This window comes from Vanessa tameamea, chromosome 2 (genome assembly GCF_037043105.1).
Source record: "Vanessa tameamea isolate UH-Manoa-2023 chromosome 2, ilVanTame1 primary haplotype, whole genome shotgun sequence".
Taxonomy (NCBI): Eukaryota; Metazoa; Arthropoda; class Insecta; order Lepidoptera; family Nymphalidae; genus Vanessa; species Vanessa tameamea.
Window position 1 is genome coordinate 3,439,083 of NC_087310.1, and position 288,358 is coordinate 3,727,440.

Here is a 288,358-nt window from a genome sequence, read left to right on the forward strand (position 1 = left end):
GGCCAAACAAGATTCTAAGTAAAAAGACGAGAGAAATAAATTAGCAAAAGGAAAATGGTGTAAAAATATGAACAATGATAGCAAAACCGAATAGATATTTCGTACACTGATAGTACCATTGCTGATAATTTTAAAGAAAAATTTGTCGTCAATAATCGTTAGTACCGCTTTGATTGCCAAAATAAAGAAATTATGACCATGAAATTTGTCACGAATGTGATAATAATTAGTTTTTAGGCTGCCTTGTTGAATGAAGGTAACTTTTGAGACTGATTTATAATACCTACTTATTAGAATAAGTTATTAGTTTTCAACGCCAGTAGCTCTTAATTATTAAAACATTTAGATTTATTAAGGGTAATTATTTACATATTTTATTTTATTTATCTAATAAATTGAAAAAAATCGGATTGTTTGATGTTTTTGTAATACGTTTTTCTTTGAATTATATAAACTGCATCGAATCGCAATTTTCATTGAAGAATGGCACATTTGAAAAACATGAGAAAAATTATAAATGTTTATGTTTTCTAGTGCTTTGAGCTCGAAAATAGCGGGAAGTTGTAGAGATGGCTTGCAGAGTTAACTGATTGTTTTTTTCATTATGTGCTCGAAATAAAAAAAACAAGCAGTTGATTGCATTAATTATCACATAAAATGATTCTCTTACATTGTTTTGTATGAAATTACGATATCCTAAAAAGCAGTTGTAGTCTCCCGGAATTCCTCAAACCTACTAAAAGGCATAAAAAGTTTTATAAAAAAACTTAAACATCAAATAACTGACGCAAAGGTACTAACTGTCGTGCTAAATGGATATATGGCTGAGAAGACAAATAAATTAACATAGACTAAACATTTCACTTAAAGAAGTTTTACACTTAGCGTTTACTTCATAATTACTTCACTGTAAGCCGTCTTATGCCTATCTGTAATGTAAGCAAGTCTATACAAAGATTTTTATAAAACAACTTTTCTTTTTTTTTGTATATGTGCCCTAGCACAGATTTTATAAAACTATATTATGCTTTTTGATGCGCAATTTCATTTAACCACAATAAATATTTAAAAGTAAATAAAATTTTAATATTTTATGGTATTTATTTGGTTATTCTGAATCTGCAAAAGCAACTCTATTTAACACTTAATGAATTTTGAATTTTTATAGAGATTTGGAAAATAAATTTGAATTGTTAATCTGTTAATCTTCCCCGTCATGTTTAAAAAAACTGTAAATTACTTTTTTTTTGGCTTTCAGTAAGAATACTTTAAGTCTTAATACGAACACTGCGAATAAAATTCGTCATTTACATCACTTAATACTCTACAATTAACGTCATGTGTTATTTTTACCTACTGTTGATCGGTATCGAGATATTGAAAGATTTCTCAATTCACATGCACCTATATACCATTTTGCGACGTAATAACTGAACTATATATACGTTGCCTTTACAATATAATACTTAGAATATTAGAGTAAATCAAATTAAAATAAAATTAAAGGTAAAATTATTCCCGTAAAAAAACAAAAACGATCACTATTTCTAAACAAAATTATTAACAATAAACAGCCAGTAAAACTTCTGCTGTCGGGCAAAACCTCCTCCTCTATTAAGAAGGAACCTTTTCTACCACGCTGCTCCAATGTAAATTTTTAAATGCTATTCAACATCTGAATATATTATTATTATTAGAAGGAAACAAAGGTATTATAGAATATGCTTCATCTAGGAACAATTTATTTCCAACATTTTCCTTATTACACAATATATTAGATAGAAATAATGACTTGGTTTTAGTAAGGATAAATATTTTCTACACATAAAATTTTACCAATTTAATTTGTTATTTATCAAAATGATCGCGTGACATTTGTTAAATCATCCAAAGTTTTGACACAACGGAATAGTAATTAAATAAATAATTTATTTAAAATAGGCTTCAAACATTTTTATGGGCAAATAATAACGTTAAATTCTTCTTTGATTTATGAATGAAAACTCTTGTTTTTAATATCGCGTGTAAAATATAATATTATAATTAGTAGAATTATAAATATGCAATAAGCTATTGATTCTGATCCTACAATAGGAAACTCAATTGCAAATGTAGTAGAAGTAGGTGATTTGTCCGTCAGCTAAGAAGCCTCATTTTGATAGTTTTTGATTAGTTTCAAATAGCGTTAACACGCCACGGATATCGGGTGGAATTCAAATTATTGGATTTTAAGCCTCAGAGTACATTAACTTGTTCGTTGTCTGTGTACAAATAAATAATATATAATTGTCAAATCAAATTTAGTGGAAAGTTAATATAATTATCTATCAATTAAAATTCGTCTATATTAATGTAAAAATAATTACATCAAAATTATTAATTTTAAAAATCCAATAATTTAAATTCCAATATCCACTCGATATCCGTGGCGTGTTAACGCTATTTGAAACTAATCAAAAACTATCCAAACGAGGCTTCTCAGCTAAATACAAAATAAAAATAGTTACTGTACAAATCTTGACCGCGTGTAATTCAAAAATGCTAGCAGCATTTCCCCGTTGAATCGCAAGGGCAAAAAAATTAACCAGCTCTCCTGTCAACAGTGGAAGCTATTGCTTATATACTTTAAATGAAGGTTTTTGCAAACTCCACGTGTTTCAACTGCAAATGGGACAAAGACATCATTTGGAATAAGAGACGAATATTTGGATCGTTTGTTCGCTTCAGCTGTTTTTGCGGCGGTTCCGGCTCTTAACTTTGTAATGCATAATTGTATGTAAGAATCAATACGATCTCAATCGATAACTAAGAAATATTACAACAATCTACTTTTCATATATCGGGTTGGGGAAAAAATTATTTAGTTTGTTTTCATGTTTTTCAATAGTAATGTACACATATTTAATTTTGTATGCCGATTTGATCGATGACATTTTTTCACTTTCCTGGTGAAAACTATCAATATAGAGTTTCTTTGATTTTTCTGCGAAAAACTGTTTTTCTTTTCAATCCAGCTTTATATCGTTGAGAGAGTTCTGCAGTGATTGGAACAAATTGTAATCAGATGGGGCAACGTCCGAGCCATATGCTGGATGCATCAATACTTCCTGTCCAAACTCTCTCTATTATTCGCTCGTTACTAAAGATACGTGTGCTCTAGCGTTGTCTTGATCATTGATAATGTTGTTAGATTGTCTAATAATCAGTTCCGACCATTTTTAATGAAGCGCTTGTGCTTGCTTCTATAGAACTAGTTGCTGTAGAGGTTAGAATTAATTTGACCAGGTTCGAGCAGCTCATGATGGCCAATTAACCATTTCAGTCCCACCAAACATTCAGCATCACATTTCATGTCGTCAATGTGGGGTTTGCACATTGTTGTCGTGTATGTAATATGATCCAGTTTTTGTCACTCGATTTGGTTTCTCTTTTTAAGAGCGATTCACAAATGGAAATTCGGTCCGGTAAATTTTTCGATGTTAATTTGTTTGGAATTTATCAATTTTATATAAATGGTTTAAAGCTATTTTGTGGTTAATGTCACGGCATGAATTACATGCATATATCGATCTATATCGGCTTTTGATTCGAATAGAGATTTGAGATTGGCCAACCAGAGCGAAGTTCATCTTTGAGATTAAAATTTTTGGAATGAAAAATAGCAAACCAATTCTGACACTGGCGTTGACTTCGTCAAGAATTCGTCACCATAAACAGTCCACAGTTTTTGAGGGGCCAGTGCATTTTTTCCTTACGGAAGTAAAATGTACCGAAAATGACCTATTGGAATCTCCATTTTCAAAGTACAGTAACTTTTAAGTAAGAGAATGAGGCTCAATTTATATTAAAATGTAACCTTTCAAATACGCATATAGCATTGATTCATTCAATCTGAAACCTGTAACTTTATGTTAATCTATCAGGAAAAAACAATATTACTTTTTCCCTAATTTATTATTAACATAACTTTGTAATAAATAATCATCATTGATGATTTGTAATCAGTACCCGCAACTAACATACCTTATAATACAAATACTTGTAACATACTCGTAATACAATGGACTTTATAACGCAGAGAGAATAATAAAACCTTTACCACATTTGTTTTTAAATTTGAAGTAGATAGATAGATTTATTGCCAGCTATAAAAAAACGGCCAAGTCAGACTCGTACATTGATTATTGTTTATATTGTAATAATTTAAAAGTTATCAGTGTCAGTTATGACAATTATTAATATTTATAGTCATAAATTAAACGCACAGGCTGTAAATATCCATAAAGACAAAGGCCTTATCTTCTCTTAGGTCCTTGCTCGATTGAGTGTTACCGATAAATACGCAGTGCGGATACCTCATACACCCTGTGTCCCGTAAGTTCGGACAAAAGTGACACAGGTTTATCTAGTACATCGTCTCGTCCCGAACTGATTTATTAGGCAAAAAAGGGGTTGCTCGCAGTTTTCGTGTATTGATTAATTACGTAAAAAATATTAAAAAAACATTCCGCAAAAATGAAGCCGAGAAAATTAAGAATGAATGTTAATAAAAAAAGTTTACGCAAGAAAGAAAAGCTAATAAATATATAATTATTTTCGTTATCCACACCATATCTGCTTTACTGCAGTCTGATGGATCATGGTAGAATTTCATACGATATAAGCAGTTTTCTCGCGATATGGGATATATTTACCATCGAGCACGATACGAATTACAAACACATAAATACCCGTGATCTGCGATTAACATCCACGTGACCACTAAGCTATTACTTTTTACCTACAAATAAATAAATATATAACGTACGTATTAAATTTATAAGGAAAAAGTTGTATCACGAGGTGATAAATGAGTATAACGAGTTCTAATACTTTCATAAGCTAAGTTTGTCTTACGCAGTCGCCTGATTAATATGTTCAAATAATTTTTAAACAATACCACGTATTGTATTATTTTTTGCAGCGGAAGTAAAATGTGTTTATATTTAATAATACAAAAGTTCCGGAACTGAAAACACCTTCATAAATTACTTTATAAATTCATTATATTTACAATAGACTGTTCCGAGTTCGCACGAGTAATAATAAGGTTTTACCACACGATATGTTTTTAATAAATACTTAATAATACTAGACGAATATAAACAGTATTGAGTTGGGCGATATATATATATATATCCACTGGTAGTGTATATACATTACCGGAGTTCTAATTTATTATTCTTATGATTTTTTCAAATATCGAACTGCCACAATTAGAAAGTTTTATATTAATTGGGCAACAGAGATGGATAGAACTCCTGAATCTTAACCTAATAATTCGAATTTAAAATTAGTAACACCTATGAATTTCAATCTGCTTAATAATTTATATTTCTAATAATCATCCTCGTTGGTAAATGAAAACAGGAAACCTGCACAATTGCACATGTTTGATGAAAATCCACCAACCCAAAATTTTAAATATACTAATAAAAATAAATTCTACTACTACTTATTAAAATAAAAGTAATAGTAAATAGTAATAATATAGTAATAGTTTAATGATAATATATGAAAACTCTCACGAGGCGGATCTATGGAGGATATTATTGGTAATAAGAAAATTCTGCTGATGGTGCGTATTACGAATTGCACGTGATGGTACTCTTTTTCAACATATCATAGATAAGCGTCCCGCGCAGCTTCGTACGGGTGCAGTTTATTAATAAAGAAAATGATGATGCTATACCTACAATTCATATCCATAGCACTTACGAATAATGTTAAGCTACCAGTGAAAAAACTAGAATAGGATCATCAGCTCCGAAGATTACATATACATAGATTAAATTAGTTGCATGTAGGAAACACACAACAGTATATATAAAATTATTACAGATTACAGTTTGTCTCGGAAAATAAAATAATGAAGATTAATTAAAATATTTCAATATCCGACGCTCAGCAACATTCAGTTATTATTTATCTTTTATTATGTAAATTTTCATGTCACCAACTTATATTGCGATCTCACGTTTTCTATGTATAATAAATTTGCAAACTCAGTAAAATATTCTATTCCATATAATAATTTAATTCACAAAGAGTGACGTCGGAGCGCGCTAGGAATCAATTTGAGTGATGTTAACACTAAGCTACAGTTACAGCATTATACTTTAACATAATATTCTTTCGAAAAAATCCAGGAAACAAAATCGTATAATTTATTATTTATTTTTTGAGCTTTGTTTGGTTTAATCAATAGGGTACTCCAATCCTGTATTAAGTGGACATTACATACGTTACTTCGCCGTTTTACTACACGGGCATAGCATATATTATTCCCAAGGACAATACAAAGCATTGTGTGTAAATATATGTATCCTGTAATTGGAAAGGTAACCTGACAGAAATATATTTTTCATTTTGTACATCATGAAGCGCCTTGTACTGTAGACGACTATGAAGTGCTTTGAAATTTCAATTCACTACTAATAATACTAAAATAATTAATTATATATAATATTTGTTCTTAAAAAAAAAACATGGTAAATGTATTGAAAATATTGACATTAATAAAAAATGTTTCCAGTTAATATAAATGCTATAATTAGGTACTTAATAGTAGTAATTATACTAGTATCGTCGGTGTTCGAAATGTTTTTGTAATATTTCGACTTTTTTTATAAAAACATTTTAACACATTTACAAATTATATTATTGTTACTTGCGAAATGACGTCCGACACAGAAGTATGGAAGAAGAAGACATGCTGCGCCGACCCCAAGTAAAATTGGGATAAGGGCAGGAGGATGATGATGATGATGATGATGATTACAAATTATATGAAGTCCATGTTTCTTCGTTTAAATACCAAATAATATACGATCGTATTCGGTGTTCACATATTAATATGTAGATATCAAAAGGTATGTGAGGCTATAAATTTGAAGTGACGCAGTATTTTTTAAGCATTTACTTTTACCCGAATACCTGCTATCGCTGCCATATATAGTATACAAAAGTATTCGTTAACTAAATATGGAAACATAAATGTTTATTACAATTCGCAATAATACGGGGTCATTAGCATTAATATAAACGTCTCTTTGAGTTTAATAAGGTACGTAAAATGCATTTGAAATAAGGCTATAGTATAATACGCGTACCTATACAATTAATTCATCATTCATTGACGTATATGTGTTAGAACGATAGTTAATAAGACCAATGATATCGACTTGATGCATTTGTCACTTAGTGCCATGTGTAGGTACATCGTTAAATGTACAGACGTAAGCGTTTCTCTGTTTTACTAAGAACACTAACAGCGGTTTTGATATTTATCTTGTATTGTAACTTAGAGGCAGAAAATCGTGCAAAAAAATTAAAGTATATTCTAAGATCGATGTCAAACATTCGTAATAGTTTAGAATTCGGCGAACGATGCCAAACTTACAATATAAAAATATTGAAGATATGAGAATGTTATTAGAAAGTGCGATGAGAAACTATTTATTTTCTATGGTAAGGTCATATAACTGATCTTAAGTATTGTAAACTCAAATCCTCATAAAATTTGTAACAGCATTATTTTTTAGTAAGATTAATAGGTTACTTATGGAGTAAAGAATTAAATGTAATTAGGTATAATACAAGATTGATGAAATTAGCAAATTTTCTCAAATTCGTTTTGTGAATTATATAATACGAGTACACTCATAATCGTATATGGCGTTCAACGGAAAGCTTGCATATATTAGTATGGAATACGTAAATCTAAGGTTAGTTCTTCCTTCCTTCCTTCGAATAAAATAGGATATAGTTCCTATGAGTCCAAATATCCTTTGACAGCTAGACGAGTCCAATACATTTACTTGGTGGTAGGGCTTCGTGCAAGCCCGTCTGGGTAGGTACCACCCACTCATCAGATATTCTACCGCCAAATAACAGTACTCTGTATTGTTGTGTTCCGGTTGGAAGGGTACGTGAGCCAGTGTAATCACAGGTACAAGGGATATAACATCTTAGTTCCCAAGGTTGGTGGCGCATAGGTGATGTAAGGAATGGTTAATATTTCTTACAGCGCCTTTGTGTATGGGTGGTGGTGACCACTTACCATCAGGTGGTGAATATTGTGCATATTCAATATAAATCTTTTTAAGAGAAACGGTGACGGTGACGGTTTAGATACGACGAGGAAAGATAAACAAATAACACCTAGTTTCCGACTTCGCAAAGTTAATACATTTTTTGGCGCGGTATTCGTCTCTATAATACGATTTCACTGTTATTATTAATTTGGCCTTTTAAAAAAATTCAAGCTCATGTAAAAAAAAACATTGATAAATAATATTATATATTACTCAATAGAATATTATATTAATAATAAAAAAGCATGGACTTGGTATTTGTTTATTTCTAGACAGGGTATTCTTATGTACCTATAAAAATTTAATAGTACTTTATTAACATACTTTATAATTAAAATGGTTGGAAAGAGTAACTACTGAGTTTCTTGCCGGTTCTTCTCGGTAGAATCTACTTTCCGAACCGGTGGTAGCTTCATAGATATTTAATTAGGCACTAATAACATGACGATTCAAAATATCCGTTTATGAGCTTATTTGAATAAAGAATATTTTGAGTTTGAATCATATCTATATCTTGGCCAACATACACAATAAACAGTTTATCTATAATTTTTCAGTTCTCATATTTATTGCCTTTCAGCCATTCAAATTCACATATAACTCACCGTTAAAATGATTCATCCGTCCGAATCAGTCATCACATTTCCATTTTCCTTTCAGCTCGTCACTCCACACATCCATTTCAGTTAAAGGCTAAAGTTATTGCCTTTCAACAGTCTACTCACTGACTCAACACTTCGATCCACATGTGAAAACAGATTTGACGACGGTTTTGTATACCTATGTACTTAATTTAGGTCGATCTGGAATTCTCAAAAGACTTGCCACCAATCTGTCCAAATTTTGCTAATTGTATGCGATGAAAGTTTGGTACCTAATACGGCATCAGATCTAGAATCTTGGATTGGGGCAAATATGAGTAAATGGTTTTTCTTGTTTAGAAATTTTCAGTGGTGGTACAGTAGGTAGGTAGGTTCTGGATCTGAAACACACGAAGCCGATCACTTTATGGTTGTCTTGGAATCCGGTCCCATCGCACTATAAGAATGAGGTAACTTTAAGTTTTGAGTGTCGTGGGCAACATATTATTACTATTCTTTTTTAAAATACTGCTACTATTCGTGTAATTACTTTGGTAATGATTTGTAATTGCTATTATTGAGCTATTTAGTTAAATCATCAATGTAAAAATCCAAAAAAAATTAAAAGCAACAAAAGTCCGTATTTAGTAAATATAAATAATAAATTTTGAAATGTTATACGTGTTATTGAACAAACAGCTAAATTATATTCGAGAATAACGTTAATATTGCATATTTTATTACAAAATATCCTACAAATTTTAAAATTTTAGGAATCCTAAAATTTGTAAAACTTCAATCTTAAACTTTAAAAGCCAATTCATATGATAATTTTTAAAAACACATCAATTATCAATCACACAAGACATGTCGATCATTAAATTAAATTTGGCCGAAGTTGTTTTAAATGTCTTCGGCGTTCATGTGTAAATCACTTTAAATGCAAATCTATTAACAAAACACTCGAACAAAAAAAGGCTGTCAGAGTATGAAACTACTGTGCAGATTTACAAGTGACATGTGCTCTGAATGTATAATTAGATTTATGTTACCATGAGGATCACGTTTGTAATGCCTTCTGTAAATTCATTTAAGATATAAAATTACATAAATTATTACCGTTTCTTACAAAGTTACTATTATTTTGTACCGCGACCTTTACAGATTCATAAACATTACCTCAAGTAACAAAAACGCTATTACAATAACCATTCGTAATTTAACCTTTTTTAACCTTGAACATACGTATTTACACAATTTTATAAATCCTAATATAATGTAATTTACAATGAAACACACGTTTTATTAAAACTGTGTAGGAATTAAAAACTTTAATCAAACTCAAGTGAAGCATTCATAAAAAAAAAATCTAACATTGTCATAATTAGAGCAGATATGTGGACGCTAATCAAAGAATATGTCAACAGACTGTAAATGAGAAGAAAATATAGCTTATGATAGTAATCTACTCCTGGCAATTAATAAAAAATACGTGTTGTTAAATCACTTACCGTCAGGTGGCCCATTTGCTCGTCTACCAAGCTATATCATAAAAAATGAAATAATCGATTAATAGTGACTTGTGAAAATAGGAAAGCATTTAAAATTAGAACATGTCTAAGTACGAGATTGCAAAGATTTGAAAATTCAACTAATTTCAGTAGATTAAACACCTGAAGTTTTCAGAATAAATAAGCAAGGAACATTGAACAATTATTTTTTTTATAAATAATATACACTAAAACAAAATAAATTTATTTTTTTAGATTTTTAATGAAACTATTTCAAAAATATTTCTAAATAAAATTTTATGAGACGCATCATTTGTAAAATTCTTGTTTAAAAAAGTAATGGATGGAAAATAAGTTATAAAGAGATATTGTCTTAAATTAATTGATTAATTATAATGTTTTCTTATGAAAAATATGATATTATAATTGCTACGGGTTATTTAAACTATTGTAGATATTATCATACATATGAAAAAAATAATAATAAAACTTGACAGATATTATACAAATTATTGAAATAACGCACATATTTTTAGGCCTATTATTATTGTGGCATTATTTCTAGATGGACCAATTTCTTCGAAAGGTAGTTTTAATAAATGTATAAAGGAATAATGATTTTATGTATGATAATAATGAAATAAATTTATTCACTAAACATAAAGTAAGGAATAGACAACGCTTGGATAAGATTAAATTTAAGATATATCAACGAAGATAAAAGACTTTTAGATATTTTTCAATTTAAAAATTATAAAATATCGTTATATTATAATGTTATAAATAGAAAAAGACAAAATTATATATAGTTTGATGATTAATTATATTATAAAAGTTTTAAGAATGAAATGATATGAAATGTAAATATGAAAGGTAATCGTCAAGTCAGTACTTATAAAAGCAGGAAGTATTTATGTACTGTATGATTATAGATTATGTATAATTATTTATCTTAACTACTACTTCATGATAAGATTAACTTTAATAAACACTTACATTTTAATTGTTTACCATTTTCGTCTGCGACGTTACTGCATTAAGTGTATTAAGTAGACATTATTTAAATAGATATAAGATCTACTCTTATTACTCTGTTTTATTCTATCCGTTCATAAAATCATATTAATAGTCTTCCTTGTTTTTTCAACCATAGTGATAATTAATTATGTAATGTCTGAAATATTACTCATTGTTGTCTTTGTTGTTCTGCTCTGAGATGGTTTTTATCCTTCGTCCTTATCTACTAGCTAACGACCGGCATACGTTGAAATGTCTCTTTAAATTATTTTTGAAGCAATTGTAAGATTTTTTTTTCTTCTTTCGGAAGAGGTATGGAAACGGAAACAGGACAAATAATAAAACATTCATCACGAAATCGGTAGTAACCGATTTCGGCAACAAGGAGGTCTACTCACACGCAGGGCATAGTACGCAAACACAGATCGAGACGCCGGGCTGTTACTGAAATGTTTTCGACAGAAAAACCCAATGACTTTTTATCCGCCCGATTTGGGGTTGTTCCTCGGGATCTTATATTTGGCCTTCCAGTCACTAGACCAGCAAAGCAGTACAGTATATTACCATCTGTAACAGATAACAGCACGTAACGCGTAAAATGATGAATAAAATGACATCTCCGTTCTACAGCACAAATCATGGAGAAAATCTGAGAGTACTCAGCATTCGCAGCACGTCATTTTGTTATAGAATATCCAAGTTTAGAAAGAAACGCTGTCAATAGCCTCTTAAAGGTAAAATAAACACAGCATCGGAGTTAATGTATGTCTACTCTACTGAAAACATTTCGAAGAGAGAGTCTAACTCCAAGAATGCAAAAAAAACATGAACAATTTTTATTTGAAAATTGTACAGTTTTATATCTGAAGTTTTACCCGAAAGAAATATACCGTAATATACGATACTAAGGAAATTACCAAACTATACCACATAAATACGGGTAACCGTATATGCTTCTGAGCTGAGTCTATCTGGAGCTAATCTTTTAAGCTTTGGCTGAGCAAGTCACAAAGGGTGCTGTCTAATTGCCCTGATGCAGCGTAGAAACGCTCACTATCTCTTCTACATATATACACCTACGTCGCCGTACATATAGATTTAGACCAAATCCTATCTTGATCTTCCTGCATACTATCTTGATTAAGCCATCGTCAAAGGATTTATAATCTCGGATGTAATTGATATCTATGATTGCCTGTGATGATGCGCAGCTCAATAATAACCATAATTATGATACTTTGTAAATCGTTTATTTAAGATATCAATGAACTAAAGAGGTTATATATAAATTACAATAACTACACAATTTTTAACTTAACATATTACTCACTAAAAATACTATTTTGACGACTAGCACATTTGTAGTTTGGGTAGAAGGTTACTAATTCCGTGACATTGAGTGAAAAAATATCTTTTATAAAAAATAATTTTTCATCATAATATCATCGTAAAAGTTCCATGAGACAGGAACAGTGGACTATTTCCGTGACCTGACATGAACTTTACAATTATTCCTTCCATTCTAATTTGAATATAAAGTATTCCTATATGCTTAAATCACTAGCGAACTATTCTAATAAATGCAATGATTTTAGTTTCAATAATCTTCAGGCATAAAAAAGTTCGTATAAAAATATACATAACTTTATATTTTATGGATACTTACATTTTATCGTTTTGTTGCTTTAACCCACTTAAGGTAACTTTTTTTAAATCTTATATATTAATTTATATTTACTAAATTTAATTTACTTAAAAAGAAATTTGGCAAGAAACATTTTTTTTTTATCAAAATACAATTAACTGAATACAATTTTAGTTGGTTTTGTTTCTTGCGGGTATTTCCACGTAGTCGAGAACTTCCCAGTCGGTTTCAGGTTCTTCGGGAATATGCGGTGGTAGCACAGCTCGGGCCAATGGTGTGCCAGCTTTATCCAGAGACAAGTAGGCACGGAGAGCAGCCGTCGCTGCGTCTTCGGGTGCCGCCCGCGCTCTTGCGTTGAACGCACCACTAATGTCTTCACTCGGCAACTCCCATATATGAAATTGGGTTGTCATCTTGAAATTCTATTACGTAAAAAAATCTACATTAAAACACTTTCAGGATGCTGCATAAGTTATATAACTTTAATACTAAAATGTAATAAAAACTGCCCCTAAAGAAAAAAAGCAGTGAGTGTCGTGTTTTTTATATAAAAGGGGTGAATAACTTTTGATATAGAATTATGTATATAATTTTAAAAACTGTCAATTCGCCTGTTTTTCATGATAACTATAATATTGGTTCAATGAAGTAAATATTTAATATAAATTAGTTCTCGTTGTCGATACTCAAATTTTAAAAGCTATCGGAAAGTATTTCTTACGTAAGATTAATAAAATTATGTGATTGTGACGTAAACTATTTATCAAAAATCTTAAGTTTTCCATGCTCGTTGCTGTTTAGCTACTAGTTGCTAATAAAATAAATTACTGTATCACTAGGATTTGTCGTGGCTTTTAAATTAAATTAAATTTATAATAATACTTATTGTAGCCACACTTTTTAAATATTATTGATTTTGACAACTTCGTGATTTATTTATTATTTAAACATCTCGTATTTGGCAAAGATGGTGAAAACCTGTTATACAATTTCAGTTTGAAAGTCCTTAACGTTTGAAATATACTTATTTATTTATTTATATAGTGATTGAGAGTGCTATGAAATATATTTAGGTTAATATAAACACGAATAACATTAAAAGAAGCTCCAGACGAACAGAAAAGTTGAAAGAAATGGAAATTTTTCTTATATTTACCCTCTTAGTGCAAGTTTGTCTGGGTAGGTTACGTTAGAATACATAGAATATTCTACTTGGTTGCGCATTGCCGATGTTAGGGATGGTTATTTTTTCTTACAATAACAATTTATATGAGCGGTCGTGACCACTAATTATCAGCGGACTCATTTTCCAGCTTGCCTATCTTTTATACGTGCATATATTCTAACCGCGACTTATTAATTTGGCCGACTTTTCGACAGAGTTACGCACAGGCCATAATATATTAAATGTACCTATGATGTCTCATGTAAATTGTAAAAATGTCAAGTTACAGTTACAAATATGTAAATATGCACATAAGGTATTAACAATACACCAGTAAACTGATATACGTCACAGATAAATTGTGAATATTCTGAATCATATACAGCCTTATTGAACGTGTAAAGCCATGGAAGTAGAAACAGATCTGAGCATGGCTCTGCTACGGAAAGCCGGTGTCCTATCCACTTTTATCGATCAATTTTATTTTGATTAACACCAATTAATTAAAAGATAATAAGTCACTCATTGAAGTATATCAGTCATTAGTTTTTTGACATAAGAAAGAATACGATAATTATCTAAACAAATGCTACAATATTTATTAAAAAGGGGACATAAATTATTATATTATATACCTATTATATGTACTTTAAATCCATAAGGTACCTATTCGAACATACATTGTATTCATACAATACAATGTGCAATTACATAGTACTTATGTTTTAAGTAGGTACAGTCAGAGTAAGAAAACCTTCGTCAGTTTTAAAATTCATTCCTTTATCAAGCCGTAAACTCTTAGTACCTTTTGAATCTAAAGTATTATTATAGCTTTTAAACGGTATTATACTCTTTGCTAGATGTGACTTATAATGACATTGCGACGCAATATGTCATACTCAATCGGTAAAGCAGGTTATCGCTTATACTGAGCACACGAAAATAGATCTTAAGGTGACGAACCTTTTCTTACCCTGACTGTAACATCGGAAATGCATTTATCCCACAAGCTAATAGAGCTACAATACAAAATGTATAGATACTATGAATTTTATGCAAATTATTTAGTGTTCAAAAATAAATCAGTTATTCATGTAGGTATATTTTGCCTATGTATTAGGGGTTTTAATCAATGTCCGAATGTGCTCCGTATGTTAATATAATATTAAACGTGCAAATGTTGGAACTTGCTGAAAATAGCTTATACGATTCGATATTATCTTATTTATCAAGCCCATTAGAGAGGCATCGAGTGTTAGGTACTTGATTTAAGTGAGGCGTGACTGTCATTATAAGTGTTTCGTACAGATAAATGTCTCCACCTAATAATATATGATATCCGTTTATCCGTAAGTACCATAAATCAATCGAAACGTTTTTCTCTTATATTTAACGACACATTGAATTTTTACGAGCACATTATTTTAAATCCATAATATGAATATGGACGAATCTTTTTTTTATGTATTAGGTAGGCAGACCAACAAATGGGCCATCTGATGTTAACTGGTCACCACCGCTCATAGATATTGGCGCTCTTACAAATATTAACCAACCCTTACGTCGCCAATGCGACAACAACCTTGGAAACTAAGATGTTATGTCCATTGTGCCTGTAGTTACACTGGCTCACTCACCCTTCAAACCAGAACACAACAATACCAAGTATTGCTGCTTGGCAGAATATCTGATGAGTGGGCGGTACCTACTCAGATGAGCTTGCACAAAGTCCTACCACCAAGAAAAATATTATTAAGAGTTAATATTTAAAGCACACGAACGACTCGAATTACGCCGATCTATATTTTTCTCTTTATTAATTTGATTATAAAAGTTTGATATAAATCTTACATATAGCCAAAACTTGGCCAGAAATCATACGGCCAATATTTTGAAAACCTAAATTCAAAGATTATAAAATCATAAATACAAAAAAAAACTACAAACAAATTTGAAGAACGAAATATACAAAAAAATAAAAATATATAATACAAAAAATACTATAAAATAGTCTGGTTCGTTGACTCCGGTTGCGGCTGAAAGCGGAAATTTATTAATTTGTATTCTTTGTATTAGTATAAAAACATTTATAAGTAAGGATCGTCGATGCATCTCGTATAACAGAGAGTTCGGTTATCCTTGCGGATTGGAAGACTCCGTAAAATTTGCTCAGTTAATGAGTTGACATGCATAAATTGTGAAATGAGTTGACATGCTAAAATTGTGATTCGGTGAATTGTGTTCTCGGTGAATTGTGATTCGATGAATTGTTTTCGGAGAATTTTCCGCAAATCAATCTCTGTCTGTCATGATTGTTTTAATATTAAAAAAAAAGACAACATACTTAAATGTATCACTCACTAAACATTATTTATTAATAGATATTAGGTTTGTATAAATATGATATGTATTTAATAATATTATATATTATGAAGCATTATATTTTAACGGTTATAAAGATAACCGTTAGAAATATAACGATTAATTACGGTTGAAATTAAGCATCTTGACAAAATTTAACTAATTAGCTAATTAAGTCGTATATTGGCAAATATCCCATAGACTCTGACGCACGAATAAAGTCATAAAGTGTTGTTTGTTATCGAAACAACTTAAGCTAATATGCTCAATATGTATCGTGCGTCTCTCGTCTCAGTAAAGACTCGTTTAAATGAAAATTATTTTTAAAATTTAAATAGTAATAAATTCGACCAGTAACAAAATATGTCCATTTTAAAATTATAATGAGGTATTTTCTATTATTGCTTATATATTATATATTATCTGTTTGTATCCCTCTTTGGATATAAGTTGCATTATAATGATTTACTTATTTAATTTGAATGTAGAACAACGTTGGATACTTATGTAGAAAATATATTACATACTTAACTTTAATCTGTTAACAAAGACGTTTTAAAGTGTTAATAATTAGCTTACGTAAACTTGTTAACAATTTTGTGACGCATAATTTCTTGTAAGCCATATTAAAAGTACATGTCCTCGTAATGTCAGAAACGAATCTATGTTTCTTTTCTTGTTATTCAAATCTTGTCACGTGTAAGTCTAGCAATTCTGTCACATGTGTATCCCGCATTGGAGCAGCATGGTGGAATAAACTCCAAAACTTTATCTTCAATGGGAGAGGAAAAAGTTTTGGACCTTAGTTCAGTGACTTTACAGGCTATTAAAAGTAACAGCCTTTAAGTCAGTAGGTAAAGTAAAGTACTTTACTTAACTTTATATAAAATTTGACACGAAATATTCGTTTATATGCATCTTTATCAACACATATCATTAAGTCCCTGTACAATTTTATTATCTTTGTTACATAGGTATAAGTATGAAATCATTTTTCAGGATAAATTAGGCTAAAGTTAATTTAAACAAAATGTTGTTCACAAAATAATGTAAAATATGCAGTTCATACTATCGCTTGATGTCATTACATGTAGTTTAGTTCTTTTTTCTGATTTAATAGTCAGAAACCTAATAATTATATACCTGTGCGCGCTGACTACGGATGGATATAATTTATATTTTATATTGAATTTTTATATACATTGATACAATACGTACAGTGTACACAAAATATTATGTCACCGCGCCACTTTTATGAATTCTTTTTACATCACGTTTTAACTGATGGATCTGATGGTACCAAATGATGGGTTTGACCTACTATTATACATTTATGATGTTTTGTACTTTTTCGCGAACATTTTTGATATCTACATATTTTCCTGATGTAGTTTATATGTAACAGTTTTGACAACTTCACCAAATAATCAATAACGAATTTTTATATCTATATTATACACACGAAGTAAAATTATGATTTAATCAACAGTAACAAAATTAGCTATATCAAACGAACCAAATCATACTCATCTTTGAACTATAAAACGAGCATAATGCAATTCACACTTAATATACCTGTACAATATTAATATGATTATAACTTTAAACCAACATGACAATGTCTTTCAATTTGTATTTAAATCAAAAATAAATAAAGTAACTAAAGTAAAACTAAACATAATTTAATTTAACACAAAGGTACTCTTATGTAAAGTCAAAGGAATTATCTTTAATATTGTTTTATGGCGCTATTTTGATTGAGCGGAGCACGTGAGATGACGCACCGTGTTGACAAACAATAAGATTAGGAGTATTAGACAGCGCTATGGAGACTTCTCACTTATCAGTTACAAATAAACCAACGTAGCCTTTAAACAAGCCTTAAGAATGTCTTTATGGCGAGTTATGAATTAACGGCACATGGCTGGAACGTGCATTTGATAAAGATTATTTTTAGCTCGACAAGAGGAAAATGCTAGTTACTTAAAATGTTATGAAAACTCGTGAATAAAAATGTACCAGCGGCACGTTTTCCTGTGTAACCGTAAAGTGAACTATAACGTACATCCGGCGATGGGTAATAGTATTTATATTGTTAAAGTACTTATAAAATGTTATAATAAACATTGTAAAGGTTTATTTTAGTTAAAGAATGTATGTATATACGAATTAAGAAACTTAAATAAATATTCGTATTGATTGATGCTACTTTTAAATGTTTTATATCTAAACATTTATAAATGGAAATTAGAAATATGTATGAGAACATAGTATAGGGCCTGTAGATATAATATCTCCTACCGATAGACAAAGATCTTGTATTTGTCTTGTTTGAATTGTTTTTTTTAATTGAATTGTTTTCATTGAAAAAAAAAATCCGATAATTTAATTGAAGTTACATACACTACTCTTTGAGTTTTTTTTTTATTAAGACATATGTATATGCAAATATAAGATTAAAGAACAGTCCATAATAAATAAAGCGGTTTCAAAAAAATATGGAATAAACGTTTTAACTTACTAAAATAGACGAATAATATTGAAGTAATATAAAAAAATAATAGAAATATTAATTTTTAAATTATAAAAGCTCTTACCTCCGGTAAACAGTGGTGCTGTAAGCAATAGTAATTATGAGAACCGTCGTGATGACACCACGTGCCATCAGGAAAGTACGGATCCAGGCCCGCATCGTTGAGCTCCACCCGCGGTGCGTAGAACCCTCCACCCTCCGCACGCCGACAGAATATTGCGCAGCCCATCCACATCCGAGCTAAAATGTTTTCGAAAATTTCAGCTCATTATTAACTTATGATTTTAGTCCGCTATTTCAGGAGTACCTCAAGGATCTCATAATCAGCCTGTAAATTACCTCAAGGATCTCACCTTGAACAAATTATATTCAACACTTTTGTTAAACACAGATCGACTTTTCATTAATGTATATCTTGCACTGTGCTGACAAATCGAAAATATATTTTTAATGTATTAGTTAATTTGAAGACCTTGATTGCTTTAAAGAAACGTCACTTATTTATTTTATAATTGCCATATGAATAAATATATGATATTGGAGGCTTAGTGAAGGTTTGTAATTAGAATAAAATTTATAGTAGAGCTCTAGAATTCATATATGCTCAATTTCTTTGAAAACTTCCACCAAACTAACTCTTAATATAAGACTAATATAAATTGTAATAAGTCATTACAAAGTAAGATTTCAAAACATCTAAGTTTAATAACTGATTATTTTGTTAACAAAGACATTTTTAAGTGTCAATAATTAATTTACGTAGACATCTATGATCATATACTTTTATACAAAATTGTTAACAATTTAGTGACTCATCATTTCTTGTAAGCCACATTAAAAGTACATGTCCTCGTAGTGTTAGAAACGAATTTATATTGTTTGTCGTGTTATTCAAATCTTATTTAGCCACGTGTAAGTCTAATTTGACTTGAAACAACTAACCTTTACCCTTTTCATGGAAGTAAAAATTGAAATATGTAGGTATTGGATAATACAGAGCAAGCTCTTCGAGAATGTTCTTGCTGCCCGTCTTAATAACCACCTCGAGAAGTTGGAGTCGAGTCTCACAAAGGTTGGAATGTTGGACTTGAAGGTGAGATGGAGACCACTTCACATTCTTATTCCACGGACCACGTCAACGCCTCTCGTGGAGGGTTTATCACTTTTATTATTATTGCTGTATGGTGCACCCATTTGGGTTGACGATCTCACTGCTCAGAACAAGGCCCTTCTGTGGAGACCGCAGAGGGTCATAGTGGTGAGAGTGTTCCGTGATTATCCTGCGAAGTCATGGATGGTGACGACGTTTTTCGCGATAGAAACTCCAGACGGAGATGCTTGCGTGTACCGGTTTAGGGTGGAAGCCAGGGCAAGCAACGTCCGTTGGTGGTGGAATCTGGACTCCGGGCCAAGGAGTCCTGATTCACAGGTGGTAAGTGAACCTGCGGTCCCCATCATCAGGCTTGATAACATCGGTGACGATCCATTTGAATCACCATTTAAGTCACTGGGCAACGAGAAGAGAGGCACACTCAAGTACAAATGCTTAACGCAGCTGGCCGAACGTGGCAGTTTCATGGTGGACAGCAAAACTTTTATGCAACGATTGTGTTTTACCCTGATGTAGTTTGCCAAGTGGAGCTCAAAAGGCATTCCTCGACGGCCACAGTCGGTGGTGATCCGTCGCTGCCAAGCATGGCGTTAATCACGCTCGGCACCGACATGCTAGTTGGGAATGTACTCTTTCTGTAAAAACTCCATATCTCAGAAAGAGGCCATGGAGTGAATGGATGAGGAAACCGCCTCCACTGAGCCGCCCCTGTAAAGAAGACTTCTCCCCCCACCATTACCGGGAGTAAGATGGTTCTGTGTACCGCGGGATTCGCATAGGTGGGCTATCGTCGGAGTGTCATGGTAGCATACGCCCGTGAAGCCCCCGAAGAGAAGACATAGGTAAAGCTAGTTTTTAAGTAGATATTTCGCCAAACTCAAAGCTGGCGCGTCCAACATGTGAGGGAAACACGTTCCTGCGTATTACATACAATAAAATAAGTATAAGATACTTTGTTTTTTAAGTAAATTAATAAATGATATCTTTGCAGAATAATTTATCGCCGGATTCCACAAATCAGAAAGGAAACGAATGGAAAAGCTATTGAAGCCAATGAAAATAAATATCTTCTAATAATAGGTCTGGCTCAACTCAAGAATACAAATCATCAAAGAGCAATTCTAACGAAATTACGCATTAGCGTAAACATTGATATAATAAAATGCTGTTAAAACTAAGACTCTTGTCGCAAACGGTTTAACGCGTCTCAAAATGTATTTCTTACTAAGGATTAGGTTTGTTTCTCCGTTGCTTCATTGCCCTTTTCAGAAATTCTTTGTTATACTATATTTTCTGTCGCCGCAAAACCTTACACATACGAATTATTTGCCTGTATTTGTTGATGGTTTGTGTGATTATATGTAGTTACACGTGTGTGGATTAGCTAGTCAATTTTAAAAATAATCGCTGCCATAAAATGCTGAATCCATGACAACACAAAATACTTTTTCATAGGGTAAAACCCTATGAAAAATTTAACTGAGAGTATGTAATAGTTGCCCAGTTGATATTAACTATATAATAATATTTGGAACCAATCTTTTACCGCTATATTTCTATTTTTAATATCATCACAACAGATTTCATATGAAATCATAAATTTATGAAAATTACTTACTAAAATAATTGTTTCTTGCTTTTCTATTTTATGAAAGTTTTTAACATTTTCAACGTACAACAGGTTCCCCTATATATTATTTTTTATCTCGTACGACATTGTTTATAAGAATCGTACAACATACCTCTGTTATCATTTTTCTGTTAATATTTTTGTACAGTAAGACATAATTACTAATGAATTATTGTTTTGCTTTTGTTATAACGCTTAATTACTAATGTTGCAATACTTTAATTAATACCTGTTAAAGAAACTAGTAGAGCAGCGGTGTAAAAGTGTAACGACTAGGTAACAATAGATTACTTGACATTAATATGCTTTTATTTAATTTACGAACTAATTAATATTCTTCTATTTCGTAGCTAAGGTCAACAGTTCAGACTGTATGCAGATTTTTACTTGTACGAAAATATTTCCGAAACATTCCGTTTTGAATGGGACCATCCCGCTTACCAGCAGCTATTTGTCACACTGTCAAAAGCCAAGCGTAAAGCAAAACAGCATTTACTTTTCTAAAAATTTTAGAAACACAGTGCATTATAGTGTCAGAAACACATTGCAAAATTAATTACTTATTCAAATAAAATTGAACAATATTTTTTTCTTTTTAAAACGATTTGTGTCCCGTTTCCAACGGTAAAAAAATGGATGACCAGGTTATGTATGACACAACACGAAGTAGAAGCTCGCTACCCACAGAGTAATAAAACGTCCATGCCCTCGGGATACGTGCGTGCAGTATTTCGCTTATCGATAAATATACTGTAGACGAAAGACGATTTTTCTGATATTTTTTTTTCTAAGGACGGCTTATTTATTAATTTTAATATTTTTATATCATAAAAGCACGTCGTATACTGCGTCCTGCTCCCAGTTTTTACTACGCGGGCATGGAGTCTGTAAAACTACTGATACAATAGTTATCATAATTTCTAATGAGTAAGGTATAGGCAGGGCTCTCACTGGGGTCGTGCGGCGCCTGCAGCCCGCCGCCGCGCGGGTCGAGGTCGGCGAGGCGCGACGCGTACTCGCCGCACTTGCGCGCCGCCAGCTCGCTCGCACTCACGCGCTTCTTCTTGCCGCAAACCTTTGTCGACGGTAAACATTGCCGTTATTTTATTATCAGGCGTAACTATTTCATAAGAAATATTTCGTGAGGCTAAAAGGGTTACACATCGAGTGAAGAAATCCTTTGTAGAAAACACAAAAATGTATAGAAAAACATATACTTTTGTCATTATATGTTTTTTTTGGATAATGATATATGTTAATGGACGGGCAAATGGGCCATCTGATGGTAAGCGGTCACCACTGCCCATAAACATTAGTACTGTACGAAATATTAACCATACCTTACAATGCGCCAATAAACTTGGTCCCTAAGATGCTACAAGTTACACTGGCTCACTCACCTTTCAAACCGGAACACAACAATACTAAGTTTTGCTGCTTGGCTGTAGTATATATGATAAATGGGTGGTACCTACCCAGACGAAACGGTGGTAGTTTAATTGTGAAGTTTACTTGAATAAAATTTATTTGATTTGATTTGCAAAGCTTGCAAATTACTTGCAGCTTACAAATCCCTAACACCAAGAAAATGTTAGAGTAAAATGTTATATTTTTAATAAATCAGTACAATAGTTAAAGATTTAGTGATATTTACTACTTATTAGATCAATGTCTATGGGCAGAGATTAGCACTGAGGCAGGTGAAAGTTTTAACATCAATAAAGAACTACTCAACACTAGGTCGGTATTTATACGTTACATTTGAATATCTTATTTCACTTCACAAAAAATACTTCTGTGCATATGGTTTACGTTTTTTGTTATTATTAACATTGTCGTAAGAGGTTCATGTTTAATGACGAGGCATTAAAATGTTGTCAATAAGTTAATTAGCTACCTTAGAATCATCACAAAGCGCTACATCATACGAGGAGCCCTCGCAGACGGCGTTGTCCGGACACGAGCGACGCCGCTCGCGGGCGCCGCGGCCGCGCAGCGTGCAGCCCGAGCGGCACGCGTCCGCGCGCCACTCGCTCCACGTGTCGCCCGCCCCCCCGCGCGGCGGAGCCACGCTCGACACGACCACGGGGTCCGCAGCTACACATTCCCCACCTTGGCACCACTACAAGTATTGTTTTTAATTCATTAATTCGGTTCCCATGTGTTTCTTAATGGTATTAAATAAATTTCAAATTCGAATAAAACGCACGTCGCATTAGTTGCAAAGGTGTGACTTACCCTACAATTTTTTTTTTATAATCGATTGTCTCATTCGGTCAATATAAAACATTTTCAAGTGAAACGATTTAATGGACGACTAAATCGAATCAAATTTCAATCCTCCAATCGATAACATCAATCGAGACGAAATTTAGATTAATTTTTTACTTATATTCCCTGTCGGCAATCGAATCCCATAAAAATACACAGATGGCACTCCATCAGCGAATCAAATTAATGTACGTGAGGATTGTTAAGGTACCTTTCCAGGTCCACAGGCCGTGCCGGGCAGGGCCGGGCCCGCGTAGTAGTAGCCGGCGCGGTGCGGGGAGCGACACGCGAGCTGCGCGCACAGCGAGCCCGCGCCGCCCGCGCCGCCCGCGCCCGCGCCCGCCTCCGCCGCCGCCGCGTCCTTGTCGCGGAGCAGCACCTGGCGGACCGCACCCACATATGGCCGTGTAGTTGCAATATAACTCGAGAATCATGTTACATTATCTTTTATACTATACATTTCGAATCCATACAAATCTTTATATTTTATAAAATTGCAAGAAAAAGGAAAGCTTTTTTGGCCACGACGTTCCTAGTTACATGGTTACGTTGTTGACATGCTGAATTCTCTATTCTATTTTTAATCTGCCGGCAGCAAAACCTCTTTCATATAAGTCCACAATGCGTCGTTTTATCCAGATACAAGAGTCATAACAGATCGTAGTTACTACTTGTATTATACAATAAACACAATTGGATAAAGCTCTGATTTTATTTGTGCGACGCTTACAAAAATGTATACGTGTAAATCTCAATCTACTCATATTCAACGGATAGTAGAATTAATAAACTGTCGTTTACATTTAAATAAAAATATATGATTTTTATTTTAAATTCGGAAATATTTTTTGCAAAATAAATATAGGTGAACTAACAATTAGGCACCCAGATCACGTTGTGACTCATTTTATCTGTAAACTTTTCGTGTTCACGTATTTTAGGAATCGGTCTATTGAAACTCCAAATTAGATAACACGTGTGAATAAGAAAAATCTGTGCAACTTTCGTTTACGTAAAGAACCGCCGAGGTGACAGTTACATATAATATAACAATATTTTTAAAGCTCTCATAGATTTATTAACAGTAAATGAGCCACTACTGAGTAAGAGTTTTCTCTCTACTTAAGGAGAAGGCTTACAGCACATGTCATCCCGCTCATGCTGTACTAATATTTCCTATACGCGGCCAACCGACGCGCCTTTTTAATTCTATATGAAAAATGCAAATACAGATAGACGGACAAAATCTTCAAAAACTAACCGAAATACTACAGATTATTAATTAGTTATATTTTTATGTATAGCAACGCCGATTTATTAATTTTATTTAATGTATAGATTTACTTCGCACTGTTTCTTGGCTCCCCACATAACTCCCGGAGCGTCTCCGAATCTTTCATGTTGAAGTTCCTGCGGCACGTCCAATTCATCTCCTCCGTCAAAAAGACATGTAGCCCATCTGGAAATGATATTAGTTCCTTATTTGGGATAAAGTAGAATTCATTTTTCATATTTGCAAAGTGATTTACGAAGCCAATTTTAAAATAGAAAATATTTCATAGTGTGACATTTTAATTGAAGTGTTGGAAGATTGTATGCACTTAATGTTCTATGCGCTTGTAAATATAAACAGTGCGATGTAAGATCAAGAAAATCTCTAGAATTTCTCCCTCGGAAATATGTTCAATAACATCAGTCATTAATAAAATTTTGTAAAAGTTTCTGCATTTTGCAGTCTACATTAGTAATAAAATTGCATGCTCCAAGACAATTTCACGTCTTATTTTAAAACCTCTTAGCTGGAGGTGTGCCGTCTTTAAGATTTATGCTCTCCTTCTGAACATTTTTCTTTTTTGCTTGTCGATAGAATTTTGAGCCCACAGTCACTAAACACTAAGAGGGACCGCTTTTTTCGCTCTATGTCATTTCATTGTTGTAATACAGTTTCACTTACTGTAGATCAGCGACGACTCGAGCGCTGCAGTGCGACCACGTGGCCTCGCCGTTGGTCCCGCGCGATGGCGACATAATGAAGCCGTCGCGAGCGCATGAGTTGCCCGTACCATCGTGGTGCATGCCCAAACTAGAATACGGAAATATTTTCAACTCATTCTTAAAAACTTACAATTTTAAGTCATGTCAATACTAGATGATAACTTATCTAAAATAAATATAAATTTTACTGGGAATGGATAATTTTGCGACAAAACATGCAGTGGAGTCATGCAAGTGTTATGAATAAGTAACTTATGCGTTGTACTAGACAAAGATTTATCTCTGTGTTAAATTTCATTCTGACGTGATCGATCCGTGTATTCAAACATTTGCATTTATAATATTATTGAAATATGTTCGCGGTCATCGTGGAGCTGTGAACTAAGAAGCTGAGTCGACGGACTTGTGACCGATCTCGTGCGCGAGGATGTAGACGGAGGTGAAGCCGGCGGAGGGGTAGGGGCGGCCGAGCGCGTCCGCGGCGCCGAACTCTGACACGACGCACGCGTGCGCGGGCAGGCACACGCCGCCCACGGGCGCCAGACCCATCGTCACGCCGTTCCGGTGCCCACCCTCTTCTGAGTAGAAGTCCAGCCTGAAACATAACGCGAATCATTCATCATGCGCTTGCCTTTATCCCATTCATTTGGTATTCGTAAAGTATTTTTATAAGCAGATTATTTCTCCGCTGCCAATTGATGGTTGAGGTTCTTAAGTGTAAGAATAATGTAGGTACGCGCTTAACAAATGTAGTCGCTCTAAATCTTTACTCCTGTCGTCTCCCACTGAGACGAGCACGTAAGTAAAGTAAGCACGAGCGTAACACTCTTATACTAATACCGAAAATGATTTGACGTGAAGGAAAACGAATCCAATCGAATACGTAATTATAGAAACCGAAATATTATGAATTATCAAATAACGAACATCCAGCGCCGGAATCCACGCAGGTATTTATATTATGGTATTGTATATTACAGAAACTCTCTAAAATTTCCAATTACCAGATATATATGTATATATATATATATATGTACCTACTTCAGATATCAGATATAACTTTTCTTTTCATAATAACGACGTATAAGCCAGCGTTATTTAATATTTTTATAAAACTAACCCAGAAAGTAACAAAGCCATATCCCAATGTTGAGGATCGTCGTCGTCATCGACATTAAGGTTGCGCTGGTAGTCACAGAAGGAGTCGAGCAATCGTCCGCGCTCGGCGTGCGCGGTCAGGGAGGACGGCTGCGTGCGCAACAGAGTCAGTCGCACGAGCGACAGTTGTACACTAGTTCCGAGCGACGAGTGGTGGTACAATGCTTGCACCTGAAAAATATTTATAATCGAACCGATGGTAGCTTTTCATAATATAGTTTTGTAAAATGACGATTCAAAAGTGCTTCTAAAAGCCTATTTGAATAAAGCAAAATAGATTTTGATGTAAGTAGTATGAAATTCTGGGTATGATTTATTTATTAGTTAAATATTTGAATCTCACGCCATTGATATAAGCGAGTAGCATGTCTCGCAAGTCCGCTTCATTGTAATTGAGATGAGGATAGAAGAGCTTGTACGCCGCCTCATCCAGAAACAGAGCTATTTCAATAGTATACGATGACGGTGCGGGTTTGTTTGGACGGATTCGTGGTCTCCGGGCAGTATGACGCAGCGGTCTGGCGTCGTCTAGAGGGGACGGTGGTGGAGGAGCTCGTCGAATAACATGCGCCATACGTTCCCGTCTACCGCCACTTGATTTAGCGCGTCCTACACCAGAAGGAAGTGGGCGAACCTCATACGTTGAATTTTCAGTCATAATTAGACCATGCTGTAATAAATTATGTCTCGTCATAACACCATTACTTCGCAATAATTTACCCCATTACAAACTATTTATACACTAAACATAAACAAATGCATTAAAAGAATTTATAACTTATCTAATCAAGAAGGTTACTATGTATTATGACATTGAAAGATGGCCTAGGACCAGTTACATTTCATAAGTATAATTTCAAACTCATATTTCATTATCTGTTTTATTATTAACTTACAAGAGTGTGGTCTTTACAAGCCGAAAAAGCAGCGACAGCTCCTGGACCAGAGTGCAAGAAGTGACAGGAGGAGTCCACGCTGGATAGCGGTTCATCCGGTCCATCTTCGGACCAAACTCGAAATTGAGGCGATACAAGCCTCCTATTTGGTAGAAGTTGTAAGTCAAAATTTCTGAAATGTTTTTAAAGGTGCTATTTAATATAACCTTCTAGATAAAAATATAAACAAAACTTCATTACATTTAAATATGGTATAGTTTTTTTTATTCTTACATTATAATTTATTATAAGCCAGTAATTTTTAGTTAGGAAAAAAAATATAGCTGAGTACCTAATCTCAATTTGGACTCAATACGGACTATACATTATTACAAAAAACTATACTTACATTCGAATTACTGTAAAACTTTATTTGTGACGCATTATTACACTATTTATAAAAATATATAATAAGGTAATTTCATCAAACCTACCTGCCGAAGGCATCAAAACTGTAGGGCAATGGGACGTCACTTTTCGGCGAAAACTCAGTCGACTGTGCTTCACGTGGAACCAATGCGGGCAAATAAACAACTTGCACATCTTTACTTGATTCATCTGGCGTCTCGTCTGTGTTAAGTCCGGTCGACCACCACCCATAGGATGGCAGTATATCCTATAGTCATAGCCAGATCATGACCATAAGCAATAAAACAAATTAACAATAAATATTTTTTTAAAAATACGTTTTTATAAAATATAAACAGTGAATTTTATGATAAGCTCCTAGGAACTACCGTAACTCGATGTCCTTGTACAAATTTAAAACCTCATTGTGTTTTTTATATTTTTTAAAAATTATTATTTAATAAATATTTACTTTCACATATTATATATATTAAAAATCTACGTAATACATAGTTTTTTTATCCAATAATTTATAATAAAATATAAAAACCTATAGATTTTTTATAAACAAATATATTTTCGTAGTTTTACGTAAATAAACTAAATTTACGAGTACCTAAACAAAACAATCGATGTTAGTGTCAAGAACATGTCGAGTGAACTCGACAAGACCGTGATAAATACTGCTCATATGAATTGAACGGGGTCGCCTGTCGACGACGAGACGGATAGCGAGGCACGGATGCGTGTTTTGGAATTAATCATACAAACCCGCTGACTTATTTAAGTTTAACGCTTACGCCTTTGTTGATAATACTTCCAATGAAATAATTAGCGCCTCAAATAAAATGTTCGCCAAATCCATTACATTAATTGGCCTAAATTAAAAATTCTCAGACGATGATGAATTTAATATGACAATAGGTTTCTCTCGACAAACAAATTTAAAATCCTTTCTTATTTTCATATACATATTAAACTAAAATGGAGACCTCAATTTTAGTTTAATATATTAAAGTTCAATTAAAACGAATGGTATAGTGTGTCTAATCTTTATTGTGTATAAGAACATAATGTTCATTATTACTTTCACATTTGCGCTTTCGGCACATATAACAATGTATATTATCGCGGATTTATAAATAATAATTCATCATCGATATTCTCGTAGATAAGTGTTACGGTGCTATTAAATTGACAAACTTTAGAGGTTAGTGAAACCGAAATGAACGTATGTGAGTCAACCAAGTATAGACTTGACATTAGCGGCCACAAGTAGATTAAGTAAAGGGGAAAGTCAAATTTTATTTGTTTTCCATTACAACTTCACCACTAGACAATATGATTCTATTATAATATTGATTCACAAGAACTTAAGATTGTGTTAACTTGAAAAGTCATTAAGTTTGGAATTCAATTGTCCGTGTTACGTTACGTTCCGGATGATGAAAGTTATTCACATCGATCTCAATTACGTAGAGTTCGCCATCACGTTGCAACACCGGGGACAATAGAGCCCGCGCCGTGAATCACCAGAATACGATCGAAAAAAATCTACTACGTGAGGTTTATGCTTGTGTAACTCTACTACGTGATCCAGTGCGGGAAAGACCTAAGACTCGATTATGTTATGCAATATAATTGCCAAAATAAAATTATACAATTTAGAACGCAAAGAAGTAAGTAGGTAGTGAAAGTTATCGTAACCGAACGCTCCGATTAGACAACGCATTTTTTCTAAAGGATTGTTGAATTAATTTGTCTCATCTCGCTATTAGCATGATTGATCGAGGTTACTACGAGCATCAAAGCTACTCTAAGAATAGATTATGGTATTGATTAAATCAGCTTAGGCGAACTGGCTAAGGACATTATCCAGTATTAGTTGTTCCCCGTGAATATTTTTTATTCTTATATTCTAATCCAGGTCTCAAAATACCATTATGTCAAATTTAATTTCGCATTTGCTTAACTAAAACGTAAGGAAAACACAGTAACGTTATTATTTTAAAAATCAATAAGTTAAACAACCTCGACCTTAATACCGTCATAATAACAAGACGGTGAAAGAGAAGTCAAGAAATCTTTGTCTTATTTTCTTACATCCCGAACAAATGATGTATTTATGTAGTCATCGGAAAGTGCCCGTTAGGAATATGAATGACACATGTATTGACATTTCACTTGCGGTATGAATGTTCAAGTAAGAAAACACTAAAGCATTCAATTAGTTTTATTCCTATATTAGGCAGTTCCATGTCAACCGCGATCTTCTATATTAAATATAATTGTAAATAAATGGGTCACTTAAGTTTACATGTTAACTTAAAGGTTGAGGTTTTATATGATAAAATGTGTCGCATAATTAAAAATAAATTTAGATTATTGTTTAAAATTACTCCTCGATAAGTAAAAAAAAAACAATTTATCACTAAAATGTAAAATATTCTGAAATAGGTATATACTTGATGTTATTATAATAATTATGCTGTATAATATTCCAATGGTGAAAAATTAATAAGTTACAGCGCCTTCGTGTCGGAAACCATCAGTTCGATTTCGATACGATCGAAGAAATATTTTTTTCGTTAAGGCTATTTGCTTCACAACTTCACGATACGGCCCTATGGATCTAGCAGAGGTGAGTCCAAGCTAATTGTAGTAGGTATTTAGTTTTAGACAAGTGTATATAAAATGTATGAAAAAACGGCCATATAAACCAAATTGATGTAATCGATTCGAGTAAAACCGCGCTGCACATATAATCACATATAAAACAGATGAATATTAAAGTTAATATTTCAAATTAAATAATATAAATAGTCATATAAAATAATAAGATTATTAATAAAAATTATAACTGTAATATCGAAAATGAATTATAATATATTAAATAAGTTAGTATCTGAAACTACTTATATGTCTATATTAACTTTACTAATTACCCAATTTATATTTATTAATATAAAATTAAATTATTTTTACCTACATGTCATATCATTTTTGAGTACATTTTGTAGTTTATACACTGCTAGAATCCCCAAAAAAGTAGGATAAGTTCTATTTATTTGTTAGGGAAATATAGATAAACTAGATAACCCTGCATAAATATTATTTATGACTCTTAAAAACACCACGTACAAACCAATAGTACGATAGTATTATTAACGACGATCGTAAAGTTTACAAGAAAACCATTTTTATATTAAAAATAGAAGTAATGTTATCCTGAAAACTACACGGCTTTTAATTAATTATAAAAGTATCGATATTTCGGTATCCACTACTTTTTTTTTAAAGTTGTAACTTGTATGTTACATTTCGGTTACCTTATCATCATTTAAACTTAAAATATTTTGATTACATTTAAAATTAAATTACAAGCCCATGTCGCACAAACATTGAATCAAGCTGAATTAAGCACAAGTTAATTTTGTATAATTATAAGAATAATAACATAGCAAATGTATTAAAATAAAACGGGAATACATGAACGAGCCGCCGCCCGCCCATGCACACATGTTACTTACGGGAAAACGCGCCGGCGTGCTGCCTCGTAGCGCGAAAAACAGAGCTACAAACACTATTTGAACTGTGCGCGCCATAACCTACGTCAGTATCTCATCTCACTTCACGACTTTTGAAACTACCTTTAACTGAGCTGATCTTTATAAATACGCGAATATCATGCAGGTGTTTTGAATATCGATAAAGAGAGCGATGCACCATGTGTTAACAAGCGCGTCGACTGATTTGCGATTAGAGCGCGTACACTTATGCTGTGCCGGCTACCGAATAACCATTGCGTGCCCTCGGTGAACACCTTTCGCACCTCCGAGAGAAAGTCAAAGGAAAGTGCAGATTTTGGCTGTCAAGACGCCGCCCACACTCGTCCCCGTAGGAGCATTGTCGCGAGTCATCCATCATTCGAGGCAGCCGCTTACTGGCGCTTCCGCTAATTAATACAAATGAATAATATCAACTAATCAAGTTGGTCTACTTACAGAAAAAACAATATTTGTTTTTGTTATGATATCATTGCATAGAAATCGAAATAATTAACGTCTAAATGTTACATTCCTTGTCCTAATAATAAGGGATGAACGACGAGAAACTAAAAGTGTGTCACATATGTACTATAAGCATTACAATAAAATAACAACAGTGTATGTGTACTGTAGGGTTAATGTTATTTTAATGTCTTCTTACAGATAACTAAGACACCCGCACAGTCATTAAGTAATCAATTTTATTTGAAAGCGGGCCGAATGAGTCACTTTAATGTGAATACTTAAAATGATTATAATATTAAGCATACTAAATGTTTCTAAAAGAACATTATCTTATTTGTTACGTCAAGTTTTAATAACGATGGTCACAATAAGTACCTTTATTATTTATTTGCACACACGCGACTGGCAGTGTCTGTGAAAGCTCTTTTACATAACCCGAGAAAACTTTAAATATCTATGAAAATAGATTATATAGCTAATCAACAAAAACAAACTTTATTTTAAAATATACCTAAAGACTGAGTCACACTCTGTTTAACTATAAAATAATGAAGTCTAAACATACGAATATAGTTTACAGTACGTAACGAATAACTTAATTATTCAGTTAGAGTCTTGATAATGTTTATTTTCTTAATTTATTAAGTATCTAAATTAATCGACAAGGATTTTTACTTATTATTGACTATTGTAATCGTGTAACGAATTACAGTAAAATATATTTAGGACAACAAATTACTTAAAGTTTTTAGATTCAAATGGATTTTTAATTCAATACAACGAATTTACGGCGTCTTCCCTGCACATTAGGTACCTACTTTTATTAGAATTATCACTACCACCCGTCTAGACACGCTGGAAATTATTTTACCCCTTTGTATTTTGGGATAGCGTTTCACGGGTTTTCTCAGTTCACAAAAGTTAAGAAGGGGTAAGTTTATTGATTTTATACTTCTTTTAAGTAAGGTTACTACTTTGAATACGCCTTTTTGTATCGGGCTCATAAGTTTAATATAATTAAAAAAAAATGTCATACGAAATATCACAAAACAGTCTACAGGTTTTTTTATGTCATTTATAGGCGGACTGCCACCTGATGGTATGGCACTATTGCTCTCACCTTGTCTTTTACAAATACGAAACAAGAGATATTTAAAATCATCCTTGTCACGTGTCTTGTCTTATAAAATTGTTAGTAAGCACCAAGTTATGGTGGTAGGGCTTTTTGCCAGCCCGTCTGGGAAGTTACATTATACCGCCGAACAGCAATGCTTAGTAAGTGAACTATTGTAACTACAGCCACAGAAGACATGATATGTTAGTCCCTAAGGTTGGTGGCGTATTGGTGATATCAAAAATTAATTATTTTTACAGATATACATATTAAATAAAAAAAACATAAAAAAAAATTGGTTATCTATCTGTCTTAAATTAATACATTCACCGTCCCCGTATAAAAATTTGGAACAAGTTTTCCGGACTCGTGTAAAATTTCTATATTTATTTTTCTGATCTAACAACTAATAAAAAATGCTTATTATACGCTGTAAATTATACATTTTTTGAAGTAAAATCGAATATTTGTTTGATTCTATAATAACTCCTGAGTCAACTCGTACGTACGTTTATTGCGTAGATACGTATTCAATTATTTACGTACAAGTCCACTGTTCTAATAATTTGAACCCGTAGACTAAATCCGAATAAATAATTGAAATGAGGTGTCGGTAATATATACGTAGTTATGTCACTATACGGAATCTCGTCCGAGTACTCGCTCAGGATGAGTAAAGATCAATAAATAATTTGACATTGAATTTACGCGATATTATTGGTCGAGATCTTGAATACTCTATTGCAATCATTATGGTAATAAATTGAGTTTTAATGTCAGCTAAATTTTTATCAGAATTTTGGAAGATAGGTATAATAAAGTGGATTGGTACTTACAAGTTGTTAATTGAAATTGTATTGAATAAAGAAACATATAAAAGTCAAATCAAATCATATATAATATGTAAATTTAAGGCTTTTCGATTGGAATAAGATTACATTAATAAGTACATTCATGTCGTTAATGTGAACTTAAAACTAAGTTACGGTAAATTTATTTCATATTGCAATCAAATAAATAATAAACCAATGAAACCATTCTACAATACTTAAGTGATTGGTGAATGAAAAGAATTGTCGCAGAAAGTCTGGCACGACAATGGAATTCCTAAACTCCTTTTTTATTGATTATTTCATCAATTCTAACAAAACATTTAATTGTATCGCCAACCATATTAATGTTATAGCAAACGTTTCTACCACACTTCTACCACAAGTTGTATTAAAAACCGGCTATGCAGAATCGGTTTTCACACCAAGTACAAACATCTACGAAAATTATTATCTTTTTTTCTTTCCCCTGCCCGTGCCCAAATCTATTTGGGGTCGGCACAGCATGTCTATTCCTTCCATTCACCTCTATTATTCGTCACTGATCGTTCACATCCCTCATCTCTACCATATCCCTCCTCACACACTCCATCCTTGTCTTCTTAGGTCATCTTCTTCCCCTGCCTTCCTCTACGCTCATGCATCACTTCTACGAGTACAGAACATAAACTTAGTGAGACTAATAAAGACATATTAGTTGTTTAATATTTTATTTATATGAAGATTGCTAATTCACTAATTATTACTACTTTTACATATTTAGTAGAGGGACATTGAAAAAATATATGTTTTCTTACTTATCATTATGTGAACGTGATAAATTTATAAGAATTTATTTACTTGGCCGAACTTATAACGCCTAGTTTGCAACTTCGCAAAGTTAATATGTACATCCTTCCTAGGCTACGCTATTCCTTTCTTTAATAAGATTTTAGTTATTTTAAATTGGGTTATTAAAAAATTTAAAGCCCGTGTCAATAAAACATTAAATAAGATAGAGAAAGATAGATATAAAAGGCATATTACTAATACAAGATTATATTAAAGACTAAAAAAAGTGTGACGTGGTAGTATTCATTGATTTCTAGGCGAATATATTATACTTACCTATATAAATGTATGAATTATATTATGTATAATAATAATATTAATATTATGAATATTTAGATTTTGTTCGATTAGAATTTGTTATGAATATAGTCTCATAAAACGAATCCTAAGGGCAAAGGTGTCTGTTACACATAAGTAACTAGCAACAACAAATTTAAATATATTTTATAACATCGATGTTACCTTATCATTAGCATCTTACGATTTAATATTGACAACAGACCACTTAATTTTAATTATTTTTGTATTCATTTAATTGTTTTATATAGACTTTACAACAACTTCAAGTATAGTCTCTAACAAGAACCATAGCGGACCAGCCTCATACATTGTGTCTTGTGTGTCACCGACAGGAAGAACTTAACGACTACTGAATAATAATTACTATTAGTTTCAAAGCCCTAGTCAATATTCGCTCACACTCTTGTCAACATTTCTAACTCGTCTACGTATGTGATCCAACAAATACATTATTTAATTAATATTATAACTTAAACCAGCGAAATTAGTATGAATACTTGATATCCACACACTAACTTTACTATAGTAAGAAGAAAATAAGGATTCCGCTGTGGCCGATATAGTGAACCGTGCACATGTTCTTGGTGATGATTCACTGGCAAAAAAAACAGTGAGGGACGGCGGAGAACGCAAGTGACGCAGCGTAAAGTCATTGATCCCGGTGCGTTCCCCGACTGCCGACGCCATGTCGGAGCTCGCACCCGCGACCGAACCGCTATTCCCGCCACTTGTCCTCGCGATTTATATTGCATGCGTCGCCGGCGCCGGAGCCCTCGCCAACTGTGCTGTCTTAGCTGCACTTCTCAAACGGTCAAGAAACGGTAAATTTTAACATAAATATTGCATGTAATAATATCGGCTGTACGCTGAATATGTCTTATTCATTTTTTTCGTTGTAGCTTGGATGACAAGGACAAATTCATAATTAATAACGTTAACTACTACAAACCGGTACTAGAGATGTAAATTATTATTAATCTACTAAAATATTCTACATCAAAAATATTGCATACAATAATCTAATTATTAAACGAACACCGACAATATGAGCCTTAACTTCGTTCCCTAAGCCATGTTCGTTATTATATTTAAAAATGAAATGAATATGAACTAAAATAATATCTCTTAAACAATTAGTATAAATAATACAATAAAAATAACAATAAACACTACCAATTAATTCGTTATTAAAAATAAATACAAATAACATCATTCGTGGATGCAACTGTATGAATATATTGTTATACTTTTTTCTTTAACTTCGATGTAGCTTTTATCCTTTACTAAAATAACGTATAACTTATATTTTATTTTACTTTCGTAGCAGTATTTCGATTTTTCATTATTTATTTTTTTTCATTTCAGGCTTGTTTTCAATCATCATTCAATTAGCAGTAACTGATTTTATGTTACTAGGATTTTCTATTGGTCCCGAATTATGGTCTTACAATATTAGAACATGGGTCTTTGGAAGAAGCAGTTGCATAGCGTATCGAGGGCTCAGTATATTTGCAACAACAGCATCTTTGTACTTAACTGTTACAATGGCTTTGCATACGTTATCAACAGCAAATATAGAAAAAAATGCAATGATACTTAAAAATAAACGAAGTGGAGGCGACGAAGATGAAGAAATAAGGTCTTCGCGTCACAGTCTTGTTGCTTGCAGTGATACTTCTACCCCACCTCGAACTATGAATCTTGATTATCGTCTCACTGACGCTAGAGTACCAGTTGCACCACCATCGATTTTCGTATGGATTCTGGCAGCATCACTTAGTATTCCAGAATTTGCTTTAGCTACAACTGTTCGTCATGATAACGATGTCATCGCATGTACTTTAATAGACAACAGTCATAGGATAAACATGCATTCTTTGGTTGCGCTGTTTACTTTATTTTTACCATCACTGATATTAACCAGTGCAGGAATTCTTATTATATGTCAATTAAAATCAAATAAATTATCTAAAATAGAGGGAACTGATATAATACCAGCACTTAAATTATCAATATGTTTAATATTTTTATATATTATTTTCTGTGCACCGCGATCGGTTTTTTATATTTATAGATTATATACTATTTCTGAGGAAAACAAAATAAATGTAGGATATGAAAATGATACGACTTTACTTATAAATTTAATACTCAGTGCAATGTATCTTGCTGCAACATTGTTACGTCCTTTATTATGCATAACTTTATTGCCCAGGTTAAGGATTTTCTTGTCATTTGGTTTTAGGAATATAGATGATGTTTAATATTTAATCATGATGAAAAATTTATCTTAAGACTTTATAAAGATCTCGATGTCAATTCAATGATAATATTGCATAAAGTATTTTTGTACATGTATACCCCCCTACTTAAAATATTATATTGATATAATAACAAAAGTCTTTGATTTAAAGCATAATTGTGTTTACAAGTTGCAAGGAGAAAAAGATAATTATTAGTAACTAGCTTTCACTATTTTGTGTAGGTAAGATCTAATGTTTGTTAACAGCGCCTTTGTCTATGAGCGGTGGTGACCATTTACCATCAGGTGGGCCATAAGGTCGTCCGCCAACCAATGCCATAAAAAAAAAATGTTCCAAGTTACATAAATATTTAACAAAACCCAGTACTACGTATTTCTATTTACAAAACTTTGTCCAGACTTCATTGTTTTTATTACTTAAGTACCTACTCGTATTGCTATGCAATAACAAGCTAATTTAAATCAATTTATTTAATTATTACAATTACTGAACTTGACAACATTTTAGTCATGGGAGAGGTTATATAATAATTTTAGTAACATAACTATTGTTTTTGCGGATGAAAGTAGGGTTTAGCAAGCTAAAACGCAAGGCTTATTTTAATTTTTATTGAAAATGTGATGACTTTTTTTTTCACAATTTTTTTTATTTGTTTAATGTGTTAAGTTATATAAGGGTCAATGCCATATTGAAAATGTCTTATTACATAGAACCATAGATAATATACGCATGTAGTAACAGGATGAGATATTAAAGCAGCCTTAAACTTATCCGCAAGCTTTTGCTCAATTCTTTGTAGTGTGAACAGGTTATTTTTTTTTTGTTAATTCCTTTTTATTTTTGCCCACAAACTGCGAAAATCATTTACATTTAGAAGTTGAAATTTACCATAAAAGTAAGAGGTTTTGTATGACATATTATGCCTTTAAGATTTATAGCTATGGTAAAGACAAACTTCATACATACAATTTACTCTTTTTTAAGACTGGTATTTCGTATATCCTGGCAAAAATATTCCTTGATATTATAGATTATAAAAATAAATAACTACTTAAAGTGCTACTATAACAAGAAAATATCTGTAATTTCAAAATATTGATCATGCATACCTTAAGCGCACACCTTTTAAATATACTGTATGTGCATTCATTATTAGGAAACCACTGAACGAACTAAATTTGATAATGCAGTTACGATTCGAATACCCAGATATGTGTTCTGACGTCTGTTATACGACGTCCACGCGAACGAAGTCATCGGCACAGCAGCTCGCTACTGGTGTTTAATTACTTACGATTTTATTAATTACAATCGATAATCTTGCCATATAATATTACTTTTTATAATTTAGTTTACTTTCAGAAGAACTAAACTACGTACCAAATAGTAAAAATATACAATGAAAGTGAATGTATGAAAAGTTTCAAGTTATCTTTATATAAACGGGGTGACGCCCTCGTTTGTACACATTTTCAATTTTGAAGATAATGCGTATCAGCAGTTTAGTATTCAAATTTTTAAAGATTAGTCTGTCAACCGTACTCGGATAAGGAAAAAACTACGTCGAATATTACATAGTTTAGACAAACATCTTTTTGGGGTTAATAGGTGGCGGTTTATTTAAATATTGGTTCTAAAACTAAAAATTGTATTTAATACAAAAGTTTATTGGTGAAAACATGAAAAATATAATAGATTAATGGCTGATAAAATGCAGCAGAAATGTTACAATATTTGTCCATCACAAAACTATTTTGCTAATAAATGCCTGAAAAAATCCAAAATGCTATATGTTAAAATCAGTGATGGGCACAACAAAATGGTTAATGTCAACGATAAGATTTGCTTTGGTAATAAGTATTTATATGTTGAGGACATCACAAAACCACATAAAGACACTAACAAGTTTTTTGTGCCCTAATTTAATACAGCCATTACATTTATTTGCAAATTTATTAAATATGAAAGTCGAAGTCCATTGGGTTATTGGGCGAAAATTTAACAATTTTAATGACTAATTTCATTATTTTCAAAAAATTCACCATCATGATCTCCATTTCACTGCGGACATGCGGCGAAAGGAATGTTAATTGGGGGCCGACCGGGCTGTAGTCGTATCTAATCAATAAAGGAAAACACTTTTAACTTAAGAAACCGTAATTTTAATAACTTAAGTTATAAATATTTATATTCATCAGGTCAGCTCGATATCTGTAATCCAGTGTAAATACAGAAATACAAAACCGTCAAAGATGACACATAACATTTAATTTTAGACGGAACGTGAAGGTCCGCTGCGAACGACATTTTTAACATTTTTTTTACAAGCGACGGCTCGCAACGGCCGCGGAGACCCGCGCCGCGCGACGTTCTCGAATGTTACTCGTTTTCTTATAAAACACCGATGAGAACAAATGCGTGTGGGCGCGGCGCCGCATTAGTTGTCGCCGCCCTCGGCCGGCTCGTCGCCGTCGCCCTGCGTGTCCGACGTCCACAGCGTCAGGTTGTCCCGCAGAAGCTGCATGATCAGCGTCGAGTCTTTGTACGAGTCTTCATTCAGGGTGTCTAATTCCGCGATCGCATCATCGAATGCCTGGAATATTGTCTTTCATTATTTTACCGCTATTCGAATTTAAATTCGACTAATAATTACGAGCAAATTGATTATTCATCAACAACTTAATATTGTGTTGTTGTTTCTTAACAAAGTTAAAACACTCCGATGCTGGCTGGGTCGAGGATTAAGAGGTTAATTGCATTGCAACATTGCCATGCAGAGTCAATATTAGTCCATTTGTTCTTTGAGAAATAAAATAATGACAAAAAATTTAATCATGCAATGTAGAAACTAAGAGACTATGGATGTCAAAGTTTAGTTAGTAAGGAGTTACACTATCGAAAATTCACACTGCAGATTTCTAGGCAATTCAATAAACCTGTTTGGCTAAGTGACACGCCCTCGCAGGGGAGTTGATAATCTCGTAATAAAATACAGAAAAGTTGAGCGCGAGACCGAGCCTGATGGGATGGGTGGGTTGCATTTTGGCCTTAGCAATGTCAAACGCCTCCTGGTAGGCCTTCTGTGAGTCCTCCACGACGGCTGGGGACAAGCAAGTACTTTAGAACACCGAACCTACATTGGACTCTCATACCTCGTGCCAGCCAGCACAGAACCTATGCATAACTGACACAAATATTGACCTGTTTGGCGAGCTGACACGCCTTATCTGGTGAATTTAATATCTCATAATAAAAGACGGAGAAATTTAACGCCAGCCCAAGCCTTATTGGGTGTGTAGGCTGCATTTTCGCCTTGCTGATTTCAAAAGCATCCTGGTATGCTTTCTGTGAATCCTCTACAACAGCTGCAATATAAATGTAAATTAAAGGACATCATTCTTACATTGTTTCCTTACAATATCCTTGAAATATTGAATTATGGGAAATTTCTAAAGAATTAAACAAACATTAATTATACATATAATATAGTTCTCTTTATAATTGATAATAATATAAACTTACAATTTCTGGTTTCTCCTGTGGCCACTTCTGCAAGGTACCTGTAGTAATCACCCTTCATTTTGAGGTAAAATACTTTACTTTCTGGATTACTAGCTTTAGGGATTAGGTGTTTGTCGAGTAAACCCTGAAACAATAGAAAAAAAGTTTAAAATATATAAAATAATTTCTATAATATAAGCAGTAAAAAAATGAGGTATATTGAAAATAAAGTCTACAATTTAATTAATCGCTATCCAAATATTTCAATTCAGGCACTTCGTGATCACGGCATCTCTGTTGAAAGGTCGGGGAAATTTATGGAAAACGATACGATGGCCGTCGAAACGCGAACATACAAAAGAGGTATTGATTGCTATGAAAAAGCTAAAAAGACCGTTTAAAAAAAATCGATATTGATGATTCATCATATTAGACCTTTATATAAGAAGTGAATTTGTTAAAATTTACTATACTCAAAATTTAATTACGAAATAAGTAGAGTTAGGGCAACGAACGAAGATGGATAGCAGCGCGCGCAGTGACGCGGCGCAATACGTCACCCCGCCCGCCCCCTCCGCGGAAAAGCCGCACCGCGCCCTGCATGCTTTCGCATGGCTACCTCGTATTATTGAGCCAATGATTAATAAGAACTACTGGATACGTATGAAACGATCGCGACAACTAAACGCTTGCATCATCCCTCAAATTGGCAATGTGCAAATAAAATGTTGTTATATGCGTAGGAAGTTATCCCTGGTATCGCTGTAATTTATTTGAAAATAATTACATAAAAAAATAAAATATTACGGAGCTTAAAAATACATTTTGAAAGATATAGAAAAAAAAATACTAATTAATGAATATTTTTTACTTACCAGGACGTCGTAACAGATTTCTCTGAGCTCTTTTTCTACTTTAACCCTATATTCTTTTGCCATCTGTTGTTTTCTTTCCGAACCTTCGGTTTTCTGTTCGATGGAGGATATGACTCGCCATGATGACCGTCGAGCGCCGACAACATTCTTGTAGGCGACGGAAAGAAGGTTCCTTTCCTCATTGCTGAGCTCGACTCCGGTTTCGGTGACTTCCTTCATCGCGGCCGCCATGTCGTCGTATCGCTCAGCCTGCTCCGCAAGCTTGGCGCGTTGCACCAATTCCTCCTTGTCGACGGACATTTTTGATGATTTGAGATGACTATATTACTGATGCCCCTGCAATAAATATTAAAAGAGGTCAACTAAATGGAAAAAAAAGAATAGCTGAACCGAATGAGAATATTTTCTCAGAAAGACTAATCGTTTGGGCGTCACTTTCACCAAAGTGAATCCAATTGGGTATGAGTCATCATGAATGAGGCGCACCTTGGCTAGAGGCTCACGAGCGCACAAGCGCAATGTAAAAACTCGATGTAGCTCAGAGAGCGACCCTCACGCCAAACGCGACATCGACGCGGCGTCCGTTCGGTTTGACAGCATCTCACAGACTCGACTGACTAACAAGGTACGCGCCGTCGCCTAGCCGCTGTCGAGCCACCGACACTGCGCCAACAGTATTGATCCAGCGACACGGGATAAACACTCCAGACGAAATACGACTAGCGCGACGCTTGCACACACCCCTCTCCCACCGCCCACCACCCACCCCCATGTGCACCGCACCGCCCTCGCACCCTACCCTCACCCCTACTCGCGCCAACGATCACCAACCCGGCGCCCACCTCGTTCTACCCACCCTTATCTAGCTATCTATTAATCTATCTTCAATTATTTTCTGTTGCTAGGCTTTTCTTTACCCGATATTTAGAATTATCTAGGATCTAATGCAATAAATTACGACAATTTACAAATTTTAAAACAAGTAATATAACAATTTTCAAAGAGACATCAAATATATAATTATGTATGTTATGCAGTTTAAGGGTGTGGTTGATAGTGTGTTGTGTGAAAAAGAGAAATTCTTTTATTAGTTTAGTACCCTTAGTTCTGTATAACAATGTCTACATTTATTTTAAAGAAAATGAGTATTATATCAAATATACATTTTTTTAAGAATTTTTTTTCTATTGATTTTTAGTATTCTGTTTATGTAACAACTATAAAATTGCTGCCATGAGCAAATCAGTTTTTTTTTTAAACACATTTAAAGCCTTGTTTCTAAATTTAGTAGGGTTGCTGAAACTATACTCAGCAAAATATAATTTATATATTACATCAAAAGTAAATAACATAAGGAATTATTACCTCGTTACTTTCTTTCCTCAACCGAACTTGATTATTAACTGAATATGTATTATTTAGGATCTAAAAATATGTGCATAAGATGAAAGGTTTTACTTCTTAAAAAAAAATATCTACTCATATAAGTTTGCAACATTATAATTCCTTGCACTATTATTTCATTTTCTAAAAACAGATATAGCCTTTTAATAGATGCTAATTTGTCTTGATTTAGAGATCTCAAGAAGTTCATCAATTATAATTGAAAAAATAAAGAATAATTCAGTGAGAAGTAGAGATATTTATATTTTTTTCCAGCTCGACTAGCTTATTAAATCTTATTTAAATACATAGGTTTTGTTTCACTAACTACTGAATTTTATATATAGAGTTATCTTCTTGAACAGGTTTTATGTTATCGGTAAAATTTTAAAAATCATATAATAATTAGAAATAACCATAATTGTGTAAATATATTGTTCCTGTTTGCACTTTTTATACTTGTTTTTCATTACTAGCATTTGTAATAACAAATGCTAAGACTAAAAATGACTCATGAAAAACAAGAGTTTAATTGCATCAGTGAATATAGTAAAGCACCTACAATGAAAATTAATAAATGTGGGCAATACTGTATCCCATTAGCGACCTGTGCCTGCAATAGAGCAATCTAGTTTTAGCCTAAGTTATGCACGTGCCCGTATCGTGGAGGAGTTAAGTCTACGCCATGGGATAAAATTTATGCAATGTGTTCAAGATATAATTATTATACGATTATGACTATTTAAATGTAGAATTAAGAAAATAATATCTTATTGTAACCCTCAAAACGGACAGGAACTTCAATGACATAAATCGTTATCGACAAAGATAACGGCGTGACTGAATACGCACGACAAAATTAAGACGCACTATGTGATAGGCCGTTCTTAGAAAGTCAAAAGTAGCGAAAATATTATTACATAGAAATGGAATGAGATCAATATTTTACTAGAGTTAATTAAATCCTAAAAACTCATAAAATTAAAAACTTACTCAAATCCGAACTCTAATTACACAAAGTGTTACGAGCAAAAAAGTACTTACTGTAAAAATTTAACGTCAGGTTGCGTTGTAATATTTATGATATTAACCGGTCAAAATTAGAAATAGGTAATCATTGGAACTAGCAATCGAATTCTATATCAAAGTTAAGAAAATCTCTAACCACACCGCAATACCGTGTCGCCGGTTCGGGCAAAATGGCTGCTGCAAGGGACACTCCTTTTATGCGTCACAGTCACAAATGTATGTTGGTACAATATTTGAACAAAAACACTCAAATATATCACAATTTTTTTCGCACTCAATATTATCTTAATACACTTACTTGTTTGAAGGGATATAAAGTAATTAAGCCAGCAAATTGCAACACAATATCAATTTTTCTCTTGCGGTGAACGATACACTACACTGACGGCAGCGGGGCCAGAGGGGAAACAAAAAACGGAACAGGGTTCTCATAAAAGGTCGGCCATCTTAAAATGCTCAAAGAGGAAGTAAAACGATTCAACGTAGATTGAAGTTACCTCTTGTATATCTGTCTCTTATTTATGTATTAAAAAGAAAAGAGATAAAAGATAAACGTTAAAATTTTCACCGCTCTATTTCAACAACAACAGGAAGTCAAATGAAACGCGCGCTTTTTCAAATAAATGATTAATTATAATTTTAGCTTTTGAAATTAAATTTTTACGATATATATATATATTTTTGTTTAATACTGATTAAAACTAAAATGTAAATTGCTATTAATTATAAATGTAGTTATCGCAAACACCAGTTGATAACTATACCTATATCTATCAGGCTACCAATGTATGGTATAGATAATAAATAAACGAATAAAAATGTTATTACCTTATTTAACTTTAAAACACAATTACATTTTTCTCTTTAATGTTCAAGACATTAAAAGTAAACATGTACATTTATTTAAATTTAATTTATTGAGCTTTATGTATTGTCATGTCTTGCGATAGAAAAATGTCGTTAACAACGACTACTATAGTTGTATTGTGCAAGGGTTTATAATTACATTTTTGATATGGTTTATCTTAGTTTATCTAGTAAATAAGGTTTCCATAAATGGCCAGAAAACGATACTATATGTACTACAGTATTAACTAAAATTTATGCCTTTATTTATTTGATTAACAAAATAATTTTGAAATAGCGCCTTTTTAAAGTCGATGTCTCACTTTCACTCCTATGTTAAATAAATATTACACGACATTTTACGTGAGAATTTCAAAAATTGATTTTTTGAAATTCAAACTATCTTATTCAAGTAAACTTTACAATAAAGCACTTTTAAATCTTCAATATTTCAACTCGCTAAATCCATTTTACTCTACAACGTATTACAGTTCCTACCAATTTTACAATTTAGTTCCAGCAGCGTCATTTAAATTTCATATATTTTGAGGGACACATTTTATATATAAAGATATTTCTCCTATATCTAAGACACTTTAATATTTGAGGCTTGAGGGGTCGTAGTGGTCAGATATAGCTAGTATAAGTGTATTATCTATGGTCAGATAGCTATCAGGTTCAGAGCTGCCAGATTATATATTTGGATAAAAATGTGTGTAATTTAGTCATTTTTTTCCATTGTATAATAATTTAGTATAATAAGTTTCATTCTATATAACTTCAATGACTCAGGCGTATAAAAATACTTAGCTGTACTGGTAGCCCAGGTCTGATTGTCAAATCACAAATGTCACTTGATTTTGAAACATGCCCCAGCACAATTATTTTGGATTTGGTCAATATTGTAAACACGTGAGGCGTGAATATTTATTGTTTTAAATGTAAAGATTTGTAAGTTAAAACACAGTCTTGTTTGTTAAAAATCTATTTTTTAAATTTAATATTGATCATTAAATATTAAAAATGCCTAAATCAAAACGAGACAAGAAAGGTAAGTTTATCGACATAACCTGTAGATTTAACCGCACTTACTAACGAATAGTCAGTAGATCTTTTATTCAAAAATCATGCATCGTAGAAAAATATAAATAAAAAGTGAATATTGATAATTACGTACAAAGCGCATTTTACTAATGTTTAGGTAATTTTGGACGTTTAAATTTCCCTATTATTATTTCCTTATTCGTGTTAAATTAAGTCCTATATTATAGTCTGAAATTCCTTGATTTAGTAGTTGGAACACGAGAACAATTACCGCAGATTGCGAGTTTTCACTGGGCACCAGAAAGTTTATGAAAACTTTCTGGTGCCCAGTCAAAACTAATACTAATAATGTATATGAATGCATTATTTGTGTTTATAATACAACAATAATTTCATTCCTTCATCACTGCTTAGGAGAACAGGGTGGGGAAACCTTCATCTTTTGGATAAAATTCTATCATGTCATATCTACCAACCCACCAACCTTTAAATATGTTTTGCTAGTATATAAAGGAAAAGCCATCAATAACTTTCTTTTTAGTTTATATGACGATAGGATCTCTTTTGTCATATCAACTGTTGTAAATAAATACACTTTAAATAATTTTATTATTACAGTATCATTAACCAAAACCAACAAAAAGGGACTTCTTCTCAAACAGAAAACTATTGAAGAAATAAGAAATACAATTTCCAAATATGAACACATATTTCTCTTTACTGTCGACAATATGCGTAATACAACATTGAAAGACTTGCGTAATGATTGGAAAGATTCTAGATTTTTCTTTGGCAAAAATAAAGTCATGGCCGTAGCTCTTGGAAGAACAAAAAGCGATGAAGTGGAAGATCAGCTCAATTTGGTGAGTAATTTTTTATATATTACTAATCTAAACCTTTTTATTTGAGTTTTATTTCATGCTCTATGAAAATACTGTTGATGTTTCAATAAATAGTTGTATTGTAAATTAGGTTTTTATTCATTATTTTCTTTTACCAGCTCTCAAAAAAGTTAAAAGGTCAATGTGGTTTATTAATGACAAATAGAGATGTTAGTGAGGTGTTGGAATGGTTTAAAACATTTCGTGAAACAGAATATGCAAGGGCTGGATTTATTGCAAATCGTGATGTAATCTTACCACAAGGACCACTAGAAGATTTTTCACATACTATAGAACCTCATCTGAGAAGACTTGGACTTCCTACAACTCTAGAAAGGGGTGTAATTAATTTAATTAAAGAATATCAGGTAAAAATATTATAATTATTGAAAGAATACAAAAAAACATATCAAAAATATCCTTTGACTTAACATAAGAATGAATTAGTTTCAATTTGGGTACATTTTCCCATAGACAATTGGCAATATAAGAACATATAGGGCATTGTAGGAACTTCCACCATAATTAGTCCACAAATTATGGAACAAAAGATGTCCTTTGTGTACTTATGCAGGGTCTCTCAACCTTCAAATCAGAACATAGAAATATTGTTAGGATGAATAATTAATTTTACTTACTCCCCACTGAGGGTACACCCACCTAACCAGATATGCCAGCATATACATTCATCTACCCATATTTATTAGTTATTCAGTGACCTAAATTTCTGTAGCATTATTTTTTTTATTGCTATTTTAATTTTATTTTTTTGTTATTTAGGTCTGTAAAAAAGATGCACCATTAACACCAGAACAAGCAAGTATACTGAAACTCCTTGGTATTCAAATGGCTAAATTTAAAGTGGTAATTAAATGTCATTGGACTAAAGGGAAAGGATTTCACAAAGACCTTGATATGCCTAGTGATGATGAAGCCAGTGATGACGAAAAAGTTGTTGAAGATGAAAAAATGGAAGATGATGAAACATAGTTCTTAATACTTGAATTTATACTGTTCAATTACCATATTATATAATAATATAAAAATATTTTCTGTTTTTCATTTCCCGAAAAATACTTAACGTCATAGGTTTTTAATTTACCAAGAACCTGGTCTACATAAAATATTTATATCGCCTTACATTTGACTTGATTTATGCAGCGCACGTCAGTAAAACTCAATCGGCACGATTTTTTCTGACACATTCAATCTATACTAATCTACTTCTACTTATATTATAAATGTGAAAGTAACTCTGTCTGTCTGTCTGTCTGTCTATCTGTCGCTCTTTCACTGCCAACCCAATGAACTAAATTTAACGAAATTTGGTATGAAGCAAACTTCAACTCTAAGGAAGGACATAGGCTACTTTTTTGCCTAACACATGACAACTAACCCCTAAAACGTGAGCGAAGCCGCGGGCAATAACTAGTTTACATTAAGCCTTGGTGAATTAAACACGTAAACTTTCCTCGTAAATAACTTCGTCTATTGATAAAAACCATATAACAATCCGTTTAGTAATGTTTGGGTTTATCGCGTTTATACAGAGAAACGAGGCGTGGGTGCTCTGATTTTTTATATAATTATATAGTGATAGTGATTTTACATGAAATAATAATATTTTTATTTTATATTATACGCGAATCAGTTGAGCTTACGGATTGTAGCGGTATACCTATGTTCATGAATATGACTAGATTTAAAGCAAAAACGGAGTTCTTATCATTAGAACGACTCACTAAATCCAAGACTATTAAATTTATTTATTTATTTTATTTTAAGTGAATATACATTTTATTTATATTGTACTGTATTTTTTTCCAGTTTATTTCCAGTTTTAAATTGTATGGCAGACTGTTCAATAATGTTGGTATAGGGTATTCTAAGGTCTGCCTACCGTAGGTATTATTACACCGGGGGACAATAAGTTTCGAGTTTGTTACATTTCATATACTTATTGGGATATCAGTCAATGTTTGTAAGTCTTGTTTAAAGTAGTTTTGTATCAGCAATGTATGTTTAAGTTTATCATGTATTGGCATGATTCCACAATAAGAGAATAGTTGATGATAATTACTTTTGCACTTACTTTTAATTTTGTACGGTACTAGGGTTTATAATAAAATGAAAGTGTGATGTTAATTTTCGAAATACTAAGAAGAAAATGTTAGTGGCGAGTACTAGGTGATAGGTAGGGAATGCAAATCTCGCGAGATTGGGGCTCAAACGAGATCCCGCGAGTTTATTGACGACCTCCGTGGTCGAGTATTGTGTACACCGGTTTTCATGGGTACGCCACTCCGAGGTCCCGGGTTCGATTCCCGGCCGAGTCGATTTAGACAAAGTTCATTAGTTTTCTATGTTGTCTTGGGTCTGGGTGTATGTGGTACCGTCGTTACTTCTGATTTTCCATAACACAAGTGCTTTAGCTACTGACATTGGGATCAGAGTAATGTATGTGATGTTGTCCAATATTTATTTATTTATTATTTATTTATTTATTTATTTATTATTTATTTATTTATTTATTTATTATTTATTTATTTATTTATTATTTATTTATTTATTGAATAACAATACTGCGAGATCATCTCGCCTATTGTTGTTGAGGTGTTTTTTTTACAATATTTGAACTTTTTCAATAGACTTATGCATCAAACATTGTTTGACGTATCTGTGTATAATTTTTTAACAAACTTATAATTATGTAGTAAACTTTGACGATCTATCAAATAGCAAATGAAAGAAAAAACCAGTCTTCTATTTTAACATCACACATTTTTTATGAAACTTATTATATAAGTTAAGTTGACTATTAATCTGAGATATTATTATCAATTAAATAAAACTATATCTACTTAGTAAAACCTTGAGAAATTACAGATTGATTAACAAAATATACCAATAAAATGAAAGATATGTTCAGTTTAAATCATAAGCCATTATTACGAATTATTTTGAAAGTAGTAGTAGTTAAGTACTTAAGAAGCATAAAATGTCCAGAGTCGTCTGCTTAACGGCTTCTTATTTTGATGTCCAGATAACCAGACGCTGACAAGACCCTTTCAGGTTCAACGCTAGTGGGAACCACATATCTCAGGCAGTTATATACAGTCAGGAACTGTATCGTTAAACTCGCGAGATCTCCCCCTTTTTTGTCCGAGATCAATCTCGCTAAAAAAGGCCGACATCTCCTGAGAACGAGATTGCATTCCCTAGTGGTAGGGTTTGGTACAAACCCATTCATCATCTACTCCCGTCGGGTAACATCCACTCATTGCCGAATAACAATACTTCGGATTGTTGTTCCGATTTGATGGGAGCGTGAGCCAGTGGAACTACAAGTACAAGGGACATAACATCTTAGTTACCAAGGTTGGGGGCGCATTGGCAATGTAAGGGATGGTTAATATTTCTTATTGTCAATGTCAATGGGCGGCGGTAGAGAAAATAAAGTGACAATTTAGCATTAAGGAACTGGGAAAATAAATAAATAATATATGTCATTTTCAAACAAATATGTTTAATAATCACAGTGGTAATAAATTATATTCATAAAATTACATTCTAAATTAATCAGATTACACCAGCGATCCTGTTGTGTGATCAATAATTAATAACTAATTTAAATAATACATTACAAAGCAAATATAATAAGCATTCTAATTATATTTATACAAAAATAAACTACTCATATTTTAATAAAAGGCTTTGCCTTAATGGGAAAGTTATAATTATGTTTGTGTTTATCATAACACAAAGTAACTTACATACAAACATATAATCACAGTACAAAAGTAAAGCATTGCTCCTTCAATCAGCATCACAGACTATAACTATATTTAGCAAAATAATCATCTAACGTCTTGCAGTTAGTAAAATAAGAATGCAATTCATATGATCAAAATTAACCATTTAAAGTTTTGTAATAAATATGCTGACAACAAAGTAAATATAGCTATTTCCATGTTCGAGAGTAATTCAGTAAAAGTAACGTAACTGGTAAGGAACTCAGGGTAAGATTACAATTTCACTAGTGTAGTAAAAATATATTAATATTATCATAGCGCAAAGCGACGAAACCCCCTTAGTGATATTGGTGTGAGCTTGAGATCACTGTATATCACAGCAAGTTTAATGTGTGTCCCATAGGTATAATAATTGAATAAAATGTAATAATAAATTGTCATGCCCAACTTATGTATACCATACATATTTAAATACAACGGTAACTAATTATTCAACATAATATTGCAAATTATTTGCGGTGAGGATGCTGTTTTCAGTGACCTTAATATAAATATGGAATAACTACCAAACTTATCTCTAATGAGCCGTGCATTACACATTCATTTAAAGCATATCTTGTCCACTACGGAATTACCTAAGCTACCTTTTAACGTGCACACCGACAATGCTACAGAATGAAGCAACAAACATCCATACACCTATCGTAAGCTAGTCCTCGTTTTGAATTGGCGCTCATCGATCACCAGAATCAAGAAAATGCAATCGTATTCAAAAGTTTTAAATCCATCTCCTTCAATTAAGAAATAGCATATCTGACAATCTACAATGCACAGTTATGTAGAACAGTCCCCGACCGAAGCTGACTGGCAGCTGGCTGGCGGCTGGCGGGCGGCTAGTGCTTGGCGGGCGGAGGCGCGGCGGGCGGCAGCGCCAGCGTCGGCAGCGGCTCGCGCCAGTACACGCTCTGCGAGAACTCGTCGCTGGGCTCGCACAGCGCCGGCGGGAACACCTGGTCCACCAGCACCGACATGTGGGAGTACCTGCGATAGCAACGGCGTCTTTACTGTATCTATTTATACCACGCGAATATTGTAAAAAGATTTTTAGAAATATAGAAAGAAATATCTCGCTCTAGTAGACAGTTGCAAGTAAAATCGGGATTTTTTTTCTTAATATTGTTTTTTACTATATTTTTGTTACTATTAAGTCGTGTAATATAGAATATTTGTATGACAATGTCCAAATCGTGTTAGTCGTATTAATTTACTAATAATTAGAAGCCCGAATGTGACCAACACCAAATTTCCACGGCTGCACCGTAAACGAGAACTTAAGTTATTCACTCTTACACCTAGAATAAGCTGTTTGAAATCATTAAATTTAAGAAAAACAGAAAAAAGAATAAGCTTTAATATGACATGTCGATGATTACTGTGTTACTTGTCAGTTTTGATAGGGAGCGTGAAGTTATCGCAGAGAGATGTAACTGAGAGATGATAGCGCGTCAAACCCAATATCATGCCGTACGGCTTACCGGAAACGGTGTACGCTTCATAAATCCTTTCAACTCAATACTACATTAAAGATCTACAAATCGCGCTAGCTAATAATTTTATCACGTTTCATTGGCGGGAAGAAATCATCGACCATGTCACTTTGCACGTGGTAACTGAAATAAAAAAAACATAAAGACTTAGTGCGTTTCCACGAGAGGCTAATTTACTGAACGATATTCGTTTAATGGAATCAACAATGCACAGTACTAACCCTGTCTATTCTAATATAACGTTACTTAGAAATAAATCGATAAAAAATAGTGACTTGTCATAAAGTGTATTGTTGATGGATGCTTCAAAAGCTGATAACAAAACGATTCAGTACAAGTATCCTCTCCCCTCCACCATCGGCCAAGAGTATGCCAGACACACGGTGTTAGTTGACAATGATACAGATGGCGTCGAACGCTGTCGCCGTGTAACGCAGTAAGCCGATCCGTTACTCACGTCGATTGGAATGTCTGAGTCAGTTCGTGCTTGAGTTCACCCTTGTAGTTGATAGTGAATATTCTCACTATTGGGATGCCGACAGCTTGATATGCGCAAACATCCTGTGAAAATGACGTAATTGAAAATATTAAAATACAATTGTGTTATATTATATTTATTAGTTAACAAAATAATATAGAATAATAGAAAAATATTTGTTATAAATCAATAACATAAAATGTGTAAGCTTTGATTATTATGTCCTCTTGACCGATTTCGGTCAGGGAGGCAATTCTCAACGAAGTGTAGCCAACAGCACAGAGCATATTATAGTACGAGTGTTTGTGCAAACAAAAGTGCACTCCCTGTTCCCTCAATATCATGAGCTGATGGGACGAAAATCCGACTGACCGAAAACGACTAGTGCGAGTTTAGGCGAAGAATAAATTTTAAATAATCTATTGTCAAACAGCTATATACTTTCGTTTAATAGCCGCTGTTTGCTTGAAAGTAAGCTACTGCAAACTACAACTGCAAGGATAACATTTTAGTTACCATAGTGGGTAGTTCCATTATTGAAAAAAAGGAATACGTACGTTGACCCTGTTGCCATAACCGGCATAGAAGGGATTTGAGCCAGACGGGAACAGCGCTTTAATGTCAGCTAAACATTGTATCTTAAACTCTTCAGGCTTTTTCTCAATGACCTCTCTGTGGAATGCGCGCAGTAGCGACGTGGGGTTCAATAACAGTGGTCCGTCCGGTAGACAAAGCTCGCCTTGTCTGATAGACCTCAGATATTCTCTGGTTACCTTTACGTAAAAATAAATAATCATATAACATATACTATTATAACCTTAAAAAAAATTGAAATAACAAGTAATTATTCTTTGAAAAAAACAATTCTCAAACACTGAGGTTAAAAAAAGTCGTTTTTATTTGTCACACCGAATACGAAGTACAAATTTACCTCTTGTGGTCAGTGAATTGTGTTGATAAATTTTCCAGAAACATAAATATGACCTTATCATGCTGATAAAAAGGTCAATTGAATGCAACGCGTAAACAAGTTTCATTAGTAATTAAGAGGATTAATATTAGAATCTAACGATTATCTAAAACCTCACTAACCCTGGCTTGGCCGATAGCTCGCGCGGACAGGTAGAGCAGCTGGTAACCGTTGTTCTTGATCTTGGTAAAGAGCTGCGCCACGCCCGATTGCGCCCAGTCTTTGCCCACCAGTGGGAATATATGACCCAGCACGTCTGATCTGCGAACCACATCTGATATAAGCCTTTGGTGATAGTACATTTTTAGTGGAATCGTAGCAAAGATATTTTATAAAATGAAATTTAGTAAGGTTGAAGGTTATTATAAGGTCGAATACACGAGAACATAAAAAAATTAAATTGTTGTATACAGAACTGATCGCGTTTCTTAGGCCTAAGTAAATTAGAATGAAGTTCGTGCAAATTATATAAACGGCAAAAATATATTATTCAGTATACAAAAATGGTTTTGTATTTCATTGTTACACTCTCGATAATCAATGGCTAATGGTTTTTACACACGATGCTTATATAAACACCATAAATTGAGTGTTATATATTCGAAAACATCTTATTAACTTAATGCCTATAATCTTTCCTAACAAACTGTCTACCCAATGCATAAGTTTGATTCAAGTCAATAGCAAGTTGTTAAGATTAGCTCGTTCAATCATAAAAAGTTAAAAACAATTATAGAGCTTATAATATAAACCGCACCTGTTCCAATCGAAGAAGCAAGAAAAACAAACATCACATTACATACATTTACATTCAATGATGGCTAAGAAATATCTATTTGTTCAATGTCAAAGTATTTCATTCGTCATTGCTCCTCCTTCGATTCGAATAGGTCATAGATAAACGTCAAACAGTCCCCGCGGGCGCTGCGGGCCGACATACTTGGTAATGGTGCCGTCGATGTCGGAGATGACGATCTTGTCGTCGTACCGCCAGCGGAACACGTTGCACTTGCAGCGCGTGGTGCCCTGGTACGCCGTCGTCACGCTGAACACCATCTCGTTCATGCCGTCCCGCAGGTTCAGCTCCTTCTGCGAGAAGAGTTTGCCGCGTGCATTTACAGCCATTGCGGGACATTACATTTACCTGCCTGCCTCCCCGTTGTCGTAAAAGGTGCTCAATACATACTTAATTCGAATAGTACATAACAAAAATACCCCGAGTTCGCGCTAATGACTATACTCCACTGTATATTATGTTTAAGTGCTAAGCCGGTTAATTTCGCGACTGCACGTTGCTTACAGTGACTTTAATGTGTTTGTTGAGACTATTCCAGTTGCATCCCACTTTAGCGATGGACTGGAATGCGACTGGAATAATGTAAGCCGGCTTTTATAAATGAAATGCATGTTCGACCTCATTTAGGTCTTACGATGTCAAACTTATTACGCCGACTGACGAAACTAGTTATATGATAAAAGTTAGGATAATAACTTACAATCTGTTCAGACGACAGACGTAGAGTCTTGCGGAAGGTGGACGTCCGGCGAGAACCATTCTGATGGCTCTCCTGATCCGACTCAGACGAGCTGTGGTCGTGTTGGCTGCCTGATATTTGATCTGAACATTTCACACAAAACATATTAATGCGAATTTAAAATATTACTGACACCTATTAATTTATTTTCATTTATTATATTATAAATTCAGTATTTTGTATCAACAATTATAAAAAAAGTTAACAACAATGAATACGATACTTGAGAATTTTATCTAAATATCAATGAAAAGACTGTTGAAGATATAAATTTAAAACAATAACATTTAGTAACACAGTAGTATATTATTGCCTATTATTTAAATTTGGGATGGTTGAAAATCTGTGTTGGTTAAATGATTTGTTTAGACAGCGTCATGATAAAATTATTTAATAAAGATGTATTTTGTTTCACTTTCACTTACTTTTAGGCATAATTGGAGTAGATTCCCGAGGTTCAATAGTGACTTCAGGCTTCGGTGCTTCTTCCATCACGGGAACCTCTTTTGGCTTATCAATTTTCTCTTCGACCCAATGATCCAACTGATCCTCGTCCGTCGATTCGGCTTTAGCTATTATTGTTTTGGTCGAAGCTTCAATTTGTAATGCCGTTGAATCCTTGATATCTTCATCTTTAGGTTGTGATGATTCAGATCTAAAATACATATAAGCTTTTTATTTAAATGGATTACAAAACTATAAATAATGAGGAACGTCTGTTACGGTACCTTTATTAAACCTGTAAAGACGTGTATGTCTCGATTTCTTATCGAGTTTTTTTGTTAAAGTCTCCATGTTAAGTCGTTAAATATCACTCGTCTAATAAAATTAGTGAGAACAATAGATTGATGAGCCGAGATGGCCCAGTGGTTAGAACGTGTGCATCTTAACCGATGATTTCGGGTTCAAACCCAGGCAGGCACCATCGAATTTTCATGTGCTTAATTTGTGTTTATAATTCATTTCGTGCTCGGCGGTGAAGGAAAACATCGTGAGGGAACCTGCATGTGTCTAATTTTAACGAAATTCTGCCACATGTGTATTCCACAAACCTACATTGGAGCAGCGTGGTGGAATATGCTCTAAACTTTCTCCTCAGAGGGAGAGGAGGCCTTAGCCCAGCAGTGGGAAATTTACAGGTTGCTAATGTAATGTAATAGATTGATACGGAATTCGGGCATAGCTTCTCCACTTACATAATTATGCGAAAACCCAAATTAGGAAATTGTCTCTGTTCCAACATTACATCTGTGAAGTTTTGGATCGCGTTTCTATCATATAAAGTGTTGGCACGATTCCCTGAGTGGCGTGCACGAGTCATCGCGGATATAATCTGTCTCTTTGAAGTACGAGTACGTACATTTACTTATAAATAGTTTTAAATAACTAAAATACACTGACTTATAAGACATATAATCGTGATTTGAGTTTGTTTATTTGTTACCATTTCATGTATTTCTACTCAAGGGAAATTTAATGAAATTCTCAATAGACGTTGCAAGGGGTACAGAAAGTACTCCTTGCAACTCCTTTGTTGTGTGAATCCTCCAGTCCCCAGGCAAACGGGGGCGAAGCCGAGGGCGGAAACTAATATATAAATCTACGAATATTACAATTAATAGCAGTATTATCGTTATAAAGTGTTTCTAAAATCGTCAAATCACCGAGCTGTATTCACAGCCAGCGTGTTATAGTGTGAGAAAAATATTATTTGTTTGTGCACCCGATAATAAAGGCGAAAAAAAAAATACAGACGAATCGATAACCTCCTCCTTTTTGAAGTCGGTTAAAAAGGAATAATATCATCATGAAATATTTCATGAGAAGATACGGATCGTTACGTTTGATTGTGAATGTAGTGTCGACTGTACTCTGGGTCCGTCACGATGACGACTCGTGTCGCTCGGTTTACTTTGCAAATAAACATATATTATATGAATTGATGTTAACGAACTCGTCAGTTGTCTTATGGAGATTTTAAAGTCGAATTCAGTTTTTTTTTTTTTATATTTAGTTAAGTACCCTAACGAGTTAATTGTAGTGTTTCTGCAAATAAACTTAGGTATTATTTCATTTGACAGATTTTTGGCACCAAAATGAAGAAAATATTTATGTAAAATAACGGTGTAATGACTATTCCAAGTTTAGATAGCAGGTCTGTTGTTAAATATTATTTGGCTAAATGTTGCCAAGTCCGTGGGACTTATGCCCTATACGTTTCAAGTGTAATGCCACGGATAAGACGTATGACGTAGTATTCAAGTCGATAGTCTATTCCAATCGATGAAAGAATAAATATAAACACTTTTACGTATTCCATGCAATTTGCTAATAACTCAGCTATATTGTACACTACTAACAGTGTCGATTAATATACCTTTAAATATAATGCACCACTATTTCATTTAACGACTTATATTCAATTTAATTTAACTCCCAAAGTTCCGATAACAGCTTTGTTGACATTTACGACGCCATTTTTTCTCAAATCCATAATCAATATCATATATACCCATTTAAACCCTCGACCAATGGTATCGCATAATTTCGATATTATATGTTGTCCTTTTGCAATTGGAATAGACTATATGTATCATCAAAAGCAAGACGTTTCCATCAACAATAGGTTTTGGCTTTAGTATTAACATATATATAATAGTAACAGCCTGTTAACGTTCCACTGCTTGGTTGAGTCCTCTTTCACGTCAAAATACGATTTGATGTTCATTTCGAGCAGAAGAGTCTTACGCTTCTACTTTAACAAACTAGCATTTCCTATTTAAGCAGTGGTGTTAAACCACTCCACGTAGAGCTCAAATGATCAAATGAATTATGATAAATGTATTTGGCTTTGAGTTCATCATTAAAGTGTCAACATACCTTTTATCCTGGTTGGATCTCCGCCAGCTCCACCACGAGTACCGCGGTTTCGCCTCGTCCACTCCGCGATTGATCTGCGTGTCCTCCTTCTCGCCTTTCTCCAGCTCCTCCATCACTCTCTGCGAAAATATAACAATAGTCACGCACCGTGACGCACGCTCTCATCACTAGATCTCGATCTACCATCGAGCTACTGCGATAATCTTTAGCGCCGTCCGGTATGCCTCGGGAGTGTAGCGGTTACATAACGAGGTTTGATTGAATATCGTCCGAGGACAGAGGTGGGGACTCACGGTGGGCAGCGGGCGGCGGTAGGCCAGCAGCGACAGCAGCAGCGGGCCGGCGCTGCGCCACGGCAGGCGGCGCGCGCCCAGCCGCACCTCCAGCCGCTCCGCGCCCGCCAGCGACGCGCCGCGCTCGCAGAACTCCTCGAAGCTCAACGCGCGCGACACCGGGCCCTCGCGCGCCATCACCGTCACCTGCCCCCTGTAGGCGAGATGCCCGGTCACTCGCATGGACACGCGCGCACGTGCACGTAAACGAGCCCCCACGACGCGGGTACTCACTTGGCGAGGAGCTTCTCGTCGTCGTCGGAGTCCAGCGCGGGCGCGTCGAGCGAGGCGGGCGAGTTGGGCGACTGCGGGAGCGACGGGCCGTTGCCCGACTCGTACTCCTCCTCGGTCGGTCCGCCCGTGACGCCGCTCCCGCCGACTATTTGGAAGGTAACCGACGGGTCGTATTAGGTTCGCGTTTCGGTTCTAATTTTGAAATGATCGAATCGAACGTTCTTTACCTGAGCGATATCGTTCCGCGTGATGTTTCGGGAAGTACAGGTCGGGATCGACTTGGCCGCGATCGAGGTCGTCGAGGTAGACGCCCTCCGGCGCGTTGTCGGTCGCTTCCCGGTTCGACATGAAACGGAACATGCCGCTCAGCACTCCGCCGCGCTCGGTGCGCTCCTCGTCCGAGCTGAGCGGCTCCGTGGGGGAGGCCGGCTCGGCGGGGGAGGCGGGGGAATCTGGCGTCTCGGGAGATTCAGTAGACTGCGCGCCTCGAACTGGCGGTTCGGGGAGTTCCCCCCATCGCCACGACTGCGAGGACTTGTCCCCGGTGCCGGCGGCCCGCGCCAGCTCCATTTCCGTGTCTGATTGGACCGGCGTTCCGGAACACTCCTTGCTGAATAGAAACGGGTGCTAATGAAAATATGCAAATATGGATAGGAGCGTAAGTAGCCATTTAACACTTGTAGCAATAAATTTTATAGTTTCTCTCGTGTTAAAATCAATAAGGCGAATGGAATAAACTATTCCATTTTAAATTCCATTATAAGCCATATTAGTGGCGATTTCAAGCTGAACCTAATGCTGACTTCAAACGTCCATAATAGTCGTTTTATAACTACCGTTTGCCATTAATAATTATATTACACAATAAAAATCATTGTGAATCTATCAAAGCACGAAGGCAAATACTCTCATTTGTATGTAAACAAACTTTAATACTTAATATAAAATAAAAATAAATTACATACATTATTACAAATCATAAATAATATAAACATTACTATTTTTGCAAGATGGCGGATGTCGTTTTCTTAACTATCATAGCGTAAGAGGATAATCATAAATCTAGAGATAGTCATAAATAACAAACTTATTACAACTATTTAATTCTGTATTTTTTTAATTTAACTTAGATATCATGTGACACAGACACACTAATTTATTAATTTCATAATAAAGATTTATAAAAACAAATATTTACATACACAATATACTCTCACTGATCATTGACTAAAGCGAAATGGAACACTATAACTACGATCAAATGTGACCTACATACGTCATCTATGATTACATTAATATCAATAAGAGGAAGACCGGACTAAATTGTTTTAACACGAATTATTTTGCACGATCATAAATCGGTTTGTTAATTAAAAGTTACAGAACGCATGACCGAAGACAGTTAATAATGAAACTCCTAACGAATTCAAAAGCTCTACAGCCTATTCCAACAAGACGAGTAAATAACCTTGACATTGAATGGACGCAATATACTTGGTGGAATAAATCAAATGTATGGTATTAATGATGGATTTACAAAAAAATTGTTTTGTATTGTAAGTGAAGTTATATTCATCAAGAACGGGGACCAATTCTATTAACACAATGTAATTTTATTGTAATTGAATCGAAACGTAATCGTTGCCCTTTAGGCGTTCCTACTAACACAACGAACCAGTTTGGTCCAAGTTGGGTCGGAATAGTATCGGGAATGTATCGTAATCTTTATAAACGAATAGAATTGTTGTTGTTTACATGATACAGCAGAGCTATTAGCAAATCGCATGGAATATGTTAATCTTGCGTTTGTTTATCTTTACTACTTCCTCAATTGGATTAGGGTAGGCGGGGAATATTTTGAAAGTATCTAATTGATATGTAAAAATTCATAGACTATTTTGAAAACTTGTTCCTTATTACCTTGCTAGACCATAATTTAACAAATTCTCATTTTCTATAAAAAATTCGGCCTGCGGCCTTGGACACCGATAATGTCATTGTAAATACATGACGCTATTTTAACATTATTTATCGGCAAAGGCGGTTTTTTTAATTTGCAACGTTAAACACATCTTTATCTTGACTATGACCTTCATCTAAGTGAATAAATATTCATAACTTAAGCTCGATAACAATTTTTAAAAAAAATTAAACACGATGACGGTGACGATCAAATTGAACTGAAAAAATACAAGTAGTTTTTGTATTGAAATAACGAATACATTATTCAACGTTGTATGAAAGTTCTACAAAGCGAACACATATGGCTACGTGGGATAAAATATAAAAAGCAAATCGAAATTCGATACGTTATATAAAATAGATACTTCAAACTTCGATAATTCTATTTTCGTAAGTAGAATGAACTACATATTAGAATAGAGTTTAAGAGTAACAGTAAGCGAGGCATTTTGAGATAATTCAATGAGTTTACGAGTGTCTGGAGGCAGCGTGCACCTCGAACGCTGTGTCGGACAGCGCCAGTGGAATGCGATTGTCACCACTCAGCTTCATGTTGGATAACTCTTCACTGCAACCAGGCAACACCTTTGTCAAAAACTAGTACGTAGTAATACTTACGGAGTTACATTTTTTTGTACTTTCGTAAAGGTCATCCCTTCAAAATATTTGGTAGTTCAGAGTATTTAACGTAGTAAGTGTTCATAAACTCACCTAAGAGTTCCCGAGGCGATTTCAGAGTCACTAAAAAAGTTAATATCGGTGACGTTGGGTATGGCAGCCGGCTGCGAACCGCGCTGTTCGGAGCCGGTGAGATCAGATTGACTAGAAACTGAACTAGTCGAAGATTTTCTTTGGTGCTTCTTCTTTGAGCTGGCTTTCCTCGTCTTCTTTTTCTTCTTGCCGTTGCCGTTTGATTTGAATTCATCTGGGTTTGGCACCACATCGATGGGTCGGAAATCGTTGTGTTCACTTATTTTCTGAACAGTCTGATTGGCTTCGCTGCCCGCGGCGCCGAGCTGCGTGGCTGCGAAGGTCTTTGGTTTCGAGTCAGTCCAGTCCGACGATCCTTCGTTTAAACCGTCCATTTCGAACAGAGCATCGTTTTCATGATCGATTATTCTGCTCTTGTTGTCTTTCAAGTTATTTTTTGTTATTTTACTTAAGTCGGGTTTTTGCATCGATTTGCCATCAGCGGTGTATCTATGGATTAATACAAAATAATATATGTAATAATCTATGCAATACTTCATATATGATTGATTACCAAAGAGGTTTCTCAAGGAAATATAGTGAAGCATTGTTGCGAATGGCTGTTGCTGTTTACAATGCGTAAATGTATACAACACGTATATGCTAACTTGTACATTCACGTGAGCCGCGGAACAGCGCTTTACTCACTTTCTAATTAATTTTCAAAACATTAAGGCGCGAATATAGTTAACATTGAAATATATTTTAATATTGACACGTTATGGGCTGTCTCACGTTTCTTGTATTTATTCAAGTATTTTATTACCAGAGCGAGAAACGAGCAGAAATTATAGTGTTTTATATGTACTGCTTGTACGAAGAATTAATTATTTCAAAAAAAAGTTATGCGGACGTAGATCGTCAGTGCATACATAATTGATTGCTTATAAAGTATAGTGTATTTAAAAGATAACATACATGAGTATAATGAGTCATGTGTGTGGTGTCATGTACGGTACTATCGCCCTTTGTACTGTAATTGTATTTCTTTATAAATAGGGTTTTATATTGTCAGGCAAAGCTATTCAATACAAGTTAATAAATTGTAGTCGTTTTTTCTTATACCAAATAAATAGCTCCATTGTTTACCTTCTTTTCGTGTAGTCAGATGCCTGCCCGTGGTCGGGCTCGACAGCGGACAGCGAGTTACGACGCCGTGGTTCATATAATTCGTCAAACCGCGAGGCGGGGATAGGCGAGGTAGCGAGATGGGCCGCACATTCGGCCTCGTTCTCGCCCACTTCTTCTACAAAAAACGCCTCGCCAGACTCACCTAGCTTCATGTGAATGTTCAGTGGTTCCCCGTTTAATTCCAAGTCGACCTGCGAAAATTTATATCTTTCAGTTTTGGCTAAAATTGTATGAACTTTTACAATAAACTTATACATCGTCCTGTACGGCAACAGCATTTTGTTCAGTCATTGTTACGTACGCAAATCACGTTTACATTTTCCTTATTGCTCTTATATTTATTTTCTTAGGTAGGTTACTCGCTTACGGATGGGATTTTCATATTATTCATGGTTTAGAGGTCTTATATTTAAAATATTCTATCAGTCATAAGTGATAATCTCTTTAATAGTCTTTTATAAAAATAACAAGTGGCCTCATGAAGACAAAATATTTGTGCCAAATTTTTCATACAATTCTCGTATTGAGAATTGTAGTCTACTTTGGCAGCAATCCAGTTTTCACAGTGAATCAGTCGTACGTTTCCTATCTTGTTTTGGCAATACATGCTAACCAGAACAGACAACATAATATCCTTATCGTCAAATAACAATCAAAATTAGAAGCCACACAATCTGTAATAACCTGATCGACTTTCTTTTTGTTAAGTTTCGTTTAGTGAACTCTATGATTATAAATACGCCAGACTCGTTTTACCGGAACATGCGTAAACAAATTCTTAGTCAGAACATTCTAGATGCAGTCGAGTTATAAACTCTCCCACGGAGGATGGATCTAGCTGTAGACTTATTAACTAACTGGACACATTTCTACACACGTGTCCGAGGCAAATATTGCATGCACGCAATTCAGTACGTACACTGTTTCGTGTCTTCTTTACGAAATGCGTGAAATCATGTGACGACAACCGCATTCGTCATTTCCTTAGCAATGTAACATTGGGATTTATACATTATTTATGAATATGTAATAATGTTGCCCTAATTTACGTACAATAAAAAAAGACAATTATAATCATAACAAAAAATAAAATGGAAGGAAATGCGTCATTATTATTTAGTAACGCCATTAAATAGAAAATTCTTTAATAGCTAATACTAATCAATTCTTAATCTTTTGTTCTCAATATCTTTTCGACTTTTGCCGTAATATGATTTATTTCCTTGTACTGCCTGGTACTGATGTGAGTCGGTTTTAATCAGAATAATTAAATCTGATAAACTTTCTGAACTTAATTAATCATCGTATGTAATTAAGTGATCTTATCATGAAAACTCATTTTCTTTTTTAAAAATTTCCAACAAGAATTTAACTTAAATTCGCACAAAAGCATTGAAGCGATTAGAATACTAATAAGTTTATTGTAAAAATTGAAGCCCCAGAATAGTTTGTACGTCTTCCGCAACAAGATGCTATAGTTAGTCTTTGTTTTACAATCGGTTGGGACTTTAATCTGTTAAGGCAAAACAAAACAAAACAATTCACTACATTTTTATCAATTGTTTTTTTTTTTTTATTTGGTGGCAATTGACAATAACGTTAAGAAAATTAAAATAAGAATAGGAAAAATAAATGTTCGAAACAAAATCATGTGTCTGTGTTTGTACTAAAAAATATGTAAACTTCTAAACTCTAGTACACAGTCCATATAGGAGGACTAGCAAAAAGGCATTCGAAAATTTTCGTTACAATTTCTATAGAAGATTTCATCTAAATTAATCATCTCTCAATTCGTCCAAAGTCAAAGTATAAGATTGAACGCTTAAAAATAAGCAACTAAGCAACGTCACTTTCAAATCGACTATTTTTGGTCCCGCGACAAATTAAATACGTAGATATGTCAATTCCGTTTTGACTGGGCCAACTGTTTTTTTTTTTATATATATTGTAAAGCTGATGCCTCGCTTATTATGCGCTGCGAAGTTGCTTAAAGCCAGACAGACCAGGTTTGTAAATATTTGGCAAGTGACGATACTATAAAACCAAACATATCCGACTTTAGTCGAATAAACATGGCGCTTTAATTTAAATATATGAACTACCTATATGTGTTCTGTTATATATTTAAAAACTGTAAATTAAAAAAATATCCCAATACGTAATAACTTAGTGTTCGTAATATGTATGATTATATTTATTAAAACTGTTATCTGATTATGTAACATATCGAATGTATTCATAAATAATAAGTCGATTGACCTTGATTTTTAAATAATCTGCGCACTGGAAATTATGCACATTTTAATTACAATACAAACATAGTGGATCATTACATATTATTCAACAAAAATCAATCCATATTTGAAAAAAAACATCGAAACAATGAAAAATATAGAAATGTATAATGAAATAAATGGCGTCTTAAATTACTGCAAACATCCATCAACGCAGGCGATTATTTTCATATCAATATGTTTTTTAGACCTATTTTATTTAAATAGTAATGTATGATATATAAGTATAATTGAATTTTAATAATAAGTATATATAATTTAATTATAATTTAGATAAGGACTCGAAATGGGTTACAACAAGCTTTGAACAGTCATTACACAGGCACTTTGTTTATTTCATTAGTGTCTGCCTAGAAAAATAAAGAATACTACGTTAGTCACGTTAAGAATTTACTTTATATAAATACACTGAGAAAAACAATAATATAATAAGAAATACGAAAGATACATCACGTTCGATCACGAAATATAAAAAAAAAAATACATTGAATTTTTGAGATAAGAACAAATCAAAACATAGCTAAGGTTAAATATTTAAAAAATATATATATTTAAAGCTAGCTTAGCATTGTCAACGAGTAAAGCTGCGTTGACCCACATTGTTATCATAACGTAATACATATTCAATGTTGTAACATGATGTCAAAATTGTATTTAGTTGTTATGTGAAAACCATTAATTACATAAGTATTTCATAGGTTATGGAATTAAAACTAATCAACAGATGATTTTGATTTATTTAAAATTAAAAATTGTTTTATAATCGTATGACGTTAAAGTAAGGTCATGTTTATTTTAAATAACGCAACTACGCATATTTCTTCATATTATCGCAAGTCGCGACTCATTTAGATAATAGCTGAACGAGACCCGTTATTAGCGACAAATAAGGACCTACATAGATACTAACAAACGGACAGAGAGAGTAACTTCCGCATTTATACTATCAGTACTAAATAAATAAATATTGGACAACATCACATACATTACGCTGATCCCAATTTAAGTAGCTAAAGCACTTGTGTTATGGAAAATCAGAAGTAACGACGGTGCCACAAACACCAGGGCAACATAGAAAACTAATGAACTTTTTTTCTACATCGACTCCGTCGGGAATCGAACCCGGGACCTCGGAGTGGCGTACCCATGAAAACCGGTTTACACACTACTCGACCACGGAGATCGTCTAAATACTATTCTACGTACTAAATAATATTATTCTTTCACGGCCAAACCACTTAACCAAATTTGATAAAATTTCGTATGAAGCAAACTTGAGCTCTAAGGCAGGACATAGGCTATTACTTTTTTATGCATATCACATGACGACAAATCGCAAAAATGCGAGAGAAGCCGCCGACGACAACCAGTTAGGTTATTTATAATAATAGCTATTTTTCTTTATGCGTCAGCCAGGTGAAAATAACTGAACGTATCGGTATGAGAATGTAACCAATCGAAACGGATTCATCCGTAGGTAATAAGCTATTTTTTTTTTATTTAATGTCCAGGGAGGCTGGCGGTAACAGCTACTTAGTAGGTACATATTGCCTGATGTAGCACAGGAATAACGCAAACTTTAGATTCACATATTCTGTTATTCCTCGTCATTAATTAAATCCATTAAAATTTTATTCAAAATTCGGTGACATTTAAAACGCGTTGTTTCTAAAATTTTTTTCACGGTTCCATAATGAATACCTTTGACAAAGTTGTTTTTATGTCTTTATTCTTCTGGTGACTGGAAATAGCATTTAAATAGTATAGTGTAGTGTAGCTTATACATATGTTTAATTTATTGCGGAAAAAAAAAAATAATTGATCAACGACATAATATAATTTCTTTATAATTAAATCTAGACTAGGTTTAATTATTGTAAAGAAATTATACTAACAGAAATACTTTATTTGTTAAGAATTGTTCCACTTATGGTTCATGTTATTTTTACGTAAAGGCTTAAACAAATTATATGAATAAGTAATTCGACCTCAATGTTAAATAAACTTCATGAATTAACAACAGTTCTTTTGTCTGGTTATTAACGAAATTCAATCAATCGAAATTGGAAAATTATCCAGAAGTATTAAAAAAATATTAACAAAATATATTTACCACTTTAAACCTGGAGCGTAACACGCCGAGTTTACCGAAGCGGACGTGGAACGGAGAGCAGGTGTAGCTCCCATCGGGCTGCTCAACCACAACGACATCAATAGCTCCCGTCAGCGTTGCACTATTTATCTCGTTGTAAAATTCGTAGAAATTCGCGAAGAATTTACCGATATAGTTCATAGAAGACATGGCTACCACTTTTTTTACACTTTCACAATACACAAAAAAATTGTCAATAACGTTTGGATAATGTCAAATTGCAGTCCAGCTTCAAATTATTTTAAGATTCGATTTTTACAAGTTACCCCATTTTTAATTCGAAGTTAAAGTAGTGAGAGTACCTGAAACAAGTACATTTACATATATTAATAAAGTAAGACACAGCTGGAAAACATCCCTTAAGACGATTTAGAGATTATTCCATCACGTTCCTCGAATGCGGATACAAATGAGTAAAAACTTAATTCTACGCACGCTTCCTCTGGATGTTTTCCTTCACCTCGGAGGTGAAGGAAAACATCCACGAGATGAATTACAAACGAAAGTTAAGCACGTGAAAAGTAACTGGTGTTAAATTTTCTGTTAAGCTTCTCGTGTTCTAATAGCTGGGCCTCGGCTAACAATTAAACGTATACCGTACAATATTACCAACAGAAAAGAATAACACTTTCACACACGTTTATATTTTTATTATATCTTAAAATGTATGCCATAGTAAGAGTTCAATATTTTCCTTCTCCAGTTCCTATTCAATTTTTAAAACACTATTACATTAAGAAATTAATAAGAAGTTTAATATCTACCATCAGTACGAATGGCTTTTTATCCTACCTTTTTTTGCATATTTTAACTTACGAATGATGAATAATAGCCGTGACATTGTAAGCTTGTATAATCTGTATTAATGTATTTTTTTACTACAGCATGTGGTTGAGGTGTGGTTAAGGTGAGCGATAGTGGTGTTCCATTTTGAAATTGAGTAATATTTATTTTAATTTAAGAAAAAAAAAAACAATTATAACACTTATACTGTCAATAATAATCTAATCGAACGATTGGAAGAATATTACGTACTTACAGATATTATTTTTTTCGTCACCACTGAATGACCTTCGATGAAGAGCATAATTACTTATTATATAAAAACCTGTACTAAAGATCATTATAAGTGATATAATGTCGTATGTACTTACTGACATATAAGTATTTCTCATTACCGGCAATTAACGATCTATGTAATACTAGAATACGCCGGCTTGAATTATCCACGAATAAATGACACACAGTTAATTTATAGAGTGTGTCAAATAATGCCTTCGATTGCAAAACATAATATGAGTTGCTGAAATGACGATAAATATTTACATAGACATCATTATAATATATCAACCACGAAATTAATTTAAATTGAGCCAACGTATGAGAAAAAACCAAAAGCAAATCAGCTCAACAATCTTAACGCAATTCGTATTATCTTTATGGATATTATGAAATATGTATAGAATATCTATGAAAAGAATTACACTATCGATCTTTTAACTCACAAATGTCTTATCTTTATTGAATACTCAAATTATCTAGCACGTTATTTGTAAAAAAAAATACGAGAAGATATTATTTATTATATACAGACAAAACGTCCTAAAAAGAAAATGATAAGTCTTTTGTTTTTGTGAAATACCAGACAGCAACAATAACAACATCAGAGGACAATAATTATATACATATTGTTACATTAAAAGGCCACGATATCCGGGAACTCAGAACAAAGCATGTCACCACTATCAGTATAGATAAATTAAATAATTAACGGGGCGAAGCAACACACGTACTATAATATGATAATTTAATATTTACTCTAATTCTAGAGAAAAAAGTATTTTTATTAATTCTTGTTAAAAGTAAAACGCACTTTGATGTTTATCTGCAATAATAGACGATCTCCTTGGTCATGCCTTTGTTTTCCAAGCACCAAATGGCTTGTCGAAGCGCATAATACATGATAGATGCGCTTATCAGGTTACACAGCGTTAAGATTGAATCGCTAGGCATTAGCATAACATAGGTATAGTTAATACTTAAATATTATATTTTATTATATAGTAGTAGTATATACATATATTTTATATCGACTTTGTTCGCTCTGGAAGAGATCCATCTTAATCTTTACTTAGCAATTAGACCGGTATTCTGCATAATCAATTTTATTTTTTCATATTATTCAAAATATCATCTTTGAGGGGCATACTAAAGAATACAATATACGTAATCAGTATTTGGTTATTGTTTGGCAAGCGGTTATAGCCGGTGGTCGTGATGACGGCCGTAGAGAGACTCTGCCCCCAACAGCATGTAATGTAGTACGTCATACAACTGTTAGTTAGAATTTTACTCTCTTACACCGACATCAATAATAATAAAAATAATGACTAAAATGTAATTTTTATATTATTTCTAGAAATTAAATGAATCCGTGCAACGTGTTTCGATCGTGACTTTTAATTTTACACTTCCTATCTCAAAAAGAATCTAAAACATTTCAGAAAATAAAGATGAAAAAAAAAACGCAAGAATGTGTAATAAATTAAAAAAAAGCGGCGGTTAAATATCCAGATAAATGTTCAGTATTGTCCTTGAAACTTGTCAGTTTTCTAAAGTAAACCCATTATTGGAAGACAGCCAATAATACTACGACTAGTTACCAACAGTTGTCAGGTGTTATGCGAAACTTAAAACCGTACTATTTCCAGGTAGCATAAAATTATTTCATTAATAAAATCATTTATATACGAATACAAGTGATTATGTTGAATGTGAAACTATCATACACATATAATTAATATTTTAATGAGCACAAATTTAAACATCCCTTAATAACATATTTATTTTTTTTCAAATAGATTTCAATAAATTCCATATAATGTCATATTATTTATTTACTTTGAAAGAGCTTTAGGAAAAAAATATTCTAATAAGATTTTAACAGAAATATAAAGCAATAAGGAAACTATACATGAAGAAAACTATATAAGAACCACGAGTAACAAGTGTGCCAAATTTGAAATAAATAAATGAATATTCAAGTAATTTAGTCACTGAGAAAATTTATCGTAACTCCCAATAAGACGGACATTGACCTCTATGGTAGAGTCCTGGCAGGGATTATTTTGATTTGATACTGAATTACAAAATAATAATTAAAACTGAAAAGCTACCTATATTTTAGATCCGGAAAGTATTTACGTAGACTGATAAATAACAAGATAAAGACTATACATGATTCATGTGTTTGTTTTTAAGTGCATTCATTAATATATTTAATTAAACTGCATTTTAATTAAGCTGGACGACGAATTCTAGTAATTTTTCACGATTATAAATGTATGAACGTTTTGTCGAAATTCTTCGACTAGTCTATAGAGACATCGTCGCTACCATATGGCAAGATGATTTAGTGATCCAGGGCCCCTAAGCTGAGTGCAAAAAGGAGCTCAGGAGCAAAATATGACATAAGAAAACCGATTTTTATCTGGCTGATATTAGTGGAATTTGGATGGAATTTACGACGTTCCTATTCAATTGTGTTGAATTGACCATTTGTTAGTAGAATTGTTCCCTGAATTGCACGAAGTTGTGGAGACAAAATGATCTTGCATTTTTAATAATGACATATATCATTTAAAATTTGACTATAATAGAATATACTTTCCTTCGCCTTATAATTTAAATGTTGTTTTATTAAGTACCTATAAAATAAGCATAAATAAATTTCCATGAAAATCCGATTAACGTTGGAATTAGAAAAACAAAAGCGATTTGGTTACTATATATGAGAAGGAGTTATATTAATAAAAAAACACTTATTATTATAATACAAAAACTATTATTACATTAATGAGATAAATCATGTAATATTCTTAAAATTAAATCAGCAACAATGTAAAATATCTGCTTGTAATAATTACAATTATGTAAATTAATGCTAATATTAAAATAAAATATATTTTTAAAGGTAATTAATTAGTTTATTAACAAAACATACCTGTATCTAATAACCTAACCATATAAAAAGTCACTAAACACTTGTTAAAATATTTATTTTATTTGTCACAAATAAAAATGTGCGAATGCGAATACGATTAAACACGGCGATACTATCAATAAATGAATCAAACGCGTGCTATGAGTACCGAGTATACTTTTACACTGCTGGTAGTCGGTAGGTACTGAATGAAAATGGTGGGTGCGTCAGTAACCGATAGCTTCAAAACGATTACTTCATGACGTCGACATCGTCTTACGATGAACCCACACATTGAAAAATTACACACACAAATTAAAAGTATCAACTGTTCGTTATAGGAAACCCAGTGAGGTGGTACGCCTATCCACGCAACGTGTTGATCGCGTGTTGTGGCGTGATATCGCACCATTTTATTACGAAAGTATCTTCTGCTGTTTAACCAAAAATTGCTTCCAAATGTCAAAGGCATACTTTTCGATTAATATAAAATACTTTAAAATACGTCATATTTATGATATTAAATATGACGTATTCCAAAGGTTTTATGTATTACTAATTTAAACTAACATTTTACGGGTTCAATTATAGTTTAATATTATGTAATAATATTTCGAGTTATTTTATATACATATATATGTCTGCAATTTACCTACACTTCATGATTGCGTTTTAAAGTCCGTCTCATTTCTATTTTACTTAAGCAACCTTTAAAACATATTTTGAAATTAGCAAAACTACTGGAGCAACTAACAAAACAATTTAATATCTAGTAAATTCTATTTACCTAATATTATATTTATTTTTTTGTGAAACGACACGAATGAACGAAAACATTTTGTGTTAAGAAATTAAGTATCTTTAGTGTTCTATTTTTTTCATAAAGTATCTGTAAACCTCAAAGTTCTTACGTTGATCTCATTATACCAGATACATTATTATCTACCGTGGCGGATTTTTATTTAGACATTTGATTTTATATATTGTACATAAAAATCTATAAGTAAAATCCCTATCTCTGTTAATAGTACTACCAGCGTTTGTCACGAATACGACATACAACTTTCGACAAACTTCTCTCGCAATAGGTTGACATAACAAACTTTATCTCATAAAATATATACCAAAAGAGATATACATTTATTGCATTTACCATGTAAACAATAACCTATTTCGATGGTTACACGCTAGTGTTAAAAAATTACCCCTAGTCGATTAAAACTCCGTAATAAGTTAGTTGAATAATAAACTATACAATAGATTTTACTGCGAATATACTACAATAGGGTTTTGCTACTAAGTTGTATAATTCAAGCCAACGAAATGACTTTCGTTTTAATTTAATTTGAAAAGTTTTCATGGTTAACATTAATACTCATTCTGAGAATTCAATTATAGTATAAGATTCTAAATATAGTAGTGATTTGGGGGCAGCTGATCAAGCATAATAAAAAGACTCACAAGGACAAAACCCAGACTGAAAGAAACATCCGTACATGGCTTAATATAAATATCCGTTATGAGACGAATTTATTTAACCCACAAACGTTGGCGCTGAAAACTGGTATCGCTGCCACTGCACCAAAAATCCGAAGTAGTAGATAGTCAAAATTATTTGTTTAAATTGAATTGGACGTAAAGAAATAGAGAAATGACTAGGTTTTTCTAATATAATATTATGCAAATGAAATGTTTTAAATCAATCTAATGAAGACTTAAATACACAATCAGTTTTTTCAAGGAGCTACTAATTTAATATAAAACTTTTAAAAAGTCAAATGTAACTCATGATCATGACTGACATGAATTTAAATCAAACGTGATGAGAAAATAAATTTGATGAAATGTGGAGATAATTGGATAAAAATATCTATGTCGGTCACATCTTGTTAACTATTTCACTTCCTAGTTGGATAGCGATAACGTCGTTAGCGATGATACACAGTCGTTAAGTTTACAATAAACAACTTAATAGATTTTTGAACATGAAAATCTGACACACTTGTATCCAATCTTCTCAAACAGAAGGAGACCTTAGCCCAGTAGTGGGACATTTACTTTTCATTATACTTTATTTGAAATTTAATTTAATTTAACAAAGATGTGATGTGACACTAGATGGTATTTGTCCTCGAAATGGTCCAGTTATTTTCGCGAACACGAGTACAAGGTTAAGCGTACACAAACATAAAATATTACGTATAAAATTTGGTTAGGTTAGACTATCGGAATTTATATTATAGATAAAGAATATTATATAAAAAAGTGTTATACACATAAATTCGTATCTTGAATATTTAAATAAGAAATCAAAACGAAAACTTAATTTCATTTTTAAAACTTGCAATTATAATAGTTTGAAATTATTTAGGGATATTGAAGTATTAATGTGATATATGCATTGATAACATGAAGTTAATATAAAGTAAAATATGTGTCATTATCAAAACAAATACCATTAAAAAAGTTAAATACATATAATGTATTTATTCTGAATGGTGTACCGAGCAGGACGGTCTATATTATTAGGCACTACTGTCTACTACCTTATTTGTTTAAAAATGGGTGTGTCATGACGTATTATTTACTACAAAGATCTGGCGTCTAATACACTAACATGCCTGTTGCGTATTATTAAAATTATACAAGGCCATTTCTAGATGGCCAATGTCTTACGCTAACCTACTTTCAACCTTATGCTGTTTCACTTAAAGTCATAAAATTGTACTACGATGACATTTAGTTTACACGCGCAAAATCTTATGCGATTATTTTTACGAGTATTTGAATGCTTATTGAAAACAAAAACATGTTTACGCAACTACGTGCATCCGCATTAAATTGTTATCTAATATGTAATATCTTTATCTATCTAATTCAATACTGACGACGCATACATTTAAAATTGGTATTATGTTATTCTCCATAACAAAACTAGGCTTATAAGTTGATAACTGATAAATAATTAAAAAAAATATAAAACTATAAGCTCCTGTACGTTCTACGAACCACCCATAGCATAGCCTAAATACTAGGTATAGACAAAAGGCATAAACTTCCTTTTAGCCCATACCTCCGATTGATCCGAGTTTTGGTCTATAAGTATTTCAATGCTCTGATGACGAATATTCAATTAAAAATGCAAATACTTTTTTTGTGTAGAGAATTTATTGCGACAAATACTGCTCTCAGAGAAAAATGTACCCCATTAATGTTCCCATAAAAGGATGTCATTTTCTGTTAAATAGGTATCCAGTATCTATTAGTGTCTATATTTAATTATTAAAAAAATTTACGTATGCAATTAATCACGTGATCAACAAGTGAATAAGTTAAACGAAAGTTCGAAAACACTTCGGCAATAATTAATTATTTATTGTCGAATGCATAGTGCATTCGTCTAGCCTCCCTAAGATAACGCGAGTTCACCAACTTTGCGTGACATCATCTAGTGCAGTACACAATTTCATACAATGTCTGACTGATTTAACAATTATAATAAACTCGTCAGGTCATCGAAAAATCTCGTCGATAAATTGTTTTATTATTAATATACTAGCAAAATGGCATTATATTTTTAACTTATAATGATCACGTAATAACTCTACTACAGTACTTAATTACATAAAAAAAGGGATTCTCTCTAATTTTGGATTATTGTCCACCGTGGCTTTGACACAATGTAAATGTCAGGTACGGTTGGAGAAACAGAAAAGTAATAATTTACTGGTTACTGGTGGTGCTTAAAATCATCTGCAAATATGTACAAAATACATTCATATTTAATAACTCATCATTTAATAAAAATAAAAACATACAAACTATTTTAAAGAATCAAAGATTAACTTGAATGGAAATTGAATGGACACAGTACCAATCTCTATATATATTTTATCATTTCATTATCACTAAATATGAGATAAAAATCTTGAAAAACAATGAATTTAAGTTAGTATTACATAACAGAACAATTATTAATTAAGTAAATTTTTAATTCATTCTCTTTAAAAAAAATAAACCTACAAGATATTATCACTTATTTAATTAATTACATTAGAGACAGAATGAAACATTCAAAAGTGAAAGTAAGCAGAATAAGATTAGATATAAGTAGAGAATAATATTTTTACAAGTAACTAAATTCACACTTATCAAATGTTTACTACTTGATTTACTTTTTTCAACATAATGTGGACAGTTTAATGAAACACTTCTCTAAGCTTCATTATCAACTTATAAATGTCTTTACAAATAAATCACATTTAAGTATCTGTTTCCAATTTGATTTATTTACAGGTTACCAAAACCAAAACAGCCTTTATTTAAGTTTTGTCTGCCCGACTGTTGTGGTAGTCTTCTGAATTAGTACAATTAACATATGCAAATAAATTAACAGTATCTCAAATATATAAACACTGCATTAAAAATAATATAACTACAATACATAATGATACAAACAAAAAATAATATAAATACAATAACTAATGACATATAAAACTTATTTAAAATGTATAAGTTTATTGAAATTTGAAATATGCTAATATAATCGGGTTTGCTTGTCAGAATAAAACAGAGTTTATTTAGAATGCATATAAGTACAGGTAAAAAACTAAATTAATTTTATATATATTAAGTAAATAGTGTTTATATAACATTTTATATATGATGTTATTGAAACTTACTGGTAAACTGTAGATAATAAGTGAGATAATATGTGATTTAATAATTAAATTATAATAAATTATTATGGTGCTATTTTAGAAAAAAGTTTAGTTTATTCAAGTAGGTTATATGAACTTTAGAATAATTATATATCAACATTAATTTGATATAACATTTTGGTTCAAAAAATATTGGATAAAATTATAGGAAGAGTCTGAGCACTGCCTATGATTGCAAACTATTGAAAATATAATAATAAAAGATGTAACATCATTTTAATCATTTTAATCCTACATTCTATGTGTAAAATATATACATATTTTACTATATGTAAAACAAGACTTGCTAATGATGTACCACTGTTTTTATTAAAAATACAATTGTTGTAATTAATAATACTTAATGTTTTGTTACATTTTCCTGTGGAATTAACCAATTTTAGGATAAAAAGATATTAATCATCTTGCCTGTTCTAGAATCTAATGAAAATGGTATAAAATGTTAAACTACTCTGGTCCAAACACCTTTCACAAAAGAGCAAAACACCAATCTAAAAGTCGCCTCAGTAGTAAAAAATATGTGAAGCTATTCATTACACACATAATATGCATAAGTATGAAAATGCATTGTTATGTCAAAGTATTTTATTTGTAGTTTTCTAACAGTTTTAGGTACAGTGTTCATCAAGAAATCTTAATGGTATTATATTTTAATTGTAGTAGATAAAAAATTAAGACAAACATTTATCAGCTATTTTTAAAACTATATTACATACCATAATCTAGAATTACATTGACTCAATAGGTTCACTTAATTTAATTTATTTCTATAAATATTAAATACATTGAGATTCTAATTTTCGCAGAAATCAGACAATTAATTTAGTACTCACTTTCAGGGCTCAATGATGACGTATTTTCTTTCACAAAAATGTATACAGTGTATTTAATAGATTTATTATACTGATTATTTTTAATGTAATTTCAAATAACAATATAACAAAGAGTCGTGTTAAGTTCGATCTATGACAAATGACAATTATCAAGGGGGACGAAGAACTTTGTTTGGCTTTGGTAATGACAAAGACATTTATCGCTTCGTTTTTGTTATGGATTACTATTTTTTTAACTGGCAATAAATACATCGTTTAGATTGAAAGTACATTACTTAATAAAACACTTTTCTTTATTCTGGTGTTAGAACTTTAAATATGAAGATTTAATAAGCATATGACATATGGATTTAAAAAACATAAACGTATGGAATAATTCTATTGTTGTATTAACCAAGTAAAACTATTGCCTGCTAAATGTACTATATGTACAAGTTGGCCATCCAAAAGTAAATACTATTGAACATTGAAACAGTAAAGATTAATGATAATTATATAAAATAATAAAAGTAGTGGTAGTTCGGCTAAGTAAGTAAAAAATGGGTGAAAGTTTATCATCATTTGCACAGAGCTAAAAATTGGTATCGATGTTGGGAACATCATAGTAAATTGTTTTAAATTGCTATTTAATTTAATAATAAAGTATGAAAGGTCATAGTTTATAAAAAATGGATTTTATGCATTTTTCAGCTGAACGGTAAGTTTTATCATAAAAAAAGATTTGACATTATCTATGAAAATTATTACACTTTTCACTAAAAATCATCATTGAGATTCTAACGATTCAAAATGTTGAAAAAGTTGTGTGTTTTATATACAAGAATTTTTAAGTCATTTAAATTCATAAAAATCTCGCTACACGTGTTTTACATTTGTCAGGTGGTTATTGTTTTTGATTTTGTCATCATAATATTTAAAAATCATAGTTTTTTTTTTAAATGAATTCCAAGAGATTTGCTTTAACAATATACATATACATATATACAGTAATACATCAATAAAAAACATGTACAATAAAAATAATGTTCCTTTTATTTAAATATTCTTTACAATAATTGTAGTACTATGGATATATCTGGAATAAGCTGTAGTACAAACGAATTATATTACAAAGATAATTTTTCTACAGTTTATACAATAAAAATAACAATAATGTATATTGTGCTATGGTATTTGGACTTGCAGATTATCTGTAGTAGTCTCAGTTGAATCTCCAGCACCATTGGCCAGGAGCTCAATATCAGATCGATTCTTCGCTGCGTTTTGAGATTTACTACGCAACTCAAAGACTTGAGTAATCGCATCCCGGAAGCACAGAAAATTATAATCAATCACGCCTGTAATAACGAAATAAAATCTGTTATTGTTCTTAATATTTTTTTAGTTTCTCATAAAGTTATACATACAAATCAATAAATTATTTTTGTTGCTTCGATTGATATTCACAGATTGAGTCAATAAATTACATTTTAGGAACAAACTTTATACCTTGTTTTTGAAAGTTTTCTTCTCGGAGAATGCAGACAAGTGCAAGAAATTTATTAACTTCTCTCAAATACAGCACAGTTCCATTATTCAACTTTATAAGGCTAGAACTCTGACTGTTAAATGTGTTTACTTCAGTTTCATCTACCATCCTAAAATATTAAAACAAATATATCAATTAATAATTTTAAAAATAAAATGTTGTTTTAAAATTAAGTACAACAGATCAATGAATAATAAATTTTAATTATAATTTAATTAAAGTTTTATTAAATACTATTCATATTTTATAATTAAATAACATACCCATATATACATGAAATATCAATAACAACATCAATCATATCACAGCATAATTCATAACTTTGCATATCTACTGGAGAACTGTCAGTTGCTATATAGATCTTGGATACTACATCGAAGAGGAATGCTTTTTCAATACCAGAATTCTAAAAAAAATATTAAAATCCTATTATTATCTCATTGCATGTAATTATATGTATATATATTAAAATCGAAAAAATATGACTGACTATCAACATACTAATCTAAGTACACTATAATATATATATATTTCACATTTAGAATTAACCTTTGATTTTTAAAGTAGTTGTGACCTAAGAAAGAAGAAGATTGCACAGTATCTTTTTTGGCCAAACTTATCACAAGTGGAGTCATGACTTAAATAACTAGTAACATTTTTGTCCTGCTTAGTTATCATCAAATTAATTTCATCACATTTATGCAATACAATGCATATTCTTAAGCTTTATGAGGTAAAAGTAGGCAATATTGTAAAATCACATTTAATAACTACGAAGAGAATTTTAAAACCAAAGATACCGTTGCTTTGCAATAATTAAACATAGTATTGCTTCATTGTTTACGAAACAAATATAAACGAATACTTATTATATTTAAATGAATTTATTGCCATAATTTTTTTAAAATGAGTTACCTAACAATCCTATAAATATCCTATATCTAGTGTTGTTTTATATAAAATTAATATTCAATAATGATAAAACATTAATAATTTTATTTTAACTGGACCATTATTTATTTAGAACTTACTGATATGAGTATATTTAGAAGATTTTCTAATGTAGGCAATTGCGGTATCAGCTTTTGGACAACTTTACTGAATGCTTCGAATATAGAATGATCGTAGATAGAAGTTAGGTGAAATGATAGATGAACATGCTCCAGGCCTGCTTCTGCCAGATCTTCTGTTGCACGATGGTGGATATCTCTTTGTGATTCCATTTTGTAATCATCATTAAGGCCATCCACCTGTATGTCACATATTTTATTATTTATTACAATATTTTTATGAAATATAAGGGTTAATTATTTATTGAATGAAATTATTTAGAAATATTAACGGCAACAATAACTTACTTTATGAATAAACACCTCAAATTTTATATTACTATTAACTCTATATGCCTTGGTAACGGTGAGTTGCAGTTTATCCAATGCATCTTGATAATCATCCTGTAACATTATGTATAACATAATATGGATTATTTTATCATATGAAAGAGAGAAATATATATTTAGCCCAATATCAGTGATTAAATGATTAATATTGACTATATCCATACACAATCAGCAGCTATAGATATGTATTATAATAAAAAACATTAAAACAGTTTACCTGGGCATCTATTACAAACACTAGAGCACCACATCCACCAAAAATGGTATCAGAATCAAAAGTTGGATCAAAAAAGTCAATTTGACCAGGAAAGTCCCATATTTGAAACTGCACAAAACTGCTATTATTTATATCATCTTTAACTATTTTGTTGGTAGATTCCAAAAACAATGTTTCATTAGGTGACATTTTGTGAAAGACAACTTTTTGAATAGATGACTTCCCTGACCTGTAAACATTAAATGCAATCTGCTTTCAGTACCACACTCATAAGAAAAAACCAGTCCGAATTATTTAACAAATGTTCTACCTGCGAAGTCCCATAAGTAGAATTCGAGGTTTATGGTCTTCCTGCAGAGATGCATTATCACTATCACCATTTTGTTCAAAGGGACCATAACTGAAATCCTTAGGAAACGAACCAACGTATTCGTCCTGATAACTCTGCGGGAAATGGGAATAAGCGATAAGTTTCTGATTCATTGTAACAAATACAACATTGGCAGATTCCAATGTATGTATTGTATTTGTTACGCCAATAGAATTAAATACATACCATATTAATTGATATATTTTCTTTAAAATATTTGCTTTTAAAAAAATGATCATACCAATTTTACATTGCGCTCTATGAAAAAAGTGAATTAAAGACTTAAAATGATCTCACAATTACGTATGAAAATAAGTTTAAAACGAAACATTTTACTCAGTCTCAAGATGACAGTCAGTAAAAACAAGCTGTCAGTTTGAAGTAGATTTTATTTGACATTTAGTTTAGTCATTTAAATTCAGATTGCACGATGCGTTCAAACAATATAATCCCAACCATCTTTCGAACAATTTTATTATATTTGTGATACATGTATTTATGTTTGATATTTAAAGCAACTATATATATATATATAATTTACTTGGTGGTAGGGCTTTGTTCAAGTCCGTCTGAATAGGTACCACCCACTCATCAGATATTCTACCGCTAAATAACAGTACTCAGTATTGTTGTGTTCCGGTTTGAAGGGTGATTGAGCTAGAATAACTACCGGCACAAGGAACATAACATCTTAGGTCCCAAGGTTGGTGGCGATGTAAGGAATGGTTAATATTTCTTACAGCGCCATTTTCTGTGAGTAGTGGTGACCACTTACCTTCAGGTTGCCAATATGCTCGTCCACCAAACTATACAAAAATATATATATATATATATATATAAATAAATAACTTTGGTGTGGACCATACAAATATTGTCAAATTAAGAAAAGAGGAATTATGAATATAATTGTTTTTATTACAATCTTTAACCTAAATATCCGATCCTAAGTTTACTACACTATCTTGCATGGCAAAACATAAAACTACATGGTATGTAAAATCCAATTGCGAGTGGTGGCGCTAGATGAAGCGTGGACGTGGGCAACGTCAGCTTTGCGAGGTCCAGTTCATTTAAAAGTGAAATAGTTAATGTTAAATTGAATAAGCTGAATTAAATACGAATGTATGAGACTATGCTAGTCTGCGAGTTTTATGATAGATGAATAAAATAGAAATTAATTGACGCAACGGGGATTCCCCTTCTTTTAAGCCAGTAATTGCCCAATCAATAAAACAAGGTAATTTTTACTTCAACCACACCACTCGTGTGTATTTTCCCTTGTAATTATTTTGTTTTTGAATACGTCTACTCCCCTACTAATACGAATCATAAATTAAGTAATATTGCAATTGTATTGAATATTGTTATCACAAATTAACTAAGAATAAAATCACCGAAGAGTTTCTTTCGCCGCTTCTCGGTTAAATCTATTTTCTTTTCTGAAGGGCTGATAGGATTTAAATAAACAATAAATAAGTGTAATGCAATCTACAGTTAATAATGGAACCTAATTTGATTTTATTTAATTTTATCGCAAGGTGATACTTATCACTCGTATATGGGTAAACCTTATACCTTAATATAATAAAAACCTTATATTTAAAATAAATAAAACAAGATTTCAACAACAGAAGATATATACTTTAATAAAACCCATAGTTATAAAATATTTTGTAAAATTTAATTATTAAGTAAGGCGTGTGTCATAATACAAATGACAAGACGAGGATTTTCTGCATCTACAATTGTACGCTGAAGTTGTAACAGTGGCTGTGGAACTAGAAGGCACTCTGTCTAATGGAGTGCGTAGAGGCCGTGAAACTAGGGCATTCACTTTATCCGTATAAGACACCGTTGGTCGGAGTCGACGTTCTCGTTCTACTCGAGCTCGCTCGACTCGTTGAGCATATGCAACACTTTTTTGTAAGCCAGCTAAGCTATCTGTCCGAGCTGGAAATCTTTCTAAACTATTAGAAACTTCACCTACTTCAGCGGTATCAGTATCCACGATTTCTTTATGGTCCAAAATCATTCCAATATTTATTTTTAGATTAATAGAGCTGTCTCTAAAAATCAAATAAACAGTGGCTTGATCTAGTACTTTCAAAGAAAAATGTTCATTTATTTTTAAAGCTTTCATTTTAATCTGAAATGGTTTGAACTTTTGAGATAGCTTTTTACTCTTCTCTTTTATAAAGTTATCGAATTCAATTGCGAGCATCTCTTCATTATCGGCCCGTACTTTATCGTCTCCAGGTCCCCCGAGCTTGAATATTTCAGGATCTTTATGTGCCATTTGAGTATCTATCATTACTTGTTGTAATACTGGTGGATCATTTAACGTGTGCCATTTCCAATGAGACACAGGACCAATGCTTCGATCTAAAACAACTCCTTCGGTTTGATTATATTTTAGCCTTAAAAAAAGGATGTTTACTTCGATTTTGTTTTAAAAAACTAGATTCCAGTGATTACTATTATATTATTTATTGAAAACTTTACCTTATTTTACCAGCGTGATCGAAAACAATACCATTTCCGAGATAGTCAAATGTTGCAAGTATAGCTAAAGGTCGGGAACGGCCTCGTTCATCGGGTTCACCGCTACTATAGATTACAAATCTTTGCTGTGCATTTATTTCTAAAAATAAACATTAATCTTCAAATAAGACTAAACATAAAAATATTTTAAATATATATAAGTAGGAAAATAATAAGTTTAGTACAGTTTAGCTGTTACAACATGCTTTAATCACCTGGCCTGTATTTATTTATGTAACGGAATCTTTTAACGTGATAACGTAGATATTTTAACGTGGAATTTTCTAATTCCTAAGACGTCTTCGAAACGTCTGATGAATTTAGTAATCACACATCTACTGTTGACTGATGACAGTTTCGAAACTTAATAATTTTTCATATATACATTGATCGATTTACCTTTTGCGTCGTAATAATCTAATGCAAGCTTTCCATTTCTATAAAACCACCTGCCCCGACCATCATCATCAAATTCGGCTAATTTTTCACCTGTATCGTAGTGCATTAATTTTTTGTTCTTATTATGTTCAAACCAATCAAATTCAGGATGAGCTGGTCGCATACGATATACGTTCATCTGTGCGGGAGTAAATTTTAATATATCATGAAATTAATAATCTAAATTTTATAGTGGTAGTGCCACACTGCATAGCTTCGGGTTGCAGCCGAATGGGCCGGCACACCCGGGGAAGCACACTCTCTCACTTAAAATCGGCGTAAAGTGGTAGCTATGCTACCGCGTTTCGTCCGGTATGTGAGAGTTCCGGAGGCCCGATCCCCCTCCCCCCAAAACATAATGGTGGTGCAGAATTTGGTTTCATTACTCCAGGAGGGTACCATCAGCGACTGCGGTGGAGAATCCCTCGCTGGGCATGCATGCTCAGGACGTTCACCACCTGAGCAGGGATGCGCAATTTTACGTTCGCCACTGTTCGGGGCAAGCGGAGCAGGCATCATAAGGCAACCTCTAACACCCACACTGTGGACTTCTGCAACATAAGGGGACTCAACTCCAACTTGAACGCCGTTTTCTTTCACCTTGAGACGGCGAAGCCGGTCTTGCCCTTTCTTATGTAGACCCTGATATCCTCTCCTGCCGATACGACTTTTCTTTCTTACCCCGGGTACAAATTGGAACATTCCTTTGTACCACGAGCTGGGGTGTGCGTTTACGTCAGAGATGATATCTGCTCTCGACGGCTCGGCAACCTTGAAGGGCAGGACCTATCGATTATCTGGCTGCCTGTAGACTGCGACGACCACCCGCGAAGCTACGCGTGCCTTTATAGGTCCCATAGCGGTAATGCCGAAACCGACCGACTGGTTGAGCACGTCCAAATGGCTACAGATTCCGTGCTGCAGCAGATCCCATCCGCAGAGTAATCCGCGTAATTCTTGGCGATTTTAATGCCCACCATGCCGAATGGCTTGGATCACGCACTACCGATGATGCGGGTAGATCTGTTCTCGACTTCGCTTTATCATATGATTTGACACAACTGGTCACCTCGCCAACGCGAATACCGGACGTGGAGGATCATATACCTTCCCTGTTGGACCTTCTGCTGACTTCCCATCCGGATGGCTACCAGGTTATCGTCGATCCCCCTCTGGGCTCGTCGGACCACTATCTCGTCCGGAGTACAGTGCCAGTTGCGCGGCACTCACGACCTCGTTTCGTGGGCTGCCGCCGAGTGTGGCATTACAAGTCAGCAGATTGGGATGGGATGCGGTCCTTCTTTGCATCCTACCCATGGGTGCAGGTTTGTTTCTTGCCGGATGATCCGAGCGTTATTGCTGACTCTGTCGCCGATGTGGTACTTCAGGGTATGGAACTGTTCGTTCCGTATTCTGCGGTCCCCATCGGTGGCAAGTCCCAACCCTGGTTTGGTCGTTTCTGCAAAACGGCTTCACGCCGAAAATGGGAATGATACCAAGACTGGGTTAACGCATTGGCGTCTCGTGATGTAAATACCAGCGCATTCAGAAAGGAATATAACTCTGCCTCTAGATCCTTCAAAAACGTGATTGCTAAGTCAAAGACGGAGTACATTGGCAGAACTGGCGAGAGACTGGTGCGCCTCCCTTCAGGAACACGTGCGTTCTGGTCTCTCACTAAGGCTGTCTTGGGGAATTTCTGTGCACAGGGACGGTGAGTCATTGGCCCATACCGCGAAGGAGAAAGCTGATCTTTTAGGCTCTCTCTTCGCGGCGAACTCGACTCTCGATGACCGAGGAAAGTCACCACCAACAATCACGCGGTGTGATACCACGATGCCGGAGGTTAAATTCCGGCAAAGTGCAGTTCGTAAAGCACTTCTTTCCTTGGACCTGTCGAAGTCGAGTGGACCTGATGGCATCCCTCTAAACGTGCTAAGGACTTGTGCTCCCGAGTTGGCGCCGGTCTTAACGCGTCTTTTCCGGCAATCCTATGCATTCGGCGTCGTCCCGAACTCCTGAAGACTGCTATGGTGCATCCGATCCCTAAAAAGGGCAACCGCTCAGACACGTCCAATTATAGGCCTATAGCCATCACCTCCTTGTTCTCCAAGGTAATGGAGTCCATTATAAACTGCCAGCTCCTGCGGTACCTAGAGGAGTACCAGCTTATTAGCGACCGCCAGTACGGTTTCTGTCGGGGTCGCTCAGCCGGTGATAATCTAGTTTACCTGACTCATAAATGGGCGGAAGCAGTTGCGAGCAAGGGGCCTCCTCCATGCTCGCAACTCACAACATTAGCAGGCAGTCTGGAAATAGCGAAGACCTTCGATCGCGTGTGGTACAAAGCGCTTCTTTCGAAGCTTCCTTCCTATGGGCTTCCCGAGAAATTATGCAATTGGATTACCAACTTTTTGACAGATCGGAGCATCAAGGTCGTTGTCGACGGTGCATGCTCCGACCAAAAATTCGTCAATGCTGGTGTTCCACAAGGCTGCGTTCTATCACCCACTCTGTTTCTTCTGCATTTCAATGAGTTGTTGCAAATCAGTAACATTCACTGCTATGCAGACGACAGCACCGTAGACACCTCTTACACCGGCCGTGCTAATATTTCTCGGGAAAACGTCGAAGAAAACCGGAACAAACTTGTGTCTGAAATCGAGTTTTCGTTAAACAGTCTCGAACTGGGGCCGGATAAACCTAGTCCATTTAAATCCCAAAAAGACGCAAGTTTACGCGTTAACTGCTAAAAAAACACCATTTGTGGTATCTCCACGATTTGAGAATATTCCGTTATCCGCCACAGCTAGTATCGGAATACTTGGCGTCGATATTTCAAGCCTCGTTCAGTTCCGCGGTCAATTGGAAGGGAAGGGCAAATTGGCATCGAAAAAGCTCGGTGTGCTCAGCAAGGCAAGACAGTATTTCACGTTGGCTCATCGTCTAAGACTCTACAAGGCGCAAATTCGGCCACACATGGAGCACTGCTCTCACCTCTGGGCGGGTGCTCCCCAGTACCAGCTCCTTCCATTTGACCGAATCCAACGTAGAGCGGCCCGAATTATCGACGATCAAGCCCTTTCCGATATGCTTGATCCTTTGGCTTTGCGTAGAGATGTTGGATCGCTCTGCATCTTCTACAGAATTTTTCACGGGGGATGTTCCGAGGAATTGTTCGGATTAATCGCGGCTGCTGAATTTCACCTTCGGACATTTCGTTGAAATTCCAAATATCACCCGCACCACCTAGATGTCCGAAAATCCACAACAGCGCGATTTTTAAGGCATTTTCTGCCTCGCACAACCACTCTGTGGAACCAGCTTTCGCCGGCAGTTTTTCCGAACAAATACGACTTGGGAACCTTCAAGAAAAGAGCGTACTTATTCCTGAAAGGCCGGCAACCCACCTGCAAGCCCCCCGGTATTGCGGATGTCCATGGGCGGTGGTAGTCACTTTCCATCAGGTGAGCCTCCTGCTCGTTTGCCACCTCTATCATAAAAAAAAAGAAAAAAACATATTTAACATGATTATTGATTATGTCTTCCTTGCCGTTTTAGATCACGATGAAGACTCTTACAAAATAATAGCTAACCACGAATCGACTAAATAAACATATTGCACAAGCCTGTGTGCACAAAACTTATGTACAATCTGTATTTCCTTAAATTCTTATACCCTCAGTATCTAAACCCTTGAAAACTAGTCACCAGACCTAGGAGTCAAGAAAATATATGTATATCAAAAAATATCAAGAAAAAATATATCAAAAGTTTTACTTTTCGCACAACTTTTTCAGTGGGTAGCATTGTCCAGCCCTTATCAATAAATGTGCGGTCCGATAAGGCATACCTTATAATACCTTTTGGAACTTCTTGTTCAACCTGTAAATTTAAATAGTTGTTCACAGTATTGTTTTATTTTTTAAGATAAATTTATCTCTTTTATTCATTCATTTTTATTATTTTTTATTTATAAATACGTTCAAATTAGTTACCTCTGTTTTTTTACTCTTTGACATATTTTTAAACCAATTTAAAAGTATACAATAATGGCAACGAAATAAATTATTAAAAAATCAGTTCAAATAAAAACAACAACTTAAATGTCCATGTCAAAGCGTCAAAAATATTTTATTTTTCAGTTATTTCGATGTCAGTTATAAAGAGGTTACAAAAATTTTGAAGAAATATCGTGTTTTGAGGTTTCATTAAATTCGAAATTCGAAAAATAATACTTTATAACCTCTTAATTATTCTGAAATTAAGTTCATAACAAATTTTAATAAATTGGTAAGAATTTAATTTGAAAAATTACATAAATATCCACAATTCACAATTTCGGAAATAATTTCGGATTTGGAATTTAAAATTATTAGCCCAACTGGATTATTGTATTAGTTTCTAAAACATACTTTGTTTCGGAGTAAATTTAATTTAAGATTATCAACGACCGTAATAGTTCCTTATTATGTATCATGAATGCATTTGTTTCGGTACTTTCTTACTCAACATATATTTACATATAAATACAAAAGGATAGAATTCGTCTCAATACGTCAAAAAACTTACGATTTTAGCGGAAAAAGGATTTCTTTCCATATCTCCTGCAGGACTGTTGGTAATTAAATCTTGATTTGGTATTTTCACAACATCATCATTAAATTGTGATGTAAAAAGTATAGGACCTATTGAGGTTTTATTAATATTTTCTTCTATATGTGGTTTATATTTGAATATTTGTTGTCCTATAATAATATCAGTCACTTCCTTACTTTCATATTTGCTACTATCAATATTATCAATATCAAGCTCTAATTCAGAGTCATTACAAATTATACAATCGGATTGTTTGATACTTAGATGACCTTTGTGAGTTTTGATAACGGTAGGATCAATATTAAGTTCTGATAAACGTTTCGGTTGTACTCTTTGTTTTTGTGTATGTTGAGATTGTTTTAATTTCACTAATTGCAAAATTAAATCGTCAGTGGACGGATTTCTGACCTTTATTTGATTAGCTTTTAATTCACTTGTTTCATCTTTTATCTTTGTTTTAGTTTTTGTTTTAAGATCAGATTTTTTATCCGATTTAGGTTCCTTTTCGGCCTGACGTTTGATCACAGTTTCTTCTATTTGCTTTTTTTCTTCTTTCTTTTTCATTTTATCTTCTTCTTCTTGTCTCCTCTTTTTCTCTTCTTCTTCTTTTCTTTTCAATTTCTCTTCTTCGTTTTGTTTCTTTTGCTCAGCTAATACTTTTTTAAATTCTTCAATATTATCTTTCGTACTGGATCCTTTATTTGCATCATGTTTAGGTTGCATTTTTTCGCTGGTTAAATCTTCTTTTTGGTCTTTTTCAATAACAATTTTTTCGACTTTTTCTTGTTTCTCACTTTCTTTTTTAACTTTTGTTGAAACTTTTTCAACATTTATTAGATCCTTGTCATCAATTTTTTTTTTCTGTTCTGTTTTCATTTTGTCTTTCTCGCTTTTAGGCAATTTATGTGAAAGTCTATTCATATTTTCTTTAATTTTTTTATCAGCTGCAGGTTCTTCTGTCGTCAGCTTTTTTGTATCAATATCAAGTATCTTCTGGTCGTCGCCAAGAGGTACTTTTTCTTTTGTTTCTTCAAGTGTTTGTTTCTTTTTCTTATGTTTACTATTATCTACTTTCAAAAACTTTATATTTTTCTCTTTCAATTTAATATCTGGTAATTGTTTTGTTTTTTCTTTTTCTGATCTTTCACGGATCATATCTTTAGTATCCTTTATTAATTCTGATGAGCTTTTATATTTGCTAGGAGTCTTAGGTTGCTTATTATTCGGTTTAATAAAAAAAAAACTGAAATCTTTTTGAAGGGATCCTTGAGATATGCCTTTACCAAATTTTGCAAATGCTTCCTGTGAATTTAAATCTATTGAGCTTATGTTCGTTCTTTTTTCCTCCATATTTCCCATTAGTTCTGTATGAGATCGAGATAAATTTGATTTTTCAGTATAGTCGTATTTAAATGGAATGTTGTCAGAGAATCTATCATCTAAATTATTAAATGAGTGATAATTAATATCTTTTCTGTGTAGTAAATTTATTAAGTCTAAATCATGCACGTTTACATTAATACCATCTTGAGAAATGTGCGTGTATTTTGAAGGAAATTTCAACTCCTTTCGTTTTGGTAATATAAAGCCCATATCTGAATGCTCTATCAGGTTACTATCTGTATCAAAGAAATACCTTTTCATTTTTTCAGTATCGTGTTTGGTTTTATCGCCACCAACCGGTGTACCGTTTAAGCTACTGGTCGTTGATATATGTTGCCCGCTTTCTGTTTGAGCTGTATTACGCGATGTTTCTGTGTCTGACAGCTGACCTTTTCGAAGCTCATGGATTATTTTAGGATCCAAAGTAAAATTACGTTGCTTGGTTAAATGTAAATTGGAAAGAGACCGTGATTGTAGTTTATTATTTTTGAGATAATATTTAATACTATTTAACCAATGAATAAAGTCATTTATTTTTTTCGTTTCCTTATTTTTACTTGCAATAAACTTTTTAAGAACTTCATAACAATGTTCACAAGGTATTCGATCTTTACAGTAATTACAAAGCCCAATTATTCCAAATTTATCAATGTGAGGTACCTTTTTTATTAATTTCTGTGCATGTTCAAATAAGTATTTGCAACGTGCACATTTTATATATTGCCCTGTAAATTACGGCCGAGTTAGCAATATATATAACTAACTAAATAAATAATAACTATCCCTAACGTTTAAAATTACCAAGTTCAGAAATATATTCATTTGTAGCGATATCAGTGTTTGAGGTATTATGAACGATATACACATCGCCAGTAGGCATATCCATATAATCTGATTTTCCTTCGACCTATAAAAATTTGAACAAAATGAAAAACAAAAATATTAATTGTTGTAGATTCAAGTTATAGTTAATTTTAGGTAATCATGTAACACACGAATCAAAATAATTTGAAAATTAAGCTTTGTTATACTTTGATTGGTACAAAATTACCCTTTAGGAATTATTCTTAAACGGTACTGTACTGCAATCTGAGGATTGTTTCCTATATATGTACTTTAATATTCTTACATGACGTTCAAGTATAATATAAGAAAAGATTTTTTATTTTTTAACTACTTAGTAATATATACTCATGGTCCATGGACCACTCGCTCAAGTAATAAAACAAGGTAAATTGCTATTGCTAAAGTGTTCTGGGAACACTGTCGCTTAAATTTTGTTCATTTATCGATCCCATATTTCAATGTTCCGCTCTTTGCTATCGAATATAGGTTTTAGTGTATGCTAAAAGAAAAACTTCCGGACATTTTCTTCATTAAAAAAGTTAGTAACATTAGTCACAAATATGTGATATATTTTGCACTGCAATGTTCTGTATGAACCTACCAAACCAATAGTTAACCAAAGTACAATAGCAAACGAGAGGAAGCAAAGTACAGAGGTTAAATCACAAGCATCTTCTATCAGATTTAAATTTAATGATCACTTATAGACAGAGAAGAATATACTAATTAACAATTACTATTTAACAAAGAGCAAAATATTATTTCGCAACCACATACGTATGCATCGTTGCCTTCAAAGGCTACTATGCTTATTATAATATATAGGCTACTAGATACGGGTGATATATTCTCAATCGGGAAAGTAACTCTATTTTATTTGTTTTATGATTTATTATTTTTAAATTACCAAATTTAAAAAGAAAAAATGGTTACCCGATCTTCCGAAATATGCAGTAGTAGTCCTAAATAGTGCAGCTTACCTTATTTCTGGTTCGGGAAAAATACTAATTTCCATATTCAGGAAATTAGAAATACAGATTTGGCTTTCCAAGAATAATGTTACATTTCAAGCATGTGTTAAAAAACAAGACATATTTACGATTTAATTAAAAAAATAGACAAAATATGAAAGTACTCAGTCGACGTCTTATTCACGATTTCATGACATTACGTTTGCACATTATCATCCGGACGACGAGGAGTATTAGAAATCCTTGGATTTAGTTTTTTAATTAAGTAAATGGTAAATTATAGGGCTGTGAATCAAATATCACTACATCGCATAAAAAAAGCTTCCCGCTGCCTGTCTGTACCTACGTATGCTTAGATCTTTAAAATCACGCAACGGATATTGATGCGATTTTTTTAATAGAGCAAGGTTTATATATATAATATATGCATAATATAGCAGAGAAACACTGATCATTTTAGAGGTTACTAATGTGATGAGTAAATAAACATATTTTTTGCGCTTACATGACTACGCTGGCTGAACCCTATGAAATAAATCAAAATTATGTAGTATTGTACACATTAAAAGGTCTACAAACAACTCCGCGGTTGTATATGTCTATCTCTGTGATAACCCACAATAATCATTTTTTATCCTTTACTTTTTACGAGAAATAATGGCTTATTTACGAAGCTATTTTAAGCAAAACAGTATCAATGCTTGTCCAATTAAGTACCTTAAATACATTGCCCCGAACTGACTGAAAATGCTGTGAACGTTATATATAAAGACATTGTGTAGTACGTATATTTAGTACCTATAAGCATAGCACTCGTGCGAAGTCGGTGCGGGTCGCTAGATTAAATATACTTTTTAATTTGTAAATAAAAATACGGTTATCAGTTAGCAAAACTAGTTTGAATAAGGCAATTCCACGGCAGCCATTTTTTATAATTTTCAATTCCTTTCGTTTTTGGATTCGAATTCGTCATTTATCATCAAAATTGTGCTCAAGAACTAAACATTTTCGTAGATAAACCTCGGATCCAAGTACGTAAATTTCAGATATAATGTTATTTTTATGCTAAGGAATTGATTGATTACATTCAAATTCCGTAGAATAGTTTGAATTGCATCTCATAACATTATTGGCAATGTTACCAGATGATGATGAGATGGCAACTTTGTGGTGACATAGGATTGTACACAAGCAAACAATAAAAATAATTATTATTTATAAGATACTTTAAACCTTTACGTGCTTGTTAGTTTACCATAAATAGTTCTTATTACCTACTTATAGCACTCATCTCATCAATGACCAACCAGATAACGATCGTGCTTACGTGAATGAAATGACGGTCTTCGCTATGTAATATAGTTGCATAGTTGTATTTTATGAACTATCATAATTTCAGCGAAAACATATCTAAAAGTGTTTTTTTTATAATTCTTTTATTGAGTTTTTTATGTTTTTATGTGCCTAATTAATCATAAGTAATAAAATAAATAAATACTTACATAATGACGCAATTTTGTGACAACCCTGACCGTATTCACCGACTTTAAATGAAATTTTCATAAAATGATGATCAGCTTGTACTAAATAATTAATATATCAGGTTAATCTTATTCCTAAAGTATTGTATCTTAACTTTTGAAGATTATTTACTAATATTGTAAATAGATCTTACATTTTGTACACGGTAAAAATTTAGTTGACAAAGTTGCCAGATAGTATATATTTTTTTTAGATGTTTGGCAAATATTATTGATTTTATTTTTAATAAATTTATGTTTAGCACTTTTTGATAAATACACGGTTTGCTAAACACACTTCAATGGTTGATTCACACTTTGAATTTTGATCAAAAATGGACTAAAACTTTTTAACGGGTGTTTTAAGTGGCAAAGTTGCCAGATTTGACGGTACGTATATTTCTTGTACGTAATATTTTGTGTATCTTTATTATCGTCATTAGGTACAGGATATAATCTAATATTTTAGCACCAAGATTGTATTACATGCAACAATGTCGTCATAATAAGTTTATTCTATGCATATAAAATAATCAAATGAGGTTTAGTAAATAGTAATAACCTACAAAATATTACACACCGAACAAATAATACGTTATTTGAAATCGAGAATATGTCGAAGAGCATTTTTCCAATTGAAAATTAATATCTTGTTTTAACGTAGTGTGCGTAGCAATATAACTCACATTCTACAGCTTAAATGTAAGCTTAATTAGTGTACAATGGCACACTTGCACTTAGCGACTTGAAGAAGAGTAGGTATGGAGCGTTTGAGACTTTTCACATTGACTTCTGTAGACCATACATATAATTGGCATTTCATCGTAGATTATAACTATTTCTATTTGACAGTACGCATGTTTTATTCAATTATAATACTATAAGGCCATGTTGTTTTACTTAGGTCGGGGGTTCTTTTGAAATTGTTCGTTGGAAATTGAAATAGTTGCTTCGGGATCACTACTTGTACATTTGTATTAAATACATTTGACTCAATTCCTTCTTATATTATAACATTTAAAGAAAGAAGAAGATAATTATATTTCAGATAAATACTAACCTCTTTTACGGCAGAAGAATAGTGATATATAACAAGACCAACATTTTGTAGTTTAATAATTTGTTTGAAATCTGAACAATCCTTACAACATCGACAGTTTGTTCTGAATGTATTAAAGACAATATAATTTATAAACATTTTTAATAAATTAAAACGTGTTTCAGATTTATAAAACTTACTCCTCTTTAGGTCGCATATCAAACATTTACTATAAATCTAATAAGAAATAAAATACTTAATAACAAAAATACTACACAATCCAAAATAACGTACAACGTCAATTTCATCATTTGACACTGAATAAAAAATAGATTTTCAATTATTGTTGCTGAAATCGAAATATAATCGAATAGTTAGGATATTCGATTTCTATTTCTTAATATTATTGAAGTCAATTATTTGTTTTTAATCATTTATACAATATGTATAATACATAGTAGTACTAATGTAGTAACTGCAAAAAGCAAGAGCCTGTAAATGATCCACAAATATGCTCCTCTCCCTTTTTTTGATGAGATGAATTATAAAACAAAATTAAGCACATGAAAAGATAAAACTTCAACTTCAAAATCTCGTATTTTTCTTCAATAGTAAGTAGATATATTTTGTCTAAATTTAATTCGATTTGTTTTTAATAAATAATAATGATTTTTCTCCTCTATACGTATACTTAATTATTCAGTCGAATCTGATGAAACTTTGGTTAGGTATTCTGCGTAAATGGGCACGCCATATAAAATGAGTAAGTAAAAATAACCTCCTCCTTTTTTAAGTCGGTTAAAAAAGTATGTAATTCAAAAAGGCATCGTAGGTAAAATATGATTTGCAACATATCATAAACTTAAATAGAGCCGCCTTAAGCACAAGCGCTCAGAGCACATCTGGCGATCTCTGCTCCTTCCACAAAATAATTTTAAGAGATCTTTATTTCAACACAAAATTCTTAAATCTACGTCAGATTCGTACGTACGTAGAGTCCACAGTTGGAAAAATATGAAAATCATAGAGATAAAATTAAAACAAATTGATTATATTTTGGAGACCTCACCAATATGGTCCTAGACTTGACAATCACCGGCGAGGCGACCCTAACGCGCGGCACCTTTCGGTTTATATTATGTATTATCTATGGCCCCGTCTAAGCAATCATATCGCTTTTATTGCTTATGAGAGGGTTTTTAAATAATTTTATTTATAGGTATTAACGAAACTGAAAATCAAGTAAATTTAATAACTTTATAATATTTATTTAAAAAATTGAAAAATATCTCTGCAGTCTTGGTCAATTTGAATTTAGAATAAGATATGAAACATAATTTAGTTCTTTACTACAATTGTTTTATTTATTTTTCTAAGCAAAGATAGATGCAGTGATTACATATATCAAAAAAATATAAGTGGAATATTTTATCTACTGAAAAAACTTAAAGTAAAATTTAAAAAAATGATATATTATATCTACTAGGAGTGAAAGCTAAAGTTGATGTAATTGTGATAATTGGGAAACACTATTAAGGGCTTACATATAAAATTAAACACCTGATTACATTATTAGTCTTTTTTCTTTTTAAATATATTGAATATCTTTTGACGTAGAGAAAGAGGTGTACCAGCAGCTTTTAAGACTAGTTCTTTTGTACATATATTATTTAAAGGACCAAATGCTAAAGCAACTACTGTACATGCTAAGCATATTACATTATATGGCATACTAAAGTCAGGTGTTGGTAATGACACCATAGCCCCATTTGTTCTAAATATCATTGGATACCCTGGAACAAAAAGATAGTTTTATTTGGGTCTAGTGTCATAGTAACCATAGTTAAAAAAATACTTACATGGTTTTGAAGCATTTATAACAGAATCAAATGTATTTCCATGAATTGGTAGACTGGTATAATTTTTTGCCGTTGGAAGATTTGCCGATATTAATGCAGATCCAATGTAGAATCCATGGTTTGCATCAGGCGGATATTCTTGCCATTTGAGAAATACAAATTCGAAATCTATAGTCAAAGTGGTTGTAGATTTAGGAGGAAGCCTCAACAAAAGCTCCAAGTGATATGGTTTCTGCCTACTTTTTCCTGGAGAATAATACTGTGACATTATTAATTTACTCTCTGCTTCCCCATTAATCCTTAATGAACTTAGTTGTATAGGCAGCCACCAAGGTGCATTTTCTAAAAGAACAACATCTATAGGAGCCCAGTAGTTGTTCGTTAGCTCAGTCACAATACCCCCAAATTCTTTGCCATAGCCAAGAACATATTGCGTGAATGTCAATGGTGGGGGTATATTTACAAATATTTTGTCCTTTGTTTCATATTTTGCTACAATATTCATCATAACAGAATTAGTAATATTATAAACAGCTAATTCAGTCTCACTTCCACCCCTTTGAGATAACACAATATTATTGGGCTCTGGGCTGAGCTTGAAGCGGTAAGTGCTATTTGAAGTAGTGTCAATATAAATTTTACTAGAAGATGAAAGTGGACATGCTCCTGGCAATCCTTGCCCGAATAACTTCCTAAATGACCAATCCATGCTATTAATAATTTTGAAATCATAAACAAGGGCTACAGTTTGTTTAATTTCTAAGTTTGTGTCTAAGCAATTGTTATCAACACATGTTCTTCTTACGTGAACTCCAATGGAATGATAATTTGTATTATGAATCATACGGGAATTAAGAAGAGAAGAAAAGCCATGGCTTGATTCACATGGAAGTAATTTTTTCCAAGGTGTTAAATTTTCTGTGCAAACAATTTCCCGGGGCAGAGATGCATATCTTAGTTGAGATGTATAATTTTGTTTTAATTTTTGTGCACCTGTTGGCCATAAGGACATTTTCGGAGTTATTGTATTGAAGTTTTCTATAAAATTTAATGATGCACAAAAAAGTCCAGATAGGGTAGAACTTAGTTTTTTCCAATGAGCATCAACGTCTATCACTTCTGGACTAAACCATGCATAAAGTTCGGCTCCAGGGGCAGCATCTAAGACTGGGTAGCCCCACTGCTTATGTTTCCATTGCCCTTCTGTTAAAGTCAGATGTAGCTCTTCTACTTGATAGCGAGACATGATTTCGCCCAGAGATCTTGGAGCAAGATGAGAATGTTCAACTGAAGATAAAAATAGGGAAATGTTATTAATTAGATCGTTTTAAAAGTAATTCAATAATGACGGCACTTCTTTACTTACATGATTCTTCTCCATTTACTAGTGTTATGAAATGGAAATTAACGTAAAGGTGAGATGGGGGTAGCGGTTTAATAAATATTTCTTCTTTAAAGTCATCTCCTTTAATTTGCAATATCAGAATAAATAAGAAAAAGCTAGGAATCCCTAATTTTAACATTTGAATTTATGTATATATTATATTGTTTTAAATTGTATTTACATCAAAACCTTGTTATATCTATGTATATCATACAATTTATTAACATAAACATTAAGTAACCTGAAAAACAGAAATGAATGACAATTGTCAATTGACAAGTTTAAGATAGAAGGCAGAAGACATTTGACAAAATACTCACAAATACAGAATATAAATAGAGTTAAATTAGTGTAAAAAAACTCTCTTAAGTTCGTTTTTAATATTTATTTTAGCTAAATCAATTAATATTTATTTTTAACTGCGGCTTTATTATTTGGAGAAGTATATTCTTTAGATTATTTTGTTCCGGTTAGAAGGATGAGTGAGCCAGCCTAGCTACGACACGTAGGGTAGGGACATAACATCTCAATTCCCAAGGTTGGTGACACATTGTTGATGGCAAATTCCAATGTCTATGGGCAGTGGTGATGATAATTACTATAATATCAGTTCAGGCCTAGCAAATGGGCACAAAGCTAAAGAAATTAATTTTTCTTATATCCGTGAGACAAATTAAAGATTTGATAAAATTCGGATGATAGATATCAATGATTTATTTAATCGAATTAAATCGTTTCCACTTGGCAGACCGTACAGACTATATAGACACTTGGTTATAGCTTTAACTGACAGTGACAATTGAGATATGTTTGTAGTTTTATAACGATCTGTGCTTTCGTGTTCGAAGTTTTGAAGTTTCAACTTTGAATTAGAATCTGACTAGTGACTGATAATTGACAAAGACATGACAATAACAATTTCAAATATATAGTTTGTTTTATACTATGAAAAGAATAACATAAGCCTAAACACCAAGCATGGTTGTAAAAAATAACAAATAAACTGTCTACTAAAATATCTAAATAATAATTAAAAAATAAATTTTGTAAAAATGTCAATTTAGTGACTTGTGTACGTTTTTACGTTATTGACTTATTTTTTAATATAAAATTAAATTGGACAATTTTTTTGGTAGTGTGTTATGTGATATCTCTATTAATGTGATAATTTAAGGTATTTAATGATAATCATTGTGAGAAGACAATGATTAATATAAGTGTTTTGAAATAAATTGTGGGAGGTTCTGGCTTAACCAAAAAATGGATAACGAATTTTTAGATATTTCAACTAGCCTAAGGCTACAGCTAGCCTATGGTATTGGACATATATTAAATGATGTATGTGCAAGTTTATGGTTCACATATTTTTTAGTATTTTTCCACCTTGTACTTGAATTCAGTCCTTCTCAGGCTGGATACTTAATGTTAATAGGTCAAATTATAGATGCCTTATCTACTCCATTTGTAGGCTATCATTCTGACCATACAAACAATTTTATGAGTGCAAGATATGGCAAAAGAAAACTTTGGCATTTGTTCGGTAAGTGATCAAGTTCACTGAGGGTATTCCTATTCACTTCCTAGACTCATACTCTTTACATTTAATTAATGTTTCAAACTCATATCTCATAAATCTATAAATATAATTATTATAATATCAAGCTAAATAGCTTTTTATTGTTTGTTAAAATTTCTGTTAAAAATCCTTTATGACATTGTAGAAATAATCTGTAGATTGGCACAACAAAAAGCCAATAAGCTTATAATTGACTTGTATTGCACTCAAATACCTATATACACTTTCCATATCATAAGCATTTCAAATGATAAATTACTGATTTATTCTAGACTTTCTATTAAATGTTTTCAGTTTTATCTTGCTATTCAGTTGAAATAAAAAAAAGATATAATTTTTTTTATTGATCTCAACTGATCTTTAAAAAATAAAAGATACAATACTAGACACAACATACAATTATGTTACAACTAAATATGACTCAGAAACTTATGGTCAATAAAAAAAAATTTAGACAATAGTAATATTTTGTTTCTGTCGATAGACCACAATTATTTGACTATAAAACAATCAAAATTTATTTGCCAATTTTTTTTATTTAGCTCAAAATTACAGAAATTTGATAAAACTTAAATTCCAGGTACTGGGTGTGTGTTAATATCATTCCCATTCATTTTTATGGAGTGTGTGGGCTGTACATTGACACATAAATGGGCACAAATGTTTTACTTTGCTGCTTTTATTGTTGTATTTCAAATTGGATGGGCTGCTGTACAAATATCTCATCTTAGTCTTATTCCTGAATTAGCTGAAGATCCTCATGTTAGAACACATCTCACTGCCATTAGGTAAAACATAAATGTATACCTAACAAATATTTTAAAAATATATATATATATTTTGTATACAGTACCAAGAGTATCAATTTAAATTTGAAGGACATAACTTCAAATATATGATTAATAATCTATATTATGATTAAAAGTCAAAATAGTAATAAATTGTCATGTTTATGGAATAATTTTCTCCTATATAGCTATTCCATATAATAACAAATCCTCCTTGTTTCAGATATGGTTTTACAGTGTTCTCAAATATATTTGTCTATATAATGACATGGATAATATTACATGTTACGGGAAATTGTGATAAGGAGGTTGGTATTTATTATGATTAACAAAATAAAAATATATTTTATATCAAAACATAATGGAAACGGATAAATAATATATAACAGGAAATTAAGATGAACTTTTTATATTAATATGAGACTAGATTAAAATCTTAACTGTATAAATAAAATCTTTAAGGAAGATATAATTGAGTTTATTTTTTAATCATATTGTTTTTTTAGCAAGTGGGACCATCTGATGCATGGAAATTCAGACAAATAATGCTCATAGTTTTGAGCGTTGGCACTGTAGCATCAGTACTGTTTCACTTTTCAGTGTCTGAAAAGCCATCACGTAATCAAATATCTAACAATGAATATGGAAGTAGTACCCTACATTGTGATGTACTTCGCAAGTTCTTATTATATCAAGTGAGTCATCAAAAATAGTTCTATTGATTCTAAACATGTTTGTTTGTTGTTATAAAAGTAAAGTAACAAAAAGGCTTAACCCAATGAGATTTTTTGGATCTTATTCCATCTTACTGTTCAGATGCATGTTGCTGGATAACTATGTCCTAAATCTCATTTGACAAATGCAGGTCTCCTGACAAAGTGTTTTCTTTTATGTTCAAACACAAGATGCATTTTAACAATTAAGCACAAAAAAGTCTTACTTGTTCTAATTTGAATCTATACTATTTAGTAAAGATCCAATGGGTTGTCTAAGCTGTTTTAAAATGTATGTATAAAAAACATTTAAGATATTATAATTACTTCAAACTTTTAGGTAGCTGGTATATACATGAGCACAAGGCTCGTTGTCAATATATCGCAAGTTCTTATTCCGCTGTATCTCCACCATACCCTTGGGTTAGCAGCTAGAGCCCTGGCTGTAGTGCCGCTAGCAATGTATCTCGGAAGCTTGGCTGCAGCTGGTGTTCAGAGGTTGGCCCCAAGATCTTTCACACGAAAACTAAGCTATTTATTGGGTTCTGCATGTGCATTGTGTGGTTTTATATGGGTTTACATCGATTCAGATCATAATTACAAAGTGAATTTTATTTACGTAGTGGCTGTATTAATAGGTTAGTACCTCAACAGATGACATTGTTTGCTGTGAAGTCAATATTTGAACTGCACATTTATTTTATATTGTTATTAGTATAATTGGATCAGTACTTATAAATATTTATTTACATACTAATGCATTTGTAATGTATCAATTGCTAATTATGCATAATTATTAAGGTCAACATTTCCTTATTATTTAACCATATAATATATATCTATGATGAAATATAATGTAGCAGTTTAATAATATAATTTCAGGTTTTGGTGGAGCACAAATGCTTGTTACAAGTCTGTCCCTAACAGCTGACCTAGTTGGTGATAGTACAGAAGCATCGGCGTTTGTCTATGGGATAATGAGTTTTAGTGATAAACTGTCTTGTGGAGTAGCTATTGCTTTGATACAGATGTAGTAAGTTATTATTATTATACACAATTAAACTGCAGGCACAAAGGAAGTAAGATCTTAGTTTCGAAGGTTTTGTGGCATATTAGTTATGTAAGAATTGGTTAAAATTTCTAATCGCGCCAATGTCCATGATCAGGGTTAAAACTACTTGCCATCAGGTGGCCAATTTTCCCGTACGCCTACCGATGACAAAATAAAAAAATTACATTATCTTAATTTTTACCAAATATCGGCCAGCTTAACGACTATCCAATTCCACGGGACATATAGTGCACAATTTTATCTTCATAATTCTGTCTTTATCCAATTTATTTAACTCCTGTATAGTGTCTTAATTTGAGAAAGGTAGTTATATTTGCCATACACACATACAAACTGCCTAGTGTGGTTTCCGCTAATGTAACGGCAAATTAAGGATCTTAAGTGATGCATTTAAATAAAATCCCTAAATCTTAAAATCTTTTTAACGGCGCCCGTGGTTAGAAATTGGGTAGCTTTATTCTACGCTGCCTTTTGAGCAAATACATATGGTTCTATTAAATAGGTTTCAATTTTAATCTAACCAGAGAGAATTTAACTAATATTTAGTAATTTTAAACATTCTTAAATAACTAAATATATTTTAAATATTATTAGTTTGGGAATATATAGTTTTATTGTTTTCAGACTGAATTTCGTGCCTAAATGGTTGCTTACATTTCTTTAAAGATAATTTGATATACGGCAATTACTAAAAGAGCTCAAAGTTAAAGCGAGACTTTACTTCACTTTGCTGTAATACAAATCTTAAATGAACTTCTGATCTTGTTGAATCTGTTGTGCAATGCTGAATTGAAATATTCGATATATTTTTTCTATTGAATAACATTTATGCTTTCAGTGCGGATAATGGTGGTATGTATTACTATCGGGACGCATTATCGTGGGTGTGTGGATCAGCAACGATACTGGGACTCGTACTTACTTTAGTCTTACCAAACCGATCACACAACTCTTTGATTGTAAATGGTAAGTATATATAAAACATACACGACAGTATACTAATTTTAAAAATAACGGAAATACTACATTCAAAATGACAAGTTCTTATTATTATTGAAAATTAATTAATGTAATTATTGTTTTGATTTAATTAGAGATCCACAATTTTAACAAATAGCTATTATACAGTTAAACTAAAACTTGTAAATGACAATAACGATATAGAAAAAAGTAAAAGTACCTATTTGTTTTAGGTCCCTCGCCCATAAACGCAGATGAAGACGAAATAACATCATCTTCAGAATAGAAGACCTGTTACAAAATCTAGAAATGTTTTTTTTTTACACTTTTTAGTGTAAAAACTAGATACACGTAAATAGTGAGAATTAGATACAACGGTAATAACATAGTAATAATAGAAGACATATCTTTATTATTGTTACAGAAATATTGAAATAATATATATTTTGTTAACTAGTGAATATGTTCAATTTTGAATTTTGTATAAGTTTATTTTTAATTATATTATATATTAAATATATATATAAGTAAATGAAAAAAAATATTCGTTCACAGTATCTTATTTTATATTTTCGGCCCCTTATAATTGTGCTTGCGCGGGTAGATATAAAATTGAGACGAAGTTTTTAATTATGAAAAGGTCCTTTTTATTGATCATTGTAGCAAATTTTTGTATGTTCTTGAAGATGAGAAAATCTTTGATATTAAATACTATAAAAAGGCTTACAATTATTTCGTGTAGTCTTTGATATTAAAAAAAAAATAAAATGGGTGCCTAAGTTACAGAAATAAATATTTTATTGAAATGTAAAGGTATTACATACTGTATATGTAATGTATACATACTATGTGTAACTGTTAGTTAGGTAGTAGGTTTCATATCTGATATTAATTTTAATATATCAAATGTAGATCATTCATTAATTCATTTACCACTAATTTTGAAAAAAAATACATACATTTTGTAATTTCTACAAATTAATATATTAATCGGGACTTGGTACGGACCAAGTGTTTCTTAAATATGTTCTGTAACTACTATTTTCCAGAGGCTATTTAGATGCCAAAAAAATATTTTATTACGACCTAATATTCAATTCTATAAATTTGAAATTATTTATACGAATTTGAACTTTATACACTGGCAACTTTGTTAAAAGCGCCACCACCTGTGTAATAAAATGTTTTTCTTTAATAGCATAATGTATTTCATTTCAATAACTAACAATTACTATATATTATTTCCATATAAATAAACTGCAATTTTATTGATTGTAAAATGTCTTAATTTTTTTTAAATTCTAGCAGTCTTGTATTATTTAAATTGAAAGTAAAAGTTTTTTGTGGGATTTGCAAAACATGATAAAACTGAAAATCTCTTGGCAGAACAAGTTTGTTTCATAAATTTAATTTTTACTAGAATTTGTTCACATTTATTTTAATTATTAAAATAATCATTGATATCAATTAATAAAAAACAGACATGATAAATAAAACATTTATAAATAAATACGTTTTTTATTATCACAAAAGGCTTGCACAGCATACAAATATATGAATTTGATAAAAATACCTAAACATTTTTGTTTAAGTTTGAAGATCATAAAGCACAATGGTAAAAGCATGTATTAACTGTACCATTGCAAGTATAGGCTCTAAGTAAAGCATCATTTTAAAATTTTACTCAGATGCAGCTAAAGCAACTACAGTAAAACGGACCTCATCGGGATCACGTGACATAAATTCTTTACAAATCTTTGATGCATCTTCTAACATAGAATCTGGTGTTGTTTTTCCATGATTAATTGGAAAAGCTTTACGCCCATCTAATTCATACAAAACTCCATCTTTATGCACGAAAGTAATAAAATGATGGTTGACAGGATCTTCAGCACTAGGAGTATTAGTTTGACCTTCTAGAGCCAACTCCTTATGAGCATTAATTATACCTTCACTTTTTTCCAATAGCGTCCCTCTAGCAGCAGCATCGAGGTCTTTGGCTTCGTCTAAGAATTTCTTTAAAGGGCCATCATTTAACTGAATATGATCTGTATTATTAGCAACTCCATGCACAAGTGCTACTGTACCGCATGCATTACTGATGTTTTGTTTCATATAGAAAAGATTGCAAGATACTTCTTGACCTGTAGATAGAATATCATTCTCTTCTTTTTGTTTATGTTGCTCATAAGCATCAGAAACAGGAAAGAGAAGTGTTAGAGCGATTACAGGTTTCGGCACCCAGGAAAGCATTTCAGGTTCCAATCCCATAACGTCTACCATACCCCATTTGTTAGGCACACCAAGTTTTTGAAGAAATTTATTCATAACTTCGGGATTTGATTCCAGAGGAATTAAAGTTTCAGTAGCCATTTCCAACTGCAAAATTTTAATTCTATGATAATTGAATTAAAAATGTCCTATAAGCTAATAAACATGTTACTTACCTTTCCTTTTTATGACTAGAAATTTAAGAAAATACTGCTATAAAGCCGCAACACGTTATGCCGGTCGACTAGACAGGTGAGCGACTTTTACAAATTACTAAATCAATAATCACAAATTCCGAATATACAAGTCACATTCTGGGTTGCCAATTGCAATATATATTATATCGATTTAGTAAATATTATATAAAAGTTAAGATTTAACGATATTAGAATTTAAAAAAGAAAATTAAGCATTGTATCTTGATATGGGTACTTCTACTAGTTAATACGTATGTTTTTATATAAAAAATATTTTTGCTCTTTATGGACAAATCTAATACGTAATACCACGATAGATAAAATATGGCACAAATATAAAAATATATTTAGTACATTAATGTAATTATTATTGATTACTTAAAAAACTATTTAAATATAAGGTAAAACAAATATTATGCAAAACAATGGCAATTATTGGCATAAGACTGTCACTTCACTCATTAAGTCAAAATTTATCATATTAAGTTGCAGCGTTGTTTTCGCATATAATGAAAATTTTTATTAAAATCCCAATGGATTTATTATTATTTTCATAAATGAAACTAGTATAAGTTTTGGCAATGGCTGTTTGTGGACTTCGGACATTGTTATTAATTGTTTGCATATTAGAATTGGTTCGTTATTCATATTTTCTAATAAAACTGTAAAAAGTTTCTTGTATGTTTTTAAAAAACTTTATTTAAATTATGAACACAATGTTGGCTTTAGAACTCTATTAAATTATTATTTATATTTAAAAAAAAAAAAGTATTCCTAGACACCTTATGTTGTGACCTCAAAAGTCAAAAGAAAAAGTTTTAGAAATGGCATTTGATAAACTTCTTTGTTAGTTCGTAAAAGTATTTTGTTTTATATTTGTATTCTTTTCATGTTCCAGATGGTAACAATACAAAGACAAGTGTTTGATTTCCTAGGATACATGTGGTTACCAATAATTGCAAATTTTATAAACATTATTTTAATAATATTTGGATCATTTGGCGCTGTACAGTATATTACAAAGTATCTTCTTGCAGTAAGTTGATTCAAGTTAATACCAAGTTGTTACATGTTCTATTATGATTCATAAGTTTAATTTGAAAATTACTATATTCTTTCCAGTATGCAATATGGAGTTTCATGTGGTTAACATGGAATATATTTTTAATCTGTTATTATTTGAATCTCGGAATTCTCAACAGGGTGAGTAATAAATACACATTCAACATTATTACTTCATGACAAGACCATATTCTATAGTATATATTCTATTAGAATTATCCTTGAGAGTTCTTCTAGTAGGTACATTATTTAATTGTGATGAATTAATAATAAGTTTAATTTGCTGATAGTTTCAATGCTAGATTAAAAGCTTTATAATAATATAAAATAAATTACTTATGTCACCAGTCATGAAACCATATTACAATTATTAAGCTGCATGCAAGCTGTATCAAGTTTTATTTATTCCTAACAATATTTTATATTCATATTTTATTTTATCATAGGTGTATGATGAGATTTAGTAAACATTAGGAAGACTGTAAATTAGTAAAAGCTATATTAACTATATCTGTTTTAAATATCGTTTTGTATACATTGTTATTTATATTCATTTTTCTTGTTGTAGGAAAGTGGATTGTTATCCTTAGGGACTGGAAGTGTTAGCTGGTGGGAAGGGAACGGCTGGGGATGTCAACCAGTCTGGGGTGAAGCTGATGGGCCCGGTACATGGAGGCCAGCAAGAGTTGAAGGATGCTTTTTCCAATGGCATTATGTAGAGCTGGCACAGTCTGCAGTGGCAGCAACACTCACTGCTACAGCATTGCCACTTACTATTTTATTAACATATAGATCTTTTAAGAAACATAACACTGTTGTAGGTAAGAAAAAGTAATATATTAATAGAAAAGACACAAAACGAAAACATTAAGCACTTAACTCTTTAAAGATTAAATTAAATATATTTCATGCATGTACTATATTTTATTTTTAAATTTAACTCCTTAATAAAGAATTATTTTTGAGTAGTTCTCCATGAAGTAAGTTAATTCTTATTACAGCTTTTTTATCATTACACATTTTTTTTATTAATTGGACCACTAATATATGCAATCATTATCTTCACTTTTTTATGAGTCATTTTGTATTTATTTCAGATAAAGGAACATTATCTCGCCGCCCAGTTTATACCATAGAATTAAGTCCCACCGAAACAAATGTAAGTGAAAGCTCTCTTAAACCGATGACACCTCGCCGAGTTAAACGTCGCTCAGGTTCTAGGGGAGCCGGCTCATCCGTACGAAGATCACGTAGATCATATCGAAATGCCGGTTATTTATCATCCAATGCGTCTCTGCCACACGAATCTCGACCATCGCGACCCACCTCCGCACATTCGTCGTATTCCAACTTCCACGGTACTAGACCTTCCTCGTACCACCCCGTGCTAGATCGGGAATCGATCACGCGCTCCCAGGAAGTTTATGAACCACCGCCGCCGATGGAATCTATCCCAACGATCAGTACCAGGAGCGATACAATTAGACGATGCGAAAATACAGGTAGAGATGTCGTTGGACCGTACAACGAACCGAACGGCAGCACTGGGCGCGTGTTCGAAGGCGTGGTGAGCTACGAAGGCGCGGCGGCCTGCGAGTCCCCGTCGTACGAGGCCGGCGGGTACGCGTACGGCGGCGCGTGGGAGCCGCCCCCGCAGGCGCCCGGCCCGCCCGCCTACCAGTCCGTCTACCAGCCCGCCGACGACCCCTACTACTTGCGGCTCAATGTTAACAACAAGTCTTCGTAGCATGTTTTTCTTTTATATTGTTAAGTTTAATGCGTATGTGACTTAAGTAGCTTTTATTTTTATATTTACCTATTTTAATGTTAGTTTTACTTTAGAATCTCTTTAAAGTCGTTGCCGTTGTTGTATGAGATACATTCCTTGATGACTATTTAGTATAAGCTTTAATATATTAGTGACATATAGTTATGAATTAAAACAAGAAGTTGTAAGAATAATTTTGGTTGAAGTCAAAAAGGTAGAAGTATCTATTTTTTTCAAATTACAAATCTATGTAATTAGATCTGTTTTCTTGTTATGTAATAATTACATGCATTGTTATTGTATTATTGTAAGACATTGTGTTAAGAGTGGACTGTACACTGAGTGACAACATTACAAGGAGCACGCATACAATTGTATAAGACATAATTTTAACCAGTAACTGGAACATCAATTTGTCACCAATTTTTCTTTAATTTCTAGTTAACTTGCCATATCACTTCATACTTACTTTAATATTTAATTATTTTAATGGAGACTTTTTTATACGATTCCCATTTCTTAATTTTCATATTTAATAGAATATGTTTAATATGCATTCAACTAGTTTTATATGATTTCATTATTTCATCAATTCATAAAAATTGTTAAAAATGTCATTGAAAAATGAAGCCGTCCATTAGTATATCAATTTTAAATAAGAGTCTGAGATTGTAAGATATATACAAGCAATATTTGTCTCTAAGAAATCTATACACACACATGCACAAATAATTATACAAACTTTTACATATACACACATTTTTAGTCAGACACATAGGTTTTACATTCCTAAATCACATTTGGACCATAATTTATAAGTAAAATACAAAACGAGCTTTATTAGAGTAAGGGTAATTATATTGTTTTTAAAAAAACTTGACGTTTTATACCAAATAAAATAATCCAATAAAATTTATATTTTTTATTTAAATAAAAACAAACATTCGAGCATTGTAATTGTATTTTATGATTACAATTTTAATATATATCAAACAAAAAGCAACCAGCAAAGAAACATCTTTAAATAAATTGTTAGTAATAAAAAGGATGATTGAAGCGCTATATCTAATATATAAATATTCTACAAGTTATAGTAAATAATTCCTTATTTGATCATATAAATATTTACATAATACGGAATTGATTTAAAATAAATAATAGAAAGAGAAATGCATGATCATGAATTACAAATATATAAACGTCAATACAGTATAGATTCAAATATTCCAGAGATTCCACTTTCGTCTTATTTCATAAACATTGTTTTATACTAAATAATATTACATCTTTGATCTCCGTTGCGTTATGACTACAGGCATACATACACATATAATCAATAATAAGAATTAAATTATTACGAATGCAAATATCGAATCTTCACTGTATCGTCAAAAATTGTAAAATATCATTCAGTAGACGAATTGTAAATTTTTTCATTCAAATTATAGCCAGTTTTTTTTAAAGAAATGTCTGGTATATCAAATTGCGGGTAGTTGCCGCCTCTCTGCAGCGGTCAGATCGGGGTGCCACAAGTCGACGATGAGTACGATACGGGTCCCAGTTCCGTTGTGCCAGACTTCGTGTTCGAAACTATCGTCGAATATGAACGTTTTACCGACGCGCCACTGTCTGAAATCGAATATTTTTCATGTTATAATGTTTAGAATGTTAAATTAGTAGAGTGGGACATATTTATAGTATTACTGTATTTGTAACAAAGTCCATGTTTGTTGCATTAAATAGGAAAGAAAAGTTATTTGAAATTAATATTTTTGGAATAATTTAGAAACCATAATTAATATATATTTTTATATATCAATGGAAACCATCGTCAACTTCGTCGTCATTACAAATTTTAAACGAAGAGTCAGTAGACGGACCTGGTCTCGTTGTGCACGCGGATGTAGGTGCCGTCCGTGTTGCTGAGCGCCAGGTGCAGGCGCAGACGGCAGTTGGTGGGCCCCACGTGCGCGCGCACGTGCGTGCCGGCGCGCATGGCGCTGAACTTGACCTGCCCGCGCCGACAGCCCGCGGCGGCCGGCTCGGAGCGCACGAGCGCGCACGTGACGGGCGCGCGCGCGCACCGCCCGCCCACCTCGCGCCCGCGCACGAACAGCTCCAGCTGCGACCACTCGCCGCGCTCCATCAACCCCTCCTTCTCGCGCTCGTACGCCGCGCCGGCCTCCTCGCCCTCCCGGAGCACGTCCCGCCACGACCTCTCCAGCGCCCTCGCGAGGCCCGCGTACGGGGTGTCCTCGACGGGCCACCAGGGCCGGCCCCGCAGGCGCGGCACGTTGTAGAGGGAGCGTTGCGCGGCGGAAAGAAAGTGTCCGAGCGCGGCGGCGCGGGCGTGCACGAGCTGCGCGTCCCGCGGGCGGCCGAGCTGCAGCAGCGCGTCTCCGAGATGGTAGTAGAAGCGCGCCGCGTCGGGCGGGCCGGCGTCGTCCTCTAGCGCTCTCTGGAGGTACACGACCGCCTCCTCTAGGTTGTTGTAGTGGTTCTTCATTACGAAGCCGTGATGGGCTAGAGCGACGCGATCGTTGGGCCACAGTCGGAGCGTGTCTTGGAGGACCTCACTTGCCAGGTCGGCTCTGTAGAACCATAAAATATGTACAAATATACTATAATTTTATTTTTATATTTATAAATATAAAGCGTTTGTGCCGAATTTACCTGTTAGCCATTAGAAAGGTAACGGTTAAATTGTTCCGGTGGTTGACATCGTGAGGGAATCTTCTTATTAAAAGCCTGTAAATAGGCTCAGCACTCAGATACGTCCCTGTAAATCAAAATATTGAAACGTGTCATGAGATTATTAAGATAGTAAAATAGCTGAGACCAGAGAATCTTAAAAAAGAAATTGCATGCAGTCTCACCTCTAAATTGTATTCTATCTATGGCCCGACGGGCAACTTCCAGAAGCTTAGCATCCGAGAGACGCTCGTTCATTTTGAGAAGATGTACGTATGCGGCTATGGCCCTGGAGAGGAGTCGGTTGTCCTTGCCCGCCTCGGCGGCGCCGTCGAGCGCGCGCGCCGCCAGCCAGCGCGCGCGGCCGCTGTCGCCCAGCGCGCTCGCCGCCGCGCGCCGCTCGCACGCCGCCCACGCGCCCTCCACATGTTAGTGATTAACACTCACACAAATGTTCACACAACGAAGCGTCCATGTCAATGCTCAAGATTGGTCAAACTCGGGTACAGGCTTGTGGTTACTATTATATAATGTCACCAGAAACGAAAGGTTTTTATAAATGTATGTTAATATGTAGGGGACATCTAAGCTATTGAAGTCTTCGATATGTTGTTCGGGGAGCGTCACGCGGGGTGCAGGCGTAAAACTCGACCGAAAAAAATATCGATGAGTTCTAAGGGATAAAAATGGCACAACGAGCAAAGAAACTTTAAATTAGTATAAAATGTTAGTCTAGCCAGTCCTGAAATATGAAAAAAAACATAACATGGAATCTATTAAAATTTGTTGGATTATAAAAGGATTATAAAAGTTAAAGTTTGTAAAGTTTCGTGTTCCGATCACAAAATTCATATATTTCGTTGTATAAACCATTGAATTGATTGATATTTTACGATTCAATGCTCAAATCGACACTAACAATTTATACTACGCTAACTCAAAAGTGTGCGCTAACTCCGCTAATAATTATAAGCGTAATATAAATCGATTGATTTCAAAAAATCCCTTTAGTTAGCTTTGTATAAATTTGTTACTTCGTTAATTTTGTATATTTCGTCACGATTTTATTAATACATATAAAATAACATATTTTAAGCAACTTGGTACAAAAAAACGATTTTCACTAAAATTCGAGTTAGCGTAGTATAAATTGTAGGTGTCGAAATATAAAAAAAATGATACATCAAAATAATTACACGAATCATATAAAATATGCTTGCTTATTGCTATATACGACTTGAATTTCAACATTTTAACAAAACAAAAAAAAAATGTTTTCGATCGTTATCTGCTTTTAAATTATATTGTTGGAGTATTCTGTTATGCACGGAACCTATCGATGGAGTGAATTTCATGCGAGAAAGCGTGCTCAAGTAATGAAGTCACAAAGATAGTAGAATACCCAACAATTAATACTAGAATCGAATCGTAATAATAAAGTACATAAAATGATCTTTTTTCACTTACGTTGTAAATAAACTTTTCACTGATTTATTTAAAAAGTTTTTTTGGTTGTTTTTTTTGCCATATACAAATATATAGGGGTATATTCGAATCGAAGAAGTAAACATAAACAAATCTTAACTTTACTAAACTAATTTCATGAGATTTGCTAGAAGCGCCGCTAATAGCTGTCGATTCATATATATCTGTTTTAATACATAACTATTACAGTCAACTACTTGTATCTATTTTAATTCTAGTTCCAAAGTTCCGATAACAACTTCGCTGACATTCAAAAAGCAGTTTTCCGCGAATCCATAGTGAAAATCTTTAAAAAAAAAAAGAATAAAAAAATAAAATACTATACCTGTATATTTTCATTCGTGACTTTCATGACAATCAACGAGAGATTTGCATGACTTTTAAAAGAGTTCTTATATCTCAAAAACATTTAATTTTTAATGGAGGTCATATTCAGTTATAATATGGATCATCATGTGCTGTTTCGTCACCACCTGCAAAATCGTCTTTGGATTTTGAACAATCATAAATATCTCACCTGGCGCAGTTCTTCTTCAGCGATATCAAGCTGTTCGCGCCAGTACGACTGGCTGGGTTCACCTGGCCATTCATCTTCTATACTATTTCCACCTTCCTCTGTAATCGAAGGATTAAAAATGTATTCGTAAAAAAGAAATAGTAAGTGATAAAACTCTTAACTACACAATTAGATTTAAATTTAGAAAAATTATTAAAAATAAACAAGAAATTATTTTTTTTTGGTATGTGGCCCACTTAAGTGAAATTTGGTTGATATTTGTTTTGAAAACGACAAGTAACATCAACTATTTTAGTTGGTTAAACGACGTAAACGTTACCAACGATCTTCGACATAAAATGATAAAATATTGTTAAGTAAAGTTAATTTCACTCACACTCTGTTAGTCATGCTAAAGGATATTCACATCGAACATTACATTATTAGGGAAAGTTCGTTCATGCTCGTGCTAGAAAACCGCATTTTTTACATAGCAAAGAACACACTTTAACAACGCATGTTTACTGTGTTTTCCGGGTCTCTCCGGTTCGGGGAGGCGACCATATTTAGCTTCTAATCGACTTAACAATTCCGTATCATCGACATCAGAAATTTCTTCTTCATCATCTTGTTCCTCCTCCTCTTCTTCATCTTCAATTTGTTCTTCGTCTATAATTTCGACATCATCGGGAACTTCTTCAGGTTCTGATTCTTCTTCTTTATGTTCTGTCTTTAGAATCGGAGACTTCTGTTGGGTAGTTATTCTTGTTGGGATAACAATATCTTCTTCTTCCTCCTCTTCTTCTTCGATTTCTTCATCATCACTGTAAAGCTCTTTTTCTTCTTCATCCTTTGTTTTGTCTTCTGGAATCTAAAAGAAATTTTGCAGTTTATAAGAAGAGGGTATGATTAAAGTTTTCTGAGCATTTATTTTTAGTAGCAAAACTTATATTAAATTTGTTATTTACTTACCTCCTGATCACGTAATGTTTTTTTTTCGTTTACTTCTCGTTCAATATCTTGTTTCATTATTGGTGCCGACATTACTACAGGAGCCGGTTTTTTGAAAATGTGCTCGTCACTTATTGAACGTGGAGCTGGTTGCGGTTGCCTTTGTGCTACATACGTGGACGGTTCTTCAGAAACAAGAGTCATCCTTCGGTCGGGCATAGGAGCCGTCTCTTGTCTTGGAGGCTCTTCCGGTTCCGGTTCAGGGGCATCTATTAGGGGAAGCTTATTGTATAACTACGATTTACGGATTATTTTTTTTGTAAAACAATTAATTGAAACCATTAGTATCAACTGATATCCGCCACTTGCGCAGACGGAGCGGTCATTACTTAGTTTTATGGCTAGAGGTAAGTAGATACACACCGCGTGCCGTGGCGCGCCGCAGCACGGCGTGCGTGGCCGCGACCAGCGCGCCGCCCACCGCCAGCTTCAGCCACACTGCAACACACGCGGCACACGCTTTAACCATAACGCTAAGTAATACCTCTGTCGTGTATGCTCGACCTCAGCCGAGGTGTTCAGAGCACGTGTTTTATTTAACATAGAAAGGCATACGAATACATAAGCCACCGGATAATTTCCTTCCACCTTCGCCCATTGAGCAACAAGTCAACCACTACTCCCTCCGTCAACACTATGTTCAACACTATGTTCAACACTATGTATTGTGCTCGTATTTTTCAATTTTATATGTACTTCTGTTGGAGTTCCTTATTAATAAATAAATGTGTAAATAAATACGCCACTACCCATGGAGTCTAAGATCGTATGACCCTTGTCATAGCAATTGACTGGCTAACTCACATGTCGAACCGCAAATTATACAAATTGTTTATGTTTGGCGATAAAAAAAATATGTATAATACAACGAAAAATGAAATAAGATGAAAAATAAAAAAAAAGTTATGAAGTAAAATAATAATCGTTGTATAATTTAATATTAAAAGAGTTCAACTTTAGTATATATTTTATGAAAAAAAAAGTTGGAAATACCTAATTCTATTATCAAATTCAGAAGCATATTTTTTATAAATTTGACCGAGTCAGGTTACGGTATTTAACCTATTTGTGTTATATAAAATAAACGAATGAATATTTATACATCCAAACAGATAAAATCGTATAAAATTCTTGGAATGCAATGCTGTAATTACTTCGATCTAGTAAGTAATAAACCGCCCGACAAGCTAAGACTTTGTGTCTTAGGAATTTATATTGTCGTATGAATGCAACGTATTACGTAAAGCGTCATTCAAGATTACCTTCCATTCGAGCGAAGCCACGGAATAAGTCTACACCAAGCGTGATTATAGAATTCATATTTGCGTATTCGAATGTAAATATATGAAATAATTCATACGTGCACCGCTGAAGCTGCAGTGGCCACAAATAAGCGAGTGTAATGTATCTGTAACGCGTGGGCGTTGGGAGAAATAACTACAATGAACGATATGATATTTTCGTGTTCGATACGCATCTAGTTAAAACGTTTTTCACCTATAATACGACAACTTTTATCGTTGACGATGTTCTTTTTATTTGAAAAGCTATTTTTTTTTTAAATAGTACTTACAAATGTTTAATTTATACCTATGGAATGTTTAATGATTTATACAATACAATTTTAGTATAAAATTCTGGTAATGTTTAATAAAAAACCGTTCTCTTCATAAAATACACAGCTGATCGAATTACAGATTATATAACCGAATCATCTTTAACAATTTAGATTTATATTAATTATACGAATTTTGTAAGGTTTGAAATGAAAGAAAGCTCTTTTTATCATATATATTTTTTATTGAATATTTATGACAGTTAAATTTTAAATATTTTATATCGACTTAAAACGTAGGTAACTATTTTTATATATAAAGGGAGATATAAACACATAATTAAATAATTGAAGGCCACAACCCATGCAGTCACATTTAACAAAGTACACAATAATGTATTGCTAAATTTCTACATGCATTTAATTGTTAATAGTAAAAATTCTACAATGCTGGCAACATAAAATGTTACTGTTTGTGTAAGATTTATATGAAATATTAAAAAAGTAATGCACGATTTAAAGTTAATTAATTAACTTTATTAGTTGGTAAAAAAAGGACCTGGAAAAGTTTCTACATTTTTCTGTCTATATTTTTTTAATATTAGATAGATTTGTACGTTTCTCAAGTAAAGGATATACCATTTTTACCTCTACAGTTATCCCCCAGTTTGTTTTAATTATTCAGTAAATATTTTTATAGCAGTTTGACCATAGTTTGACTCACAGCTTTGGCCGCGTTTTAGGGGGAGGCGGTCGTAAATTTTACGCATAAAAAAGTAACCTATAAATTCTTTCATGATGATTTAAGCTTCATATCAAATTTCATTAGATTAAGTTCAGTGTTTAAGCCGTCAAAGCGTAACAGACAGACAGATTACATTCGCATTTATAATATAAGTAGAGATATTTCGAATGCAGTTGAATTCTCAAAATCGAATCTAAGATTGTTACATTACAGCGAATGCTGCCGGCGAGAGACAACTAATAGGCTCAAGCCTACTAAGCTTGCTGGTAAATCCACGACTGGATATTACTCCCCCCATACTTCGGACATAATGCCATTGATCCTACGCCCGATCTCTCTTCGGTCGTGTCAGACTACCGTCCAACGAATTTCAAATTGAAGGATCAGTGCATCTTCGTTTGCGCTCATACTTAAACTAAATAATGCATACTGTGCATCTAACTAGGCTATGAAAGTGGCCACTCTGGCCGAAATCATAAGAAGAATAATATTTGTTTATAGGGCCAAGAAAGAAAGATCCAGAATTTTTCGAAAGTATAAAAGCATCAATGTATTACTTTTTTTTAAATACATTACTTTATTTTAATGTTCTAGAACACTAGTCGTAGTGGAGAATAATATGCAAGCATATAATTTTAATAAATCAATATTAGTAGGAAACTATTCCAAAGAATTAAACTTAATGTCCGGTCGCTGAGAGAATACATTCCTGACAATCCCGCAAATGGACGATGTAACTTTGAAGCGGCGATGAATTCACGATAAAAATATTAAACGATATAATTCAATAAACATATATGTGTTAATATATAAATTGAATTTTGAATTAATCTAGTATACTATATTTTTAAATCCATATTGCGCTGTTACAAGGTTATATAACGTGTTTTTTTTAAAATGATTCAAAAGTCATTACCGAGTGACAGACGTCAGGAGCGTATTATTCCAACGACTGCACTGTTACAGAGTCAGTTGTTTCAAAATAAAGCTGAAAGCAATAGTATTGATTATCAGTTATTACTCACTGTGGGATGCTTCAGCCTCCTCTCTACGCAATTCTTCTTGCTTCCTTTCATACTCTTCTTCTTCGGCTAATGTGTCGATAGGTTTTACTATTGTTTCTTCTTCTATCTGTTGAATTATAGATTATATTAAAAATATGTAGATAGGCGGTCAAAGCTGAGGACGTACACTAGGAAGTAAGTGGTATGACGTTACGTACGTCACGTCACGTACAACAAAATAATAATGTATTAAATTGCGAATGTCCAATTGAGTGTAATATTTTATTATATAGAGTTTAGAGTACTAACAATTATTTTTAATTTACCTTATTATTAACTCTTAATGTTTGTGTTGTTCTATTATAAGGATTAACAAGGAAATTGCTACCACTATAGATAAAATAAATAAATAAATATTGGACAACATCACATACATTACTCTGATCCCAATGTAAGTAGCTAAAGCACTTGTGTTATGGGAAATCAGAAGTAACGATGCTACCACAACCACCCAGACCCAAGACAACACAGAAAACTAATGAACTCTTTCTATATCGACTCGACCGGAAGTCGAATCCCGGACCTCGGAGTGGCGTACCCATGAAAACCGGTGTAAACAATACTCGTAACTTTTTTTTTTACGTGTTCATTCCAGTACTAAGAGCTTTCATGTGTGTTGGCGGGAAATCATTCTTCGAGCTTCAGCATTCATAAATAAATCTGACGCCTTTCCATGCATTTTACATACTGTGAAAAAAATTATTGTCAAATCTACCTCAACAAAAGGTTTCCCAGCCGGTGGCGTTGTGATTCGCTCCACGGGTGGTTCATCATCGTCCGCCTCTAAGAAATCCTCGTCCTCTTCATCTTCCTCTTGTGTAGCATCTTCTTTTGATACATCTAAAGACAAAACGTAAAAGAACATTAACTCAATATATATTATATTGTTTTCGTAAGTTACACGTTCAGATTATCATCTTTTTTTTATTATTTTTATCATATCGGTAAGCGGACGAGCAAAAGGGCCACCTGATGGTAAGTGGTCACCACCTCTCATAGACAATGGCGTTGTAAGGAATGGTTAATTCCTTACATCACCAATGCGCCACCAACCTTGGGAACAAAGAAGTTACGTCCCTTGTGCCTGTAGTTACACTGGCTCACTCACCCTTCAAACCGCAACACAACAATACTGAGTACTGTTGTTTGGCAGTAGAATATCTTATGAGTGGGTGGTACCTACCTAGACGGGCTTGTACAAAGCCCTACCACCAAGTATTTCATCGATCGGCATCATCTTAGGCACAACGAAAGTGTGCTTAAGACAAACAATCTCACGGTGGGAAGCGTATCGGTTTTATATGTAAATAATCACGTAAATTTAGCTTCCCCAGGCAAAAACTTGCTCAAGGGAAAAAATAGTTTATTGCATGACATGAAATAAAACAAGTAAGTACATGCCGACGGAAAATTGAATAATTCAACTAAATATTGCATCAGTTTCAAAAGCATTATATGTTAGTATGTATTTAGTAGTATGTAACGCCACAGCTGCGTTTGTGTCCTAGAGCATACATTGTCATGTTAATAATATTACTGAGCGCATATTTCAGCCCACTTCTAAGGTACTAACTATTAATTTACTAACAACATTACTAATATATAGTGTAAGATTCGACATTCGACGATACGTGAATGGCGTTTTGCGACAGTAAATTTGACAGTAATAATCAACAACGCAACATTCTGAGCCCAGGTTCGTATTGAGTGCAGCAGCGTTGCAGAACTATCGATAGTTTGACTATCGATAGTTGACCTCGAAAACTATTCAGGATATCGATAGTACTATCGATAGTATCGTTTTGATCAATACTATCGATACTATTGATAGTGTCGATAGCTCTCCGTGAGCAATACTACTGATTACGGCAATACCATTGATACTATCGATAGTATCGCTAGCTCTCTGTAAGCAATTCTATTGGTAGCAGCGATACTATTGATACTATCGATAGTATCGATAGTTTTGGACTATCGATAGTTTAGGTTAAAAGTAATACTATCGATAGTCTATCGAGAGTGGACTATCGATATGCAACACTAGTCTGCAGTGTAATCCACTCATTAACATTGGCCATTAGATAATTATGGCGTAGTTGAAGAATAATGTTAACGCAGATGTAGCAGCTTCATAAAGATGAATGCATGATGAATGCAAGATGCAATTAATTTACCTTCATCTTCTCTGTCATGAAGAGACGATTTGAGTGGAACTTCTTCTGAACCCTCGTCGTCATCATTGAATTCCCTTTCGATTTTCTCTATCTCGTCTTCATCCTCTGGCTCATCATCGTCTTGTTCTAGATTTTCCTATATAGAAAGATTGTTTAAATTAACTTATATATTTTTCAAATAAACTCTTATAAATTGAGTTAATTTTGTTTAATTAATATTAATTGCTTAATGTTCACATTTGTTAATTAACTAAAAACTCTATTAGGATAGACAATGATATATAATATTTAGACCATAATCACGAATCTAACGCATATAACAGTGTCTCTGTCAATTATTTTATCTGCCAATATATTATAGCTGTAATAAAAACGACTTAAATTATTTTCAAACATGCTGACAACTTTTCGAAACACATTGAAATGTGTATAAAAATGGAATAGTTGCTAGTAAAAATTGTTATTCTTGCCATACCTAAAGAAAACAAAATAAAATTTGTTATAAATAAAAATTAACAAAAAATATATACGTCTATATAAATATATATAACGAAATATAAATATTATTAACTGTAACAGTATTTAGTTCTTATTTACGAATAAAAGGAAATTTTACCAGAATTGGTAACAATCAAAGCTTTATAATCGTTAGTAGCCAATCAAATCAAAATATTTTGTTAACAATTTTCAATATCACGCAGTTTCATTCAGTATTTATTGATTTGCACCTCATCAAGTTCCCCAGTTTCATCTTGTTCATTTCTTCCATATATATAATTTTCATCATTATCCTGTCCATCTTCATCATCTTGTTCATCCTGATTATCTTCATCATCTTGTTCATCCTGATTATCTTCATCATCTTGTTCATCCTGATTATCTTCATCATCAGAGTCATCCTGATTATCTTCATCATCAGAGTCATCCTCATTTTGGTCATCGTCTATTTCTTTACTTAATTTATCGTCTTCTTCTTCAATTTCTTGACTTTCACGACTAACTTGTTCGTCATCATCATCATTATTATATTTTTGCTCGTCATAATTATATCGACTGTAAGCTATTTTCTCATCAACCTCCTGTTTAATGTATATTTGTTTAAATATGTGTATTAAAACTTAATTAGTCTGGTTAAGGTAAAAACATTGCAAAATAATACTTTACTAGGGAAAAACATTGACATTCTAATAAATTATTAAAAGCCTTTTCATATGTCTTTAATATGAATTGATAGGCTAGGAGGCATGAAATATAAAACTGTACAAATTGGAATATTATTAAATAAATCTAATTGGTAAATAAATCCACATTCACACCTCATCATCCGTTTCATCTAAATTTTCTACACTTTCATCATTATCATCTTCGTTTTCGTCTCTCTCGTCTTGATGCTCTTCATCGTCACCATCAACTTCGTTACTGTCAGTAATTTCATCCTCTTCTTCGTCATCTTCATGCTCTTCATCATCTTCGTGATCCTCATGTTCTTCATCTAAATCGTGCCCTTCTTCATCTTCAAGATCAGATTCAACATGTTCTTCAATATCATCATCCTAAAGTATTAGTGATACAAACAAAACAAAAATAGTGTTCAGAAGTTTGTTGACCAAGAAAGAATTTCTCACTACATACTCAGACCAAGAACAAATGGGGAATCCTATAATTTTCAAATATTAATTAATGGTAATAATGATGATGAATCTTGATAAAAAATTGAAATGAAAATTATCCAGCAGTCTCTTAAGCATCATCAAAAAGTGAAAGTCTAATGAAATGAACAATATCTATTGTTCTGAATATAGGGTACTATATTATATTTCACTTAAATTTCCAAAAAAGGAATAACAACTGTGCTATGCTATAAATTTAATGTTTATTATTTATGGCTCTGGTAATGTTAAGATGAATAACTTACAGGGTGTTTTAACTCTAAAGTATGTTCGTCATGATGATCATCATCAGGAGTATCTTCTAACCAACCTTCCAGAACACCGGAATATCGTGACTCAACAGAGTTGGCTTCCACTGCAAAATAAAAACACTTTTTAAGTTACAATTCATTACGACTTTACAGAACATAATGCTTAATAAATGAAGGATTCTATAAAATTATACTTCAATTCAAATTAATAAAATATATGTGGTAGTTCATTTTTATTTTAAAGGTCTAATTTTTCAAACAACTGTTTTAAAAAAATATAATAATTTAATAGCAAGTATTATTTTCTGAATATACTTACATTCAGTGAGACCTCTATTTTCTAGTATAATCAATCCAACAAGTGTAATCAGTACCGCCAAAAGAGAAAAAAATATTATTTTCGCACACCAATGTCCACCAGTGCCATGATCATGTTGGGAGTGCATAAAGACATCACCCTCGCCAAGAGTCGCTGCCGTGCCACGAGGCTCCTCTACGCCCAAATCATCTGAAATTATAGGATGAAATAAGTACTATATGGTATATTTTTTTAAAGTAAATAGTGGTTAGTAATATTTTTATTTCATACCTTTTTTTTTCTTTTTATCTTTCCTCCTTCTTGGCTGTACATCTCCTGACATGATTTACTTTGATCTGACGCTCTTTAGGCGGCAGAAGATAGCTCCTTACTGTTTCATAACCCTGAGTAAACAATGGAAGTACAGTGAACTTGCAAATGAGGAGCGAAACGTAAAAGATTACAAATGCGCAATTTTCATGAAGATATAGATGTATATTGGCGCACGTTGAAATATTAAAATAACCTACATAACAAAGTCTCACTGGTCGTTTCTTGAATTTATTTTAGAATTTAACCTAAAAATAACCGAGAAAGACAGCTGGGAAAAGATAAAATCGACAGGTGAACTGAAACTAAAGAAGTTTGAAAACTGTCAGTATTGTTTATTATATATAGATATTCAAATGATAATTAAATAATATTTATTCTGAAAACAAGTATATTTTTTTTATTTTGTAGTATTAGAAACGAATTGGATAGAACATTTAATTTGTACATTATTGAGAATTACGAATGCATCGCAATTTATTTTGTGTTGCTGTCATTTGTCATTAACTCCTGTCTCTGTCTGACTGGTACCTTACTTCAAATGTCATAATGATAAAGTTATCTAGTTATAAACAAAACAATTTAATGTTACTAAAACAGTTTCAGTTGAAATTATGTCTACCATTGTAGTCTTGTATGCTGGATATTCAGATCTCAAAAATGAACTTGAAATGTGTGCAAATTGTAGTTGTACACTTATAAAAGGTTACAATAATATAATAGTGGATACTATGACACCATGGGACTCAGATAAAATTGTTTCTGGTGAGTAAGTATAATTTTTGATAGTCCAAGACTTATTTAAAAATGTAGGTCTTGAAGTCCCTAGTCTTTAGAACCAGTGGCGTAGATATCGTAGTCCAGGTGGTACAGTGCACCATGGCCCCGGAGGTCAGGGCGCCCTCTAACCTAAGCTTTGAAAAGAGCGGATCAGCCAACTCGCCAGCTCCTGAAGCTAGAAAACCTCGACCCTGTTCACAACTGTTTTTTTTTCCTATCTATAATTTTAAAGAGCAATGGTTTTATAAGTTAAAGAGTTGGTGGAAAGGCTTTCTATGCACCGGGGCCCTTGCCCACTTAGCTACTTCACTACCTAGAACCCCTTATCTCTAGAATTTATTTTCATATTATTATTTTTTCTAGCTCTTAAAAGAGAAGATCTCACTGTTGAAGAAATTAATTATGTCATATCAACACATGGGCATTCAGATCATACAGGCAATAATAATCTTTTCCTCAAAGCAAAACATATTGTTGGTTTTAGTGTTTCCTATAAAGACAATTACTACTTACATCCTTTTCAAGAAGGTATTTATTTTGTTATTATTATAATTCTACAATTGTATGTATAATAAGCAGACTTTAAATGTCAGTAAATTGATTGGAAGTATTATTTTCCTTTTTCCTAATTCAGGTAAAGAGTTTATTATAAATGATGATGTGAAAGTAGTACCAACTCCAGGGCATACACTCACAGATGTAACAGTTCTAGTAATGAATGGTGCAAAAGAAACTGTTGCTATTACAGGTGAAATACTCTTATAATTCTTTTTATGTATATTAGTTGATTAAAAATATCTAAGACATTTCTTTTTAAAATATTTTAATAGATATTAAAAAAATATACAACAATAACATCGCAAATCTGTTTAAGGTGATTTATTTGAAAAAATTGAGGATATAGTATAATATATATTATATTCAACTATTTGGCTTGATGCTGGTAGTGAAGATCATATTCAGCAAAGAAAAAATAGATCAAAAATAGCTCAATTAGCAGATTGGATTGTACCAGGACATGGACCAAAGTTTAAAGTTACAGATCAAATCAGAGAGTCCTTACTACAACAAATTGTTAAGGATCAGTCTTGATATTATATTTATAATTAACATATTAAATATTTTACTAAATTTCACTGAATTTTTCTTTTACTCACCAAAAACATTCCTTTCAATATATTAAATATTGCTATTCATAATTTTGTTTGTTTTTAAGTTACTTTTAAATCACATTATCAATTATTGCAGTACATGTTTTTATTTATTCATAGGTATGTTGGAAAAGTTAAAGATTGTATGTGTATTATAAGGAATTTTCTTTACTGACTGGGTGTAGTACAAATTGACATAGGACAAGAATAAAAACACTTATTTAGAATCAAATTTTATTACATGTAGTATATAAGAATCACTTTGTTCCATTTAAAATTCGGTGTCATACATTTTGTCTTCATATCTCTAAAGGATATAAAAGAATCATAAGCAATTAGCTAAATAACACAATTATTGTGTTTTTACAAAGTCTTATATCTAGGAGAAAATACATATAAAATGTTGCATTTAAAATGAAAAATGTTTAAAGTCTTCCTAATAGGTTTAGAGACCAATTATAAATATAAGATATTATTTACAAAATAGTTCAAAATTAACAAAATAAATTCGAATACTATTGTACAACCATTTACTAGTAACCTTTACAGACCCATTCTATGGAGAGCCAATTTAATAAAGTTATTGAATGTTAAAATTATAAAACTCATTCAAAATTTTCAAAAGACTAGACTACAAATTATAGAATTTTGAAGAGACAATGGCTAAATAAATATAATGTATATTTGAGACATATATTTTATACATTCATGTTTATGATGGAAATTATACATTTGCATTTTTTGTTACAAATATTGCGGAAGTTTAAAAGTAAAAAAATATATATTTATTTATATATATACTTATACAAGTTATTTCAATGGTACATTATTTTGTTACCACCATATCTAAGTAAGAAAGGGTATTTATATATTTCATTTTTTTTAATAAAACTATATATTATGTAATACCTCATATCAATATAAATAATTGGTTTTTGCTTTGAAATGCAAAAGCTAAATTTTGTGAATAAAATTAGCACATTGTATTATAATTAGACATTTAATGTATAAATCACAAACAAGCGCATATACTATAGATGAAGAATTACATATGCTTTAATTAGGTACATGAAAAGCGAAATACTAATTAAGAAATATTTATTTGTTACACTACTTTTGGTATGATTTAAAACACCACAAACATATAAAGTGAAAAGGTTTTGCACACCTGCCGTTTGGTGGGGTAGATATGGGCATATATTTTTATAATATATATTAGATTTGGTGCAAAGTCAGGATCGTAACTTGTACGTATGACCAACTAAGACTACAAAAAACAAAATAAAATACAAAAGCTTTAAATACAATACTAAGGGTAGGCATGGCCGCTACTTACACTAGTCTTATCGCGGCACCCTAAACATTGTAGCTACATCAATCCGAAAATAGCAAAATACATTTTACAATCTGACAAGGGCATCATTCGTTACTTAAGACGTTTTATTAAGAGATCGTGGCACGAGGAGCGTTAGAATTTTGTTACAACTTAACATTATATGTTACTGCCGGTGATACCTTCTACTGAGATTCTTGTATCCACAAGTCCGGGCCAAAGTTGCTGCGTGCAATAATAAAAAATAATAATTTTCCTATTAAAAAATCAAAATACGATGTAAATTCTATATACATCTAGAATTCTAGACCTTAAATCACAGCCGACGATCACTAATGCTACAATGCTTATACATTTCCATATCCATTCCGTATGTTATAAGATAGCTGCAACCAAAGAAAAAAATCACACAGTGTAACTAAAACATTAAAATTAGCTAAACAGTTGGGTTTTGCTATAAATACATAAAACATAATACGTTTTGCTGTCTTTAAAAATGCGCAAATATACATAAATATGCTCGGTTGTACGTCGTTATAAATATGTTTAATTAAAAGTAACATGTATAATTTATAGGTATACCTGCGGGTCGATAGTTGTAGGAACAGGCTGAGGTTCATCAATACATAGGTCAGAATCTGAGTCGGTTCTTCTGAGGCCGTTATCCTAAATAATAAAATATACTGGATTAAATGTCGTTACAAAAAAAAATATATTCAGTTGTTTTAAAAATATTACATGTTTTAAAAATATTACATGTTTTAAAAATATTACATGTTTTAAAAATTAAGTTAGTTACATTCAAACTTACCCCTTGCGTGTATTGTCTCGTGGTGGTCAAGAGCCTAGCGAGTGGTCTCAGAAAAGCTGGTAGTGTCTCTGTTAGGGGTGGTCGCGCGTGTGTCAACAAAGGTTTGAGTAATTTCGAGTCAATCGCACCCCAGAGACGTGCGAGCCTAGCTTTCTCCCCTCCTCCGTCTCCGCTACCACGTGGAGTATCCTGGTGCAAAATGAAGGCAGAATATACAATATCGTCCTAGGTAAGATAAATATATTTTTTTAATGTGAATTGATTAGTTGTAGTATGTCCAAGAGGTGATCCAAAATTAATGATAACTTCAATCTCCAAGTATGGTTTAAAATATTAAGCACTATCTTGTTTCAAGAACCTGAAACGAGATGCTTTAAACATTTCTCCACAGCAATCAATGCTTCACTATTTTCAAATTCAGTCGAGGCTAAAAGAAGACAGTGGGGTAATGATCTGGAGAACACACTCAACATTCAGCCATCTTTGAATAGTTGTTTTTTAAATAGCATCGTAAGTTTGACTTTATAGGCATGGCTTATTGACATGATAAAACAGGAATTTTACTCGCGGTTTTCTTTCTTGTTTTTTTTTTAAACAAAAAAATACAAAATCTAGCTAAAAGTAGCTTTTGGTATAGCATATATGTTTTGATTATCTTTTAACATTTTCAAATACAATTTACTGGAGAATCAGTTCAATTAAATTTTGCCACTTGAATGTAAGTTCTGCGGCATCAGCTAAAATTCAGATGGTTATTTTTCGGTGGACAGAGAAAAGATTTTGACTTTTTTGGTTATCTTCGATAAAAGATATATCAATAGATGTGCTTTACGATAACCATCGCTAAATGTTTATCAAAGGTGAACTATCTAATATTTCAAACACAGCCAAGTACACATCAAATGTATGTTTGACGGTATGAATATAATGAATATTCATATAAATACGATTAATTATCATTTGTTTTGGAACCCCTCGTATAACTGTTTACATATCATATATACCATATACAGTCTTCCACGAATCTTCACAAATGAACTTATTACATTATTTAATTTATTTAGATATGTAAGTTGCCAAAACCCTTTGTCATCAGATGTACCCAATTGAGAATTCGCAGAATGCTATATATAACAACATCACCCGTGTATGTATTAAGAATATTAAGAATTAGTAATTTTGAGAAAATTAGTTATGCATCTTATTGCCTTTAGCCTTAATTTTTACGAGTTATGTTGTTAGTTATAGTAAGCACAAGCATGCAATGTGCGTTCCGTCACATGTCATGCCGTTTGCTTAATCTTGAAGAAATTGAAGAAACAAGAATTTACATACTTCGTAAGAGTTTAGTTGCCAAGGCATAATCACTCCATTTTCGTCTTTGCCCCACTTAACTACCATGCGGCCATTCTAGACATTGAAACCAAATAAAAAAAAATAATAAAGTAACATGCAAACTGCGGGAAATTATATGTGAGATTGTGAGTTGTGATCCAAGTGTCTTTTTTGATCTTCAAAATGTTTTTCTTTTTCCAATTTTAAATTTTGGTAAAATTACGAAATATACAGTATCAGGAACTTTATAGAAAATCGTCGACCAAAAGAGACAAGATTTTGTACGTTTTTAAGTAGGCTACAGATATTTTTTAAGAGATTGCTTACAATATAGACATGCATAAGAAATTATTTTAAAAAACAATCTGTGACCAAGAGTTGAGTAAGTGATATTGTTGTCATGCCATTGTTAGTAATTTGCAGGAGAGTTAAGTCATGACAGTTGGTATAATTGACATGCAGATAAGGATTTTCCTTACAGATGCCCTGTCGCTACTGGGCGAATGAGTGGAGTCCATATTTTGGAGGCCGAAACTTATTTCAGCAGGCTGAACAACAAATATTTTGATCTATAAGTCTTAATAACTCAAAGGTATTAGAGTATCAGGGAAAACCTAGCACATATTTAACTTTTATCTTTAAAAATATATGAGAAAGGACTGGAAAGCATCGGTTAAATAAATATCGTATTATAATATATAAAAATCTTTTGTCAATACAACCACCATACAATAAAATGAGCAATTTGTAATTATAACAGAACTCGTTGGTAAAAAAATATATGTAGGTAGTATGCGTATTAATGATTGATTGCGTCCTCAAATAAGTTATTAATTCATTTGAGGTTTTGTTACGTGGGTAATGAAAGCGGTCGGATGGGACACGTAAAGCCATGATACGTGTATATCTATGTACATACCGGTCTGCCTGTGTCCGTGGCCTGGTAGAGCTGCCACAATAATATATGATTAATCACATGCGCGATACCTGTACTTAGCTCGCTTTATATTAAAACCTGTACTTATAAACGTCAACAAAAATGACACATCTCCTTACTTAGGAAAGATTTAAAAAAAAAAAAAAAATGTTTTAAGAATATATTAAACAGGTTTTAATAATAAAGCATAGGTATACTAAACACTCCCAAATGCTTAAATATAATAAATAAAGTTAATAGAAATGTCATTCACGAATCAATTAGTTTAGAAACCCTGCTTTATCAAACATTTGATTATTTTATTAAATTTAATTTAATATAATAATAAATATACGTGTATTATTATTATTATTAATTGCGTAACTGTATTTAAATTTAAAACAATAATATATCGAAAAACAAGTTCCATGTTTAAAATGTACATTTGGAGGTGCATAATATTTCATCGTTACTATTAATGATTTAAAAACTCATACTACATGACTGAGAGCGTAATTATTAAGTTTTAATAACATAGATGTTTACTTATACAAGTGACATAACGTTATTACAAACAAAAAACGCAATGAAGAGTGATTATTCGAAAGCGACATAAAAAAAAAGCAGAGGAAGTCAGCGCTTCACTAGTAGTTATGTATTGTGTACATCGTATGTAAATTTTCAATACAAGCTGAGATAAAATATACAATAGATGTTATATGACTTGACTTTTATGATCTAAATTTAATTTAATAGTTATTTAAATATTTTGTTCAGATATTTTTTTAAATAAGTAAGTAGTAATACCCTAAGACACCATCCAAACGGGTGCACAGATAATAAAACTTTAGATTAACATATTTCCTGCGTTTGGTTCTTCAGAATTAATGTTCTGCACTACAATTAGTCATTAATATGTCTTTACTTATAATTCAACACAATTCCACCTAACTGTTTGCATTCTCTTTAATTTTCCTTCCAAAGTTTCAAACAAATTCACCAATATCGAAACGCCATTTTAACGCAAATTTATAATGAATATTACAGATGAAGATCTCAACAATTTATATCTGGCCAATTCAATATTCAAATTGTTTATGTCATCAATAATCCTTTTGTGGCTAAATATGTAACATTGTTTCAAAGGTTGTTAAGTATAATTTTAGATAACAAATACGTAATAGATTGTTTTATTTTATAGCCATTGTATAATAATTTTATTAGTTTCAACAAATATATGAATTATTTAAAACAAAAAAAAAAAACTATATTTTCAGTTCAAAATTACAATTGCATTGAATAAGTTACCTCAACTTGTTTTTTATGAAAAAATAATGAGGTCGATATTTAAAAAATAATACAATATTTTATTTCAAGAGTAACATTAGCTTACAAATAATCTCTTTCGACAAATTAACTATTCCCAAAAGCCATATGTGCTGATAACAATTACTAACGCGTTAATAAGGATACTGATTTAAAAGCTGAAATATATGGTAATTATAATACCATACATACCATACCATAGTACATTTAAAAAACCACTACTTTTAATAAACGTTTACGTTTTAAGAACTACAAATATACCGCTGTGAGATAATATTAATTAATACGTCATCTGTGCATTTGAACTACTTATATAGTAAATAACAACAAAGCGCTTCCAAGTGCATATAAATTTACTGAACAATACAAAGCTACTCACACTTCTCACATCGCGGTACGGCAGAGCTTCGCTTTCGTCGCTTTGGCCCTGCCTGCAAGACGAACATCACGTGAGTGCAATACATGTGTCGGCAACGCTAGCCGATGGCCCGTGTGGGCCGCCGAGTGCGGCCGCTCACCCGGTGGGGATGCGCAGGTAGGCCAGCGCGTGCGAGGCGGCGCCGCCCTGCAGCACCACCGTGGCGATGACGACGAGCGACGTGGTGGTCAGCATGGCCTGCCGCGCCTCCGACACCGTGTTGCGGATGGCCAGCGCGAACGACATGGCGCCGCGCAGCCCTGCCGGCGGGTGCACGTTGAGGGTGAGGGGGTGTTCAGAGTGACGGACCGTGTGCGGCCGCGCGTGTATTGTTTACATATGTTGCCCATCGGGACCACTTACCCGAAAAGAAAAGCATATGCTGGAAGTTCATGGGGATCGGTGGTTTTCGTCCTAGGTTTAGTAGAAACGACAACGGGTAGATGTTTATCGCACGACCGAGAGTCGAAGTGAGCTGTTCTTATGTTAAGAAAATATATTTTATGTAACACCAGTCATTTCACAGTAATGTATGGATTTTCTTCTATTATTACAAAAGATTTTTATGTTTAAATCCCTGCCTATATACAAAAAGATCAATGACCGAAAAGAAAGTCGCCTTAAATGGAAATCATAAGAAAGCATTTCGAGGAAATGAGAATCTCTTTTTTTGTAATTATATTTTACAGCCCATGTAATTAAACATAAAAGGATACGAAGCCAGCGATGATGAACCACGGGTCGAAGTGGTGTTTCGGAAAGGTGAACATCGACACACCGATGTAGGTGAATATAAAGTTTTCAGCGAGGAAATTGAGTAGCTCGAACAGTTGCTTGGTTCTGTTCCGGGAGTCCGACGAGAGATTATTATATGTGTAATGCGCTTGACATATACCGCAGAATAATACTGCAACGACACCTGAAAATATACATAAAAACATAAAACATAATCAGCCTGTAAATTTCCCACTCCTGGGCTAAGGCCTCCTCTCCCGTTGAGGAGAAGGTATGGAGCATATTCCACCACGCTGCTCCAATGCGGGTTGGTGGAATACACATGTGGCAGAATTTCGTTGAAATTAGACACATGCAGGTTTCCTCACGATGTTTTCCTTCACCGCCGCGCACGAGATGAATTATAAACAAATTAAGCACATGTAAATTCAGTGGTGCCTGCCTGGGTTTGAACCCGAAATCATCGGTTAAGATGCACGCGTTCTAACCACTGGGCCATCTCGGCTCCTGAAAATATGGATGAAACCATAGCAACAAAATAATACACAATATTTGATATGGTAAAACAGTACTTATTATATTATAGTTTGTATTAGTGGGTCGAATTGTTTGTAATATGTTTACTTTGTGGTAGGGCTTTGTGCAGGCCCGCCTGGGTAGGTACCATTCCATTACCGGACCCAAATGGTCTTCCGCTGAACAGCAATACTTAGTACTGTTGTGCTCCGGTTTAAGTGGGAGCCAGTACAACTACAGGCACAAGGGACGTACCATCTTTGTTTCCATTGTTGGTGACAATTATTAATTTTATAATAAAATTAAATTTTATGCTTGATTGTGATATTAAAAAACTAAATAATAATCTCGGAACTAAGCACGTATTGAGCGTTCATATAATCCACATTTGATTAAAATGAGTAACTATTATAAACTATTCTTCAAAGTTTTTTTTTTTTAAATATAATTAATTTATTTTTTGGTGAGTGTACAAGAGGTAGGGTACCAATTAGCTATGGTGGGATGAGCTTAATATTATTATTGTTTTACTCTGTGGGAACTACGCCATAATAAAGATGATTTGTAACATTTACCTGTTAATTCGCAAACTTCTGCGATGAGGAAAGCGGCGTACGACATTAGCACGAACAGTGCGGACTCCAGAAGCGGCCAATCACGGACGTGCGTGAACTTCGTCATGTGTTTATACGTTAAGGAATGTTGAATGAACATTTTCAATTCAAATGGCATTGAATTGAAAATGTATTTATACAAATAATGCAAGATGCATATTATTTATAACAATAGCAATCAATATCAGTTAAATGTCAACAATAACTGGACAGATCAAATGCAATCTCATGCATAAAATGTATAATTTTTATTTAACTATGGCAAAATAATTAAAAATTTTGTAGGCTTGAGTTCATCGTCATGGCATACTTGTACAGTGGCTAATGGCTAATTAAAAGTGCTTATGGCAGAATCCTACGTGAGTACTTACTCACGTAGGATTCTGCCATAAGCACTTTACTTATTTACTTAAATAAGTACAGCAGCTGGACAAATTCCAGTTCTAGGTAAAGGTCGCATCTTCTTATTGGAAGAAGGTTTGGAGCTCATTTTACATCATTGACAGAATTTCATCTGAGCAGTTCGATGTTTTCCTTCTCCGCCGTACACAAGATCAATTATAAAAATCAATCAATGGTGCTAGTTGGGTTTGAGCCCATGAACTCCGGTTAACATTCACGTGTTCTAGTCGCTGTACCATATTGGCTCTTTAAAGAAAGTATTATGTTTATATTGACGATTAAACAAGAAAATATTTGAGAACAACAAATTCAAACTAATGTCTAAAAAAACGACGACTTTTAATAAGGATATTTAAACTAAAACATATACGAGTATTTAAAAAGGATATCAATGCGGTCAGACAGCCTATAAAAGCACCGACGAGGAGGGAGAGACTGAATATTCCAATAAAGTCTCCGATTGCTGCTAGGAACGCTGTTATTTCAAATCCACCGTCAGTCGAGTACCTTTTTTCGTAGTTCTGTATGGCACTAAAAGATAAAAAGAGACAGCAAATAAAGCACACCGTAAAAGTGAGTTATGTATAAAAGTCATTATTTAAAGGCCTTTATGTGAAAAGTCGCAGGATCGATCGTGACTCCTTGGACTATTGTCGTCCCTACTCCTATCAAGCTTCAAGCTTATTAGAGGGGTAAATAGGAATATTAGTAATTCCTTATAATATGACCTTGCTACAATTCTTTAAAAAATATTACATGTGGAATCGAATAAACTACTTGAATGCAACATTATTATAGTTAAATTAGCTAAGATATATGTTACTATTTTGTTTAATGTGAAAATTTGGTATAAACTTTTTTGCATCAATTTTTTGATTTTTAAGCAATTTTCAACGACTAATAGACACACGGCTTTTTACAATATATATAAATCTAGTATCAGATTTAAATGAATTGTACGCAATTAACTCTTAATGAATCGTATCGTAATTAACTCTTAATAGTTTGATTAAAATCCAAGAAATTCAGATTTTATATTTTAATTCATGAATATTATTTCAATAATACCCATTTAATGCGATTAACATGTAAAAAACTTAACATTAAGTATTGAGATAAATGTATGTGCATTAAGACATTTTGTATTTACATAATAATAGTTCAACTTTATTTAAATAGTCAACTAGCCATAATTTTCATTTTAATAGCTTTTTAAACTATTAAAATATATAATTATTATCAGATGCAAAACCACTTGTATATTGCTATTTGTCAATATAATATAGTACTATCATAGATTATTGTAAAACTTATCCTTTTTTTTATTTTCTGGAAAAACTGAACTAACAGCTTTATAAGGATTTATAAAAAAAATTTATTTTAAAAAAATAAAACATTTAAATGGTTTCATGAAAATTCCGATTTGTCATAGTATGATTAACTTTTAATGTATGTAAGTTAGGGAAATATTCCATATACAGATACATTGCTTTGTATATGGAATATTTAAGAACTAGAGAACTAAATCATAATACAAATAATTCATCTTTATATTATTTCATTAACTTTAACTTTCTAAATTACTTTTTTCTAATTTTGTTCGATTGCAGTATCTTTTAAAAATGTATGTACGTTACAATTAATATTTACCCGCTGAGTACAAGTGCGACTGCATCATTGAGGACACTTTCGCCAAATATCATTGCATACAAATTGACATCCACCTGAAAAAAAAAAAACAATTATTTTATAAAATAAGAATAATGCCTCAAATGTGTCCATTATGAAAACTTATACAATACATTTCTGAATAATAACCTTAGTTTATCGTATTCTGTAGTTGTTAACATTATCAATGACCACATATTAGAGCAAGGGTTCCTAAACTTATACAGATAGTGTGGGTAAAGTTAAGGTAGATTGTTTGGCAACTTCAGGTTATTTAGACTAATACCAACTGAAAACTCATTCGGACACACAGAGTGAAATTTTTGTGTTTTAATGTAGGTGAACTCTTTAGATCTTATACTTTAGATATTATAAATGCTTTGTATTAGTAATCTCGGACGGTTGTTTTTGATAATAAATTGATTTTGTACCCATTACATATTTGCGTTGGCTTTTCCACGGAAACGCAAAGGTTCTGCTAATCAACTTTAGAAATCGCCGTGTTAGACTACAGTGAATATATTCAATTTTAGTTAGGAAGTCTCTTAGTTTATTAATGATAATAATAATAATAAAAGCCTTTATTCGCTGACCAAAATACTTATAAATAACTTATAACACAATAATAATTTTAAATTAGTTCATTTAAGTAGTATCTAAAATTCTTCAGCAAAGTTTGTTGGTAAGGTTGTGTTTCAACAAAGCCTCAAGTCAAGTCAAGCCTACTTTCTGCAATTCATTTCTGTCACGAGCTAGTTTAATTGGATCATCCTGCTTGACGCCCCTCTGAATACTAAATTCTTCAAGCTGGACTTTTGCCGTGAAGCTTTTGTATATTTTTTTAGGATTTTTAGGTATTTTTTTATATAAATTGTCCAATTAATGTCCATATGGGTCTGCTCTTATTTATTTCATTTTTGTGTCCCTTTTTATATAGCAAGACATAGTGGACTTCGTCCATTGAGTTTTTTCAGTTATTATTACTAAACATTCTATCTTTTTTTCGAAGATTTCTATTTTGTTTTTTCATAATTCAACTGTCCTCAATCAGTGTTTGTTAAGTAAAAAAGTGATACAGAGTTTAGTTAGTGTTCTTTTATGAATTGTAATTTTTGATTATTTTTTATCTTTAATTTGAAATATTCAAATTCTCTTGTTTATATTTTTTTTTTATTTTAACTTTTAGTATCTGCTTTACTATTAGATGAAGAAACAAACGAAAACGATAGTTTAAATTTTTTATTTTCGCACGTTGCGCAAAAATATTGGAAATATCGTGTCGTTGTTGAATACATTTTCATAATTACTATTATATTAATTACTTTAAAAACCGTAACTATTATTTGTGGAATTAAATATATCGAAACCTCCAATGAACGTCTTTAATCTTTTATCTTTATAGCAAAGTTTTTAACATTTACACGTAATCATTATTGTTCTTATCACAATTGACAGATATGGTTTAGATGTATTTTGTTTGACAATTTTAGATGAATCTATGCATATTAAAATGCCCTTTTTACATTATTTATTTCATACGTGTTCTGGTATTTTGCAATCATTTTTGGATAAACATTAAAAAGTTCTCTCCCTCCAGTTTTGTCTGAAAGAGTCTCTTGCAAGGTTCAGTTCATTGGTGCACAGCATACATCCACGATCTCGAAGTTTTTGTAACATATAATTAATATACTAATTACGTTGTTTTATATCTTAGTTCTAGTTTAGTCGTGACTTGAACTTTTGGTTACTCGCGGCTTTATCTACATGTGTATAGTTATTTTTACCAAGGAAAGTCTGGTGCTATCTTTAACTTGTTTTGTGGTGATCAATCTATGCCCGGTATAAAGGTACAGAAAGAAGTATTTGTTCTGAGATCGTAATAACCTTATAAGAGCAGTTGCAGGTTGTGGGGAGCTCACCCCTATTTTAATTACTAAAGAAACTATTATAGGTTCTAGCTAATTCGATAATAAATTATAAATTGTCTTAGAACATTTTAATAAAGATATACTCTCGGAATTGAGTAGAATTTAATGCAAATAGGACTACTAAGATTATACGTAATTTTAATAGCTATGTTAGTTCATTATACATATACGTTTCTAAATGTATGTGAACTGAGAATGCCGATTTCTAGATATTGTGCGGGGCTTAGAAAAAGCCAACGTTAAATTGTCAACCAAGATTTTTTTTTAATTTATTTCGTTATTTTGTAAAAAGGGCGAAATCCATTTTTTTTTGTGATAACTCTCACTCATGATAAGAAAATTTCGATTACATATAGTTTTTGAAAAATCGAACAAGTAAGTTAAAATTAAGATAATTGTTTTGATTTTTTTTCTCGGGACACATCGGAAAAATGTCTTGTATCCAAAGAAAACGTTTATATTACAACAAAATATTCGGTATCTATTTTAATAGATTAGTTCAATTTATTGAAAATTTTTATCCAGCTCCCGATGAACTTACCACCTTTTTCGTCTATTTCGACGAGACTATATTGTTAAGTGTATGTATGTACAAATATACGTCATCATCAGTCGGATCAAAGCGAGCGTTTGTATTATTACATAACTAAACAAGTCACAACAGTCATTCGTACTTACTTGTAAAACAAGGTACTAGAATAAGTACTAAAAGTAAACGTGACTTTAAAACGTATGAATATAAAGCTAGTTATATGAAAACACTGTCATAATATCGTAAGGGTATAATTCATATAAAGTTCCCCTTCCACTTCCACCCATCACATCGTTATTTTTTAAATTTTTTAGTGAGCGGCTATATTCAAACGAAATAACTATGCGAAATTTCAAGTAAATTGGACTTATAGTTTTGGAGATCACATGGCGAGTCAGTCAAAGGGTTTTCTCTACATATATGTGTAGTAAATTTTTATATTAATGTCCGAGGATCAACTATTCACTATCTGTGGTCAACCCACACACATTTTTAATTTTTATTAAAATTAAATATGATTATAGGATACTCAACAAACATTTCTATGTTCATATTTGTAGATATTGTTTTAAGTTTCTATAAATTATCTTGTATGCTTAGAATAAGAAACAATTAAGTTATTAATTTATGACTATATTACTTGAAATTAATATATATTAAAACATTTAACATACCTTGAGTTGTGAGAATATAGCAAGAACTGTAAGCGGATCGGTGGGTGAAATTAATGCACCAAAATAAAGTGTATCCAGGAATGTGAAGCTGGCTGCGAGAGACGCCGGCATCAGTTGCACGCAGCCATACATCAAGGAACCAATGACTAGAGCCGAGAGAGCTGTGCCTACCATGGCAAATGTCAATATTGCACCTAGGTTCCGGAAAAAGTATTTCTGTAATAAATAATCATACTATTAAGTTTTTAATATTATAGGTAGGCTAATGAGTAAGCAGAGATATGCACTGTGAGAATTACACATCTTTGTGCTTCACTTGCACAAATCAGGGGATCAAAGATATTATGTTTCTTATGACTCACCCTTTAATTGGCCAAATCATTAAATGATTTTTGTTTAGCACAGTGTACAAGGAAAACATTAAACAAAAATATATTATACCAACTAATATAGGTAACTGATAAGAGACTCACATATTATAATACTTTGTATGAAGCTTTATTGCTCTTTAAAAATATTTTTTGGTATAATTTTGTAGTGGAATTAAGTGAAAATTATCTCTGTGTTCCCAAATAAGCAATGAATCTTTCAGTATCTAGACTATATTTAGAAACTATAATTTTACTGTTAATAATTATTCTGATTATATGTTATTTGATAACATAATATGATTTTAATAATATCAATTATCAACAAAGAAATTTTATCTTATTTATGAATAATAAATTGTAAAATTGAATCAAAATAAATTTATAACTATAAAACTTACCCTTTTAAGACAATAACCAGCGTGGAATATTATGGGTGGTAGAATGATATTGAAAAATATCTCCGGATCAAATGTTGCCTTTAGGTCAATTTCATTTTGCTCCAAATTCACTATTTCACCCCGGAAACTGTATGCATATGTCTTATTTGGTACAGGTATTTCTAAAATGACATTGAAATAATATGATGTTATTAATAAGAAAAAGGTATGACTAGATTATTATATAATTTGATTATTAATAAAATTATATGTCATATTAAAAGTACATAATATGCAATGTATAAAAACATGTTTTAATATATTTACCTCCTGATGATATTTGGATTTTGTCAGGGAAGTGGAAACGCACAATGTCTGGTGGTACAGACAAGTTATACTTTGCATTGGGTTCCGGATGAGCATCAAGGTATGTGACTTGATTTGTACTTCCTGCATATCTAATGATTGCTCCTACTATTAGACCTAAGAAGAAACAAAACAGATGAATAAATAAACTCTCATTTACTTGATAAAGAATACATGAATGCATCCACTTTTGTAAAGTAGGATAAATATTTTTAGCCTGCAGAGAAAGATAAAAATATATATAAAATAATTTTGAGTATAACTGCGAATGTGCACAAGGATGAGTCTTAAAGGTCAAGGCCACTTTAAACATCACATGATTACTTCATTACAACCTTAAACATTGATATTATCGAAATTAACTTACCATATATTACAGCCAGGCCAGTTTCGTGAAGCCAACTTACACGACGATGCTTAAATACCCATATAGTTAAAACTGTTAACGTTAAAAGGCAGGTGTAAATTAGCAAGTTTAGACTGTCTATACGATGTAGAAGAGTAGCCTTTGCATCGAGAGCAATATCCGCTCCTGATGCTCGACATGATTTAACAAAATAAAATAAAAGAGACACAGAACCGATTACAGGTTTCATTCTTGCACAATGAACAATAATATCACACCTAGAGGAAAATCGATTTTAGAACTTTCATTATTAGAAATTATTTCAGCACAATACTTATTCGTTTGATGCCGTAACTGATAGGTAAAATAAATTGAGCAGATAGTAGTACTTTAAATAGTGTTTACGTATTTAAAATGTAATAACTAGAAATACTGTTAGATTAAATTTTGTCAGATTGACAAGTTATGAAGATAGCAAAAATTGAAAAACAAACAACGACATCTGTTTTAAATTTACATCAACACAAAATGTAGCGTTCAGCATAAAATAAGTTACACAATAGTAAAACGGAAATATAAATATATATTTATTATAAGTAACATAATAATTCTATTTTAATACTTTTTACTAAACATATCATATTTTTTTTGTTTGCTTATTTTTTTATATAGATCAAATTTTCTTTAAGCGAAGGTACCACTTACTCTCTTAAGGGTTATCTCAATTGAAAGTACCTACGAATTAATTTTTATACAAAATACGCAATGGTTTTATACGATTAAAGTCCAATATGTTTGACTGCAACCTTTGTTGAAAAGTCAATGTAAAGTTAACCTAAGTTTTGAAATAAATCTATCACTGGGCTTATGGTTGCTTAATATTTATAATAGGTAGATAACTTATTTGTAAGGTTCCCAAAAATACTAATATATTTAAGTTTCCAATTAAAATTGTTTTTGAAATTTCAAAACCTCTACAATAGGCTATTTGACTGGTTTAGAAAATCCATTTTATATTATTTAGTGGAGGTTAAGGAACCCAGTAAAGGTTGGTTTTTAGTTCTAGTACATATTTGGAAAAAAAAATCAAATTAAAAATTACATATTTAAATAGCGCGCGAAAACGCTACTTTGACAATATGGCGTTGCAATGGGGTCGGTGACGTCACTAACTTGTATTGTAATCTGTGGCACATATAATTCATATACAGTAGGCAAACGAGGTTAACAAGCAAGTGACATCATCATAAGCCCGACCAATCAGGAGCGTTTTGTGTCACGTGACAAACGTTAAAAAAAAGCATTTTTATTTGTGAATTTTTGAATAAATTAATTATATTTTCAACTTTCGTTAACAAACAACTATTTTTAAACTCATAATATATACTGATTACAATAATTGACTCTTTATTTTTCGCATAGTCAAATAGCCTATTCTTTCGTTGTGGGTCTCAGAGATTTTTCCGCTTACGTAGACGGACTATGTAACATACAGAATAATTTAATCAACTAATCCTTACTCCATAACACGTCAGTAATAACAAATGAGCACTCAACAACGACGCAAACCATTAGTATGTAGATAATATTATGTAGTGTAGGGGTAAGGAGAAGTATCTTAGTGTAAGTGTATAAAAAGTAGCCTCAAAATTAAGATGGCGCACGCGGACCTGAGGTTAGGAGGTGAAATTTGAAGGAAAGTGCCAATATTCAGTACATTTAAAAGAAAATTATAAGAAATTCATGTCATAACAAGCATGATTATTTAACGAAATTTTGAATTTTACATATCAGTCTACTGTACTATAATAATTGTTTATTAACATGAACAGAGTAAACGTATCAACGATTATTGGTAGCTGTGTAATAACAAAACGCAATTCATTTAAAAATAATTCCTAGTTTACAAGGTTAACTTTATCTTACGAGTTACGACAGTAGTACAAAATACTAGCTACCGTCGCAATTTTGCACGATTCAATAAGAGTTCTACTTCAGTATATGCTTTTTAAAATAACAAGATATCAGTATTTTTTTTATAAATTAAATTAAATTGCTAAGTTTGTACCGAAATAATGAATAGGTATATATTATGTTGATAGGAGTTTTTAATTGTAATAATCCTGGAACAATCTGCTCGTATCGTAATGTTTGACTCAATCTACTACAATGTCAACAAAAAACATCTTTTTAAAATAAGTACGGTACATAAGTAAAATATATTAAATTAAATTTGCTATTATATACTTATAGACTGTGGAATTGTGTAATTCTTAGTAGTTATGTAAATAATTTATAGTATTTCAGTAAGAAATAAGGATTGAATGTAGAGTGAAGGGCGGAAATTGACATCGGTGAAGGTTACGAAGGATATAAAAGTCGTAAAATATTAAGTCGCAATATTTAAAGTACTTTCTTTTACTTATTAACAAAAAACATATTGAGTAAAATAAAATATGAAACTGATTTAAATAGGTATTAATTTAAGGGTTATGTTCCGTCACGATGTTCGAAGTTCGAATGAAGTTGCTTAGGATATATAAAGATATGTAGGTTGTTACATTACACTTAAATTAAATATTTTATTTTAAGTACTTTAGAGCCAAAATGGCTTAACTAAGATTGCGAGTTAAAACTGAGCAACCACCACTGAGTTTTCATGTGGTTACTTGGTGTTTATAATTTATATTCTTCTCGGCGGTGACGGAGATTTTCGAGAGGAAGCTGCCGATGAAAATTTGCCACATGTTACTAGCACAAAACTAAAACCCATTGGAGCAGCCTGGTGCAATAAGCTCGTAGCCGTCTTCTCAAGAGGAAAGGGAGCCTCTGGGCTGTACTGCAATTAGTCAGTTACTGCCTGTTATTTAAATATTTCTGTAACACAATATATTATATTATTATTCGGGAGAAACTGAATATCTATTATATATATTGTAGAGGGTCATTTTGACAAGTATTCATTTGGATCAGCTTGACTGCTGTAATCTCTTTGTGATTTTTGTATTCTTATCATAGTAAGTTATTATTTATACATTTTTATTATTATATATCTGTAATTTAAGAAAGACATTAAGATGATTGTGTTAATACCGTTGTAATGCTTTTAAAGATGTAATTAGACATTTCAAACAATTTCATACCATAGTGACTTCTTTGTAATTTTTTGTTATCGTTTCAATTTAAAACATCGCAATAAACTACTGGCTTTAAAGGTACATATATTAAAAGTATTAAATTCAATATCACATTGACAGCACAGAGGTTATGATTATGACCTCAAAAATATTTCGAATATGACGGTCAAAATCAGTTCGAAAAAACTTACACTTTTTATAAACTGTAATTACAAGTAACAATTATCTTAACAATCTTCATAGAAAGTGTTGTTTCATTAAACATTAGCCACTAAAACTGACTTTTCATAGGTAGGTAACATTTAAACATAATTTGACTTTCATTTTTTTTAAAAGAAAATATTATAAAATCAATACTAGCTCCTAAATATATAGTAATATATTATTATAATAGGATTACATTACAACAATTTAAACTTTCTAATTTTTGCAACATTTAATGGCTTATTATATTTACGACGGAATACTGATCACGAAGTAGTTGTAAATTGAACGTTAAAAGACATTGCTTGTAATTCTTGTAATAATCGCAAATGAATGATATTTACTTATCTATGTATGTAGTTTAATTATACTTCTAGTACCCTGTATCATTAACATCCGGAACTCACGATGGAATAGTTAAAACTCGGCGGACATGTTTATCTAATATAACCGTGCCATTGAAAAATACGGATGAAGGTCGTTCTAACTTGTCACATAAAAAAATGCTGAAGTAAATACTTTGGCATTAATATTATACTAATTGTTAATAGTTTTAAAAACTTTGTTTATTGTTAACTTAGAATTGTTTATATGAATGTTTATTGGGGTTTTATATTCGTTTTATATTTGTACCTACAAGTTGTCTTGAATACGAAACGTGACTATAAAATTTGGTATTTAAGTAAACTCTGTAATTAAATAAGGCCGAAATACCCTCAACAGTGGCTATTATAGAGAAGGTCGAATTAGTAACACATTCGACCAAAGCAAAGAGCAAAGTATTGATCAGATTCTCACGGGCTTCGCCTAACTTCAAGAAATCGGGAGCACTTTTCGTCGAACTAAGGCTGTCTGATGCCTGCCCAAGCAGATTTTGCTCATCATTCTCTCTATTCCGTTGGGGGATTAATCTTTAGTCTACACATCTAAAAGGCAGCGTTTTTCGGATATCGAATAAATTTCTAGTCACAGCCTCATGCTATTGATGGAAAGTGCGTAATACAATTTCTTAAAAACCTTTAAATTGATTCAATCTCCAAAGAGCTCAAATAAATGTCAATGCAGTATTTTGAGCTAAGGAGAGATCTCGCAGAAGACACCCTAAGAACCTAATTATAACCAGCGACGCTGATAGGGCCAGTAAGCCCAATAGAAATGTTTAATGTAGACCAAGTTAAAAAACAAATTAGAACTGGCTTACATTTCTAAGTCATAATGAAATATAAACTTAATTCTAAGTTATTTTAATTATGTATACTAAAAATGTGACACAATTATAATAAAATGATACGTAATTTAAAACCGCAGTAGTACCGATGATTAAAATAATCGATTACTGCTTTAAGTGTATAAATTCTGTTTGAAGGTAATAATATTTATATAGATATTATTTCAATTTAATTATTTTTATGTTTAATAAAAAAAATGTATGCAATAAAAATATCATATTTTAAGTGAGATAAGTAAAAGGTGACCGTAAGATCGGACAGCATCATAAGTTTCGAAATATTATTTTTCAAATGATTTTCTATTCCCAAATTATTGTATTTTATGTATGAGAATTTGAATTTAAATCAATAATCCCAGCGTATTAAAGTAAAACTAGTATCACCAGTAAGTACTTACTAGTACTATTTAAAATTTATAGCTAACTATAAAGAGGTATGTTATTTCACCAAGATGATCCAATGTTGATTGTCCTATACTAGTGTGACTTTTTTTTTCCAACACATGCTGTCTCCCCACTATGTTTTCCTTCACAGTCGGGCATAAACACAAATTAAGCAATTGCAATTTTAGGGAACTGAACCTGCAATCTTAGGTTTAGATTCTGGACCACCTCACAACATAATTTTTCAGCCCACAGCGTATTTTATTATCTACATAAAAATACATTACATCATTTTCAAGGACTTTTCTAATGAATATATGCTAATTGCTCAAATATATTACATTAATAATAATTTAACCGCTAGCTAGCGCTCGCTCAGGTATCCCCAATTAGGAAAACCAATATTTTCCTTATACAAATTGTAACGACCCACTATCGTATAGTTCTTTGTTAAATGTATTTTATTTTTACTTTTTACATGCAGTTTATTTTTTTAAATTTAATTGTAACGAGCGCATAATTTCTTTGTAGCGCACTTTTAATTCTCGCTAATTAATGAAGGAGTTTTAAAATTTTCCTTCACTTAAATTGACTCATATTATTTTATTTCCGCCAGTGATTTCGGGGAAAGAAGGAGGGGAGTGTCAGACGGATGGAGGACTGACAGACACTGGGTTAATTATTTGATTCACACAATCGTTGCTTATACTATTTCATTTACTTTTTCCTTAAGTGTAACTTATTTTTTAATAAGAATATACTTTCAAATTTGTATTTGAGTGCAACGTTTGACGCAATCATGTTATGATTTCGTCACGTGTCCTGGATTGCGTTTTATTTTATTTATTTGTCAAATGGCGCGTGCTTTTATACTCTTAAGAAACACGCTTAAACGTAGTCAATTAATAAAAAAATAAAGGTAGATGTTTCAATCATACTTATAGAAAGCACGAATAAGTACAAATTAAAAAAAGCAATACAAGTGTCTACACTAATTGTTTGTTATTATTTATATACCTTATATTTATATATGTATGTAGAAATGAACCGTCAGAAAAAAATCACACATTCGACGATTAAATATGCAACTATTATTTTCCTGTTAAATGTTATATCTGTAATAAATAAAAGATAAATATTTCTATATACGGTTATTGATTAAGTTGTAAATGGCAATAAAATTATATAAAAAGATTTTTATAACGTTGATTTTACATATCTGTAACTTATATAAACGGAACTCATAATTACAGCAATTAATCAAGATCTGTACTAATACATACCATAAACGCGAAAGTGTGTTTGATGGTCGCCTTGATTATATATTTAAGGACTTTATGTTAATAATTCAAATAATAATAATACATGCTATGTTTGATCATTTGTTTAGGTTATATTTTGCGAGCTGAATTAACTTATCTTAAACTTTTATTGTATCTTTAACTTCTTCTTATCTTATGTTATTTTATGTACTTATGTTCAGTTCCGATGACAAAAAAATGTGTTTATGGAAAGCATGACTTGATTGTATATCCAGGATAGACTCTGATCGGATAAATTTCACACCGGTCAAGAGGATAGAACGAAGTATAGAAGAAATTTATGTATTCAATTTTTATTTTATTTATTATTTTAAATATTCATTTGCTGTAAGAACTAGTCGTTAATTATGTAAGTAGCTTGATCGACTGCCACTAATTTTATTAATATATAGTACGACAAAAATAAACAATATTTAAAAAAAAAAATAATTCAATAGTAACTTATGTCGTGCGTAGTAAATAACTGCAATTCATTTACCTTGAGCAGTTTATTTACTAACTTTGACAACTGAGAATTCACCTTGTTCTTATTGTAAACAAGTTGTCGCTTCGCTTGATTTTTAGGGGTTTTATATTCGGTCGTATAGTGCTTGGGCCATAAAAGAGCAACAGACGGACAGACAAACAGAGTTACTTTCGCATTTATAATATTAGTATACATATAGATTTTTATAAATAACTAGCTGTTTCTTAGTTGCGGCCACGTTGTTACTGCGCTTCCCTCATGGGTCATATGACCCATATGGGAAGTCATATGATCTATATAGCCTATTCCAATCACAAGAGAAGTGAAGAAAGAGGGGAGTAACAACCTTAACATTGAATCGACGTGAAGGATTTAAAAAAAATGGGATGTACGTTGATGAAATTGTTATACGCGTGACGTTAAATAGCCAATCCAATAAATTGGGTATCTTACGCAAACAGTATATTTTCAAATCGGATTGGTAGTGTCTGAAATTCGGCTTCACGTAAATATATCACAATTCAATATGCATAAGACCTACATATGTAGTTTATAAATATGAAAGTAATATAAATAATTAACGAATATACTTTAGCAAAACTTATTCAAACATACTTCTAATATAATATGACACAGTATTTAACGTAAGTTTTAAACTTGGACTTACATTTAATAATAATAAATTGCTACATAATTAAAAAATGTATGTTACCGTTGTGGGTTTTTTCTTTCGTCGCAAACGTTTATTACCGCTAAGTTATTATGAACTTTAATGTCTAGCAAAGAAAAAAATAAGAACACGTTTTTTTAATAACAAACGAGTTGCTTACTGTACACGTATTGATTTGTTTTAATTTGTTTGGACCCGTGACCGGTTCACCTTAAGCGATTGCAAAACCAATGCCTATTCTTACTGTCAGGTAGTACGTACCTACCGTTTTCATAGAAAAAACTTCAACTTATAATATGCGCTTACAAAAAATAGCTAAAGATTCATTTTTTAATTAGAAGAATAAACTTTTTCAATTTATTTATAAAAATTGTCCATAGACATAGGAAATGACAGAAGTGTAAAGCCCTCTTTTTATATTGCTATTGTCAAGTAATTCTCGGGTTTTAAGATGTTATGAAATTACTTCGGCTCATAGTTTCTTCAATCCGGAGCACAACAAGACAATTACGTGTTAATTGGCGGTAGAATTATTATTGGTAAGTAGGTGGTACCCATCTAGACACCCTGGACCCACCTCCGGTATTTTGTCGTGATAATAATCATAAAATATGATCATGTTAATAAATGTTATATAAATGATATTTAGTTTATATGTATTTCAATAAAATGTATAAATACGTTATTGTTTTATCAATCTTCACTTTTTTTTTAAAGTTATACTGATTTGAGAGCCGAGATGGCGCAGTGGTTAGAACGCGTGCATCTTAACCGATGATTTCGTGTTCAAACCCAGGCAGTTACCACTGAATTTTCATGTGCTTAATTTGTGTTTATAATTCATCTCGTGAGGAAACCTGCATGTGCCTAATTTTAACGAAATTCTGCCACATGTGTATTCCACCAACCCGCATTGGAGCATCGTGGTGGAATAGGCTCCAAACCTTCTCCTTAAAGGGAGGCCTTAGCCCAGCAGTAGGAAATTTGCAGGCTGCTAATGATTGGGGTAAGTACTTGCTTAAAAATTTATATTCCTGATTCCAAAAGTTTGAATTATAACTGAAAAATATTTTAACATTTGAATTAGGATTAAGACATAGATCTGTACACTAATTTTGATCAACAGTAAAACGTGTATTTATACTCACAGTGTACAATTTTCCTTATTCGGAGTTTACCTTGTTTCCTAATATAATGACACGTTCATGTAATGCTTATAAAACCCATAGATTTTGCTAATATATTGTTGTTTATTATATAATCGCCTGTGATTATCCTAGTTATGCAAAGGCCACCTCTGTTCGTAAATTCTTCATTATGCTTTAAAATGTTTTGTTTAATTTAAATAGTACAATCTTTATTTTAGTTTTTTTTTAATTAAGCCTATCTTTGGTTTTAACTTTGGCGACATAAATAGTCTAAAATAGTGAAAAACACTAAAGAAAATTACTATGTAGTTTACTTCGTAGCGCTTAAATTAGCTGATCGAAATATAACCAGATATGAATCTTATAATTTTTTAAAATTTCTTTATTATCATTATAAAGATTTTGTTGACATTAAAAACTTTTTTTATCAAAAATATTAGCTACAGAAATTCGAAATACCGACACATTCATTCTTAGTGATAGGTTTTGTAGCACATGGAATATGTCTGCTTAATTTCAAGTTTGTAATTATCTTACTTTTTCGGAGAAGTGGCCGGAGAAACTTTTTTGTTTGTAAATAAATAACTTTAGATTTAAAATGCAGCACCTGAACTTGTTAATGTAATATTTTAATGCCCTTGGTGTCTTGTAGAGGTCGGGTGACAATCGCCGTATGTATTAATGATTATCTTTTCAATTTTAGGTTACGATTATGATTATTTAGTAAAATAAATATTATTAATTGGAAAATAAAGTATAAGCCTTTTATTTATCCGCCTTATTTCTTTTTCTTTCTTGGGATAATGATTATTTGGGATAAGCACGCTTAAAATAGTTATGTATTGGCATATTTTTTGTTTATATTATTTCTCAAACGTATAAAAAAGCAAATGCAATTGGTTGCAGGGCTTTGTGCAAGCCTGTCCGGGTCGGTACACACTTATCGTATATCCTACCGTCAAACAGCAATATTTAGTATCGTTCCGGTTTGAAGGCTGAGTGAAGGCTCAGTGTTACTACAGGCACAAGAAATATAACATCTTAGTTCCAAGGTTGGTAGCGATATAAGGAATTAGTAATAATTCTTACAGCGCCAATGTCTATGGGCGGTGGTGTCCATTTACCACCAGGTAGCCCATTTGCCAGTCCACATACTTATAAACGTACGCATAAAAAAGTAAACATAGAAAATATGAATAAATATAAACGGACTACCAGACTATCCTATATATGAAATGTCTACCCAATTTCTCTCCTTAGGCGTAAAATATCCGAAAACGCTTAAATGCGAATCAATTCATTTTTAATCGGTAGCCCAAAAATAAAATTTCTAGCTTTTAACTTCAAAAATGACAGACTTCCAGACTAATCTGTATACGGGATGTTAACCCAATTTCCATCCTTAGGCGTAAAATATGCAGAAACGTTTAAATACGTATCAACTTATTTTTAATCGGTAGCCCAAAAATAAAATTTCATGCTTCTAACTTCAAACTGACGGACTTCCAGACTAACCTGTATACGAAATGTCAACACCTATTTTTCCCTTTAAGCATAAAATATCAAGAAACGCTTAAATGCGAATCAGCTCATTTTTAATCGCTAGTCCAAAAATGAAATTTCATGCTTCTGACTTCAAAATGACGGATTTCCAGACTAACCTGTATATGAAATGTCAACCCCTATTTCTCCCCTTTGGCGTAAAATATCCAGAAACGCTTAAATACGTATTTACTAATTTTTAAACAGTATCCAAAAAGAAAGTTTCATGTTTTTAATTTAAAAAATGACGGACTTCCATAAAAACTTTCAATCCTTATTTCATCCCCTTAGTGGTAGAATATAAAAAAAAACACTTAAATACTAATTTTAAATCAGTATCTCAAAAATAAAGTTTAATGTTTTTAACTTAAAAAGATTAATAGATAATATTTACTAATTGAATATTTGTCGGATATCAATAACCTGATTTTGCTAAATATTATAAATGTCAATAAATCATAATAATTATTTAAATGCAGGCTCCTAAGGTGTTTATCTATATTAAATAATTGTCTAGGCGTAGTAATATGTACGATATGGGTTTATAGTTATTGTATTTAGCTAGTTGGGTATAGCAAACATTGGCCTAAAAGGTCACAAAGATCGTTTTAATTTCTAGGTTTATACGTGACTATATTTTGTTATTGTGTATATTTTGTTAACAAAGGAATTGCACTTTCATACTAAACTTGACAAATGTCATTGACATAAATGATTATTAGGCGTATTCAAGGTTTTATTGACCGCATAAGGTCGGAAAAGTAATATCTCTGTTACTGCAATATCCTTAACATTTCGTATAAGTTGTCGTCAAGAAGCGCAGTAGTAACATTTAAAATAAATACATAATGTTACTAATGGTTACAAAAGTACCTTGAGAAAATAATAACGATTATCAGGTTATTAATACATAACACGTTTAATCTGCGTTTTGTAAGCTGGATATTATATCACATAAACGAAATATATGGATATTTTGAAAAGCTACTTAATCGTAAGTGTTTTGTTGTTTTACTATAAAACGTTTTTTTAATTTATTCATAATTGAAATCCGTCATTGATAACTGGAGTAACTTCATTAATAAACAGGAAATTCTAAGTTGAAGTAAATTATGAATTAAATGGAATTCTAACGTTTCCCACATGAAACCGATATGGTATTCCCTGTTTCCATAGTATAGAATGTTATTTAATTATTTTAAACTCCATTTATTATTAATTATTTTAAAGTCCAAAGTCGGTCAAAAAGTCACCTAGTCATTTCGTGGTTAACTAGAAATGATTACTATTTAAATTAAACGTTTTGTATATAATTAAATATAATGTTCATCATCGAATCTTTGGCCGTACGTCAACATTACTGAAATATTAGTATAATCTTTCATTAGTTATTTTGCGTTTGTTTCTTAAGTAACACTCAATATATATTTTACCTCCAAGCAGCAATATTTAGTATTTTCGTGTTCCGGTTTGAAGGGTGGGTGAGCCAATGTAACTACAGCCGTAAGGGACATGAAGTCTCAGTTTCCAAAATTGTAGGCGCATTGGTGATAGAAGGAATGCTTATGATTTTCGGAGCTAGCTAATATCTATTGGGTAGAGTTGACAACTTACGAAGTGGTTCGTTTGCCTATGTTATTAAAAAAAAACGACTATGGATTAATTAAAAAAATAATCCATATAATTATACGTATTGAGCACCATAAGTACTTCCGCATAGATCCTTTCCACAGACCCACATATGGTCCAGTGCCAATATGTGAATAATAAAATTAGCCCCTAGAAAATTACTACTAGTATCAATTAATTGGGCAATGCCTTTAGAAAATATTTAGTTAATTCGTAATAAGATTTCCTACAGCCTTAGTTTCAGGTATAGAGATTTTAAACCTACCGTTTGCTTAAAAGGTTATCACCTAGTTCTCTCGCATCAAGTACAGTGTTACTTAACGGAGTAATATGTCGTTATTTGTCACGATCAGTAACATGTTGATAAAAGATAAAAAGACTGAGCTTATATGCTCTAAACAAGATTTGACCGTTTTTTTTATCGTTATATAAATAAATTGTGGCAAGAATTCAACAAATACAAGAAGTCAAGATAAATTTGTAACATTCATTTCGAACGTGACATACCTCTTGGTATATTACACATATTTATTTAAGAAAACTTTGAAATTTTAATGATCAAGTTTTTACATTTAATTTATTATAAACTAGGTATATCATTATTGCTATTGGCAAATTACCAAAACCAATAAAATATTAATTAACATAAGAATTATTAACATAAAGTCCTTAAATATATACAAATATGAGAGAATATGATGATTAAAAATAATGTATAAATCTTGACCGCGTGGCATGGTGGCGAGAATGCTAGCAGCATTTCCCGGTTGAATCGCAATTCCGATTCTTTGCGCAAAAAACGAACCAGCCCCTCTGTCACAATGGAGGCAATAAGGCGAGGTGTTATACTTTTAATGAAGCTTTTTGCACTACTACTCCATGGGCCAAGTGTTTCGACGGCAAATGGGACAAAAAAGTAATTTGGCATAAGACACGAATATTTGGATCGCTTTTTTGCTTCAGCTTTTTAAACATATAACACTTTTTCCAGTTTTTTTGTCATCGGCTTGCATTATAAGTAACACCCGTACTTACTACATGTCTTAGTGTGCGTGAGACAATTAAGAGCAAAGACAGCAAAAAAATAGAAATTACAAGTTTATTTTATTTGAAATTAATTGGCTTCACGTGGATGAGCGCGCCTTTGCTGAATAGACGCATTCAAATATATATCCTTTTACTTAACGGATCAACATGAAAATTTGTGAACACTCACCTAACCTAAAACCTGCCCTCCCCGTTATACGCGGGAAAAGTCGCGGTTGGAAAGTATTGGTAGATTTGCCGTCCCATTGAATAATGAGAGCGCAGTGATTGGTTTGCGCAAACATTTGTGCACTACAATATTTTCTGCGCAGTTGTCACTAGTTACCTTGAGAATGACTACCGTTGTTGAAATCGATTTGGACGATATTATATGCCTTTTTAAAGAAGAATATATACAATAATTATATAATTAAATATTATATTAATCGATGGCATGGTTTAATTTTCATTTTTACTTCTTATATTTCATATTATAGACACACCTCATAAGATGAAATGAAAATAAATGAAGTGAGGTCATAATACAAAGGGGAGATCCCCTTTTCTATAAATGCATTAATAATATTTTAGTATTTTTTTACATTACGTTACTAAAAATAATAGTAATCTTCTTTTATATTCATCATGTTATTATTATTACATAAGTTAAAGTAATGGGATACTATATTGATATAATTACTCAAGCTATACATACATAAATGTTTTAAGGCAACTTGGTGAATGGAAATTAAAATATAAACCTTGCGAGTTATTAATGGGATTTTTACCACTAAACTGTGTAAATGTTAATAATATAAAATTAGATCAAAGTGCGAAAATTACAAAGAGTAGAGTAGAGTCAAATGTAATATATAGGACTGGTTTTATTAGCACAGAGGCTGTTTCCAATGGCTGTGACGAGACGGCTTAAGACGCGATAATGTCTTTAATAAATTACCTGCAAACGGGCGTCATATGATTCTGTATATCATACATGTAGAAAATATCTTTTTCGTCTGGACAGCGTATCAGTACAGTGCGCGTTCGACTGGCGCGCACGTTGCACGTCGACTTTATTCAACCTTCGCGCCAAAAATCAAACTAACAATTACTTATAAAGTCAAGACTGTAGCCATGATTAAAACATAGAGCAATTAAATTTATAATTTTTGAAGTGATATTTTAAAGTGATATTTTTATATAGATAGTGTAGAAGTCAAACAAGATGTACAAATTTTTATTTTATTTTGCTGTGTTAATTTCCTATGGGTAAGTGGTATTTATTGAATTCAATATATTTATTTTAATTTTTATATAATAACTCTTGGCAATATGATCCATGCTTGCTTATTATTTTTTAATAAAAAAAAATAAGGAAAATAAAGGACTCTCCGATCAACGATATAACATTTTCATCATATTTAATATACTATGCTTTTATTTAACAATCAATTTTATATTTCGATTAAAATATGTCAATTTCTTTTACTCACTTAAAATATAATTAAATTTTGATGTTTAGAATTTTCATAGCGATTGTAGGTCGCTTCCTAAAACTTTTTTGAAGTATAATTATTTTGTACAACCTTTCTATGTGAAGGTTGAAATTATCCTTCAAAATGCATAAACTCTTTGGTACGACAGGTATATAAATAATATTGTATTATTTTGAATTAGTGCAATTTTATCTTAATCTTTAGATCATTGCTACCATTGTACTAGATAACGTCAATTTTTAAACTTAACTAACATTATTTATTAATTAAAATTGTATTGAAGTTGATATCGTGTTAAAGGACAATAGGATAATTTGTCTTCTTTGTTATCGTGGGAAATAAAAAGTAAAATAAATTTAAATCGGTATTTCAAATTAAATCAAAGAGAGATATATACTTATACTATATACTTACAAATCTAATCTCTCTATTTCATCTAATTTATAATTTTTACTATAATTTATTGTATATAAATGTAGGGAGAAGAATTTCCCTGAACTTCGAAATTGTATAAATATAACATCGGAAACTAATATTAATATTTCTTCATTTTATCCGTTTTGACTCTACAATGATTTCTCACCTTAACTGTAACAACAAATACAATTATATTCAACTGTACCAAGTAAAAACCTTGTTTATCAGCTAAATCTTTATTATTCTCTTTATTATTAATCTATGTATTCTTTGTGACTAGAAGAAAAAAAAACCATTGTTTTTTTATTTTAAAACCCCCGTTAATTTCAGGGCCCTGATTCTTTATGCCACAATTCGTAACGAGCCTAAACGAGTGACGTAATTACAAGCTAAGAAACAAACGTGTTTCCGTAACACGCCGAGTTATGTTTTCTTACAATGGTATTCTGTATGCCCTAAGACATGTTGTCTATGCTTTTTTGAGAGATTTCACGATGTACAATTGGATTAATTTCCTATATTTTAACATTAACACCGGTTTTTTTTCTAATAATCTAATAATTTTCTTTGACTACAACCAAATATTTTAACATAAAATTTTACTAAAACTTGTATATTTATAAATGCTAACTATAACAACAAAATGTACTCGAATTGATACAAATATTTAAAAAAATTAAAACAATTATATATTTTTTTAAGTTGTTCGGAACGTATTGCAATGAAGACAGACGTCATCATTAACAATAATAGACAAATTAAACGTAAACATGTCATAATAACAATATTTATTTACTTAAACATTTTTTATTTAAAACCTTTAATTAAATTTGTCTTAGCAAATAATCGAATTGACCAGAGCAATGAGATATATTCAAATGAAATGGATGCGCAGTCTTTTCGTCAACGTATTGGATATTATTAATTTCTTCTTCGTACATTATACTGCAGTACGAACTTAAAATATTTCAGTAAATTGTTTAAAAGCAGCACTATAACAACCGAAACATAGTTATCTATAAAGGTAAGTGATATTTTAACTAGAATTTAATTTATGAAGTACCTGTCTTAAATCTAACCTTAATATATCGCTCATTTCTTTTAGATACTATACACCATTTTTTCTAGATAAGGACAGTTATCAAAGGATCGGGCGCTGATAGTTAGCTTCCCTTGGCCAAACTAGCATTAAATAATATGTTGAAGAAAGGAAGGACAAATACCTAACACTTTAAGTGTTCCATGCTCATACAACCTTACTCATACCTTAGTATGGAATCAACTGAGGATGAGAATAAAATAGAATCAGTTTATTTATTTATTTATTAAGTTTAGTTATATTTATGTGAAAATTGTTTGAACAAATAAATATACTTTGAGTCAAATAATTTTTTTCTGTGTTTCATTAATATATTTTAAATATTTATATTATACCTAAGTAAAATAAAAGTAACAGCTTTTTGGAATTATTTTATTACCTCTCATTTTAATAAACAGGTAAATAGATTTAGAGAATTGCAATGAATAAATGCAATTACATAATTTAAAACAGAAACTTAATTAGTATTTTATTAAGCAAACAAAATCATAACACATCTACTACATATCTATTGAAACTTTTTTTTAAATTTTGCATAATTCTATTTTGTCAAAATATTTATCTGATAGTACATGATAGAAATAAATATTTTTTTAGAAATGCAAAAAAAATATAAAATATATTACTAACAAACATGTCTAACTAAAATACTATATTACACAGTATCTGTTAATTCATAATATTTGCACGGGCTGATTTTACATTAATTTAAATTGACTGTATTATTTAGAATATTTTTATACAGTAACTTAAAATAATAAGTAGTATTTCTATTTATATATTAAAATTATTTCTACATAATATACATTTAAAATATTATTCTCATTTTAAACATATAAAAAGGTAATTATAATTGGTTAAAAAATGAAAACATTTGGAGTTTTAATATTACGTAATTTAATCTTAATATCTTGTAAACATTAATTTTTGTTTAAGGAGTATAAGTCTATACTGATTCTCCTATTTTCATCTTATTATTGAATTTCAAAAGATCAAAACCTTATCAATTTATTTAGTTTCATTATGATAGAACTTTTGTAGCTAAGTAAATACACATATATTTTTTTGTAAAACTAGTAACGTTTTTATGGGTTTAATGTTAAATTATTTATTCACATTAACACAGTTATTTCAAAGTGACTGGCTTTCCTTTTTTTTCTGGATCACCATTATTTCTTATAAAAACAGTTTAAGTTTAACACACAATGCTCATTGCTTGTCCATGTTTGTTCAAGTGAATGCCTTCTTTACCGTCTCCGATAGGCAATCATATAATTATTTTTGGAAATATTTCTAGTTTTATTTAGGTAAATTTAACATTCTTGTATGGATATTAAATTGCTTAAGGTTCTTAATGTTTTGATATTTTTCTTCTTTTAATCACTCAATTTAGATTATAAAACATTTAGCGAGTATTGTTATATCTCGCATATTAATGCACACTTTATTTTTAAACTGAATGTGGGATTTCTAAGACTTAATCGCATATACATGTAGTAATTTTTTTTTAATCATCTTAATATTTTTGTAACATAATATGAACACGAACACTTTCTTAACTAAATATAACTCTAAAAACCATCAATATAATTTATAAATCACATTAAAAACATTCTATTTATTTAAATTTTTATGTTAAATGCCTTCCACGTTTTCAAAACACGAGGAATGTAAGCGTGGTATTTTGACATTTAAAAACGAGTTAAAATCGCGATTTAAACGACCCTAGGTATGGTTTTCGATTTGACAGTAGCATTCGGAATACCGTTTTTAGCCAAAAACGTGTCGTGAGCGTGTTACAAGCTCGTTTGTGTTTTCGGTGGCATACAGAATCAGGGCCCAGATTTATAAGTTAATAATTTTAAATTAATTAAATACCTTAACTATTTTTAATATATTGATCTACTTAATACCGTGATATGATTTATAAATGATCTATATATACACATATTAACAAATGCTTGGTAAACGGTTAAACTAGTTTTTATAACTTAAGAAAACTGGATCTATAATAATATCTAGGATGAAATATCTAACGACTGTTCTCCACGAGAAGTATTTTGACAAATGTTTTATGTAAGGATTAACATAAGCTATTCAAGCATGTCTATGGTTAACAAATAAAAATCTATATAGTTTTATTGTAAATAAAATTCATATAAAGTAAATTATAAAACTTAATATAACTTAGCATAAAGTTACTCTGTTACTATTCTTTAATTAACTTATGCCAGAATAATAATTGTTTTATTGTTTTACCAATTTGCCAAATAAGATTATCGCCGGACCCTACATTAGGAAACCTGTGTCGTGGGTTACACACGTTGCTATTTTTCAGACTAGACCATTTAAGCGCCTTGTATTTATGAATCAAATTTAAAAAAAACAATGTTTAAGTCTTGGTTCTACATAAACAACATTCTAGAGCTTCCAGAACTTGAAACATGATTTTTAATTATCATAATAATTTAAAATCCTAAATTGCTCAGTAATACGCACAAATTTTATATTGTAAAGCTAGAACATATTTGAAAGTTACATTCTTCAAATATTTAAACAGAATCTAGACGTTGAGAGCGAAAGGCATTATATAGTTTTATATATACTGTAGTATACAATTATTTATTTATAGGTTTATTCTTGGATTTAAAACGAAGCTGTCTTACGTTTTATTATTAATCAGTTATTGGTTTTATTTGCGCATAAATAAAATTAGGTCTTAACATATTATGATGTTTTTTCTCCGTCTGTAGGTATTTTAATACATCTTACGGCACGAACGACGTCGTTTTTTTTCAAGTGTCATTTATTTACATTATGTAAGGTCTATTTGAATTGAATTAAATTTATCATACTTTTTCTTATGTTGTATGGTATTTTACTATAGACTTGTATGGATAAGTTCAAAATAAAATACCGTCAAAAAAAACAAAAAGTAAAGTTAAAGAACTTGTTTACTCTAAAATATCGTACTAAATACAAAATTTTCTAAGACTTATCTGCTGCTGTTATAAAAATACTCTCTTGGGAAGCGCCGGTTTTTTTTTTAAATGTCCTTTCCGATTTCCTCGACACACTGCACTTTATAATTTTATATATGACCAAATTATATATAACTCCGTATTAGATATTCTCATAATTCGTAAAGTGAGGTTTTATAGTTATAAGCATGAATCAAAATCTAAAAAATCTAATATTCAAACAAGGGCACAATTTTTAATTTATTTTTGATAATTTTATTTTATCGAAGATAGCTTTTCTATAAATAGAATTTATTTCAATTATTGTTCTTGTAATAAATTATAGTATGTATAAAAAATAAATCGAATCGGAAAGCTATTAATTATACAACACATTATATTTAAGTCTGTCTAGTTTAATAACAAAAAAAAACGTTGAAAAAGTCATAAAAAGTTTTACATGAATTATATATTTGACAAGTATGTACAGTATATGGTTAACGTATCTAAAAAAGTTTTTTTTAAGTAAGTTTGTACTAGGTTTTTAGTTTTCGATCGGTTACTATAAACGGTATAATTACTATGCGCTAATAGACGATTGTGACGTTGATAGGAAATAAAAAACAAGCAGGCACATAAAAAAGTGAATCAAAATAACAAAAAGGATACGCAAAAGGCACGAACAAAACGTCATAAGAGTTCTGTTTATTTAGGAAAAAAAAACTATTTTAACATTGCGATGCAGAGGCTTTCTGACATCTTAAAACAAAGACTTCCAAATTATTTCAGTAATATTGTCTTCAGAAGATTGCATTGTATATACATATATTGTGATGCGATATGTTCTTAACTACCTTTGAGATCACAAAATGTTAAGCAAAGATAATTACTATACTGCCTAATCGCAGAACTTAACAGCATGTTATGCACGACTTTAAAGCTATATCTCAAATTGCAAGATAAATTATAAAACTTTCCTCTTTGTAATACATTTCTCATTCTGTATTAATTATACAAGTATTGTAACAATTTAGTTGTCTGTTATATAAAAAATGACATTATTGTCTCAATTACTTATTGATAACATAATATGTCTTATTATAACTTTTTTTTATTACATAATAATGACAGAAACAGGATTAACTTTTATTTTGATTAGCCTGAAGTATTTTTCGACATTTTATATTCAGCGAATGTTGAATCACAATTTTATTTCCTTGAGCATAAATATTAAAATATAAATATTACATTCGCCCATTATACTTTAATGAATACTTGCATAATAATCGTTTTTTTTTTCGATTTTGAATGTTCTACTATTAAAAGTGACAGTTTTTATTTTATTTTAAAAAGGATAAGAAATGGCGGATGCTTGTGCAATGTCTTAATTAGTTACATAAATTTTACATTCATTTGTGCGTATAGGTATTATATAACAAAAAATATTTATAACATAGAAACAAGTGACTGAGAGAAAGTGGTACGATTGTTACAAAAATAATGTCGATATTAAAAACAAGTGTAAACGTTACCTAATAATCGAAAGAGATATTGTTAGTTCATAATAAATGTTGCCATATTGTAAGCTATGAATAAAATTATGAAAGGAGCATATTTAAATTAAATTATAATGTGACCTAAGCTAACCTAACTTAAAAAAATATAAGCTATCGTAATTTTATATGTTTTAAAATCGAATGTTCCGTTTCCAAGTTTTCGACAGTTTATAATATACCTAGATTTGTTACAAACTAACGGCCCTCATAATTTTGTAGTGACAGATAAATTTATCTATAACAATGAGCAAAAAATTATAATGCCATATATTTTTTTAATCCAGCCTAGCTAAGTGACTACATGAATAATTATTTAAATTTATCGTAGAGTTTTTTTAACGTTTGTCCGGCAATCACTTAATGTGTCAAAATGTTCGCGTTATATTTTTTGTGTATTATTACTAGTGTTGTTTGATTTAGAAATAAGTTTTTGTACACGGAATATGGATGATTGCGTTTGTTTATTTTATTTCTCGTATAGAACTAAAATAAAATATCATCAAAACATCCACTTTAGAATAAGTGGTTATAAATTTTCATGTAATAAAATTGTTTAATAAAGATATTAAATTAATTTTTAGCTTTCCATAGCTCAACGTTTCGCTCTTTATGTTGTTAACTTTCATAAGCTAATAAACTTTTACTCCTTAATGTGTGTACACTCGAAACTAAAATCAAAGGTCAATAACCTCTTGGATAATAAATTTCGTAAACATTTTATTTTGTAAAATTACTTTCTAATTATTCGTTTAATATTTGACATTAGACATACAAAGACATATTTTTTTATTTATTTTATTATATATAAAACATATTTTTTTAAATTAATATAAATTAAAGTTTTTATATAAATAGAGTTAACTAAAATAAAGTCGATATTGGCTCGATGACTCAACCTTTGTAGTTCTATATTTTTCCGCAAGTGTATGTAAAGGTGACAGTAGAAGGTTTTCCTTACGGAAATAACTTCGCCCTATAAATTCTTGCCTTTTTGTGTCAATGTCAACTCCGTTCAGTTAATAGTGACCAAATAACTATGTTAAGTTATCAATTAATAGAAATTAATATAAATAGGTCGTTGTAAATTTAGATCACTGATAATGTGAAGTTAATTTTAAGATACATTTAATTAATAATAAAGAAAATTTGAAGTGATATAATAATTATTGCGACAATTAAACTAATAAAAAATATTTTATGAATAAATACTGAAATAACAATATATAATAGGTATCAAACTTATTTCATTGTTATTAATTCAATATTAATTCAGTTTGAAGTAACGTCGTTATAAGTTGGAAACAACGTGTTTTTAATTTGCTACGTCAAATCACTATTCTATGTCCTATATCTATATATATATATATATATTTCATTATTCTATAATAATAATATAGGTTGTATATGTGGAGTGGAAAACCACAATTTCACGCACGCAAATCTAAGCACCACGGAGATTGAATGCTCTTAATTCGCCTTTCATATTCATCTTATACTCAGCAGTAAATTACAACATAAGGAAAATGAATGCCCCGGGCGGAGCTTGTCCAGGTGTTAGCCATTAATGGGTTGTTAATTAGCCATTAATTGAACTGGCGAATGGGCCACCTGATGGTACGTGAACAATACCGCTCATAGACAATGGCTTCGTAAGAATTATTTCTAATTAATATCGCCACTAATCTTGGAGACTATGATTTTACGATCACTGTACCTGTAGGTTCACTAGCTTACTCACCCTTCAATTTGGAACACAACAGCACTAAGTATCGTCGTATGGCGGTACACCATACTAGCCTTACCTGCTCAGTCAGGCTTGTACAAAGATCTACCACCAAGTAAAATGCCTTCGTCCTACTTATCGGGTCACTGTAACCGAATGAAGAAGGGCCTACCATAATATTATATCCAATTGTCCTCATCTGTCACCATCTGTGTGCTTAGAGCGCATTAACAAAATTATATTACTTATAATAATAAGAAGTGTTGGTTGCCTGGAAGAGATCGCTATGTAGCGATAAGGTCGCCAAAATTGTACGCCTCTTTTATTTAGGCTGGATCCATGTTGTATTTATTTATTTTCTCCGTATGGTGTCCAATAAAGTATAAAGTAAAGTAACGAGTCGGCTCTTAGGACACCTACGGTTTGAGATTGGGTGTCTTAATTCTGCTGTGCCGGAACTGAGCGGCTTAACCAGGTTCATTACGTATATTATTGTATATTTAATTTATTGCTATTATAACAAGAATTAGCTATTTGAATATTATATTGTGTGGAATATCATAATATTTTCTGTATATATTTAATTTTTGCATTTGATAGTATTTCGTATTTTATCAAAATAAGATATCTTTGTAGCATACATTGATATTAAATGATAACGTCGATCAGTCTTATAGTTTTGTTGCACAATAATAAATAAAGCTTTGTTTTTATTATTTATAATTGTATAATTATCAATAACAACACACATACATACATGAAATTTTGAAAGAAGTCCATTAATTTTTTCGTGTCTTTTAATTTGTCTTGTTTCGCTCCGTTTTACGCTTTTTTAAATTCTAAATAAACGATATATGCTACATAATATATATATAAGAATAATATTTTTTTAAATTTTTGTATGTCTGTCAGTCTGTTTGTTCCGGCTAATCTCTGGAACGGCTAAACCGATTTTGACGGGACTTTCACTGGCAGATAGCTGATGTAATACGGAGTAACTTGGGCTACAACAATAACTTTTTTGTTAAATTTGTATAAAACGCGCACGAAGTCGCGGGCAGAGCTAGTATTTCTATATAATTTTGCGTTTTTTTACGACAGTCGTGACATTATAATATATGCTTTGGTTAAGAATTCGGTTGCATAATATAAATTTCGATTTGCAATAAAAAGTCGGCTAGACCGCAGACTCAAATTAGTATTTGCAAATCTTGATAGATCATTACATAGTTAACAAGTTCGTGTTACATTGAAATGATAATGACATAAGTATCCGTTGTCATAGATAAAAGAAAACCGAGAATCATTTGTTATTAACAGTATTCAAAAATCAAGAACAAAAATATATTTGCATTTTTCGAGACACCTAAAGCATTTCTAAAGTAAGAATATACTTTGTTTTTTGAAAATAAATAATTTCTTAAGAATCATTGTCTGTTACATAATAATATAATTAGAAATATACGTAGAATAAATGAAAAACTATTTAATTAATATTTTGTGCAGATAATTTAGAATGGGTCGTTGAACAAACTTATTGAATAAGCAGAATAAAATCGACGTTTGTATACCTTTACTTTAAAATATATTCTATATATATATACAAGCATGTTTTATTGTCTTTTAATGATTTGAACAAAACCGTAGATTTTTTTTTTATGTTCATACGTTGTATATCAGCAGTTATTAATGACGATCGTTTTATTATTGCATATTATTATACTTAATGTCGTGATGTTTATATATAACCTCTTTCAATTAAAATTCTAACTTAATTTATTTTTCAAAACGGTCTGGTGTATCTTTGCTTAGTGCGTTCAAATTAACAGTTCAGGGTTTAAACTTTTACATGGTTTAGAACTTATAATCTTGTGTATAATATTTTGAGGTCAATATTTTGTCTAATCTACTGTCTAGACAGACGTTACGAAAGAGATCCTTAGAGAAGGAAATCTATAATTAAGAGACGGTAATTGTCGATATTATAGGAATACTGTACATGGGTACCTAATTTATATGTAAGTGACTGTATATATAGGGCCAATATGTATATAATCCTTTCGTTTTTATATATATCAATAATAGTGCAGGGATAAAAAAAAATGTAGTCGTGTATTAAAATATTTAATATTTATTTTAAGAAATTAGAAAACACGCTTGGGAGTATTTAATTGTTCAGTGTAACGAAAAGGACTCGTGGCATATCAAATGAGACAAAATTTCAAGGAGTTTAAGAAGATGTTTAAGAAGAGTTGTTCGTAAAATTACAATATAATTATAATAATGTAACAATGAAGATCAGTTAATAACAACTATAAAAATGTTAATAAATGAATGGATCAATTGATAAGTTTAATTAATTAATGATATTGATAGATTTTATGGAAACAATATTCTGGGAAGATCAAAATTCCAAGCGTAGATACCCACAACCGACCGACCTACAGTTATACTAATATACATATATTGTAAACTAAATAGAAAAATAACTTCATTGAAAATAAATGTAGTTATTTTTAGAGATTTCTCTATTTACGAACCGCTTTTAGAAATGTTATTTTTTTTTTAAATAAATATTTATTTAGCTAAGAATTATTCCAAATGAAAATTCAGAATACCTACCGCACAATTTGTATATCTGTGTGAAAATTGACTCTAAACCTAAAATAAAAATAATTTACGTAAACTATTCTATGGCGACTTATCTCAGAGTGTTTGAGTATAATTGTTTTTATCCAACATTGTATTCTTTAGAGACGATTCTTCCTTTTCCATTGTTATCTATTTGGAGTAAATGGTCTATTCATACATCATGACGGACGTGCTTATTGACGTTAATCGTCGCGAAATGGACCTAGTTCAACGTTCTGTCACGACGACCTTGCGTGGATGACACGTTATTGCGTAATTATTAACACTTGAAACCGAATCATATGCCAAATTAGATATTGTTTCAAAAATCTGGAAAGATAATTGAAGTATGCATTTTCGACTTTTTCGAATTTAAGTTTTTATAGAGCCCAGCAATAACAGTCTATATTTATCTGATGGGTTGTGTTTCTATAACAATTCACTTGGTATCACACTGGTGACAACACACTTACGGTGATAAGTGTGTTATTATAACTATAGAAGTTAATGTCGCATATTACTTTCTGACATTTACCTCAATTCTAATAGATGTTCCATGCCAATATTTGAGAATAATAATATTAATAATATTTGTAACATAAAATACTGTTCTGGGTACAATTCACTAATCAAACAAAGCATCAATACTTTGTATTGTTCTTTAAATGACGTGTGTTATTACAGTTATAAGAATATTTGTATTTTTAAATGTTGAAAATGTTCTTCTCGGTAGAATCTACATTCCGAAACGGTGATAACTTAACTTTATATAGTTTGTTAAATGACGATTTAAAAATGCTTGTAAAAGTATTGATTTTGATTTTGATCCCGTGGTTGGCGATGCATTTTATAGGAAGTAGCAACCAGTAGTTATGTATGAAAGCAGCTAGGGACTAGCTACTTACCTCAGGGTAATATCGTTTGCCTTTATATATATTTTTGTATTAATGTATGTGTTACTTTTTAAAATCTTTGTATAGAATTGAATGTACATTCGCACTACAAACGCTGACGGTTCTTTTAATGTGGAAAGGTAAAAAATATTTGAAATTTGAAAAAAGTCAATAGGATGATTCGTATAGTGGACCCTGAATGCAAGGTGCTTAGTTAAACAAGTGCTTGTTCAAGTCTAAAGCAAGTACCTCAGTTCCCCGGTAGACTGCTGTTCCCCCGTTGAGTGCTGATTGAGAGATTAAAATCAAAAACATGAAATTGTATGCAAACATTTTATTCATATACAATGCATAGGTACTTTATTTTAACTACTATGTTACTTGAGACCTTTTTAAGTCATAATCATATAGTGCGAAGTTGTTTTATCACAAAGTACTATAATATCATTTACAAAAAATATAATTTGTTTCTAATTAATTATAAAAATTGCCAAATAATGTTAGATACACATTATTTGACAATTTTTTAAAAGTTATTAAGTCTGAAAATAAACAAATTTAGCCAATATAACCTATCGTGTGATTAATGGAACTCATCGATGGTAATTAGCATAAAGAACTTCAGCTTATGTGATTACCGTAAAGCCATTAACTATATTGTTAATTATCGTTAAAAAAAAATATAGTTAGCAGCATCCTTAGCGTTTTTTAAGATAGTTAAATTTGTATAAAAAAAGGCTGTCGGATATGTTTTTATGGAAGCGCTTTTATTTAGAATTTTAGAAGTGTATTTTATTCATTGTTTTTATATAAGTACTTAAAATTAAAATATTAATCATTCAACCGGTCTTGATATTTTTATAATGTAGAATAAAATAAATTTGCACAACGAACAATCATAACTTATTAACATAACGTTAAAATAAAAGCGTAATTTATTACATGTATTAAATATACAAGTTTATTTTTAGCAATAAATTAATAAAATCATAGGAAAATTTCCAAATTAATGATTTAATAAAATTCATACAATTAATAACGTCCATTTAACACGAAATAATGCTCGCACATCATGTATAAAAATATTTATAAAATAAAATAAAGAACTCGTAATAAAAAAAATCCATGTTCTATTATTAATAATTTAAATAATAAATATATGTTCATTTACACGGTCATTTGTTTCTAGTGTTTAATATTATGATGATCATGATGGTGATTATGGTTTATTAACCATATATATGAAACAATATGTTTTAATAACCAGTTTTAGTTAACCGTAACGACTTCACACTGACAAAATTAACTTTTTTAATAACTTTTTTAATTTAAACGAATGAAGACATCTCCAATTAGTTCGAAACATCGCGTTTTTGCGCTTGTTCTTTTGCTCGCTAACTAATTACAGGTTAACTTTTGATGCTACATTAACAAGATTTATTAAGATATAAGCCATATTTTATATAGCTTAATGTTTAGTCAGCGTATGCAATGTTAGCCTAAAAGAATATTTTTAATATTAGAAAACGTCTGTAATATTATATTATTAAATATCGTGGTAGAAATGATCACTATGAAGAAATCTCTATCAACATCTCTCTGGTAGTTTAGGTGCATTAACTTTAGTATATAGGATTGTTAATAATACAGAGTAAGAAAAGTTTGAAGCATATTATAATCTATTATATTTTTGTTACCAGATCATTTTAGCATGTTAGTTTATTTAAGCTTAATTTTTTTTCTTATTATCAGATTTAGTTTTAATTTCATATTATAAATTTAGTTTTAAATAAATTTTATCTTTTTGAGATTTTCGCGGTTTTATATTTATTTTGTTTTATCAGCATGGAGTTTCAATTGTCCTGCTAGACTGTTCGAATTGTGTAAATATTTTTATTTTGTATAAATGTTAAGCGTTAAAATTTGTTGCAGGTATGCCGAAATATTAAATTTAGCTGGAGGCCCGAAGACTAATTATACATTCCCGAAAGGCTTCCTATTTGGCGTCTCCACCGCATCTATTCAAATCGAGGGAGGATGGAATGAAGATGGTAATATTTACTATTTACTACAATTATATATAAAAAAAAAAAATTTTTTTTTCGCTTTTATTGAACACGTTGATAAGAATATGTTTCTCTGATATTTCTTCTTATGAATTTTTAAATAGCTTCGATCCATCAAATTATTATGAGGTTATAGTTCTCGCTTTTGGAAGTTGATATGATTTTGAAGTTCATTAAAAATGAACAACAACTAATTCATTACCTAATCTGTTGTTACGCGAAATTAAGAACATTACTGATTGAATATTTCTTTACAACTTTTCAGGCAAGACGGAAAGTATATGGGACCACTTAGTGCATAACAATCCAACATTCACCAAAGATGGTTCCAACGCCGATGTGGCGGCTGACTCGTATCACTTATACAAAAGAGACGCTGAAATGATACACGAACTAGGTGTAGACATTTACAGATTCTCTATATCCTGGCCTAGGATATTACCTACCGGCTTGGCTAACCAAGTCAATCCTCTTGGCATTCAGTATTATAAAAATCTATTAAATGAACTCGAGAAGTACAATATTACGCCCATGGTAACGATATACCACTGGGATCTTCCTCAAAAACTGCAAGACATCGGTGGATGGACCAACGCTCACATAATCGACTATTATGCAGAATACGCAAATGTCTTGTTCGAAAACTTTGCCAGTCAAGTGAAATATTGGGTGACCTTCAATGAGCCAATGCAGACTTGCTTGGAAGGTTACGGTAATACCTACAGAGCGCCGGCTCTCAATCGCCATGGTATTGCTGAATATCTTTGCACTCACAACCTACTGAAAGCACACGCCAGCGTCTACCATTTATTCGACCAACAATATCGTCCATTATATGGAGGTAATTTTATTTTTTATCTGTGCTATAAAATCTCAATTTAATCAATCCTTAATTTAGGAAATATGTTTCCCACATACATTATTTTATATACGAATATAATTCATTTCAATGCTAGTTTAATATCGCACAAGCTGTTTCGCGCAAATGCAATAATATTTTTTTAATCTACTGTTAAAACTAGATAAACATAAAAAGACAAACAAACTATTCAACTTTATTATATTGGTACAGATTAATATCTTAGTTATCTCCTACAAATGACATTTATGATATCTGTTACTTCGGTCGCGTATCCAGCAAAGCACGGAATGCGAGTATAATTTGCACGCATGATCGCTGTATTAAATTGTTAAGTATGTTAAAATAGTTGATTGGTATGTTCAACAATTAAAATTACTTGTTTGTGGTTTTTTGTTCTTAATCATGTTTTTATTTAATACCGTCTACCTTGACCGCCGTTTGTCCTTGGACATACAAAGACGGAACGTTTTTTAAGCTCTCTAATAAAATATTTTCATATTTGATAATTAATATTTATTTTATATTAAATAGAAAACTTTAGTCACTAAATGACCCACTGTTGGACTTCGGTCTACTTTTCTCTTGATATGAAGATTTTGGAGCTTATTCCACCACACTGTTCAGACGCATGCGAATTCCTCTTGACGGTTTTCATAATTTATGCACACTTATTTGAATCCGTTACCTTTGTTACAGAATTACATGTTCTAACCACTGGACAGTATCGGTTTTTTTTCTATTTACTCTATTTACCATAAAATAGAATGTTATCACGAGTAGAACAATGTTATCTTTGACAGCAATAAACTGAACTTATACTTACATTTTTATACATACATATGTATATAAGTTAATGTTATTTTTATTGTAGGTTATTAACAGTGCGATGTATTCTTGGAATTGCAAATATACTATTATAATATATTTTATTCAATCAGCTATACTATTTTTTTTAATAATCTATATAGGTAATATATATAAATAATATGTATATAATAAGCTGGAGGTTGCATGGTTGAATCTCGTTAATCTAAGAATTACTCATCCGATTTCTATAATTATTTTTGCGTTAGATGCTCCGTTAATTGAGGAAGGTTGTAGGCTATATAATTTAACGCCAAGACCACACTGAACGAAGCAGCAACCATAAACATAAACCAGTCTCGCAGTCCTTTTTTAATTGAATACAATTTTATGGCAATCAAGTATGACTTTGACATTACTCTCTTATTGCAATATTCTTTTCAGTCTGACAAAAGTTTGATATAAGGCTTAATTATATAAAATTAGTGTTGTATTATAAACATGAGAAATACCTATGCAAATTTAAATTTCATTTATATATTTCCAGGAAAAATCGGAATGTCATTAGATTCAAATTGGGCGGAACCAAAAACGAATTCTTCGAAGGACAAAGAAGCTGCGGAACTCTATCTAAAAACTCATGTTAGTACCTAATCCTTTCATTTATTTATAGTTTTATTGAACTTGTTAAAATAAGTATAATGACACCATTCAAGTTTATTATAGATAAAATTCTGGGTCAATAGCTCAACGGTTCGGCTCGCTAAGCGATAGAAGTTTCAGGTTCAGGTCGAAGTTGAAGAATCCATGGGCTATTATCGTCCCCATGCCTAACAGGTTAATTGCGTTTAACTAGAGGGCAACATAAATATGTTTGTAATTTCTCAAAAACAGGCTTTGATAGTAATAAAAAACTAAATCAATTAGGTTTAAATAATACGTTCCTTAGGATTCTTGGCAAATTATAATTAAAAAAAAACATTCAAATGTCAATACCCAATCTACTAATTCTTTAATTAAAACTATTTGAATTAATGGAAGCAAGCAAATATTGATAAATTTGTATTGACGTAGTAAGAACATTTTATTAAAAACTAATTACTTAAATATGTTTTTAATGTCACTCCTAGCACTATCGATGCTTTACAATATGAATTTAAAAAAACCGGATTACACGATCCAGTGTTAGAGCAACCTCTCAAATATTTAGTTTAGATCGATTTATTAAAAGTGACACGGATAATAGTAATTGCCTTTTAAGAATATTTTTGCCTTGACATATATAAAAATGGGGTCGTTTCGATACTTCTTTTCGCGATTCAGAATTTATCTGCGGCACTGGCCTTTACTATCTCATTATAATAAGGATTTTTATCTTCTAATGCCCTAATTTTCTCGTCACACAAAATGCTTACGTGCGCGACCTTATTTAAAGTTTTATCATTAATAACTTAATAAAATTGCGTGACAGTGATAGCGAACTGTTCTTGTATTTTTATATTCTTATTTTAAATTATTTCCTTTTTAAAAATTTGTCGTTAATGAGTTAGCGATAATTACTTGAGTGCCGTTTAAAAAAAAGAATAAGTTAACCTTGTTCTAATAAAGATTATTTTTATTTGTATATATTAAATTAAATGGCGATGATGGTTAACGAACGGAGTATCATGATATATAAATTTAAATATACACAAAAATAGATACCGAATTGACAGAATTGATTATCTTTTTAATTTACTAAAATCATAATTTTTGAAAAATCTGTGTTATTATTTCATCTGTCTTGCCAGTGTATTATATTTATTTATTTTTGTTTATAGCTTGGTTGGTATGCGCATCCAGTGTATTCAGCAGAAGGAAACTATCCACCTGAATTAATTCAGCTGGTAGACGAAAAAAGTCGTCAGCAAAATTACAGCCGATCCCGTTTGCCCAAATTTACACCTGAAGAAGTCGAATATATCCGTGGCACGGCAGACTTCTTTGGCTTAAATCATTATACAACATACCTATTAAGTATGGCTGACGGGGAAGTCGGCGCAATTCCTTCTCATGAAAATGACATTGGCATCGTTCGGGTTCAAGACCCGAAGTGGCCTTCGAAATCATCGTCGTCGTGGCTTAAGGTAATTTTAAAATGATTACATATACAAACGCTACATTCTTAATTATACCTACACAGTACAGAGCCTTTGTAAATTGTGTGGGATTAGATAACGAGAAAAGATACATTTAAGGCGACTTTGTATTGTATACTAACTTAATAGGTACTTAATATATTATTTGTTCGGAATTTACGTCACATTACAATTGTAAATCATCCGTCATTATAATATAAATATATATATAAAATCGAAATTTCACTCACTGATTAATCACGAATTCTCAAAAAATATAACACCTACAAACATGAATTTGGTAGGAACTGAATAGAACTAGTTTTATGAAACTCCACTCCTAACGGGGAAAACAGGGGTTGTAAGTTTGTATTTTATAAATTTCGCGAGGGTAAAGCCGCAAGTTCATAAAGTTACACATTTTATACGACTGAATTGTTAACAGTTAGCAGCAGGATATACTTAAACAGTTTATTGCCAATTTGGAAAAAACCTTTGTTAACCATATAGTACCGTCTCATTGACTCCAGAGGATAGGAATCATCCACAGGAAAATACTAGCGTTGTTGTCGACATTTCGCGCGATCATGATTAGTAAAGTAGCTTTAGTATCTTTTAGTTTGTGAATACTTATTAGTTTATAATATTGAGTTTTTAATGGAAATGAAGAAAGTCTTTATTTATTAAGATCACGAAAAAAAAATAGGTATTATACTGAAATAATGATGTCATCATTTCGAAATATACCTATTCATTTTAAAGTTTACTCAAGTGAGGTATATATTTTTAATATAAATATTTGTTCTTATTGTATTTTCATTGTATGATTGGTGGAACAGTGTTACAGATTGTAATAATATTTGTGAATAATTTCAATTTAATTTCTTTGCCTTAAAACATTATACGTCACATTTATTAAGTATGGATGATACTTTCAATGTCGATCGAAGAAGTTAAGAGAAAAATAAAATATTAACAAGAACTGTCAATGACTTGTAACATAGAAACTGTTGTGGGTTTGCACGCGAATATTAAATAAAAATATGTATATACGTTTCAGCACGACATTTGTTTTTTGTTATTTCACACTAAAAAAAAAATAAGATAATAATGTTTACATTTGAAAACTTTAACAATTATGTTGCAACACTAGAAACGACCTTTTCAGTATGCATAGTTTTCAAGACAATCTTGCAATTAAATTGATAATAATAATAACACATATAATTTAAATGTACATGCACTCGTTATGCAGTTAAAATATACACACATACATACACATACTATACAATAAACTAGACTAAAATTATTTCAACGGTTTGGCTGATATTGACGCGAGTTAACGCTTTTCTAATACAAACAGGGTTATCGAGTCCCACCGAGTCGAGTGTATAATATTACAAAAAACATAGCATTTATATTATTTATTTAAGTATTTTATAGCGTCACATTGTTCAACGTAATTAATTATATTATGTATTTAGGTGGTGCCGTTTGGTTTCCGTCGACTCCTCGCGTGGATTACCAAAACGTACAAAGATATGCCCATAATCGTGACGGAGAATGGTTACGCCGATTTCAGCGGTGTCGAGGACGATGCCCGCGTGTCGTATTACTGCCATTACTTGAATTCTTTACTGCATTCCATACACGAAGATCATAGTAACGTTCAGGGCTACTTCGCTTGGAGTCTGATGGACAACTGGGAGTGGGATGATGGCTATGGGTAAGTCAATTTTTATTTATTACAAATTATTTAATATAGATGATCACGTGAATTTTACCCGATTTTTTTATGTGCTTGATTAAGACTAAGTATTGTTTTTCAAGAGATAAGGCCAGTTAGGACAATTAAAAAATTTAGTTAGTAACAGCTTGTAAATTTCCCAATGTTGGGTGAAGGCCTTTTGCCCCTTTTTGAGGGAAAGTTTTGGAGCTTATTCCAGGACACGACTATAATGCCTTTGGTGGACTGTTTATTTCTTATCCTCCATTAGTTTAAATGTAATTATTCAGTTACTTTATAATTATACGAGTAACTGTTTATTTTTCATATCCGATATTTATCGAGGAATCTTCGACATATTTCTGAAAGACCTGAAATCCACAGAGTACATATGGGTTAAGAACAAGCAGATTAAAAACGTTAAGTCAGCTGGTTAAAATAAATACTCACAAAAATAATCGTAATCTTAATTTTAAACATGTATACTCTTCATCTTCTAAGGTGTGAATGTATCGTGACGCAAGAAAATTGCATTAAAATGTAAACAGATGCTACACATACGTGCCTTTGGACTATGTGCCCTGCATATGAAATGCTATTATCAGTGTAGAAAGAGTGCCAAGGATGTTTTGGTACTTTGAGGTTGTACAAATAAAATTTGAGTTTCGAATACATTGTCGATTTTTTAAAATCATTTGGATAGCTTCGAAAATTTTTAATAAAATTTTATAATGTTATTCAAAAATAGAACGGCTAAATTTACATATCCAGGAACGGATTTAATATGTCGAGGTTACTACAAACTTACAATTAAAGTATCGGGATTGAACGAGAACGCAGTGTTAGAGTCACACTGAAATACGTCCTAGACGCCATCGCTAATAGTGAATCAAAACAAAACAAGTTTGTACGCGTATTTAATAAAATTATCTAATCAATGTAGCTCAGATAGCAAACTTCTTAAGACGGCGAAGTGTTCCGTAGCGAACTTCACTTTCTGATTAAATTTTTGAAAAAAGTTGGTGATCTAATGAGAAAAGATTGTTGTTGGTAAATCACTGATTATTATAGTTAGCATATTATTACTTTCATTTTTATTATCACATTTTAAAAAAATGTGCATGTAATTGACTAGAAATAGCTTAAAAGTCACTTATTGTGATTGTTATTCTACTATATATATTATTATAAATATTTTATTCGTTATTATTTTTGACAATTAGAAAGTTCTTTGCAATTACAATAAACTTAAAAAAAAAAACATAAATCTGATTACTTATAGTCAAACTGCAACTTAATTTCTCAGGGTAAACTTCGGCTTCTGTATCGGTATGAAATCGACCTTAGGCCGGACACTACCCATTTTCAATAAAAAAATAATAATTTTCGTGCGTCATTTGCAAGTTAGTTGCAATAAAAATATAAATACAATAGCATATCTAGTGACATCGTATCGGACTTGTTTATGTTTTGATACAACGATAAGTAATCAAACATATACATTGTATAAACAATATAATTATTTAAATAACAATGCAGTGAGATAAAAATTGTAATATCTTGATATAATCGAAATCAATTAATCATAAGATATAAAGATGTAAATTGTAAACTGCAGACAGCGACATCTCTTGATGATTTTTTGAATTTATATAAAGAATAGCTCTAGAACATTCGTTCGAAGTTCCGTCAGTCAACTACGTAGGGGTTCAATAAGTGTTTATTTTTAATAGATGTCACTATTCAAAAAAGCTGATAGCCTAATGTGTTACATAACATGATTGTGAATAAAATAAACATTTCAACACCTCAATTATAATTGCGCAATTAAAGTATTTTATAATTTCCTGTTGACAATTTAAAATGCTATAAAAGCGAGTAAATTTAAAAAATGTTGAGTAATTATTTATGGTACGAATAACAATATTAAAAACCACTTCAGACAGAAAATAAGGAAACGACTCTATGATTAAGTTTAATAATGATTGAAAATAACAAAATGTTTTATATATTATTGTATATTCAATAGGAATTTGAAATGAAACACATCTTGTCTCAAATCTTGATATATTTTCACTCATCATGTTTGTAAATGCAATTGCAGGTCCCGCTTCGGTCTATACTTGGTCGATTTCAACAGTCCCAATAGGACGAGGACGCCGAAGGACTCGGCGCGGCTCTACGCGAAGGTCGTGTCGTCACGCGCCTTGCCCGCCAACTACGACCCCGAAGACTTCACCGCCTTCTCCGGGACTTCGAACCTCATTCCCACAATACTTTCCATGTTACCCCTTTATAGGCTAGTCGTATGACGTAGTATATTTACACCACTAAGTACGTATGTAAAACTATCATTACATTAATTACTCGATAACTTAAGTTTCATTTCGACTCGATCCCTAATTTAAGCCTATGCTAAGCTAGCTGTATTAATACTCGACGGTCATGAGTTTGCTAGCGTTGTCTCGTGCGACGTCTCTCCGCAGCTGGGCCTGGATGCACGCGAACGACTTCCCCTTGGTCTCGGGCAGCACCGCGAGCATAAATAATAGCCCCAGAAAGGAGAACACCGAGAAGCCCCAGAATACTGTGTATATACCCCAAGCATCCTTTACTACCTGAAATGGAAAAAATTATACAATTAATGAAAAATATACTTTTGCAATTGAATAAAATGCATAAATAAATACAAAACATACCGAATAATTTAAAAAAAAAGAACTAAAGGATAAATATATAAAAAAAAACCGTTTTATATCTAACCAAACCTATCAAACATAATATGTTTTGATGAGATAAAAAAAATCGCTGATAGTAAACAATTAATTAGTTGCGATATAATTATACTACACAGATATCATGTACTAAAAAACCTAGCCACCTACACAATTGACTATTGTACTTTAATATATGTACGAGTATGTATCGGTAGATAGGTAGGTATTAAGAGATGCATAATTTAAAGATAACAATGCTACTGCAAGCTCATGGCATTGTTCTTCTGAAAGATAAAACAATATCTAAGTATAGAGCGATTCATTATTAGTAATAGATGGTATCAAGATTTATGTGCGGAAACTTATCGGTCATTTACGTGAATATTTTATGTAAAGCAATTTTTACAGTTTAATGGTTGTTATAGTATTACAGATTCTATTAGAGCTACTTCTTTCTAATAAAAGTTAAAAAACGTTGTTGAGTTTCTATCGTCGGTTCTTTAACTTTTTAATTCATTACAGAAAGTAACTTTGGATTTAATGAAATAAATAGATCGATGTTATAAAATAAAACTCATAATTACCTGGAAAAGTTTTTGGACCGCAAACATTGAAAATCCAGTGTAGATATGAGCTACGCACGACGCGTACAATTTGACGTTAGTTGGGAACATTTCTCCGATAATCACATAAGGGACCGTCGACAGTCCAATAGCGTAGCAAACTATGTAAATTAAAATAGCCGTTATAGGCAGCCAATGAAGATGCTCCACATTAGCCTTGTTTGAAAAGTAGAAGTAGAAATATGTTCCAATGGTCCCGTTCATTAATCCAACGCCAAGGGCCGACAATAGCAACAAAGGTTTCCTTCCAAGCCGATCTACTAGGACCACTGATAAACAACAGGTCGCCACTTGCACGCATCCCAGGATTATCGATTCCTGGTAGGGCTCAATGTGGCTTCCAGTGACTTGGAATATAACTTGAGCATATGCAACTACAGCAGCGCTGCCGCAGAGTTGCTGAATGGTGAAAATTCCAAGGCTGATCCAGAGAGCCTTTCTATTAGTGGCCTCTGATATAAGGTCACACCACGTGCCCCTGTTCTTCATATCCTCCTGTACGCTGACTTCTATGTTCTTAAGTTCTAATCTTATATCACCACTTCGTAATTTCCTGAGAGATCTCTCCGCTCTTTCACTTCGTTCGAACTTTAAATAGTAGTAAGGCGATTCGGGTAGAAAGATGAAAGTAATTACGAACGAAATGGGTAGAATCATGTTAATGGCTGCTAGAGTTCGCATCGATACGAAGGGACCGATGCAGTATTGGGCAAGAATACCGACCTGAAATTCAAAGATAAACATTCTTTAATAAATCGCATTTCAGGATTAAGGGATTTCAGTGAGCACTTATTTCTTTATGCGCATAGCCAATTAAATTTTATACGACATAATGATACTAAAATATAATGGGAGAGATTATGTTTTAAATAATAAATGTCAAGGGTCGACTGTAAACCTTATGTGATTTCTAGTCGACGGTGAATATTTATTACAGAAAAACAAATCGTAAACGTAACGTAAATTTCTAAGTAAAGAAATATAGGTATCAGACATTGGGGCTGTCAGAAATATTGACCATTCATATTACAACAACAATGTGCCATCAACCGTTGGATTTAAGACGTTATGTTCCTTGTGCCTCTAATTACTGGCTCACTCACTCTTCAAGCCGGTACGCAACAATACAGAGTATTATTGTTCGACAGTGATGGATGGCGAAATACGTGCCGTGGGTTGTACCTACCTAGACGGGTTTGTGGGTATTAAACCCTACCACCAAGTAATACACTAATGACAAATAGTTTCAGATAGCAGACGATAAGGTAAATATTAAAAATATATACTCATATAGTTGAATAAAGTATGAATTATTAATAATTACTCCTTATGTACGATGTTATTATTATATATATACATAGATTGGATAAGTGATACAATTTTTGCGGCTTCGCTCGTCTACTGTCTAGTTAAAGAGCCAATGCCACTTCAATCTTTCAGAGTTTATTCGCCAATAAAATCTCAGCCTGGAGCCTGAAGATGACTGTGTTTACATTTGCCTCAACAAACAAGTAATGTCCGTATTCTTACGCTTTAACTCGTGTCGAATTCACTATCGGATAATGAAATCAGTCAGGAGAACATCATAATTTATTTTAATCAGGGAAGGGTCTTTTGGTTCGACCCACTCATCAGATAATAAACCGCAATACATCATCATTGTTGTTCCGATTTGAAGGCTTATATCAATTACATGTTCAAGGGACATAACACTGATTGATTGTTATTTTTTAATTATAATCTGTTAAATACTCGTTAATTACGTATATGTTAGCGATAAACAATACAGAGTCATTGTTTTCACGTCTCAAATTTCAATATATCAACATTAATCGCATATTTGTAGTTTAACCAGGATATGCATAATTGTAAAGGTGTGGAATATTACAACTTCCTCGTGATGAAAATAGAAACGCCATTTATAAAGTTTACTTATTTGAGTAGTTATTATTAACCGATCGTGATTACTCATGAATTTGCATAAAAACTTTTCAATAGCTCCGACATTGAAAACTCGATTGGGGAAAAGGTGAACGATTATATATTAAGAAAATAAAGATCCGTTTACAGAAATACGAACAACTCGATTACGTGTTCATAAATACTATTCATACAATGATCATTATTTCATCAATTTGATCGATAGATAAGGATAGATATAGATTTTATATTATTGCTATTAATATATATTAATAGTACGTGTAGATTGTGTGGAAAAAATACAAAGTAATTATTATAACAAATATGGTAATATACTTGTATTTTTTGAAAATTGCCATTGCGTAAATGCGTATAAAAAAAGGGTCTAGCTGGTATTGTTGTAAGAAAATGGTTCGAAAAAATGGCTAATTCGACCACAAACAAATCTATTTACATATGTAATTCTCATAATACTGGTTTATTTAAGTACATAATTTACGTGATACTTGTTTATTCATGTAATTCACATTATATTAGTTTATTTATGAATGTAATTTCACCACCACAAAAGAAGAAATGTATGCTCTTCGGTACTTTATATTTCATATTCGTAAATTAAACATTCAAAATAACTTTTTAATCTTTAACATCGTAACATTTAAAATTCTTCTTTTTGAATTAACTTGTAGATATTTCATTATTTTTGTATTTATTAATTCATATGGATGTATTTTCAATAAAACTTGGCATACGATATGTTCACATATACCATAATTTAAAAATATTCATTCTCATACCAAATAACCCCAAATAAAATCCAAAGTACTTACAGTTTTACTTATAAACATAGTTTATTGTTTTAAGTAAAAACTGATTTGTCGATTTCTATTATTGATTTCATGTACGGAAGCAGACACGGAATTCTTTAACTAATAACAACTAAACATTTATAAGCAGACCCGTCAACTAGTAGTGTAATTATAGGTACAGGGGATTTAACATCATAGCTCCCAATGTTGGTGGGACATTGGCGATGCGAGGGCGGTTAATATTTCTTTTACTGCCAATATCTATAGTTGGTGACCAATCGACCATTTACCAATCTGTCTACCAATTAAAAAAAGCTTTCGTTAAATACAAAACAAATCTCACCTTGTTCATTAATGTAATAAGAGTAGAGAGTGCACCTCTGACTTCGTTAGTGGCTATTTCACCCGTGTACATTGGGGCAACGGTGTACACTATTCCGTAACCAAGACCAGAAAACATTCTGGCCACGTAAAGAATGGCTACTGATTTGGCTACGATGACCAACACCCAGCCGAGTATAAAAGGTATCGCTCCGAGGAGTAGCGTCGTCTTCCTTCCGAAGCGATCGGCGAAGTAAGCGGAGGGAATGGGCGTTAGTGCTGAACATAAGATCATTATAGAAACTATCCATGATCCCTCATCTGATGATGTTGGTATTGAACTGTTCGCCGATTGTAGATAAGGCAGCGTTGGTGATGGCCAGCCGTAGCAGGTTCCTGCGGTTGCAGTAATGAGTGTCGCTGAAAAAGAGAAAATATAAAAATTATTTTATAATTCAAATTGATTTATCGATTTATTTATCGAACGTAGGTATTAAGAAGATAGGTGATTATTTGATGCCAAGGGCATATCTGTATCTAAGTGACCTCAAATTAGTCAATAACATCGCGTTTATTTATATTTGGAAAAAATAAACCATGAAAATATTTACTCTGATAAAAGCAGTACTAATATGGAAAAGTTAATAAAGGATGAAACGGAGTTTGCAGATTACGATAGTAAATATAATTGTATCGATATTTCAAAGGTTTACAAGAGTTATCGGTTAATGTTGAGAAACAATTCCAAACACGAGATACCTACAGTACTCTGGACGTACCTACAGTAAACTTACATTTTAAACTTATTTAATATTCCTGATAAACAAATATCAGTTAATATGTTATATAACCATGTATGATTTGTATATGTTTGGTAGACGAGTACAGATAAACTTGTAACACCAAGTTTTCGTTTTTGCTAAGTTCGCACACTACATATTTCCTCGGGCAAGCTATTCGATACTATAATAAAATTCTCAGACCATTTTACATTTTTACCAATAAATATATTTTAAACTCATGTTATAAAAAAATTGTAAGTAAGTAAAATAACGGTTGTTATACTGTATGGATGACAATCATGTATAGCTGATAAATCAGCTAGGAGTTAGTATTCGTTGATGTTAAAACAGAATACATAAATGTAATTGTATATGAATATTAAAATCTCAGATTATGAAACAAAGGGCATGTGGAGTGTGCAAAATATTATACTTGAGCAACAAAAGTGAATACAGATTCAAAAGCACTTACAACTGCCCGTTAGTATCTGTAGTAATTGACTATTTGTTAGTACATCCATAATACTTACGTAAAAAAAGACGTCGTTCTGGCAATTTTTGAATTTGGAATTTCAATATAATTTAGGATTAAAAGTATATTTTTTGTTTTATAAAAACAAGTAACTACTGAGTTGAAAAAAGTACTCGAAAGAACCTACTTGAATAAAGTATTGGGTTAAGATTTGTTAAAAATAGTTGTTTAATATTATGATAGACTAGACGAGAGTGCCCAGTTACTGTTGTTAATATAACGTAATTTCATGTTCTTGTCTTAATTATTTTATTCTTTTATTCATCTATCATCTATCATATCGATTTCTTCACTGAACGGTGAAGAAAACATCACAACTTGGGTAGTGTACATTTTATATTGCAACAAATTACATAACTAGTTTTCATCAAATTATGTTGAATGGTTTGGCTGCGACAGAGTAACAGACAGACAGAGAGACGGATAAAAAGACAGGCAGAGTGACTGTCGCATTTATAATCTTAGAATAAGAGAGCCGAGTTGGCCCAGTGGTTAGAACGAGAGCCGAAATGGCCCATTGGTTAGAACGCGTGCATTTTAACCGATGATTTCGGGTTCAAACCCAGGCAGGCACCACTGAATTTTCATGTGCTTAATTTGTGTTTATAATTCATCTCGTGCTCGGCGGTGAAGGAAAACATCGTGAGGAAACTTGCATGTGTCTAATTTCAACGAAATTCTGCCACATGTGTATTCCACCAACCCGCATTGGAGCAGCGTGTTGGAATATGCTCCATACCTTCTCCTGGAAAGGGAGAGGAGGCCTTAGCCCAGCAGTGGGAAATTTACAGGCTGTATATGTATGTATATATGTATGTATGTATGTATGTATGTATGTATGTATATATGTATATATGTATGTATGTATGTATGTATGTATGTATGTATGTATGTATGTATGTATGTATGTATGTATGTATGTATATATGTATATATGTATATATGTATGTATGTATGTATGTATGTATGTATGTATGTATGTATGTATGTATGTAAGTATGTATGTATGTATGTATGTATGTATGTATGTATGTATGTATGTATGTATGTATGTATGTATGTATGTATGTATGTATGTATGTATGTATATATATATATGTATGTATGTAATCTTCGTATTGATTTATGTATTTGAGCAGCACGAGGAGAAGAGGAGAAGCCTTTACCGAGCCGTGTGTCATTTAAGGTTGTTACTGTGTTCAACTGCGATATTCGTTAAGAATGACGGATGAATATGCGTATTTCTTTTTGTTTGTTTGGGCGTGGACTACTGTTACGCATTTAAGTCGATCGGTTATCGTTTCGGCCCCTTATCATTTTATTTATGGAAACTTCTGACCGGCTTTAACTATCCACGATGTTTCCCGAACCTGCTTATCGCTAACAATAACAACGCGGAAACATTTGTAAAAACGATCGTTTTTATTATTTTATAATTAAAATTTAATTTCAAACGAGTTTTTTACGATTTTTCTTATCAAAATACTATCTAAAGTATGTATTTCAAATTTACCACGCTATTCTATTGAATTCATTGTCAAAACTACCACTTAACAAATCATTGCGATCATAGCCAATGCAATTTATATAATTGCACAGAGATCAAATACGCGTAATACGACAATTTAAAATGAAGGCAGAATGAGGATGAAAGCTATTGAACAAAATTAAATTACCCGATTCGCAGACAAGAGCGGAAACCGAATAAGTAAAGAAAAGGGGCTAAAACGACGTCGTGTGTTAATCTTGATTCTCAACGACCGATTTAAAAAAAGAATGTTTCGTTTTATTATATTGCCATCAACATAAATGATATTCAGCTTATTGATAGTACATCGCAAAAATGTGTCTAGATCGACCTACACAAATTTGAATATAACGTGTTCAGAATGTTGATATTGAAGAGTGCGATAATTTTGGGGACATATACCGATTGCCAGTTGGCACAACATTTTGAATGGTCACAAATGTATAAATGGACGAATCTCACGATTATACGTTCGTGTATAGTCGTATATTTTAACGCGTACAATCACTCGGTTCGTTTGCAACGTTCATTATCGCCGTTTAAACTTCTTATGAAGTTTTTTTCTAGAAAATTCTACTCTTATCTATAAACACTTTAATTTATCATTTAGATAGATAATTAAAAAGATTATACATCTCTTGTATTAGCCATTATTTTTTGAATCTTTTAAAATAAAACTATAACCTAACTTTTTGTAATGTTGATCGTAATTTTACGGCTCATAGCCGATTGACGTGATAGGTGACTAATTACTTATTCAATATTTAATAAGATTCAAAAATTAAATCTAAGTTTAACTTAAACTGGCGTTTGGAGTTAATTAAACAAATATATTAATGATTAAATAATATAAAATGTGATTGTAAAATTTTAATTGAGAAGAGACATATTTTGTAATGTCTAACTGAAAGAACAACTAAGTCAATATACAAAAACCTTATACGAGAAGATGCAGAGCGTTTCGGAAAAGGTTTTAATGTATAATATTATAATATAAGTTAAATTTAGACGTGACAACAGTTATAAGTACTGGCCAAAACAATAATAATTGAGAAAAATTAAATGAATTCAAAATGCCAAGAAACACATATAGACATATGATTAAAGTCAGAAATAATCGGCCGAGCACTGTACTTTGTACTCTATATTGTATTTCATTTGGAATTACTTGGGATTTGTCGATTAGATTATTTACGTAAAAACTCGGGCAGTTTCCATTCCCACTTGACGTTCACTTCAATGAATAGAACACTTATGTATTTATTTATATAAACGTATAATGTAATAATAAGTATTCATTAAGCGTTCATATTTTAATTGGTCATTAAACATAATTATCATATTATGTACTGTCGAATACACTGGATTCATAATTTTACAAATAATACATAAACTCACGTCATTGGTTATCTGACCAATCAAATAAAAAAAACAAATTATTTAATTTTATTTTGGATATTTTGATTGTAAATGTTATGTAATTATTTGTTAATTAAGCGGTTATTTAGGTATATCTATCTTAAAATATTTTCGGATTATCGTCGTGAACGGTAACTTATTCATTTGACAAGTTAATATAACAAACCGCTATAAAAATAGCTATACAAAGATATAATATTATTAATAGCCGAGTTGATATAAAAAGAAATTCAGCTTGGAAGTAAAACGTTTTAATACATTTTCATTACATGCTAGACATCATTTGCTATCATTTCTTGTTATTATTACTATAGAAAGGTTAATAGGTATAATAAATCTTACGAATTATCTATAAAACCTAAATATAATAAAATGCTTGAAATGTTATGACATCATTATTAGTAATTTGATGACTACATTGTAGAGCTAATTGAATTTAAATATGAACGCAGAATTTATAAGTTTATTTGTGTTAGTCTGTTGATTTGAAACGAATGATTATAACGACATGAGACACACAGCAACAATGTATAGCTGTGCTGCCAGACGATAGTAGGAGGTATACCAAATAATAACGAAAAAATGAAACTGTTTACGAACATTTATTTATAGAGACGCCGTGTACTTTATATTTGGCATAATAACACTTGTTTATTTATAATCAGCTTTTTAATAAGATAAATAAGATAAAAAAAATCAGCTCAATAAAAGAATCAGCTTTTTAATTAGATAAATTTATATTATTAAAAAGCTGATTATAAATAATTTCTTTAAAACCAGTACTATAGTTACAAAAACCGGATACAAATTTTCAATCAAATATTAATAAAGCAAAAAACATTGTGTTATTTTTATTAAATTCTATTTATTATCCTTAATTTTATATTTCTGAAAAAAAAACTGCAGAAGAGAGATATTCGATTCACTGGGTGAAACAATTTTCGAGTGCGTATATGTGTCCACACTGTAAGTCTGTAACGTCACATCCCGTGTCGACTGAACTTCAGTGGAAAGAATAATTCGATTGAGAACTCGTTGCAGGAACTGTCATGCAATTTAGTCATGTTGTTCACTCTTTAGTAGGTATAAATAACATTTGTAATAAATGTTTTTACGTGACCTGTGTACGAGGTCGTTGGGCGGAACGACGCGGGGCGCGTCGGGTGACGCAAGCGACATTTGTATCTCAGAACAATGTAGCACAGAAATGATATCAACATTTCTTTCGCTTAGAGTATAAGTTAATAGTTGTGTCTTCTTCTTTCAAATGTAATTTAACTGATGAATGAAAGAGAAAAAATAGTGCTAAATAATGTTTATTAGTAAGGTAGTTTTAAACGATATCTATTAAAATTATGAATCTGTCCTGTTTTTGAAAATCATTAATTGCATGTCTTAGATTATTTTATAATAAAAATAAATACGACAGAATCGAACGCTTCCATAATAATTTACGTCTTGTTCTGAGAAACTGACTAAATTGGCGTCTATAATTCCGGTGTTATTAATTTCCTCATGTTTATTATTTTACGTCGTATATTGTATGGAATAATAATAAATACTATTATGCAAGTGTTTGCTTTATGTCTACTTTTTAACGAATATAAGCTAAATAAATTGTATACACGTATATTTATATAGTTGATCAGTGTGGAAGGTTACTTGTAAGATTATTAATCAATTATAGCTGGTACATTAAGTAACTGAAACAATAAAAGATACGTTCATTCAGTAGTCTATTATTGCTCTAGTTATGTCTTTAATTAATCGCCACTAAAGGCATTTGATCTTGAAATCTGATAACTTATACATTCTATCCTAAAGAAATGTAATAGGTATCTTAATATTTTACTTCCAATTCAAAATAAATGCATTTGTCTCATCAAACGCACTTCTTTCCTATTTAATATTGACATCAGTAAATAAATGACTGGAAGCACGTGCCAAGCGCATGTGTTGGACCAAAGCTCATGTAACGTAATTGTAGCGTGTTTTTGTCGAAGCAGACAATTTGAGATTAACGTAAATATCAATAGAAAAAGTGGTCAGGAAACTTCAATTTTTTAATTGAAGACTTGGGTTCAAAGGTAAGTTTTCATCTGTTAATATTGTTTTTTTTTTTAATTAATTTCGTGATATGCGTGAAGTAAAAAGTCGTGAGGAAAAGGAGCGATACGTATCGGATGAGATTCTGAAGCTGTATCCAGAAACAATGTGTAGTGCAATAAGGTAAAGTCTTCTACTCAAGAGGAAAGAGGCCAAAAAAAGGTGGGTTACGGGACATTATTAGGCTGTTAATTGCCTGTTATCTTACTTTACTTTTTATCAATGTATATGTTTTACATAATCATTGGTTACACGCTATTTAACATGACGGATGACTAAGATATATTCTCAAAGATAGAGTGTAATATAAGTTAACCAAAATATAAGAAATAATTATACTTTTAAAGAATACTTTAGACTATTTGATATGTCGTTGTAAACGACTTTCAGACCTGCATTGCTATTCAATAAGAACTCATTTCGTATATTACTCGTGAAATGTTGAAAACCGAATTGCGCAACGCTGTCTTGGTGTTTGTATCCTTTTAATGATATAATTAGTAGAGTCAATGCCATATTACTTTTTAACATTTCGATTTGTTCTCTCAGAATAGCTTTACCGTCATTGAAAAGCAAAAACTTCCTATGTCTTGTGTTACTTCCTATAACTGTTTGCTTTGTTTAGCGAAGAATTCATTCGAACTAATTTCAAATAAATAATTATATCAACTATGTATTAAATAGTCTCATTCTTTGATATCGAGTTGGGCTTGGCGTTTATCGTTCGTTTTTAATTAATTTAAAAAAAATACAGAACCATATTGTTTAATATATGACTAAGTTACTTTCAAGTTGTATAAATATAAGAATTGAAATTAATATAAAATTAATAACGTAACAATTTACAAGAATGAATAATTTAACAAAATATATAGGTGATAGTTTTCGTGTTTTAAATGTTAAATAAATAATGGAAATTTACAATAATTGTATGGAGGTCAAATCGACAGGTGAAACATTTAAAAAACCAGCTGCCTTTTTTGGCATCTGTTGCTGATAAGTAAGAGACTCGAACGACATGTGAACCGCGCCATTGGTTATTCATCATCAATGATCGGTTTGAATTATAACGAACAGGTTTTTGTGACAATACATTTAATTAGTAGTAACACAAGTCTATATTCAATGTATTTCTTGGTGTTAAAGTTTTGTGTCACGTATTTGCCCACGTTTTCTACCGCCAAGCATTCATAATAAGCATTGATTCGTTCCGCTTTGGATGCTGAGCGAGTGTGACAGGTGAGAGTGACAGGGATCTCAAGTTCCAGTTCCCAAGTTTGATGAGCATTGGTGAGGTAAAGTATGGTTAATTTTTTTTAACGGCACCATGTTTATGGGCAATTGTGAACACTTAACATCAGGTATTTGCCACCTAACGAAACCATAAAATAGAAAGAAACGCAGTTTGGTCACTAATTAGGATATAATGTTACAGCTTCTAAATACCATCCTGGTGACGTATAGCATTATATCCTCTTAAGACAAAAGCTTATTCCATCATAGTTATGGTGCGGTTAGGTGAATTTACACATGTGACAGGAATTGATCCAACACATGCAGGTTTTCTTTTACTGCTGAGCACAAGTCGAATTAACATTAATCAATACAGAAAAACTTTAGTAATGGTCTTTCTATTTGATCAGCTTACTTCCTTGTTCGTTTTTTATATCTAAGCTATGTAATAGATTTTGAAAGAGTTTCACCGTAATTTCCGCTCGGTTCGCGAAATAATCGATAATGTTTTTGATTCGTATCGAAGCAAGGAAATAGTTTAAGAGCTGACTTAATCATAAGGCATATCAACTTAATGCTTTGCTGAATCTAAATTATTGAAAATTTCACGGATTAGTGTGGCAGCAAATATCTTTCATTGATTTTAGTCATCATTTTCATCTTTAAATAAATGCGAAAAAATAAACAATAAGTCAAATTTATGTGACACAATACTAATGCTTATCAATATATTAATTTTAAGTCGTGATAACTAATTGCTTTTTTTTGAGCAGTAATTTTTAGTAGTAAAATGACTCGAACAATAATCGATAGACCGCGTGCGTGTCAGTCCTCAGGGTAAATGGTGAATTTGTATCATAATATTTTATTATATATTAATACATAAAATTCATTTTGTTAATAACATCCTCACTAATGTTATGATTTTTATTTCATAAATAATAATATATTAACTAAATATTGAAAATAATTAATTTATCGGAGGCTTGCGGAGAATCGTCTGCTTGCGAACTGCTCACCCATTAAATGAACCACCGAAAAGTAAAATTAATAATGATGTGCCTGTGCATGCTATGCTGTGCATACAGTCACAAAAAAAATTTTAGACTCCATGCTAGAAGTGGTATATTTATAATATTTTTTATTGTCTAACGCAGACCTGCCAAGATTTGGCCCATTTACTCGTTTGCCTCCATAAAAAAAATAAAAAAGAAATCAATGCGAATTCTAGTACACGATTTTAGAATTCTTTATGTCTTTATAATAAATACAGAACTTTCGTTCTAATGTATGTTGTGTTTCTTGTGCTAGATTAAGATATGTGTATGTTTACTTGCAGTTGCTCGTATCTTAATGGCAATATTATATTTGAATCATCCGTGGCAAACTCAACTGTTCACACATATGTTGACGTCAACATAAACATATACGTTTATTATGTACATAGATTATGAATATACAATTTAAATCATTCATTTTAATCTTATTCGCTTATAAATTATTTCTGTAATTTATAGATCAGCTTAAGTATTTTATTATTGAGTTTATTGAATTACTCCGATAATATATATCCAAACACGTTAAATGATAAACGTGTTTTATCAAATAATAATTATACATAGTGATATATGACAAGAAGAAAAAATAAAGTACACTCTTTAAAAAATGTCTTGGCAATGATCATTATTTTATATTTTCGTCCCGGTTAATGCCATTCTCACGTTTGCGAATCGCAAAGCAAATATTTCTAAGAACAGAACAGTTGAAGCATAAAATATATAGAGGCATTGTTTATAAACAGCGAGACACTGAAGCCACTCTCTCCGAGTGGAGGAAATTGCGAGCCAACTGAATATGTGACGTCACTCACATGTACCGTTAACTTTAAAACGTTTTATGTCTACGTATGATTATATAGAATAGAAGATTTGATATCGTTCTTTATTGCGATCAGAGCAATTGATTTTCCATAGCACTTGTGATTTTCCTTACCAATTAGCAAAGTCAAGTACATTGAAGTTGTTTTTATTCGTGAAAATTTTATCGCTTCCAATTTAAAAATCTGTTGTGATTTAAGTATAAGTTTTTAATCCTTGTTACTTATAAAGCGCCTTACGGACGATTAATATTAATTCTTACAAAATTGTTGATAAAAATGGTTGTATGATAGACAACATATATTTCAAATATAATAAATGAAGTTAGTAGTATAAAATTTATTGAACTACGTATAGTTTTTGAAAGTTGTAATCTCACGTGAAGGAATAAGGTACTTGTAATTTTTTGGACAGAGACCATTAAATAGGTTACGCTATGTGGAATTTTTTTAAAAGCAAGCGATACAATTGTTGTTTTTTCCTTTCTATACAAGATTATAATTTATTTGGTCTTTGTGAGGATCAATAATATCGTTTCGCATGCAGGAAGTTACCTAATTAACTAAATTGATCAAAAGCAAAGTCTTCATTTCAATATAAATAAATTTAAATGTATTCGATTTTATATTAGAAATTGCATAAATACACTTTCTTAATAGCACTGTTCAAATAAATAATAAAACACAGATTAAATAAAAAAATAATAATGATGAGTTCAAGTTAACGGACTAATAGTTTCGATCAATAACTAAAGACACTCACGCTTGGTTGTTTGAACAAGGACCGAACGAAAGGCTTATTACGTTGTATTTTTTTTTAAATCCAACAAGGAGGATATTAGAATGATTAAATTTATTATGTTTTTATTTATGTATTATAATTCGAAGAATAATATGTAAGAAGATAAATGCAGATTAATTTTATAACATACAATTGTTAAGATTGTTAGTTTCGTCGATAAATAACATTATCTTAGTTTATAACGCACAATTTTTGACCTTAGTTGATTATACAGGGTTATTGGTAATTCGACGTATTCCCGTTCGACGTATTCATATAAGCATAAATCTACAGAAAGCAACTCTTCTTTCAGCATCCTCTTCGTAAATAACGTGCACAGGATTAAAATGATAATACAAAATATCTTAATTGTAACTTAGCTACTGAACTGTTTATGTATCTAAATTTTATTTTAAATTTGTATTAAGTAAGTAAGTTAAGTAAATATGTAAGTTTTTTTACATTGGATATTATTTTAAATCAATTTTGTGGGAATTTTAAAGAGCGACCTTTAGTACGATTTCGGTCATGTTCGAATACGAATTTCCACCAGTGTCCTTTCTGATCATTTTATTTCGGTTGCTTTGAAATAAATTCCTAGTTTTTATACCTTTTTGGGAAAGCTAAGTAAACGATTATGTTTTTAAAATAATCTGCAGAACAAGTTTCATAATGTTTTTTTTTTGTTTTTCAGGCATATTTGAGGGAAAAAAATAAAAAAAATATTGAAATATTATTTTCATCTCGCATTTTTAAATTTGGACCGATAATTATTGTTTAAATATTGAAAAATATCCAGTGTTTAATCGTTTTTATAAATCAAAAGAAAAAAATAGATTTTAATCGATACTTTTTTTTTAATAAATTTTTGAAGTTGCATTTTTGACTTATTTTGAAAAAATCTAAAAAACGCGATAACTCAAAAATGGTTCACTTTTGCATTATGCATATGGGGGTTAAAATTATCCCAAATAGTCACCCCTATCACCTCTTAACGGGAATACGTCGAATTACCAATAACCCTGTATATTATTGCACTAATAAATATTTTATTATTCGGGCTTTGCATATGTAATGGCACGTGCCTTGTACGATAAAAGAACTGATAAAAAATACCTATTGTTGACGATTATTGTAGTAAAGTAAATAATTTGACAATTGCAAAGAATTAAAAACCTAGTGATCATATTAATATTTATTCGATACAATCCTATTAAACAAACAATAGAATCATTATAATTTTAATGAGATAATTTCAGCTTCTTAATTAACTTAATGAGACATTATCAAAGAATATTGACGAATGACAATAAAATATAAAGATTACATTCATTCAGTAAGTAATTTTGATATCGTTATACTAAACCAAAGATCTCTTTAACACGAGAAATCGATTTAGTTATGCATAATTGGAGAATAAAGAGCTGTTCATAATTTTAATTTGTAAAGATCTTATTAGATAATTAAATTTTAAAATTCCAAATTATTCAACAATACGTGAAATTCAAGAATGATTGTCGTTTTTTTTAAAATTACAATATGAGATTGTTACAAATGTTTCGAAATAAATGTAAAGTTATTCAAATAAATAATTACCAGATAAAAAAACACCTTATTATAAATCTACTAGCTACCCGTCCCGGCTAGACACGGACGAAGGGTCTACATTTTTATGTAAATATAAAATTACGTAATACGTATAATTGTTGGTTTACACCGCACTTCAGAAAATTCTTGCCGACTCCGCATTCGACGTCTGTCTGGACATTATCAATAAATAATCATCGTAATATTTCATATTCCAGTCGAATTACACAAAACTTTAAAGAAAAAAAAATAGATTTTAATTGATACTTTTTTTTTAATAAATTTTTGAAGTTGCAAATTTTGACTTATTTTGAAAAAAAACTAAAAAATGTGATAACTCAAAAATGGTTCACTTTTGCATTATGCATATATGGGGGTTAAAATTATCGCAAATAATCACCCCTATCACCTCCTAACGGGAATACGTCGAATTACCAATAACCCTGTATATATAAAAGTAAACAACCACTTTACTGGTCATATTCATATCTATTCATAGATAGTCATATCGTTTTATATTTTAATGTAATTTTAATATAATAGTATCAATATTCATATACAATTATTAGCTTGATACTGTTTAATTTTGTATTATTAATTGTTCTTTATAGCAGCCAGCCTTTAGTAAAGATGCATACGGCATAATGGGACGATGAATCTAAGTCGCAGATTTTAAATTAAGATTGTTCGAGTATTATATTGATTTATATTAAAGTTATTATGCATATTATATACGCAGCACGTATTCAAACCTGTTTTAGCATGTCAATACTGTGTAACCGACATTGTGTTACGTTTATTGTTAGAAATGTGATTTGTGACGTTCTGTTTTTTTTTGATACAATGTTATATGGATGCAAAAGTGTAGACTTAGTATTCTTTGAATTTCATTCATGATTATTTAACTACATATATGTATATGATTGATGAAATGAATGAGTTTGTAGTCCGTTATTTTAAGTAGAATCGATATTCTGAACCGACGCGATGGGAGCTTGAGATTTAATTTATTTTATAAAATAAGGGTCAACAGTCTGCTTTTAAAATAATATTCTGATATTTGACTAAAGGGCATTGTAGTTTTTGTGCTAAATAAAATATTACAACGTGAAATTCGATTGAAACTTATTCTGTCATTTCCGTCTAGGTCATTAAAAGTCTATGGAAGCAAATTTGTTTGCAAATATAGGCTGTCTGTCTCAATACTAACCCATTGTGAACAAGTTTTTATATCTACAACGACGTCGACGACTTCTTGTTGAATAATATTTTTGCAATTAAATTTTATTTATTCTTCTTGTACGAAATAATAAAACGGAATACGAATATTGGATATATTATAATATTGGAAATATAAAAAAAAAATTTAATAATATTTTGAATTTCGAATATAATGCTGTTAAGACTTCTGATGAAGTCATTAAAATGATGACGCATACGTTTTCGGTTACCGTTTCCAAAGTTACAGCAAGAAATCCACAAAGGAATTTGTATAATGACTTTGTACAGTAATCACACCTAATTCATATAATATATTTTTCTATTTCCAAGACATATTTTTATGTCGAAAATTACTATTATAATTTACAAATGTCAAATAACGTAATTAAACACGAAAACCGGATTTGATATTAAATAAAGTCTAATATATAAAATAAGAACAATATTTCAATAAGATCAAAATAAGATCAATATTTAAAGCATTGAATAATAAAAACAGTATATGGTTTCTGGCAACCCTATGAATACCTGCGAATGGCGCTTCTTAGAAAATGGGATTGCCTTTTCAATAACTCTCTATAGGTGGCCCTTCAAGTGGGGCTTCCTACCCTTCAATACTCGTTCACGATATTGTTACAGTAGCTATAAACAAATAATATTTTTTTCATTTGGAAATATTGCAATTTAGATATTTGCAAGTTAGCTGATCAAATTATGTATAATTTGCGCTCTTTCAGATTAAAGTCTCAAAACTATTTTGACAGAGAACCCGCTACACAGTTGTTTTAACTCTTATTTTGGAAGTTATTTTGACCATTTATATCTGTTTAAAGAATGTTAATATTTTAAAATAGTGGCCGAGATCTATTATGACTTGTATTGTTTGAAATGGATCCTTTGTTTATGTCGGCGTTAGTGAATGAACTACAAAATTTAAACACAATAATACGGATAAAATTATCTAAACGACTTCCACGATTAACAATAGGAATGAAGTGAGATGATTTTTTTATTCATACAAACACTATATGTAAATTTGTCAATATGGAAAATTTTATACAAGATTTCAAATTCGTTTTTTAGTAATTAAAACTAGTCGTTAAAGCGAAAGCACACATTTGTTAAACTCCATTCGTTTAGAAAGTCTTTACAAATTTTAATGTACGAAAAATTATGAAGTGTTCTTTATATTTACAGTATTTTTTTTTTGATAAAAATTTAAAATATCGATATTAGTTAGTATAATACATAAATAACACAGATAAAAAAAATGTTTTTGCAACAATCAATTGTTTTTTTACATGGTCATACTTGTATTCAAATATATATATATATATATATATATATGTCATGAGTATTAACTAAACGGTAATTATAATTAATATAACATCTTATCAAAATATCATTCTGTAACATCGTAAATTGGATTAAAATATATAAAAATAGTTTTTTTTTTTAAATTAATTGTACCAAAACAATGATACTACAATTTTTGACACTGACATTTTATCAACAGATTTGATTATGATTCACAGAGCAGTGGGATGATAAATGGGATGGGTATTTGCGTAGCTACGAACAATCTCAACCTACAAAACTTAACACGTTTCATTAAAATGTCGAGTGAACCGCTCGAGGACTTATGTTTGCGATAAACCTGACCGCAACTAATGTAACAGTATGTTACCTTAGTTCTATAGAAACATTTACAATTAAGGATATGTTTTAATGATGTTTAAATAAATATACTGCATGATTCAATATAAACAAGAAGTGCAACAGAACACATGGATAATAGCGAGGTACATTTAAAGATAGGTTAGAAAATAAACTTACCACACAGTGCTGTTCCATATTCCTTCCAATGTGAACGAGTTTTTGCGGTCATTGCAAATTATATTATTTACTATCAGACTATATATTAATAACTGGGCGATTTGGAATGAGATTTTCTTGAGCACTATTTTTTAAAGTAATAAAAATCTAAATAGAATATTAAGAACCCATGGTTGTGAATATAAATAATAACAAGATAAATAACTAAATATCACAAAAATAAAATATTCGATCTAAATATAATGGGTTTAAAAAAAACGTTATAACCGATTTGGCTTCATTTTGGAAGGTTTATGTGTTGTTGGTTTGCTGGAACATGTTGCGAGAAGTTACGCAGAGTATGTTAACGCGACGAGGGCGAGTGAACAACTGAACGAAAAAGCGGGACGAACGAACTGATCCAATCGCAAGGAGTGGAATGGAATGAGGCGAATCGGCGCGGGCGCACGCTTTTGCTTCTTGTTTATCGGTCGGGTTAGTTGAGCGGCGTGTCGAGCAGCTCTTATATTGATAAGGAGAAGGTCGATATCGCAGGCCAAGCAGCAAACACGCTAGAGTCGTGCGTGTGCACCGCGTCCACGCGCTCCGCTTTACTGCTGGCCGATTTGCTTACGAATATTTGTAGAGACAAGTTATTTTTAATCAATAGTGTTCTATAATAAAACCGTACATTCGTTCCTTTGACGCGCATTACGAGACAATGCTTTATTGGCACACTATCAGAATTATAACAACGAAACTTGCCCTATTGTATATATGTGTACAAACAAAAATTGACTGATTATGTTTTATAATATCGTAAAATGTACATAATAGGTTTATAATTGTATATAATACGTGCAATTTGAAATGTATCATTATTTTATTAAACATAATTATGGACTTGATAGAGTATGCGTATGATTGTACACTTACGATGTGTTTAATTTGCAGGAGTTCTTAAATTCCCACCTATTTTAAGTTTCAACTAGGAATTGCAATCCGGTGTCATTTTCAATCCTGCCAGATTTCCATTGATCAATGGAATTGATCGGATTGCTTAACTGTTTATGAGATAATCGAGTGAGTGATTGAAGCTCATTTCATATAGGTATATTATGTATACTGGATCTGGATGAAATCAACTTCGTTTCCGATATTTTTTAGTATTTCATCAAAATTTTCTGTTTATAGTATGTATAATATAATATTTGGATTTATGATTGGTATTTTTTTGATAATGTCAAATATTTTTCCAGTAACGGTGAATCTAAATTTTTCTTTACTATTATATCCACGTCTTCAATAGTCTCCAGTTATCATATCCAATCTGTCTCTTTTTATATTTATTGTTTTATACATTTTTTTTCTTTCACATAGTAAATGCATCAACACTTCGTTTTCATTATATTAATATTCTTGTTTCTACAATGCGGCGTTATTTAATCCTCACAGGCAGTATTTCAGATAATTCAATATTTAACATTGTGTCTTGAATAATCAACTGTCCTGCGACAAATTGTTGTTTCAGAAGTTAACAGGGTCGAATCTCTACACCTAATACAATTAGCTGGAAATTATCAATCGAGTTTTCTTTTATAAAATCGGTAGTCAGACGGCTGTCCACGCCACCTGATTGATCACCACCCATAGACACTGGAAAAGTATGAAATTTTAAGCATTGCTTAAAATACCACCAACCTTAGGAACGGTTTCTCTTGTAATATTTCTTGCGTCTTTAGTTACAATGGCTCACTAACCGTTCAAACCGGAACACAATAATACTGAGTATTGCGGTATAGCGGTAGAATATGTGACTGGGACGGGCTTGCACAAAGCCGTACCACCAAAATTTATTATTGATTAGTTACGATTAATATATTTTTTAGGTTCCTTTATCGATAAGGCTTATAAATCTTTCAGCTTATAAAATCTTTCTGTCGTTATATAAAAGCCGGATGACTATTACAACGCGTAAGACAATCCAAAATAAGGCGTAAATCTTTGCTTCTAATTTTTTCACATACTTTTAGAGAAACATATGGTACTCTGTAGGCTATCTTTTGAACAGTTTCACAACGCATGCACACGCATTATACTTTTAAAGTATCTTCTCAGGCAATAGCTGGTGATAGTGATGGCGGATTGCCGTGTCCGGTTTTCCGGATTGCAGTCCCTACTTTCAATATCGGTTGTCGTGAGAACCATTTCCAGTCAGAATAGGCAAATCTATTGATCACGAGAGATTTTCGTTGATGAGTCTTTTATCATTTGACTTTAAATGTTCTGGGCTACACGCTACCCGGTTAATCGATTTCGTTGGAACATCATTAGAAACTATATATTAAAGGTTAATGATTATAACGAAATGCGTTTTTCATCGCTCTAAAACTAGATTAAAGTAATAGTATAAATGATCCTTAGAAGAAGGAAGTGCCAAACGTTATTCAAAATCAAAATAATTTCGTATTATTTAAATGGGGTTGAACGTAGGCTATGTTTAATGAAAACAGGTGTCGTAGCTAATTGAAATGACGCTATGTTTACAGCATCTTCATTATGTGTCACAAACCGTGCCAAGAATCGATTGATGCCTTGATCTCCAGAATATGTAACTGTCATCGTGGTCTGGTGATATAATACGATTGCAGAGGAGGGTTTTCTGGGATATCCGGAACGAGATCAGCTATATCTGGTTACATTCGAAATTCGAAGTCGGTTTTTCTTTGAAATATGCTAAAAGTCAGTCAGGTCAGCAATTTCAAAGAATAGCTAGAAATTTGTAAGGAAATTTATTTTATTTATGGCAATAGTACTTACCGCTTTATAGCATAGTATGGGGTTAAAGTTGCCCAGTCATCATTTATAAATAAAGGAACCATTGTCAATACTCTGCTTTGTTAAAAATTCGGTCGGTAGGAAAGCGGTTGAGATGTCTCTATCACTGCATCTGCATCTTTTGCTATACCATTTTTTTTATCTTTTATTAACAGCCATATAAGCTAACTGATAAGCCAGCATTATTGTGATAAAGGCGTCTCGTAGATTATTTTTACAAAACTGCACATATTGTCTAGCTTATATCAGATACCCTTATTTGGTAAAACAAAAAGTGAGATATTTCCCAATGAAAGAATTTCGTAATGACAGAACCCTTTAAAAGTAATTGTTTAAGAAAAAGGAGTTTTGACATTTCAGTGAAAATTGAAATAATTCGAATTATTTCTTGCAGTGTATATATAGCCCGTTTATTGAGGAAGGTAACTTAAGTAAGCTTTACTTCACGCTACGACCCTGAGGAGCGGACCATTAGCTATGGACGTCAATATAGCAAAATTTATGAAACAGGCAATTACATTTCCAATTTAACGCCGATGACATCGTAGATCACAGTTAACAATGTAATCCAACAATTCACCACTTCGACATAATAATACATCAAGATTTTAACTTAAAGTTAATGAAATGAGAAAAATGATGATTACGACGTTATACGTGTTATCAGCTTTCAATTTCAATCTTAAGTACGTGCGACGCCTGTACTTTCTTCATACTTGTTTATCGCGTACTCTCCGTACGGCATTTTGATAAGACCTTAAAGAATATGAGAATATTCCATGTCATAGAAAATCATGAATATTGTAGTATATGCCAAATCTATTTTATCTAAGAACATAATTTAATGCGTCAGCTAATTTTCTAAGTATATGTGGACTCACAACGACACTAATTGATCTAAGTTAATATTTGTCTCGGAAAACTCGTTAAGACTTTCCCCTGGGTAATACAGACGACTGTCCAAACAGTATGTTACGTAAATATGGGAGTTTTCGTCCTTCTTTACGTCATGGCATTTGCTAAAAATAACTTAGTCGCATAAATAAGTTACAATAAGTGAAACAAAATATTCTTAGCATTATTTTAAATATAGATATTATTTAAATACATTTAAGGATAAATGTTTGTTCAAATGTTACCTTTCGTGTCACATAATATTGTTCTGTTAGAGTTATTTGTTCTGCGACTGTTGTCGACATTATAACACATACGTAATGAGGACGTCTAAGTGTCTCATTGTTTATAGTAACACATTTTCAACATTCACAATTAATACTAGTGGGTCTCCCGCGAACCTTCGCATTTATTCAAAAGATTTTTTAGGAATTTCGAAAACTATGAGAGGTTTTGTTTTGATTTCAATTCATTGTAAACTGCAGGTCATTCGTCTACATTTGGCGCTAAAATAATGAGACCTCTTTTAAGCGATATTTTCAATGTCAAATAGTATACATTAGTTCGGTTAGAATGTTTAGGTTTTCATTTTTTTCTTATACAGCAGTAGCTAGTAGTGCCGCTCTCTAACCGGTCAGTATCATTTTTCCGCTCTCTAAAATGAATTCTTTGTTAAATCGTAACAATTTAGTAAATTGCAATCAAAAATCATCTAATTTTCTGCACATCTACGGCTGGAGCTCTTCAAAATGAGACTATAACCGATTTTTTATATGCAGCAATCGTCCCATAATCACTAGGACAAAAATCGACTTACGCTATTAATATATAAGAGAGATATATATATAATAAGTATAATTATTATATATTACTCTTATATTTTACGGGTTTAGTGCAAATGCGTTTGGGTAGCACGTATAAATTATTATTCAACTATCATTTTGAATGAATTAATAATAAGGGTTCCATTTTTTGCCATTTGGCTACGGAACCCTAAAAACTGCATGGTTTTTTGCCAATATCGCGCAAAAGAACATTTATGGTATAGCTTGATACTGTAAATAAAAACCGAGACGGTTGAATTTCGATCGAAACAAGTCGAAGTTAAAAAGACTAATGAAATCAGTCATCAGAACTATTAATAGTATTTGGATATTATCGTAATTGCGTTTAAAAATACAATGTATGAACGATATGTTTTTGGCAACTCTGACGCGTGCATCTATTACTTGAATATTCATATCTTCCACTATCTTTACATTCCAAGTCTAAGTATTGCTATTGAGAGCATAAAATGCATAAATGTATTCCTAATAGTGTTAATGATATTCACAATTTACAATAGGGTATTCTTTTTTTGAATCTATATTTCATGAGATACCATTAAAATAAATTTGAATTTAGTGGAAAAATATTAAGGAGGTAGGAGTTTAATTAATTTATACGTTGACATTATCGTGATATGTTGATTCCTATTAAGTAATGTCAATTACAGCCAGTGTTTCATAGAATTAGAAAAAGCCTAATAAGTTACACTATATCCAATAATGATATATGATTATGATCGAATAAAACAAGTCTTAAGAGTAACTTGGAATCGTTTTTATGTTAAGTAATAATAATATCTAACTTTTTCAGTAAAATTAACTAAAAATAATATTTAAATGGAGTCATTAATCGTCTTATTGATACATTCGGTTAAAATGATATATTCTTTTTCATCGCTACAAGCAAGTTGGAATGTGAACATGTGATCAGGCGGTCGACGCGTGAAGTGTTCGCATGCACACAAACACCCACACGGACACGTTACAGGAGTCTCTTGGTGTGCGCGAGTGCTTCGTGTACTCTGTATCCGTTGCACTTGTGTGAGAGATTTATAATGTGGCACACAAGTATGTTGACATACACGGACTTATTCTGAAACGATTAAATTTGCGTTCATTATGTTGTTGCTAGTGGGATTCTGATGAAAGCTATCAACTTATTGTGCAAATTTTGTCACGTAGTGTTATCATCTGTCATAAAGACAAATATCGTCGATATCAATTTCATTCAAGTGATTCACTTTTAATAACGCTTCATGTAATACGCACTAAGATTTAAGATTTAACTAGACACATACTGCAACATTGTTTTGATAAATTTATAATTTCAAATAAAAATCATAGGTTAGATAATTGAAGTTTTCGTTACGAATATTTCTATCAAATATTAATTGGTATCTATATTAGTATCAAAAATATAAATAACTTTTGTTTGATCTTATCTTATTTTTAATAATAGCTTTTTTGTTTTCTATTTTGAGCGCGATATATTTAAGATTTGCTTTTAATTATTATAATTCAAAATGAGAACCATGAGTGCTGTTTTAAACAAATATTATTTGTAAATAAAATGATTGGTAGAAATATAAAAATCTTTAAAAATGTAAAATGATAAATAAAAGCAAACAAAATATTTTCTCGTAGAGTTTCTATATTTAAACTAGCTTTAATTTACGTCAAGGTAAGAGATTAAATTTGATGACGCCAAAGCAAAAATTAAAAAGATAACACAGATTTTTTTTGTAATTAAAGTAAAATAAACGTACCACGGTTGAGCTTCTTTCTTTTTCTACATGAAGGTATGAAGCTTATTCAACCACACTGCTAAAATTCAGATTGCAGGATACACATGTGATAGATTTCAAATATAAATGTGCATGCTTTCTAACGATTTTAACACAAAGGTTTATTTATTATTAATTATAAACAATTTTATGGAAATTCAGTGATAGTTCACCCGGGTTCGAATCGCATTCTTCGGTTAAGTTCGTATTTTCCACAAGGCTTTTAAATATCATATTTTTATCTTTTGCTGACGTGATTTGATGTCATACAACATGTATATTGGTTATCAAATTATTAAACCATATTTTCATCTAAAATAAAAAAATGCGACGATTTTTATTTGTTCATAAAATACACTCCAAGGGTGAATGAAAATGATACGCATGGTGGGTTAAACTCCAATACTATTTCTCACGTGGAGAGTAGTTATTTGTGGATGCTTAAGAACAATATTGAAAAATGTGACATATGTGTACTGTTTACGCAAAATATATTATAAATACGTCTAAATTAAGACATACAAGCAAACGGGTTCATGAAATCTTTATTAGTTAGATAAATCATTTAATTCTTCTTAACCTCGCCACAATATATAATAATTGTATTCCAAACGCCGTTTTCCCGACCAAATGAAATAACCTACTATTAGCATTTAATTGATCAAATGTTAGATTATTTTGACACTAGAACGATGCTGCATTATAAACTATTTCTGATAATATTTTTATTTGGTGGAGCTCGATATTTCGACATTATCTACGAATGTCTTGTTCACGAGACGTAGTAATTCGTAGATAATGTCGAAATATCGAGCTCCACCAAATAAAAATAAAAAACATGGTAAATATCCCGTTTTAGATACTGTTAATAATAAAAATAACCATGTTAATTTAAAATCTTATATTTCTGATAATGTTATTGGGGACATGAAAAATAATTTTGAAGCCTGGGTGGAGTCCAGGATGCTGTAGTAGTACTATTTGGCGATTTAACTAAGGTCTTCGATTATGTACAACCTAAGTCATTGGTCAAATTCAAAAGATTGATATAAATGGCAAGAGATCTCCCAGTCCAATATCAAGTATGGAGGACCCGCAAGGCTCTATTCTTGATCTTTATTAGTTTCTCATATATGTAAGTGAAGTGCCTCATGTTTTGGATGATAAACAGAAGATAGCATTGTTTGATGATGACACTTCTTTGATATTTAAAATTAAAAGGCGTCTATTAATAACTGACATTACAGTACATTATTGGCTTTGTGTCAGTAACTTTCTAATGACATAATGAAATTTTTCGGTATCACTGTAGTTGCTTAGTTCAATGAAGATTATGTTTTGCAGCATTCCCGGTTAAGAAAATTGGATTAATACTCATTAATATTTATGATTTCTGTATATACGCTCGCCTTGTAGATTTTAGTTACTACAACTGGATAATATCTCATATATGATAGGATATTACTCTGTGGAAGCTAAGAACGCTTTATGTAAATCCGTCTGGGTAGGTACCACCCATTCATAAGATATCCTATCGTTCAAAACTGTTTATTTAATAAATAAAAAAATATAATGTACTAATAACTTTTAGATGAAAATACACCTTGTAAATGAAACGATTACCTCCAGGCCTTTCCAGATACTGTATACATTGTTAAACGTCCCGTTAAGAATCCCGTTGAATTACTTCCGCTGGCTCTTCTCAGGTCTTAGTTATTTCTATCTCAACCGATGGTAGATTTTTGAAACATAATAAGTGTGCATGGCTTCTTTTTTACATTACTACCTTAGTTGGCTAGGCTAGGAGTACATAGTTATTCAGATAGTCATACACTTTATGGTATATTCACTTTTATGTTAACTTAAATTACCATTTTATAATAACCAAAAAGAAATGTGACCTATTTCGAATACATTTAAAATTGTACACTGTAAATACAAACAAACGTTGCTTTGACCTGCACTTTGTTTTACCAGAGGCATCTTGACAGCTTTGACATTAACATGAAGCGCTGTCATAGATTATGGTATTTATATTATTTATTTTTATATCTTCTTGGTTGTTAATTGGTAATACCCATTAATTTAAATTTTATTTCAATTCGTACTCATTATAACAATCGGTGACAACAAGTTACGGTAATAAACCTTTTATTTTGAGCGAGCTTGTTATTTTAGTGTGATTTTGTTAATTAAAACTGATTTCAGAATAAACTACTATGAAAGGGCCTTGTGATTGCGCTTTGTGTACTTCACAGTACGAAGGCTTTTTACTAGTTGGAAAACAGTATCGTGATAAGAGAGGTTACACAACACGGACAAAATTTTATCAGTGCCGAAAATATATTGTTACTTAATATATATATGATTAAATATTTTTCTCATCAAATTATTTATTTTCTAAATAAAATAATATTTACTTTAATAGTGATACGTGTCATGAGTATCGTCATGGTGGGCACTCGGACATACATACATAGCTTAATACAATCTTATTACGTGATATTAAAGTTAATAAATAATTTTAGAATTGTCTGAGTTGATTTCCTTCCTGCTATAGTTAATACATATACACTCAAATTGTACTACAGCTTTGATTACATTTTTGAATTACGAATTAAACTCCATGAAAATGTGGTTGCTTCGATCAATAATTTATTGAATGTTAGAGTTGAGAGTTTGGAGTTGGGTGGGCTACCAAGTATTTTCAAGGGATGCTTACCAACTTCGCTAGACTCAAGGTTCGTATATACAAGAGCAGTCTCTGAGATTCCCTTATTCTCGTCGTCTGATTTGACGGCAAATCGTGTTTTTCTGAGGCAAGGGATTGTAAAAACTAGTATTTCGTAATATGAATGTTGCTGAGATTTCTTGACAGAAATCTAATAAACTTTGTAGGTATAGGCCCGACCCTCGGTTAAGTAGCAGAAATTAAATAATATAATAATATAAATAATTTCGAGAAAATAATCGAACGATGCGTCATCGTCAAAATTAATTTACCTATTTAATAATAGTATCATTTAAGTCATCAGCTTTAATTTTCTTTTGTTCTGTCTCAGCGGTAAATTACAATACCTATAAAATACAAAGTAACAAACCTATGGAACATAAGACTTGTTTAAAAAAAAAAATGACATTTCACATATTTATAATTATTATTTTTTATTTTATATAGGTATGTATATATTTTTATTTTCTACATATAATGTTCTACTTCAAGGACTCTAATGAATGAACGATAAATATATTGAATAATGATTTCACCCAGATTCCGGTAATCTGGAATGATAGCAATATTTCTGTATCATAGTAGAGGAATAGACAATATTACTTTCATTATTTCTCTTCCTTGTCTCCTTTATTTAAAAAAATGCCTCAACGCTAATCCTAATCGTAAAAGCAACGGATTATGGTAATGTTAAGAGATAGCTATCTTAATTTAAGTTTATATGGTGTTCAATTAACCCGAATAGAAGCAGAGCACACAATTCCCACGTGGGCAGGACCGTACCAGATTTTTAATTAAAATTAAAATTATTCAATACCTAAATAAACATTATTTAGTTTTAATTTTGAGGTTATCAATGTGGGCGTGTTACGATGCGTCACCTTTCATAATTTATCTCGTACATCTTACATAGATAATAAAATACGTATTGCGATTATTTTATGCATGACATACGTATGACAAAGGCGTGATTTATATATATATATACTAATCAACTCGTATCGAAAAATAAATAAGTGCAAAATTAGCCGTAGATTTTTTCATTCTTATAAACTATAATTCCATATACTGTAACGATGATCAAAATATTTCAATAAAAATATTATATATATATATATATATATATATAGTTCAATGATATATATATATAGGCTAAATAAAGATGTCTTACAAAAAATACGCGTTTTTCAATTATTAAATTCATATTGAATTCAAGAGACTTTGAGATTTTTTAGATATGTCTTTTACAACATTTAAATGGCTCTCCTGTACAATATACTTTTTTCTCTGTCAATTCGTCTTAATAGAAATATAAATTAAATTGGTATAGAAAATGCCTAAGTCTGCTTTTAAACAATTCCGACATTAAATTGATCACAAAATCATATGAAACTATTGTGGTATTGAATCGTGACGTATTCACGTTTAATGAATTGGATTTTGTATTGTACATTATTAGAGATTTATAGTATTAGTATCAGCTGATAGACAAGAGTAAATTATACGTACAATTTTTATGTCATAGACGATGACAGATGTACAATAAATTTAAATCCGATTTAAATAAAAAACGAATTTGCAATCAATAATATTTATAAAATAGCTGGGTATTGGAAAGGCGAAGGCACTGGGTACCTATTTTTGCACGACCGCCCACAAAATAAGTTTTTGTTTGCGGAGGTCGTGTACGGTTGAGTTTCTTTATTATACCATATTATTTAAATACTTGAATGGATTGGAAATATGGGCTATCGTTAGGACCCTCGCACAATCGTGAGAGACAGGCAAAAAATAAAATAAAAATTGTAATGGCAGACAGTCATGTTTTTCAATTACCAAATTCTTATCTGAACATATGGCTTAATTTTTGTTTTTCCTTTTCTGCTGTTTGTCCACGGTAGTTAAATGTACAAAATGGTGACAATGTCAAATTTTATACAGTACTTCAGAATCACACTTGATTGATTGTCATATTAAGGTGTCATCACTATGCTCAGCGTTTCTGCACGCCCATGATATCTTTAAATTATGTAGGATGATGTCTACGTACATTGATAAGAACCTTATATAATATATCATAAACAATATATGACCCGTGGGACGCATAAAGCTGACAAACTATGTATTGTATTTTGCCACCTAATGCATCAATACCTTTTTGCGTAATACATACATTAAAAAAAGAGCGCGCGATCGCCTGTCACACAAGCTCGGATTTAATTTTTGGCGCGAAGTGTGGGTGCTTCGGACATACAATTTCTGAGTCATAGAATCTTTGTCGTTAGTTTTGGTTCACTATTTACAAAAAAACTATTTAAACTACAGACTAAAAAATGTATATTGAAATCAAAATTAAAAATAGTACTGCACAAATCATGATCGCTTGGAATGGTGGCAGGAATGCTAGCAGCAATTTCCCGTTGAATCGCAATTTGTGTTTGCAAATGGCGTGGTTTTATATGTTTTATAGAATGTTCGCGCTATTACTTCAAATTGCATGCGATTAATTTAATATATTATATTCAAATTGCTTAATCCTAAATATAGTATCTGAAATAATGTTTACAAACATTTCGAGAAACTTTAATATCTATTAGTCATTGCACATGTTCTACGTTTACGATTAAATTTACCTCGAAAAGTATGAGATAGTTTCCTGAAAGAGTCCATTGTCGAAACAGTCCTTGTGTAAGCTATAACTGCGCGTCTATTGCAGCAGCGTGAATTTCCTATTGAAAATTTATTAGACGGAAATAAAATATATATATATATCTTTGAATTCATTCTTCACTCGATTTTTGTGGGCTGAGTGCAAATATGTTGGAAGTATTGCTTGGGTGTCTAGCATCTGTACTTCCTCGGTAGAGTTCATGGTTCCTAAATTATGACTATTATTTTATTATTTTTATGATATCGGTAGGCGGACGAGCAAATGGGCCACCTGATGGTAAGTGGTAAGTGGGCGTTGTAAGAAATATTAACATATTGTTAGTTACACTGGCTCACTCACCCTTCAAACCGGAACACAACAATACTAAGTACTGCTGTTTGGCGGTAGAATATCTGATGAGTGGGTGGTACCTACCCAGACGGGCTTATACAAAGCCCTACCACCAAGTAAATCGCCCTTATATGGTGAGGTGTTCAGATTGCTTGCCGTTTTTGTATAATCAATCTGTTCGTCTAGCAGTGTTAGAAAAGATTTATTTTCTCTTACGTTTTGGTACGCACATCACTGTTAGGTGACATTGTTAGACGTTTAATAGTAATACAATGTTGATGATATTAAGAGTTATTGCATAAGTTTTAGTTTTGTAATTCAATATTCTATTTATGTCCTTTCAGTTTGCTTTTCTAAGATGTATTTACAATTTAACAGTCGCGTTCGTGTATAAACCGTCGCTGGGTCCGGGCTCATACGGACTTAATAGGAGGGTGGAATTTTCTTTGCTCGTAGAAAAGAACATAGTGTTGGTGAGAATTCGAAACAAACGCTTTGTAAGCAAACTATTTAGTCACATACGAAATAGAACATTAACCTAATAGCAATTAAGTTTACATTGCTATGCAGTAAGTAATAAATATAGAGCTATATAGAGCTGTCTCGAAATGTTAGTAGCAAAATTGACGTAGACTTTAAATTTTTCTTGATATGTTGATATAAAACGTAAACACTAGTTAGTATATCGTTGAGTTTCGTTCTCTTTTTATTTTTTATATTTAATAATATGAATCAGGCAGTAGAGAGAAGACTCCTATTGAGCAAAGGTAAGGTATCATAACAACATTAACTTGTTGAGGAAAATGAACAGAATAAACAAATCCCATTATCTTCTGTTTGGGAGCCAATCGTTCAAAAGAAGTAATTAAGGGTTAATTAAATTCAAATAATCACATATACAAAAAGCTTTGATCAAGCCCTCGATTCCTCTTAAGGAATTAAAAGCTTATTTCGCCACACTGCTCCTTTGCGGGTTGGTGATTTACTCAGAGCCGGATTCAGGAAGGTCTGGAGGCCCTGGGCCACAAAGGATTGGAGGCCCTGGCGTAACAGAGGAGTGGAGGACCTAATTATTATTGTATAAATAAATATTTATCATTTTCAATTCTGTCAGTTAGGTTTGTCAATATTATGTTTACTCTTTGTATCAGTAGCTTTTAAAACAGAAATTACTAATATTATTATAATTTGACTATATCTAGATATCTAAAAATATATTGTATTAAAATTATTAATTCGTCGGAATCTCTATTGTGAGGCCCCCTCCCTTGTGGAGGGCTCCACAATAGAGATTCAAAATTGAGGGCAGTTGCCCCGTTGCCTTCAACAAAATCAGGCACTTGTTTTTCTATTACCACGTCACAATATTATTAACCAGCTCTGACCAAGTGATGGTCAAAGAAAATCTTGAAAACTCATAACTTGTCTGGAATTGAATCTGCGATCTTCTGTACAAATTCACTTATGTTTAGCTGCAACTACTGGAATATCTCATGAAATGCAATCCAATAAAATAGAAACTTTTTACAAATCCAAAGTTTGAAAATGCGTGACGTCACATAGTGAACCAATGTACAGAAATAAAATGCTTAGTAAGACTGTTAAATAGGTGTTAATTATAAACGCAACGTGTACGTAATCCACGGATACAACATTATACACATTTTAACACACTTCATAGGCACAGCATACAAATGACTCAGTGCTCCTTGTGATAGATATATTATGTACTTACGAACGTTTAACGGCTTAAAATATTTATTTATATAATAGTTCAATAACACTTGTTTGATACAAATATTATACTGCTTAGAAATAAATATAATATCGCACTACTTGAATATTTATTAAATGTGGTTGTCTTTAATAGCCAATAAAAGACCTAGAGATAGAGTTTGGAACTTTAGTGGTGGATCGTGGATATGGTCGAATTTAGGTAATTTAGGTAGAAAAAAGAAAAAATCTTCGCGACAGTCGAGGTTTCATTTGTTTTTCATGATGTTTCACTACCCAGCAATATATGAGTCTCGCATTTATAATTACTTTATGTCTTTAAGGGCGAAGTTGACCAATTTTATATATACTTACGACCTTTCATCGGTACAAGCCTTTTTATTTATTTACAGGCATTCGTATTGCAATACTATATTATAATAATTACTTAAATTCCTATTCCCATTGATATAGAATTTTCATATTATTTTAGTTCATAGTTTTAAGACGGGTATAGGCTATGTAGTATGTAAATTAGTTGTATATTTTTTGAGAAACATTTACATATGCCGTCGGAGTCGTGAATATTGTCGGTCCAGATTTCAAGATGAAATTCTTATTTTTGCCGTATCCAGTGGCTATGATAAGCTGATATTAGGCGTATATAATTTTAAAAAACAACTCAACAATAATCATACATACAATTTTGTCCATTGTATAAATATATAATTATTATAACGCTTGATTGAAGTCAAGTGAATTAAAATTGTCTTTATTTGATGACGGAATGGGCCATCAATAAACGTTCAGATTAAAGCAGAATTGTTTAATCCGACTTTGACAAAAGTTTCAGTAATTAAAGTTGACTCATAATTAATCTATCTTAAAAGGTATGACGTCACCCTAGCGATTTTCGTCATAGTTGACATTATCAACGCAGTCTAGTCAACAGCGCAAATTATATTGTCTCTCATAGCAATCCATTACGATCGGAGAGATCAGGTGGTAGATCAACAATTTCATCAGCTTTTCGAGGGATTGTACTGGTAACTGGGACCTAAATATCTGCTGTAGTATTTGCCGGTTGCTGACTATATTATCCATTAGGTCAACGAGACAATATCAATTAAACCATTAAGAACAAAATATATGGATTATTAATACTGATACAGTAGGTTTTGTTTTTTATTTTACATATTTATTAATTAAATTATATATTATTAATCATTATCCCAAAACTTATGAATCAATTAATCAAAATATACTTTTACATACACTTTAATCAGCATTTTACAGAATTATATTAAATTGACCTTAAATCTGGCACCGTTTCGGAATGTAGATTCTACTGAACCGGCAAGTAACTAAGTTGTTATTATTTTCCAGAGATTTATATATGAGATTTACATATGTCATGCCTATCTCGAAGATTTATATATCATGCCTTAAAATCAAAATGTATTAACTCCAAACTTTTTTTGTCATCTATATAATAGTACGTTGAAATATGCCTTATTTATTAATGTTATATATGACGGAAAGGCTTGTCTAAGCTTTTTTTTAAAAAACATGACGAACTTCTTTGGTTTATACAGTAATAATAAATCAAAGAAGAATATTTCTTGCGTTTAATGTTATACTTTCGAGGATGGATAGAAATCCAAACCCTGACATTCGTGTCGTCAGCAATGCTGACGTCATGTTTTTAAAAACAAGCTGAGACAAACCACTCCGACATATAAGATAAAATATAAAAAAAAGAAATGATAGAAATATAAGCATATTCTGTTGCGGTTTACGTGATTGTATTGTTATAGGGGAATTGAAATAAAATTGCTAGAATATAATAAAACATTTATAATATATTATAATATTCAAAATATTTGGACATTTGTAATATGTATTTATAATATTGTACCAAATATTTAAATGGCACTTGACATTTAAGGCACTGGGAATGATTGAACATCACAATTTGAAAATTCATTTACCATATTGTTATATACTAACTATTTTGTATTCTAAATTTATTTATTGTATTTTATAAATACACAAACAAGGCGAGAGTTTATATCACAATTTATGTATTTAAACATTATCATTAATCAATAAATAAAATACACTTAAGTACATAATCGATTATAATGCATATTATTATATGGAATTATTATTTGCTTAAGGGCAGACGTATGCTTATTGTACGAGTATTAGTACAATACTTATGTGTAATTTGATGCGAGAGATTCACTGTTTACCTAGATTTATTTTCTATTGTAATTTAACATGATTTAGTTTACCTCGATACTACACGATAATCATTTGAAAGATAACTGCAAACGCTACAGCGATAAGCATAGCACGATTAATATTCGTATATTTGTTTAAATATCACTTTTATATAACAATCTATTGAATTAACTTTCGTTTGATAAATATGGACAGTACATTTTTACCTAATTATTTGTTTTGTTAAAATTATAAATAACGTTATTATAGTAAAACTATATATTATAACGTTATTTAACACAGTGAAAAGTTTCGTTATAACGTTATTTAATAAATAAATAATCTTGTATGAACGATGTACCTAAATTTATTATTGGAATATTTAAATATATTTTTCGGTTTTCAAATGATTATGAAGCGTGATGTTCATTTCTCGTTCTCAGATCTTATTCAAGCTGTATTTGAACATCGGAATGATTACAAAACATAATGATGGACGGAAATGTAAGTAATATTAAGTACAAGTTACTATTTTATTTAGAAAAAACTGTGTACGATTTAAATGTATTATCACAAAATTCTGACACTTCCAGCGTGGTCATCTCGTTTCTCATATCTAACTTTTTCATTCGAGTTTAACTTTTCTTGTATAGCAGCAAACGATTGGCCTTTGGTTTCTGGTAGTAATATTAATATAAAGATGACACCTCCCATTGATAATATTCCGAAACACCAAAAGGCGACATAATTCCCTAAATTATCCGCAATCACTTGATACAACTTTGTAACAGCAAATGTCATTAAAGCTACAAATATTTGAATAACACAAGTTGCTTTAGACTTTATGTTCGTTGGAAATATTTCCGACGTTATAGCGAAAGGTACGGTAGCTAATCCTATGGTATAGGAAAATATGAAAATAGGTATCACAACAATAGGAATGAACTTCAAAGCAGAAACTAGCTCATTGTTTTCAAATTTCATAAAAAAGTATGCCCCTATGATTACGTTTGCAAGTCCAACTCCACACGATGACACCAATAGAAGTGGCTTCCTCCCTAACCTATCTACTAATTGTGAAGATATCGCTGACGTCAGCAACTGCACTGTACCAAATAATATACAAGACTCCTTAGCTCCTAAGCCGCCTTCAGCAGCACCGAATATTTGTTGAGCATAAGATATAATAGCGGTACTCCCGCAAAATTGTTGAGTAAAATATATTCCGAATAATAAAATAAGTCCTTTTCTATTTCCACCAACAATAAATAAGTCTTTCCAGCGACTTTTATCTTTCATATTTTGATTGACTAAATGAGTCATACTATCCAATTCTTCGTTTATATAATATCTTCCCCGAAGTTGTTTCAAGGACCTCTCGGCTCTGTTCGTGTCTCCTGTTTTGATATAATAATACGGTGATTCCGGCATTGTGCTGAATGTAACCACAAACAGAATTGGTATTGCTATATTGAAGCTCGCCAGCCCCAGCATTGAAACGTACGGCCCGATGCAGTACTGGGACAGGATTCCAAACTGTAAAGAAAAATATCTTGATAAATATATATAGTATAAATATAAAACAGAGTTACCTGTATTATTTCTAATTTAATATTAAAACCGTTATTCGGATAGATTCAAGTCCAAGTACTCCTGACCAATTAAGTTCAAGGCGTCCATTTTCAATGGTGTCTGTGAACATCATGTGTGTGTGCGTTAACATAAGTGCACTATTATCTTACTATCATAAGCCTCACAGCGGAAAGAGTTCAGGCGTATACCAACGCCTTTACGTTTCCAAGGACTTGGAGTGTAAGCTGTAAACCTGTTCCCAGTCTGGAAGGGAATTTCGCAACAGTTATGCACAATAACCTTTAACTTTGGCCCGATTTGGTGAATCAATCAAAACCAGGATGAAGGGTTTACAGCCTTTTAAGTTAACCTTTAACCAACGAGGCTGTCAAGGAGTAATTAATCGAAAATTATAATTTACAGATTATTTTTAAAAATTGATTTTATTCTTTTAAAAACATAATGTATCCTAAGATAATGTAAATTGAAGTGATGAGACATTATAAGCCGAATTTACATTATACCGATTCAATAAACAACAAAACGTAGACGAATACTACGAATTTTGCGAAACGACGTCATTGAAAATTTTAACAAGTTACTTTTGAGAATTCGCCTTGTATATATGAATAACAGAGAATATAACCTAAATAGACTGATTTTCTATGAATTCAACTTTACTTGCTTTACTTTTCAATGTGGCAAGCTTAGTATATATGTTATCTTAAATAAATAATGAGACTCTTTGTACAGCTAAATGACTTTTGTGCCTTTTTAATTACTTTGACGTAAAAATTACGCCAAAGTATTTATCGCCCAAGTTTTCAATTAATATTACGTGCAGTTTATTTAATCCATTTAAGTTCACTAAGATTAGTTATAATTAAAGTCTTTTCAAGTGTAATTTCGCCATTTATTTGTTGCTATGAAAATATAGTTCTGATATTAGAAACTTAAACTGAAATAGACTAAGACTAGAGACGATCAGATTGTAGTTTTCTAGTATTGTTGGGGGGTTAGACAAATTAAATATTTCAAAAATGCACACACACGCACATACTCACAGACACATATACACGCACGGATACACAACATTTTGGTTTGGATAGATCAAAACTTATGCTAGAAAAGCTTACTATGGTTTTGTTCTTGTATAGTTGTACCTTAAAATGAGTAACTTCCAAGACTTGCCAACTGATGCATAATGAACTCGTAACTAACAAAGAGAGTTGAAACTTACTGGCTAATTAATTATATTAAAAATACTTGCGAACTACTGTGTTGCGATAGTTTTGACGAGAGCTATTACATATAATCGTCGCTGTAGACAGATGAACGAATGAGAAAAGTCAATTGAATGTGTTATTTAAAGGAATATTTAAATAAAAAACGCATCACGGAGTTAAAATCGTGAGCAGTGAGCAAGAAAGTATGTCATTACAAAATTAAATTATGTATCATAATAAAATAAAATAATAAGATTAATCATTATTAAGAGATTAACTTTACCAGTTAAATAGGTCAACTAGGTAACGAGATTAAAATAACGTTATCGTTTTTGGTATTTTCCTTCATTCAATAAATTGACTATAATAAACTAACTAAAAGACAAGTATTTATTTTATAGTTTAAATATCAATTATAATCACTTTACATCCATTGGCATAATAAGTGCCACTTATTACTCCCAACAAATGCATCTCTTGGGAGAGATTATTAGTCTTGCTAGAAAATTTGGAAAATATCAATAACGTTACGGCAAAATCACTTAACATTTGGTAGTTACCAATATTTGCGAGTTGATATGATAATGATAGTCGGTAAAGGATATTCTGATTGTTACATGTTGTGTGATAAGCGTTAACATGCCAAGTACATTACACATGCACGTACAGATACACAGATACCGATTAGAAACGTTTAACATTTTTTCTTGATAATACAGTAACTAACCTTCGACATCACGGTGATAAGTGTAGCCATGGCTCCACGTACTTCATTTGAAGCTATTTCACCTAGGTACATAGGGGCTGCGGTGTAGGCGATTCCGTAGCCGAGGCCAGAGATAAGGCGAGCGGCGTATATGGTGGGGACGTTAGCCGCCAGCATCACGAGGATCCAGCCAATGATGTAAGGAATAGCAGCTAGAAGCAACGTTCTTTTTGTGCCTATTCTGTCTGCGAGGTACGAGGCGGGAATAGGACTGACGGCTGGAAAAGATTATTTAAAATTTTCGAGATTTTTGTTTTAACTATTGTGCTGCAAAATTGTATTATAGATCATTATTATCATTCGTTTGCTTATATTTTATTTATTTGTCTACGTCACGTGTAATATGCATAAAACAAAGAATTCGGCAGAATCTGCCTGATGCCAACACTCTTTGCCCTTGCTGATGAATTTGTTATTCTGCAGCTTACTAATGGTAGATGTACTTAACTTTTTTTAGTTGACTCTTGATGACATAACAGTCATAGACTTAGATGAAGCTCTATTCTACTTTAATTCGTCATAAAAATTAGCGTCGTATAAATAAAAAAAAAATTACAAAACAATTTATAATCTTAAATATTAAATAATTACTTAAACATCGAATTCGTTTTCAGGATATCTGCGGTTGTTAATGAAGTTATATACGTTTCTTAATAAATAAAGCAATTTAAATATTTAAATACCTGAAAAAAGAATCATAAGCGAGGCGATCCATGAGCTCTGATCGGCTGATGTTTGTATTGGAGAGTCCTTTGCCAAGAGTATCGGCAGCGTGGGCGAGGTCCACCCGACAGTCGTGCCAGCCGCCGCCGTTATTAAAGTTGCTGGAAATTTAAACAAAATATTTTTTTACTCGAATTTCTTGACTATTCCCCATTCCATCTTACATTAACCCTCCGGGTTACGTGTAAGTGATGATTTTGGAAGTTTCGAAAAGGCAATGAAAATATTAAATATTCAACAGGGCGAAGTAGTTTTGTTGCCAGTACCACTATAGTATTATTTGGTCTATATATTTAAACAAGTATTTTCTCTCATTTCTATTATATTATTAAATATATTATGTTAGTCTCGTTCAAAGTTTTATTGAACTTAATAAAATATTCATTATGAAATTACTCGCAGGGCGAAATTGGTTTGGAATTTATATTATTGCCAAGATATGCGAGACAAGGGAATATAAACAGATCTCAGGACATATGTACATTTCTTAAAACGTAAAATAAACGAATGGCAATTATTGATCGTTTTGTTTGGAATAAAACAATATTTATTTTGACTACAATAAGTGCTAGAACCTGATCGCAACGCAAACTACTAGGAGTTTGCGTTGCGATCAGTAATGTGAATGGTCGTCCAATTTATATTATATATTTTTTTCCAGAAGTTTAGTAGTTCAGTGACATAAACACATATAGAATAATTATATATAATTATATTTATATATATATATATTACTATGTTTTCATTTCTTCAACTGTCTACATACAATGTGATCATGTGATCGTAATAAATGTTTACGACGTTATACTTATTATAATAAAAATATATTTATTCTGAGCATCTGATTTGTATCGATCATAATAAAAAAAAAACATATCATTAATTAAAACGACAAGTTATTTTAAGCTGTCTCAAAGAAGCTTGTTCATATTCAATTCGTATTCAACCGGTTTTATAATAAGTAACAAAAATACACTGTTGTAAAAAAATATGCAGGTAACTTTAAACGTAAATACACATTAATACACACATATACAAAGTAATATAAAGTACTTGTCGATTTTATCGCATAAAAATTTATTGCAATAAAATGAATTGAAAAAATAAATAAAACAAAGCTAAATTATCTTCGGTTCGGTTTAAATTCAATTGAATCACCAAGTGATCTTAAATCCAAGTTCATTGATCGACACGTATTTAAATAATAGTTTTGTATTTTAATATTATATGAGACATCACCCATAACCAAGACATTCCTAAATGACTAGTGTTTCAAAGCCCCTATTATCATTCTCATTGTGAAACAAGTCATAGTTAGGAGTAATTACTGTATAGCTAGCCTTTTGGTAAATTTATTATCGTTAAATACCTGTACAATTTAATTAACGGTCTTACTTATTATACATTTGTGAAGATAATGGCGATTAATTTCTTTTTATTATTAGTAATTTGCCGTTCGCAAGAAAACAAAGTATAGAGGAAATATGACTGTAACAAAAACAAAAAACAATAATACCATGTTAAAACAAATTAAATGGTATTTAAATTAAATCAAACGTAAAGTATCGAAACAAAATAATTTTTCCAATTTGTTTCATAAAAGGTTCTGAAGTTCTATCTTGAATTAAAGTTCTGAAGTAGAAATATAAAAATACAGCAACATTGAGAAGCTCCTTCTTTTTTTTCAGTTTATTTAAATGTATTTAAAACATATCTGTATCAGCAATTAGTTCGGAGAGTATATTTAAAAATATACTATTTGAATTTATTTAAAACCTAACTAAAGTTACATTTTTAATTAAAAAAAAAAATGTAAATTTTAAACGTAGACAAAAAAGGTTTCTCCATTTTTATTCCTGCGTGATGTTATAAAAACAATTGTATAAAATGTACGAATATTTATTTAAATATAAGACGAAATCTAAAGAACGCTATATAAACTGCCTGATGGTAAGCGGGTGACCACTGAGTGAGACCCTGTTAAAATAGTAGCCATTCCGTACATCACACTACTTTTTATTTTTGGATAATGGCTCTATATTTATCACGGTAAGTCAGTACATGAGGCGAGATGGTCCAGTGGCTACAAACATGGATCTTAATCTATGATTGCGGGTTCAAGATCTAGTGTTTGGGCAATGCTTCAATTATTATATATAGGCTTTTGTCCCGCAGTTCGAGATTAATGAAGTGTTGCGCTCATATTGCAGTTCATCTAGTCTAATGAACACAGAAAGTTGTCTATTTCCACGTGTAGGGAAATAGTTAAAGAGGAAAATTCTGAAACAGATAACTAGTGTGTTTAATTTATTGCTTTCGTGCGAGGTTCTATGAAGTGTTATCTATGTAGGTTTTATCTTTAAAACCAGTAGTACATCGCAATCTAAGTAAATAATTGTTGTTGTGACGACAATTATTATTTATTACTCGACTCTTCTCAGTCGTGTACGTTTATTATAAATACACGTATAACGCACATAATTCACGATGCATTATGTGAGAGAGGGAGGACAAATAGCCATAAAAATTGTTCTAAGTTTTAAAACCCGGTTTAGGCGACTAGAATAAACGTCAAATTCTTATCATTGTCATAATAATATGCTTATTGACCTCATCATTGGAAATACACAAATACTATCGTAAGGACACACATGTTATATTTTATTATTTGGCTTGTAAAGCAAGTTCATACGGCGACAATACATTAAAAAAAATTAAACGGATTAATTACGACTTGTACATTAAAAGGTGATAACGATTTCGTCGATTTTCTAGTATCTGATTTTAGATATTTTGCAACTGATATAAAATCCTAACTGAGTCATTGGAATTTTTATATTAAAAAAAAAAAATTAAGTACGTTGTTCGAATAAGCTTTTAATTAAAGGGACTCATGAACAATAATTTTACAAGATAAATGTTAAGCTAACATCGGTCTGATGAGAAGTATGAAAGGGGCTCGTTGGCAGAATAGCTTTGATCTTGGGTTCTCATTTGGGCGACTAGTAATAAAAATTATTATAAGGCATATAAAGTCCCTTTACTACTCGTAGTACTTTGGGTAATTTTAGTAGTATCGTGTAAACATAACGAGATTATAAATATGAGATGAAACTACATTTAATCTTAAAAAAAATGCAGGGTGAATGACCTTGCGATGGATAATTTTATGGAGTCTTTCTTACAAGCACAGAAGCTATTTTCGGCTATGCATAAAAATAAACCAGTAATACAAAGATGTTAGATCGCGGGATATGGACCTGGGGATCATATAAAAGTTATAAAGTTTTCTGAAAAATCAAAATGACTGGTTAAATTTGTTACTATTATGAAAAGTAAGAATCCCTTCGTTATTTGGGTACTTACATTGCTTTTAATTTATATATGATGCTGAAACTTGAGTCTCCCTAAGCATTTCGCTTCTATAGGTATATATTATTTCACGAATGAATTAAAAAAAAATCCTCAATAGAAAATCATCCTTTTTAAATTGTTATACGGGTACATATTGTCGTTGATTAATTCTAGTATATACAATATACATATATGAATACGGGAGTATCTTAGAATAAAATATAATATCAATATAAACTTATAAAAACACATTTGAATCGACATATTACAGCCTTTAATTAAGTGTAAAGCTACCACCAGTTCGGAATGTAGAATCTACCGAGAAGAATCGGCAAGAAAATCACAAGTTAATTTTTTGCAACATTTAATAAGGATTAAGTTATTAAAAGATAACGGTTTCTTCTAAGCAAGTTGACTATTTGGTTTATCGATTAAACAGATACAGATAATAAAAGCTTATCGAACGTGCGACATTATTTAGTACAATCTATAATAAGCACTTTTATTTCCTCATCATGATTTCTATTGAAAATAAAATGACCCACTTATTTTCAATGATATCCGTAACGATGTCGAGTCCTACGCCATGTTCGTGCAATCATCTAGTAGTAAAAGATAATTATTCAGTATTTTTATAAGTATAGAAGCAGATATAATAAGGTATATTATTGGTACGTAGAATAAATAAAATGGGTACATACAAAAATAACTGTTTATTTATATGTAGACAAATTTGTATGCATTTATAAGTCATCCATCAAATCTTGATGACACATTTTGGTAAGATTTTCTGTGTAAGAACGCGAAGGTCTGGCCCAAAAAAAAAAAAACAAATTTTATCCTTATAAACGTTTTCTGTTTTATTCTATCCACGCGAAGCCGAGACGGGTAGCCAGTATACAATATTTCTTGTATTATAGTAAAGTGAGCGATCCACATCATGACTCCATCGCCATTCATTAACTTCCCCGTCTGTGTCGGTCACAGTGCGTTCCGAGCAATCTTTGTTCACTTGATGTCAAACGTTGCCCCACGGTTGTCATTATTAATACCAGCATTAGTTAATAACAATCTACTTACCCATATTCTATCTATAAAAAATTGACAGGGTAACGTTGCACGTGGTTTTTGTTTTAAATCAAATCCAATCAAATCAAAATTAAATCCATTGTCATAAAAATACATTATGTTGAATTATGTGGATATCATTGTTTATGTACTGGAACCTGGTGTCACACTAAAATATAGAAAAAGAAACCTTTATATGTTTGTATTTTCGAATTCTATGCAAATTAAAATACAGTCATATTTCAAATATAATTTATTCTGCACTTTAGAATCGTCTCTTACGAGATTAATTAATCGTTAATCCACCGGTTCGGAATGCTGAATCAACGGAGTAGATCTGTCAAGAAATTCAGTACTTAAGTTTATAAATGATTTAATTATTATTTGCAATTCAATTTAGCTTATGAAAATCAATGGTTACTAATTGCCACGAATATAATTATAATAAAATTAATTAATACAAAAAGCATACAAGATTATATAGATTATAAAAAAGTGTGGAGCTAATACTTGTTTACTTCCAGGCAGGATATATTATATACATATATAATAATTGTATTTAACTGACATAGTTTTGTATTTTAAATGTTAGAAAAGAGTAACTACGGAGTTTCTTGCCGGTTCTTATATACTTAACATAATATAGTTTTGTAAAATTATGATTCAAAAGGTATAAAGTATATTTAGATTTTGTAACTATTTAATATACTCATGCCTTTTTATTATCTAGGTATATTATATTTTTTATATAATAAATTGCATTATTATTTGACATAAGCTTTATTTATATATAGTTATTACGTGGCAATACTGATATAAATTCGACTTGTATCAAAAATTCGTAGTCAAGTTGACTTCGGTGATATATTTTTTTAGAAATAACTTAGTTGACTTATTTTGATACGTAATGTTCAGTAGTCACCGCGGCATATAGATGTATTATTAGAAGTGATTCCTATCCAAACAATTCCTTGCTGGCAATGCCTCTCCAAGCCTTGCATCTTGATTAATGACATAATATATTACACGGGTTCATTAACCCTTCAGAACTAAACATAAGATACGTCAGAAGATAACGAAAATACTGCGACTGTGTGTACAAAGTTAACGCCAATATAGACGCAATAACAGTTAATCCTTACACTCTAATAATATAAAAATAATTGTTATTAACAAAGATGGGGTCACAGAAATAAAAATTTATAAAATACTATGCGTTAATAGTATTATTATCTATTTAACTTTTCTACGTAACTATTAAACATATTTTACGTGCACATTGGTTTCATTCGGATATTAATAGTTATTTCATTTCGTAATCGCTTCAGTTAAATAGGTCACTTAATAAAAAAAATATGTTGCAATAATGATTTGCGATAATAATTTTATCAAAAGTGTATATTTCGTGCATATCAAAATTGTATATGTTTGGTAGTAGGTATATTATATGTATCTCCGAGGAATAACAAATTACTTCCTCAATGTTCTATTCAAATATATTTACTTACAGAATGCGACTTATGTAAATAGGTATTCTTCATTCATATGACGTTATTCGTGACGTATGTGTCAATTGTTTGTGTATCTAAGGTGTATACATAACAATATTATGTAAAACACTCAAAAAATAAATTTAAATATGTAGTACACTTTTAAAATAAATCTATATTTAGAAGATAACATTTTCAAAGTATATTTTGACTTTATATTCGTAACCTTGACTTAAATTAGGTATTCATTATAAATTATAAGATTTAAAAAAAATCTCACTTTTTGTGCAAATCGTTTTCAAACGTTTCGTATAATTAGGGTACAAAAGTTGTAAAGCTTGCTTAGTATGTATTTGCAAACCTAAAAAGGAATTAGTTCTCAATACGGGACAAAGGTCTTTTTACCTGAGATAGCGAGAAGGGTTTTTGTTAAGCGCGCAATTATTATATTTATGTTATATATATAATAAAAGTAAATAATAATTATCTACTAACAACCTCGTGCCTAATTGTAAAGCAGCAAATCTCGGGATTAAATCCAGACTATAAATTAATTTAAAAAAGGTGTGTGTACTTACATATGTACTGTGAGATGTTATACATTTCGGAGTAGTTAAAAAAATATTTTTTAATTGCATACAAATAATATTAATATAATTGTACATAATAAAATTATTATTATTACTATGAAAGATATATTATTTTGTTTCGATCACGACTACTATAATAATCACTATTGAAATTACAACTTAATTAAAAAAAAAAAACATTGAAATAAAATAATGAAATAAGTTGTGAAATTATCAATTTCGAGTTACTTAGAACATGATTGACGGTTTAGTAAGCAACTTCATCATGTAGTTTTCATATCACCATTTGCGCGCGCAATCATATAAAATCACTCATAATTTTTTCTCACGCCAAACGACATACATTTATAACTATGATATTATCATGAAGATAATGAAATGAAAAAGATCTTTCTTCGGTCTTGTCGGGATTCTGCCAACCCGTACTGCGTGAGCTACGGATAACAAGAGCACCTGTGTTTACGCACTGTAATAACTTCTGTGTTGATGAGATTAGCCGTTGTAATCGAAATTCAGTGAAGTGAATTAACAAGTGAAATAACCATGTTTCTTTCACTTTTTTTTATGGTTTATGTTTGGAAGAATGTCAAATACGTATATATTTTCAAGAAAGATCATCTTTTAACGTCAGTATTAACAGCTATGATTCAATTCTACGCTTTTTTTGTTTGAACTCTAAGTGTAGCTATAAAATAATTTAATTCTTTTTGCGGGTGCGTTAATATAAATTGATTTATCGTTGCGTTCACTGTTCTTGATACAATTAGTTAGCCATATGGTGTAATTAAAATCAAGCTGTTAAGCGAGGCAAGGTCTAGATCTACTCACTTCTTCTGTGAAAACCATGTTGCTATATTCAACAAAACTTTAATCGTTTTAATTATAATTAAATTCATTATTTTTACAGTTTCAATTCACCAACATAAGAAATTTTATAAGATAGGAGATATCTTCAAGAAGTATCCGACTGCATGGAGCAAATCCAGGTTATGGTGGGATACTAATATCAGTACGATGGCACTCGATGAATGAACTTTGCACGAATCGGAGGCTATAGAATTGCATTGACATAATCTATCCACGGCTCCTCACTTGTGGATCAATCTCCAGTCGAAATCCAGAGTTAAAGTAGAATCTGCTGACATAGATGAGATATCTCATCTAAATCGGCAGAACAATCCACCACCAAAATTGAAGAGGTTTGATACGCAAAAGAGCGTATAAGTCGAAATAATTTCCATACAGTTTACAGAATAAGCTGATCCCATACAAATGGGACATGGTCAATAGAATGTTGTTGATATAATAATGTTCTATAACTGTTATTTATAAATTAACAGGTAATAATGGCCATTCAATTAAATTACTTTTAATTAGTAAAGACGAATGATTATATTTTTGGTACATCATAAATTTTCGACAATGTAATGTTTTCTTTTAAATAAACATTCAATAATTTCTATGATAGTTTTAGATAATGTTCGATAAAAACAATTGTCGGTATTTACTTTTGAATAAATAGCCTTTATTAGAATATTGCTCGAAACATTTATATTTAAATGCGTCAATATATGATTCAAATACGCTGTTATTCGGACTATGTTCTTCTTTAGTTTTCTCTTCAATTGTGGAAACAAGTTGAATATCAATAAGTATATTACAATAACAATTGATCAATAATTAGGTGTGTTCATTTATGGTATTCATAAGTCGAATGGGTCATGATTTAATATTATTTTTTAAATAAATAAAATTTATCGTAACGTTGTTTGTTCCGAATAATTTCTCAAACATTTAGGCGATTTAGTTCAACCTTTGTAGGTACAGTTGTTCAAGTGAGTGAGTAGTATCAAATTATTGTTTGTAAAAAAAATTTTACACTGCGACGTTGTCGGTCTATTTAAATTACTAAGTTTGTGTGTAAGTATAGTCATTTTAAGATCGTCCATCATTGTCAAGTAATACTTGAAAATGCTATATTTAAATATAGCAAAATACAGTAAAAGTAAATATTTTTAAAGAGGAAAAATAAGCAATATTAAATGTGTAGATAAAGAAAAATAAACAATTAAGCTTTTATAAAGTAACTGTATAATAAAGAGGCAAATGAAGTACTATTTGGTACAAAACTGTTTGGTTTCAATTAGGAAGCTTTAGTAACGGACTTATTATTAATAGTACTTGAAAGTAGAAAAAAAATATCTTCGACACATGCTCATTATTATCACAGTATTTTCTTCTCAAAAACGATGGTCGAATAATAATAGCAATAAATACTAATTACAATCAAATATATAGTATGAAAAAAACGAATATAAAATTAAGACGATTCGTATATACATGATTTACGAATCGCCTAATACGTAGCAGTAACAGGAATTAACTTATAACAAAACATATACGAGTATTATCCCCGATGTTGATAAAAATATTAATCATATATGTTTCCTTGGAAACGGTTTTCATCTAGCTTTCTCGATTAGAGTCTAGAGGGACGGCACTAATTAAATGAATGCCACGCTGATGGATCGACCGTGTTAATGTAAAATCGAGTTTTAATGAAACCTCTGCGACTTGTTCCAGACTTTTTTAAGAAGTACTTTCTTAGTGCAGTTATTCCATCCTTTCTTTCAAGTTAATATAACACCACAAGCTACAGCTTGTTCTTTAGAGTACTTTTTCATTAATTGTTTAGCAGGTATGGATGTGTGGGTGTGAAGGGTGAATGTGCGAGTTTAATATGACAACACAAGGGATATGACATCTCGATTCCCAAGGTTGGTGGCACTTTGGCGATGTGAGAAACGTTTAATATTTCTAACAGCGCCAATGCGCCAATCGTGGTGGACACTTAGTGGCAATTTATTATAAATAAACAAACAATCCTATATCTCACTCCATTAAGTATTAGAACTGGGGTAAGCCTGAGTCTTATGCAACAATATCCACATTAAGATAGACCAAGATGAAACCTATGATAATTATATTCAAAACATTTAGTTGACATAGAATCTTCTTGCAAAAGCGTAGTCCCGTAAAAGAGTATCTGACTATGAATAATCGGCGGACAGACGTTACAAGTTGCGTCCCTTGTGTTAATAATCACAATATCTATGTTTTATATCGATTATAGAATACTATGAATATTTCTATATAGTTTTACTTATTTCCTTCAAATTTATTTTTCTCATTGATCTCGTAATACATAATACCTATGTCGATTTGTATATTGGTTTAGTTGTGATGATATATGAAACAGGTATACAAAGTAACTTTTGCATGCGTGCGATTTACGAGTACGCATAAATGTTGTACTCCGCGTACCTAATAGTTTTTTATTTGGATAACATCAAAAGTCATTTTTTTTTCGCTTATAAAGTTGGCAAGAAAGAAAATATTAAGGCCGACTACAGTACAGTAACGGTCAGGGGTAAGAACGTGACACCTTAAGGAAAGCACTTTAAACTTTCGAGTCTGTCTGTCCATGTTTCATATACTAAACATACACTAATTAAAAGTGCAACTATTTTTTGTTTATTTCATTTTAGTTTTTTTTTCTTCACGCAAACACTGCCAATCTGCTTAACATGGAACTAATATTAATAGGCATTTAATTGATACCTAGTTACAATTTCAGAACAGGAAAAAAGTTTTGTATATTTTGCCGGTATATATACTACCGATATGTAACGGAAAATTTGCAATAAATAGAACCCTTATATTAGTTTTGTGTGCATTAAAAACTAGATTGATCTATCTTCTAAGCTTATAAATTTAAATTTTAGATTAGATACATTTAATACTTACCTATAGTATACATTTTGTCCAGCCATTACTTCGGAAAAAACGGGTTAGAAATGCTTGTGAACCGAGAATGCTAAATTTTGTATATTACGTAGGGGTAGCCTAGAAATCCCAAGAACCCCCTCTAGTGTTGGAGGCCCGCATAGGCGGGCCGACCATCAGGGCGTCACGGTAGCATGCGTAAGCGATCCCGTGACGCCCGCCGAAAGACGGAGAGGGTACCGCTGGTTTTTTAGTGGGAATTCCGGTGTGCCTGGGTGCACTCGGCGTCCACGGCACCGGCGAGTCGCACATACCCCCCCCCCCCACTTCCATCACGTGGGGAAGCGCGTAACGCGTTTTTCCAGCGAGAAAAAAAAGGTATGGCCTAGAAAAGCTTAACTTTAAAATCTCGACCAAAATTTCCTTGTGCACTTTCCGCCATTTTGGACGTAATATCCAAAATTTAGCTTTCTCGGTTCACATGCATTTCCAAATGCATATAATGGACATAAACTGGACTAAAAATTGATCCATAATAACAAAATAATGGCATTTTCTCAGAGGTACGCCAGCTAATTATTATTCTACTTTATCATTGCCCAAAACGTTAAACACTCTTTTAAAACTTATCCACAATACTAAGTGTGTATTGACATATCAAAAAATCACTTAAAAAATAACTTTTAATCGAAAGATATTATCACCTGCATAACTGATACTTACCGTATTTTTTGTGAGAAATAGGAAATAATCTAGTTATATTCGTTTTTCGAGCAAGAAAATATAGCAAATTATTAACTTTGCTGACACAATCATCAAATTAATTATGACATTTCGAAATAAATTTAGTATTTTTTTTCGATTGCCAAATTAGATGAATCATTTTTCGCATTACAATAATCACTTAATAGTAGATCTTATCAAAGTAAATGACTACATATTAATACAGTTCAATAAAAATCTAAATTCAAATAGCTATAAACACACACTGTTTTATTAAAAACGTTCGAATATATCGAAAATACGTAGTTAAGGGCGGGATGCACTTAGTACGGACGGATATATCGAGTGGGTGAAACTGTATTATAATTATTATTTATATCAAATTATTTAAAAATGTATTATTGGGTTTTTAATTTTTATTGATTTATTCATTAGGAAATTACGTTTAAATATAAATATTGGACATCACATACATTACTTTGATCCTAATGTAGCTAAAGCACTTGTGTTCTGGAAAATCAGAAGTAACGACGGTACCACAAACACCCAGACCCGAGACAACATAGAAAACTAATGAACTTTTTCGACATCGACTCGGCCGGGAATCGACCCGGGACCTCGGAGTGGCGTAGCCTTGAAAACCGGTGTACACACTACTCGACCACGGAGGTCGTCACGTTGTTATTTAAGAAAGAATTTCGTCGATCAAATGTTAAAAGGACTATATAATTTGTTATGTGAATTCATCACGTATTATATTCAATAAAAAATTATTTAATAGTATTCATATCAGTAAACATAACTGGTACAAAATGAAGAAGACGCAATTAAAATTGTAGATACAGAAGAGTTATCTTAAAATTTCCCGTGATATGTTTACTTGATATAAAACCACAGAGACACATAAAAAAAGTTAATAAAAGTAATCAAATAGACAAAGGTCAACTCGTCTGTGGAGACTTGTTTATCTAAAGGAAAAGAAAACTAGTCTTTTCACGATCGGCAACGTGGTCAACCTCGACTTTCGAACTTGACTTTATAGTATATGTACTTACTGTTTAATACTAGCTGTAATATATATTAATAGCATAAGCCAATTTTGTCCCAGTGATTATGAGACGTACACAAAAAAAAACGGTTAGTCTCATTTTGAATAGCTCCAGCTTTAGATGTGCAGAAAAATAAACAGTATTCTTAATTGCTATTTACTAAATTGTTATGATTTAACAAAGGATTAATTTTAGAGAGCAGAAAAAGGTTACCGGGCTGTTACATATCGGAGCTACGGCTGTATAAGAAAAAAAAATGAAACACGTAAACGAAATTAAAGTAAATTGTTATCGATAAACGTTTACGTTTTTAGTTTATTAATGTGCGAGATGGCGATAACATTTACGCATTTAAAGTGACGGTCAAAGTCAGGATTACCTTGTTTGTGATATCATTTTAGTACACATACCATCGATTTTCAGACAGTTAATCATTGTTAAACAATGATATTGGATTAGGCATAATATTTACATTAACAGCCTGTAAATATCCCACTGCTGGGTTAAGGCCTCCTCTCCCTTTGTGGAGAAGATTTGGAGCATATTTCACCACGCTGCTCCAATACGGGTTGGTGGAATACACATGTGGCAGAATTTCGTTGAAATTAGACACATGCAGGTTTCCTCACGATGTTTTCCTTCACTGCCGAGCACGTGATGAATTATAAACACAAATTAAGCACATGAAAATTCAGTGGTGCTTGCCTGGGTTTGAACCCGAAATCATCGGTTAAAATGCACGCGTTCTAACCACTGGGCCATCTCGGCTCAACTAAGTTAAACTAAGTTAATTGAAAAAATGCTTTGATATGTTTATAGAATTCGTGGTTGTAATGTGTATTTTGTAACATGTATGTATATAAGTATTTTAGTCAAGTGAATCAAGTTTATGAACCTTTTTTATAAAAACACTAGCTGCTCGTACCGATATCACTCGGCTATATTACAAATTTGAAATGTTAAATTAAACATTATTTTTGCGAAATTTCAACTTATTAAGCTTTAATGCTCGCAAAAGACAAGAGACTAATTTTCCCTCTTTTTTACTCATTGATTCTTCCTCGATGAATGGGGAATCTGACACCGAAAGTTTTTATTGAAATCGGACCAGTAGTTCCGGAGATTAGCACGTTCGATCAAAGAAACAAACACACTGAAGAGCTTGCTTGTTTGCTTTATAATATAGATTTAAATATTGTTTTTTAATTTGGCACACTATAATGACCTTGCGAGTATATTATATACGTTATGTGTGTATGACTTTAAACTATGTTTAATTCGTATGTTTAAGATTCAATAGATAACAGGACCATTCACATGAAAGCTAATAGTTACGTTTATAATACTATACGTGTTAAAATATTTTCATCAATTCATAAGACATATATTTTTTCTACAATATATTTACTTTGTTGCAATAAAAGTTCTCATCTCATCAATACAAAATATTAACACAATTACACATTCGATATTTAATGCAAATATAAATAATCTTGATATTTGAAGGATCAAATTTTATATTCGTAAATTAATTATTTATTTATCGGAGATGTTAGAAGAGTTCTAATTAAGAGCGGATGTTTAAATTCGTATGCTACAGATATCTGCAAAAGATATCGACGAAACAGGTATAGTTCGTTTATGTATATAAACACGTTTGCATTAGTCTTTGTTACATTTTAAATACACGATCAATATTATGACAGGCAAATACTAAATATACGATAAAAGAATATCCGGTGCCTTATAACGTATGCTGTAGGCACGTATGTCACATTATTTATGCTTCACGTGTATTAAACCTTACAATATTATCTTAGTAGCGTTTGTAAAGTTACTGATATACAATAATGTAGTGACCTGCACGGGTTTTGGAAAATAACACGGAGTAACGATCTGGATAAGTACATTAGCGGCTATCGAACCCGCGACCTTAAGCCCATTCGCGATTACTTAACCAAGTGCTGGTGAAACTGTGTCAAGTTTAAATGTTTGACTACTAAGTTGTTTTTTTTATGAAAATTAATGTTATTTTGATATAATATATACATATATACGTATTAAAATTCTGTTGCAAATTTAATTGACTATTATTAATTTAAAAATTAAATTAATAGTATTTTTCCTTCATAATTCAAAGCAATTATTGTTTTATATATGATCATTTCTTGGCTTTATTTATTTTATTCATAACTAAGTCACAACACATACATACGTTATACACAAGTTCGTCACCGCTTCAATTTGATTTAGGTAATTCAGTCTTCCGGATCGTCAATCCGACATCCGGAAGTATTCAAACAAGTAACAACAACCTCAAAAGGTTTTAAGGTAAATTATAAATGAAAATTTACATTGTATATAAATGTAAAGTTTACATTGTACACTAAACGTTTGGAGAAGCTATTTCACAACGATTTAAAAAACAATGAAATATCAAAATTAAACTGTCACCTAAAAAGTTTTGATTATTATTGATAACGGTATATTAAACACTACACAATAAAAAATAATTAAGAGCCGGCTTCAGTGTTGCCACTTGTCAGCGAACACAATAATGCATATATAAGTAAAAATTAATGAACACTAACCACTGAGGGCGGCCACATATTCTCTCCACTTGAGGCTGATGGTCATTGCTTGTTGTTCCGAAATCGTTTAAAATAAACATTTATGTATTATAAGCCGACAGACTTGTCCATGTGGGCGAACACTGTATACTACTGCGCGATGTTTGGAAGCGAATTCACTCTAATATTAGACAGCCACGTGCTATCCGCGTTTCGTCGTGAGCGTGAATGGTGGCACAGTTCGCCGGCTGGTCGCTCGGATTGATACGAGCAGTATTCCCGTTTGTTGACAGTTTCAGCTGTCAATATACGAATGAGCGGCCGCAGCGGGGCGCCGCCGCCGTGCATGTGTTGCCCGTTCCATTTCAGATAAAGCACACTGTTTATTTTATCATTCACCGCTTAGACGCAGACTGATAGCGTCATTGTTCGACTCGTTTTACGCTAATTTCGAAAGACAAATAGGGCCTCGAGTGAGGTTTGCCTTTGTGTTTATGTCAGGGTCGCTTCGTCGATTATTCTTTCTCCCTGATCAAGGATTTTTTGTAAAATTGATTTACACTTTATCATTTTTAAATCACTTATTACGTGACGTATGAGATGTTGACTATATGATTTTAGTATGAATCTGTTATAGTTGTTTTATTTTAAAATAATATACATTAGCTTCTCTTATTATTTTCGTTGAACTTACACGTATTGATAAGGAAATAACGTTTTGCATTGAACTGATTCTGTATATTTTAAGTCACTTAAACATAAATATGATAATATCATAATGTCACAGCTAAAACTATAATAATTAATTATTACATTTTAATTATGACAAAAATTTATTAGCACAAAATAAATACAAAATATAAAGGAAGCTTGACAAGGAAGCGACATAGTTTTACAGCTATTTGTTAGCTATGAAAAACATAGAATTTTAATTTATTTTTATTAGAAATCGTCGTACCCATAGAAGGTACTTTACGTGTTACTGGTTGAATCATCGTTAGAGAAAACATAAATACCTGTTTTCTAAGAGGGCTGGCTTAACGCGTTAAATATGTTTCGAGAATATACTAATGTATTTATTTATAAATAATCGAAATTTGACACAGAAATAATTTATGTCATTTGTTTTCGATAAGTGTCAAAAGTTTAAATAGCTATTTTGAATCATTCATTTATACAATACAATATTTTGTATAGATTTATTCAATCACGAAGGTGCGTCACTCCGTGTTCAGCTAAACGTAGGACTTACAAATTTTATATGATTGTATAATCTAATTTGTATTTTTTTTTGCTGTTTTGCTCTTGTAATCGTCGCACACACACTAGAATATCTTGTAAGCACGAACGTTACGTTTCGATACTTAAAACAGATAATTTAACGTGGAGGGCTCGCCTTCGTACTGAATATGTTATTTACTAGTTGTCACCCGCCGCTTTTCTCGCATTTTAGGGGTTGTTTGTGGTTAGTTAGTTAGTTGTGATTAGTGGTCCATTCAATAAAGCCCAAAATCCCTAACAAATTCGTAACTCGGCGAAATTTTGTGGATTTGTTTAGTAAGGTAATATAACTTACCTTGTGATTTTGCATCGTCGTGGGTTGAAGGGAAAGGGTTGAAAAGGGTAAAAAGTTTTTTGTTAATACCATTGTAAAATAAATTAGTAACACGCTGCAAATTTGCAATTATCATTTTTATAGCATTCTGTAACGTCTATTAAATTTGCAGCGTTTTGCAACATTGATATTTGTTAATAACAGGGGTGAAAAGTAACTTTTTTACCCCTGCATCTTTAACTTTGCAGCTTTTTGTAACATACAGAACATTTTTATTATAAATTAAAATATTGTATTTCATCATCGGTTTACTGATGGAAGAAACTCAAACTCAAACTCAAATTCCTTTATTCAACATAGAAGCATTACACATACTTAATGATGGTTAAATTAAACACTACCACCGGTTCGGAAAAAGGAACACCCTGACCTGAGAAGAACCGGCGAAAGAAACTCAGCGGGTCTTTATTTTTGTCAAATTAATAACATACATAATTGTATATGAATAGAAACAGCCAGAAGGTGATCGTTTCATTCCCAAGGTGTGCTATCAAACATAAACTCACTAATTGTATAGTAACCTTTCGCACACAAGCGTTCCTTAACAATTTTTTTAAATTTGGCAACATAAGCATTTTGAACGCTTTCTGGGATCCTGTTGTAGAAGCGTATACATTGCCCCACAAAAGAGACTCTATGCAGTCGAGTAACAGGAGTAACAAGATTGTGTTTGTTCCTTGTACCAATGTTATGAGAATCACATTTTCTCATAAAAACATTAATATTTTTCCGTACATACAAAACATTACAGAATATATATTGCGAAGCAACAGTTAATATCTTAATTTCTTTAAATTTATACCTTAATGATTCCTTGGCTACTAGGTTATAGATTGCGCGAATAGCCCTCTTCTGCAGCACAAATATAGTACGGATAGCGGCTGCGTTATCCCAAAGCATAATACCGTAGTGAAAGTAACTGAAATAAACTAGGCGAGCCGTATCAACATCGGTAAATAATCTAATTTTTTTGACCGCAAATGCCGCAGAACTCAGTCTACCCGCCAATCCGTTTATATGGGGGAGCCACTGTAACTTGGCATCAAGAGTAAGGCCAAGAAATTCTGTTGTTTCAACTGGATCCATCGATTCCCCATTGATAAGTACATCAGGTTTTACATTTTGCACGTTTGGTGTGCTAAATTTTACAATTTTAGTTTTTTTATTATTCAGCCTAATATTATTTACGTGTATCTATCCAGTGTACTATATCAGACATAGCATTGTTTACATCGTCATACTGTACCTGTTTCCTATTAATTTAAAAAACCAAAGAGGTATCATCAGCAAACAATACTATATCATGTTTGTCCCTAACAAGAAAGGGCAAGTCATTTATGTATATGAGGAATAGAAAAGGTCCAAGAATTGATCCTTGTGGGACCCCCATACTAACTGAGAGCCCAGGAGACTTTGTCCCTTTAAAAGCTAGTTCAGCTCTTAAATTTGTAATTAAACTTTTTCAAACCGTTTTCAAATTACTCATCATAAAAGTCACCTTTTTTCGTGGTCGTTGGTCCAGACGGGCTGCCGTCCTCGAGTATATCCACCTCACCTGCATTTTCCTCAGGTGAGTTTTCTGCCTCATCGGGTTCGTCATCAAGATATGGATCTTGCGGCTCTCCAAAATTGTTATTTTCGGCATTAAGCAGACTGTTCTTAAATGCGTCTGTTTCATCATCGTCCATGCCATCGATTTCAATTTCTCTGATGTTCGAAAAAGTTTCGCCATGATAAGACCAGCAAAGTTCTGTGCATTTTAGCTCACTTTTTCTGCAGCTGCATGATGCGGTTGAGCAACCTTTCACGCATCTGCATGAAACAAGTTTCAAGACATCTGGTGGCGCAGCTTCCTGGGTCATAAAGACTGGACTCAAACCTTGCGATTCTCTCGAGACATACACACCAGTTCTCAAGGAGACGATGTTATCCAAAACTGGAAAAGGATTATTATTTTCGAACCATTTCTGAAGTTTCTGAACGTCAGCGTTGTCTCTTGCTTGACGTGACGTGAGTACGCTGTCTGTTAAGCCTCTCCCTCGCGTTTAGCATCCTGTAGTTTTCATTGACCTCAGGGTCTGTTCGATCGTCATGTCGCTCCAGATTCCAGACCAAAATTTATGTGACCGTCTGATGGTAACATATCCGTTAGAAACAAAGTTGTGAAAGTCACTGAAGCTCATTTTTATTTCCAATTGATTCATATCCAGCAGATACAAATGCGCCCATAATGCATAACTGGAATGGCCAGCTGCATGAAAGAACGGTAGCATTTTCGCATGTAATATATGCTGCAAAATGCAATAAATAATGATAATTGCAAATTTGCAGAGTGTTACTAAAATCTTTTTCCCTGTTATTAACAAATATCACTGTTTTTTAATAATAAACAATGTTCCGTATGTTGCAAAACGCTGCAAATTTAATAGACGTTACAGAATGCCATAAACATGATAATTGTATATTTGCAGCGTGTTACTAATTTTTTTAACTCTTTTCAACCCTTTCCCTTCAACCCACGATGCTGCAAAATGACACGGTTAGTTATTTTCCCTTACTAAACAAATCCACAAAATTTCGCCGAGTTACGAATTTGTTAGGCATTTTGGGCTTTATTGACTGGACTATCAAGTGTTAGGCATAAAGAACAAGTAGTTTATGTCCTTCCTTGGAGTTCAAATTTGCTTCATATAAAATTTAACCAAATTTGGTTCTGTGGTTTGATCGTGAAAGAGCAGAGACAGACATACACAGATATTTTAGCATTAATAATCTTAGTATAGATATTGCTGAGTTCACAACATCGTAGGCTAAACTATGTAAACAAAATGCTTAACCCGTGCATTTAAATAAGGTAGTGAAACGAACCTGTTTGTAAATACATTGCTATTTACCGGTACTGTTATAATGATGTTCTATTCGTTGATCAAGATCGTTCAGTAGAAATTTATAATTAATTAAAATTCAATATAAATGTAGAAGTTGCAAAACATTTTATAAAACGAATAGAAGTTGAATTTAAGTCAAACAGATCCTCTTACCTCATTTCGCTTTATTACAAAAACAGTCAGTTATTACATTTCATGAAAAAACGGTCAATGGTCAACATTCAAGTAGTGTAAACTTTCGACACCAATCGTGTTAGTGTTTGTATGTTGTAATAAAAAAAAACTACAAGAATCTATATCCTTTATAAACGTCATTTGAAAAAGTCCTATAATTTGATAATATTATTACAATACACGAAAATAGCTCTTATCTTAAATTTATTTAAATATTTATAGCATTTTTAGCAAAATTACATATAAACCAATTTGTTTTGATGTCGTATCAAGATACATTCTGTTTAATTCGCAGAATTTCATAGACGTGATTTTCTATATGCGTTGGTCGGAAGTATACTGTGTCTGTCTTTTGAGGTTATTTTAAAAGTTTGCATTTTGTTACCTTAACTGTGAATTAGCAAGGAATAATGGATAAATTATTTAATAATTATTCTATTAGTAGGAAAATCTAGTGAACAATGCTGAATGCCTTCATAATTAACTTGTCCGTGTCCCAATTATTTGGGGTCGACGCAGTGTGAAAAGCAGTGATGGGCCAGTGGTTTCAATACTTCACTTTTAACTGAAGATAGTGGGTTCAAATCAGGGCAAGCAAAATTTAATTTCATCTGCATAATTTGTATTTATAATTGCAGTAAAAGTAGATTTTCGGTCAGCAATGATACATTAATGAGCTGTCGGTTTACTTTACTAAGTAAGCCTAATTCGTATTTTCTAGTTAATGCAATTTATCCACTTAAGATTATTTCGTGGTAGTTTCCACGAAATTAGATGTTTAGATGTAAATCCATTGAAAAGTAAGGCGGTAAGATGTATTATTTTAATATAAACATATAATTAAAGAATATTTTGACATGATATCTTTTGACTTTTGACTTTTTATCTCTTAATTTAAATCATAAATGTCTTGGAAAAAGATTTATTAATGATAGTCACTTCAGTATTATTAACTGATATAAAAAACAAGAAAACTGATAGACTGAATAAAGTAAATTTAAAAAAAGACGAGATCGAAAATGAGTTCTTACAAATAATCATACTCTTTTTGTATATTAGGTTTGAATGTGTCTTATTTTTGTGATTTAGTCTAGTAGATTTTGGATAATCTCTGTTAATTATGATCACTATTGCCGAAATCGGTCAGAAGGAGGACGTCGTCAAATTATGTATGTATAATATTATAAGTCATTGTTGTGTTATGATCATTAGTATCCGTAGTCTAACCGCTTTCCTCACGATATCCCAATGCTTAACATTAAAATAAAAATGTTAAAGCAAAAAATTAGGACTATTATTTTTTTCATGATTCATGCTTTTTTGTGATATATGGGTTTATAATAAATGTTACAAATAAGTTCATCATTAAACATTATATTTTTATATTATCTACTAAATATTTAAGATTTTTGCAATATTTTTTCTATTATTATTTTTGTAGATATTGCAATGTGACTGATTTCTGTTTACAGTAGATTTGTGCAGGTGTAGAAAGTTAATACATGTTATACATAGCTCAATACAATAGTGCATCATATATAAATAAGTCTACTTTTCAAGGCACCCTCCAAAAACAATGTCATTAGTAATTTTCTAAATATGACCAATGTTTATGACGTCATATATGTAAACGTGCTTTCGATATCAAACGATAAGCCAATGAGGGCCTGAATATCATAATTTGTTCCAAAATTAAAAGTTACTATTTTTTTTACACTTAGTAAACATTGTCGTTGGACGAATGTAACTTTTAAAATCGAATCACTTTATGAAAAAACGAATATTTAGTATTCATTTTTTTAAACAATATGATATCAATAAATAAGTAATATATGACCTACTTTTGGCAAGTTCAAATAGAAATATAATGACAAAAAAGTAATAGTACCTACCAAATATATTTTTCAATATCATTTTGAGTTTGTTTAAAATTCTTAATAATGTTGTACAGATTTATTTTCAAAAACAATGAGGAATGTTTGGTACAATTGGGTTGATCCTTATCGAATTGTATAAATAAAATTACTTACCTGATACCTGTTGCCAAATAAAAATTGAAATTTCAAAGAACGATTAAAATATTTCTCCGAAATCTTAATTGTTCTGATTTGTAACTATGATTCCCGTTCTATTCAGAGAAATCTGAGAATATTTCCCATGCTACATTTTCTTATCTTTGAAAGTGTTTACGGAGAATCATTATTCCTGGGAAATATTTTTAAATTTGAAATACTTCCTATTACTTCCTAATTTGAAAGAATTCCGTGGCAGATATTATTTTCGATCATTTTAGATAGCCAATTCCAATCGAAGGGATAGAGATAAAAAAATCTTAAACTTCAATATCGCTCGCGATTTTGCTAATCGCTTTGCTACATTATGTACTAATAATATGGTTCTTATTTATTAAAATAAATATTTTGTAAATAGGTTTGCTATTTTTATATACATTTTGTATCGTTAAGAATATTTTTTTTGTATTACAAAGCATATTTTAAGAACGCTTGTGCTTAACTTTGTGCATTAAAAATACATTTGTAACGTTAGATTAGATTTATTTAGATATTTAGAGCGAATAAACACGATTACGTTTCGAATCAAATTACGAATTTCCTACATCCAAATTTTCGAAGAATCACTTTCGACCGAATTAGAAGAATATTAGATAGATTAGAATACAGAAGTCGTCTTGTCAATTATTGTTCCTTAAATTGTGACAGCATTAACGACATTAATTTTTAAGTTAATAAATCCTTCTTAGAGCAATTTAAGTTTTAGTTTCTATAATAAAAATATCGCAGATATTTTATCTTTGTCGATTTCTAAATTTAAACCGTTTTTTTTTAAATTATTAAATAAGGCATATTATTCAACATAATATAGTATATATGATTAAAAAGTGTGAAGCAAATACTTTTTGTGTCTAGTATATTAATCTATACTACTATTATAAATGTGAAAGTGACTCTGTCTGTCGGTCTGTTACTCTTTAACTGGTAATCCACTGAAGCGATTTTGATGAAATTTAGTATGAGGTAAACTAGAACCTTAAGGAAGGAAATAGGTTACTTCTTGGTATCTAAAACCTACGAAATCGCCTATCACGCGCGCAAAGACGCAGACGAAGACTAGTATTATATACATTTTATTGTATTTAATGGACATAACTATGCTCTCTTGTCGGTTCTTCTCGGTAGAATTTACATTCCGATTCGGTGGTTTATATTTAAGTCAATTCTGTAAAATGACGATTCAAAAATGCTTGTAAAAGCCTACTTGAATAAAGTATATTTTGATTTGATTTAATAAAATAGCAGTCGATGTTCGAACAAGTTTAATGTATTTTTTGATAAAGCGTTGAACTGTCGTCATGGAATAAAACGTATCGGCAGCGCGATCGTTGTGATGTGAAGCGGAAGACGAAAACGGAGAAAAATCGTCGATGAAGTTTAGTTCGGTTGCGATCGATAAACAATTTTGTCAATAGAATTATCCCCCAGTTTTCTGTCACAGAGGTAACTTTAACTTCGTGACGTCACATGCCCTCGGCTCGGTTCCACGGGGCTCAATAAAAGGAACAGGAACGCCGTTGGTGAGAGAGAGCCCTATTTATTGTAGCATTAACCGTGGTGATAACTATTGTAACTTTTTTAATTGTTTATAAATGTTAATAATTCTTATGTAAATAAATGTTTCTTTAATAAAAATTTGTTTATTGATTTTAGACATTCCAATATTTGATTATTTTAGTACGCTTTCTCTTTGAAATCTGTTGCTATAATGACTATAGTAAAATACAATACAACGTTTTTTACAAAACGAAGAAAAAAAATATTATATCAGCTTTCAAAACCGCCTGCTGTTTAATGTTTTTCAATAGATATTTTATATTTATTTTACGTGTCGCTTTTTAACAAATGAAAACAAGACGTTTATAGTTCAGAAATAACAGAATCGCAGACATAAAAAATATATAAAAACCTCTTTGCAACAAAGTGAGTTTATTTGTACTTAGTGATAAATAAAAAAAATAGAAAAAGGTTTTATTGGTTTGTAAGTAATAAAAACTGTATGAATTTATTTGTTGGTATATGGTACATATGTACCTATGTCTGTTCAAGATTGATTTCATTGATTTTAGATGTAGTATTTGCAAATCACATGGAGATTTTTTCTTACATGTAACAGACAAGTCTTAGCACCAAAGTATAGCGTTATATAAAACCAGTTGAGGCCCAGATGTAGTATAAAGTTACGTTTTTTTTATACCCTGGTGTCAAGACAGACCGCAATGATTTACAAAGGATACCACGACCGTAGATATGTTTACTTAATGAGACTGCGGCAGTTGTACTTCCGTTAAATATATGTACATATTTTAATTTCGTTCAACCGTTCAAATATGGAACAAATAAATTGTTCTCTATATTTTATGTTGCTTTTCCCAGACGATTTGGTGTCACGGTTGTGCAAAGTTAAAATATTTATTCAAATAAGCTTTTGAATCATCATCTGATAGGATTTAATAAAATGTAAAAAAAATACTGATTCGACTTGTAGATTCTACCAAAAAGAAATAGCAGTAAACTCATCAGGCATCCGAGTAGTGACGATAATTACTTATTGAACGCATTAGACAGTATACCGTCAAATATCAATACAAATATTGCGTTCCGCAATGAAGGGCGGTTAAACAAATACAATTATGAGCACAAGGGATATATCCACTGTCATTATAACTATGTTTGTTAGATATATCTCAAGTGTAATGATTAGCTGCGTAGTTACGGTGACTCGTTTGTATTTTCGACTATAACCGACGAACATTTCCTGTAAATTAAAAAAAAAAAGCGCTAGTCACTATACTTAATGTAATTTTATATGATTCGACGTTATTCGTGAACGCTATGAGTATGCTGCGTGTATGTATAATAATAATAATAACTCTTTATTGTACATACACAAGAAAAAAAAATTTACATTCAATAACGAAATATTAAAAAAAAAAAAAAAAAAGAAATGTACAACAGGCGGTCTTATCGCTTAAGAGCGATTTCTTCCAGACAACCAGCATGGAGGAGTATGTATATGTAGTTACTAAAACGCAAAGAGTAAATAAAATATCAAGTCCAAAATCCATAATAATTTTAGTATTTATTTAACGATGACCGAATATATATTCTATAACACATCGGATTTCCGAACAAATATTATTTATTATCGAACAAAAGCCGCAGATTTTTTTGTAAAAAAAATATAATTTAGGTATATACATAGATGTTTGCATTCCACCCATAAAAGTAATCGAAAGTAACTGCGTAGTTATACTAAATTTAAATTAGTTCAGAGTTTAAGTTATATAAGATACATATATCTTAGATCATTTTATAGCTAAGAAAGTTAGAATATAAAATCATTTCCCTTTAAAAAATGAGGATTTTATATGAAAACGCATACGTTCTACTAATACTAGAAACGAATCATGGATTCAATTTGAAATGTCCTTAACTGCACGATGGCTCAGTCTCAAGAGCCCTTTCGTTATCTAGCTAGCCTAGACCGTGTCTTCCAAGGCCACTCTTAACATATATCAAAATGTGCACGGAATCCAAACCAACTGCATAATAAAGGCACGATAGACTAATAAGACAAGTAGGCGAAAATAAATGTTTACTAGTATATGACGTCATCGTTGAATTAAGTCGAAAATATCACATATTTACATACATACAGGAAAAAAATATTGTCCTTGGCATCAGCAGGTATATTTATAGTAAGCTGTTACGGCTAGAGGAATATTAATTAAATAGTTTGCTTAGAATTCAAATGCTCTCTGCATTTGGCGGTTGAAGTATTATTTGTGCAAATCACCACACGGCTTGCGGAGTCGAACCTTACCGACAAGGTATCAACGTGGCGTCAGCAAGGTCTTCAAAGCCTCGACTTAAAAAGATAGGGCTTATCCCAATAATCGATCATTTTTGGACATTTACATACTTTTATATAACATTTTAACACTTTTTAATGTTACCCAAATAAGTTTTTATTATTATTTTATGTCTTCATATTCTAACTAAATATACTTAATAGTGAGATTATACTGAATTCGCTTACTTTGTAACAATATTCGGAAAGTGCTTCTGAATGCAAACCCTTTGCTTATCTGGTTCACATAACGCACCACTGAACATTGTTTAGCTGAAGTTTTCCCGCTGGACAAAATTATAGTTATTATAAGACATGATAGAGGAAAATGTCACCTACGTTTATTACCCTACTAGTATTATGTATAACTAGCAACTTGTTGTTCGTTGTCTAATTGCTATATATGACGCCGCAGATTACTTACTTACTTGGTGGCAGGGCTTTGTGCAAGCCCGTCTGGGTAGGTACCACCCACTCATCAGATATTAATATAATAACAGCTCATCAGATATTAATATAATAATATTCAAACAGCAGTACTCAGTATTTTTGTGTTCCGGTTCGAAGGGTGAGTGTGCCAATGTAACAGGCACAAGGCACACAACATCTTAGTTCCCGAGGTTGGTGGCGCATTGGTGATGTAAGGAATGGTCAATATTTCTTACAGCGCCATTGTCTATGGGCGGTGATGACCACTTACCAACAGGTGGTGGCTCAGGTGGTGCTCGTCCGCCTACCTTAATCATAAAAAAATGATCTAGAGGTCCTGGGTTCAGACCGCAGGTCGGGCTGAAAAAATGTTATTAGGGTTTTCAATCGAAAAATTTCCAGTAAAAGTTCGAAGTCTGGAAGTTAGAAGTATGGACATTCCAGTGCTTAAACTCTTTTCGATCGTATTTGATTTGAAGTAACATCGGATTGTGAGTATGCACCTGTGTTTACGCACAGATTTGTGCACTATAATATGTCCTGTTGAAATCGGTACAGATGACATCATCATCATCAACTAGCAACATATATTATGATAACGTCATCAACAACATTATCCATAGAAAAATATCTAATTCTTGATGTGTATCTCTATGTGCGGTAAGTTAGCTGCAAAAGGTTTCTCTATGAGGACAGTTTCTGCTTCCGCTGCTGGCTTTCACGGACTATAATTATACAATACTCTTTTAGATATATATACGACCGTGTTTATTTAGAACATTTTCATTTATTTAGCTATTTATGTATAGTATGTCCCCCGTTAAACTTCGCGTTTATTCAAAAGTTTTTTAGGAATTACGGAATCTATGTCAGGTTTTGTTTGGATTTCGTTTCATTGTAAACTGCAAGTCACTCATCTACATTTGGCGCCAAAATGATGGAACCTTATTTAAATGAAATTTTAATGTCAAATAGTATATATTAGTTTAGTTAGAATTGAAGTTTGTCGATAACAATTTACTTTACTTTTGTTTACGTTTTTTCATTTTGTTTCTTATACAACCGTAGTACCGCTCTCTAGCCTACCAGTAACATTTCCGCTCTCTAAAATTAATTATTTGTTAAATTGTAACAATTTAGTAAATTGCAATCAAAAATCCTCTTTATTTTTCTACTCATCTACGACCAGAGCTCTTCAAGCTCTTCAGCTATTGTACCATAATCACTGGGACAAAAATCTGCTTACGCTATTAATATATAAGACACAAGTGCAACTACATGCGTAATTGAGCAAAGATAACTTGAATTACACAGCAAAGGTTAATGGCATAAAGAGCAGTTTATACTTATTACACTGCCAGTGTATAAGGTCACGGTGACCAGTATAAAATGCCCTATACTTTGATTTTGATTATATGAAATGCGATTAGATTTATTTTAATAAAAAAGAAACGTCATGAAGTATGTGATGATAAAAAAATTACGTATATTTATACATAATAATGCATCCGTATTACGCGCTAAGTTAATAACGTACACGAGGTGGTCGGGACACGTGGATCTGTGCCGTCATAACTTATTATGTGCCAGGTTCTTATAAAGTCGATATGACACAGCGGTTAGTGTACAAGGATTTTAACCTAAAGATCTTGTTCATTTCAATTCGAAATAGTCCGACTATTATACCCTGTACAAGTTAGGTTGATCTTTTTGACAGATGTAATTTTTCCTGATTGGCATAACTTTGCAATGACGTACATATTATTTTATTAATTTAATGATTTTAAAAATTGTAAATATATTTAAAACAATACATATAATACAAAAGTCCCCAAAGATTCTAGCGTTATCCGAAAATTTTAAGACTTTTTATTGCTTCTAAGTAAAATTTAAATAGAAACACTGAAAATAATAGACGCTTGTACAATGTTACAGCGGTCGGATGGTGGGGACACGAATGACAGGCAGTAACTGTTACAAATATCGATAACAAAAAATCATTATTAAAAATCATTGTTAAGTTATTGTTACGAACGGGAGTTCCTTTTGGTTGGGGTCTCTTTGGCTAATGGTTGGGATGTCTTTAGCTGGTATAACTCTTTTTAGAAAAATAAGGTAAAAAAATTATTAAATTTTAATTTGAATTACGCATTCCATCGTTTCATCGACTGTTATATTTGATATATTTTGTGATCCATCACTAGCCAGGGTATAGTAATAGTTTAATACTTCTTAATAAAGTTCATGCTCGGCGTTACGGTAAATGATGTTTTTTTTATCCGAATAAAATCTTAAAAAATATATACTTGCTTGTTTTTTTTAACTATAAATATCAATTATCGGTTATATTTTATATTTATCTAACATAAATATTATTAATGTGATTTTTATATGTATTACATATATTTTAGACGACGTTGTTTTTTATGATTATATGTGTAACCTGTATCTCAATAAATATACAACATAATATATATTTATTAGCTATCATATTATTAGAGACCCGTCTCAATACGATATTTATGCTATAAATCGCTAACACAAGAATTTAATCATTTATTATTAAATAAGTATTATAATTTCTTGACTCATTTACCTAGATATTATCTTATCAGGATGCAAATTTTGAGTTTTCGAGAGTTCAAATTCCGGATCTGTCCAATAAATTGGTTATCCTATTAACAAATTCTTAGTAGCAGTAATAAGTTCGGACATTGGCAGTATATTATATTGGCAGTCTCTACAAAATTCAGGGGGACAATTCTACTATCATTTAACGGATACGTTACGTTCTCGATTCTATATCGATCCAACTTCGACTGTTCCTTTCAAAAACTAACTTCAGCTTATCGTGACTGAGGGTTAATTCTACTTATTCACATCGATTATGATACGATTGCCATTGTATCGACATCGACCGAACTCAACTGGATCGTTTTGTTAGTAGAACAGGAAAACGGTTCAACGGCAACGATATCGTTTCGATTCGATAAAGTGACTTTGCTATTATTATAATTCCTAAGCTGGGGAATAATTCGTTTGTATTTCCCGATAGGTACAATGTTGGTGTCTTAAAATCTAGAGTTAACACGTATCTTTTAGACAAGCGTACAACATCGTAGACCGTGTAATGTTATCAGGCAAGACAACGGTTAAACGCTAGCCTATTATGGGAAAAAAATATTGACAATGCGTTAGTAGAATTCGCGCTCTGATAAAGCCGCTGGACGTGTTGCGACTCTCTCGTCGTATTGTACTGCACATTGTTATGTCCTTTAGTATCTCCTGCGCAGTCGGCTATTCTCCTCTGAGAATGGCAACCGTGACCGTAATCGATTAAATGGACATCATCAATGAAATCAACATGCTTAATCACAAAGCGTGTTATAAAGTAAAGTAATACAACGGTGCCTCATTACTCTTTCTTCTGTAGATTATTGACATTTAGAATTGTATTTACACAGTTATGCATGAAGTATGATTTAGATTTTAGACAATGCTCTTCATGATAAAAATAAGGATTTTTTTTTGTTTTATCTCTCAATAGATTATTATTGACTATGTTATTTTAATTTATATTTGATTAACCCGTCAATATTATTCGAATTTAGTCACTGTTACTTGATAAAATGTTTTTATTTTATTAAGAGTGTCTAGCGACTCTTTTTTCTCCGTATATTTTGGGCTAGTGTCGACGTCATTCTTAAAAAAAACCGTATGCCGAATTTACAGGGAAAATAGGCGTTTAAGTAACTTTTCGAAAAAAATACCAACTTAGTAGATTCCAACTTTGTCTATAGGCAATGTATATTTATAATTCAAACACGCTGTGTTTTATTTGAGCAAAAACTTGCAAAGAACTGTCTATAAATTGAAAGTGTATGAGTTGATTTAATTTTTACTTAGTATAATTTTTAAAATAATAATAATACATTTTATTGTAAACAAATGATCTTGGAATACGAGTAACTATACTATACGAGCGAAATAAAACTAATTACCATACTGCCATTGAAACAATAGTCCTTGGCATACTGCTAATGAAACAATGCCTTATTACAGGAAAAGTTTTCAAAGACCGTGCAATTTCTCGTATTGGAAATGTGAGTTCGACGCTACAGTAGTGCATTGACAGTTGATTTTTTCTTTTCACTGAAATTTAGATTTTATCATTGAATTGGTTGATACATCGTCTATCTGTTCATTGTTCTTAAATATATTATTATATTAAAGGATATTGAAGTAGTAACATGGTTTAAATTTAATTCAGATTCAAAATTCAAAAAAACCTTTTAATTGTTGATTAGTGGTCAGTGTAGGATAGTTGATCCTTTCATTTGTACATACTCAACTGTCTTGGAATATCGTCGGATTTCTATGGTAGTCACAATGTTTAGCCCCCCCCCCCAACCCCCTCATGGTGGCAGAGAATGATCATAGAACTAAATTAGGCGCATGAGAGCTGTGATGCTGTGATTTATGAATTAGCTATGTTAGGTTAGGTTCACGCGTTCAAACCACAGGGCATATCGGCACAATATTCTGTATACTAGACTGTGTTGCCACTTGCATTAAAAATAATGCACAAAATTTTAGTTTAATCGGCTTATAAATATGGTTAGCTATAAATTCAGTTATATATAATATATGACCCACATATATAAAACGGTTCAATACATATTTGTTAGGACTAGTTAAAAAGCAATAATTATCTATGGGATCATCTTAATGTATTTGATTGGTATCTATATCATTTCATACTACGCCAGAAGGCTTCGTATGATTGGGGTGTATAGCCTAACACAGATAATTACGTACATAGATTATTAAGATATATACGATAGTGAAGACTAATTATAATAATATTACAATATTAACCGAACCCGCGGCATTATCCGCGTGAAATTTATAAAACTTAAAACCCCCCATTTACCTCCATACATACATAGAAAAGTGAAAAAAAAGTTTGTGAAAATAGTCTTAAATAAGTCGTATAATTTAGAGTACTAATGAGGTATTTAAGCCAATGACTATTTTTATGAAATATGATCCTTCTAGAAATAGCTCGAGCGTTGTAAAAAAACAATTTATACCAGTCTGAGAGAAGCAGAATCCATTTGTTACGACGCGTCATCTAACGTTGCCTGACAGATAGTGTAGCTTTTTTAGAATAAAGTACAAATAAATATATAATATGAAAAAAAAATGAACTGTTGAGAAATTAAGTTTATAGCGGTCGCATATGATGAGTGAAGTCTGAAATTCCACCTTTGTAATAAGCATTTATATTATATCCTCTCGGAAAATAAGCTATAACCATATAGGCATAAGTTAGCACCGCGTGTTTGTTGGTCAAAGCGTTCTGTTACACACTTCCATGCCTTTTTACGGATTCACTCTCACATTTCGCAGGATAGCGAGAGGAAAGATGTTACACATCAAAGATATATGTTATAGGCCACAAGTATGCACTCAAGCACTGTTATACTATTTCTAAACGAATCTAACCTTCTTGTATATCAGTGATGGACAAGGGAAAAATTGGAGGATAAGAAAAAAAAAATTGCGTAATCGTAAAAGTTGAAAAAAAAAAAAAAATAGTTAAATATTGTCTATGGAACCTGCATCCATTTTAGAGAACATTTTTTAGAGTTGAATCCGGCACTGAACAAGGGGCAGCAAAGGCTAATCAATTATGACCACTAGACCAATAATTACTTAACACTGTGCTTAAATAAATTATCTTTAAATTAAATGTAACCGTGTGAAGCTGAGTGGGGTCGCCAGTCGATACATTATTTCATAAATAACTAAACAGAAAAGTCGGTAATCGTATAAACATGTTGCTACATTAAGAATGAACTGCTGAATTAATAATTGAGACGTATGAGTTCGCAGTAATCATCAAAGAACCCTCAGAGAGTTTCCTGTGCTATTGTTTTTAATTATAAGAAACTTCTTTCTTATAAATTAAAAACAATGAACAGAAAGTTCCTTGTTCGAACCCGGGCAAGCACCATTGAATTTTTATGAGCTTAATTTGTTATGTTATGTTCGGCGGTGAAGGAATACATCGCGGGGAAACTTGCATATATCGGATTAAAATCTTCCTCGTGTACATTCACCAGATCGCAATGGAACAGCGTGGTGGAATAAGCTCCAAAACTCTAAAAATGAGAGCAGAACTAAGCCCAGCGGGACATTTACAGGCTATTCTATTTGAGGTAAGTCAGTACGTGTCATACTTTAATTATTTGCTTTACCGATTGACTCCTTTTAGGTATTCTATTTTCTTCTATAATGGTAAGACCTGAGGGTTATCTAGCTCACCTTATTGTGGCTTATTTATTCTTTAAGTATTGTAAGGCTTTGCTTGTGCAGTGGATCGAGAGGGAACGTTCGGAAGCGCTACGTCAATAACAAAGGTCGGCCGCGAGGGATGTCAGAATTGAATTTACAACGCAAGAATAGCTTATTTTTATATTCCAATGTTACTAAACAATGATTTCCAATATTCATGCTTATATTCATATATGTACCGGTTTTTGTATTCTGCTAAAAATATTTTCGTTTTTCGTTACGTTTAAAATATAAATTGTTTAAAATTTTAGTATAGATTTATTTGGTTTTATATTAATTAAAAAATAAAATTTTATTTTATTTAAATGTAGTCACAATAAATAAATACTTTAAAACACGCAATCTTTGGTAATAAGGCATATTAGGCAAATATACTTTTTTTTTATCAAAATATGACAATGACAATGATAAATTTCACAAACAATACGACTTCGTCTTATTTGCTACATAAGATTACTTTATAAAATTTTAAAATGACCGAATGACATACATATATAACGCACTACCTAAGCCGGTGGGTCTCACAGAAAGTAATTTTGCACAGCAATTTTTAATGGAACTTAGGTGAGCGTCAACAAAAGATTTTTAAAAATTCATCTCCAAAAGAGTTTAAATGGGTATTAAAGTTTGTAAGGAAATCAGTCATTTCTGAATACAGAAATATTGAAATCTGTTTTTAAAGAAAGATGTAAAACTTTTCTGCAAAATTTATTAGCTAAGAGGTTGAATCATTGGGTGAACTTTGCCTGGAAGTTCGTCATTTTCGAAAGCTATAAGTATGGAAGTCGGTTCTGTTTATGACGAAGAGACAGTTGATGCAGCTGTAATATGAGTACATCACATATGGTGAAAGGGGGGATGACTTTTTTCCTCTTTTCGTTGATTGAAATATGTAAATCGATGTAAATGGAAATTTAGACTTCTATTTATAATTGAGAGATAGATAGTGTTTCTGAAAACTCATCCCTTGGGAGGGTAAAAATTGGGATGAAAGTATGTATGGAAAGTGGCCAATTTTGATTTTAGAAACATGGAAATGTGAGTTTATGCATTTGTTTATAATAAAAAGACTGTTCTCTAGAATGTTTCCGATGGGATATTCCACACGACTTGTAGTCTCATATTACTCGACATCTTAGTGTTGTCTGCTTTACCAAAATCTACTGGAATTTATCCCCATGGTTTGTGATTTACGGCCTTCGGGCTCGAAAGGGTTTAATAAAAGCACTCAGTGGTTGTAGTGCTTTGTTGCCGCTACACGTATATAACTCATACACATTGCTCTAATATTTTATTTACTAAAGTACTTTTGCCTGGAAAGTTAATTAAGAATGCATACATGCACTAGATCGAATATATTAATTGTTAGTATAAAATATATTGCATTGATTGTCATTGGACTTGGTACACCTTGTGCTCTATGTTTTGTAACCGGATGCAAAACACTAGCGCCATCGTGGACGGCATGCTTTCAATACATTTACTTAGTCATTTGCTTAGTTTTCCGATTTTTCTTTGAAAAACTTGATGTTGTCTACCAAGATTTCCAATCGCCTCTCTATACACATTCTATATATAAAACAATGTAATACGGCAAAGGCAAGAGTCTAATTTGAGTTTAAATGATTCGTTTTTATGTATACATTTCTAGTTAGTTTTTGTTCCACGTCTCTTGAATTTAGGTTTGTAAATATGGACTAAATTATATAACTCGGAAGGCATATCAAGTGTTTGGTCATGACTATCCGGTCGCATGGGATTGCCTTTTCATTTATTTATTCATTAATTTTCTGTTACGCTGTTAACTTGTCGCTAAATTAATAAAAATTATAATTTAAATGTTCAATCATACGAAATTATATGTCTTTAAATTTGTAAACAACATTGTCTCCTCATACTATGAGTATGACGCAAACTGAGAGTGGGACTATATACACAAGAAAGTGAAAATTATGTACCCGTATTTAAAAAAAACAGCGCTGGCGGATGAGTAATAAAATTTATTTTAAAATTACAAATACATTAAATGAATATAAAAAACAAAACATTACACAACTACTATGTATTTGACGCGCACATAAAAGGATCTAAGTTTATTTCTCCGATTAAAGTCGATTATATTCTTATTTAAATATTTTTTAGTTAACAATTATATTCAACAGTAATGTCAAGTGCCTTCTAGTTTATTCCCCCGTTGCCATAGTTACACAATTAAAGTAATTATGTGACTATGGCCAGTTATAACTTATGCATTTGAAACTTATTAGTGTATATATTACATAGTATTAAATAAATACATCATAATATAATATCTTGGCTAATTAACCTTACACACAGATATACATATTTAATTTTAAACATTCGTAGTCTACGTTCATGACAACACACGTCATGTCAAATTTACAAATCAATGATGCTGTTTGGGTTTTTTTGCTTGTGCTAACGACAAGATATTGTCCAATTGAGTATCATTTTTCTGGCTTTTGTCATCACTGTAGCTTTTTTGTTAGCAATTATTGACGGTTGAATTTCATGTAATTATACAATTCAAGAGAATAGATGATTTACCGTGCGATTGGCTTCGATGGCCTGAATTCTGTCATCAACATTTATGTGAATTGAAACTCAAAATCAATCGAAATATAAATATCTTTCTAACACTTGAATAATTTTCTATTATGACATTTAAAGCGATGGTGCCATGGATTGTTAACCTGAACTTTATCAAGATAACCCGATTACGAAATTAAAATTAACAGCCAACATTAAGTTTTGCGCCTAACTTAAGTACACATTTTCATCGATTATATTTAATTTTAAATATAATTGATGCAGTGGCAATAAAATCAATATATATTGAGTCTACTTATAGCGCAATTCTTTTTTTTTTCTCTTTCAAACAGTGAACCAACTAATTTTGATCACAATTTTCCAGAGACGACTCACATGTTCATATAAAGTTTTTTAGCATCTATTTTCAAATAATTAATAGAAAAGTAATACAACACAGAGATAAAATGAAACAGTACGTAAATAAAGAATCTCGAAGCGTTAGTAATGGTACTTCTTGTAAGTGTTCAGATGACGTCATACAGCGCTTCATTACAAAAGATCCTATCCTAACAGCACATGAAACGAATAAAATATAATGATACTTTTATTTGCATTATTACATATATGTAATCAGTTATAAGATATGTAACCCTTTTAGAATTAGTTTTAATTTTTAAATTAGAATTAATTTATTTGTATGTTTCTATAATTTTTAACAGTACAACAAGATTATGTATGAGTAGTCTAATGTCTATGGCATGAATATCTTTACACACACGCACACCTCTATAGCAATCAATAAGCGTATTACTGATTAAAGAACAAGACTAAAGACTAATAGGGTTTAATTTAGTATAAGAATGTTATCAATACAAAATATTAATCAGATTTAAAAGAAAGAAATAAATATGTTTTAACATCATATATTATCGTGTATGATCTCTTTATTTGTGTATTGAGTAATACTGAGTCATAAATACATTAATAGGAAGAAATAAAAGTATAATTTATATTTTGTAGATGGAACAAATACAAACTTATTGTCCTGTCGGCTGCATAGAATCACTCTTTCGACAATAAGCATCTTTCACTAGATTAAAAAAAAAAATGTTAAGGAACGGTAGGATGCAAAAGGTTATTATAGTTCATAGATGATAACATACTTCGGGAATGAAAGGATCGCCTTCTGGCTATTTCTTTGTTACATTGAAAATTGTAAGTAATTACAAGATTTTGCAACAAATAAAAACTTGCTGAGTTTCTCTCGCTGGTTCTTTTCAGGCACATATAATGTACTCTTATTTCCAAATCGGCAGAAGTTTGTTCTCTGACTGTAACTCAGCATAACCCGTTTATTTTGAATAAAGAATTGGGATTTAAAGTATGTTTATTACTGTTTGATGGATGGAGCTGAGATAGCCCGATTTTGATGTACTTTGTTTTTATAATACATCTGTTACTCAGCGAAGAAGGAAAACATCGTGATGAAACTTGTACGTATCTAATTACAATGAAATCCTGCCATACATACGAGTATGTGTATCCACAAATCCGCATTGGAGTAGTGTGGTGGAATAAAAAACCAAGCTTTCTCACCAAAGGGACAGGAGGTCTTTGCCTAGCAGCGGTACATTACAGCCTGTTACTTTTCACTTTTGCTATTTAAAGTACTAATGTATTCGTACAAATATAAAGTACATTTTATTATAAAATCAGTTGCATCTATTATCGAGAGTGCAATAATTAAACGAAAAGCATTTTATGTGACTCGTATCCTATTATAATTCGGAATGGAATCGATATCGCAAATGATAGATTGGATTCTAGATAACATCGATGTAGCTAAATTGCTTTTAGGTAATTGTGGTTTCGTGTTATTCGGGTAAATCCAATTATCGGAATAAATCCAAGGCGTGTTTCCTACGAAAGTCAGTTTACGGATTTGTTTGAACAAATACACTGTTCACGAATTGTTTGCTTAGTTGATTTTTGATTTTCACTCGCTAAACGCTCGGCTTGAATTGGTAATTCCTATAGGTTACGTCGATTTTAAATTTGATTATTTCGGCGTATACGGTAAAGTTTAGTTCGCTTACTTTTTGATTTACTATTTTGTATAAAATTAAATGCAATCATAATCAGCCTGTAAATATCCCAGCAGTGGGAAATTTACAGGCTGATTATGTTATGTTATGTTTAAATGCAATCATTATGGAGATGGAGGATGAATGGGGTACTATATCCTGTAGAAAATTGTCGGACAAATGGTCCTGATAGTAAGTGGTTAACCATTCCTTACATCGTCAATGCGCCCCAAATCTTGGGAGTTAAGATGTTATATCCCTTGTACTCGTAATTACACTGGCTTACTTAAACCTCAAACCGGAACACAAGAATACTAAGTATCGCTGTTTGTCGGTCGAATAGCTGAGTGGGTGGTATTTATCCATCAAGGTAGGTCTCTATGAGCTAGCTACTTGAACAATGAGGCAGTTAAAATGAAATGTTATACATATTGATACTGTGAAAGTTAGATTTTTGTGTTATTAAATTAAGGTAGGCGTAAAATGCACCCCACTACACAGATTAAAATACAAAATAAAAAATTTCATATACTCTTATATTCCAAAAAAAAATTATTTTTATGATTTTTAAAATTATTATGGGTTTATCCATATTTTGAACTATAAACATATTGTGTATAAAATTAATTGTTAGTGCTCTACAGATTCAAGTTTGCATGAGCGAAGGACGAAGATCTAAGTTTGTTAATTTCACATGGTAGATGGTGTGCAACAAACTTTATCAATCTATGTACTACTAACTTTATAATTCGAACAGAGTGTAACGCAACAGGATGTAGCTTATACAGGATGAAGATGACGGTAAATTTAACCACCTTTCGTAATAATATGAAATTAATAAAAAATATTTTTACTGGAAATTTTTACTGGAAAATAATGAAGATTCTAATTTTTCTTAGCAATCTACGCACAGGACCGGATTTGCAGGTCTGGAGGCTCTGGGGCCATGAAGGAGCGGATAACAGAGATATTTTACGAATTAATTTGAACAATTTCTTATCTATCAGTAAAGTTTATCTATAATATATTTACTCTTTGTATCAGTAATCAGTAATATTATTTAAAAAAATATATTTTACATTAAAATTGTTAACTCGTCGGAACCTCTATGTGTGTCTCTTGTAGAGGCCCCAGGGCAGTTGCCCCGGTTGCCCTCCTCTAAATCCGGTCCTGTCTACATGCTATTTAACATATATGTTTGCAATTAAGACCCTATAGTGATTACCAACGATCAGGTAAAAAATCATGCATTTTCATGTATTACCCTACACGAAAAGTTAAGGAAAGTTTTAACCTGACATTTTTATTAATTATTCAGAAACCATTAAAGCAAAAAGGAAACAATTTACATTATTTCTAAATAGTCCAATCAATAATTTGTGAATATTTGATGTGCTTACTATGTACGCAAAATTATATATTCATAATTGTGCGTTTTTACTGAAAAAAATGCCTGCCGTGTTTGCAAAAGTAACATATTATAAAGTCGTCAAAAATAGCATAATATTTTTTGATAGCTTCTTTTATAGCATAAGGGCAAACGGGCAGGAGGCTCACCTAATGGAATGTGCCTACAACCGTATGGACGTCTGCAACGTTGGAAGGCTTACAGCTGTTTTGTTCGTTAAGATATGAGTACGATCTTTTCTTGAACACGTAAATCTTAACTGAAGATTGCAGAATCTAACCCAGGAAATCACCGTTGAATTTTCATGTGCTTAGTTTTTGTTCTGCGGTGTAGAAATATATTGAGAAGAAACCCGCCTTACTGACATGGGTGACAATCTATGTAACACTCTCACACCCAAGGACGACGGGAAGTATTTGCCCATCAGTGGGACGATTACAGATTGCTGCATAAAGTTATTTACAGAAACTTTTATCACCGAAACTTAGCTACGTATGTTAAGTTGCTAATGTTGTTTTGTAGTACTGTAAGTAACTGTAGAAAAAGCTACTAAGTAACTACAAGTTACTTTGTTTTACGTAATTTGGAAGCCTGTGAAACCGCTACCATCCGCATGGTTTGACAAAGACTTACCTGAATTATCATAAGCTTAAGCTAAGATACCGAACCCACCGTAGTCTGTAAAGTTTGTTGAACGTTTCGCTACTTATCGGATTATATCTTTTAACGGTACCGAACAAACTGAGATTTATATAAAAAATATTGTTCGACAGTATTTACGACAAAATTTTCAAGTGAACATCGTAAATCAACAAGCAATTACTACGATTAGTAGGCAGTGTACGTTTAGTATGACTAGAATGAACAGAAAATATGTTCGAGTAATATTTCGATCCTATGTTTCAATTGTAAATCAAATTATACGTGACGTAACAAATTCATGATGTCCTCCTAACCGATTTTAGTCACGATGGCTATTCTCAAGGGATACGTGGGGATACTATAGATGTGCGTAGTATATTTTGTAATGCAAAAATGGTCTAGCAAATAGGCATGGACTCTCTTATCCGATGGCACGACAAATCTGACATGAAACGAAATACTTTAACGGTAAAGACAGATTCACGTGCTTCACAAGGCACGGGAGGTTAATTATTGCCAACTGACCTTCCAAATACTGGGTAAACTACTGTGAATTTCTAAATGAATGAATGACTCGATCCTGGGTTTAAAGTTAGGACCTCCAGATCTAAGTTCCTACAAGATAGACACTAAAAAAATGAGGTAGTCAACAAATAGATACGAATATATAAATACATATTCCATGAACCCGCATTGGAGCAGCGTGGTGGAGTATGCTCCAAACCTTCTCCTTAAAGGGAGAGGAGGCCATAGCCCAGCAGTGGGAAATTTACAGGCTGCTAATGTAAATATAAATACACATAAAAGATAAGTATATTATAATTTATAAAAAAATAAACCGACTTCTATATTTTCTTACGAGTAATTTACCTATATCTCTGAAACTACTGGACCGATTTTAATGAAACTAAAACTGTTCCCTAAGTTGAAGTGCACGTAACTTAAATTAAAAATGATCATCTCGAAATGACTTGTAGTTTTCAAGAAATTCGTGCAAACATACAAACATACACTCACAAAATTAAGTACACGTGCTTGGAACGCTAAATGGATCATGGAACTGATAATCTCCTTTTTTTTAATCGGTTAATACAAAGCGACGAAAACGCCATCCTAAACTTCATCGACACGGGTAAAATATAGTAGGCCAAGGTTTACTATGACAACCGAATTTTATACACTGCGAGGATCAGCTCACGAAAATGGAAGTAGCGAGCGAATTTACATAATATTGTCGACGATATGAAATCATCTTACTTAGGATGAACTTTTCGTCGTTCGAACGTAATAATACGTACCTATACATTATATCTAGCACTTATTTGACTTCCTGTCTGTTTGTGTATATTAGTTTTGCCCTTAATTGAATCAGTATATTTTGTTTTCTCTCTTATTAATAAAAAATATACCTTCGTTGAACACAAATTTTCTCAGAACTAATATAGACACATACATACATATTTAAAGTTTGTATATTATGGGCGTAATTTCGGTTGCGGTATATATTCTATGTTACACTTAGGTTTGACTGAAAAAGTATTACTTTTGACATTATATTTGCGTTTGACTTATTTAGGCAAATCGTAAATTAATCTTAATGTAATAATAAAATTGGATTGTCTGTTGGTAATACTAGAACAACGGCTATTTACTAAATGCATATGTATGTATAGTTGTATACATGGTACATATACCAAAATAATATCTTTTACAATTTTTTTCTGTCTGTTTGTTTGTTCCGGCTAATCTCTGGAACGGCTGGACCTATTTCGACGGGACTTTCATTGGCAGATAGCTGATGTAATAAGGAGTAACTTAGGCTACAATAATAACTTTTTTTGACGCGCACGAAGTCGCGGCCATAGCTAGTTAATAATATAAATACGAAAGTAAGTTTGTTTGTTTTTCTTTCACGTCTTAAATACTCAATTTATCATCACGATATTTAGTAATTACGTTCGTGGCATGGGTACAAAATGAAATTGGGTTCCCATCACAGCATCACGTACGAGCAAAGCCGCGGGCGATAACTAGTCACCAAATAAAATACGTTAAATTAAACGGTGATATTTAGCTTATCCAGTACGAAATAAAATTACACGAAATACATTTTATAATGAAATAATATTGAAAAATGCAAAAAGGGCTCTCTATAGCCTCGCCTACAGCTCGAAATACGAAAGATATATAGAATAGATCGAAGGTCGTACGTGACTTGATCAGCAAAAACTGCCTTCATTATTTACTAACACCTTTTTACATAATGTAATGAATTGGGGTTCAGCGTCGTCGTATATAATAACGATTATTTGTTTCTATAGAACTATTTACACGTAACGAATATATTTAGTAAACAGCAGAAAAAGGAGCAAAAGGTCCTATACTAAGAAATGACTTCGTATCTCACTCGTTAAATGATGATAACCGATATTCTGATGCGTGTGTCGTGTTATAATTATGACAGTCAATGTCGTTTATACTTGGTATTTCTCATCACATATTCTACCGCTAAACAGCAATATTTAGTATTGGCGTGTTCCGATTGAATTTGAAGGGTGAGTGAGCCGGTGAAACTACAGGCTCAAGGACTATAGCTTATATAGCTTCGCGAATTGACGATGTAAGGAATATTTCATATACCTATCGGTGGTGACCACTTATAAAAATTCTCTCAACCCTTTTTGCAGTGTCTTTTGTTGTTTGCCAGTGTATATATATGTGAAAATTTTACCTTTTTTGTTAATTTTAAGATAAACCATCAATTATTTTCTGTGGAATATGTATTTGATAGCCGAATATTGAGTACCACTGTCTATGTTTTTGTAAACAATTCGAATTTGCAAGTAAGTAGAAAAGCGTACTGCGGGGATCTGTTTTGTTGGGGGGAAAATCTTAGTCTTGTTGACGTATTTGTTTGGGAGATTGTGCTTGGTTGCCATTACACTACGCACTGTTTTATGTTGCTGTATGTTGTCAACTTGATTATTTTTTCTACTTCGCTTCGCGTACCTGATTTTATTGCCGAGAATTTATTTAGTGCTATCAAACCTGTTTATATCATTGTTTTCCATTGTGATGTTTTCTTTGTTGTTAACTTGAACCAGTCTTCGGCGTATTTATTTATATACTATAAACTATCTCTGATAAAAAGATGTTGTTCTTAAAACAATGGGTAATATTAGTATTTTTTATCAGAATGTTAGAGGCTTGCGCACGAAGACCGACGAGTTCTCAAGGAACTTGTTGCTGAATAGTTACGATATTGTTTTGCTTATTGAAACATGGTTGACTGACAGTTTTTATGATTGTGAGCTTTTTGATGATAGGTAGGTACTTGGTCTGGAGTCGTGACAGGAACCTCATTAGAACTTCTCAAACTAGAGGAGGTGGAGTTCTGATAGCTGTTACTAAAGGGTTGTCGGCCGAAGCCACGCCCCAATGGCACTCTAGCGCTGAGGACTTATGGGTAACGATAAAACAACCGAATTCAAGTTTGAGATTGCATATTTGTTGCGTCTATCTCTGTATTGAAAACCGAGGCAATACTTTTCAAGACCAACTGTATAACTTAAACAGTAAATTATCGGGTGCCATGATGGAGCGTCCATCTGATTATTTTTTAATAGTAGGAGACTTCAACATGAGTGATATCGAATGGATTGAGTCTCAAACTGGTCTAGTCCCCAAATTTTCCCCTAACCCAATGTATTTTCATTACGTTGACAAATTGGCGATGTGCAATTTATTGCAGCATAATGCTATTCGCAATAGTCATAACCGGATTCTTGACCTAGTCTATTCTTGATCTAGTGTAATTCGGATAATATAGTTACCGACGTTTCACACTGTTTAAATTCGTTGGTTCCAGAAGATCCATACCACAAGTCTCTTTTGACTCGTTTTACTATACCATCTCCAAAACTTGAATCCTCAAGTCCTCAATTCCGTCCTAGTATTCTTTACCATATAGGCGATTACAACAAAATAAATACCAGCATCAAAAATCACCCCTGGTTGAGTGCTTTCTGTGCAATGAATGTCGAAGAGGCTTGTGCATACTTCTATAGTGTAATTTTTGATTTAATTAACAAGTATATTCCACTCAAAGCTAAACGATATACTTTTTACCCACCTTGGTATATATCGGCACTCATTAAAATAATTAAAGAGAAATATAAATACTTTAAAAAATGTAAAACTTATGATAACCTAAGCGATAAACATTCGTTTGAACTTTTGCGGTCTAGGGTAAAAGTTGTTGAGCGCAAATGCTACGAAGGCTACATATCAAGGATTGAAAGTTCTATTGCAACGAATCCAAAAACCTTTTGTAAATATATTAAAGACAAAAAATCTAGCCACGGTTTCCCATCAATAATGAGTTACGGTAACGTGGAAAGCGACTCGGGACAAGGAATAGTTGAACTTTTCTCAAATTACTTCTTCAACAGTTTTTCATCAACTCCTAAAGGCAATCAACATCGAAATTCGGCTTGTTGTCGCAATGATGGCTCCATGCAAATTGCCGACCTAAGTCACATTGAAATAAACGATTCCATAGTAGAAAAACACTTGCTTAGGTTGGACCTCTATAAGTCTGCTGGTCCCGATGGTCTCCCAGCTATCTTTTTAATACGTTGTGCTCAATCTATCAAAGCCCTTATTGCTTTTCTTTTCCGTAAAAGTCTAGAAGAGGGTTGTACCTGCTTTATGGAAATCTGCCTTTATCACTGATATTTTGAAGAAGGGTAACAGGAAGTTTGTTGACAATTACAGACCCAATATCCAAATTATGTTTAATAGCCAAAATATTTGAACGAATAACTTATGACCACGTTTATGACTCACTTCGTTCCTGATTTAGCCCTCAACAGCATGGTTTTCTCCGTGGAAGGTCTACCACGTCTAACTTGTTATTAATCAATGATTTTCTGACCGAACATATGGAAAACAGAGAGCAAGTCGACGTGATTTATACCGATTTTAGCAAAGCGTTCGACCGAATTGATCACTTGTTACTACTGCAGAAATTATTTGATGTTGGTATACGTGGTGATTTCTTTAGATGGTTTAGCTCTTATGTGGACAAAAGAACACAAACTGTTGTGTTGAATGGTTATGAATGGTTATGAATCTCCGTGTCTTATTTCTTCTGGAGTTCCCCAAGGATCAATATTGGGTCCTTTATTATTTATAATTTTTATCAACGACATTGAGTCTTGCTTCATAAATTCACACCATCTTCTATTTGCTGATGATTTGAAAATTTTCCGTGTTGTCAACGATCCTATCCATCAGTCACAGCTTCAATAGGATTTGTCAAGGCTAGAGTATTATTGCACTTTGAATAAGTTAAATTTGAATGTGTCAAAATATTTTTTTACCTCTTATACACGAAAAAGTAATAAGTATATATCATCTTATTCTTTGTTGTCAACTAACTTACAAAGAACGAATTCTATGCGAGATTTGTGAGTTATTCATGACTTTAAACTTTTATTCAGTGAGCATATTGATTCCATAGTCACTAAAGCTTATAAGGCTTTGGGATTCATTATTCGCATGTCCAAACCTTTCCATCATATGAAATCAATAAAAATCCTATATTGCTTATACGTTCGGACCCACTTACAGTGTGCGTCACAGGTATGGAACCCACGTTACCAAGATTATGTAAATAGACTGGAGACGATTCAGAAAAAAATTGTGAATTTTATTAGATATAAATTTAACCTACCTAATGAAACATATGAACAAACGTGGATATTATATTTAGTGGATTCATCTGCTCCCACTAAATGTCCGTCGAAGGCCCGCTGATATTACCTTCCTTGTAAATATATTAAATAGCCGCATTGACTGCACAGATCTTTTGGGCAAGCTTAATTTGATAACACCTAAAACCATAAATCGACGTCGTCAGCCCCTACTGCATGTCCTAACGGCTAAGACATATTATAGGCAGAATTCTTTTCTGATAAGAGCGTCTGCTAGTCTTAATGAGCTTGTCGAAGTTTGTGAAGATTTTGATGTTTTCTGCAGAAAGCATAATAATGTTAAGCGATACATGACAGAAATGTTTGCAAAGACATAGTAAGTTTTAACTTTTTAACTTGTGGTCTCACTGACTTTTTTATTACAGACACTTAGTTTTATATGTATTGTTGTTATCATTTTTGTTTTTTGTTTTTTCTTTTATTTTCCTATTCTCAGTCTCTTTAATGTTATATGTGAGAGCTGTTAATGGCCTAATAGTTATTAAGTATTTGTTATTTTTGTTTATCAACGGCTGTATGTTCTCCAATTAAATAAATAAATAAATATATATATATATATATGTATAGGATAAGTCCACTTGATTTTGTCACGACCACTCTCAAGTCAACTACCCAGGAAATATTATAGTTTACAAGTGTGTGTGCAAACATGGAACATTCTCTAATCCCAAAATCTCATAAAAGTCCAACATGATCGCAATGAGTTCAGGCGAAGAACCTTTACGTGCTTTCGGAAGGACCGAAAACATACTTCCAACATTCGGTGCTGCTACTGCTTTTTTCGACGGAAAAGAATTTCGTTGGAGGTACCTTCGATCTCTGCATCTAAAGCCTTATATACAGACACTGGACGAAAAGAGATCGAAGATATAAAATAGTATCTGTATATTAAAGTAAAAAAGTAGCAACTCGTAAATAGCTTCAGAGTGGCTTGGTAAATATAACTAATGTGCCTACGTGTGACGACTGAACAATATAACCTATTATTAAACTTATTTCTTTAAAAAGAGTAATTGTGAGATATCAATTCTTTATAACTATGAATATTTATCCGACGCTTTAAGAATAAAGTTTTATTCCGAACTACTAAACATCACATCAATAGTCAACAAAACGCAAAAAGGTTTGAAATATATCCTTCTTACGAAGGACAAATCTTCTTATCTTTTCGAAATGAAAATATACTCGGTGTATATTTATGGTAAAACGGCACCAACGAGATTTCCGGTCTTTTGGTATATTCCGGTGTGGGTTTCGTGAAATATATAATGTTTTGTCGATATTTTTCTACATGGAATTGTTATTTATAATCAAAATATATTTTCTTATATATATATCCTTTTGAATTGTCATTTAAAAATTGTTATAGAATTAAATTGAAATCTACGTTTGTTTAAAGCGAGAAAAACGTGTAAGACTCAGTTTTTACCCCTTTTCAGTAACTAAATTAGACATCTATATTAAAACTTTCAGGATCAATTCACTATAAACAAAATCTAGGAAATTTTCCTTCTGTGCAAGTCAAAGTCAAAGTCAAAAATCTTTATTCAATATAGAAGTGTTTACACTTGCTATACAGTAACAGTACGACACAGTAACAGCCACACCATTCTCAAGAGAAGCGCAAGTGTGTCCGCGTCAGTTGGGCATTTCATATTCCCTCTCGCTCGTATTACAGTGGGATAGCAATCCGGACCAGTAAGATTTCAGCTCCAGGACCAAGAAACCTTAATCAAATCTAAAATAATAAGATTTGGAATTTGAACATAGACTTTACGTCCTTATAAGCTTGGATAGCTGAACCAACGAGGCATTTAAAATTAACTGTATAATTAAATATAGCTCAATAAATACGAACACGTGAGGCGCGTGCATTAAGTATGACATCTGATCTGTCTTGTTTCCGTTTCCAATATGGCCGCGTTTCTGTCCTTGGTGTTACGTTAAACGCTCATTAGTTGACAATTCAACAAACCGCCGTATTTAACAAGACATGTACTGATACATATTGTATCATGACATTAGTATCGAGAACTTCTTCCTATTTCTTAATCGGTTCAGAAAACACCTTACTCAATTTTAATTAAAGATTATTTTAATGATTCAGAAAATATTTGAAGCAAATATAGCTCCTGTAGCGTAAAGGAAGCAATAACACTTTCTAAGCGATTCACAGGTTCCAAGTCAGTTTCATATGAGTGATTCAGATTTAAATTGATTTAAATATTGTCACAAATGAAGGCTAGTCGTTCATAAAGAAATGTTTATAAATGATATCATGATTAAAAAAGACGCTTATATTATTTATATAATATAAACAGTAGAACATAAGCCATTCTTCGGTCCATAAATCATTTATCTATATATAAAAAAGTCACAACTACCCGTTGTTTCATTGCTTCAACTGAAAGCGTAATTATTATAATATTGGCAGGGATAGAAGGAATTAGGGATTAATATTATTGGGATTAACAATATTCAGTTAAACTAGTAAACTTAACAATAGTTGGAGGTATCTTTGGCAACCAAAAGTTAGTTCATTATGAACTCTCAAGCGGAACATAGTCGTACTATTATCAGGTAGGATCACAGAACAAACTGCTTAAAACAAGCCTAACTTCAAATTCCAACTCGAGCCGAACTTGTGACTTTTGTGACGTCATAATATCACCTGTTTATTTCAGTGTTTTTCTCGTATTGTTATTTTCTCAGTACGAATTTAAATATAGAATATTTTTTGTCTTTCATTTTTGATCTATTATTTTTGATAATTTTGTATCAGTGTAATAGATATGTATATGTGTTCCGTTTATATTTAAAAATATTGAAGTATATTATTAAGAAATTAGGATATTAGATAGATATACACATACTTACGCTGTCAAATATGTATGTAATATAATACATTTTTTATGTTAGTGTCTCCATTAATTTAAAACACCAATCAGTATAAATTACATTGTATAGTATACATCTATATAAATACCATTGTTATTTTTAAAAGCCTCTTGCAAAATCTCTATATGGTTTTAAATGAAATTGTTACGATTACATTCGGCGTGTTTCAAGATAGATTTTTGATTAAATATTATCATACAATATAATTGAACATAATGAATATATAACGGAGTCATAGCATGCGTGGATCTGCTTGTATATATTATAAATATCGTTGGCTAGCTTAGAAGTCCAGAGTTTTACAGTTGCTTTGTTTGTAGTGTATGATTGCCATTACACAGAGGAATAGATAGAGCTCCTGTGTTTGCGCCAAAATATATGCATTATAATATGTTCTGTGGAGTTGGCTAGTCCTTGAGAAAAGTCACTGTTGTTTAAAACCACTAGCGTCCACCACCTGTTACTATCATCATCATAATATTCTTATATATGTGGTCATGTACACCATGGGCATTATATACAACAACATAGCCAATTATAGTTTAGCGGTAGAATAAAATTGATGCTGATGTCTAGATTAAAGTACTTCGAGGAAAATAACATGAGATAAATAAGATATTAAATATTTTTATCGAGTTTGTCGCTAACAATATGCTCAGAATAATAAAATTAAACGGGCTAATTGATTGGAAAGTAACTTGAATGTAAACGTTTGTTTCCCTACTTGCCGACAGAAAATATAATAATATGTACGTCAGTGTTAATATATAATCCGTTGTTTATAATAAATTTATATAAAAAATTACAGAGTGCTAACTTAACAAAAATTTGAGTTATGGACTTAATTACATAATATAAAACAAAGTCGCTCACCGCTGTCTGTCCCTATGTATGCCTAGATCTTTAAATTTACACAACGGATTTTGATGCGGTTTTTTAATAGATATATTGATTTAATAGGAAGGTTTATATGTATGATACTTGCATAATATACTACTATATTATGAAACTGACAATTTTAGATTCTAAAGTGATGTCGTAAATAAACACATTTTTTGCGCTTACATTGCAAATGCTGGCTGTACCCTATACGAGATATAATACGAGATAAATCAAAATAATGTACTACAGTATTGTACACCTTAAAAATGTCTTCAAAAAAGTCCACAATGGTATATATCTATCTCTTAGGGATAACCCACAATAATTATTTCTTATCCTTTACTTTTTACTAGTAATAATGGCTTATTTTGTAATTTAAATGAACATTTTCGAAGATACTACTGATTTAAAACGCAGGGTCATAGCGGTTTGGATTGTCTAACGACTGAAAAACTGTGAACGTTGTAAGACATTCTGTAGTATATTTAGTGGCAGTATTGCATCCGTGCGAAGCCGGGGCGGATCTCTAGTACGGTATATTAAAAACAAAACTCGCCTTTAATAATTCAACAGTTTATAATCTGGCAAAATTTATCATAAACCATTGTTCCTTGCAATATAGTTCGCTAACATACAGACTTACGTAGCAGTATAAGATGCAGTATTATTATATTATGTGAAGATTTGGCTATTGATCAGATAATTTCGAAAGCGGGGCGTGCTTGGACGACACTCGTAAATTCGGCCTTTTATGACCCATTAAATTGCCGATAATACGGGCCAACGCGACCGTTACATAAAGATTTTACAAAGTAAAGGTCGTTCCTGTTGTATATATAGTACAATCTGAGAATAAATAGTAGAGCGTGTCCCGAATATTTTTCTGCGAAAACATTTCCGCCTTGGTAAGCAAGGGTTCTTTTGGTATTTTACATAAAATTGTTGAATCTTCTAAATCCTTGGTGGTAGGGCTTTGTGCTAGCCCTTCTGGGTAGGTACCACTCAATCATATGATTTAATAGTGTTTCGGTTTAAAGGGTGAGTGAGCCAGTGTAACTACAGGCACAAGGGACATAATATCTTAGTTCCCAAGGTTGGTGGCGCATTGGCAATGTATGGAATGGTTAATAATTCTTATAACGCCATTGTCTGTGGGCGGCGGTGATCACTTAACTTCAGGTGACACATTTGCTCGTCCGCAAAAAAAATGTCAGTAAGTTTGCAATATCGTATCTTTCAAAAAAGTATAAACTAACCGTCTGAGCCGAGATGGCCCAGTGGTTAGAACGCGTACATCTTAACCGATGATATCGGGTTCAAACCCAGGCAAGAACCACTGAATTTTCATGTGCTTAATTTGTGTTTATAATTCATCTCGTGCTCGGCGGTGAAGGAAAACATCGTGAGGAAACCTACATGTGTCTAATTTCAACGAAATTCTGCCACATGTGTATTCCACCAACCCGCATTGGAGCAGCGTGGTGGAATATGCTCCAAACCTTCTCCTCAAAGGGAGAGGAGGCCTTAGCCCAGCAGTGGGAAATTTACCGGCTGCTAATGAAAATGTAAAAAAAATCGTCTGGTAATATGAAAGAGCTGGGCTAACTAACATCTCCTTTTGAGGAGAGGGTGTAGATATTATTCCACTGCGCTGCTCCCAGTGGTAATTACATATGTAGCGGATCGTGTGGAAATCTGCATTTGATGACGAAAATTGAGCACGAGATGAATTATAAACACAAATTAATCACATCAAAAATTTGTGGCAGTGGTTGAAACCCCGATAATTGGTCAATCTGTATATACATGCAGTTATGAAAAAAAAAAATCTTATTTGCAGAAGGGAATTTACATTTTATATTTAAAAAAAGAACAAAACGCGTCTTATGTTATTCTAAGACGCTAAAAGCAGGCATTTTTTCTTTTGCCTCAATACCTGTAAACTTTTTGAACCCCCGAGGCCTGAAGTTACAATAGTGCTTATAATAATCGCGTTAATTGTATTCCGGTGCATTCTAAAGGAAGGAAATGCTAATAAATTGCGAGTTGCGGCTGCGCTAACAATTCTAGTTAATTAATTCGAGGACGTGCCTTCGTTTCTTTGTTGAACCTTAATACATTTACAATGTTAAAATTAGGATTTATACTAGCCATATAATAAAATAGCAAAATTCGAAAACGCTATTTGAATAAGGAAGATACTAATCGTTCGATAATCGGATGAATACAAATTAATTAATTGTCCGATTACAATAACGTTATGACCTAACCTAAATTCTTTTTAATTTTATTCATCCAGTAATACAACAATCAATTTATTTTTATTAATGCTAAGTTTAAATAAACTATTGTTTACAAAAGGTACCGGTAAAAAAGCCAAGATGGCCCCGTGGTTAGAACGCGTGCACCTAACCGATGATTTCGGGTTCAAGCCCAGACAGGCACCACTGAATTTTCATGTTCTTAATTTGTTTTTATAATTCATCTCGTGCTCGGCGGTGAAGGAAAACATCGTGAGAAAACCTGCATGTGTCTAATTTCAACGAAATTCTGCCACATGTGTATTCCACCAACCCGCATTGGTTTAAACAGTTTCGAATCGTCAAATTTTTTCTCAATAGTTACATATTATATAAAATTGTATAGGCATATAAATATCAAACATAACAGGTATCAAATTTAATAAATTATAGCTACGTAAGACTTTAATTACGCTTTCTACTTATATTTTGATGATATAAACCTTTATGAATATCTAGCGAAGAAAAATTACAGTCACTGATATCAAGCACATAACATTTTGCTTGCGTTAAATAAATTAATATTTAAAGATTACTGTTTACACCTTAAATAATTAAAAAATGTTTTATTTTTAAAATAATAATATAATTACGTTTTAAAGGTCAAATAAAAACTGAAATCGATTGAAAATAATTTAATACGCTAGTCGTGTACCTGATGGGATATCTCATCGGAAACAGACAGAAACGTACTGCAGTTTCTTAAGCATTTATAATTACATCGCAATTATAAATATTACTAACTTTCAGTCAGACTTTCATTTCTATTTTATCGATTCGATATCGATATAAGTATCGATTTTTAAAATAACATTCTTATTATTAACATAACAAAGTCTTCAGCATAATAAGGCAACGAAATTTGGTAATCTCAAAGCAAAATGGAACGAATAATGAGAAAACAGTCACAGCGACGATTACTTCCCTAAGATCCGATAAAGCCGTCGTTTTTCTTCGATAATCCTGAAAAAGTGTTGCCAGTCGACAATGCTGAGTCGCTACAAAACCCTCCTAATGAAATCTATTACAAGTCAGTTCGGGCCTTCTCGATACTAAATTTTATAATTATCATTAAGAACGATTAATTCGAACATAAAATTCTCGAATAAAATCCTGCAAATAATTTTTTACTTTTACCTCACAGCAACTTTGAAGGTTATTTTGAAAAACACGATCTTAAATCAAAATCATCTTTATGTTTTATGTCTCAATAAGAACTCATGTTTTCGAACCAATAACATGAATTATTTTTAAACATGTAAATAAAACAATTTAATTGTTCGAATCTTTTTAAATAAAGAACTATAAATAAATATATTTATCTGCACATTTGTGCATTGGAATAACTATATCGGATTACTAATCGATATATTCTAAGAATACAAAGACGAAATACTGTCTGCTCTTTTGTTATCTGTTAAATCTAAAAATCCGATTCATATACAGGTTTTATATTATTAGTTCATATTGAACGAATTCGCGTTTGTTATTAGATATCTGTTTCCAGGTAAACAAATATACCTATTATGCATATACTAAATTTATATAGAGGTAAAATTTATTTGTTTGTTTGGGGGTGATCTCTAGAACTAATGAATCAATTGAAAAAATAAATAAAGCTACATTCTTCCTGAGTGTTAAAGTCTATAAATTATATTTATATCAAGCATCTAATATTCTAGCTAGTCGAGCTAAAACAATTTTTGTCTAGCATGTCGTACGGAAATGTGAACTAAAAAAGAATATCTTTAGATATCACTGATATCAAATTATGTGCAATCAAAAAACCGTTCGTTGCGAAAAGGGCGGTCGTAACGCGCTGTAATAATAACATTTTGACCTGTTATGAATAAATTACACCTGGCCAGAGCCGGTGGCGCTATTTTTTGATAAAGCTTATAATATCATTAAAAAAATTGAGTACAGATAAACCGTAAATAGAGATAACTGTCTAAAATACCAAAACGGTTTGTTATTTCTAAAAGTTAATGGAAAATCCGTCGAGATCTCTTTATCCGGTAAGATGTTGTCAGCATGATTGCTAGTTTATACAGTGATAACTCAACTAAGGTTTCAACTCTACTGTCTTTAGATAATTTCTTCAATAAGAGGCTCATAAAAACTGATATGTTTATTGGGGTTTAAATTTTCGTTGAAATTTCTAACGGCTCCAATGTTTACGGTCAGTGGTGAACAGATACCTACAGGTATGTTTGGCAGTCCTAGTACCTATAAAAAAGAGTAGCAACTGTAAGCTGAACTAACGGTCTTTTGTGTATCTCGCGCATGACAGCTCTGCCAGTCGGCAGCGCTCGCGCAGCCGTTGCTGTTGCCGCTGTTCACTTGCTGTGTAATGATCAATACTTAAAATTCGATTTTTTTTATACCATATATAAGATATCTAGTTTTTTTGTTTTTAAAATCTAGTTCAAATATCATAGTTTATTTTGCTTATTATGAATATTAATGATCGATTTAAATTATGTGGGTAAATTAAACAGTTTGTTTCTTTTTTTCCTTGCACCTTTGTATAATTGACGGAGAAAATAATTCACACCCCCGGTGCGAGACCGTCACTTTTGCGAAAATTAAATATTTCAGGAAGCATTTAAAACTTTGACATTCTCCAAGCGTCGCCGTGATTCGCGCCAAAACCATAAAAAACACTCACGCCATCTTACAGAAACTATGTGTTACGGTTATTGCACCAAGTGAAGGGTTGCTTCAGGACACTTATTACGCATTTAACTCATTTTTTGCCAGATATATATATATCTCGCAAAAAATGACGTCCAATAAAACATCCTATCGTTACTTAATAATTGTCTATATATATATATATATAACATCCTATATGTTCTCAGATATGGACAAATATTATATTTTGAATACTACACAGTCTAATTATTATTATAGAAAGGAAGTAAGGTAACATCCAAATAAGAATGACCTTAAATAAATCGGTCAATACAATAAATTAATTTTGTTTAATCAAATACTTTTCTGTTATTGCTTTAGCATAAGTATGTAATTAGTTTTAAGTATGCAAATTATACGTTGTTTTGGCAGCATTTGTATAGCTGAATATGAAAACCAGCAACTAGTTGAATCTAAGAAGATTTTTTAATTCATATCCCAAGATTATTTGTTGTTTTTTTTGCTTATTCGATGAATAAATCTTTGTTTTAATTATCATATTATAAAACAAAGTCGTCCGACTCTCTGTCTGTCTGAATGCGATGAATTCAAAAACTAATGTTTTTCATACGCTAATCACAAATTGACGAGATTTATAATGGATGGAATTTATAAATTTTTTTGGTAAATTGACGGATAGATGATAATTATTGCGGAAGACATCTGACGAAATCATCCCGACTGCTAGCTTTTCTGGTGCGCCACGTAAGTTCAATTAGTTATATGTATATATTAGGATATAATTTTATGTACAACCTTATTTTACCCGGGTGAGACAAGGACGGGAAGTATAACTTTGGGTTTACAAATAAGTCAGACTTTACATTAAAAAAAAGTAAAACGTTTAAAAATGTAGGTATATAAACATTGCGGCACAAAGAAAAATGAGATTTGTGTTTGATTTTTTCGTCAAAATAAATAATTAACTTCTTTACTTTGAGGTTTGAAAGAAAAATCCTTCGTAAAATGATTATGGAAATTAAGTACTAAATTCGTACGTTTCTTTTCTTAGAAAGGGACTTAAAATATTTTTTCCTAACCCGAGGTTTATATTAAAAACTTTATTAGATTTTGTAGGTAATTTTTACTTAACACAAGTGTACAGCGTCAGTATTAACTAAAACATTTATATTTTTTATATTCAATTATTTACATTAAAGAATTAAATACCTAAGTATATACCTACAAATTAAAATTACAAATAATAAATGCATGAAATGGTAGCAAGAATGCTAGAAAGCTAGAAGGCTAGTATTCTTGCTAGATTTGTGCAAAGCCCGTCCAGATGAGTACAACCCATATTTCATGTTCTACCGCGAAGCAGCAATACTTGGTTTTGTTTTGTTCCAGATATGCCTGCGAAAAGACGAGCCAAGCGAAGCGCAAAAGCACTACCTGCCTTTTCTTGAAGCACTTCGTCGTTTTTTAAACTTTAAAACTATTAGTAAGTTTGGAGTATACTAGATAAAAAATATTCCCGGGATATGTTGTCAATGACGACTTCCGTGGTCGAGTAGTGTGTACACCGGTTTTCATGGGTACGCCACTCCGATGTCCCGGGTTCAATTCCCGGCCGAGTCGATGTAGAAAAGTTAATAAGTTTTCTATGTTGTCTCGGGTCTGGGTGTTTGTGGTACCGTCGTTACTTCTGATTTTCCATAACACAAGAGTTTTAGCTACTTACATTGGGATCAGAGTAATGTATGTGGTGTTGTCCAATATTTATTTATTTATAGCGGACTTTTTGAATATATAAATAAGTCTTAATTGCATAGCTCTTATACTTTGGATTATATTGATATTTAAAAAACGCTGAGGTCATCACTGAGTGATGATTATCAAAATTCTTAGGGTAAATCCTAATGTCCTAGAAAGCTGAAGATTTATTTGTAAGCTAGCTATTAATACACAAAAACAAAAACATTACAAACCTTAAACTTAAGGGGTCGGGGGATGAAAGTTGGGGGAGGAAGTTTATATGAGACTTTCGCAATTTTGACGCTAGAGGTCTGAAAATTTATATAGGGATTAATTATAAATAATAAAAAAAGAATATTAGAAAAAAATATTGTCACAAACAACTTACAAATAGAAAATAAGTTCCTGGTGGAAAACATTTTCATATAAAATGTTGCCAAGATTAGACCATGTGACTCGCACTGTCAAAAAGTTATCAGATCCCATGTAGAGCAAAGTTTTAACTCTACAAGGTCTAACTTCACAAACTTTACATCTTGTCAAAATTTGTGGCTCGGCAATTTCACTACATTCACACGGGCGTGAGGTGAAAAGTGTAGTAACAAAACGCCATATTGAAGCCCAAAAATCTCTCAAACACCGCCGAGATTTTTTAACAACGTTGTTGTGACACAATATTGACTTTTCTCTAAATATCTATTCTTTAATCTATATAATAAACCTACTGATATTATTTTTCTAAATGAAAATCGAAACAGCAAATCCATGCTAATGATAATATAGCTATTTTTTTATGTAATTGGTGGCAAACGAGCACGATTCTCATCTGATGGAAAGTGACTACCACCATCCATAGACATCTGCAACTTGCAGTGCGTTGCCGGCTTTTAAGGAATGTTCGAGCTCTTTCATTGTAGGCTCCTAAAAAACAAATAAGTGGACAAACAATAGCGGTTAGTGACTTATTTTACTATTTAATGTAATTCGCGAGGCAAACAACGCTATGTTACACAATATAATCAAACAATAAAAAGCAAATACGTATTATATTAACAATTAATTTAATTATATTAAAAAATGCATAATAAATACTGTAATCTGAGTTAATCTGCCACGGCTAATTGCTTTTAAATAAATGTTATTTATCAATTTATAAATAATAAATAGCAAAAAACGTATATATGATTGCTTGGAATTGCAGAAGATATATTCGCAGCGCTTGCCTGTTGAATCGCAGTTCCAATTGTCTAGACGAACTATAACTCAGCCTTCTGTCACTGTAAAGGCAATGAAACGGTAAATTACAATTTTATATAAAAATATATATGCATATGTAATCTTCATTTTTCTTTAAATAAAAACTTAATAATGTTCAGTACCAATCGAATTTCAATTTATTTAATTTTCATTAGGACAACTAACAGTAGATACCCTACAATATCACATCAAAATAAAAAAATAAATTTAACGTAATCAATTATTAGAAATAAGAATTATAATACATTTTTTGAACTATTATTCAATACATAATAATTAATAAAAACAATAAGATACCATAAAATTAGAAATGAACACAAATGAAATTCTTTATTGAACTGACGGCGCCTATTGTGACATACATATGTCTAAATCTATTACTTGAAAACATTATAAAATTAACATTTTTTTAAAGTAGAAACATCAAAATTAGTTCACAAACAAAAAAGTTTTATCCGAACATATTGTGAGTACATAAATGAATATGTAAAGTACATAGACGAGTTGTGATCTTTCTTTTTTATTTCGATAAAGTAAATGTATCTAGTTTTGCAAAATAACTTCACAGCTTCGATTGCTAGTGACTTAAATTATGAATCGAGTAAATATACCTTTGGATAATTGTAGAATGTTTGTATCGTTTACCAACATACTTGTAGGATTTCATAAGAAAAATAAAATCGCAATTAATCCATATACATGTATTGCTTTTATTTTCAATAAGCCAAAACCTTTACGACGATCGGGTAAATATAAATATTAATTTAAAATTCAAAATTCCCGCGGCACATAAAATTTCGTACAATTTAAATTAGAATTTTGCATTAATTAACATATAAATAAACGATACAGTTAGCTGTCAATCTTACGCTCGGTTGAGTTTAGTCCATTTTTAGTATTTTGAACGAAATTAAAGAAATTTTCCAATGATTTTCTTTGATCCCTTTTAAAATAAAAATTAAAAAGAGTACTTTTCCGATCTTTATATAATATTTTACAGATGTTAGAAGAGTTTTTATACTGCGTTACTTTATTGGTCACTAGACCTAGCTATTAAGCTAATTTATAAACAGATCTAAAGTTCCTGAGTTTAAATTCAGACTCAGGCCAGTAAAAAGTCATTAGTAGCAGCACGGAGTGACGGGGTTATACAATCGGTAAACATTGAAGCATTGCTCTTTTACTTCTAAACCATATTTCTAACTTTTAAAAACTCTGTTACTATCTTAGGTGAGGAGCATGGCTTATGCTCCTAAATGCTTATTTCGATATTTCAACAGAAATGACGAATTTCTATAAAAACTTACATCTACCATTTAACGCCTTTAGATCATAAATTTTAGAAAAAACCTCTTTTAGGGCTCATCTGCCTTACACAATTCCTGATCAAAATGTTCTGTTAGACCCACTGGTTTAGGCTGTGCGTTGTTTCTCAGTTAGTCATATAAATGTGTAACATTATATACATTTACATTAGCAGCCTGTAAATTTCCCACTGCTGGGCTAAGGCCTCATCTCCCTCTGAGGAGAAGGTTTGGAGCATATTCCACCAACCTGCTCCAATCCGTGTTAGTGGAATACACATGTGGCAGAATTTCGTTGAAATTAGACACATACAGGTTTCCTCAAGATGTTTTCCTTCACCGCTGACAACGAGATGAATTATAAACCCAAATTAAGCACATGAAAATTCAGTGGTGCTTGCTTGGGTTTGAACCCGAAATCATCGGTTAAGATGCACGCGTTCTAACCAATGGGCCATTTCGGCTCAGTAAGTTAAAAAAATCATATCGTGAATAAATAATTCTTCCAACTGATATAATTATGTTTCTTTTTTAAATTAATTCGTTATTTAATCAAACGAAAATGTATAAACAACCATTTGCATTTGCATGATGATTTAAGCAAATATAATAATTTGCAAGTATGTTTTGATTAAGACTGGGTTTAACAATAATTATAATCTGTGATTAATATTCGATGATTACGCACAAATTCACGTTTAAGTTAATAGTTTATATATATTTTACTATATTTGTGTAAATCTAAAATATAATAATGTCTTTATATAAAAATCTATCGTTGTCCATCTGTCTCGCTAAAACTCAGGAACGGCTCGACTGATTTAAATTGTTTCGTTCGCACTAACAAGGTAACAGCGGTAGTTTGAAATAAAAATAAAATATCGAAAACATAAAAGAGCCGTTGAAAAATCGAAAAATTAAAATTGAAAGTGGAAATCGTCACTTCCTTTGCTCACTACATTGTACTTTTAATAGACAGCGTTCGCAGGCACAAAACGTAAAAAACCGTCATTTCTCCCGCTTTGTTACAATTGAAATAGTTCGTTGTTTTTTTTTTTTTTCTAAAAATATATTTGTTTTGGTTAAAATGAATTTAGGTACACTTGTGATTGCGATGCGATTATTTATTTTGATCCGCCATTCTAATACTCTATATTGACTTTGTAGGCATAGATATAATTTTATAACCAGAAATTATAGCGTGACTCGATAACTTAGTTTAAGGTTTTTAAATTCACCAGCCAGCCATCTGTATTTAGCACCACATGTAAGAGTTGATTAAAAATCGAACAAAAGAATAGTGTATGTATTTTAAAAATATAATCCATTACAATATCTAGGCCAGGATTAATAAACGTTGTACCGAATAAGTCATATTTCATAGTAATATTTTTATGGTCGTTTCCTTTACAAGAAATTTTTAGCTTTGAGCGTAAATTAATTTGAAATATTGCGGAAGGTATATTTTTGTCATGCTAGGACAAAAATATACCTTCCGCAATATTTCAATATGTTTAATATTATCATAAGAATTTTTGGAGATTACAATGAAAATAAATATGTCGTACTAGATAAACGAGCATCGTGCGCAACGTCGTATATATTTATTGGTAATTCAACGTATTCCCGTTAGGAGGTATACATTTTTGGAAAGCTAAGAAAACGGTTATGTTTTTAAAATAATCTGCAGGACAAGTTTCATAACGATTTTTTTAGTTTTTCAGGCATTTTTGTAAAAAAGAAAATCAAAAAAACATTGAAGTAATATCTTTTTCCGTCTCGCATTTTTAAATTTGGACGGATAATTACTATTTTTATATTGATAAATAACCAGTGTTTAATCGTTTTTACAAATCAAGAGAAAAAAATAGATTTTAATTGATACTTTTTTTTAAGTTGCATTTTTGACTTATTTTGAAAAAATCTAAAAATCGTGATAACTTAAAAATGGTTAACTTTTGCATAATGCATATGGGGTTAAAATTATTGCAAATAATCACCCCTATTACCTCCTAACGGGAATACGTCGAATTACCAATAACCCTGTATATATAAATAAACATGAACGGCCACTAGTTCGATTTTTGACGTTATGTTTGTACATATGATAAATATTTCTGTCGTAGAGGATACTTACTCATCGGATATTTTACCGAGAAAACATTACTGGGCATTAAGGGTGGGTAAGCCAGTGTAACTGCAGGGACAAGTGACATTACATCTTAGGTCCAACTGATAAGGGTGAAAGTGATACATTGAGTAATCGTTTAAGAATAAAGATTATTTCTTGTGTCTGTAATTACACTGGTACACACGCCATGCAAGGCTGTTTACAGCTATGTGTACACAGAGATAAAAAGTGATCCAGGTGAGCCAGCACAATATATAACTATTAGCGACTCGGCCCGGCTTCGCACGGGTGCTATGCTGATACTAAATATATTACAGAATGTCTTTACATACAATATAGAATAATATATAAATATTATATAAATATAGAATAGACAATACAAACCGCTATGTCCCTGCGTTTTAAATCTATAATATCTTCGAAAATATTCAATTAAATTACACGCTGTAAAGGGCCGTATTGATCTATATTAAATGTACAATGTATTTATTATAAGGATTAATACTGGATTGCTAAAAATCGCTTCGTAAATAATCCATTATTTCTCGTAAAAGTCAATTATAAAAGATTTTTTGTAGATTTTTTTAAGGTGTACAATTCTGTAGTACATTATTTTGAACTATCTCGTAGGGTGCAGTCAGCGTTTGCAATGAATTTATTAACGAAATCACATTAGAAACCTCTGAAATGTTCAGTGTTTCTCTACAATATTATGTATGTACTTATTATACATATAAACCTCCCTCTTGAATCATTGTATCTATTAAAAAAACCGCATCAAATTCCGTTGGGTAGTTTTAAAGACCTACGCATACAAAGGGACAGACAGACAGCGGGAAACGACTGGTTTTTAATCTTAATGTCACTAAATAAAAATTGCTATAAATATGTTACATAACTAAACGCGTACGCACGCTACTAAATTGCTACGTCTTATTAAGACTTATAAATAAAATAATACCTAGTTAGTTCAAAAAAAAATAATACTCCTAGTAGTACTTATTAAACCTTAAATAAAATAAACTTAGTTAAAGAGATTTCAGCAGTCATCCAACCTATTTTAACCGAACGATAATTGTATAATTTCCCAATACAGGTAAGTTCATAATTTAAACATTGAGTACACCAATTAAATTTATTCTCCGATGTACAAAGGCGTGTAAGAAAATTTACTAGGGTTTTTCCATTATTGTACATTTATTTCTCATTTCGTTTTTCTCTTACAATAGCAAGAGTTAGCTGAAGGAGGAAACATTTGAGAAAAAGTACCGTAAAAGAAAAATGTTTTTTTTATTGATAATTATATTTTGCCAGCGTTTTTGGTGGCATGGAATTTTTACTTTTCAGACGCCTGTACGACTTTTCTAAACCTACAGCTGAACCATAATACATGAAGAAAATATGTATATACAATAAATATCTTAATTGTAACTTAGTTACTGAACTGTTTATGTAACTAAATTTTATTTTAAATTAGTATAAAGTAAGTAAGTTAAGTAAATAAGTAAGTTTTTTTACATTGGTTATTATTTTAAATCAATTGTGGGAATTTTAAAGAGCGACCTTTAGTACGAATTCGGTCATGTTCGAATACGAATTTCCACCAGCGTCCTTTCTGATCATTTTATTTCGGTTGCTTTGAAATAAATTCCTAGTTTTTATACATTTTCGGAAAGCTAAGTAAACGATTATGTTTTTAAAATAATCTGCAGAACAAGTTTCTTAATGATTTTTTTGTTTTGCAGGCATATTTGAGGGAAAAAAATAAAAGATATATTGAAATAATATCGTTTTCTGTCTCGCATTTTTAAATTTGGACCGATAATTATTGTTTAAATATTGAAAAATATCCAATGTTTAATCGTTTTTATAAATCAGAAGAAAAAAATAGATTTTAATTGATACTTTTTTTAAATAAATTTTTGAAATTAAATTTTGGACTTATTTTGACAAATTCTAAAAAACGCGATAACTCAAAAATTGTTCACTTTTGCATTATGCATATGGGGGTTATAATAATCACCCCTATCATCTCCTAACGGGAATACGTCGAATTACCTATAACCCTGTATATATGTGTACTAGCTGTGCCCGCGACTTCGTTCGCGTAGTTGTCGGAAACACTATCATGATTATCGTTTGATTGCTCACGTTGGTTTTTGTTATTATAATCGTCAATAAGATTTAATAATATGTTTTACAGTACTTTAGCGTAGATTATATTTTTAGTTTTATTTTCTTGTGGTAGAAGAACATACTGATTTTGCCCGCAACCCGATCTTGACAACGCGATATATAGTTGGCCGTGTGAAAAGCAGTCTTGACGTAAATCGATTCCTACGTGTTTAAATGTTTGGCCCTGTGATTTATTAATGGTTACGGCAAAAGATAACTTAATGGGAAATTGAATTCTTTTAAAATTAAAAGGTAAATCATTTGGAATCATTGGGATGCGAGGTATAAGCACTGTTTGCCCAACTGCCGGACCAGTCAAAACTGTTGCAACGATCACGTTATTGCGAAGGAATTTTACTTGAAGGCGGGTCCCGTTACATAAATTTGGTGGTTTAAGATTTCTGAGTAAAATTATCGCAGCACCTATTTTTAACTTCAGGGAATGTGGTGGAAGGCCGCTCGGGTTTAAAGAATTGAGAAACTCTTGTGGGTAATGGACAGCATCTTCTTGATCCATTACATTATCAATAGATGTGTAGGTAGTTATATCGCCTGGAAGTTTGGTTAAAATTAGGTCGTTAATTTCGTCAACGCTACTATTTCTCGCCGCCAATATTGCCCTTTGACACATCCATTGGTAATCTTTATTTTCTATTTCGACGATATTAGGGTAAACTTTTGATATTAAATCCTCTATGCTAGTCACTTTTTCTCCTAAATCGCGATCAATTTCAATTTTATTTTCAGAAAGGGGTACTTTTCCATCTCCTATTAAAAGTAACTTTGAAGGAAAATTTGTACTTCCTCCCCCCAAATGTGCTCTCATATTCGTAGATAGTTTTAAGGTATGGACAAATTTCCATAACGGTGAACTTTTAAGGCAAGACCTTACAATGTCTGCTCTAGTTCCTCTTAAAATTACCGGTAAAGTTTATCTAAATAAATTACCAACATCTGTGTTTTTATTGCTTATTGTTATACGGTCAATTATGACAACCCTTTTCTTAAACATAAAAGAAATATTGTACAATAGTGTACGATTGCGAATATTTTTTTTGTTAACAATTCGATGCAGGTGTATCGACATCTGGATGTAAGACAAAAGAAAAAGTCAATTGTAAATAAATAAATCACAAACAAAATTCATACTCTGCCAAAACAAACAAAACGTTCAACAGGAAATGTAATAGTAAATCTGAATGACTTTTCTTTGTCTTGGATTAGGAGAAAAGTTCATGAATTGTAATACCTGACGGTAGACATGTTTGCTTAAACACTCAATTTTGATTCCAATTTTCTGTCATTATATAGGACCACTATGTACGTATAGGGTTTAAAAAAACATCAAGAAGAAGTGTATTTATCGATAGACCAGATTTACAAATTTGGAGTATATCATATATTTACAAACCTACCTTGGCTGACACCGCCTCCAAAAATAACAATAATTTTAACTATAATATATTATCGTAATAACTTTGCTGACTTTTAAATAGTCTAAATATTTTTAATTTCATTTTACATAGTATAAATCTAAAAAATATTGTGATCATTGTTTGTTATTCATAGGTTTGTGTTAAGTTAGATTTAAAGTGGGTAGGTACATACTTATCTCCTTGTGTGGAAACACAGAACGTACCTACATATTGGTAAGTAGAATAAGTTACTTGATTATTAAGTTGTAGAATAATAAGCAATTATTTTTTACTTTTTAGAGCATATTTTATTTTTTTCTCTTTTGAAGTCGGTTTTTTTTTGTCAAAATTTTTGTTTCTAAAAGATTCGGCCGAGTATCGCTAACGTGCTCCTTAGAATTGTTCCGTTCCCTTCCGTACCGTTACTTTGTCATGGATCCTATGCTCAGAACCTTACCAAACTTTCACCATAGTACCCTTGAAATATATCCTTTATAATAAAAAAAGAATCATTAAAATTGGTTGGCACAATTTTGAGTTATTCACCTATTTATCGCGCACATACATAATGCACATTTAAGACTTATATCGTTTTCATAGGGATACCATCATCGTAACAGGATAAAATTAAAATGGGGTCCCACGGGAAGCACTACCTTTCAAACAAAAAAAAATTATCAAAATCCAGTGAAAAGTTATGAGGTAACAGACATATAAAAAAAAAAATACAGACGAATTGATAACCTCCTCCTTTTTGAAGTCGGTTGAAAACAAACAATATTAACTTAAACGTAATAAGATAAACAAACCGAACAATAAGAAGTTTAGATTGTTTCTCCTTTGGTGTTATTATTTCATAAGGTGATTATAGTACAACCGTGTTGAATATGCTTGAATGTAATTGAAATTACTTGAAATATTGAACTACTAATTTATTTGTGTAGTCATTTTAAACGATATTCACCTATTTGCTTATTTGCATAATTTATTTTCTCAGTGATGATTAATCTGCATCGGTGAAAGTATCGCTCGCCATTTTGAACTTTTTTACGTGTGTAATGTAATTTTTATACCTTATTTATACCGTGAAACGTTTGAATTGTTTACTTGCCAAGTACGAAGGAATGTTCATTGAAATTTTATCTTATATCGTAAGGTAAAACTACAGCAGATTATGATTTAAATGTAACCGATTTTAAACGATAAAAAATAATGAGCAAATAAGCTGATAACAAAACCTAATTTTGATAAATAATTTAACTATTAAGAATGTTAATTTTTTTAAGTCGTTATGTGCATTGCTACTTCGCAGAACTGCACCCGCGGGTGAGAGTGGCGAGCGCGGCGGCGGGGCTGACCCGCCTCCCCCTCAGCCGCCGCCGCGCCCCGCCTGCTAGCACACTCTTAACAAATAGACATATAGTGTCACGGACTTTTTTATTATTATTAAAAGAGGAATATATCTTTCATACACATTTTTTGAGTAACTTAAAACGTTTATGCTGCGCACGCATCGAAAGTCCATAAATGTGAATAATTTTCCCCGTTTTTGCAACATTTCTCACTGTCGCTGCGCTCCTATTGGTCGCAGCGTAATGTTATATAGCCTAAAGCCTTCCTCTATAAATGGACTATTCAACAAAAAAAGAATTTTTCAAATCGGACCAGTAGTTCCTGAGATTAGCGCGTTTAAACAAACAAACAAACAAACTCTTCCGCTTTATATATTAGTATAGATATAGGCCAATATAATATTTATGTAGTGTATACAGCTCAACCCGTTTGGATTCTTCCTAAAAATTATATGACCTTTGATATTTATTTTTTTTGGTGTGCTAAAATAGACAGCACTTCGTGGTACACTGGTTTAACTGATTGGTTAACGTTAAATATAGAAAAAGGTATAATATCCTCTTAAAATTGAATTTTTGGCAAATCTATCTATCTATCTAACAAGAACATATGCATACGGAACGAATGTTTCCAAACTTTGAGTCGCTATATTGAAACTATGAGTTATCTAATCAGCTTTTCTAGACATTAAAAAAGAAAAATGGATTTTTTTAATATAAAATGGGCTCTAAATTAGAATTTAATATAGACGAAATAGGTCCAAATTTTAGCGAGTTTAGTCGTAATACCGTAATAATTCAGTTTGCAAGACCAAAGCTTCCTTCCGCCCGAACTCCTGCAGGGCACAAATAACCGTATCATTTGATATTTATTACAGTTTGCTGGAATAGTAATCGAGATTTAGCCAATGTCAATTCTATAATCTATATACACTCAGTTATATTGTGTGTTGAAATATTCTCTTCGGAAGTTTGCAAAGTATATCGATCAATTTAGACAGTGTGAGAGTTTCTTTAGAATTAGATGGTTTTAAGAGCCGAGATGGCCCAGTGGTTAGAACGCGTGCATCTTAACCGATGATTTCGGGTTCAAGCCCAGGCAGGCACCACTGAATTTTCATGTGCTTAATTTGTGTTTATAATTCATCTCGTGCTCGGCGGTGAAGGAAAACATCGTGAGGAAACCTGCTTGTGTCTAATTTCAACGAAACTCTGCCACATGTGTATTCCACCAACCAGCATTGGAGCAGCGTGGTGGAATATGCTCCATACCTTCTCCTCAACGGGAGAGGAGGCCTTAGCCCAGCAGTGGGAAATTTACAGGCTGATTATGTTATGTTTATGTTATGGTTTTGTTTAATCAAAAATAATATTAGTAATATGAGTAAGACAAGTTATCAAAATAAAAATAGTACAAAGTATTTGTTTCATATAATATATTTCGAACGCACCGACATGTTTCAGGTAAGAATTGAAAATGTATTTTAAACTAACCGCTATTGAATCTTAAATTTTTATATAAAATATTTGAAGCGATAAAAGTGCAGTATAAAGATCACAGGTTCGATCCTGACCTGAGGCTGTTGTCGTCCTAGATCCTAGCACAAGTTTTAAGCTTAATTGGAATATTAGCAATTCCTTAAAATGGGACATTGCTTCTATGTTTTTTTAATTCACAATTGGTAATGTTACATAACATTTTTCTCATTTATAATCCCTTACAGTTAAACTTAGCTCAGCAGGATACGCGGATAGTCAAGTTAGACAACTAACTGACATTGATACTGCTCGTTTGGTATATTTAAATTATTTTCAAAGTATCATGTCTCATGCTATTTCGTAATTTCGGGTAACGCTTCATACATAAAAACGGTATTTACTTTTCAAACACAAGTTTTTTTAATAATAAAGGCACCTACCTATACGTGTAGATATACCTCATATTATGATTTAAATAACTAACCTAAATACACGCAAAATTAAGGTTATATACAGACATTAATACTTGAATGATTTTTAAAGCAAACATTTATAAATTCTGGGGCAAGAGACCTTATTAACCCAGCAGTGGGAAATTTATAGGCTGCTAATGTAAGCAACAGTTGCTTTTAATTTCGGTGCTGACCTCAATCTCATTTTACTATTTAAATAAAAACACAAACACTTATATATATGTATAATTTTATAGTATTTGTTTTACTTAAGTTTTTTACCGAGCAATCCGTCCGTCAAGTTTCGAAAAGATTTCATTTACTATCATTATGGTGAATACTCGTCTTAAATGACGTCAGCGTGACAATATGAATACGTACGGTTCACGGTTACACTTGTAATACATTACAGTACAAATAACTTAATCAAAATGTATGCCATTCGACAAAATGTAATCTTAAAAAACAGTTCTTTACAATAAAGTACCTGGAATACGTCAAAGGAAGGTATAGACTTTGTGCTGAAATCCATTTAGTTTGTTTATTCCATTATCCTCACGTTGCGACGGACGTCGATGCATTCGCTTCTGTATGCATGGAGAAAATATCCATTAGATGTTGGCAGATCGAAGAGCAAAGTTGGAACTCATTTCGAGCTTAAAATCATTAATCTTTTAGAAGAAGTCTTCAGATTCCGACAAGTCAGACACAAGTTGAACTTTCGACAGCATAAGTTTCAAATCTTAGCATACTTCGAGAAATCTTCTAATGAATAGGATTCGTAAACAGTTTAGAAATTGTTGAGAATTTTTTTTGTTCTCTCAGTCGATTTACTGTTGCGTCTTAAGCTCATGATCTATACTGTGTATATATCATTTATATAATTTACGATAATTTATTTATTCGTGTCACGGTTAAAACTTATCATTATTCTTGTCTTGAGTTTTATTTTTACTATTATTTTAATTTCGTAGTGTATTTACGCTGGCTTATAATAAAGTTATTTTTGAAATAGTCTATCTAAATTAATATTCATTGACATATTTAAAAGTAACAGCCTGTACATGCTTCACTGGTGAGCGAAGGTCTCATCTCCCTTTGAGGAGACGATTTGGAGCTAATTCCACCTTGCTGCTCCAAAGCGAGCTGTTGAATACACATGTGGCCAAATTGGAATTAGATAAATGCAGGTCACGATGTTTTCCTTTACCTCCGAGCACGAGATAAATTATAAACACAAATTAAGTACATGGAAATTCTGTGGCACTCGGTTAAGATGCATGCGTTCTAACCACTGGGTCATCTCGGACATAATAAGAAAAATTAAAAAAACAGACAATAAATATCAACACAATAAATGGTCAACACTTAAAGAGGATAATAAAGGTAAGATATCCTTTGTTTCCTTAAAGCTGGTGTCCCTTAGGGCGGTGTTCTCTCCTATTCTGTTTTCCTTATTTCTTAAAACATTTATCATAAATATTCATTTCTTATTAAATGGCAATGACCTGCACGTTTTTACTAGTCAGGTTATAAATGGCTACTATTATTATTAAACTTAACTCTAACTTCGATACAACTAGCAATTGGAGCAAATTGTATAGGTTATTAATGAACTTAAGACTCAAACATCGTAGTTATAGGAAGTTCTAAATAATTTTCGAGTTTATATTATGTGCACGTGCTTATTCAAATTGAATAAGAGTTATTTTCTAAGAAGGTGATCATTCTTGATTCAGATTTGCACATTCATGAATCATTGGGCCCTCCCATGTCGATGGAACTGATGCTGCATTCACCTATATTTTTTAATTGTATAGTGGGACCGTCACTGACTGAAGTTTAGTATTGAATACCATGTGATTTAAAAGTATCTTATTCAATAGCCATATTTAAAAGTAAATGTTCAGGTAAGAATTTTTAGTGTCAATTTTTTTATTTTAGAAAGGTTAATTTATATCATTATTGACTAAGTTTCACTACCCTTTTTAATTTTTGATGTTGAACTTCGCCGCTGCACTCTCCCTTGTGTTTATATATATTTTATAAAAGAAACTCTATAAACATTTCCTGATATACTTTAATTATAAATTATTTATAAAAAGTAATAATGGCCAATTTTGATGATTTATATCTGGGCGTCCCGTAACGGCCACGTTCTTTTATAGATAGTCTGCCACAAAGGATGTCTGGAATAGATCGTACAGAGATACGACCTTTGCACACTATTAACTCACTATTTATTTCGTGTCCTGATTATATATATACATGTTTCCTTGCAATAAAACATAAATGAATAAAACTATAGATACAGATCTCAACACTGTTTTAAGGCAAATTAAACATCACCTAGCCTAGATTTTAATGGCCACCAGCCATTAAAATCATCTTGTTGGTTGCTGCTTTGTGGAACCGAGCACGTTCATGCATTAAACATCACTAGTTGTAAGTAAAGGTCGTCTGGTAGTCAATAATAATTATATCGATCCTAATTCAATATTCTCCTTATAATATTCGTGCTCACTGTAAACTTTCAGAGGCTGTTACCAAAACAGACGAATAACAAGTTTTAAAGCGTGTATATATCTGCTAATCCTTCCCAATTGTACATTTTTGGCGTAATGTTTTAAACTACGACCATTTATAGTCTCGGAAACACACGATGTCATATTTTGCTTATTATATTATATATATATTTTGCTTCTTTATAATTGTAATCATTTTCATCAGGGTTATTTGGTGTTACTTAAATTTATCGATTGATTTTAAGGTAACGCGACGGCCATAATATTTTGAGAAATAGCTGGATATTTTAAAACATAAATAAAATCAGCTAACTTTATTGTTATACACATTTATCTGAGGAGATGACACAATAAATATCCTAACCAACCCGGAAATTAAATCCAGGACTATGACACAGCAGCCATATAAGCTAGCCACTAAACTAAAGAAGCAGGCAAAAAAACCATAAAATTTAAAGTAAAACGTTATAAAAATGTTCATGTTATTCTTTTGTTTATTTTTAAAATCTGCATTATCCTTCGTATGAGGTCAATCTATTTTTATAGCACAGGTATGCGAACTGTCAAATGAACAACCTGATGGAAAGTGGTCACCATTGCTCATAGACATCTGCTTCGTTAGAAATTTAAACGGTTCTTTGCATCGGTAATGCGGCACCAACCATGGGAACTGAGGAATGAGTTGTGCTAGCAACACTGGCTCTTCAAATCGGAACACATAAATACAAGTATGGCTGATTGGCGACAGAATACATGATGAGAACTCATGATTTTTCTGGCAACTACCGAGAGGTCCTTGCACCACCATTTAAATTCTTAAATATTATGTAAAATATTTTTAATTTATATATCCACATAAATATCAATAAGTCTCAGACTCATGATCAAATATCTTGTTTAGGAGCTAGGTATGGGAATTAGGAATGTAGGTAATTTTTATCCAAGTATTCGTTCGTCGCTGAGAACCGAATAAATTATTAACAAACGAATCTACTGTACCATCTCGTTTCATAATAGGCATATTTGAAAAGTTAAAACTCAAACACACAACATTTTATACTACAATAAATTATGCTAACCACGTTTTCAATATAGAGATTATACTGTAGTTAAATTAATAAATATGTGTAATGAATATTGATGTGGTAATTATAATATTTCAATGTTTGATAGGAAGTTCAAAATAGAATTATTTACGTAAACATCCCGCAACGATTTATGCTAACAGGAAGCTGCATTCATTTGTGTACTGTATCGTTTTAATTAAAATAAGTGTAAACTAAAATGTAAGCAAACACTGTTTCTAATTTCTCTTAATATTATTAAAGCCTGTGTGTTATTTAATTATTTTGAGTTCATGGAATGACCAAAAGCAATTATCACTGATTAACGTGAAACAATATTGAGTTAGTAATAACTATGGATTATATAATTGGATTGTATAACGTAATTTAGAAATTAATTAAAATGTTATTCTATTTTATACAATACATTTAATTGTTTTTATTTGTGTGTCCTCCTGACCTATTCCGGTTACGGCAATTTTAAAGGGACCTAAGGAGAGAACGTTTTGGTGCGCCAATGTCGGGGCAAACACATGTCAACCCCTTATTATTTCTTCATGTATTCCGGATAGAGATCAGACTTACTACCCGACATGGGTAGTACGCCTGATCTCCAAGCCACTTGAGTGCCATCAAATTTCGGTAATAACCCGTAAATGTGCCAATGATTTTCAGGTTTAGACCTTATTGCACCAAGCTACATGACAATTTAATTCCCAAGCTATATTTACTACGTCTGAGTTTATGGCAGGGTGACCACCTAACAGGTGGTCGATTTGCATGCCCGTCTATCAATTTTATACAAAAAACGTGTTTCGTATAATAATCTAATAAACAAAGTTTTAGTCACGATATTTTCCTATACCAAATTTTTCGGTTTTAACCACTGGACCATTTCGCCTGCTACAACATTTAGTTTTCTAAAATCAGTATTTTACGTTAGAGTTAAGCGAAATCAAAACCATTTAATTCAGGAGATAGTGCGCTAGAAACGAATATATAACCGTTTGTAATTTTGTATGGTACGATCGTAAATTCAGTCGGCTGGGTGCCGGTTTCCTTCCGGCTACGCTTACGAGAGGACGCAAACATTTTGTTTCAGTTGGCCATTATCGTCGTGCATTGTAAACTTGCATTTTTCGAAATATTCCACGGAACAGTTTTTTTTTTTCATATAAAATATATGATTGCATTCATTTATTCGCAGCGATAAATGTTGCGATGAACCAATTACCATAAAGCGCCAACATGCTCTGAAAACGTTTAACTTGAATTTATTTCCCTTCTGACGAAATATACCGAGTTAATTTATTTCATTTGCGTCCAACGTCATAGCAAGTTTTATGCATGGTAAGACCATTAAAAGTTGCAATTGACTTAAACTTCATCTACAAAGTTGGGATTAGTTTCGTGCATTCAATCATTAATCATTCAATAGTATTCCGTACTTCTTCGCGCTGGAAAGAGATGGAATTTGTAGAATCTCCAAGCTATCTAAAAATTAGAAAATGGTCTAGTTTGAGTTGGTCGGTCAATCACGTTGAACTTTAATGTGATTTTCATAAGTAACTTATTATTGTTATTGGCATTGTTATAAGAAACCACCCGTCCCAGTTTAACACCGGTACGATAGGGTAAATTGTTATATATACATATATATTATATTATTTTTACATACTATATATATAACTTTTAGATTGAAAAGTAATCATAAAAAGAAAAATGTATGTTTTCTTCCGAATAGGAAAGTTAAAATAAATATATAAACTTTTACGCATTAAAATTTGCGTTCCGTATTTTTAAAGCAAAATACTGTATTCTAGAGACGATAATACCACTATAGACGTCTTTGTTTATTTAGTCAAAGTCAAAGTCAAAAATCTTTATTCAATATAGAAGTGTTTACACTTGCTTATTGATTGTCAAAAATGTACCACCGGTTCGGAATTTAGCACCTCGGACCTGAGAAGAACCGGCGAAAGAAACTCAGCGGGATATATATATATATATTTTTTAACCATTATTATGTACAATGATAATTATATTTTAGTTATTTGAAACAGCCTGGAGGCGATCATTTCATTCTCAAGGTGTGCAGTCAACTAAAAAGTCATTAGTGTTGTAATATCCTTTAGCACACAAACGCTCTTTAACGATTCTTTTGAATTTTATAATTGAATAATTTTGAACGTTTTCTGGGATCCTGTTGTAAAAACGTATACATTGCCCCAAAAAAGAGTTACTAACCCTGTGTAATCGGGTACTTAGAGTAACAAGTTTATTCTTGTTCCTAGTGTTAATAGAATGTACGTCACAATTTCTGGGAAAATCGTTTATGTTTTTGCGTACATAGATAACATTATCAAAAACAAATTGAGAAGCGGCAGTCATTATTTTAATTTCTTTAAATTTACCTCTTAACGAATCTGAAATCTTTAAATACTGAAAAAATGTTTATCTATTATTTCGATTAGATATTTGATATTTTCTTTTTTTTTCTCTGGGTCTCTTTCTAATTCGTTTCTCGTATCAACCTTGGCAGTGATGGATGTTTAAGGGCCTGTTACTTTATTCAGGTACCTACATCATATTGTTTAAAAATATAAAAAAGTATGTAAAATAAGCTTAAGATAAGCATTGTTTATTTTTCTGTCTAAATTCGATTCAAAAAAATCCACAATGTTTGAAATAGAAAACAATTAGAATAACATTGTAATAAATCATCCTTCTATTTCATGAATTTGTAAAGTAAAAGAACCCTGCGAAATTCGTGTGATGAGAACGTTACTTTTGTTTGGAAATAATTTGCTTTAGACGGAAAATGTTTACGATTTCTTTCATATAGACCTCTCAGAGAGGCTTTTAATAGTTTTGAAATGTTTATACGTAAAATAACATGATAATTTGTTTTTATATCAGGCATGTCAATTCTGAACTTGTTTATTAAGAAGTTATCATTTTACTTGATTGCAATGTAATTTTTAAAGCGGATTTAAAGTTAACGATAAGACGGTAAAAATATATTTCTCCTTGGAAAATATCTCACGAAGTTACTATTTGTTTTTGTCCCTCGACGATCTTTTTTCCTTCTGTCCTCTCTCTCTTTCAGCATCCTTTGGGATTTGAAATATTTCAAACACTTTTTACATTAATGTAAATGAACTAGTGACTTGACCGAAACGACAAACGTTAAAATAAAACTTAAACTCAGATTCGTTATGTTTTTAAATATAAAAATTTAATGGATAATGAAATTGTATGAAAACAATTTGTCCGGGTACATTGTATACAGAATTATTACATATATTTCTCTTGGTAGGGTTTTGTGCAAGCTAATGTCAATATTGTTGTACGTTGTTGTGATCAATAGAAAAGAGTATCATAAACTGGCAAACGTATTTTATTTTATAAATAACTGGAAAAAAATTAATCACTAAGAAAAGAAAATATTAAAATAGGTATTTCAAGTTATCATTAAAAATAAGTTTCTTTTCAGGACTTACCAAGTACAGTGCTTCACGAAAGCCGCTTGTAATATCTGGCGAAGAATTTTCTACTAGATATTGAATTTAAGAATATAATTTCGAAGATATACTGATGTATATATGTAGATAGGGTGGCTGGCTGGCTTAACACTCACGAGCCAAATATCAGTTATAGTAATTAATTTTTTTTTTCGTGAGTGTTACCACGAAAATAAAATACTTTGATCCTATTCGAATGCTAAAAGTGGTAAGTTAAAGTTAGTACCTACAACATCAGTTTCAATGGGTATAGATTGGGCCACCCACATAGTATGTTAGTACTTGATAGATCGATTCTCATGAACCAAAGAACCAATACTTAAAAAAAAAAAATTAAATTTTGACAATGAATTAGCAAATATTATGCTTGTATACTGCACTAGTTATCCTTCCTGGCTTCGCGCTACGTGGTAGCCAAGTAAAATGATACATAAAACGTATTTATTGAAAGAAGACTGCAAAGAATCCTTGGCAGGAGGACGAAGGAAAAATTTAATTTTTATCAGACTTAGATAAATTGCTTTATGATTGCTTTAGGAATGCTCAAAGGACAAACATGCAAACCTTAATTTTCATTTATATAAATATAGGTTTGGAATTGATTTGATTCGATATGATATACCTATTCATGATTATCCTATGAATATTTAAAAAATTCTGAAATGTCATGCACTTTAAAATAAATATCAGGATACCAGCGCTTACAGCTGCGTTGTCGTATTTTAGAAGTGAGTTTCGTTGAGAAAAGCGAAAAAAAAGTAACATTTTTCCCAATTTCTTTTTTCTTTGCTTAGTCACCGCGAGCGTTTTAACTTTTTGACCACTCGATGTCCTTTGAATTTGCCCTTTTGCCGGTTCACTTTTATTTCACAGTCTGTTTCAAAATGTTGCTTGACTTTTCAAATATATTTTAGTTTTTCATATTTCATTTGGATCGTAAATGGTGTACTGAGTAAAATGTATTTAATAAATAAGGTATTACTGGAACAAAGATGCAAATAAAAGTTATGATTTTTTAACTGGTGGAAAAGAGTACTGAATATCTGTCCTCTTTTTCTACATACTTAATATCTAGATTCGACTATCACAACAGCTGCAGTTTAACATTTAATTTAAACTTTTACAACAGCGATTAAAAAAATCCTGCCTTTTTGGGTAAAGATTATATGTTTTACATTATTAAATACCGTTTACACTTTAAGAATGTCGTAAGTAATTCAGTTATAACACTAACAAAACAGTTTCGAAAGAACGGATCTTAATGGACATACATGCACGTAAAGTTGGTTAGAACTCAAAATAAACGCATAAGTATTAAGACTATAATACAAAACAATTGGGACCGTTTCAATTATTATAATGGACTAAGCTTAAACTTGGTAACGTGTGTGCGGATTTAGGTTCCCGGGCTCTCGCGACTGCGGGTTGTAAAACTTTTCGTGTTGTCGCGTTCTACTAGACGCTTGTAAAACAATTTGTGACTCTAAGTTTAATTATAACGCTTGCATTCAATTACAAGATAGACAATAAGATAAACGTACAATATAAACCGCAGCTGTTAAGGAAAAATATATCACTCTAATTAATGAAATACGCGGACAGTTTCCGGTTATTCTTTGTTGAATCTACATTCCATAAAGCCGTGTAATTTTAGAAAATTAACTGATCTGCCCAAAGAATAGATATTTGGAATAGAGGCATCCGAGATGCATCCATCAAGCAAACATATGCAATCGGGGAAATAACCCATTAGTAAAAACATTCCCAAGGACTATTTGGTTTATATGCCTCGACTCCAAACAATTCGCAAGGGAACGATAATTTAATATAGCAATTATTTTTTGTTGGTAATTAGAGATATTTTTTCTGCTTTGATAAACAGTTTCGCACGTGACACGCATACTTGTCTCATTTTTATCACCGAGCCTCCTTTGTGTCTATATTGAGGTATAATTTTTTCGCTATGATAAATTATCTAGTGGACGTTTAATTTTAAAATTTTAATCATGTGCCGTTGGTTTTGTTGTGGAAGCCACCCATAAAATATTCTACTGCTAAACATCATTATTAAATATTGTTGTATTCCGGTTAGAATGGTGAGTGAGGTAGTCCTAATTGCACTCTAGGATGATAGAGTTCATGTATCAAATCATGATCATCATCATGATCCCAAGTTTGCTGTTCATTGTCGATGTAAAGAATTTTTAGTCATTTACTTTATTGCAAATGAAAATGTGCGATAGTGACCGCTTTCTATTTGTTAGCCATTTGCCCGTATGCCTTACTGAAATCAATAAGCAAAATCTATCTAT

General features: G+C 31.8%; 17 protein-coding genes across 34 annotated transcripts; 6 read left to right on the forward strand and 11 right to left on the reverse strand.

Moving 5' to 3' along the window:
- Nucleotides 1-12,472: 12,472 nt before the first annotated feature.
- LOC113399742 (A disintegrin and metalloproteinase with thrombospondin motifs adt-2-like) lies at nt 12,473-32,119 on the reverse strand. The gene is made up of 13 exons (XM_026638956.2): nt 31,927-32,119; nt 28,483-28,664; nt 28,010-28,181; nt 27,457-27,783; nt 27,076-27,284; nt 26,359-26,550; nt 25,915-26,043; nt 25,305-25,419; nt 24,172-24,339; nt 23,587-23,811; nt 22,641-22,764; nt 19,013-19,188; nt 12,473-13,311 (listed from the first exon to the last, which is right to left on the reverse strand). The coding sequence occupies exons 1-13, from the start codon at nt 31,999-32,001 to the stop codon at nt 13,060-13,062; spliced, it is 2,346 nt and encodes a 781-aa protein (XP_026494741.2). The 5' UTR covers nt 32,002-32,119; the 3' UTR covers nt 12,473-13,059.
- A 3,822-nt stretch (nt 32,120-35,941) lies between these two features.
- Nucleotides 35,942-37,993, forward strand: LOC113399743 (uncharacterized). Its single transcript, XM_026638957.2, has 2 exons — nt 35,942-36,305; nt 36,850-37,993. Exons 1-2 carry the CDS (start codon nt 36,170-36,172, stop codon nt 37,746-37,748), a joined length of 1,035 nt encoding a protein of 344 aa, XP_026494742.1. The 5' UTR covers nt 35,942-36,169; the 3' UTR covers nt 37,749-37,993.
- A 1,347-nt stretch (nt 37,994-39,340) lies between these two features.
- Nucleotides 39,341-44,997, reverse strand: LOC113399744 (14-3-3 protein zeta). 5 transcript variants are annotated; one of them, XM_026638961.2, is made up of 5 exons: nt 44,835-44,997; nt 42,125-42,460; nt 41,271-41,394; nt 40,685-40,848; nt 39,341-40,341 (listed from the first exon to the last, which is right to left on the reverse strand). In XM_026638961.2, exons 2-5 carry the CDS (start codon nt 42,422-42,424, stop codon nt 40,186-40,188), a joined length of 744 nt encoding a protein of 247 aa, XP_026494746.1. In that variant the 5' UTR covers nt 42,425-42,460; nt 44,835-44,997; the 3' UTR covers nt 39,341-40,185. The 5 variants fall into 5 exon arrangements, with proteins under 5 accessions (XP_026494746.1, XP_026494743.1, XP_026494745.1 ...); XM_026638958.2 differs by lacking the exon at nt 40,685-40,848 and adding an exon at nt 40,950-41,113 and having other exon boundaries at nt 44,835-44,996; XM_026638960.2 differs by lacking the exon at nt 40,685-40,848 and adding an exon at nt 40,950-41,113 and having other exon boundaries at nt 44,673-44,937.
- A 1,238-nt stretch (nt 44,998-46,235) lies between these two features.
- Nucleotides 46,236-48,356, forward strand: LOC113399745 (mRNA turnover protein 4 homolog). The gene is made up of 4 exons (XM_026638962.2): nt 46,236-46,433; nt 47,045-47,289; nt 47,427-47,675; nt 48,088-48,356. The coding sequence occupies exons 1-4, from the start codon at nt 46,406-46,408 to the stop codon at nt 48,295-48,297; spliced, it is 732 nt and encodes a 243-aa protein (XP_026494747.1). The 5' UTR covers nt 46,236-46,405; the 3' UTR covers nt 48,298-48,356.
- A 2,457-nt stretch (nt 48,357-50,813) lies between these two features.
- Nucleotides 50,814-77,034, reverse strand: Lpin (Lipin). Of its 4 annotated transcripts, XR_003369010.2 has the most exons (17): nt 71,328-71,550; nt 67,286-67,626; nt 62,837-63,069; nt 61,709-62,197; nt 61,470-61,565; nt 59,263-59,645; nt 59,036-59,180; nt 58,763-58,955; nt 58,470-58,588; nt 56,015-56,244; nt 55,551-55,672; nt 54,995-55,143; nt 54,177-54,315; nt 53,642-53,857; nt 53,064-53,167; nt 52,595-52,729; nt 50,814-52,100 (listed from the first exon to the last, which is right to left on the reverse strand). XR_003369010.2 is itself a non-coding variant. In XM_026638952.2 (16 exons), the coding sequence occupies exons 2-16, from the start codon at nt 67,472-67,474 to the stop codon at nt 51,953-51,955; spliced, it is 2,955 nt and encodes a 984-aa protein (XP_026494737.2). In that variant the 5' UTR covers nt 67,475-67,626; nt 76,861-77,034; the 3' UTR covers nt 50,814-51,952. The 4 variants fall into 4 exon arrangements, 3 of the variants coding, with proteins under 3 accessions (XP_026494737.2, XP_026494736.2, XP_026494740.2); XM_026638952.2 differs by lacking the exons at nt 52,595-52,729; nt 71,328-71,550 and adding an exon at nt 76,861-77,034; XM_026638951.2 differs by lacking the exon at nt 52,595-52,729.
- Nucleotides 77,035-77,869: 835 nt separating this feature from the next.
- Nucleotides 77,870-80,761, reverse strand: LOC113399747 (ras-related GTP-binding protein C). Its single transcript, XM_026638963.1, has 8 exons — nt 80,562-80,761; nt 80,316-80,449; nt 80,006-80,234; nt 79,747-79,842; nt 79,420-79,638; nt 78,652-78,794; nt 78,349-78,497; nt 77,870-78,197 (listed from the first exon to the last, which is right to left on the reverse strand). The coding sequence occupies exons 1-8, from the start codon at nt 80,562-80,564 to the stop codon at nt 78,025-78,027; spliced, it is 1,146 nt and encodes a 381-aa protein (XP_026494748.1). The 5' UTR covers nt 80,565-80,761; the 3' UTR covers nt 77,870-78,024.
- A 1,239-nt stretch (nt 80,762-82,000) lies between these two features.
- On the reverse strand, nt 82,001-90,231 carry LOC113399731 (reticulocyte-binding protein homolog 2a-like). Its single transcript, XM_064220686.1, has 5 exons — nt 87,927-90,231; nt 87,135-87,239; nt 83,316-83,493; nt 82,878-83,016; nt 82,001-82,792 (listed from the first exon to the last, which is right to left on the reverse strand). The coding sequence occupies exons 1-5, from the start codon at nt 89,595-89,597 to the stop codon at nt 82,063-82,065; spliced, it is 2,823 nt and encodes a 940-aa protein (XP_064076756.1). The 5' UTR covers nt 89,598-90,231; the 3' UTR covers nt 82,001-82,062.
- A 5,030-nt stretch (nt 90,232-95,261) lies between these two features.
- On the reverse strand, nt 95,262-97,243 carry LOC113399736 (GPI transamidase component PIG-T). The gene is made up of 3 exons (XM_026638948.2): nt 96,938-97,243; nt 95,572-96,858; nt 95,262-95,505 (listed from the first exon to the last, which is right to left on the reverse strand). Exons 1-3 carry the CDS (start codon nt 97,092-97,094, stop codon nt 95,285-95,287), a joined length of 1,665 nt encoding a protein of 554 aa, XP_026494733.2. The 5' UTR covers nt 97,095-97,243; the 3' UTR covers nt 95,262-95,284.
- An 864-nt stretch (nt 97,244-98,107) lies between these two features.
- Nucleotides 98,108-102,488, forward strand: LOC113399757 (major facilitator superfamily domain-containing protein 12-like). The gene is made up of 8 exons (XM_026638976.2): nt 98,108-98,495; nt 99,112-99,319; nt 99,543-99,627; nt 99,826-100,014; nt 100,373-100,670; nt 100,915-101,065; nt 101,943-102,070; nt 102,298-102,488. Exons 1-8 carry the CDS (start codon nt 98,216-98,218, stop codon nt 102,348-102,350), a joined length of 1,392 nt encoding a protein of 463 aa, XP_026494761.1. The 5' UTR covers nt 98,108-98,215; the 3' UTR covers nt 102,351-102,488.
- A 1,074-nt stretch (nt 102,489-103,562) lies between these two features.
- LOC113399749 (ubiquitin carboxyl-terminal hydrolase isozyme L3-like) lies at nt 103,563-104,665 on the reverse strand. Its single transcript, XM_026638964.2, has 2 exons — nt 104,512-104,665; nt 103,563-104,443 (listed from the first exon to the last, which is right to left on the reverse strand). Exon 2 carries the CDS (start codon nt 104,435-104,437, stop codon nt 103,745-103,747), a length of 693 nt encoding a protein of 230 aa, XP_026494749.1. The 5' UTR covers nt 104,438-104,443; nt 104,512-104,665; the 3' UTR covers nt 103,563-103,744.
- Nucleotides 104,666-105,014: 349 nt separating this feature from the next.
- Nucleotides 105,015-108,274, forward strand: Nkain (Na,K-ATPase Interacting). The gene is made up of 5 exons (XM_026638939.2): nt 105,015-105,167; nt 105,431-105,568; nt 105,655-105,735; nt 106,163-106,415; nt 106,692-108,274. Exons 1-5 carry the CDS (start codon nt 105,114-105,116, stop codon nt 107,339-107,341), a joined length of 1,176 nt encoding a protein of 391 aa, XP_026494724.2. The 5' UTR covers nt 105,015-105,113; the 3' UTR covers nt 107,342-108,274.
- LOC113399722 (aspartyl/asparaginyl beta-hydroxylase) lies at nt 108,270-121,532 on the reverse strand. Of its 3 annotated transcripts, XM_026638922.2 has the most exons (16): nt 121,333-121,532; nt 121,094-121,206; nt 120,824-121,012; nt 120,499-120,608; nt 119,900-120,136; nt 118,584-118,719; nt 117,125-117,249; nt 116,371-116,476; nt 113,409-113,483; nt 113,007-113,254; nt 112,560-112,905; nt 112,056-112,153; nt 110,239-110,473; nt 110,036-110,141; nt 109,243-109,953; nt 108,270-108,991 (listed from the first exon to the last, which is right to left on the reverse strand). In XM_026638922.2, exons 2-16 carry the CDS (start codon nt 121,143-121,145, stop codon nt 108,841-108,843), a joined length of 2,925 nt encoding a protein of 974 aa, XP_026494707.2. In that variant the 5' UTR covers nt 121,146-121,206; nt 121,333-121,532; the 3' UTR covers nt 108,270-108,840. The 3 variants fall into 3 exon arrangements, with proteins under 3 accessions (XP_026494707.2, XP_026494708.2, XP_064072757.1); XM_026638923.2 differs by lacking the exon at nt 119,900-120,136; XM_064216687.1 differs by having other exon boundaries at nt 121,094-121,376.
- Nucleotides 121,533-121,663: 131 nt separating this feature from the next.
- LOC113399728 (metallo-beta-lactamase domain-containing protein 1) lies at nt 121,664-123,053 on the forward strand. The gene is given in 4 exon segments (XM_026638940.2): nt 121,664-121,897; nt 122,276-122,440; nt 122,547-122,660; nt 122,787-123,053. Coding segments are annotated over 4 exon segments (648 nt in total). The 5' UTR covers nt 121,664-121,746; the 3' UTR covers nt 123,005-123,053.
- A 227-nt stretch (nt 123,054-123,280) lies between these two features.
- Nucleotides 123,281-138,223, reverse strand: LOC113399723 (sodium/hydrogen exchanger 6). 9 transcript variants are annotated; one of them, XM_064216149.1, is made up of 17 exons: nt 137,753-138,223; nt 137,347-137,502; nt 137,041-137,201; nt 136,272-136,487; nt 133,120-133,193; nt 131,854-132,000; nt 131,029-131,129; nt 129,919-130,121; nt 129,566-129,677; nt 129,303-129,462; nt 129,164-129,215; nt 127,462-127,491; nt 126,543-126,617; nt 125,208-125,396; nt 124,979-125,062; nt 124,707-124,782; nt 123,281-124,621 (listed from the first exon to the last, which is right to left on the reverse strand). In XM_064216149.1, the coding sequence occupies exons 1-16, from the start codon at nt 137,979-137,981 to the stop codon at nt 124,744-124,746; spliced, it is 2,028 nt and encodes a 675-aa protein (XP_064072219.1). In that variant the 5' UTR covers nt 137,982-138,223; the 3' UTR covers nt 123,281-124,621; nt 124,707-124,743. The 9 variants fall into 9 exon arrangements, with proteins under 9 accessions (XP_064072219.1, XP_064072134.1, XP_064072111.1 ...); XM_064216064.1 differs by lacking the exon at nt 124,707-124,782 and having other exon boundaries at nt 131,029-131,132; nt 131,857-132,000; XM_064216041.1 differs by lacking the exon at nt 124,707-124,782.
- A 13,269-nt stretch (nt 138,224-151,492) lies between these two features.
- Nucleotides 151,493-173,211, forward strand: LOC113399725 (myrosinase 1-like). Its single transcript, XM_026638937.2, has 7 exons — nt 151,493-151,756; nt 165,195-165,313; nt 165,594-166,169; nt 167,542-167,636; nt 168,815-169,120; nt 170,596-170,837; nt 172,942-173,211. The coding sequence occupies exons 1-7, from the start codon at nt 151,713-151,715 to the stop codon at nt 173,147-173,149; spliced, it is 1,590 nt and encodes a 529-aa protein (XP_026494722.1). The 5' UTR covers nt 151,493-151,712; the 3' UTR covers nt 173,150-173,211.
- Nucleotides 172,888-192,587, reverse strand: LOC113399726 (facilitated trehalose transporter Tret1-2 homolog). Its single transcript, XM_026638938.2, has 4 exons — nt 192,129-192,587; nt 177,250-177,647; nt 174,139-174,900; nt 172,888-173,455 (listed from the first exon to the last, which is right to left on the reverse strand). Exons 1-4 carry the CDS (start codon nt 192,178-192,180, stop codon nt 173,267-173,269), a joined length of 1,401 nt encoding a protein of 466 aa, XP_026494723.1. The 5' UTR covers nt 192,181-192,587; the 3' UTR covers nt 172,888-173,266.
- A 15,150-nt stretch (nt 192,588-207,737) lies between these two features.
- Nucleotides 207,738-227,383, reverse strand: LOC113399735 (facilitated trehalose transporter Tret1-like). Its single transcript, XM_026638947.2, has 4 exons — nt 227,060-227,383; nt 212,369-212,509; nt 211,647-211,903; nt 207,738-209,657 (listed from the first exon to the last, which is right to left on the reverse strand). Exons 1-4 carry the CDS (start codon nt 227,103-227,105, stop codon nt 208,692-208,694), a joined length of 1,410 nt encoding a protein of 469 aa, XP_026494732.1. The 5' UTR covers nt 227,106-227,383; the 3' UTR covers nt 207,738-208,691.
- Between the last annotated feature and the right edge of the window lie 60,975 nt (nt 227,384-288,358).

Excerpts from the sequence above, each read along its gene's own strand:
- LOC113399726 (XM_026638938.2), bottom strand. The coding sequence starts at position 192,180 with ATGACCGCAAAAACTCGTTCACATTGGAAGGAATATGGAACAGCACTG. Across the intron at positions 177,648-192,128 it reads ATATGGAACAGCACTGTGTG|CGACACTCATTACTGCAACC; the intron begins GTAAGTTTATTT and ends TCTCTTTTTCAG. Across the intron at positions 173,456-174,138 it reads CGGTCCAAAAACTTTTCCAG|GTAGTAAAGGATGCTTGGGG; the intron begins GTAATTATGAGT and ends TTTCCATTTCAG.
- LOC113399749 (XM_026638964.2), bottom strand. The coding sequence starts at position 104,437 with ATGGCTACTGAAACTTTAATTCCTCTGGAATCAAATCCCGAAGTTATG.
- LOC113399723 (XM_064216064.1), bottom strand. The coding sequence starts at position 137,981 with ATGAAACCTGTAATCGGTTCTGTGTCTCTTTTATTTTATTTTGTTAAA. Across the intron at positions 131,133-131,856 it reads GGCTGTCTGACCGCATTGAT|GACGAAGTTCACGCACGTCC; the intron begins ATCCTTTTTAAA and ends GTATAAACACAT. Across the intron at positions 129,678-129,918 it reads GGTTCATCATCGCTGGCTTC|CTCACTTCGACTCTCGGTCG; the intron begins GTATCCTTTTAT and ends ACATAAGAACAG.
- LOC113399743 (XM_026638957.2), top strand. The coding sequence starts at position 36,170 with ATGTCGGAGCTCGCACCCGCGACCGAACCGCTATTCCCGCCACTTGTC. Across the intron at positions 36,306-36,849 it reads TCTCAAACGGTCAAGAAACG|GCTTGTTTTCAATCATCATT; the intron begins GTAAATTTTAAC and ends TTTTCATTTCAG.
- LOC113399747 (XM_026638963.1), bottom strand. Across the intron at positions 78,795-79,419 it reads TTCTAAATATACTCATATCA|AATTCTGGTATTGAAAAAGC; the intron begins GTAAGTTCTAAA and ends TATTTTTTTTAG. Across the intron at positions 78,198-78,348 it reads AGAAAACTTTCAAAAACAAG|GCGTGATTGATTATAATTTT; the intron begins GTATAAAGTTTG and ends TCGTTATTACAG.
- LOC113399736 (XM_026638948.2), bottom strand. The coding sequence starts at position 97,094 with ATGTTAAAATTAGGGATTCCTAGCTTTTTCTTATTTATTCTGATATTG. Across the intron at positions 96,859-96,937 it reads AGTAAATGGAGAAGAATCAT|TTGAACATTCTCATCTTGCT; the intron begins GTAAGTAAAGAA and ends TTTTATCTTCAG. Across the intron at positions 95,506-95,571 it reads TATAAATGCTTCAAAACCAT|GGTATCCAATGATATTTAGA; the intron begins GTAAGTATTTTT and ends TTTTTGTTCCAG.
- LOC113399731 (XM_064220686.1), bottom strand. The coding sequence starts at position 89,597 with ATGAAAAGGTATTTCTTTGATACAGATAGTAACCTGATAGAGCATTCA. Across the intron at positions 87,240-87,926 it reads ATCCTTTTTCCGCTAAAATC|GTTGAACAAGAAGTTCCAAA; the intron begins GTAAGTTTTTTG and ends TTAAATTTACAG. Across the intron at positions 83,494-87,134 it reads CTGAAAAAGTTGTGCGAAAA|ATGAACGTATATCGTATGCG; the intron begins GTAAAACTTTTG and ends ACTCCCGCACAG.
- LOC113399725 (XM_026638937.2), top strand. The coding sequence starts at position 151,713 with ATGTACAAATTTTTATTTTATTTTGCTGTGTTAATTTCCTATGG. Across the intron at positions 151,757-165,194 it reads GCTGTGTTAATTTCCTATGG|GTATGCCGAAATATTAAATT; the intron begins GTAAGTGGTATT and ends AATTTGTTGCAG. Across the intron at positions 166,170-167,541 it reads ATATCGTCCATTATATGGAG|GAAAAATCGGAATGTCATTA; the intron begins GTAATTTTATTT and ends ATATATTTCCAG.
- LOC113399757 (XM_026638976.2), top strand. The coding sequence starts at position 98,216 with ATGGATAACGAATTTTTAGATATTTCAACTAGCCTAAGGCTACAGCTA. Across the intron at positions 98,496-99,111 it reads AAAACTTTGGCATTTGTTCG|GTACTGGGTGTGTGTTAATA; the intron begins GTAAGTGATCAA and ends CTTAAATTCCAG. Across the intron at positions 102,071-102,297 it reads CAACTCTTTGATTGTAAATG|GTCCCTCGCCCATAAACGCA; the intron begins GTAAGTATATAT and ends TATTTGTTTTAG.
- Lpin (XM_026638952.2), bottom strand. The coding sequence starts at position 67,474 with ATGTCTTCTATGAACTATATCGGTAAATTCTTCGCGAATTTCTACGAA. Across the intron at positions 59,646-61,469 it reads CACGCTGCCTCCAGACACTC|CAAGGAGTGTTCCGGAACGC; the intron begins GTAAACTCATTG and ends GTTTCTATTCAG. Across the intron at positions 55,144-55,550 it reads GTCTGTCGTCTGAACAGATT|AAGGAGCTGAACCTGCGGGA; the intron begins GTAAGTTATTAT and ends CTCTTCTCGCAG.
- LOC113399722 (XM_026638922.2), bottom strand. The coding sequence starts at position 121,145 with ATGTCAGGAGATGTACAGCCAAGAAGGAGGAAAGATAAAAAGAAAAAA. Across the intron at positions 120,609-120,823 it reads AAATAGAGGTCTCACTGAAT|TGGAAGCCAACTCTGTTGAG; the intron begins GTAAGTATATTC and ends TTTATTTTGCAG. Across the intron at positions 112,906-113,006 it reads AAACATTACGTGATCAGGAG|ATTCCAGAAGACAAAACAAA; the intron begins GTAAGTAAATAA and ends AATTTCTTTTAG.
- LOC113399745 (XM_026638962.2), top strand. The coding sequence starts at position 46,406 with ATGCCTAAATCAAAACGAGACAAGAAAG. Across the intron at positions 46,434-47,044 it reads ATCAAAACGAGACAAGAAAG|TATCATTAACCAAAACCAAC; the intron begins GTAAGTTTATCG and ends TTATTATTACAG. Across the intron at positions 47,676-48,087 it reads ATTTAATTAAAGAATATCAG|GTCTGTAAAAAAGATGCACC; the intron begins GTAAAAATATTA and ends TTTGTTATTTAG.
- Nkain (XM_026638939.2), top strand. The coding sequence starts at position 105,114 with ATGGCTGTTTGTGGACTTCGGACATTGTTATTAATTGTTTGCATATTA. Across the intron at positions 105,736-106,162 it reads ATCTCGGAATTCTCAACAGG|GAAAGTGGATTGTTATCCTT; the intron begins GTGAGTAATAAA and ends TTCTTGTTGTAG. Across the intron at positions 106,416-106,691 it reads GAAACATAACACTGTTGTAG|ATAAAGGAACATTATCTCGC; the intron begins GTAAGAAAAAGT and ends TATTTATTTCAG.
- LOC113399742 (XM_026638956.2), bottom strand. The coding sequence starts at position 32,001 with ATGGCGCGCACAGTTCAAATAGTGTTTGTAGCTCTGTTTTTCGCGCTA. Across the intron at positions 26,044-26,358 it reads GCGCACGAGATCGGTCACAA|TTTGGGCATGCACCACGATG; the intron begins GTCCGTCGACTC and ends TCCGTATTCTAG. Across the intron at positions 13,312-19,012 it reads AGCACCACTGTTTACCGGAG|AATTTCAAGATGACAACCCA; the intron begins GTAAGAGCTTTT and ends TTTACGTAATAG.
- LOC113399744 (XM_026638961.2), bottom strand. The coding sequence starts at position 42,424 with ATGTCCGTCGACAAGGAGGAATTGGTGCAACGCGCCAAGCTTGCGGAG. Across the intron at positions 40,849-41,270 it reads CACAGGAGAAACCAGAAATT|CCGTCGTGGAGGACTCACAG; the intron begins GTAAGTTTATAT and ends GCTTGTCCCCAG. Across the intron at positions 40,342-40,684 it reads CGTGTCACTTAGCCAAACAG|GCATTCGATGATGCGATCGC; the intron begins GTTTATTGAATT and ends ACAATATTCCAG.
- LOC113399735 (XM_026638947.2), bottom strand. The coding sequence starts at position 227,105 with ATGACCATCAGCCTCAAGTGGAGAGAATATGTGGCCGCCCTCAGTG. Across the intron at positions 212,510-227,059 it reads ATATGTGGCCGCCCTCAGTG|CAACTTTAATAACGGCGGCG; the intron begins GTTAGTGTTCAT and ends TTAAATTTCCAG. Across the intron at positions 209,658-211,646 it reads TTATCACCGTGATGTCGAAG|TTTGGAATCCTGTCCCAGTA; the intron begins GTTAGTTACTGT and ends TTTTCTTTACAG.